The 288,358-nt window shown below is 44.3% G+C and overlaps 5 protein-coding genes and 1 pseudogene across 25 annotated transcripts; 3 read left to right on the top strand and 3 right to left on the bottom strand.

Annotated features, from left to right (window-relative positions):
• The first annotated feature begins 33,920 nt into the window (after nucleotides 1-33,920).
• On the top strand, nucleotides 33,921-51,712 carry LOC140843151 (histidine decarboxylase-like; annotated as a pseudogene).
• A 3,334-nt stretch (nucleotides 51,713-55,046) lies between these two features.
• On the bottom strand, nucleotides 55,047-95,418 carry LOC140843153 (long-chain fatty acid transport protein 2-like). Its single transcript, XM_073211840.1, has 10 exons — nucleotides 94,728-95,418; nucleotides 80,064-80,273; nucleotides 75,580-75,738; nucleotides 73,281-73,405; nucleotides 64,946-65,140; nucleotides 63,037-63,127; nucleotides 62,243-62,441; nucleotides 60,409-60,506; nucleotides 56,276-56,406; nucleotides 55,047-55,224 (listed from the first exon to the last, which is right to left on the bottom strand). The coding sequence occupies exons 1-10, from the start codon at nucleotides 95,203-95,205 to the stop codon at nucleotides 55,048-55,050; spliced, it is 1,863 nt and encodes a 620-aa protein (XP_073067941.1). The 5' UTR covers nucleotides 95,206-95,418; the 3' UTR covers nucleotide 55,047.
• LOC140843149 (histidine decarboxylase-like) lies at nucleotides 81,427-147,279 on the top strand. Of its 11 annotated transcripts, XM_073211816.1 has the most exons (15): nucleotides 81,427-82,590; nucleotides 113,066-113,189; nucleotides 116,575-117,142; nucleotides 131,650-131,822; nucleotides 135,418-135,531; nucleotides 136,462-136,584; nucleotides 138,749-138,883; nucleotides 139,136-139,279; nucleotides 139,750-139,816; nucleotides 139,930-139,989; nucleotides 140,668-140,830; nucleotides 140,921-141,011; nucleotides 144,872-144,970; nucleotides 146,000-146,101; nucleotides 146,237-147,278. In XM_073211816.1, the coding sequence occupies exons 4-15, from the start codon at nucleotides 131,658-131,660 to the stop codon at nucleotides 146,981-146,983; spliced, it is 2,010 nt and encodes a 669-aa protein (XP_073067917.1). In that variant the 5' UTR covers nucleotides 81,427-82,590; nucleotides 113,066-113,189; nucleotides 116,575-117,142; nucleotides 131,650-131,657; the 3' UTR covers nucleotides 146,984-147,278. The 11 variants fall into 11 exon arrangements, with proteins under 11 accessions (XP_073067917.1, XP_073067918.1, XP_073067924.1 ...); XM_073211817.1 differs by lacking the exons at nucleotides 113,066-113,189; nucleotides 116,575-117,142; XM_073211818.1 differs by lacking the exons at nucleotides 81,427-82,590; nucleotides 113,066-113,189; nucleotides 116,575-117,142 and adding an exon at nucleotides 129,660-129,803.
• A 3,334-nt stretch (nucleotides 147,280-150,613) lies between these two features.
• Nucleotides 150,614-191,001, bottom strand: LOC140843146 (long-chain fatty acid transport protein 2-like). The gene is made up of 10 exons (XM_073211792.1): nucleotides 190,338-191,001; nucleotides 175,667-175,876; nucleotides 171,185-171,343; nucleotides 168,887-169,011; nucleotides 160,551-160,745; nucleotides 158,600-158,690; nucleotides 157,807-158,005; nucleotides 155,975-156,072; nucleotides 151,845-151,975; nucleotides 150,614-150,791 (listed from the first exon to the last, which is right to left on the bottom strand). Exons 1-10 carry the CDS (start codon nucleotides 190,813-190,815, stop codon nucleotides 150,615-150,617), a joined length of 1,863 nt encoding a protein of 620 aa, XP_073067893.1. The 5' UTR covers nucleotides 190,816-191,001; the 3' UTR covers nucleotide 150,614.
• On the top strand, nucleotides 177,022-244,900 carry LOC140843147 (histidine decarboxylase-like). 10 transcript variants are annotated; one of them, XM_073211793.1, is made up of 14 exons: nucleotides 177,022-178,193; nucleotides 208,644-208,767; nucleotides 212,153-212,720; nucleotides 227,246-227,418; nucleotides 231,012-231,125; nucleotides 232,056-232,178; nucleotides 234,322-234,456; nucleotides 234,709-234,852; nucleotides 235,323-235,389; nucleotides 236,241-236,403; nucleotides 236,494-236,584; nucleotides 240,477-240,575; nucleotides 241,605-241,706; nucleotides 241,842-244,891. In XM_073211793.1, the coding sequence occupies exons 4-14, from the start codon at nucleotides 227,410-227,412 to the stop codon at nucleotides 242,586-242,588; spliced, it is 1,794 nt and encodes a 597-aa protein (XP_073067894.1). In that variant the 5' UTR covers nucleotides 177,022-178,193; nucleotides 208,644-208,767; nucleotides 212,153-212,720; nucleotides 227,246-227,409; the 3' UTR covers nucleotides 242,589-244,891. The 10 variants fall into 10 exon arrangements, with proteins under 10 accessions (XP_073067894.1, XP_073067898.1, XP_073067897.1 ...); XM_073211797.1 differs by lacking the exon at nucleotides 232,056-232,178 and having other exon boundaries at nucleotides 241,842-244,900; XM_073211795.1 differs by lacking the exons at nucleotides 177,022-178,193; nucleotides 208,644-208,767; nucleotides 212,153-212,720 and adding an exon at nucleotides 225,119-225,243.
• Nucleotides 244,901-248,716: 3,816 nt separating this feature from the next.
• On the bottom strand, nucleotides 248,717-288,141 carry LOC140843145 (long-chain fatty acid transport protein 2). 2 transcript variants are annotated; one of them, XM_073211790.1, is made up of 10 exons: nucleotides 287,470-288,140; nucleotides 278,409-278,618; nucleotides 274,748-274,906; nucleotides 272,442-272,566; nucleotides 258,996-259,190; nucleotides 257,089-257,179; nucleotides 256,296-256,494; nucleotides 254,463-254,560; nucleotides 250,340-250,470; nucleotides 248,717-249,183 (listed from the first exon to the last, which is right to left on the bottom strand). In XM_073211790.1, the coding sequence occupies exons 1-10, from the start codon at nucleotides 287,945-287,947 to the stop codon at nucleotides 249,007-249,009; spliced, it is 1,863 nt and encodes a 620-aa protein (XP_073067891.1). In that variant the 5' UTR covers nucleotides 287,948-288,140; the 3' UTR covers nucleotides 248,717-249,006. The 2 variants fall into 2 exon arrangements, with proteins under 2 accessions (XP_073067891.1, XP_073067892.1); XM_073211791.1 differs by lacking the exon at nucleotides 258,996-259,190 and having other exon boundaries at nucleotides 287,470-288,141.
• Nucleotides 288,142-288,358: the final 217 nt, after the last annotated feature.

Genomic DNA, 288,358 nt, shown 5'->3' with positions numbered 1-288,358 from the left:
AAGGCGGGGGCAATATTAGCTCTTCCTCTGGGTCACCAGTAAATTTTGCAGAGGCTCAGGCTTCTGTTGATTCTTTGCAGGGTTCTTTGTTGAGGCAACTAAGACTCTACCCTGTCCTTGCCTGTTGCAAGCGAATCGCACTCAAGGGGGAAGAGTCTGGGCAACTTCTAACCAGGAGTTAAAGTATGGGACCTGATTAGGATGACCTGAATCTCTAGGGATGACCCGCCAGGCTCAGAGGATTGTTAGGACATCTAGGGTTCCTTCTGGAGGCCACCCTACAGTAAAGGTGGGCAATACAGATTCACACAGGTTTTCAACCTGCCAGGAGTTAATTTTACTCAGTTGTTTTCTGAAAATCTCTTCCTGAAATCCTTGATTATAGTGTCATGGACTGTTGGTTTACTATGCCCTGACCCCAGGACGTGTTCGTGGGTGGCACAGCGACAACAGGCAAGGGAGAGATGCCTCCTCTAGAGAGCAGACCAGCCAGATGCCCGTCCGTTCACGCTCCTCACGGAGACTTTGGCCAGCCTTTGGCTAAGGTGCACCTGTGTAAGTCCCGGGCCAGGTCAGCCGAAGCTGAATCACTGATATGCCGTGACGGCTGACCGTGAGAGCGGTTGAGAGCCCACGCAGATTCTGTAGCACAGGCTGTGGAAACAGATTCAGGGCAGGCTGAGTGACGTTAGCCACCTTGAACACCCACACACCCACACACACACACACACACACACCAGAGTTTAAGCATTCCTCCCCTGGGAATGTCTACCTGTGACACTTCTAAGAAGTCTCCGGGAGGAGATCAGGCTTCCCTTTCACCCCAACAGGTGGGACTGGCTGGGTCAGGTGCCCCGGGGACTTACCGGATTTGATGTCGGAACTGGGTCCTCACTTGCCAAGGCTCCCTGAGTCCAGCTGGAACAGCGGAGCGGGCCGGCCCAGGGTAACCAGGGGGTGGGGGTGGGGGTGGGGAGACTGCTGAAAGATCAGGCAGGGCGCGCCATCTCCGTTGCTATTTCCCCTTCCATCACCGCCCAGCCATTGCCCCAAACTGGTGGCAAAAAAGGGCCACTGTGGTTGGGTTTCCTGGTCAGGGAACCAAATGTTACAGAAAATACTGGAAAACCTGGACTGGATCACTGACAGAAAAACCAAGTGGCTCTCAGAGGTCTAGGAGTGTTGAGGCTTTATTTCACACCAGTGGGCTCAGAGGGGGGGAGTCATCTCCCAAAAAGTCTGAGCCCCAAACAAAGGCAAAGGGAGCAATATATATCTTTCTGCTTCCTTTTCTGTAATATTCCTACGTGCCCAGCAAGCGAGCAGGGAAGGGGGAGGGAGTGAACCTTGGGAACTGGTGCTTGGCAGAGCGGGAAACCAAGGCAGTGTTTTTTTGTTGTTTGTGTTGAGGAGGGGTTGAGACAGAGGGGAGCTACCGTCTAGCCCTCCTAAATTGCTGTGCTTGGAAATCTTCTCTATCACTAGGATCTCTGATATGGAGCTTCTCCACCCCTGTACCCTTAGTGAAGCTGCCTGACCTTCACTTCCTCCATGCCCCACCTCCACTGAGGCTGTTACCGTCAGGATTCGAGGCCCTTCATGGCCAGTCACTTCAATGCAGCCTCCTAGATTCCTCTTTTCCTTAAACTCTGTAGGCTAAGGAAACCTAGGTCACCTCAAATGCCCACTCTCTCCTGCCCTATTTGGAAACACTGTAGAAGTTCAGGGGGTGCATGTGGTTACTGGGAGTGTACGCTGACACATTCTAGCCTTGGCAGCTTCTTCACCCCTTATCCATCTCTGCTTTCTTAGTGAAGGCCTCCCAGTGTCAGTTCCCAACTCCCTTCAAAGTCCCCAATCCAACCTCAAGTGTTCTTTCAAAGCAGGTGGTTCCCTTCCTATATGGAGATGAAGTAGGCTGCTGGTCTCAGACTTTACAGGCATCAAAATTACCTGGAAAATGTACTAAAACACAGCTTGTTAAGCCCCACGTGCAGAATTTCTGATTCAATGAATTTTGGGTGGGGTCAAAGCATGCATATTTCCAAGAGGTTACCAGACAGTACTGATGCTGCTGGTCCAGGGATTGCACTTTTGAGAACCACTGACTTAGGCCAGCATTTTCCCAACTGCTCAGTAGAGCCCTCAGGACTTCTGAGGGGCGATGGAGAATTCCTTGCAGAGCATGGGTAAGGGGCTCTGGGAATCCCTACCCTAGCTCTAGTCAAAGCAGCTCCATGTGTATGTTTTACATAGTGAATTTGCAAGTAGGTTTCACAGAAGAAGTGTTCCAAAAACCTTAAAAAAAAAATCCTCTAGCCCATTCCAATCTATCCCTTGTACTGAATTTATAAACCCACTCATCTCTTGATTATTCTGTGCCTATTAGTTTCACCTTCTCAACTGGCATTCAACTTCCAGGAATGAAGTAATGGAAAAGAGGAGACCAAGTCAGAGGATCGGGGTTCAAGTCCTTGTTTGTTACATATTGGTTAAAGACCTTTAGGAGTTACCTGAGCTCTTACAGGCCTTGTGTTAATTTTTTAGGCCTTGTGACACCTGGTGCATAGGGACTTATTGTCAACAAAAATGTATAGGTTATGAAGCCTACTGGTTTTTTTTGACATTATTTAGTACAAATAGGAATTTTGTGACTGATTCATTCAGGTGTTTCTAGGAAGGTTTATATTTGTGCTGTCTGCTGTGAATCACATTTCTTGATATATGGGTGGCTGCTCTCCTATGGAATGGCTACCACAGTGACATTTAGGTTTAGATGTACAGACTGTATAGGTGTTCAGTGAGGGGCACGGTTAGAGTTTGGTAGGATGCCACAGGCTGAGATTGGCCTTGCTTTTGGAGAAGGAAGGACAGGAGAGGCTGGCAATGATTGGTTGTTGGCATCAGACATGAAGGAGCAGGGCCCCCTTTTTTGGGGATCCTCTTGTGCTTGGCAACTAAACAATGAAAACAAAATATGATTTAAAAAAAGGTGTTGGCCTCTCACTGGTTCTGATCAGAATGCCTGTGATTTGGTGTTGAATTCTGAGGGAAAAATCCTAGTGACATGATCATTGCTTTTAGTGCATATATGTGTGTTCTCTACTTGTTCAACAGCCCCCTTCCCTATCAACATTCCACTACAACCCACAACTCCCAGACTCACAATGCACCCTTCTTCATCCCTGAACATGTTGCTTAGCTCTTGTACCTATGGGTGGAAAAATCCTGGGGTGAAATACCTCTGAAACCTAAATCAGTCAAAGGGAGAAATAAAGTTAAGAAACCCATTTATTTCTTACAAGCAGTCACCCCCTGACCAGGCTGCAGCTGAAGAGAGCTCCACCCAACCTCTCCAGTCTAGATAAACCTTCTCATGCCCCTGTAATTACCTATTGATATGCAGATGGCCTAAAACTTTCCACCCTTTGGAAACACTGATTGATATGCAGATGCTCTAAAGCCAGGTGAGAGATTCTGGGAATACTGCAGTTTTACCCATAGCCCAAACCTCCAGAAATCTCACCTCACAATCTACATGTTCTCCATCTTCCGCAATGGCCCCTGTGCAAGAAAACTGGAGCATTGTACCCAGGTAACAACATAAAAAAGCAGAAGCAGAAAAATCATGGTAATCCTCAAGCTGGAGGCTTCAGCGAGGTTCCGAGTCCTACGCAGATTAAGTCCATAGCTCACGCATTCCATAGGCAGACAGTAGCTGAACAGCTGGGGAGTTCAGAGCAATCATCATGTGGTGGCTGCAGCCAGGGGGTGCGTCCAGGCCCCTAGGACTGTAGAAGAAAATAACTTTAAGGGCGATATGATACATGTTTTAATGACACCAACATAGGCAAATGTTGATCAGGTACATGCAAGAGGGTGATCCTATGGTAGGACAGTGGCAGGAATGAGATGTCGTCCTGGTCTAGTATACCAGACTTTTACCCCCTCCCTGTGGGAGTTACAGATGGGTCAATATAAAGGGCTTCAGGGGGCACATGCACTGGTCATAAATATAAAGGGAAACCTACCTATAAGATGCTTTTAACTCCTGGATGTTTTGGGTACACTACCATGATCTTTGGGGCTACACTGGTGTTACTCCAGGACTACACACGAGGCCAGCTTCCAGGTCTTTTCCCCAAGGTGCCAGGAGGACCAGCTATCACTGGTCTATGAGTTGAAATGTTCAGGTCCATGAGTTGAAATGTTGAAAAGCCATGTCCACTCAACAGTGTCTTCAAGGTTTAATGCAGTTGGGGCTGGTAGCAGGATGTTGCTCTCCTGGCCATATCCTGGCTTCAATAACGCCTCTTTGGTTTGCACCTACAGTTGTATAGAGGCGGCAAAGTGTGTCAGTATATCCACAAGGTTCAGGGCTCCTTTTTGGGGCTTCTCATTCAAATGCCATAGCACTGCCCTTAAGCAAATTGACCAGCCCTGTAGACTGCTGCTGTTTGACTTCAGGCCAGATTTCAACAAACCATTGTACCTCTCTATCATTCCTGGCCCAGTAGGGTTATATGGTACATGAAACTTCACTTAATTCCTAACTGCTGTACCCATTCTTGTAATGCATGTACAGTAAAGTGGGTGCCTCGTTCACTCTCAATCACACATGCTGGCCACAGGCTGCAAAGAGGTACTCTAGACTCCTCTTGGGGGTTTGCTGATCTGCCCGATGTTCAGGAAAAGCAACCAATAGGCCAGTAGCTGTGTGCACATGTCATGTTATACTGATATCCTTCTCCTATGGGCAGAGGCCCAATATAGTCTATCTGCCACCTGACAAGGGGTATTGGTTACTTTGCTATTGTCCCGTGTTGCTGTGGGGCTTGGTCTAAGTTCCTCTTAGAGCACACAGAGCCCTCACCTGGGCTCTGCTGACTTTTTCAAAGGTCAACAGCAAGCTCTACCAATGGGCTACAGCCCACATTGTCTTTGGCTCTGTGTGCAACAAACACTGATATAACCATTGGGCTACATCAGAGGCAGGCTTTCCTTCTAGCCATGCACCTGGGTCAATGTGTCTGCTTCATCATTCCCTGGAGATGCCAAAGGATATACGGTGACAGTCTTAGTCTCACCAGAGGCCCACAGGTCTTGACACAACTCTTGCCCTCAAAGGGGCTGGTGACCAACCATCCAGTTGGCATGGTACCATATTGGTAGCCACAGGGTCAAACCCTGATAGACAGCCCAGCTGTCAGTGCACACAACTATAGGGGAGGGCTCTTGGGTGATCATGAGCCATAGTGCCTGCAACTCAGCCCATTGGCTGCTGTTGCCCTCTCCATCCTCCATCCATATTGTCTCAGTCTTAGGATGGAAAGCCACAGCCCTCCACTACGGGGGCTGCCCATGACTGGAGCCATCTATGTACAAAGCATCTTCAGGTCTAGGAGCTTTTCCCTCCTGATAAGTACTCACGGCTACCAATGGCTCAAAAGCAAGTTCTTCTTGCTTTCCACTGGTATATGTCACTGCCCCTTATGAGCATTGGAGTTCTCCACTTAAGGGGCTGGTAGAGCGAGCACTACACTGCTGGAAATCACCCTGTATAGGCCAGTGTAGGTGTCTGTGCCAACGGTTGGTTGCAGTAAATCCTTACCTGTCAAGGGGCCATAGTCCTCTGTCGACCACCTCCTGTCTTAGGTTGGTATTTACAATTCAACCATATCTTACCTGTCATTGGCTGCCATATTTGATGTTAAATCTCACGATTTATAAGTGGGGGGCTGTCTGCAATTTCAAATGATGCAGGTCTCTTAAGGCTTGTTGGATGAGTTTCCACATGCTGCAAAGGACACAAGGCCCTAGTAACAGCAATAGAAGACATAAAATGCCTAGGGTTACGAGAGGTGTGACTGTGCCAGAGACTATTCAGGGGCTCTTTGAACATGTCTTTTATCTGATTTAATATATCAGATGCAGTTTTGGCTGCAAATAAGATATGATTTAAATGGTTCTGTGGTGACTGGGGATAGAACTCCCCCTTTTTTGTTTTTTCCAATTGAGCTTTAAGGGTGCCATGGGCACGTTCCACAATGCCTTGGCCTTGTGGATTATATGGTATCCCAGTTTTGTGTGAAATATGGATTACATGGCTGAGATCGAACATGTCAAAAGATAGACATAACTTGAATATATATATAGGTTTTAACAAACTACTAGTTAAATTGCATACACACATTAACAGAATAGGAATACAGATGCGTAACAAAGGCAGACTTACAATTACTAGTTATATCTAATGAAATTAAGAAAACCAGTTAGATAGCTCAGGCATTTGTAAAATTTTATTGACAATATGATGGATATCATCTAGTTGATTTTGAAGAGTTTGAGAAAAATCAGACAAATTGAAACAACACATTCTTGGAAACTGTTCACATCCTACATGCCCTTTTAACAGCAGACAGTCCACAGCAGCGCGATTCTGAAGCACTGCAGCTCACACTTCTCCCAGTTCTTGGTTGAGTTCAGATAATACAGAAGCAGTCAAATTTGTTGTTTTGCTATAGCACAGGCCAGCTTAGATATCTCTTTCTGCATTCCAATGAAAAGTCCAGGGACCGGCAGGAGGAATGCAGCTGCAACTGCAACTCTGAAAGTTTCAAGTTTTCATGACAATCAGATGGCAGAGCTCGGGGACGCCTCTTGCTCTTATATCCAGAATGTAGAGCAGGAAGAATGCGTCCCACCCCACAAACACCTCAATAGTGTGAAGAAATGGCTTGATATGTTTTGTCATTACACAAAAATACCCAACCATTTGGAAGTCTGTACCCAGAAGACCATTTTACATTGATTGTAGAGTTACAGTAAGAGGGTACATGAGTACAATCAATACATACACAGTCAGTAATTATAGCAGTACTAACAGGTAAATTTAATTGGGCATCAGGAGTAAGCGTCTTAGGGGGAAGAGTGATATTTCTGTAACATAAACCATTCAGTAATAAAGTTTGGCATTATTCCCTTTGATAGTGCTTTCCAAGTAAATATACATCAGGTAAATAAGCCAAATTAGTCAAATAGTTTCCTTGATGAGGAGAAGAAATTCCTCTGACATGTTCCAGGGGCCCTCTGGAAAATATCAGAGTTAATTAGAGGTAAAAATACTTTTTAAAATTTGGTCTTGGGAAGTTGTCAAAAGTTTTTAAGGCACTTGCCTAAATAGAATTATAGTTATTAAATAACACTTGTTATTTAACTAGAATGATAATAGAAAGTTTAAAAGCAAATGCAGAAGGTTACATAGTTGTTAACACTTAGCTTAGTCTTTTTAATATTAAGATCTCATTTTCTTAAATACTCAGACAATTCATTGACTTTAAGATAAGAAACTGTTTTAATAAACAATTAGAAAACTTTTTGCAATCTTTCAACATTAAAGGTAGACTAATAAACTTTTGTTCTTTTAACAAACAAAAATTCTAGTCTTGCTATGTACTTGATACCAAGATTTCTTTGCTTTAATCTCACATAGCATGACTATATCAATCTTTTATAAACCTTTTACGATTTTCCTCTTACATTCAGTGTTTTCTTTCCTTGAACAAACAGCTGTACTTTTGAATAGTTATCTTCTTTTACTTTCAACACAATGCATTTTTATTCCTTACACCTTCTCTTATTAAAACATACATTCTTTAGCATACAGAAATGTTTTCCTTATTATATTAAGTAGTTTCACTTAGAACTTAAAACCATTTGGTAACTTAACCTTCAGTGAGCACTGAAAAATAGACCATTGTAAACTGTTACATCAGCAGTCTTCAGATTGATACATTTATGAACATATTTTATCATTTTTGAAAATGTGACTTACAGCACAATTTCTCATTAAGCACAAAATATGTCTATATAACTTAGCAAACTTTAAGAATTTTGGTTACCGCAAAAATTCTCAGGCTGTTTGCAGATATATACACTGTTTTACATTAATACAGTATTATTATTAAGATGTTCATTTGCTACACTTGTTTACTTATTTTTAGCAACCATGCCAGATTACTTATAAAACTTTTACTAAACATTAGACAAAGTCAAGCTTTTCTTTAAACATCTTCTTGAAATATTTAACAGGTAATATCAAATTAAATGACTTTAAGTAAACTTTGGCAGCTGATAACTGTAAGGACATGTCCATTTCACTTAAACTTAAATAGTATTCATGCTTAATATTTTTTATTAAATTTTATGGAAGTTTTAGAATGCCCAATTTTCACAAGCACTTGTTTTTAAATCAATTTTTATTAATACCATCTGGAGGTAGAAAATATTTTTTATTTACACACTTAGACACACAAACATACAGACTGAGACATAATGACTACAGTTAGCAACACTTTTCATATAAAAACAGATACACAGACAAAATGACATAAAGATTTGAGTTACTAATATTTAATTGCCTTCTTTCTTCTTACTTTATTTGATTAAAAGTACTTCAGTTTTCAAGAATACACTCTAAGGGCAAGCAGTTTACATTACTGGGTTAAGGTTTAGACAGCCCCAGTCTGGGGGGCTGGAAATAAAATGCATGTACAATTCTAGCACAAGTTATTGAAAGCTAGGCTGTATTGCAAAAGAGCTATTCTATCTCAGGGACTCTAGTTTAAAACTTGTCAATTTTCAAAGATAATGATGAGCCTAGTAAGTAGAATAGATTTTCACTAAAAGAATTTAGAAAACTAGTTCTATATTGTAGTAGTTCACAGGACTTTTAACTATTTTCCTTGTGGCAAAAATATATTTAGCTGCATAACATTATATTGCATATCTCTTTCAGGGGCTAAGCCTCTCTAATCAGAGAGTTTGTATTGAGGTTAGGTTTGTGTGCAGAAGACAAGACACTTCTTTTTTAGAGTTTAGGGATTGAATTACTCTCAGTTTTCCTAGTTTTTTCTGCCTGAGCTTTAGTCATTTCTTGAGAGCCCCCTGCCTGTCTGATAAGAGTAGGGACTGTGTGACCTCTCACTGCTAGAGCCTTGATTCTGGTTACAAGCTTATTTCGCTTCCTTGGGGCTGCGGACAAGGAAATTCCTAGCTCTAGGATGACTGCCTCTAAGGAAAGGAGTTAATAGAATAGAGCTATTTACATGTTGGTTTGAGGGTGTAGCTTGATTATTTTAAGGGCTCTATTTACATCGTGTTAGCTGCAGGACTATCTCCTAAGCTGCGAAAAACAGCATCTTTTAAACGAAATACCTTCTTTGGGGAACCAAGGACATACTTGTTCTATGAATTCTAAAAATTTTGTTAACTGTTGTCCTACTTTTGTGCCATGCGTTCGCAGCACATGCTTAAGTATCTGTACTAACAGGACTTGGTTGTTTCCGGCTCCCATGATACTCTCAGAGGTTAAATGATTCACCGCCCCTTACCCGCTTCATGCGCGCTGTTATCTCCGGCGGCGCTCACGTTCTCCTCCATCCATACTTCAGGTCCCTGTTTGGGCACCACTTGACGGTGCCTGCCATCGAAGTCGAACAGTCTGAAGGGGAGGCGTGGAGCTGAATAAATGTGCAACTCACTCTGAGAGGATGCCCTGTCAAGCTGGAACGAAACGTATGGCTTTTATTCTCCTCTTTTTATACACACTCAGGAAGGGCAGGTTAACCAGGGATCAAGGAACATGTGCTTGAGTGTTGACATACTTTTTTACAAAACAAGCAGACTCTGTCCTCAGGATAGATCCTATCTCAGCACACTCAGACTCAACATCTAGGACTCGTTATTATTCTTAGAGAACTCCCTAATCCCTGACCGTTCTTTCACCCCAGTCTCTCAGCTGTCCTCTCTCAGTTCCCTTTGGGTTTCAACCATTTCCAGCACACAACATAATGATACATCCCCAGTTCAATGCTTAGTGTGTCCATAAGTGCTGCTATTGAGGGCACAGCAGCATGCAAAGGGGGTGTGACTTTATTCAATTCCCTGTAGCCCACAGTCATACTCCAGGAGCCATCTGGCTTTTTTACTGGCCACACTGGGGAATTAAAAGGACTATGAGTGGGCTTTATGATGCCCACCTTCTCCAGCTCCGGTAGAATTTCTCCAGTTTCCTTGTGCCCTCCAGGCAATTTACACTGCTTAGTATTTGTCACCCACTGAGGTACAGGCAGAGGTACAGGTGGGTGCTTAGCATGTCCCCTCAGAACTGCCTTTATCACACGTACTCTCAGTCGAACTCACCTGCATCAGTCTGTAACCATAGGCCCTACAGGATATCCACCCCCAAAATATATTCAGGGTTGGAAGAAACGTACACAGTATAGTCCTACGGTAAATGCCCCATCTCCAATGGGATTTGGGCTTTCTTCATTCTAGTTGCCTTACCCCATAGCCATCTATCACAGCAGGGGTCCCAGGAAAACATTCAGGGTTGCCCTAAATCAGAGAACATTCAGCTTCTGTGTCCACCAGCACAAGGACACATTGTACATTCATGGGGGACCAATGAATTGTTAATTCTACATGTGGCCTCTGGTCACCACCACATCCACCAAGGTGGGGGCGTTCACCCAGCTCCGCAGTCAAACTGCAATGCTCAGTCATTCTCCTGTGGGGGTGAGGCCCAGGCGGAGCCCGAGTGCTGTCCCCCAGGAGGTCTTGCAGGGACACAGGCAGGACATGGGCTTTGCCTCTGGCTTCTGTGTCCTGGAGTTAAGCAGCTGGAACTGCTGCTCTGGCTTTAATTGGTGCCACAGTTCTAAGAAGATCCTGTTGGGCTGCCCATCAAGTTTTTCTTTTACTACCCCTGCTTTTATCAAATCAACCCATATCTGGGTCCTTGAGACATTCATGGGCCTTTTGTGCCTCTCCTTCCAGTCGTACCCCATACTTCCTTCCATGCTCTCATTGTTTCAACCTCCCCCAGATCTGCTAAAGCACACGTAGCTTCACTTATGGGTTGCCCTGTGTGTGGGGGACAAGAACAGTCACTAGGGACCCGAGGAGAGATGGGGGAGCTGTATGCAGGACCAGATGTCTCATTCCTATGGTGAACAACTCCTCATCGGGGCCCTGGGTGTCCATATTATAGATGATATCTTTCATGCCCCATTCCTGCAACACCTGCTGGAGCTGAGCATGTTTTCCAGCTAGTGGGTTAGTATGGTAAATCATCCTGATTAGGCCAAACTGCCCTGATGGCTGCTGTCAGCCAATCCAGGAGCACCCAATTCCCTGAGGTGTGATAGGCACTTCGCAAGCCCTACTGGAGAGAAGGGTGCATCGTCAGGGAAGCAAGTCTACTCATTTCAGAATTTGACAATACAATGTTTTCTGCCCCAATATCCCAGAGATGTGCAAAAGCCATGTAGGCAGAGATTCTGATGGCTTCTGCTGATACCAGACGCTCATGTCCTCCAGCTCATCCTGGGTATAGGGGTGGAGACAAAGTGCTCCACACCCTGGGGATGGGGGTTGGGGGGGGGCGGCTCCTCTCTCTCAGGAGTCAGCGGTTGTTGTGTTTTTACTTTCTTAATTATAACAGAAGGGGCCTTTAGTACAGGAGAGGCTGGTGCCTCAGGTGGTGGCCTTGGCAACAGATTGGCCCTTGGCCCTCGGACCCCCCCACCCACTCAGACTCTCCTGACACCTCCTCCACCATCTCTGGAGCTGAAGGCACCGCTCTTTTCTCCCCCTCCCCCACAACCTTCTGCAATAAGGACTCTTCTGCTGCCTCCCTCCTTGCTGCTGCTAAGGAACTTTCCAGGGGCGCAGCCTATCCTCTCTAATTCTCTTCCTTAAGGGCATCCCAAAAGTCATTGCCCAGCTCCTCCAAGTGATGCTGAAGTGCGTCTCTCTTCTGCCGAAGTCTCTCTCTCTCCTCAATAACACTTTCCACTATTTGGATGAAAAGAGATCCTACAATCCCAGGTACTCCACGGCCACTCAGGAGCTCTAAGCAGTCTTCTGACTGATGGAGGGCTAATTCTGCAGCTTCCGGTGTCTCCATTTGTTGGCTGCCGCGCTCAGAAAATAGCGCCCAATGCAGGGCAGCCGGAAGGCCCCGAACTTCCTAATGACAAATCATCCCACACCACTAAACTACATGCTAATTGCGCCTTGGCATAAGGACCAATGAGACCCACCAAATGGTTATGCTAATAAGGCATATGGAGCCGCACCAACCAGGTCAGAGCATGAGAACTATATAAGCAAGCCTCTCCTTCCCCTCTGGGTCCTGCCCAACTCATTTGTTTCACAAAGAGCTGAAGAATAAAGCTTTCTGCAGAAGAATCCTGCTGTTGTTGCGTGCTGTTCTTGCCGGCGAGGACGGGGCACGCGACAAGTGGTGCCGAAACCCGGGAACCAGAACATCACCGGCACAGGGAGGACCCTTCAGACATCTGGAGAGGATTCAGAACTGCAGGTCAGAAGAAAGCCCGGAGGGGTAAGTTCCGAGAGGCCCCTGCTTTTTAGGATGATGGTTGATGGTTCTCTGTAAATAAGGAGGCACCATGGGGAATGCACCGTCATTAGTCACGGCGCTGCAGAGAGCTCTCAAAGAGCGAAACTTGAAGGTCTCCAGCGAAGTCTTAGGATCTTTTGTGAAGGAGATAGACCGTGTGGCCCCCTGTTTCATTTGTTCAGGGTCCCTCTCAATCCCGAGCTGGGACAAACTGGGGAAAGATCTTGATAGAGAGGAGGAGGAGGGTAGCCTGAGGGGAGGCACCAGGCCCCTCTGGAAACTGATTAGAGCTTGTCTGCAAGATGAGAGATGTGAAAAGGTAATAAAAGAAGGTCAGAGAGCATTGACAGATATCCAAGAGAGCATGTCAGAAACGGAACGGGAAACAGAGAGCGCGCGTGGCCGAAAAAAGGCCACAAAAACGAAGGTAAAGAAACCTCAGAGTGAGGGAGAAAGCCCGCCTAGGGCAAAAGCGAAAGAGCCCCGAGAAGCGAGTGACGATCGCCTCGGAGAAAATAGTAAATATCCCTGGAAAGAGTTGAGGGACCTCCAACTCTCCAATAGGGAATCTGAGGAGGAATTAACGTCCGCAGAGGAAGGGGAAGAAAATAAAACCGCAGAGTGTAGAAGTAAGGGAACCAGCAAAGTTGAAAAGCGGACCAAGGAAAAAATGAAAGCAGGGTGTCCCCCGACGCCCGTTGTCCTGCCACCTTACGTGAGTGGCGCACTCTCCTTTTGCCACCCAGATACTCTTCAGGCAATTAGACAAATGTTTCCTGTATTTGAGGATAATGGTGTACGCTCTCACCAGCCCCTGAGCCATAAACAAGTTAAGGAGTTAGCAGAATCCGTTCGGGCTTATGGAGTCAGTGCTAACTATACCATAGCACAAGTTGAGAGATTAACAGAGACAGCCATGACACCCGCAGACTGGCAATATGTAACTAAGGCATGCCTTTCTAGTATGGGGCAATACATAGAATGGAAGGCATTGTGGCATGATATCAGCATGACCCAGGCACGCGCAAACGCGGCCGAAGGACAGCCTGCGTGGTCATATGATATGCTGACGGGCCAAGGACAGTGGGTAGCCAACCAGACTGCCTTCCCCTTACAGGTATACGCACAAATAAACACGTGCGCCGCCAAGGCATGGAAAGCCCTCACCAACAAAGGAGAAGTATCAGGCAATTTGACAAAAATTATTCAGGGGCTGAGCGAGCCATTTTCTGACTTTGTCGCTCGTATGATGGAGGCCGCAGGCAGAATATTTGGAGATCAGGAACAAGCGATGCCCCTGGTAGAGCAATTAGTATTTGAACAATGTACCAAAGAGTGTAGACAGGCGATTACACCCTGGAAACAAAAAGGAATGAGTGCATGGCTAAAAGCCTGTAGAGAGATAGGAGGACCACTCACCAATGCGGGTCTAGCCGCGGCCATATTACAGAGCCACAAACAAGCCAGGATCACTAACAGAAGTATCAAATGCTTTCAATGCGGGAAATTAGGACATATAAAGAGAGAGTGTAGGAGCCCAGCTTCAGAACAAACAACCCAAAAGACCCCTGGGTTGTGCCCTAAGTGTAAGAAAGGCAGGCATTGGGCCAATGAGTGCCGGTCTATTAAAGATATAGAAGGGAAACCCTTAGAACTGCCAAAAAACGCCCAGAGGGGCCCCTGTCACCAGGGCCCGCAAATATATGGGGCAACCAGCACGCAAGTGTCATTCGGGAACAACCAGGCCCCCCAAGGAGAGCCACTTCAGGTTCCGCGGGATTGGACATCCGTGCCACCACCAGAATAGTGTTGACTCCACAGATGGGAGTTCAGCCTATCCCTTCAGACTTTAAAGGCCCCCTACCACCAAATACCATTGGGTTACTCCTAGGGCGCTCTTCTGCTGCATTGAAAGGCCTGGTAGTTCATCCTGGAGTCATAGATCAAGATTATGAAGGACAGGTAAAAATCATGTGTTCGGCCCCTAGAGGAATCTACCCTATATCTCTGGGAGACCGCATAGCCCAGCTCTTAGTTTTACCTAGTCTCCATGCCAATTATCCTGCTACCAACACGGAGAGGGGAGAAAGGAGCTTCGGCTCCTCTGACTGGGATTCAGCCTTCATAGTATTAGATTTAGCAGACAGACCAAAATTAACTCTTCAAATAGAGGGAAAGAGCTTTGAGGGAATCCTAGACACTGGAGCAGATAAAAGTATTATCTCTGCAACCTGGTGGCCCTCCAAGTGGCCTGTGACCCAATCCTCACATTCATTACAAGGTTTAGGATATGAGTCAAGCCCTTCAATTAGTGCCAAACCATTGAAATGGCGAGCCCCTGAAGGACAAGAGGGTACAGTCACCCCTTATGTACTCCCTCTACCGGTCAATTTATGGGGGAGGGATGTCATGAGAGACTTAGGCCTCAAACTCATTAATGAATACTCCACCCCCGCCCAAGGCATGATGATGGACATGGGATACATCCCTAGCAAGGGGCTGAGGAAACACCAACAGGGACACATAGAGCCCATCCTGCCCAAAGTAAAGAATGACCGTCATGGCCTGAGTTTTTCATAGGGGCCATTGAAGATGCCATGCCCATACCTTGGCTCACAGAGGAGGCCGTATGGGTTCCTCAGTGGCCCCTATCCTCTGAAAAATTAGAAGCAGCTCATTGCTTAGTGCAAGAGCAGCTCCAAGTGGGACACCTAGAACCCTCTGTGTCCCCATGGAACACACCCATATTTGTAATCAGGAAAAAGTCAGGATCATGGAGGTTGCTTCATGATCTGAGAGCAGTAAATGCTCAAATGAGAATGCTTGGACCCGTACAACGGGGACTGCCACTCCTCTCTGCCTTACCCAAAGAATGGAAAGTGCTCATAATAGATATTAAAGATTGTTTCTTTTCTATACCTCTAAGCTCCAAGGACAGGGAAAGATTTGCTTTTACTTTGCCAGCTATTAACCATGAACAACCTGATGCCAGATTTCAGTGGAAGGTCCTCCCTCAAGGAATGGCAAATAGCCCCACCATATGTCAACTGTACGTTCAGCGAGCGCTAGACCCAATTCGTAAGACCTATCCCACGCTAAAGATCATCCATTACATGGATGACATCCTTCTTTGCTCCCCACAACCAGCGGAAATAGAAGAAGCATATATAGATCTCACTAGATCCCTAGAAAATTGGAGACTGAATATAGCAAGCGAGAAGGTCCAAAAATCTAGTGTTAGCAAATTCCTAGGAGCAACCATTTACACAGATGTAATTTGCCCCCAAAAGCTTGAGATAAGACATAATCAATTGCGAAATTTGAATGACTTCCAAAAACTCCTAGGGGATATTAATTGGTTGCGCCCATACTTAAAGATACCCACCACTGAATTGACTCCACTATTTAAAACCCTAGAAGGAGACCCACAACTAACGTCACCGCGCTCCCTCACACCTGAGGCATTACAAGCCATTCGCAAAGTAGAACAGGCTTTGATGACAGCACAATTAAATAGAGTGCAATCGAATGAACCCTTTGAGTTGTGTGTGCTTCCCACCCCGGAGCTGCCAACAGCAGTTTTATGGCAGCACGGCCCACTGATCTGGATCCATCCCCAAGCCTCTCAGGCTAGGACAATAGAGTACTATCCGGCAGCCGTGGCCAAACTTGCTTTGAGAGGAGTAAAAACCTCCATGACACATTTCGGAGAGGCTCCAGCTAAAATTATAACCCCTTACAGCGTAGAACAGATACAAGTATTATGTGCTATGAACGATGATTGGGCCATACTTGCTTACAGTTTCTCAGGAACCTTTGATAATCATTTCCCTAAACATCCCCTCATCAACTTCGCCAAAAATCATCTCCTAGTATTTCCTCAGGTCACTAGCCTAACCCCGCTGCCTCATGGAAAAACAGTTTACACGGACGGGTCTAAGACAGGCACAGGTGCCTATGTCCATGATGGCAAAGTTGTGACAAAAGGCTACACGCCTGACACTCCACAAATAGTGGAATGTCGCATAGTCTTAGAGGTCCTACAAATCTTTCCTGAACCTTTAAATATTGTGTCTGACTCCTGTTATGTAGTTAATGCAGTCAAATCTCTAGAAGTGGCCGGGCTAATTAAAGCGTCCAGCCCAGTAGCCACTTTGTTCAAACAGATACAATCAGCACTACTTCATAGGCAATCTCCTTTGTATATAACTCATATCAGAGCACATTCAGGCCTTCCCGGGTCTATGACCCAAGGCAACCACCTGGCAGACCTCGCAACCAGAAATATAGCTTTTCCCCTGCTAGACCCTATCACCGCAGCTTCAAAATTCCATACACAATTTCATGTCACTGCCGAAACACTGCGCAAGCGGTTTAGCATAACCAGGGCCGAAGCTAGGAACATTGTCCTTAGCTGCCAACATTGCTGCAGCTTCCTTCCCACACCTCATGTTGGGATCAACCCCAGAGGTATTAAGCCTTTACAAGTTTGGCAAATGGATGTGACGCATATTTCGTCTTTTGGGAAACTGAAATATGTACATGTATCCGTGGATACTTGTTCAGGAGTCATCTTTGCCTCCCCATTGTCAGGAGAGAAAGCTTCCCATGTCATCCAGCACTGCCTTGAGGCTTGGAGCGCATAGAGGTTACCACAGATTCTGAAAACAGACAATGGCCCAGCCTATACCTCTACAAAATTTGCTCAATTTTGTCATCACATGGGGATAAACATATCACTGGCCTTCCCTACAACCCACAGGGTCAAGGGATTGTGGAACGCGCGAACCGCACGCTCAAATCCTATTTACTTAAACAAAAAGGGGGAATTGAAGATATACCCCCCACACCAAAAACTGCCATAGCCCTAGCACTTTTCACTATAAATTTTTTGAATCTGGATGCTCAAGGCCATACAGCAGCGGATCGCCATAATCAGTGGCCAAAAGACCCACAAGAACTAGTAAAATGGAAGGACGTGTTATCTAACCAATGGAAGGGCCCGGATCCAATCATAATCAGATCCAGGGGAGCTGTGTGTGTTTTCCCCCAGGGTGAAGAAAATCCCTTCTGGATCCCGGAGCGCCTAACGAGGAAAGTCCTAAACAAAGGAGATGACTTCGCTATACCTCCTGACCCTGCTCCTGACACTGGAGACCCCGACTCAGGGAGTATTGAGATGGGGAATCCTGTCTGCCTTTCCTAAGCCTATGCCTGTCCGTTTCAATGCAGCCGTTTTTCCGCGCTTTTTCACTACCAATGCTAGTATGAACTTGCCCTACTTAGTTAAAGACACCCTAGTAGCTCCCCTGGGAGAAAACCGATCCTTCGTAACTAATGGGTCATTATGCTTCACCACTCAGAATCTAGCTGGCTGTATCTCCCTGAAACGGAGGAAATACGGATGGTTCAGTGACATAATTCTAGAGGCCAGTAGCCTCCCCGTTATGTCAGCTAAATTTGAAGGGCCTAATAAGGAAGGGAGCCCGCCCTATAAGAACATGACTATCCACCAGATGGTTCTCTGGATCAATGGCACATTTGTACACTCTCCCAGGAACAATTCCACCGACAGGCCTCGTCAACCCAAATATGCCTCCCATTGTGTGGGCGACTATGAGGGAGAGCTGTGGCCCTGGACTGACTGTCAGTCAACTGTAGTAACGTGGGCAACTGAGAGGCAGGAGTTTACCATCTCCCCAGATATGGAGGGACGGCCAGCCAATGAGGCTTGGTGGCCAGTAAAGGTGCTCGAAGGCGAGTTTCGTCAGCAGCTGAGCATGAACCCCTTCCATAAATGGATGCTGTGTGGAGTCAATGGCTCGTGTACCGACCTCTCCCCCTTTTCCGCCCTCCAGGGTGGGGGAATCGGTGTAAAAAATATCACCTTTTGGTGCGAGAATAACCACATGCGCGCACACTGGAACATGATCATGACCCATAACAACGAGAACTACACGTGTTCAGCAAAATCAGGTCCAGAGTCACCTAATTCCCTTTTTCCACCTTCTCCAGTATGCGTATACCCCCCATTTCTGTTTATCTTATCCAATAGTAGCTTTGACTCCTGCTCCAATGAAACCTGCTTTCTGTCTCAGTGTTGGGATGCGCGTAACTTTACCAATGCTTTGGTAGTCCGCATCCCCCGTTGGGTCCCTGTTCCCGTAGACGCCCCTAACACCATGACTCTGTTTCGAGAAAGGCGCGATTTCGGCATTACAGCCGCCATAGTGCTCCTGATCTCCGCGACCGCGGTCGCAGCCACCGCCGCTGGTATAGCTTTAGACACCTCCATCAAATCGGCTACAGAGCTCAATAACCTTGCAGCCTCAGTAGCTTCTGCCCTGGACCAACAGTCCACACTTGATGGCAAACTGAAAGGAGGAATAATGATCCTCAATCAACGCATAGATCTCGTGGAGGAACAAATAGAGGTGCTCTGGCAAATGGCCCAATTGGGATGTGAGCGGAAATATCGTGCCCTCTGCATCACTAGCATTCAATATAAAAATTTTACACGGGCAGCTAATCTGTCACGAGACCTGTCCCAGTATCTTTCAGGAAACTGGTCCCAAGACTTCGATGGGACACTAGAAGAGCTGCGGCGAGAAATTATCCACATCAACTCCACCCGTCTAGATATCTCCGTAGCGGAAGGACTCTCTTCCTGGTTCCTCAGAGCTCTCTCCCATGTCAAGGAGTGGGCGGGCATGGCTGGGATGGGCGTGTTCCTGCTTGGAGGTCTCATACTCTTACTCTAGTTGTTATGCAGACTCCGCAACCAACATAAGCAGGACAAGGTGATCCTTGCTCAAGCCCTAATGGCAATAGACGTTGGCGCCTCTCCCCAAGTGTGGCTCAACATGCTTAAGAAGGAAGCTCGGCTTTAGCTTGAGGTAGCTCTTGCACCCTGAGCCCATGTGGCACTGCACCAGGCCCGAGTACCTCAATGCTTAATCACAGCTTTCTTTAAGAAGCTCATGGTGAAAGAGGGTTGAGAAAAAGGGTCCAAACCCTTTGTACCAAGCGGTCCCAACGCCAGCCAGAGGATGCGAGGCAAAGCACTGCAAGAGGTCTTGGACCCCTCTGAGAGGCATGCCTGACTGCATAGGGGTAGATGCCCAGAACCCCTCTCCAAAAAGGGGGCATCAGGAAGTATGATGGAGGTCAGGCCTCTGTCTCCGCCTCTGCTGGCAAGTTCCGCCTTGAGCTTCTGTTAGACAAAAAAGGGGGAGATGTTGGCAGCCGCGCTCAGAAAATAGCGCCCAATGCAGGGCAGCCGGAAGGCCCCGAACTTCCTAATGACAAATCATCCCACACCACTAAACTACATGCTAATTGCGCCTTGGCATAAGGACCAATGAGACCCACCAAATGGTTATGCTAATAAGGCATATGGAGCCGCACCAACCAGGTCAGAGCATGAGAACTATATAAGCAAGCCTCTCCTTCCCCTCTGGGTCCTGCCCAACTCATTTGTTTCACAAAGAGCTGAAGAATAAAGCTTTCTGCAGAAGAATCCTGCTGTTGTTGCATGCTGTTCTTGCCGGCGAGGACAGGGCACGCGACATCCATTCTTCCCCAGGTCTGGGGAAGGCTCCACCCCTCTAGGAGGTGCTTCATCCTAGACCAGTTCCTCACTAGGGGCTCCCCAATTGGAAGACCCACATATAGGGGGTTCCCGAGTAAAGCTGCACCCTGTACCTCTACAGCCATTGTGGCTTCCCCATCATCCCCAGGGGCAGGCTGCCCAAGTACACCTATTAAACAGATTTTGGGTTTAGAGGTCCTGCCAACTACCACCAGATGTAACTCCAGGTGAAAGAATCCTGGAGCCAAATACCTCTAAAACCAAAATCAAAGTTAAGGAACCCATTTATTTCTTACAAGCAGTTGTACCACCTCTCTCCTGACCAGTTTGCAGCAGAAGAGAGCTCCACCCAACCTCTCCAGTCCAGATAAACCCTCACAGGCCCTTTTGATTACCTATTGACATGTAGACCGACTGATTTTATCCACCCCTTGGAAACACCTATTGATATGCAGATGCATTAAAGCCAGGTGAGAGATTCTGGAATATTACAATTTTACCCACAACTCTTAACTCTTTAGTACATTTGCTCCTATTTTCTTCTCAGTATCTTCTTGTTCAGTTCTTAAATGTAAAAGTTTCTTAACATTGTGTCTTCAATTTTCTTTCTCTTTCTCTTTAGGTGTCCTCATCTATTCCTATTAATGCTGAGGATTCCCAAGTGTAAATATTCAGCCCTAACCTCTCTCCTAAGTGCCAGCCAGGTCTGATATGGTAAAGGTGTACAGAACATTTCTAGAAGATTCACTTATTCAGTCACTCATTTAGTAATTCATTCATTTATTAGCATTTATTTAAAGTGTAAATAAGGTACAGACTACTTCTCAGTGAAGAAGATAAGGGAGATATTATTATTTGCATTTTCAGATGAGTGAATTGAGATTCAGGGAGGTTAACCAATGTGCCAGAAGTCACACCTGGCATGTCAATTGTGGAGTGAGGATTATAACCCAGGTATTCTGATTCCAACTTAGGTGTCTTGGGTTGAATGGGCTCCCCCCACCACCCACACCAGAAAACAATATCTCCACCAGAATCTGTGAAAGAAATCTTCTTTGGAAAAAGGATCTTTCAAATACAACCAAGTTAAAGATTTCAAGATGAGGTCATCCTGGATGACGGTGGGTCCTGAATCCCATGACAAGTGTCCTTAGAAGAGAAGAGAAGGGAGGAAGACACACAGAAGAGTTGATGTGAAGATGGAGGCAGAAATGGGAGTGATGTCTCTGCAGGCCAGGGAAGGCCAAAGATCCCCAGCAGCCACCAGATGGTGGGTGTGAGGCCTGGAGTGGATCTTCGCCAGAAGCTCCAGAAGGAACCAGTCCTGCCACCACCTTGATTTTGGACTTCTGTCCCCCATAATTGCGAGAAAATTAATTTCTTTTGTTTTTAGCCAATGAGTTTGTGGCAATTTGTTCCAGTAATGCTAGGAAACTAATGTACTATGCCACATTGTGTTTCAAATAATTTCAAGATTGGGATGCAGAGTGGACCAGAAAGTCCAGCAGTTCACAAAAGAGAAAAAAGTCAGAAAGATCTGAAGTAAGCTCTGCTGGGTTCACTGGAATGATCAGAATCCTATGTAATAGATCTCATGGAGAGTAAAATTGTGATCTGGGAATCTTAAAAGTTTCCCATGCAGTCTAGGGTTACCTTGCTGACCCCAGTACCTAAAACTCATTCATTATTCACTGTTTTGGTGATTAAACTTTTCTCTCTCACTGTTTTGTAGTTCCTGCCACAAAGCTCACCCTCAGTTCTGTAAATCATTCCCTACCACCAGCTCCATAGATTCTGCTAAAAATCATATCTTCCATTACCTAATGGCATGTGATTACTTCCTTTTCCCTGTATGTCTTTCAGCTTTGGCACTGTTCTTGCTTAATTAGATTCCCAAATTTATATTATTTTTGAAATTTTTATTTATTTTTATTTTTTATTTTGGTGTCATTAATCTACAATTACATGAGGAACATTATGGTTACCAGCCTCCCTCCATCACCAAGTCCCACCACATACTTCATTACAGACACTGTCCATCAGCATAGTAAGATGCTATAGAATCACTACTTGTCTTCTCTGTCTTGTACAGCCCTCCCCAGGCCCCTCCCCCTACATTATGTCTGCTAATAGTAATGCCTCCCCATATTTTACCCTTATCCCTCCCTTCCCACCCATCCTCTGCAGTCCCTTTCCCTTTGGTAACTGTTATCCATTCTTGGGTTCTGTGAGTCTGATGCTGTTTTGTTCCTTCAGTTTTTGATTTGTTCTTATACTCCACAGAGAGTGAAATAATTTGATACTTGTCTTTTTCCACCTGGCTTATTTCACTGAGCATAATACCCTCTAGCTCCATCCATGTTGTTGCAAATGGTAGGATTTGTTTTCTTCTCATGGCTGAATAATATTCCATTGTGTATATGTATCACGTCTTCTTTATCCATTAATCTACTGATGGACATTTAGGTTGCTTCCATTTCTTGGCTATTGTAAATAGTGCTGCAATAAGCATAGGGGTGTATATGTCTTTTTCAAACTGGGCTGCTGCATTCTTAGGGTAAATTCCTAGAAGTGGAATTCCTGGGTCAACTAGTATGTCTATTTTGAGCTTTTTGAGGAACTGCATACTGTTTTCCACAATGGTGGAGCTAGTTTACATTCCCACCAGCAGTGTAGGAGGGTTCCCGTTTCTCCACAACCTCACCAACATTTGTTGTTGTTTGTCTTTTGGATGGTGACAACCCTTCTGTTGTGAGGTGATATCTCATTGTAGTTTTAATTTGCATTTCTCTGATGACTAGCGATGTGAAGCATCTTTTCATGTGTCTGTTGGCCATCTGAATTTCTTCTTTGGAGAACTGTCTATTCAGCTCCTGTGCCCATTTTTTAATTGGATTATTAGCTTTTTGTTTGTTGCGGTGCATGAGCTCTATATAGTTTGGCTGTCAAGCCTTTATTGGATCTGTCATTTATGAATATATTCTCCCATACTGTAGGATGCCTTTTTGTTCTATTGGTGGTGTCCTTTGCTGTACAGAAGATTTTCAGCTTGATGTAGTTATACTTGTCCATTTTTGCTTTTGTTTACCTTGCCCAGGGAGATATGTTCATGAAGAAGTTGCTCATGTTTATATCCAAGAGATTTTTGCCTATGTTTTTTTCTAAGAGTGTTATGGTTTCATGAGTCACATTCAGGTCTTTGATCCATTTTAAATTTACTTTTGTGTATGGGGTTAGACAATGATCCATTTTCATTCTCTTACATGTAGCTGCCTAGCTTTGCCAACACCAGCTGTTGAAGAGGCTGTCATTTCCCCATTGTAAATCCATGGCTCCTTTATCATATATTAATTGACCATAGATGTTTGGGTTAATATCTGGACTCTCTATTCTATTCCACTGGTCTGTGTCTCTGTTCTTGTGTGCTGTTGTATTTTAAGCACAGAATGATAAAAACATGTTTGTGACTGTGGAATCTACTTCTCATAACCCCTGGATGACTCCCTCCTAACTTGGTTTCATTCTAGCTCTCAGCTAGTTCAATTCTCCACCTTGAGGCTAAACAAGAGTAAAAATGCAAATCTGATCTTGTCACACCCTTAATTAAAACCATAAACATTTCAATGATTTCCCACTGGCCTGTGGGCAAATCAATCCTTAGTGGTCCTTCCTAGCTTTGTCCTTTCCTACCTCTCCGGCTGCACTGGTACCTGGCTCTCTATTACTCTCTGCTCTAACTTTACTAGGGTCTGTCTAACCTCACGGCCTTTCCATAGGCTGTTTCCTCTGATCACCTTTTCACACCCTTCTTCATCTACCTTTATGTGTCATTAGGCTGGTGTTCTGCTATTTTCATAAGGAGAAATGGTAGTTGAGTATAGGTTTAAGTTGATTTTCTCAATTACAGGTGTTATATTTCCCTTTCTGCTAATTTCTCTTGCTATTCTTTCCCCATTTTTCTATTAGAGTTCTGGTCTTTTTCTTCTTGCCCTTGTGCTATGAATTCCAAGTATTTGTTTCTCAGTTTGTCATTATCATTTGACTTCTATTGTGATTTAAAAAAATATGGTCAAAGTTATGGTTTCTAGCTTTTGAGTCATACTTAGAAAGATAATCTTCACTTTGAGATCAATCATCAAAGCTCCTAAAATTTCTTCATGGAACTTGAAGGGGTATCTCGCCATGACCCTCCTTACCCCAGAATGACTCAGGAGTCATGGGCCCATGCAAGAGATTTTATTATCTGAAAGAGAAAATGGCTGCCCCCAGAGAAGAGGGAGCAGCAGTTCGTGGGTAAGGAAGTGTGTTTTCAAGGAGTAGGGGTAGGGTGTATTTTGTGTTGGTGATTGGATCTTAAGGGGTGGGCAACATAATCGGTGGTGATTGGAATTTAATGGGTAGGGGTTTTAGTGTGCCAGGATTTACCTTCAGAATTTTCATCTTTATTTTTTTTAACAGTTTTATTGGTACAAAAATTTTACCTATTTATTTATTTAGTGTATATAATTTGATGAGTTTGGACATATGCACCTGTGAACCTGATTATCTTGATTATATGATGGTTTCATATAATTTTATGTTCTTATTTTGAAAACTTGAGTATTTGATTTAAGAAAAAAGATTATCCAAGTACATGGTGTGAGGAATGACTCCAACTTATATTTTGTTTCCAGATGTCTGTCCGCCCTTGTCCCAGCACAATTTATTTCCTTTTGTTTCTTTTCTCTTTTGTAAGGTTGGAGGCACTGGAGGGATGGGTGAGCACTTCAGACACTGATGACGTGCCAAAGTCCCCGGCTGCTGCCCCCTCCCAAAATGTGCCTTAGGCTGGCCAATCCTCATGCCGCTGTAAATCTAAGCTCTGCCTCCCCCTACCTTCTTTAAAAAACTCACTGCCTGCCCTGCTGAGCATGACTTCCCCGGCCTGTGACTAGCCAGACCGGGGAACATCGCCCAGGATTGCGCTCAGATAAACTGCCTGGCCCGTTGTTGCCTGTTGTCGCCTGCTTATTTCAGTTAGAATTTATCTTACATTTGGTGCCAAAAAACCCGGGAAGGAGCGTGAGCATGGGGCCCCGACCGGTCTTTGGTGGCCTTGCCCCCTCCTTCCCCGACCTGGGACCTGAGCCTGCTCTCCACTGAATAGACTATTTTCTGATGTGTCCCTCAGTTTCACTCAGTCTGTTTCCCTTCGTAACTCCATTTCACCTGGTCCGTCCGAAATCAGCTACGTCCAGGTTTGGGCATCCGGCCCATGTGCTGCGGGCATCTGGGATACCCGCCCCTGGCCCTGTGATGTGGGAGACGTCCCTCACCCAGGCTCCCAGGCCGTCTCCCCTGACTTGGCGTGCTTGGGACGCTGGGCGCTCCTCTCAGTGGGATTAGTTGGGAAGTAGCGCAGACATGGGGAACCAGCCCTCGAAAGCAGAGGCTCAGACCCCGCTGCGGTGTCTCATTTCTAATTTGGCTGCTCTATATTTGTCCCGGGAAGTTCCCATATGGAACCTGGTCTTCCTTTGCTCTCAGGCTTGGCCTCAGTATCCCTTAGACAACCAATCTTGCTGGCCCCCTGAGGGAACTTTCAATTTTGGCCTCTTCACTGACTTAACTAATTATTGCCACTGGAGCGGAGAGTGGGGTGAAATCCCATATGTGCAGGCTTTGGACTTTGCGCTCCGGCCCAGACCTTTATGTTAAGTGTTCAAGGACCCAGGTTCTCCTGGCCCGATCTCCAGTTAAGGATTGTCAGCCTCTTACTCTGCCCAGTCCTTCCTTTTCAGATCCACCAGAGGACTTTAGTCTCCCACCTCTCTCAGCCTGCTTCCCCCACCCCTCTCCGCCACCATCTTTAAGTTCTTTGTCCTCCCGCGTGTTGCTGCCATCTTAAAGTCCTACATTCTCAACCATGCTGTCTTTGTGCTCCTCTCCTCTTCCAGTGGCTGCAGCACTTCCTCCCCCTCTCCACCTTCACCACCCTTTTCCCCCAATGGAACACGCTCCTCCCACCCTCCAGTTCTGGAAACCATGGACAAGACTCCTCCCAGCACAGACCTGCCTCCTTTCTCTCCCAACCCTACACCCATCCCCACACCTGCCATTTTGTAAGTGGTCTGGCGTGGTTGTTGGGAGTGGGTGAGCTGGGTGTAGCAAGTGAACATCTTAGTGACTGTGTATTGCAGTGTGTGTGCCTGCCTGCAGCCTGAAAATTTTTGTAGTGACCTAGAATCTCAAAGTGTTGCTACGTAAAGTAGACATATTTTGTGCTTAGAGATTATGCTGTAAAGCACATGGTGTCAGGAATTATAGTGTGTTCATGAATTTGTTAATCTAAAGAATGCTAGTGCAATAGTTTACAATGGCCCACTTCTCAATGTTCACTGAAAATTAAAGTTCCTAATGGTTTTGAGGTCTAATTAAAGCTATTTATTTAAGAGCACAGCACAGAAAAAATTAGAATTTTGTTTTCAGTTAAAAAGAAAGTTTTCTTAACTGTTAATCTGCTCTTAATGTTAAATGATTGCAAAGGGTTCTCTAGTTGTTTTATCAAAACAGTTTCTCATGCTTAAAGTCTCAATGAGTTGTCTGAATATTTAAGATAATGAGATCTTAATACGAAAAAACTAAAAGCTAAGTTTTGCTAATAACTGTGTGACCTTCTGTATTTGCCTTTAAAATCTTTTATTGTCATTCTAGTTAAATAGATAAGTATTTTTTCATAGTAACTTATGATTCTATTTAGACAAATGCCTTAAAAACACTTTAACAGCTTCCCAAAATCAAATTCAAAAAGGTGCTTTTATCTATAGTTAACTCTGATATTTTCCACAGGGCCCCTGGAACATGTCAGAGAAATTTTTTCTCATTGGAGAAAGTATTTGGCCAATTTAGCTTATTTATCTGATATAAAATTACCTGCTAAATTACCTAGAAAGCACTGTCAAAGAGAATAATGCGAAACTTTGTTACTGAATGTTTTGTGTTAGAGAAATATCCAGATTTCCTTATATCAACTGTCTTACAGTAAGCTCTCATCAGATCTTTAACCATTGTCATTTGTAAGTCTTTTGTCATTTATAGTCGCTTTTATTACTCCTAAACTAGTAAAGAACTAGATTTCACCAGAACAAGTATTAGTTACATAAGAAGTAAGTTAAAAAGGGCAGAAGAGGGACCCCAAACTCCACTCCATGACCTGGTAACCATGGCCTTTAAAGTCTTTAATAACCATGTTGAAGAACATGAGAGGTGGACAGTGTCCCAAACCCGAGCCTTTGCAGCGGCCCTGCGGCTGGCAGGACAAGGGTCTCATCACACCACAGACTAGTCCGGAGCTCGTGAGCCTCTGGGACCCTGCTTCCGGTGTGGCCAAGAAGGCCACTGGGCAAAGAGATGCCCCAACGTGACCAACAAGCCGACTAAACCCTGCCCAGTTTGTGGTAAGAGAGGTCATTGGAAAGTAGAGTGCCCAGTTGGGGAAGGTCATCCTCCAGCGACAGAGTCTCATGGGAGGCAGGACCCCCTGAGGGACTCCCCTCCAAACCTGATGAGCCTACTCAAAGACTGAAGATGCCTAGACTCGAACACCCCTATCACCCTTGCCGAGCCCAAGGCCATGCTGTGGGTAGCGGGTAAGTCCATCTCCTTTTTGGTGGACATGGAGGCTGCCTACTCTGTTTTACCTTCCTTTCACAAGATTTACATCCTTCCCAGGTCTCGGTTGTGGGTGTCACGGGAACCCCATCTAAGCCTCTAGAGACAGATCCAGTAGCCTACACATTTGAGAGCCATCTTCTTACCCACTCATTTCTGGTCATCCCGTCCTGTCCCTTCCCTTTGTTAGGGAGAGATCTCCTCTCCAAGCTTAGTGCCTCTATCTCCCTGCCTCTTAGTCATCCCCAACTGAGCTCACTCATCATCTTAGCCAATATAAGTTGTAGCCCTGAGCCCTCCAGAGACCCTCTTGTACCATTGACTGGCATTAACCCGAAGAGTCTGAGACACCTCTACTCCTGTAGTGTCGAGCCATCATGCTCCCGTCCTCATCTTCCTCAAAGACCCATCCTCCTCTCCTTCTAGATCCCAATTTCCTATTTCCCAAGCCCATTGCAAGGGCATCCTACCTATCATTAACCATCTTCTTTCCCAAAGGCTTCTGGTACCAACTAATTCTCCCTGTAACACTCCAATCCTTCCAGTCAAGAAGCCATCGGGGGCCTACCAGCTTGTTCAAGACCTGCAGATAATCCACGAAGCTGTAGTCTCTCTTCATCCGGTCATCCCTAACCCTTATACTTTCTTATCTCAAGTTCCCCTGAACACCTCTCCTACCTACCTTACTTCTCACTCCTAAGAGAGATACCCCTTGTCCTGCCCAATGCTCGTCTTTCCATTCTTTCATTCAGGCTGCCGGCTATGAACAAGCCTCAGTCTGTCTCTCATTGTCCGGACAACAGTACTAGACGGGGCAAAGCCTGGGTGATCACGCTAGATGTATCTGTCCTGAGAGACGAAGACAACATATCTGCTAGAACCTCCGGCCCCCGATAGAGAGGTCAGACAGTAGAAGTGAACAAGACCATGTGGGTACATCAGTACTTGCCCCTTCCCTCCAATCCTCCTCTGGCCTCCCTCCAGCCTCAACCCTACCTGCACCGCCCCTCCTCAGCCGGAAGTAGCCAGATCGAGTCAGTGCCCATTATAACCAAAAGGCTGGAATGTAAGGTTGGAGGCACTGGAGGGAGGGGTGAGCATGTCGGACACTGATGATGTGCCAAAGTCCCCGGCTGCTGCCCCCTCCCAACCTGAAAAATGTGCCTTAGGCTGGCCAATCCTTGTGGCGCTGTAAATCTAAGCTCTGCCTCCTCCTACCTTCTTTAAAAACTCACTGCCTGCTCTGCTAAGCGTGACTTCCCCAGCGGGTGACTAGCCAGACCGGGGAACATCACCTGGGATTGCGCTCAAATAAACTGCCTGGCCCTTTGTTGCCTCTCGTCGCCTGCTTATTTCGGCTAGAATCTGTCTTACATCTTTCTTTCTTTCTTTTTTGTTTATAGCTATGTCATTTATTAAATAATTCATTTTTTCCCTCCAATCTGAGAAGCCATCTTTATTATATGCTAAGTTCCTGTATGTATTTGAATTTATTTGTTCATTTTGTCCCTTCATACAACAATATCTCATCATTGTATTTATTTAGGAATCATGAAATATTTTAACACCTACTTTGTGGGAACGGAACATTCTCATTTTTCTTCTTTTAGAGTTTTCTTCATTATTCTAGTATACTTTTCCTTCTAAACTGTAAAAGTAACTACTGATTTCTAAAACCGAACACCCAAAAAGCTTTTTGGTGTTTTCATTGGGATTGTGTTGTTTATAAATTATTTTAGGGAAAGTTGATATCTTTGTGATGTTGAGTTTTGCTCTCTGAGAACATGGTATGGCTTTCCATAAACAGGCCTTCTTTAATATTCAGTAGCAATTTAAAAAGGAAGTTTATTATGTTCAGGGAAATAAGAGTCAATATTTTTAAATTTGGTAAAAAAATTGAAAAGTATAAGAAAACAAACCAAATGAAAACTCTGCAACTGAAGAAAACTACAGTAACTGATATTAGGAAGTCAATAAACAGTTTTATTATCATATTAGATACTTCTGAAGAAAGAACTCAAGAAAAGGTCAGGAAAAAATTTTCAACCTCAAACTCAGAGAGACAAGAAGATGTAAAATAAAGAAGAGAATATAATACAGATATAACATTTTTATATATAATTTATATAACAATATAATTTATATATTTTATATATACATACATATGTATGAGATAAGGGGAAAAAGTGTTCAACATAGGCATAAATGGAGTTGCAGAAGAATAGAAGAGAGATAATAGAGCAAGCCAGACTTGGCCAGAGAATAACTCATACTTTTCCACTAAAACTGCCTAACAGTGCTTGGAAGTTTTTATATACTCAATAAATGTCAGCTATTATCATTGTCATTCTTTTATAAAATGAATTAAAATGTTATTCTTTTGCCCTACCCCTGTCCTATGAACAACTTATACTACCAGCAATATCACTTTAGTCCAAGTCTGCTTGGCTATTTTTTTCCTCAAAGACCATTCCTGAAGCATTCTATTTTTTAAATTTTATGTTAATCAACAACTTCACTGAAGTGTAAGTTCCAAACTATAAAATTCCCCCAATTAAAATATGTAATTGTGCTTTTAGTATATTCACAGCATTGTGGAACCATCACAGTAACCAATTTTAAAACATTTTCTACAGCCCTACTTTACCTTCTAAACTCTGCTCCCCTTAGCTTTCAACCTCTGACAACCCAACCCTAAGCCCCAGGTGACCAATATTATACTTACTGTCTTTATAGAAGGATAAGAACCACATGATCATCTCAATAGATGCTGAAAAAGTATTTGACAAAATTTAATATCCATTCATGATAAAAACTCTCAACAAATGGGTATAGTGAGTATGTACCTCAACATAATAAAGGCCATATAGGACAAACCCACGGCCAACATCATACTTAATAGCAAAAAAGCTGAAAGCTTTTCCTCTAAGACTGGGAACAAGAAAAGGATGCCCACTCTCACCACTTTTATTCAACATAGTACTGGAGGTCCTAGCCACGGCAATTACACCAAACAAAGGGATACAAGACATCCAAATTGGTAAGAAATTAAACTTTCACTCTTTGCAGATGACATGGTACTATACATAGAAAACTCCAAGTAACCATCAAAAAACTATAACTAATAACAATTCAGAAAAGTTGCAGGATACAAAATTAATATACAGAAATCTGTTGCATTCCTATATACTAATGATGAATTATCAGAAAGAGAAATCAGAAAGAGAACTCCACTTACAATTGCATTAAAAAGAATAAAATACCTAGGAATAAATCTAACCAAGCAGGTGAAAGGCATTTACTCTGAAAACTACAAGACATTCATAAGAGAAATTAAAGAAGACACCAAAAAATGGAAATCTATCCCATGTTCTTGGATAGGAATAACTAATATTGTCAAAATGGCAATCCTGCCCAAAGTAATTTACAGATTCAGTGCAATCCCTATCAAAATACCAACAGCATTCTTCAATGAACTAGAACAAATGGTTCTAATTTTCATATGGAACCACAAAAGACCCCAAACGGCCAAAGAATTCCTGAGAAAGAAGAATAAAACTGGGGGGATTACACTCCCCGTATTCAAGCTCTACTAGAAAGCCACACTAATCAAAGCAATTTGGCACTGACACAAGAACAGACCCATAGATCAATGGAACAGAATAGAGAGCCTAGATATAAACTCATGAATATATGGTCAATTAATATAAGACAAAGGAGCTATGAATATACAATGGAGAAAAGAGCTTCTTCAACAGATCATGTTGGGAAAACTGAACAGCTACATGCAGGAGAATGAAACTGGATTATTGTTTAACTCCATACACAAAAGTAAACTCAAAATGGATCAAAGACCTGAATGTAAGTCACGAAACCATAAAACTCTTAGGAGAAAGCATAGGCAAAAATCTCTTGAATATAAACATGAGCAACTTTTTCTGCATGCATCTCCTCAGGCAAGGGAAACAAAGTAAAAAATGAACCAGTGGGACTACATCGAACCAAAAAGCTTCTGTTCAGCAAAGGACACCATCAGCACAACAAAAAGGCATCCTACACTATGGGAGAATATATTTGTAAATGACTCATCTGATCAGGGGTTAACATCCACAATATGTAGAGAACTCATATGCCTCCACACCCAAATAATAAAAAACCCAATAAAAAATGGGTGGAGGACCTGAACAGATATATCTCCAAAGAAGAAATTCAGATGGCCAACAGGCACATGAAAAGATGCTCCACATTGCTCATCATCAGGGAAATGCAAATTAAAACCACAATGAGATATCATGTCATAAAGTTAGGATGGCCACTATCCAAAAGACATGAAAAAAACAAATGCTGGCAAGGATGTGGAGAAATGGGAGACCTCCTACACTGTTGGTGGGAACGCAGATTGGTACAATCGCTGTGGAAAGCAGTATGCAGATTCCTTAAAAAACTAAAAATAGAAATACCATTTGACCCAGTAATTCCATTCCTAGGAATTTACCCAAGGAAAACAAAATCCCTGATTCAAAAACATATATGCACCCCCATGTTTATCACTGCACCATTGCAATAGCTAAGATACGGAAGCAACCTAAGTGTTCATCAATAGATGACTGCTAAAGAAGAGGTGGTACATACATACACTGGAATATTATTCAGCCATAAAAAAGAAATCCTGCCATTTGCAACAAAATGGATGTATCCAGAGGGTATTATGCACAGTGAAATAAACCAGGTGGAAAAAGAAAAATACCATATGATTTCACTTATTTGTGGAATATAAAAACAAACAAGACAGAAGGAACAAACAACATTAGGCTCATAGACATTGAGAAGTGACTAGTGGTTACCAAGAAGGAGGGGAGTATGGGAGGGGAAAGGGCAGGGAGACTGTTAAACAACTGTGATGTACATTTGATAATAATGAATGAATGAATGAATGAATGAATGAATAATGTCCAGTCCAAGAAAAAACAAAGACGCATTCTGTTATAGCTCAAATATTTTTATCCCCCACAGATTCATATGTTGAAGCCTAACCTCAAATTTGAGGGCATTAGGAGGTTGGGCCTTGGGAGACAATTAAGTTTTGCTAAGTTCATGAGGGTGAAGCCCCTATATACCATTAGTACTCTTATAAGAGACTATGCTATGTGAGGATAGAGCAGGAAGAACATGGCCATCTGCAAGTCAGGAGGAAGGTTCTCACCAGACATGGAATCTGCTGACACCATGAAAAGGGATCACGTAGGCAGCTGGATGTACGACTTTTGAGCTCAGAAGACTGGAAGGCCTCATGGTATAAATTTGACACAAGGTTTGTACTTTGTTATCACATCGGTACCATTTAAAGCCATAGGCATGGATAAATCCACTCAGGAAGAAAGATGAGAAGAGGGTGATACCCTGAAGCATGCCAACACTTAGGGCTGGCTGGAGGAGACAAACAGTAAGGCAGAAGAAAGAGCATGGCAGGCCATTTTATTGAAGTCCGCAGAGACTTACTACGCGTCCAAGACAAGGAAGTAGTAACTACAAAATACCACTGAAAGAAAGGACAAGGAAGATGAAGAATCGAATGGAAACAAACAAAAAAGTCTATTTTTTGGCACCTTGAAAGCATTTGATCACTGTTTGCTCAGAACTCAAGCTCCAAGAGTAGTGTTTCTCCTCCCTACGGTATAGTTTCCACATGTCCTTTTACACACACACCCTTCTAAGTGATTAAGTCTGGGGATGTTTCAATTGTTACTCCTTTTGCTTATCTGTGTTCTCTCATCTCTCTGCAACAATCAGTATTATGTAGTAATTAAAAAAACCCATTGTGTTAGAGGATAACATCTGCCTGTTGCTGAGCACAGCACGGCCAGCAGGGCAGCATCACTTAAGGGCCTGTCCTCCCCTCCCTGCGGTGGATGGCGAAGCAAAGGCAGTCGTAATACTGATAATTTGTGCTGCTTATTCTGCATTGCTTTGTGCCGTGCTACCGAGCTGGGAGTTTTGACGGAGGCTGAGGCCCTGTGGTGTAAATCCAGGGGCAGAAAGCATGAGGGCCCTTTACCATATTCACCTGGAGGCTGCCTGCAGGCTTCGGTTGCTAAGTGTGCTTTTTCATTTAGAAGCGCTTTTCATACTGCATCTTTCTCTCTCTCTCTTTCTTAAAATCCTGGATCTCTTGACCAGCCAAAGATGAGTTCACTGTTCCCATCAAGGACTGGGAGAAATAAGGGGTGGGATTAATTGGGCCTGGAGGCAGGGCCCGGAGGGCGGAGCTAAGGTGGAAAAAAGGAGAGCCCTCTAAATAAAGGGCCGGCGCTGGCTGCCCAGGAGCACACCTTCGTCCTCGTCCGTGTGTGTCTTGTGAGGAGCAGAGCCTGACCCGGGGAGGTGATGGATCCCGAGGAATACAGAGAGCGAGGTGAGCCAAGGGGTCCTGGCCCTCTGTCCCACAGCCACCCCTGCGGGAACTGCTGCTGGCGTCAGCCCTTGGCTTCTGCGGGGTCATTCGGAGCCTTAGATTCACCTGCTGAGAGGTGACTCCAGCAAAACCTGCCCTGAGAGAGGAATGTGAGGTCAGTTCAGAACTCCTGTCGCCCTCTCATTCTCTCTCCCGTCCCGCTGTCACAGAGGCTGTGCTGCCGAGTCACGCTCCCCCTTTTTCCCTTCTCACACAGAACAGGGGACTGGATTCCTGATCTCCTAAGTGGCGAGAGGGGGACGATTCATATTCTGAAATTGAAAAAAACACTTTCCCTTCGTATTCTGTCATCACTGAGAAATCTTCTCTTTCTTTGTATTCATTTCCCTATGTGTGAATCTCTCAGTGGGGGTCTTTCATTTACTCATTCATCCCTTAAATGTTTAGCAAGCAGCTATTATGTCTCAAGGCTTTTGTGATGAGCAAAACTAAATAGTTAACTTATTTTCAGGCATGGCTCTCCTAAGAGGGGAAGTAGATAGTTCCTTAATTTCTCTTTCTATAACTTTATATATGCTTATCCCTACGGGTAGCTTATATTGCATAAAATTCCTTTGCTGTAAGTTATCATCCCAAGTCTAGTCCACCCAGATGTAACTCTCTAAGTGGTTAGCAGCCTTTACACTTAAGTGTGCATTAAACATTTCACTGCTTTCCAAAGGTACTTTTGGCTGAGAGCAGGTTTCTGTGGACATTTATCCTGTGTGTGGAACACAAATCGATTTCATCCGGCCTCTGGATAAGTGGAGCGCTCGCATGGGTGCCGAGCCACTCACCGGACACATCGGGCTGTGGGGGTGGGGGCTGGAGGGGTGCTGAAAGACTCCTTCACGGTTGTGTTTGGGGCTTGCCCTGCTGGTGCAAATTTTGCACAAGCTTGTGCAGAGGAAAGAGATCTGGTTCCCTTTCCTCTTCTCTCTTTTACTATCATTATTATTATTGTTTTTGCAACAGGGAAAGGACCGTAGGGAATACTGAGGAGGAATTAGAGATACTGAGAGTGAAAGAGAGATGAAGCCATAGACACAGAAGGGAGAGAGAGACTCTAAACAAGAGACAGAGGCACTGAAGCCAGACCCTCCCTGCAGAAATGAAAGAATAATAATGTGCAGTGGCTTCAGAGCATTTGACCTGGCTGTTTTTCTTCCTTATTCATTTAATAATGTTTTTCTGAGCATCAAAAACATGCTCTAGGCACTGGGGTTTTGGTAGAGGCAGAGACAAGGAAATCAAGGGATTAGGCCGTGGCTTTGCGTTTTCCCAAGAAATACTAATTGGTGCAGGGTTCTTAGTCTCAGTCTGTGGTTGTGCTTTAGGGATTCCATAAACCTCGGAAATTTTGAACGAAATTTTGTGTATGATTAAGCCTTGGGTTTAAATCAGATTCTTAAAGAAGTCCATGGGTCAAAAAAAAAGGCGAGGAATTACTGTCGCAGTGGGAATGGTGAACAAATAGCTTTTCACCTTTTATCAGAGGCTGGCCTGGGAGCCTGCCATCTGTGCTAACAAGAATAGGTTGGGGGTGTGCATGTGTACGTGGCACTTTTTCGTAAAAAGTGCCACAGAGTTTCTACTGAACGTGTAGATGTCTGTTCTGTTTTTGAGAAGAAAAGAAAGGAAAGAAAGATGATCACGGTTGATATGGAGAAGGAGAGGGGAATATAAGGAGATACCTTACTTTGGTGCTGGCGTTTTATGCTTTGAGATCACGCCCTGTTCATCTGCGTGCTCCACACCCACCATCAGTCATTCACTCCCTCACTCAGGTTTTACATTCCGAAGATGAGGCTTATGGGGGCATCAGACCCTGCGCACCTCAGCCATGAATCATCTCCTCCCTCACCAGTCTCCTGGCTGACCTGAAGGGGACTGGCATGCATTGGCCAGGCCCACTGAGGGCACATGAAGCCTGCTTCTCTGCCTTCCTCGCAGGAAAAGAGATGGTGGATTACATCTGCCAGTACCTGAGCACAGTGCAGGAGGGGCGGGTGACTCCAGACGTGCGGCCTGGCTACCTGCGAGCTGCCTGAGGCTGCCCCTGAGGAACCTGACGGCTGGGACAGCATCTTTGGGGACATTGAGCGCATCATTATGCCTGGGGTGAGAGACAGTCACTGCGACAGTGATTCTGGCCTTGGGGGCATAGAGAATGGGATGTAGGCCCGAGGAAAGACCTGCCTTAGGTAAGCCAGGGGTGACCCTGCACCACCTCACACCAACAGCCAAGCCTGTCTCCTGGGCATGTAGAGGATCGGGACTGTGACTGAAGTTAGGTTTGTGACGCCAGGGCTGACCTGCAGTGGTAGTTAGGGAGCTGGAGGGGAATCAGGACTGTATCCCAGGGCCTAGTCTGACAGAAATGTGGAAATCTAATGGGATGAGGTGGGAAGTGAAATTTGGGTCTGAGGGGAAAGGATAACTGGAGAGCAAGATGGAGAGAGGAGGCTGGAGAGAGTCGCAGAGCCCCAGTGGGCAGAACCAGGGACTCTTCTGCAAATCCTGAGACACACCAAAGGTAGGGAGGAGGCTGAGAGCACATTCCCCCGTGGGCACCCTACTGTCAGCTTGGGAGGCTCAGGAAGCTGGGCGAGTCCCTCTCCCCCATAAGGTGGGAGCCATGTCCATCCTCTCCTGGGGGAAGTCTCATGATTGAGCTGCTTTGCAGCAGCAGGAAGGGGCTTTCCCTGAATCATCGTTACTCTCAGTGACAAAAGGCACATGTGGTGACAGCACTGGCAGGGCCAGAGAACAGACAGAAGCTGGCTGATTCCTGAGGCTTTAGCTGGAGCCATCTGCCATGGGCTGTGCCGACGTACCTGACCACAAGGGATGAGGAGCTGTGCCTCAGCACTTGGGCTGTGAGTGCACCGGTCATTCTGCCACAGCAGGGCTGCCTTTACCGACCTCCATGCCATGTGCCAGGCACTGTACTAGCTGCATTACAGGCTAGATTGTTTTAATCACACAGTGACTCTATGATCCCTGTTGTACAGATGAGGAAACTGAGGCTCAGGGAAGTTAACTGTCTTCACAAAGTCACAGATCCAAGATCATAACCTAGGCCAGTCTTCCTTGACAGGCTCTGCTCTTTTTACTGCACTGATGTTCTACCAGTGAGGGACTAAGTCCCCTAGACTGAGCCACGCGCCCAGGCTCTGCCCCTTCAGCTGCAGCCCCATCCCACAGGTTGTGCTCCCTCTCCCTGCTTGGGGCGCTGGTGTCCTGACTGCATGTCCAGAGGCTCCTCCCCGGGCCGACTTGAGATTTGCTTCCAACTTCCCCAGAGAGCTTTGGACCTAAATGTGACAGAAATATGCCTGGGGGCAGGGATGAGAAGTTAGTCAAACTCAGAAACTGGTGGCAAGTTTGTCCAAAGCCAAACACTCATCTCTGTGACCATGCAGCCTATTTCACAAGCGTCTTTCGGAAATTTCATAATCGTAAAGCTTTACCCAGAAGGCGGGCTCCCTGATCAGATTATCTCCTGGATGTCATTCTGTAAAATGTAATCTGCTGATGGGCTAACTGTAGTTGGTAGTGAGAACCGGAAGCAACTGTCAGAAGAGGTGGAAATGAGCCGATTCATTGGATTGAAAGAAAATCCAGCAGTTGCTGGGGTGCAGTGAAAGGGGCTCATTGCTTGGCAGAGAGGCCTGTCTGCTTTTGATAAGTGTTCATCTAGCTTATCTTATCATATTTATCTTGCAAGAACAGATAATTGTCTCTCAATAGGGCCAGGAGGTGGAAGCCCTTCTCGGGGTTTCCTAAATACTGTCACTAAGCACCTCGATAATGAAGACTCAATCCTCTATTTCATCTCACAGGCTGCACCAGGCTCTGAGAGCTGGCCTGAAAGCAGTGGGCCCTTTGCTTTCACATTTGGCCAGCACCTCACTGAAATCTAGATTAATTTTTCCTTCCTGCCACCTCCTAGACACACAGAGAGGAAAAACTGTGCACTATTTCCAACCCTGCTTAGAAAAACCACATCAGCTCTGCATGGGGGAGAAGGCAGCACGCCATCCTGCTGGGGGCTCGAGCTCTGGACTCAGACAGCCTGGGTTTCTCTCTTGGTGCTGTCATCTGTCCTATAAGACATGCGTGATCATGGGATGCCGCCTCTCCCTGACAGCCCCAATTCTCATCTCCAAAAGAAGGATAATGGTAGACTTACTTCATTGGGGTGCTGTGAGAATTAAATAAGGTATAAAGCATGGACAAGTGGAAGATACTGTTATTACGTATGACACATTCTTCCTGGTGCAGATTCAGGAAGAGATCTGATTATCTAATCATCAAGTCAGCGTATAGGATGTGTCTGTCACCATGTGATTAACTTGCCATTCTCACAGCTTTACGTTTTGCAAAATTTCCTTCCAGGCTGATCCACATAATAATCCCGGGAGACAGGATTTATTATACAATGAGGAACTGAGGTCAAGAGTGGTGCAGAGTTGGACCCTGTTTTTATGGGGTCTGAATTGTATACACATTTTGAGATCCCCTGTAAGAAAATAAAAGTGTGTATCTCAACAGAGACCTATGCAAATACGGGATCTAGTTGCTTTAGTTCATTGGCTTCACAGTAAATCTACAAAGTCACACTGGAACCTGTCTCCGTGGGTTTAAATGTTCTGCTCCTTCTACCATACACAATGTCCTTGCTGATGAGGGATAAAAGGAATTTGTGCGCACGGAATTTACCTTGATGATACACTAAGATGCTATCTAATGAGTTCTCAGTAGGGCTGGAGCACTTAGAAAGATAGTGAGTGGGTGTTCCATAGGCTTGGGGACAGGATCAAACGGGGCTGAGGAACTGGGGAAAGGCTCATGGAGAAAATGAATATTTGGTAGCTTTCTCAGAATTAACAGCTTTGGGAGGGCCATGTCTGTATGAGAAGTTCTTCCTGTCAGGGAAACAGCATTGCCCAAAGGCATGAATGCAGAAATGACCAGGCCATGCTTGTAGAACAGTGAGATGAAGCTAGATTAGATCATCAGTGAAGCCAGTGAGTCACTGAGGGGACTTCAGAGACCTGTTATGGAAGGTCCTCTGTGTCCATCGGGCTCCTCCTTACAATCAGTTTAATCTGATTATGGGTTCAGGGGTTTATTTGGAGGTAGGGGTCTTGTGCCCTTGGCCTACCCCTTCTGCTCTCTCTACTTTTTTCTTCATCCCTACTGGGGAGCTAAAGACAGCTTTGAACCCTTTCACACTGACTGTCTACAGGAGCTGCTTGCCCAGAGAGCTCATAGATCCATAAAACAAAGGATGCTTTTTGCAAGAAACTGGATGAGGCAAGCAGCCTACTCTTCTGGAGCTCATAGTCTCCCCTTCCATTTATTACTGGGCTTGGGTGGCATGGGGGATAAGCACTGGAGCCTAATGTGAACGCTACCCAGAATCCACAATCCTAATTACTACAGCAATTGTCATTCTGCATATTCCCTTCTGGTCTTTGCATACGTGCCAATGTTCCACTGATCAACAAGCTTAGAATAGGAAACTGTGGTCGGCAAGAACACCATGAATATGTCTTATTTGTATGGAGTTGTGTAACTTATTTGCCTGTCTTAAAACTGTCAACCCATCTCTAGAGTGGGTGCTCCCCCTTGCCAGGGAGGGTCTCTGGTGGAGGAAAGCCAACTGCCATGCCTCTTGGTGCCATTTGTGTACATGCTCTGCCTCCAGGTGGTACACTGGCAAAGCCCCCATATGCACGCCTACTACCCAGCTCTCACCTCTTGGCCATCGCTGCTGGGAGACATGCTGACTGATGCTATCAACTGCTTGGGGTTCACCTGGGTGAGTAACAATGGCTGTAGCTGTAACCAGTGGTGATGGGGGACATAGCAGGAAGTGACATATCTGGGGCAGACATACTTGTCCTGGTCTTTGAACAGGGTTCCAAGTTAAATATCAACAATGACTACTTTCTTGGAGCTTAGGCTCTATATAAATTATCTCTTCTTATCCTTTAACCCTATGGATTCATTAGTATCAGCCCCATTTTGTAGGTGAAGAAATTGTGCCTTAAGTAGCTGATCTCTCCAAGATCAAACAGATTATAGAGGCAGAGATGAGATTTGGACTGTGATCTGGTTATTGCTACAATTTGTGACCCTAACTAAGCACTTGGGCTTCTATGGGTACAACTTCCACCGTGGTCCTGTCTTTGAGAGGTTAGGGATATGCCCTAAGACTTCCCTTAATAACTAATCAGCTTTAAATTGTGTCAGAAGCCTCCTAGAACAGCTTTATATATTTCACCTGAATTGTTATAGGGTGTGGGAATGGGGGTTGGGAGGATTGGGGGTGAGTAAAATTGCTGTTTCTTCCAGGAAGTAGTGTTTTGTTTCTTAGTCCTTGCGCTTCCCCTCTGGCCTTTAGATTGCTTCTCGGCCGGTACTTCAGGGACTTGGGAGTCAGATGAACATGACCACTTCTTGGGCTGTTTCTCCACAGAGCCTTGGGGCCCAGGGGAATCTACCTCACTGAGGGCAGTATGAATCCAACGCCCCACATTCTTTTCCCCTTTTTGGCTTGGCAGAAGATGGGGTGGAGATGGGGCAAAGGGCCTGTCAGTGACCCTTCTCCAGGGATAAGATAGGTCAGGTTCCCATTGATACCGTCAGGGCCTGGGCAGGGGCAGGGCACAGACACGATGTATCTCCAGGGCTGGCGTGGCATGTTGGTCCCTGGGGCTCCCAGGATGAAACTGCTTTCCTCCTTTAGGCTTCCAGCCCTGTGTGCACGGAGCTCGAGATGAATGTCATGGACTGGTTGGCAAAAATGCTGGGACTCCCAGAGTACTTCCTGCACCACCAGCCCGGCAGCCAGGGGGGAGGCGTCCTGCAGGTGCCTTCACGAGCAAAGCTCCTTCTAGCGTGGCGGATAAGTAGTGACAGATAAGCCAAACCCTTGCCCGGGCAGTTCTGTTCTCGGGGGATCTGCCCACGCCACTCACACCACCACCATCCCATCGCCACCATCACCATCACTAACGACACCAGTCCTGAGAGCTGGTAGCTCTGCCGCGCCCCCATTCCCACTGCTGCTGCCTCTCCTCTCTCCGTTTCCACAGCTGCCCCTGCCATCGCCACTCCTCCTGTCTTTTTTCTCTGAAGAAGATTAAAGAGTCAACACATGATCACATTTCTGGTATTACTTGACTCGGGTTCTCACTTTATAATCTGACAACTTCCCTTCTGTGTTCCATTTCACACCTTGTGGTAAGCAGATAGGAGAAGGCAAGTAGGCCCAGGACATCCTTGGCAGTGAGAGAAAGTAACGCCAATTAATTTGGGTATCTGTCAAATGATGGTTCTTCCAATATTTCTTTTTTTGTCAAGGTCAGGCCGCCTAATGGGGCTTGCTGGGTGCGTCCCGTAGCCTGCGCGTGTTGCTAGGTGCCTTTGCATCTCTAGATCTTGACGAGCAGGAGGGCTTGATTCTGAGACTCTCCACAGTCTTGAATTTTACTGTGATGTGTAGTTTTCCTGGTTTTAAAATCAATAAGGTAGAGATAATAATAATATTTTTCTCAAAGAGTGGATGTGATGACTAAATGAATTCATCTATTAGATGAAAATATCCATACTGCCCTGAGATGAGAACTGGTAAGTTTGCTGGGCCCGTCTGCTAGCTAAGTGACCACTCGTCTCACTCGCAGCAATCCGACAGCAAGATTAAACTCTGAACCTCACAAGGAAGACAAATCACTGCATATTGTGGCCACTGCATTCTGGGTTGTTTGTTAGCAAATAGTTGGGACTTCAGATATTATACCTGGAAGGACATAGTAAATGTCTGCTATACATCATCTGGCTTTTCATCTCATTATCTCCAGGATCTTGCAGGTAAATACTATCACCCCCAATTTTGAGAGGAGTGCACTAAAGCTCAGATAGGTTAAAAATGGGCCCCAGGTCACACAGCCGGTAAGTGGAAGAATGAGGATTCAAACCCAGGCCTGTCTAAGTCGAACTGTGCTTTCTCCTGTACTCATCCGCCATGCAAACTTGGCTTAGTCCTGTATCCTCTCTGAACATCACCATCCTCATCCGTAGACCGATACTTTTATCGCAAGTATCTCCGAGAGGTTTCATGAGGTGCAAAAGGGATGACTTACTATGAATTGCTATATAATTGGCAGGAGGTACTATTGTTATTTCTGTTCTGCTGGCTTCCGTTTTGTGGAGTAATTTCCAGCCACTGAGTATCTTGTGGAATCTGGCCTGTACCCCAAGCTGTGATGCTTATTGCCAGGCTTTAGAGCAGGGGACTATCAGCTGCTGGTCACCTGGAGATTTCAAGAAAGAAAAGCACCACAGACTGAGTGAATGATGAGAAACCATTGAGATTCCCACGAGGCGGCTAAGGTGGCCCCCAGGATTCCCATACTCATGGCCAGAGTGAAGTCCTTTCCACTTCTCATTTGTATACTTGATACTCCCACTTGAAAGGCAGCTAAAGGGATGTTCTCCATTTTCTAAATGAATATTTATATTATCTTATGTAATATTATAAATGTGATCCCAAGGGCTCAGGAGCTATTGGTAACAAAACAAGACCAGAGTCACTGGGTTCTCAGATGGGGCAGGACCAGCTGTCACTGGGATATGCCTGTGGGAACAGACTCCGTTTCCATACCAAATAAACTGGAAGTTCGTTAAAGGAAGTTGTACATGGGGAGCAGGCATACAGATAAACACACTTATATCTGGCAGGGACCGAGCATTCTCTTTTTGGTCCCTGTGGCTTCTCTAATAAAGATGCTGCTCTTAGGTGAAAATCTGCTTCCATGACTTCCCTGAAAAATTAGGGAGAGGGAAGTGTCCCATGAATGCATAGGGTGTAGTGAGTGGAGAATTCATAGTAGGCACTCGAATTTGTGAGGAAGAACACTCCCCTCTGCAGGAGCTATTCCTTAGGAATAACACACACACACACACACACACACACACACACACACACACACACACACACACACACACACACACACGGAGGTTGCCACTGGTAATCCTTGTTCCACTACAGAGTACAGTCAGTGAGTCCACCTTGATCGCTTTGCTGGCCGCAAGGAAGAACAAAATCCTGGAAATGAAAGCATCTGAGCCTGGGGCAGACGAGTCCTCCCTGAACGCCCGGCTCATTGCCTATGCCTCTGATCAGGTGACTTGCCCAACACAGACCAAATCTTCAGGCCAGGGCTTAGCTTATGGAGTCTTAGTCCTTGAATAAGTTTCTTCTAGACACAAATAAGTTGGGATTTAAGGCAGGTCATGCTGTGGAGGTTGTCTCTAGGAACCACAGGGACGGACAAATGTAAATGTTATGTTTGATTCACTTAGTTTGGCTTCAGCAGTTGCTGTGGAGTTCTCATTCCAGGATGAGTCGACTAGCAGGTCTCTGTGTTCCTTCTAGGCTCACTCCTCAGTGGAAAAGGCCGGTTTGATTTCTCTTGTGAAGATGAAATTTCTGCCTGTGGACAACAACTTCTCACTCCGAGGGGAAGCTCTTAAGAAAGCCATCGAGGAGGATAAGAAGCGGGGCTTGGTGCCTGTTTTTGTAAGTCGGAATGTGTTCTGTGCTTAAACAATAGAACGTGGAGGTGAGGAAGGAATCTGGGCAGAATCCAGGCAAGTAACATGCTGCAAACAAAAGCAGAGAGATCCTCAAACACGATGTGTTACGATTTATGAGTTGCTATTCATTGGGCTAGGCAATCAATTTTGTGGGTCGTAATAAGCATTACAAAAATAAGTAGATCAGAAAATATCAGAGGGTATTCTTGTAGCACAGAGTATCTATTGTTTTGTGGAACTTTTATTTCAAATACACATGTATATATATATGTACTAGGTTACTTACTATATAGAATGTGTTTCTTACTGTGGGTCATAAAAAGTCTTGTGTGAAATGCAGTGTTCTAGTGGGATGGGCAGGATAGAAAATATCTGTGGTTAAGTCTTTTTTTTCTGGCCCAGTGTATCTCACGAGCCCACCTTCCCACGTTAACTTCCTTTATTTTCCTCCAGGTCTGTGCAACACTGGGGACCACCGGGGTGTGTGCATTTGACTGCCTGTCGGAGCTGGGCCCCATCTGTAAGTGTCTGCCCTGTCTGGCTAGGAAGACAAGTAATGAATGTGAGAATGTTCCCCAGAACAAGAACCTGAAACTAGCTCTGTGGAATTTGCTCACCCTTTCTTGGTCACAGCAAAGGCTGAGGTATGGGAAGAGCCACCAAAGGTCACAGGTGCTTCGCCCAGGCAGCCAGGTCAGTGCTTTCCCCAGCGGACCAAAGGTTAGAGCTGCTCCTCTGCATCCTGGCCTAGTGGGCAGCAGTGGGAGACTTGTAGCTTTTCTGCCCTCTCTCCTGTATGTCAAAGTCTCCTTGCAGACTGTATGAAAAGCACAGGGTGAATGAGGCATAGTGGAAGATTGTCTACTCTAAACTAAGACAAGGAAAAAGGCAGGGGAGGGGAAACCACAGGGAGAGACAAAGACAGAGAAGAAACCCAAGTGTTCAAATTCCCCAAGCACCAGACCCACTAGAAGAGCCATCCCCTCCCACTGTTTGTTTGTATTAGATTCATTAGCATTGCTCTCTGGACCAGTGGGAAGTTGGTTTTTTGCCAGGAAGTTCTAGCTCGAGGCCTTAACCCTCAGGTCAGTGAGAGAAAGAGGCCAGGGTGCAGCTCTGTGGACCTTCTCTTTAGGAGGCGGTGAGGCCTCATTTAGCCCCAGCCCTCACATTGCCACAGCCCACCCCCAACGCCCATCTCCACATACCTGGACATCTCACTTAGACAGAGCAGGCCCACCATTCCCAGCTCTGCTCTGGCAGCCCTCCAGCCAGCGGGGCCAGGTGAGAGGCGCCTTGCAGCTGGGTGGTGGCAGCCACATCCTACCCCTAGTCCCATCTCCCGGCCGGGTGACGTTTGCCTCCTCAGGTGCCAGTGAGGGGCTGTGGCTCCACATCGATGCTGCCTATGCAGGCTCTGCCTTCCTGTGCCCTGAGTTCCGCGGCTTTCTGAAGGGCATCGAGTATGCCGATTCCTTCACCTTTAGTCCTTCCAAGTGGATGATGGTGCACTTTGATTGCACTGGGTTCTGGTGAGTGTGGCAGCCCAGCTCCCAGCCTGTGGGAAAGCCATGCTTCCTCTGTGAGGCCTCAGCTGCTAATGCCCATTTGGAAACCCACAGGGTCAAGGACAAGTACAAGCTGCAGCAGACCTTCAATGTGAACCCCGTCTACCTCAGGCATGCCAACTCGGGTGTGGCCACTGACTTCATGGTGAGTGGCCAGAAAGGGGCAGCCTAGTGGTCTCTGAGATGGAAACTGGCTTCCTCTTGACCCCAGCATCTCCTGTACACTGGCTTCCACCAGAAATGGGCACGCTGTGAGCCCAACACATCATACTGCCACTGTATACCTTTGGTTTCAAGCTGTGCCTAAGGATACAGAAGGAAACCCAGAAAATTGTTAAAAACCCTAGAAAATGAGACCCACCTCTGAGGCAGTGTGCACGCTGAATACTTGTGGCATTGTCTACCGCCTAGAAATGCCTTCCCCACCCCGAGTGGGCCAGTTCCCTTCTGCCTCATCTTGGATAATCTTTTCTGCTTACTACCCAGCGGCAGGGCGGGGTGGAGAATTTCCTTGGATGGGGAACGAGGCTCCTTGGTTTAATCACTTTCTTTTGTTCCCAGAGAGGCACTGCGTGGGTGCGGGTGGAGCGTGGGTGCTTTCCCTGGCCTTCTGGGTGCCTTCTGGCAGTCCTAGCCTTCCCAGCGAGCTCGCTGCACCCCATTCTCAGCCTGTACTACCTCTTGGGGGAACAAATTCTTCAGATTTACTCCTCAGTTTGAGGACGAGCCTTCCTTTTAATTGTAGGGGAGACAGGGATGTAAACAAGTTAAATCCACGTGGCCAAGGGGCCGCAGCAGAGCAGAGTGAGAGGAGCCTGGTCTGGAGTGCTCGCCAGCCTTCGTCCTTCGGGAACTCAGTGGGCTGCCCTGACCTCGGCTTCCTCATCTGTGAAGTGGACTCAGTCACCCTGGTTTCACAGGGTATTGTGAGGCTGACATGGGAACATGCCTATAGATCATTAACATAATACTGGGAATGTGGCAAATGGTAGGAGTAATATTCGTAAAAGTTCTTTTAACTGCTGAGATTTGCTATAGCGAAGTGGTTAACCATTTAGGTGCTAAAGCCAGACAGCTTGGGTCTGAATCCTGGCTCCTCCATTTATTATATTTGTGCAGCCTTGGGAAAATGGCTTAAACTCTGTGTCTAAACTTCCTCATTTGTCCAACGAGGATGATGATAATAATACCAGCTTCTTAGGTTTGCTGTGAGGATTAAGGGAATCAGTATTGAAGTACGGAGAGCAATGCCTGAAGTGTGTGAGAGTCACTCTTTGGGAAGAGATGTTTCTGTCTTTCCTCCTTGGGCAACTGAATTGTCCTGCCGTTTTAGTCCTAAAGTAATATATCCATTATCTCTTCATTTTATTGGTTATTCTTCTGTAGACCAGCTCAGACTTGCTTTAGGTTTTTGCAGCTTTGGAGTGGCATTGCAAGCAGCAAGCTTGCAGTGGTTGGGGGATGCTCCAAAGGTTGATACAAATAGAATATTTCATTCATCTCCACTGCCCTGTGTGGTGGGCTTTCAACAATTTCTTAATTTAAAAAAAAATGTCTACACCTTCCCAAGGGGCAGACATCTTTAGGAGTAATTCTAGCTTTCTTTCCTGAGTGTAAAACGGTGCCCATTTTCCTGTAAGTATATTAGGATCTCGGAAACATAAGAGCATTTCTTACCTAAGTCTGTTTTGGATTTCATGTTTCTTTTTGTGTTTGGTGTTTTTTTTGGTTCACAACAGTGTCTCAATATCTTCCTGTGGTTCATTCCCATAAGTTTGGAGATTTTTATGGTGCTTTCTCTCTTCTAGATAACTTATAAAATATTAAATTAAGCTTAGCAGTGGTCCAGGGGAGCCTTACTCTTTGTACTTCTACATCCAGAAGGTGCTGCTGTCTGCTTTTCCTTTCCCTCCCTGTAATCCTAGGGGCTTAACTGTCAAGTCTCCGAGAAACTTCTACAAAACTGAAGTCCCTATCTCTGGTGTTCCTGGGGGTCTTCCCTGTTGCTCTGATTGTATCCCAAGGTCTTTATCACCCAGGAGCTGGCTGTAGCTTTAAATAGAAGCCCAGCTACATTGGAGATGAGCCAGAAATAGAGGCCCATCCTGGGAGAGAACCCTTAGGGACTTCACCCACGGCGCCCTGGAGCCACCTAGAATCAGGGCTTGATTCTTAGACATCAATCAGGGAAGCTCCTTGCCCTCCCCTCCCACCTTTCCCAAGAAAGGGGCACTATCTTGTCCTTGGCAGGGGAGACCTGCAAAACCTTGAAAGGACACAGAAGGGGCTTGGGAATGCCTCGAGTTAAAGAGCCATGTCACCCTTTATAAGACGAAATCTCCCATTTCAACAGAAAATATCACCTAGAACTACCCCGCTGGGTCAGTGTGATCTGGTTTTGGAATAGTGACAAGAGAAACAACTGGGGATACAGACAGAGTGTGAAGAAATCAAAATTAAAAGCATCTCTGCCTCTCATTTTAGTTTGTTGGGCAAAATAAAGTAGTTAGTTGGCCACAGCCATGTAGAAAACCCTGTTTTCAGGGAAGGCCCCTGTTATCCAGTCATTCTCCCAGAGCAGCCAGCTAACTAGGGTGGAGTTGCTTGCCTTCCCTGTTACAAGGATTTTGTCCCTCGTTCAGGTTTTGATGCCCTCTGCTGGTAAAGGAAGCCCCCAACTGGTCCTCGCCACTAGGGTGTTTGCTTGGAAATCACACGCTTAGTGCTTCATGTGGGAGAGGCACTGTGCACCAGCAAAGGGGTAATGTCATAACTGCTGGGTGTGGAAACTAGGGTGAAGGATGAAGGTGAGCACATTCCCGAGGATTTAGCAATCCTGTGGGTGAGTTCGATGGGACAAATATTTATTTCCAGCCAATGACATTGTAGTTAAGCTTTCTGACATGTGAGGAAGAGGTCACTAGAAATCACATTGCTTATCAGGATGACTGCCAATGTTTTCCAAAACTTTTGCTCTGGTTTCAGATCTGAGAAATTGCTTTGAAATTTTCAGATCTGTGGTGCCCACAACCTTGAATTTTGAGGTCTGTTGAATTTGGTCACCAGGAATGAAGGGCCAATTTAGTCTGGCAGGGGCCGAAATGCAGATGCTCACTGGAAATCTGAAAGCTGAAGGGATGCCTCCTGAGGGCACAGGAATGTCACAGGAAAAAGTCAGTACAAGACAGTGAGATTAAAGAATGACCATCTTGGTTCTAGGCAGAAACACCACTGACATTAGTAGCTCACATTTTTATCACCTCAATAGCCAACTTCGTGTGAAGTGCTTTGCATTGGTCCCACTCCCGCCAGGTCCTGGGCGGTGCTGTTCTGTGTCTTGATGCGCCAGTGAGGCAGCAACGCCTAAGGCCACAGCCAGTAAGGGGGGCAGCTGGGGGACAAACCCAGGTTTGCAGGTCCAGCATCTGGGCTTTTGATTACTAATAAAGGAAGAAAGAAAATAAATGAAAGGGCAGCGTGTGTGTGCAGGGTAGGAGCATACCCTTTTTAGAATTATGCTGATTGTCACAACTGTCTAAAAATTTTAGTCATTCTTACGGTTATGCCTGATTACTGTACTTTATATTTTGGGGGCAAACAGAAATAGGACTTTATGTTATGCTGTTCAGTCTAGCCTCTTTCAGAGAAAAAAGTGTATTGCTCCCATCTTGAATAAATATTAGCCTGAGATGAAATGCTTAAAGCAGCATTTAAAGCAAAGTGTCTTCTTCTCGGTTCAGGGTCTGGGCTTGGTCTCCCCTTGCACTCAAGGGCCTATTGGCCACCGTCGCCAATAGGATTTGGTCTCATGATGGGGAAGCCTTTGGTAACTTGCTTTTTGGCTGCTCCTTAGCAACAGCTTCAGGAGTCATGGTGATACTGTCCATCCCTGGAGGGCTGTGCAGGCAATAGATGATGAATAAAGCCCAGGAGTGAGTGAGGGAGTACCTTGTTAGAGACAATGCGCCCTTGTCTCTAACCGCGGGCACTGTGTTCCTCTGTTCTAGCACTGGCAGATCCCCCTGAGCCGGCGGTTTCGCTCTATTAGACTCTGGTTTGTGATTCGGTCCTTCGGGGTGAGGAATCTTCAAGCGCACATCAGACATGTATGTAGTGTGCAGGCGGTGGGCTGAGCCCATGCTTGCATTGTGTCTTAGAGGGGAGGAAGGCTGGTTTCTGTTTGCAGACCAGCCCAGGGCACCTGCAGTATGGGCTCAGGTGTCTAGGCCTGTTCTTGGCCTCTGGGACTTGATGATTACTCAGGGCGGCCATTTGTTTGTTAGCTAGAGGATCAATGAGCAGCAATGGCACTGAGAGCTGTCTGGGGTCTGTCCCCCTTGCCTGAGTGTCTCACCAATCCTTGGCTGTCATCGAGCACTGAGGAATGATGGCCCAAGAGCTTGACTAATAGAGGAAGAAAGAAAATAATGAAAAGGGCAGCGTGTGTGTGCAGGGTAGGAGCATATCCCTCTGAGAATTATGCTGATTGTCACAACTGTCTAAAAATTTAAGTCACTGATATGGTTATGCCTCAAACATGGCTTTCCTGGCTTGGACATGTAGACCTACCAAGTCTGGAACAAACATTGTTGCATTGTGTCAATAGGTATTTACCGGAGCGTTCTTGGGGACGTGGTTGGGCACAGTCTAAACAGACCATGCAGTGGAGAGAGAGAAGGGCACGGGTGAGGTTTGTCCCACTTGTCTCAGCATGGTCAAAGACAGGATTAGCTAAGTCCTTTGACTTCTCTTGAAATAGAGGATTGAGTCTGAGAACCAGATGATAGCATTACTTAGCAAAATATTTCATTGGATGAAGAAATTTTTAAAAAGGTGGAAACAAAAAAGGGATAGTCCTGTCCTTGTTAAGTTAATGATCCTAGGTAAGAAAAAAAAAGGAAATTAAAAAAAATGATATGACTTCAGTGAAAGATTAATATGATACAAAGCTCAAACTTTAAAAAAAATTAGAATGTGTGCAAAATCAAACGGTGAAGGACATTTGGCAGAAGCCAATCACAATTCTGTTTCAAAGGTGTCACTGGTTTAAACCCATTTAGCAGTGGGAAAGTTAATTCATAATTGTCCCTTGCCTGATTATTAATCTCAGTTCTCTTTGTATTTACAATTCCAGGGTACTGAAATGGCTAAATATTTTGAATCTTTGGTCAGAAATGACCCTTTCTTTGAAATTCCTGCCCAGAGGCACCTTGGCCTGGTGGTTTTCCGTCTAAAGGTGATGCCGTCTCCCATGGCCTGTGGGTGCTGTTATCTGGGGCTTGGGCGGCCTTTGGAGGTGCAGCTGCTGGGCTTCTGGGGATGCTTCTGGAGGATCTGATACCGATTTCAGTTCTCTTTATTCTTCAAACAGGGTCCTAATTGTCTCACAGAAAGTGTGTTGAAAGAAATAGCTAAAGCTGGCCGTCTCTTCCTCATCCCCGCCACTATCCAGGACAAGCTGATTATCCGTTTCACCGTGACATCCCAGTTCACCACCAGGGATGACATCCTGAGAGACTGGACTCTTATCCGAGATGCTGCCACTCGCATTCTGAGTCAGCATTGTACTTCCCAACCTAGCCCTCAGGTCGGGAACCTCATCCCCCCACCCGGGGGCCCCAGGGCCTTGGCCAACGGAATGTCCTTTCAGTCTGTCGGTGAGGCAGGGGGTGACCCAGCCCAGGCCAGGAAGATCATCAAGCAACCTCAGTGTGTGGGAGCCGGTCTTGGGAGAAGGGAAGACAGCTGCCGTCCTGAAACCCTGCTGGACCCACGTGATGACTGCTTTGCAGAAGAGTCTCCAGCGGTTACCAAGCACACGCTGTCCTCCTTCCTGTTCAGTTACTTGTCCGCGCAGAACAAGAGGAAGGCAGTGCGTTCCCTCAGTTGTAACAGCGTGCCTGTGAGTGCTCAGAAAGCACTGCCCACAGACGGCTCTGTGAGGAATGGGGGCTCCTCCCGGGTCAGAATCTTCTCTAGGTTTCCAGAAGAGATGATGATGCTAAAGAAAAGTGCCTTCAAAAAACTCATCAAGTTCTACAGCGTCCCCAGCTTTCCCGAGTGCAGCTCTCAGTGTGGGCTCCCGCTGTCCTGCTGCCCCCTGCAGGCAATGGTTTAGGCCGGAGGTTTCGGCCAGGATGTGTTTCAGGGAGTCTCTGAACCCCTCCGAATTGTGTGCTGAATTCCTGTGCTTATGTGTGTGTGTGCGTTTTTCTTGGGAGAGAGCCCCTAATTTTTATCAGGTTCTCATAGGGGTTCATGACTTATAATGGCACAGAAAGTTCTGGCAGTCTGGTCAGAGAGAAAGGTCCAGGGTAGTGTACTGACAGGCAGCTTCTGTGGTGCAGCTTGTGATATTCAATATAATGTAGCAATAAATTGTGCTTGTCCCAAAAAAGCCTCTCTTGTGTGATTTCATTGACCACTGAAATATTGATTAATTAACAAAAGCATATCCTGCAGCCTAAATGCATGTACTACGGATTCTGATTTTCAGGATGCTGCAGGTTTGAATTTAACGGTGAGGAAATGAGTTTGGAGGAGCTGTTGGTACGAAGAAGGCAGGTGCTTGAGTCAGGCACTGTGGCTTAGCATTGATAAATGAGGACACTGAAGCCCTAGGTCACTAAGCTTGTAAGTGGGCAAGCCCAGGTCTCCTTGTCTTCAACAATGCCCATGCTATTTGCACCATGCTGTACTATTCAAGGTGGTACTTGAGCAGAAGCTCACAGTCCAGCAGGACCCTCTGGCCCTTAGAACATGTAAATGTGGCCCTCCTTAGGTTTGGAACTCGTGCATTTTTTTTTCCTGGACTCTGTAGTCAAATAAAAGCTGTACTCATAGCCTGCCCATAGTTATTTCATAGGCCCCCAAAATGATTTTCTTCAGATCACAGTTTTATAGGAAGTGCACTTGAAGTCGGTTATAGTAACAGTGTCAAAGGTAAACAAAGCTGGGCACTAGTTAACAGTGGTAAGGACAGATACTAATCAGTAACGTACTATTGCAGCAGGGAAAAGAGTTCAGCATAAACTGGACTAAACTTTGATCTCTACAAAGGTGACTGGACATTTTGAAGGGTGAATGGGGGAGTGGGGAGGGGCCAGCAGGGGCCCAGTAGAGTTGGGAAGTGAAAAATTACAAAGCGTGGGAAGGGGGAGTTGGTCGATGTGAAGCCCATGTAGGTTTGCTAAGTGGTGCTGACCAAAGTCAGGCCCCCACCTCCCCCAGAGGCTGGGGGACTGCGGGCAGCCTCAGGTGTCAGCTGGAGCCAACAGTAAATTCGTTTGGCAGCCTTGCGTTTTCACAGGCAGGCACTTAAAGGGGCACAAGAGTCATGCATGCTAGGGTCATCGTCTTGAGCCATTAGAGACTGTGTGAGCATCTATTCATGCTCTATTCATCAACCTCTATGGGCTGAGGTTGAGGCCTAGTTAACAAGAGGGCTGGGAGGAGCCTGGCTAGAGTTTGGTCAAGGAGAGAATCTTTGTCAAGAGCTTCAAGTTTCATGTTGACCCTTTTTGTCTATGAGTGGTCCCCAAACTTATCTGCATACGGGAATCACCTGGGAGTCTTAAAAAATACTGATGCCTGGCCTACTCCCAGAAATCCTGATCTAATTGGTATGAGGTGTATCTGGGCTTTGGGATTCTGACAGCTCCCAAATAAGTCTAATGTGCATCAGTGTGTGGAACCACTGCTCTAGGGTCGCTTGCTTCTCAAAGGGCGGTATGTGGACCACAAGCACTGGCACTCCAGGTGCTTCTTCCGCACATTTAGGGTTAAGAAACACTGCTCTCAGCTGGTGGTTCTCAAACTGAGCCGGCACCAGAATCACCAGGAGGGCTTATTAAAACATGGACTGCAGGCCCAGCCCCAGAGGGTCTGATTCAGTTGGACTGGGGTGGGGCCCAATAATTTGCATGTCTGACAAGCTCCCAGGTAATGCTGATCCTGCGCCTCTGGGACCACAGTCTGAGAACCACTACTCCATGAATATGTTCTCTCTTCTCGTATGTGCTAGGTGGGAGGTAGTGATGCAGTGAGCTGCGTGACTTTGTGACTTAACCCCCTAGGCTATGTTTTTTATCAAATAAAGAGGTTGGACTAGACACTGTCTAGGACTGTTTTTACTTTTGCTATACAGCAAAGGATATGTGTGTATGTAGTAAATAGAATGTTCAAGAACAATTGCAGGCTAATGATGAGACAAAGGGCTGCTTGATGCTGGGACTCTCCTGGGGTCTGCACTTGGTCACTCCAGATCTAAGATCTGAGCCTTAAGAATTAGCGATGATACAGCTCTGAGGCACTGAATTACACTAAATGAGAACACATGATGTAACTCAGGATGATTTTTCTCTCTGTCAGTGGTTTCCAAAATGAGGCCCCCGACCAACAGCATCACCTGGGAGTTTGTTGGAAACATAAATCTCAGCTCCAGTTCCAATTGTGGGGAATAGGTCCCAGCAGCCTGTGTTTTAACATGACTTCCAGGTGATTCCAGTGTTCAAGCCTGAGAATCACTGCTCTGTGTGAACTAGAAGACTCAGATCATCTGTTTAGCTCATCCTTTCCAATCCTCTACCACCCATAAAAAAGATTGCATGGGGAACCAGATGGTTATCAGGGTTGCTTGATGAAAAAGCAACAAATAATTATTGCCTCCTATGTGCCAGGCACTGGGGTTATAATTATAAGCCAGGACAGAATCTCTGCCCTCATGGAGCTCACAGCTTCACAGAAGCATGACATCTGTGTCAAGGAAAATTGACGTCCACAATGGAACATACTGTATATACATACATCCCACAACATGGTACTTTATGCACTCTGGGGAGACAGCACCCATGTCAACTGGAAGACATATGCTGGCCAGGCAGCCCATCTCCCCTTGAACAGTGCTAGGGTGATGCTAAGTGGCACCTTCTTCCTTCTTTGCTGATTCTTTACAGAGTTCCTGCAGCCCCACCAATAATGACAAAATATTATTGTTGAAAAGTGAAACCACATGGAGAGGACTCTGGCCTCCCTTCTAGAGCTCTTTCCAGTTGGCTTTCCTTGAAGTTCTGATCTGACTTCCTAGACACAGGCTTGGAAAACTCCATCACACTAGTGCTGAGTTCATCTCTTGGTCCATAGCAGGCACCTGCTACATGCTTGGCAGAGTGGATGTATGAATGAGCAACACATTAATAAATCATCGCTTAGGCTGGGTCACTGCACTTGGTTAACCTTGTCCATTTTTATACTGATTCTCATTAACCTCCATGTCAGATGTGACATTTCCTAGTTTTAGTCCCAAGTTATTTTGGTCTGTAGCATCAGATCTGTGCATTGATTATATATTTCCAAATAATACATTTGTAATCAGAGAACTGTTGAATGATTCACATGTATATCTGCATATGTTTTAAAAAAATATCCATTTGTACTTTCAAATGATGAGTTGTACCATTTCATATGTTGGCATTTACCTATTTTACTATATATTTACAAAAAATAATGCCCTCCCTCTAACAAGCTTAGTTTGAAAATACAAACAGTAAGTGCAAATTGAAAAATAATTATCTCTAAATCTTTTCACTTGCAAAGGCTCAGGTGTAATTTAGAAAAGTCTCCCCTTTTGGGAAGCATGAAGAAAAACTGCATCTCACCATCTTCAACCACATTAGAGTTGGATTATATCAAAAGACTTTACTAGGTCCATTAAGTTTTTGTCTGGAAATATGTGCTCTCATGGGCATATTCAGAGTTTCAGACTTTTATTACTTATGGCATTGTAAATATCCTCAGTCATAGGCACATACATTGCTGCTTTGTCATCCAAGAAATACAAGGAGTCTTTGATGACTTCAGGGTTAAAGCCCTCCTCCACGAGGGTCACTTTGCGGTATTTAAAAGTTCCAGTGATATCAATTGTGTCCTGAAAAAACATCAAACAAGGCACATTGCTGTAGTGTTTTGCAAACAGATTACATTGCAGGGCAAGAGGCGGGGCAGGGAGGCAGGGAGCCCACTGGCATCTCTGGTTCACAGAGCTCTGAAGCTAAGTTTTGTACAGTATCCACACAGCTTGTTTTCAGAGGCACTCCTAGGGGCCTTCTGCAGGGTTTTTTTTCATTCCCTTAAGGTTTTAGGATCACCTGTGGGCAGTGAGGGGCAGCTGACAGTGAAATACAGAGCAGAGGAGTCTGTTGCTTGGTGAGCTTCAGGAATTACTGGAATACCCTGATTAAGGGTGCGATGGGGATAGGATCATCTATATACTGACAGCTCTGTTTTCTCAGTGTGTTTGTCCATTAGACTGAAGATTTGCTTTTTCTTCAGTTAACAGGTGATGATCTGAGGGTATCTGAATTTTCACATCCCTCAACAATCTCACTGTTAAAAGAAGTGTGTGCTATGAACATCAACAGAAATAACTCTACCTCAGGAATACTGGTAATCTGACGCTTCTTTTCTCAAGTTTTCAGCTATAGAATCATAGATCTCAAAGTCCAAAAGTGAGAGTGTAAAGCTAACCAATGGGTTAATGTTTGAGAAATAAGAAAAGCATCTCTCTAGTGGCAAAAGTTAAACCTTTGGTAGTTTCAGCTGGCTAATGATGCCTAGTTAAATTTCACACTATACAAACGTGTAAGACTTCAGTGGATTTTTCCATTATTTAAAACCAGAAACAAGAAGTAGAAAGGTGAAAGCATTTCTATTTTAAGTGTCTGTCATACCTCTTCAAACACAGATTTTGTGAGTTCTTGGCTAATTCTGTTGCTGAATGAACTGGCCAGTTCAGGAAGAAAGAGATTAGATTTTGGTTTCTGCTAGCTATAATTTCTGATATCTCTGCTGCTTTATTGAGCTCCCTGGAAAAAGTAGTGAAAATGGCCATTGTGGTTGCCATGGTGTAAGGGGAATTGTTCCGTAATGACAAGGGTCTCTGAGAGAGGATAACTGAACTCGATAGCAAGAGGTTGCACCTGTAGTCTTAGAAATCGGGGCCTTGCGTAACTGGGCAGATAATCAGCAACATGCTTAAAGAGTTTCTTTCCATCAAATTCATGGTCATCCTTCATCTTGATGGAAGCCATGCCGATTCGACCCTCGTGACCTAGAAATAAATGAGATAAAATGAGACATGCTGTAGCTATTTATTTTATGATGTTCTGCTAGTTCAAAGAAGTGTGGACTGGGACAGCAGTACGGTATGGGTTTCTTTTGGATAGTTGGAGGTTTCATTTCAAATATATGTTGAAGCTATCCTAAAGTGAATGCAATAATAATAAAAATAATGATAATGATAATAATAATAAGTATACATCAATTGAATCTGTGACATGCCAGGCCCTATATTAGCACGCTTTATGGACCTTCTCATTTAAGCTTCCCAACAACCTTATGAAGAGGTATAAATGTTAACTCCACATTAGAGATGAAGAAACTGAAGCTTAAAGGCATTAAGAGGACTAGTTCAAGTTCATGCAGCAAATACCAGGCAGGATCAGGAATCGAATGAAAACAGCCTGGTTGAAAACATCTGAGGGGGGAAACAGGACAAAACTGGTGGCTACCAGAACTTTCTTGTCTTTGTTATATTTGTTTATTTTTGACGTCAGTGAAAAGTCCTTGCTCCGCTGTCCTGAGTGCCTGAGTTCTGGTCGCTCTTTGCATTGCAATATCAGGTGTGTTGTGCTTCTAGGCACAAAAACCACCTTTGGGACTTACTTATTTAATCAAGGTTCCTAATAGCTTGGCCTCTGTATTACAGAGAAGCCGTGGGACAGGAGGGTGAAGGCAAGGTGCAAAGGTGAGCTGCTCTGTTGCCTTCCCACTGATGCCCTTAATCCCGAGGGCACATGCTCTCCTCAGGGAAAACAGATCCCAACAGCTCTTTCTTCCCCATCAGGCAGTGCCTTTCAGTGAAGAGAAAAATTACCAGTTTTCTTGTGAGGAAAAGGTAATTAGGTATTAATACGTCTTCTACCTGATCCAGCAGACCCAGCGGGAGTCTATATCCACTTCCCTAAACTACTAAGCTGTAACCACAGAGGGAGAAGGAGCAGCCCATGGTCACCTGGGTCCCAGCTTTCAAAATCTCTCCCATGGTGACTGTGTGTTTATCCCTCACTCTAAAGAAGGCAGAAAACAAGAGGAAAAATTAAAAGAAAGGAAATGCATCCTGATATGATTTGCCCCTTATCTGAAGGAGCGAGGCAGGGCACTGGACCCATTTTCTTAGGGGTCCCTGGTAGCTCTCTAGCAGGTACCTGTCTCAGGAATCTGAAATGTCATCAATAAGCTCCTTTTAGAATTACATCAGAGGGCTGATGCAACAGAAAACCTTAGTGTCAACTGGCTCCTTGTTTCTGGCTCTGGCAGAAGCAACCAAAAGGCTAGTGGGTCCTGTTGGGTCTCAGGCCTCTGCCCTGACTCCCAGAGGTTAGTTTAGGGCTATTTCAGCTCCAGGAAGAAGGATCCAGTCTACAGAGGTTCTGGCCAAGGGGTTCCCTAAAGCTGCACTGTCCAATATGGTAGCTACTGGTCACACGTGTCTACTGAAATTAATTATAATCAAATAAAATGAGTATTTCAATTCTTCAGGTGCATTAGCCACATTTCAATGGTTAATAGCCATGTGGTGGCTATTGGCTACACATTCTGGTCAGTGCAAATATGGGACATTTTCATCATTGCAGGAAGTTCTACTGAGCATAGAAAGTTCTAGGTAGTAGCGGGACGGTTCTGATGTGACACCTAGAAAAACTGAACTCCGCTGTAGGCCCAAACCTGTAAGTTCCTTCCTGATCCAAAGCTGAGATCTGGGAAGGTCTTGCTCAGCCCTCCGTTCCTAAAAATCACCCTGGCGGCTTGATGCTTTACTTTAGATAGACTTTCCACATTTCTAGGCTGGAATGGGGCTGGTCTCTGTGCATGGGAGGCCAGATGGCAGCAAGTGTAGCTTTGAGAATCACAGAATCCAAAAGCTGGGAGAAACTTTAGAGTTCACCTCTAACCTTTCATTGCTGCACGAATTCATACAGGATCCCAGGTGGGCATCCAGCTTCTTTACGGGCCTCAGTGGGACATTCCCTATCTTAAGAGGCAGCCCATTCTATTGTTCACCCCTTTGGTTACAGGAGAGCACCAGGCCTGGTCATTTCACTGCCTGGCCATTTCCACCCGTCGGATTTTGTCCTGCTCACTGGAGCAACACAAGCGTATCGCCTTCTTGCCCCACCTGTGTCCTAATCATTTGCAAACTGTTAGCCTCCTCTCTGTTCTCTATCCGTGCCTCCCAAAACTTACTTGTCATTAGACTTATTTGGGAATTTAAAAAGACATGAAGAGTCTGAGGCCCAAACCCCAGAAGTTCTGATCCTTTAGATCCAGAGTTTAAAAAGTTTTCCAGATGATTCTGATGATTGGCCAGATTTTCAGAATCACTAGGTTTCAGTGCTTCCCAGACCTTAGTATTTTTTAAAAAATCGTGTTAAGACACACATTAAACTCGTCATTTTAACCATTTTACAGTGAACAACTCAGTGGCATTTAGTACATTCACACTATGGTACAACTACCACCAGTATCTACTTTTAGGTATTTTACCCCCAAATAAGACTTTGGTGTTTTTAAGAATCATTGGAGGGCTTGTTATAACACAGCTCCCTGGGTCTACCCCACAGATTCTGACTGAGCGGGTCTGGGGATGGCCTGAGACTCTGACTCAGCAGGTCTGGGGATGGCCTGAGATTCTGACTCAGCAAGTCGCGGGATGGCCTGAGATTCTGACTCAGCAGGTCTGAGGATGGCCTGAGATTCTGACTCAGCAGGTCTGGAGTTGGCATGTTAAACAAGCTCCCCATGATGCTGCTGAAGCTGGACCAGAGACCCCACTTTGAAAAGCCCTGGATTAGGCCTTTCCATTCCATTCCCCAGGTTCTCTCACCTTCTCATACATATTCTTTTCTGTTGTTACCCTTTTAAAATTCAGCATTGAGAAGTACATGCCAGGTGGGGCCTGAGAAGCTCTGCAGGGCATGATGGCTGACAAACATGACATGGACCCTTGTATTAATTCAGCCTAAAGCCCAAACACAAGAAGTATTCTGCACTCCTCACCCTCTGCGACCTGAGAGGTGGCTACACTTCCTTTGTACCATTGTCATAGGGTTCGAGAGGAACAGGCAAGACAAAGTCTCCAATATTCTTTAAAAAACTAAAAAATTGGATATTTAAAAAAAATGAAAACAAGGTCATGTGAAACCATCATAGCTCAGGGAAAAGGGACTTGAGTATTTCATGTTGATTCAGGGTGAGAATCCCAAATAATGAGTTCTGGGGGGAATAGCAGTGTCCCTAGCACCTTATATTTGAAAAGTGATGTGGAGGTTATAATCCTGGCATCTATAATTAAAATGATTTTTTCTCTTGACTGTTCTCATATATATCTGGTGCACACAAAACATATGCTTAGTATTTCTGTAACTGAAATGAATTAATTATCTTGACAATCTTAACTGCAGGACTGGCAATAACACTAGTTTCAGTGATTTGCCTGAAGTCAAACAGCCAGAGGTGTAAGAGCCAGACCTGAAGTCAAATGCTGGCACTCCCCATTTGGCAGCAGCCTTGCAGACGACAGCTTGGTGACGCTACTCTATATGACGATTCTGAAATTCAGTATGCTGGCCTCGGGTAAAGGACCTGCTTTAAAATAGGAGTCTAGACAAAGTCAGCTCCTTCCCTGGTTTTTCTTCTTGCAACTGCACTTGGTCATATTTGTGAGGCCAAGATACCATTTCCCAGCTATCAAGTGTGACACGTATTTTCAGGAGGTGTGCCCAATACAGCACGGGACCCTGCATCTAGGAGAGATCTGGCTTGCCCAGGAGCCCAAGAACAGCTGGGGAGCTGAACTACAGATCAGGGCCATGTTCAGACGTATTGACTTGGCTGACTTATAATGGAACATAAGCCATACTCTTTCTCCTAGGTGTCTGACAGTGATTTTTCAGTTGGCAGGAGAAAGTGATGACAAACTCTGCCGTGGGGTTAAAATTATGACCAGTTGCTGTCTGAGTTTAGGCATAGATTTATAACCTCCTGTGCCTACCTGGCACGGGCACGCCGTAAACATTCACTTCTTGGACAAAATCAACCAGTCCCACAACATCAGCAACTTCAGTGGTGGCCACGTTTTCCCCTTTCCACCTGGAAGAAACGACAAAGTTCGCAAAGGTCACTGGTGGTCACTGGCCCAGGCTGTGTGGGGTGGCTGCACTCATCTTCTTCACCCTGGGCCTCAGCCTCCCCAACTTAGTTGTGGGGGAGGCACCCCGTTTATGGAACAAAAGACAAAGGCATAGACCTAAATAATAAGATGTGGAATTTCAATCTTACCATGTGAAACATGATACACAGACTGATGCTGTTCTAATGTGAAAAGACAGGCTTGGCCTAAGACACGCAATGGGAATAAAAATTAAACACCTGTGACTTTACGCTGTGTTAAGGTCTCTCACTTTCTCATTCACTAAGTTTGGTTGCTATTTAATTCCATCAGTGAATTTCTATTTAATAGAATTTTATATGTCTACTTGAGGTTCTCATGGCATTGAGGAAGCTTTTCATAAGAAATAACATACTTTCTATCCAGGAGCTACTTTTCCACTTAAAAAAGAGTTAAAATATCTTACATTAAAAAATTCTTTAGTTCTCCTAATAGTATTTTTTTATATGATGGCTGACAACCAGGACATGGCCCCTTATATTAACTCAGCATAAAGTCCAATATGAGATGTATTCCACACTCCTCATGCTGTGTGACTTGAAATGTGGCTACACTTCCCCTTGTGTCATTGTCATAGAGTTGGAGAGGAAGAGGTAAGAGAAAGTCTCAAAATTCTTTTTAAAATAAAAAAACTGGGTATTCTTTAAAAAATAAACAAGGTCATGGGAGACCAACATGGCTCAGTGAAAAGGGACCTCCGTATTTCTATTTTGATTATAGTTGAGACTCTATAGTAACATGAAGTCCACATAATAATGATATGAATCCTGAGTCATGGAATATTAGAGATGGAAGGGACCCCGAGGGTCATCAAGATCCTCATTTCATGGGTGAAGGAATCAAGGTCAAGCAAGGTCCCACGACAACACAGCTGGTCAGGGGTAGAGGAAAGCTTGGGGCTTGGTTTCCCTTATTCAAATCCATGCTTTCTACTATTGCCAGACAACTTCCATCCCTTCCTCTTTCATTCATGCAAAAAGTAATTGTGGGTGTCAGGCACTGTGCTAGGTGCTGCAGGGGCTGAACAAGCAGACACAGGGCTTGGTCTTGGTGGGCGTCTACACAGGAGGGAAGCATTTAAACCAAGTGTCATGAAGCTGGAGGGCTGTGCTGTTGTAGGGACTTAATTTCAGGGTCTATTACAATGACTTTCTCACTTCATCGTGCTGACCTGAGGGTTCTGTGAGAAACCCTGGATGGGGCTGGAGAGTGGGAGGGAGGGGACTGGACGGGCCTCTGAACCCCTCCTCTCCTCTTCAACTAGATCAGCTCCGTGTTAATTTGCATTTGGTTTTATCTGATGAAAAGCCCCATGATTGGAAAGAATGTGAAAATCTCAGACTGTCCTATGAGTGACCAGTAATAACTGAGGATAAATGAGAGGATTTGGATGGACTGAGCTTTTTAGGCTCCAAAAATCAGACACAGATTTTCTGCCTTATTCTCATCTGGTGTTGCTCAGCGAAGTTAACTGCGTTACAGAGTGACACCTCATGCATTTTGCTCCTTATTTTCTGGGGACATAGGAGGTTGAATTGGCACACCAAAGAGATAGAAGGAAATGGAGCACCATGACCGAAGTGGAACGCGATTCCAATTTAGAAGTAAGCCAACTTGTGCACGTGTTTGTTTGGCTCTCTAATTCAGAGAAACCAACCGGAATGTATCTCCAACTCTGTCATGGAAGTGGATGAAATTTTCATGGTCAATCATTAAGAGATCTCCACTGTTGAAATAGAGGTCTCCTTTCTTAAAGACGTCTCTCAGCTTTTTCTTCTCTGTCTGAGTCTTTCCTCCACTATAGCCACTAAATGGTGTGAGTCGTGTTATTTTGCAAACCAGGAGTCCAACTTCGCCTAAGACATAAGAAAGCAAATTGTTATTTTATGTGCTAGCAGTAGGCAAATTTTATTACTAACCTTCTCTTAAAACTGATGTCATACAACCCACATGACAAGGTGGCTGCAAGAAGTGGCATTTTCCACACACATGTACGTGCATATCCATATACATCGTATACCACATATTACACAAAACACAGAGGACCTTATTTTATATGGCCACACATTTGTAATTTTTTTAATGCTAATTCTTTACTGAATAATGATTTACATGCATAGACAAATGCACAGTAGTTTAAGCTTAAAGGTAAAGACCCTCTAAAACTAACGATAGCTTTGGAACCATAATCACATATCCCTTTCCGCAAATCCGCCTCATAATCAAGAAGTTGTTAAGCCAGGTTTCAAACTGTAATCTTCTTACATGTGGTGGTAAATTAGCATCTTTTGGAACTTCGGTAATTATTTCTGAGGATACTTAAATAAACCTGTTTTCTCCCACTCTGATAAATTTTACCAGGTATTCATTTCAGCAATGCTGTTAGTTCTTAACAGTTAGTTGGTCAAGGTAAGAAAAGGCACATGTTAATTGAACAAAAATCCACTGTACCTTTGGGAACTTTGATGCAATATCCATTTCCATCACGGACAGGTTCATCCTTCTCCACGTCATATTTAATAAGCTCATATGTTATGACTTTCTGACACAATTAAAACATATCATTTTGAGTACAAATTTTTTCACTTTTTTATTGTGGTATAGTGTACATAGAATATACAAAGTATATATACCTAAACCATATAGCTTGGTGAATTTTTACATATATACACACCACTGGAACTACCGTCCTGACCCAGATAGAAAACATTGTCAATACCTTCCAAAGTTTCCTCTTGCTTGCACCCAGCTTCCTTCCCTGGGGCTCTGAACTGCACCTAGCCTGGGTCTTCAAGGTTCGGGGTGGTACTGGTTAGACGGAAGCCAACTAGACAAGGCTGACCGCCTCAGCAGCGGTTCCAGTGGGCAGGAGGAAACTGATCTTCAGTCTGGAGCAGTGCTGCCCAGAGTTCTCTCCAATGGTAGAAATGCTCTCTGTACTGCTCAATAGGGCAGTCGCTAAACAAGTGGCTACTCAGCACTTGAAATGTTGCTAGTGCAAATGAAGAACCAATTAAAAAATTTTATTCATATAATTTAAATTTCAGTAGCCATGTGTAGCTCATGGCTACCATATTGGACGGCCCAGGCGTGGAGGGAGCTGTGAAGTCTGTATAGATTTGGCTGTCATTGCCAGAGATTCCTTGGACTTGAGAAGGCCTGGAGATCAGGCCAGAATATAAGGAATGGAACGGCAGTAACTGCTATAGCTAACAATTACTCAAGGCTATTATCTGACAGGTATTGGGCTGTATCCTCTAAGGATTTTCTCATGAATTATTTAGTTTAATCATTCAATAACCGTTTTCTCTCATTAATACTGAGTTTGGGCCAAGTATTGGCCTATTTCTTTTTCCTATCTCTGTTTCATAAATGATGGAGCTGAGGCCGAAGGAACATCAGTGACTTGCCTCAGGGCATTCGGTTAGGATGTGAAGGTCCTGGCACATCCTCTCTGGAGCCAGACCTCTTATGCGCATGGACTACTGTCCTCTGTCTGCTGCCAGTCACTCCCTGGGGACATGGACTGCCTGGGATCTCTGGTGTGACTGTTTCCTGGCCAGGCAGGATGGGCTGCCAGAGGCACAATGACAGTGGTGCCTGCTGAAGCCAGTGGAAGCTCAGCACTTGCTGGATATTACTGGAATTTGCAGGCCAGGTGGTCATCTGGAAGGCTGACTGCCTGAACACAGAAAAGGCAGAGATGTTGCCCAGAGTTCCTAGGTGATAAAATGACTGAGAGGGAAAAGAGACTGCTGTGTGAGCTGGTTTAAAAATAAGAACTGTCTTTCTGGAAGAGGTATCAGGTGAACACAAATGTTCACAAGATTCTAGAATCTGGATGCATCCCAGATCTCTTGAAGGTCTTCATAGTGGTTCTTCACCTTGGCTGCACAAGCTTTTGAGAAACACTGAAGCCTGGGCCCTGCCTCAGCATGAAGCTCAGGGGGTGGGACCCTGCACCTGTACCTGTGACACCTCCCTGGGTGATCTGAGGCCCAGCACAGCCAGGGGCAAGCACCACGCCTCACAGCACAGGGGAAACTTAGAGAGCTGGAAGCCTTCAGGCGTTTTGTCATATAGGAGTATAAATGGGCTCAGGAAGACTTCCCATAGGACTTCACTTTGCCGAGGGCCAAGGTATAATGGATTGTTATTAATAGAAATTAAGATTTTTAAATTAGAGGACTCTGTCATCCCAAGCTATCACAGAGAATGAGCAAAACCTCTTGGTGGATGGGCTCTGGCTGTGATGCTGTATGAAATTCTGATGAGAATAACATCATCATGACACAGCTTTTGGGAAACCTCTGTATTCTGAACACTGGGTACATGGGCTCTCCTTTTTCAAGGTACTTACTTTCTGTAGGTAGTTTACTCTTCCAATAGCCCCGATTTTTCTCGTATAATTCATAAAGCCAATATTGCCTTCAGTGGAACCATAGCCCTCATAAATGTGAATGTCCCCAAATCTCTTGATGAATTCTCTCCACACATCTCCTCGCAAGCCATTTCCCAATGCCAGTCTCACTTTATGATCACGATCGTTTGGTTTCTGTGGTAGGAGGAGGAGGGGATCAAACAGAACCATCACTGGAGCCTGTACTTATGTATTAATAACTGCCTTTATGTTTGTGTGTTTATGTTGGTTACACATTCTCCCTAGTGCACCCCTTCTCTGTCACCCACACACATGACCCCTCGTCCCCACCAACACATGTAGTATGGGCTGACAGCCAGGACTCTGAGTGAATAACCAAAGGACTTGGCTTCCCATTTTGATTTTTAAGAGGCAAAGTGCGATAACTCGGCAGAACCAAGAGATGCCAACATTTAATCCACATCCAATCTGAAGCTAAAATAATGTGTTGATTATTTTCTTGGTGGGGCAGGTGAGTATCAGGGAATAGCCAGAAAGGAAGGGCCACAGGGGAAAGATCAGACCCAATCTGAAGCAATCATCTTCAGTTACCAACAAGAGAACTGGGAACCCAGTGCAAGGAGAGAGAGACAATCATTTTCTACAGTCATTACAGAGCAATACTGGTGGGGCCTGGGGGACGGGAGAGAAGACTCTTATCATGTCCTCATTTAGCAAATAGGCCCAGAGCTCACAAGGGCAGTGGCTGAACCAAGACAATGAAACTGTCCCAGTGGGGTGGGAAGGGGCAGAGAGGGAAGAAGCCGGCTCCCAGTTGCCTCAGGTGGCCTGGGAGGAAAATGCTTTGTTACACATAAAAATCACAAAGGAGAAGCTTCAGTGCAAGAGGGAAAGGAGTCCTGTGTCAGCACGAGAGATGCAGTCACATCCAGGTCGCTTTCCCTCCTTTATGAGGCCTCTACAAATACGTCCAAACCTATGATGATTTTAATGATATTTGTTATTAATAAGGCTCATTATGCCCTCTAGGAGATCACAGCCTGGTGGGAGAAAAGGGCAAATAAATAAGTATAATGTTACTTTATAAATTCTGAAATTCCATGACCTTTAATAGGAAACAGAATGGAATGGGGTTAAGAGCCTGGTACCTGGGCCTCTCCTCTCATATCTGTGTTAGTTTGTTTGAACAAACTACAATTTGCTTAAAAGGGTGAATGATCTAAAGAGCATTCCTACTCTGTGAATCACTGTGAAGTGATGTTCAAAAAGAACTGCTTGAAGAGAGAGGCTGGCAGGTCTCTGACAAGGGGAGGACCTTTGCTGTGGCCGCTGGAAAGCAAACCAAAACAAACCTGGAACTGGCTTCCACGTAGGAGCCCAGGGGCCAGTGGAGCAGCAGATAGGCATTTCATTTCTGATTAGGTCTTGAGTCAAAACTCAGGTGATGATGCTCCTCCGGGAGGCCTAACCAGAGAGGTGGACAGATACTGGCCACTGGTAAAAGCTGGGCCCCTTGCACAGTCTTTCTGAGGAGGAAACGTAGAGAAGGACTGCTGGCCTCTAGCCGGTGGTTCTTAAGCAGGGTGCTCACGGGCATACCTGAGGAGCCTTTTGAGCCTAAACGAACCTAGGTATTCTGACTGGGTGGGAAGTAATCAGCTCCCAAGGTCCATAGATCACTGATTGTACAAATCTTTCTCGACTTACAGTGGGGTTAAGCTCTGATAAACACATCATAAATTGAAAACATTTAATCCATCTAACCTGCCAATAGCATAGCTAAGTCTGGCCTACCTTAAACATGCTCAGAACATTCACAGTAGCCTACCGTTGGGCAAAATCATCCATCACAAAGCTTATTTAATTATAAAGTGCTGCACAGCTCATGTAATTTATTGAATACTGTAGTGAATGTGAAAACCAGAGTGGTCGTAAGTGTACCTGTTATTCACCCCTGTGGCCGCATGGCTGGCTGGGGGCTGGGCTCCCCGCGGCTGCCCAGCACCACGACAATCTCCTGCCACAGCATGACGCTAGCCGGGGAGCAGATCAACATTTAAACTTCACGGGATAGTTTCTACTGAACACATACTGCTTTGACACTATCACAAAGTCAAAAAATTATGAAGTTGAAATGTTTTATGTCCAGGACTGCATCTGTATTCCCTTTTATAATTGCCACGTACGTCTAAGCAGGGAGATACCTGTCTGGCTACGAGGGCCAGTCCTGCTCTGTGCTTGTTGTCCTGATGTGCTTATTAATTCCACCCCTTTCACCTGTAAGTGTCTCCATTTGGATTATGTGGATTACGTACTGTAGGTTCACCCAGTCAAAGCACAGGTCCAGGCCCTGCAGGTGATGGAGGGAACCTGGCCTCTCAGGAATTTACAGTCTAATTGGGAAGATAGAAGTTTACTACCCAGGAGACGAGGAAATCACCTAAGAGGGGGTCTTAGGTCACCCTCTATGACCTAAGAGGTTCCTTCTACATGGAAACCAGTTCAAGGTTTGTTTTGTTTTGGTTTCCAGTGGCCCCAGGGAAGGTCTTCCCCTTGTCAGAGAACTGCCAGCCTCTCTGTTCAAGCAGTTCTTTTTGAAAATCACTTCAGAGTGATTTCACAGAGTAGGAAATAACAGACAATGTTCTTTAGATCATTCACTCTTTTAAGCAAATTGTTGTTTGATCAAACAAAGATGGTCAAACAAAGTGAGAACCGTCAGCTTTTCAGAAACACCCTTGCCCCCCACACTCCCATCCCTTACTGCCACTCTGGGAATAAAACATCACAAATATTTGAAGAATACTTACTTTCACTTAAAAAGTAACCACCTGGCCTGGGACTTAGCTGCCCCCAGACCTGTGTGTGAAGCTCCAAAGCACTCCAATGTGTAAACCCACGACCTTACTTATTCTATCTGAAGCCCACAAACACCCTCTTAGGTCATTTCCTTGTCTCCTGGGTGGTAAGCTTCTATCTCCCCAGTTAGACTGTAAATTCCTGAGAGGCCAGGTTTCCTCTGTCACCTGCAGGGCCTGGACCTGTGCTTTGCAGGTAGGGCAAGTGTGGCAGTAAAAGAAGACATGACCTCCACCAGGAAGCCCTCAAGGTCTCTGCTCAACAGTTAATGGCTGGGACATTGGCACAGGGCAGGGCTTAGGGCACAGGAAGCTGCAGGTGCCCCGGGTGACTGGGCAGCAGGCCAGCCTCACAGGTGCAGCTGTCACCTGGGGTGGTGGGGGCTGTGCTCAGAGGCACAACAGCATGGACTCACTTTTCATCATGAACAGAAGTATCTTATTACACCAGCAGGAGGGATTAAGGCCCTAAGCTGGACATGTTTGTGGACACAAACTGGGAGGACCTTCTGAGATGTGTCGCTTGCCAGTGGCTGGGAGTTCTGGTGCGACTAGAGTTTTCCTTTCCCACAGGGGACACAGTGTCCCTCATCACCAAAGCCAGTCCTCGAGGGAACCGTATTTTAGGATGAGGGTCGCCTGCTCAGTTTTCTTTAACAAGGATTAAACCTTCTATTCCACAACAGGGGTGAGGTGCAACACGTGAGTGCACCTCGGAACTTACATGACTGGGATTTACTGACTGAGGAAGGGTGGGAGGTCGGGGTGTCCGCGGAGAAATGCAGGGCACCAGGTAATTAGGGTGAGCAGCCTGAGAACAAAATGGGAGCTGACTCCTGCACACTACGGGAAATGAACCAGAACCTTGCATTATAAACAGGCACCCTGGGAACCAAGGCTCAGCTGTAACAATGGAAGACACGTAAAATGGATAAAGGGTATTTGTCAATAATACTGTAAAATCACTTAAGTCAATAGCTTTGCTACCTAACCCCTCACTCAGCCTTAAATGAGAGTGACTGACTCACTGGAATGTCTTCTCTTACTTCTTCCTTTGTGCACAAGGAGCAGAATTTTCATCGATTCACTCAATGACATGTATGGAGTGTGTATTATGAGCTACACATTCTGAGCGCTGAAAATAATGATAATAATTTGCTGATTATCCACTAAGTGCCAGGTACTTTGTCACATGCTTGATGTACATTATCTTGTTTTGTTTTGTCCTGAGAGCCCCCTATGAGGTAGGTACTATTATTTCTCCTGTGGCTGATGGGAATCTGATTTGGACAGGTTCACTATCCTGTTCAAATGGCAGAGATAGGATTCAGGCCTGCTGACCCGAATCCCTGCTCTTAAGCCCTACATTATATTCCTTAAGCCAAATCTGAACAGCTGCCCCAAAGGTAGCTGGGAGTATTCCTCTCTCTGGTCCTCTGCTGTACCACAGGGGCTATTAAATATGGTTAAGAAGAGGAAGGAGAAACATAGCGGCTTCCCCCTCCCTAAGCCTGCCCTCGAGCCTCCTGGTGAGCAGTGCGGCATCTGTGGATGGGTGTCATTTGGCTTACCTGCTAACCCAAGGCAGGAGCTGCCTCCCTGCAGCCCACCACTTGGGGATGGAGGGTGTCAGCCTCTCCAGGGACAGCCTGCTTAGGCAGCTCTGAGGGTGACCCAAGTTCCTGATTACACTGATCCAGAACCACTAGTTCTAGTTTTCATTCATACTTTTCATTCATACTTTCCTTTGAGAAGTCATTCTGATACAATCTTTCTTGAAGCTCCCTTTAAATTCATTCAATCTGGGCTTCCTATCATGGCTATTTTGTTTTCAACTGTGATAAAATATACATAACACAAAATTTACCATCTTACCCATTGTACAGTTCGGTGGTATTAAACATATTCACATTGTTGAGCAACTATCACCATTATCATCTCCATAACTCCTTTCATCTTGGAGAACTGAGACTCTATACCAATTAAACAGTACCTCCCTATTCCCACCCTTCCTCGGTCCTGGACATCCCACCATTTTGCTGTCTCTGATTTTGACTACTCTAAATACCTCATATAAGTGGAGTCTACAGTATCTGTCTTTCTGTGATTGGCTATTTCACTTAGCATAAGTCCTGAAAGTTCATCCATGTTGTAGCACGCTGCAGAATTTCCTTCCTTTTCAAGGCTGAATAACATTCTATTGCATGTATATACCACATTCTGCTTATCCATGCATCCATCCATCCATCCATTCATTCACCCATGGACACTGGGTTGCTTCCACATTGTAGCTATTGTGAATAATGCTACTATGAACATGGATCAACAAACATCTCTTTCAATTCTTTTGGGTATATACCTAAAAGTGGAATTGCTGGATCTTATAGTAACTTAATTTTTAAATTTTTGACGAACTTCCATACTCTTGTCCCCAGTAGTGGAACCATTTTACATTCCCACAAACAGCACACAAGTCTTCTTATTTTTCCACATCCTCACCAACACTTGTTTTGTTTTGCTTTTTATGTATTTAGTTTATTTTTTATAGTAGCCATATAAGTGGAAGATAATCTCACTGTGGTTTTGATCTGCATTCCCCTAATGATTAGTGATGTTGAACGTCTTTTCCTGTGATTATTAGCCATTTATATAACTTGGAAGAAATGTTTATTCAAGTCCTTTGCCTATAACTGAATTAGGTTGCTTATTTTTGTTGTCTGTTGACTTTGTGTGCTCTACTTTGATGAATTCACTTATTTTAACAGGTTTGCTTTTGTCTTTTTTTTTTCTACACTGGTTACAGTACCTTTGTAGTAAGTTTTGAAATCAGAAGTGTAAACCCTCCAGGTCTGTTCTTTTTCTTCAAGATTGCTTTGACTGTCTGGGGTCCCTTGAGATTCCACATGACTTTCAGGATGGGTTTTTCTATTTTTGTGAAAAAGTCTTTGGGATTTTGATAGGGTTTGCATTTGATAGTGAATGTGTAGATCACTTTGGGTAGTAGGGGCATTTTAACAACATTAAGTCTCCCAACCCGTCAGCATATGTCCATTTATTCAGTCTTCTTTAACTTCTTTCAGCAATGTTTTGTAGTTTTTATTACTCAAGTCTTTTACCTCCTTGGTTAATTCCTAAGTATTTTATTCTTTCTGATACTGTTGTAAGTGGAAATGCTTCTGTAATTGTCTACTCAAATTATTCAGTGTTAGTGTATAGAAATGCAAGCGATTTTTGTATGTTTTGTATGATTTTTGTATGTTTGTAGGTTTTGTATCCCATGACTTTGCTCAATTCATTTCTTCATTCGAATAGATATTTTTGTCTTTAGGGTTTTCTCGGTATAAGATGATATCACTAAAAGAGACTTTAACAGAAGGTTTTCTGATGTAACTTTCATCATTTTTGCAAGTATTTTTGACAGGAACCGGAACTCAGGGTGAGGGAAAGCAAGGGAAAATGACTTCCAAATTTACTTTTAGATTAGAGGTCAGCCATGAATTATACACCAAATCATGATATATTTTGAACGTATATAACCCCCACAAACTGTCTTTGTCTTCCAGCATCTCAGAAAACATTCTGAGACAGTAGAAAGGGGTAGAAGGGCGTGTATGTGTGAGTGTGAGAGCCAGAGAGAGCGAGACACAAACATGTTTACTTTCCTCAAGTCTAAAGGTAGCTCCCGTTAGAATCAATAGAAGTAACACATGCTCCCAGGAGACTGCTAACTGACAAGGGGGTGCCTGTACAGCAGAGAGGAAAAGCCAAACAGAAGGGCTCCATATGGATCTCTGGGTTTTAACAGACAGGCATGCAATCTTGAGGACCGGACGGAATAATAATGTGAAAACAGATTCAGTAATGCCATCAAGAGAAAGTGCTGTGGAAAAGCACTAAACCCGCTCATACATAATTAGCTAATTGGGACCCTCATTAAGCTGCTGAATCTGCCCCCCCTAAGTCAGAATAATGTATGCTAAGCCCAAACATCTTGGGGGAACACACTGCCTCCCTCAAATGACTTATACACCTTTCAGGGGCAAGAATTTAGAGGGTCATTCAGCAAAATATGTTGATGCCTGGAATGTGTCAGATATAGATCTCAGTGCTGGCAGTCTGGCAGGAACAAAACCCCTGGTACATGGCGCTTTCATTTAACTGGGAGAGACAGACAATAGTCATATAAACCTGCACTACATCCGGAGTAACCCATGAGATGGATGGTGAGAGGCAGAGTGATATACTTAATAATTATAAGAAGGAGCCCTCTCAGATGAGGTGACCTGTGGGCAGAGACTGAAGGAAGTGAGGAGGGAAAAAACTGGGGTGAGAGCATCTTAGACTTCTTTATACACCACCTAGCAACTGTTATGTAAGTTGACCATAACAAGTGCTTAGAAAGAGTGATTTACCAACTTGGTGATCCTCTAAGTCTGTTACTTATGATGACTGAAAAGATTAATGGAAGCAGAATCCGAGTGCTTACTGCATTATCTAGTTGAGTGGCTCTCAACTGGGGCTGATTTTGCCTGCCAGAGGACACCTGGCAATGTCTGAGGACATTTTGATGATCAGGACCTGGGGGAGGGGGAGGGTACTACTGGCACATCCTAGGGAAGGGCCAAAGGTGCTATTAAACATCCTACATTGGGCCAAAGAAGTCCACATGGCCAAGAATGAATGGGCCCAAAATGTCAGCCGTGCTACTGCTGAGAAACCTTGATTTGGTGCCCAGACACGGAGCCAAATCTCTGATGAGAGCTGAGGGACCAGGCAGGAGCAGCTCTTCCCAACAACCTCGTCAAGCCTCCAGCGATCAGCAAACAGCATAGATCCAAGGCCCCTGGGGTGTCCTTGGAGCATCCTTCCAAGCTTGGTGACCAACTGAGTTGGGTGGTTTCAAAGCCACATGGGGGATTTACTCATAAAGCAACACTTCCTGCATGCCTTTGGTATGACAGGGCAAGGAGACACGATGTGGGGCCGGCCGTCAAACACTTTACAGCCTAGGGAGGATGGGAGGCATGAAGACAAACACCTGCAATCTGACAAGGGCCACAGGGGGTACAAATGCAATGATGTACGGGGTGGGAGTAATGCCTTTCATTGAAGTGACCCAGATCGGTTTAATATACGAGGTATTGTCTGAATGGGGCTTTGACAGTGTGTAGGCTTTAGACAGGCAGAGAGGGAAGTAGAGAGGATCTTCTAAGTAGAGGGTAAGATGTGAAAACAGATGAAAAGGTGTGGAATAATAATAACAGTATTAAGAGCAACTGCCCTCTACTAAATCCCCTCTGCAGGACAGAGGTGGTGCCAAGTACTTTATCATGACAATTGGAGCCTAAACTGAAAACTGATACATATAAATCAGACGAAGCCTAGCATGACCCAAAGTGACTTGAATTTGGCATATTATCCATTTCAAAAAGATAATGAAACATGGGCAGTGTTACCTGGGGAGAGTTGCATAAATACCGAAGCAGTTCACCAATATACTGAATGACAGTGACGTTATATTTTCTGCAGTCATCCCAAAACTGGCTGGCTGAAAATTTGGTCCGCAAAACAAGAGTAGCACCTACAGAGAAGTATATGTAAAATGTTGATAACAAAATGGTACAAAAAAACTTCCTTGATTATATTTGTCATTTTCGAAAGGTAGAAATTTAAATACCGACTAATATTCGCAAACGAATGTTGGGTACCAATAATGTTCAATTCAAAATATTAATAGGACATGGTTTGGTCCTACAGAAACTTCCAATCTAGTGGGAAGACAGGTACAAGAGTCTTCCTAATAAAAGTCAGTGCACAATAAATAAGAGGTTCAAATGAAGCCCTAAGGTAATGTGAGCTTGGGAGAGTACGTGTACATGTGTGTGCATGTAGATTAATTCTGCTTGGGAGCGAGGGCTGAGTAAGGCATATTTTGGAAGAGTTAGGATTTGAATTAGGTCTAAGAAGTGAATATGGAGAAAGAGGAGGGAATTCCAGAGAGAGGAAAAAGCAGGAACATCAAGACAGGACAGTCCACAAAGTGTTGGAGGGTAGCCGAGACTCAGCTGGCCTATGACTGGAGTGGTACAGAGTGGGTGCGTCATGAGAGGAGAACCTGGTGAAGCAGTGAGGGGTGCAATCACGGACAGCTTGGAAGTACCAGGTGCAGGAGCGAGACGTAATTTTCTAGGCAATGGAAACCAGGGTCTTGAGCAAGCAGGAGGATTCTTCTTTGATAGGTGAGGTATGAATGCTTCCCAAAGATGCCCATGTCCTAATCCTCAGAACCTGTGAATGTGTCACTTTACATGGGAAAAGGACTGTATATGTGTGACTAAGTTAAAGATCTTGAGATGAGAAGATCATCCTGGATTATGTGCGTGGGCCCAATTCAATCACAAGGGTTCTTGTAAGAGGAGGGCAAGATGGTCAAGAGCAGAAAGAAATGGGATGATGGCAGCAAAATGTTGAAGTGACGTGTTTTAAAGACAGAAGAAGAGGCCAGGAACCAAGGAATGCAGGCAGTCTCTAGGAGCCAGAAAAAGCAAGGGAATGATTCTTTCCTAAAGCTTCCAGAAGAAAGGCAGCCCTGCTGACACCCTGATTTGAGGACCTCTGACCTTTAAAACAGTAAGACAATAAAATTGTGTCATTTTAAGCCACTAAGTTTGTTGCAGTTTGTTACAGCAGCAATAGAAAGCTAATACAATGGGTAGAAATAATGTGTTGATCATACGCAACCTAACTATAGGCATGAAATGTAGTCAAATAAAAAAACTCACAAATATTTTTCATGTTATTACATACAAAAGCCCAATGTTTTAGAAGAGGAAACTTGTTTAAAATACGATTTTTTTTTAGCATGTATCTGTGGCGCTTCAGCAAATAGGTGAGTGATGATTTGTCCGTTTGGGAGCCTCAGAGTCACCTGTTCCTTATGCACGAGCACCCTGACCAGGCCCAGGCACTTCTTGCTCATTTGGAGGTTGCTAACTGATGCCAGGTTACGTATTTTACAGCTGATCAACAAGCTAATGAGGAACAGAAACAGAGGCTTGGGCAGTCATATGTAAACATGCATAGGCATATGTGTTATGACATGTACATACACAATTATTTTAAATGAAATGCCACATGGGAGAAAAAATAAGTTGTTGTTGTTTTTTTTTTTTTTTAGCTCAGTTAGTTAAAGAGAGAGCTTCCGGGAAGAGGTGGCTGTTGGACTGAGCCTTAATGTATACAAGTAGCACAAATCCTACTGAAAGGACAGAGGATGGCAACTTAATTTGAATGGTAAGGTTTCAGAAGGAAAGAGAAGAGATGGAAAGCCTGGTATTTTGACATGAGCTGAGGAGCTGTGAGTTCAGGGGAGGGTAAAGTAGAATGGAGACAACTGAAAGAGAAGTTTAGGGTGCTGACGAAGATCAAATGCAGATTTCTGAAGATGGAAATGACACAGAAGAATTATCTATGGACCCTAAGAATCAAGGGTCCTAACCTGGATAAAAACTGAAAACATCTTAAAGTTTCCTCCTTGATAAAGCAAACAATTATAGCATTATATACCAGACAAGCAGGCAGGAGAAAATGTAAGTTATTTTAGATACTTGCAGTGGGTGAACCAAATAGCCTTGTTAACATTGAAATAAAGGTGCCTGGCACACAGGAAAGTAGCCAAATTTTGTCTTATTTTTCCTGATGAACACATGTGAAAGTGAGCTGAACTACAATGCCTTATTGAGAGAAAAAGCTTACCAGTTACCAGACATCCGTGTAGGCCAATCATAAGTGCAGCACTGTGGTACAAGGGGAGCGTCGTATAGATTATATCACCTTCCTTGATTCCAGTTGCAGTAGCAGTGGTGCATCCGTACCACACGCGAGAATGATTGATTATTGCAGCTTTTGGAAGACCTTTGCAAAGATACAAGAGAAAGCGTGAGTGAGCCAAGAGCCATCATTTAGATATGTGGTCTGGGAGAGAGATCTGGCTCAGGAAGATTCAGCAGCTGGGAATTTGCACAGCAGATGGCCATGATTAGTCAGACTAGGAGTTGGCACATTTTTTTCTGTGAAGACCTAGATAGTATATGTTTTAGGCTTTGCAGGGCCCTACATGCTATCCTGCAACTATACAACTCTGCTATTATAGCAGATAGAGGCCAAACACATGAAAGAATGAATGTGGCTATGTTCTGATAAAACTTTATTTTAAAAAACCAGTGAGGGGGCTGTATGTGGCCCACAGGCCATAGTTTGCTGACTCCTGGATTAGATGGTTATTACAGTAGTAATTTGAAGAGAAAGGAATGTCTATAGAACTTCTGCTCCGTGCCTACCACTATGCAAGGTATTTTCAAAATTTCATTTAATTCTCAAAATTTGCTAATCCACATATGAGAAGGCTGAGATTTAGAGAGATTAAATAGCGTATAGAGCCCATCACCTTCATAGCCATCTTTATGAATTTCTTACGTATTCTTCTAAAGCTTCTTTGAATATAAATACAAACAAATATGAACATTTGCTCATATATTCTTGGCCTGCCCCTATTTAAAAAAATGTGCACATTCTTTTGAGCTTTTTTCTCCCTAAAATAACAGTGTATCTTGGAGATGTGTTCATATTTGTACACAGAAATTTCCCTTACATATTAATTCATTTATTCTTTTTCGTTAAGCTGCATCAAGTCTCTTATATGCAAATTCATTAACATTATTTTGCCATTTCACATGATAACACAGTGAATAACCTAGTCCACATGGCAGTTTACACTATGAATGATGCTCTATCTGTAGGATAAAATTTGCTGATGTAAGATTGTGGGGTCAAAAGATATAAGTCTTTCAAATGCTGGGCATAGAAGCCACAGGGCATAAATCTGCAAAGAAGTAAAAAGCTAACCTTCTCGAACAATATGGGTTCTCTGTCACTTACCAACTTTACATTTCCCTGTATGGCCCCGGAAGATGACTGGTTAGCCAGAGACGGGTAAGATTCCTCAAGGGAGGAAGAACCCAAGACAGGCACAGTCGCAGGGGGGCCATCAGGTGAGAAACTGGGGATCAACAGACGTGAGGCTTAGAACCTCACCCCCCCTGTTTTGAGAGAAATCTTCTGCATCCGTGGATGTTTTATTGCCCTTGTCTAGCTTGGATTAACACATAGTCTACAGGCACACACCTGATCATCTACATTTGCTCTCTTACAGCACTAAACTATGTTTTCTACCTTTATCTTGCATCTACCTACCACTTCAGCATTTTATTAAAAATAATAATAATAATAATAATAATAATAATAAAGGGAGAAATGTGGGATCCACATATAAATCAAGTATAAAAATCAAACAAATATTCATATTTGACCTGATTGTTTATAGTTCATAATGAGTGATCAAAACCGAAAGTTTCTGTGATGACTGCCCTTGTACTGTTCACCATGTAAGAACTTATTCACTATGTAAGAATTTGTTCACCATGTAAGAACTTGTTCGTTATGCTTCCGAAGATTGGAGACTGACGAGAATTGGGCTTGGGATGGATTAATGATTGTGCATTGAACATTGATTCCCCTATACAGAATTTTATTGTTGTTAACAACCATTTGATCAATAAATATGAGAGATGTCCTCTCAAAAAAAAAAAATTATAAGTTTTTGTAATTTTGATAGCTACTGCCACATTGCCGGCTTTAAGGGCTATCCCCCATTCATTCTCCCACTACCAATATGTGAGTGTACGTTTTCCTCCAAACACTGAGAGTGTGCTCTGAAATGCTGGGATTTCTGCCAATTTGAAAGGTGAAAAATGGTATCTCAGTGTAGTTTTAGTAGACTAGACTAAATACATTTGCATTTTCTTTACCATAATTTACGTAAGTGTTTTTTGTAAGACTCTGTTAAAAGGGTATGCTTCTATTATTTCCCACAGAAAGTCAGTTTAGTTGGGGAGGGCATGAAGCAATTACTAAGGGGCTTGGGCTGGAGTTTAAGTTCTGATTAGGTTAACTGGCTTTATGAAGAGGAAGACAGTTGGCTGGGGACTCAAATCCTGCAGTACTTGATGGTACCCTAGCTGGGCATTGGCAGAAAAACAGCAATTCCCTGTAAGGCAAAGCAGTATGGCCAGTAAACTACCATCACTGTAAACACAATTCAAAGTCCATTTTCTCTGGCAGTGAGCCCGTGGCACTGTGTTAGTATGAACACCTCATTCTACACTAATATCAAGAAATAGAAGAAAGTATCAATAAGTCAGTTGTATTCACCACGGAAAGGAATCATTCGGAGAGTGAAAGCTCTGAATTACACTTTTTAAAAAAGAAATGCACATTCTTTGCTGCTTTGAAGTATTTTCAGATATTTCCTAATTTATGACTTTGTATCAATGAGGAAACAAGAATAATTGGTAACAATTATATAACTTTGTGCTAATGACTGTCATGGAGGAACAGGGAAAACATCTTGTTCTCCAATTGCTGAAATAAGTTCTTTTAATTAATTCTTCTAATTAATGTGTATAAGAGTAACAGCAAATATTACATTCAGAGATAAGGAGAAAGGTAAAATGAAAATCAAGACATTTATCTTTCTATTAAACATAAATTCTGAATTAGAGGATTAAATGAAGAAATGTTCATTCCTTTTTTCTCCCTAAAATGGGCTTTACATTTGACTGCCAAAATCTGCATTGTGAAGAAGTTCTATACTTGTCTCATTAGCATTGAGACTAGAATTTCCTGTCACTAACCAAGGACTCATTTCATCTCCATTATATCCCAAAGTTTACAGTTTGATTTTACCACCTTATTAAGAAATGAGGGTAAAAATCCCACACATTGAGGTGAATCTGTATTAGTGGATGCAGTTGATTAATCATGTCATTCCACCATTCTGTTCACATGGCAATAAACAACTTTTGACACATCAAAAAATGATAGCCACTATGCTTCGGGCAACAGTTTTAATATGTGTCAGAATTCCCTCCTCATTTATTCCCAGCCTCGCCTCATTTACTTAATGAAAATGCTCAGCAAGAGTGACTGTACGAGAGGAAGTTAAACTCAGGTCCAGGAACCAGGCGATCAGATGGGTGCGGAGGGCCTGTTGAGGTGAAGGAGAGAGTGCCTATAGTCTGGTGTGGAGAAAAAAGGTGCAAAGGAACCGTTAGTCTTATCTATAATGTTTGATTATTTTACAAGGAGATGGCATGCCATGCATGTATTACCTGCTTAAATTAAAATTTAAACCAAAAGAAAGATTCACATGTTGCTTTGCAATATTAATAGTAACAATTAGCATGCTGGTGCTGGCTTCCTGTCTTCCACTTAAATATTATTACATCTGCTAACATTTTCCCTGGCCTAGAGCAGCAGACACTAAAGATGTGTTGAATGGGAGAATTCGGAGGAATTGGGGCAAAGCGATCAGTTGTATGAGCTGTGGTATCCGCCAAAAGGTGAGTCCTGACACTTCTACTTATCTTGGGAAGTTCTTAACCTCTCAAGCATCAGTTTCTGAGTTTGCAAAATGGGAATAAGGTTCGGATCGATCTTAAGGGTGGTGGGAGAATTGTAGGAACCAATGAGCACATGGGAGAATGCCTAGGACAGCCTATCTTTAATATTGCCTGGCTCATATAGCAGCATTCCAGTAACCCTTAACTGGCCGTGGTTTTCTTAGTGGCTCATAAAATAAGAGTGCCGCTTACACTGAAAGGCATGCTAGATTTGGAAAAATATGATACTAAGCTCTGAGCTAGACTGATCCTACACCCATAGCACCAAACAACTCCAAGTCAGCCTGCATGAGAAACCAATCATCAAAACATTTATATAAACATAGCCCATTATTGCCCTATAGTCTGTCATTTCCATTTGTTATAGGTTACACTTTATATGAACTGAGGATATAATATAATGAAAATACAACAATCACTAAAAAAATTCCAACAACCTATTCAGTGCCAATTTCATCCATCAATATAACTATTTTTGTAGTTCTTGGTTAACCTCTTTCTCTACACACCAACTAGGGGGAGATAAATGTGACTTGGAGAAACCCAAATGGGATCGTATGCTATGAAATAAGATCAGTTCCCTCAGGCAAAGAGTTAAATCCTCTGAAGTATTAGTTTTCTGATAAGTTTTGTCAAAGAAAGAGAACATGTGAAAACCTAACCCAACATTTAACTCCTTCAGTAGAGGTCCATTTCTTTGAGAATCCTCTTTCTTTTTACCTGTGGTTCCAGAAGTATAAATGTATATGGCAGGAGTGGATAAAGTGACCTCAGATCTCCATGACTCGGGGATAGGATCAGCCGACACTTGGTCCACTTTGTCTAGGAGAGAGCCGACCCCATCCGTGTTGGAAGTTCTGCTCACGTAATAGATGGCTACATCATCTTTTTGCAGGCTGGGCAGCACCTCTTCAATAGCTGCTTGGAGTTCTTAGTAAGAACAAAAATCCAAACAAATTAAATTGGCCATTAAAGTTATGTAGAGCAATGAGCTTCATGGTAATTTTGTTTTCACCATAATTTTGCCTAAAATGTGTGAATTATAAAAAGTGATGCTTTTAATTATGCACATTTAAAGACGGAATTTGCTACCTATGAAAATATTTGAGGGATGGTTGAGTTTTGATGATTTCATGAGCAGCAGATGGTGGGTTGACATCTGTACAAATGGACATATTAGTAAAAACCAGGATATTTAAGTTTATAACATGTGCAAACCAGTATGCATCTCAAATACTTCAGAAATGAATTTGTTTATTCCTAATATGTGCCCCACAAAACTACTGATGAAAAAAATTTTTAAGGGAGGAAACGACAAACAGAAGTAAGGGAGCCAGGGTAACTAATAAACATAGAAGCAACTTGCTATAACACATTTTTAAAAGCTTATCAGTAGTATGTAGTTCCCTAAGGAGGTTCAGAAATTCTGAGAAGTTCCAAACTTCACAAGCCCATTCTCTGGTCTGAGGAAAAAAAAGGACAGATAAGCATGTTTTTCAAACTGTGGGTCACAATATAGCGATGGATTGTTAAAGACATTTAAAATGACCAGTATTTTAAGAAATTAAAATAAAATGCAGTAGAAAATTTCAGAGCATACACACGTACTAAGAGGAAAGCACTGTTCTTTTTTAAAACTGTTGTTTCAGTTACATGGGTGTGTGAGTACTGGGTCATATACAAATGTATTTTTTTATTGTAGTCAAGGTCAAAAAATTTTAAAGGCACTGATTTAATAGGCAAACCACATGTCATGCTCACTACTTGGATTTTTGTGCCCCTAAACCATAAGATGAGATGGGCTTTAAGCTTCCTTGTCTTGAATTGTGATTACTTGTATTGTGATTATTTGTAACAGGTAACTTTATAGCCCAGGGAATTACCTTGGGGAGGCTCTTCCTAATTCATCTTATATGCTTTGTTTCTCTGATGTGTGCATATGATGAATCAATCAAGACAAGAAATAGCACCAGGGTAGATGCATTAAATTTTTTTAAATCATTTGAACCAAAGGACTCATTCAATTGGTAAAATATAGTGCAAAAGAGTTTATTAGGAAAATCAACAACCCTCACCCCACCCTCCTCACAATTAAACCTTCTGCCTAGGGTCAATCAATTTCAATTATTTTGGCTGCTTCTTCTAGCAAACACCTCTACATTATGAAATAACGTGTTTTTCCTGCTACCTCGTGACCTATCAATTTTGTTCCCATCCCCCATTTTACCCCTGTCCACCCCCAACAGTTATTATCTTCACTTTCTGCTGACTGGGTTAATAGTATTCACATCTATTCTGAGACCATAACTGTCTTCCCAGCTTTGTTTATGGGTTTGCTCCAGAAACCCTAAACCAATAATCATGATCAATAAGATTATGATTATGTATCATCCACTGCAGAGCCAAGTAACACACTTTAATCATAATTTCTTTCATGAACAGTTTGCTCCTGGAGTTTCTACTGGCTATCATTCTTTAATGGACCATTTGCCCCAATTCTTTTTTCAACCTCCATCAGATCAGCTTCTCTCCCTTTTTGCCCCAGGAACTTCGGTTCTCCTCTACTCTTTTATTCTGAAGGGTTGTTCTCTAGTCCTTCAGCACTTTGGTAATGTTAGAAAGCACCATAAAACCTAAATGTGATTTATTCCCACCAGGAGGTTTAAAACATTTCAATAGTAAAGTATTAACAAAAGGCCATGTGGTAGAAGCTGCTCAGGCTGAGGGGGTGTCAATTGATAAAAGCCTGGCTATACCTATATGAGTTTTTTAAATGTACCAATAAGATTAAGACAAATGTAAGGAAAAGATATTACTGCCTTAGGCGACATCCTGGCAAGAATGTGAACCCTGTAGTACTCAGCCAATGAGGAATCAGGGGAGGGACTCAAGCACTAGGAGATAAATTATTGGCTCCAAACTCCGCAGGTGTGCCTGTCCACCAGACACCCGATCTTATAAGACCGTCATTAAAGTCTCGCTCCGTTGTTCTCTCCATGTTTTTCAAACTGTGGAGTTTGCATTAGGACCAGTGAGTGTGTTTCTCACAATTTGGGGGCTCATCCGGGATTCTCTTGCCTGTGCGAGTTGAGGGCCCAAGCAGAGTGGGAAGAGCTGGCCCGCTCTGGGCATTTCACCTTTGCACGGAAGCCGAGAAGACCTGAGACTTGTGCGAAGACAGTGTGACCGATGCAGGGGAGAAAACGCAGGCACCGCAGCAACTAGGCAACCTCGTGCACGAGCCAAGGTAGGAAAATTGGGCTGTAAGTACTGCCTTGGTGGTTGGGCATTTTTCAGAGGTCGAGTGTGTGTGGCTGAGACGTGTCCTAGATACCAAGCGAGTGTGGAGTCCAACGGTGCGGTTCTCCCGCGAGGGAAATGGCTGGAACGAATCTCGGGGTGTGTGCAAGAAACTTCCATTCTGAGGGGTTGAGTACACAGGGAATTCAGACACAGGGACCTCTTGAAAGATGGAAAATACAAATCCTAGGCCTAGAGAAGCAGGGGAAAAGAACCAGACGAGATCCCTTGAAATTCCCCCAGATAGCCTCCTGGGGTGTAGGTTAAAGTACTGGGGAGAAGCCTCCTGTATCAGGTTAAGGACAAACAAGGTAATCAAATTTTGCTGTTTTGTCTAGATTAAAATTAGATCAGATGAAAACTGGCTTTGCCAGGTGTAAGTTATTTTTTGATAGCAATAAAGTCTCCAGTTCACCTAAGGAAAGGGACTACGCACTCTGTTGGTTACCAAGGGCGCTTCCCATATTTCCCCTCAACACCAGAGAAGGGAAAGCTAGGGAGGAGGAACTGCAAGAGACTTCCCAGGACAAGTCCAGGTGTTGAGGGAATGTTGTGTATTTTCCTAGATCCTTGTCCCAGCTGCAGCGGAGAGTTGAGGGGAGGAATGAAAGTTTTGTTTGGAGTTACTTGGAGAGAGAGAAAGTGCCTCGGCAGGGAGAGGCGCCCTGGGAGGTTGAAGAGAAAAAGTTTTAAGTTAACAGGTTGCATGCTTTGAGGGTGCCAGCGGCCTCAGAGAGAGGAGTGACCCAGGGGTTGGAAGTTCCCCTTTTTAAGGATTCTTTAAGAGTGTGGCTGGGGGCTGGGGGTGTTATGTATTCTTTGATGAGACATTAAATTTCTTATCAGTTCTCCAGGTAATTCTGCAAAATTAGCTTAACACAAGAAATTTACTGCTTTAGTCTCCTTCCAGGATAGCAGCTTCCTGGTTCGGGAGCATATCAGAACTGTCTGCCCTTCTTCCAAGCGGGGCAGAGTTATTGTGTGTTTGCTAATGAATTAGTTGAGAATCTTGCTTTTTGACTTCCTGGGTGTTAAAATGCAATCTTTGAGATAGAATCCTTCCTGCCTTTTGCTATGTTGTTTACTGGCTGTGCCTGCATGCTGAATTAATTGCCTGGGTTGCTGACTACTTGATTGGGGTCCGATGGAAAAAAAAGAAAAAGAAAAAATTCATATAAATAAAGTTAAAGAAGAAAAGAAGAAGCTGGCCCTGTATGATTAACATAATAAAGACAGGCTATGCTGAGGTACCCTTCTTTATTTGGGGAATATTCAGACATTCCAGGCCAAGTTGCTCCTGTCTTTTTGAGCTTTAATTAATTAATTCTGAGTCTTTTTAGTGGACTTCACTGGCCTTTTTCTCTTTCCACCCCACTCATATCCATTTAACATCGGGACCCACTTTCTTGGTTCCCTCCCTGTGGGTAAAATTGTAACATTTCCAGAATATCCTGCCTGGCTTTGGTACATCTACATATCAACAGGCGTTCAGAGGTGGAAAGAAGTATAGCTTTCGTTCATTTGCATCTTTCCTCAGGGGTGGAGAGAAGTTCATCTCCATATCAATGGGTAATTACCTTAGCAATGAAGGGCTTACGTACCTGAGAGGTGAGGGGGAGGGCCGGTTTTTGGCTGATGCTAGAGCCTGAAAGAGAGAAATGGCCCCAGACTACAGCTTGGGAGCAATAAACGGATTTTAAACTTTATATCTCCCTTTAAGTGATTTCAGTTTTTAGAGGTATTTTGCCCCAGGATTTCCTCTCCCCAGACTTAACCATATAAGAAGGACTTAGAGTTTCCCCTTGCCTTCTGGGGAGTCCACCAGGAATCCCAAGGTGTTTCCATTGAGAGAGGTCCCACTAGGACAAGGGGAAATTTGTTAACGCTCCCCTCACGGGTACTGAGGTGAGAAGTTTTAAACATTGCTAGTAGATCCTCTTGGCCTAGTGGATCCACTAGATCAATTCCTGGGACGTAATATATATACTTAGGTTAAACTGATGTACATCATGAATATCCTATTCCCTGGTGGTGAGGGGGGGGGGTGATCAGGAGAGCTGCTGTGTCCATTTTGGGAACAAAGACACCCACTGGGCCAGGGTGTCCAGCCAGCAGAACAAAAGTTCCCAAATGTAGATCCTAGATAAGATAATTATCTGGAGGATAGAACTAAAGTGCAGGATCTTTGAGGGCTAATTATAAAGGGAATTAGAGAATCAGTCCCAAGATGTCAAAATGTTTCTAAAGTGTTTGAAGTCCAACAAGAAAAAGAAGAGTCCCCAACTGCATTTTCACAGAGATTCAGGGACCAGATGAGAAAGTATTCAAGACTTGACCCAGAAGCTCAAGTAGGACAGGGTCTTTTAAAAACCAATTTTGTAACCAAAAGTTGGCCAAATATTGCTAAAAAATTACAGAATTTAGATAGATAGAATGAGAAACCTATAGAGGAATTATTTAGAGAAGCTCAAAAAGTGTTTGTTAGGAGGGAGAGCCAGATCCTCTCCAATGGACCCCAGGGGAACTGCAAATTCTAGAAGAACTGAAAGCAATCCTTAGTCACTGCCCCAGTCCTGGCACTCCCATTTTTAGAGAAGCCATTTCACTGGTTTGTTACTGTTGAACAAAGTTCCCTGTAGAGGTTTTGACCCAAGCCTGGGGAGGAAAGAAACAACCAGTGGCCTGTGTCTAAACTACTGGACCGTGTCTCTTGAGGATGGACTGAATGCGTTCAGGCCATTGCAGCCACGGCCTTACTGGTAGAAGAAAGCAAAGTAGGAAATTAACTTGGAAGAACCCTCACAGTCAGTACTCCTCACCAGGTTCGGGTCATACTTAATCAGTAAGCTGGGCGCTAGTTAATAGATTCTCAAATTTTAAAATATGAAGCCTGATCTTAACAACAGACACCTGTCTCAATCCAACCAGCTTCTTATGTGCAGGGGAGGCTGAAGGCCAATCAGAATTGAAGCATAGTTACATAGACCTCATAGAATATCAAACTCGGAGTAGTCCATACCTTTAGAAAAATTTGGACAGAAAGAGGTCTCATAAACAGTAAAGGAAAAGAATTAATTCATGGGAAATTAATCAAGGAGGTTCTGGAAAATCTTTTACTTCCAGCTGAAATATCTATAATGCATGTGAATGATCACCAGAAAGGAAATTCTTATGAAGCAACAGATAATAGAATTGCTGATGAAGCCACTGAAGAGGCTGCATCTGAAGATGAAATTAGACTTTTAAAACCTCACACCTAATATCCCTAAAACTTCCTTTATCCCAAAGTTTTCTTAATAAAAACAAACAAACAGAAATTAAGAAGCTACAGGAGGTGGGGGCATCTTGAGATGAGAAAGGGAGGTGGACTTTACCAGATGGGAGAGAAGTGATCAGCCGACCTATTATGAGACAGCTGATAACATGTCTTAGAGGAAGCCACTAAGGTCCCCAGGCAATGTTTGATGCTTTGACACCATTGCTAAAAAGATTTGTAGGCGTTGCGTGCCAAAGAATTAAGAAGTGTATGAAAAAGTCAGTACCTGGAGAGAGACCCCGCCCAAGCAAGACCATTCCAAAGTATCCAAATTGACTTTACTGAGATGCCAGAAGTGGGGATGCTTAAATATTTATTAGTGACTGTTGACCATCTCACTGGATGGGTGGAGGCCCACCCATTAACAACTCCAACAGCAAGATCAGTGATAAAACTACTTTTAGAGCAAATAATTCCTAAGTTTGAGTTAATAGAAAATGTTCAGATTTTACTTCATTTTACTTCAAAAGTACTACAAGGAATGATTATTATATGAGCTACCATATCTGGGAAGGGCAACAGACTTGCCCACTGTAGAAACAAATGATCAGTTTTTAAGAGAATATGTGCTGGCCATGTCTTCTAACTTATCTTCTCTCAGGCTGAAAGGACTCCTCGCCCAGACTCCCCCACTTGACTTCTTCACTCACTGCATCCAGCCTGGGGACCTGGTGTTAGTAAAATCCTGGAAAGATCGACTCCAGCCCAGCTGGGAAGGCCCCTACCAAGTGCTCCTGACCACAGAGACTGCAGTGAGGACAGCTGGAAAGGGTTGGACTCACTACATCAGAGTAAAGAAACTGACTGAGGGATCTGGGGACAAAACAGAGAATTGACTGGTGTCCCAGGTGGCTAACCAACCCTTAAGACTGAAACTAAAAAGAACCTAAATGTTAAATTTTATCCTCCTAACTCTATTTCACAGGCAAGTCACAGAGAGCCCTAGAATAGGAAGGAACTCCTGGTTATCCTGTCAAACTCATAATCAATATTACTAAAACATCAAGCCCCCAAACCATTAGGTTTGATGCTTGTTAGGTTCTCTCTTGTGGTGACCTAAATGACCAAAGACAGCTTTCTAGAGATAATAAGTATCTCTGTCCTGAATGGACAAATGTTAATAGAATAAAAAAGCAAGTGGGCCCCCATGTCCAGGGTGGCGCAGTGTTTGGTGGACTACCCAGTTTCAAGGGTGGGCGGACCTTCATGCAGCAGAGAAATCTTTAATAAGAAAGCTCCGCTTAGCTAAAGGAATTCCTCCTGATTATTGCCAGGACAGACAGTGTAACCCCCTCTTATTAACTATACATAAACCTCAAGACTTAGACTCAGACCCTGTGGAAAGGTTGGATCTTAATTTAATCAAAGACAAGACTTCACCCATAGTGGCCACCCCTGATCCTGAGGGAAATAATGAGCCAGAGCCTCCCCATAATGACCCTAGACTAGTTAAAAGATCTAAAACAGATTCTTGAAATAGAGATAGATTATGGAGACACCAATGCCTGGGTAGAATGGGTTAAATTTTCAGTCCTAGCTTTAAATAAAAGTGATAGTTATGCATGTGCTGCTGGATGGCCACAGGTGTAGGCGGTCCTGGTCCCTTTCTGTTGGGACACAGACCCCACTGAGATGAACTGCGTGTTGGCCCTGTACCAGGACAAGGACGCTTGAGGAAATGAGACTTGCAGGGGCTTGTCTTTACTCTTTCATGCACTAAAGAAGTCAGACCCGAGGGCAATCCCCTCTTTTTCCATAGGGAAGATGAATCACTCCTCATGCCTCTCTAGGCAAGGGGAAGGTTTCACAACTCCTATGGGGAACTTACTGACTTGTCCCACATCCTAAATGTCTTTAAAGAGGGCAACTTCTTGAAATTCCTCATCCCCTGAGTGGATGTTTGGTGGTACTGTGGAAAGGGGAACCTGCGCTGCTCATTGCCACCCACCTGGGCTGGGAATTGTGCTTTAGTCCAATTGGCTATTTCATTTACCCTGGTATTCCTCTCTACACCCAACGAAAAAAGTTTTCATAGAAAATTGCAAATCCTTACAAGGATTATTTGATTTGAATGTATACATTGACTCAATAAGAATCCCTAGGGGAGTCCCTAATGAATTTAAAGCTAGAAACCAAATAGCCGTAGGGTTTAAATCAGCACTATTTTAGTGTTCCACCATCAACAGAAAAGTAAATTTGGTCAGTTGCATTTACTATAATCAACAAAAGGTTTTTATTAACTATGCCAGGCATGCTCTTCAAGTAGTAGCTAGCCAATTAGACAATACCACAGGATAGCCTGAGAAAAGAGGATAGCATTAGATGTGATGTCAACAGAAAAAAAGAAGAATCTTATGTTGAGAGAAAAATGTATTTTTATCCCAAATAATACTGCCCCTGATGGGCACTATTACCAAAGTCCTATAAGGACTCATCACTTTAGCTAATAAAGGAATTAGCTGCAAACTCTGGCATCATGACCCTTTTACAAACTGGTTAGAAGGGTAGTTTAGAAAATAGAAAGGTATGGTTGCCTCTGTTTTAACATCCCTTGTTACAGTTGCAGGAGTTGTAACTACTGTAAAATACTGTATAACCCCTTGTGTGAGAGGCCTGACTCAGCAGAGGCTTATAGATGCAGTCATAAACAAATACCTATGACATACACCCGAAATAATCTTCTGTTATTACAAGATAAATTTGATTATGAAGAAAAGAGTAAAAATCTATTAGAGAAATTTGAAAAAAGACCAAGAGTGAGCTGAAATACATTAATGAGAATAAAACCAGAAATTCTTAACTAAAGAGGGGGAATTGTTAGAAAACACCATAAAACCTAACTGGGCTTTATTCCCACCAGGAGGTTTAAAACATTTTAACAGTAAAGTTTTAACAAAAGGCCACATGGTGAAAGTTGCTCAGGCTGGGAGGGGGTAGGAATTGATAAAAGCCTGGCTATACCTGTTTGAGTTTTTTAAACCTACCAATAAGATTAAGACAAATGTAAGAAAAAGATATTACTGGCTTAGGCGACGTCGTGGAAAGAATGTGAACCCTGTAGGTCACAGCCAATGAGGAACCAGGGGAGGGACTCGCACACTAGGAGATAAATTATTGGCACCAAACTCCACAGGTGTGCCTGCCCACCAGACATCCCACCTTGCAAGACCGTCATAAAGCCTCACACCACTGCTCTCTTTGTCTCCATGCCCACTTATTGAATTTGGACCAGTGAGTGTGTTTCTCAGAGGTATAAAAATAATTACTGTTATAAAACTGGACTGATAACATCCCATCCCATGCTACTGCCTTGGGCCAGGTCCTCATTATTTCCCATCTTGACCATTGCAATTACCTCCTAACCAAGCTCCTGCCTGTAAGTTCTCCCCACTTACAATTTGTCAGCTACACTGCTTCACAGCTACATCACTGTCCTTTAAAATCCTTCAATGGCTTCTCATCCTCTGTGATAGAATCCACTCTCCTTATGCGCCATGTGAGGTCTTGGGCTCATTCACAGTCTAACCCCTGTGGACTTTTCTGATGTCCTCTCCTACTGTCTACCCCTTGGCCCCTTTCCTCTAGCCACACTGATCCATGTGAACTGAATATACCTATACGCTCCCCTCTCATTACCTTTGTCCAGGGGGGGTACATGAGATTGGAATGCCACCTCTCCCCCCGGTTACTGGGAAAACCCTGGTTCACCCTCCTTGTACTAGTCACTCAGGTTCAAGTTTTGGTAAAGTGCCTCCCTTTTTAGAAGATGCTGTCTACTCAGTGCCTAAAGCATGTGGATCTGCCTTTTAAGAGTAACAGGGACAATCTCTTATTCTCCTTGATGAAGAGCATAACCTTGGGCTTTAGTAAGAGCTTGGGTATGAAAAATAATACAGAAAGTTGTCTGAAGGGTGTAGATTAGACCTGTCAGTTCCTCATTAGTCTAGGTTTAAATTGTGGATTGAAATAGAACTTTAGAGAAAGCAGTACATACTTGGGTGATGGGAAATCAAGTGATTACAGCACTTTCACACTCCTAGGCCTTAAAATCTGTCTTAGTAAAAAGAAAAACCAAATGAAGGTAGTTTATGAAGCTTCTATCCTTTGTTTGTTTTTGATGAAGGGAAGAAGGGAAATTTCTGAACACAAAGATCCATTTCTAGAAAGTAGGGAGAGAGAACGAGTGGTGAGCTGAGTCAGTCTTTGTTACCAAGGTGTCAAGATGCTACTGACTGAGAAAAAGAGAAATCCTGCCATTTGCAACAGCTTGGATGGACCTAGAATGATGCTAAGTGAAATAAGCCACGTGGGGAAAGGGAAATACCGTAAGATTTCACTTACATGTAGAATCTAAAAACAAAACGAAATGAACGAAACAGCAATAGACTCATAAGGACTGAGAAGCGACTGGTGGTTCTCATGGGGGAGGGGTTGGATGCATGGGTGAAACAGGTGAGGGGATAAAGAGGCACACAGTGTCAATCATAATATAAATTAGTCATGGGGTTGAAAGCACAGCATAGAGAACATAGTCAACAGTTCTGGAACATCTTTCTATGTTGAGAGCAACTACACTAGTTGGGGTGAGGATTTAATGTAGATGAACTGTTGAATTGCTTTGTTGTATACTTGAAACCAATATAATGTGTATCAACTATACTTCAATAAAAAATTTTTTTAAATATAAAAAAGATTCTATTGGCTGAATGTGCAGCTTTAACAGGAAAAGCTTTGAATCTAGTAGCTTGTTCTGCTACCAGGTTGCCTCATTGAGGGGGTAACTTAGTTAAATAGAACACCCGAGGATTGTTTACAAATAAGTTCTGAAAAGGAGGCAGTGAAAGGAAATGTGTTTTGATAAAAAATTCAGGCTGACTGAAATGGTTGGTAGATGAACAAATCAAGATTGAAGGCTCATCTTTCCTTCATAGGGAAAGACAATTGAAACACAAACTGGTTCAAACAGCTCTTGGAGACAGGCTGAAAATAAATTTTTCAAATTTGTAACTGGGATTTTGCATTTCTATCACTGACAGTTTGGAATTATAGTATTTAACAACCTATTGCCTATTCTGTACACCAGCACAACAGGTGTTAGAATATCCTTCAGACAGAGGCGTGCATATGCCCTCTCCTCCCTCCACACAAGTCGCCCCGAGGTCAGGAAGATGCTTTACCAAGGTTAAGTCCCACCAGGAGTAAGTAAATCTTTAACAGGTAAATACATATATTCATCTTAATTTTATGGAGTTACATAATCTCTTAATACTATTTTTCATTTTTCTCAGTTAAACTTCCTGCTTATGTGAACTTTTGCTTTCTGAAGAATCTTGGAATCAAGGATAATTCCTAGTCATGAGTTTCCCAGGTCCCACCAGGCCTTACATAATTTTATCAGTTGACATCCATAAGCAACCATGTTGCCTATGTATCAAATATCTACTTCCCTATTTCTCAGAGGCTGTGTGAAGGTGCTTTACAAATACCAGCCCCTTACACTCATTATGCAGAATGATCCAACTCTATTCTTCTTCAGATTCAATAATATTAACAGCTGATTTAGAGTTTATTTTGTTTTTACCTCTTCCCTCCCTTCTTGTTTCTAAAGAAAATGAACCATTGGGAATTTCCAAATATGCTAGCAAAGGACTCGTTTGTTTCTGAATGAAGATGTACAACCACGCTCCTCCCTTGGGAACCTTCAGTTATGAGGACAAGAAAAACAATGTTAGAGACTATCTTTAAGCTAGTTCTCTATTCAGACCTCCGGCTACTTGGCTGGGATCCCAGCCCTGACTTCCCACCCACTCACTTGATGTGGGTTTCTGTTCTCCATCCTAGGCATAGATCCCCCCACATGGTCCCCACCCATCCTGGGCTTGTCACCAGCTCCCTCTTTGGCAGTGACATCTGGAGAGACCACAGCTCTCTCCTACACCCCCTGCCACAGGTAAACTGGGAGGTAAACAAGTCTGTGGTAGGGTGTGGTGGGCTTGAGGGAGATTGGGTCTAAATGGATTTTCTCAAATAAGGTATATTCAAATTTTTTCCACCATTTTTCATGCCTGCATGCCCAACCCAATGGCTCTTAAGCTTCAGAAAGAAAAAAAAAAGCCTGCTACAACCAACCTGGAAGGTGGAACTCATTAATTTGATAAACATTATTGAGTGACTACTATGTGCTAGAAACTACTAGGGCATTATTCAAAGATAGAGAATTCTAAGCCTTAGAGACAAAGTGTTTCTGTCACAACTCATCTCAGTTACTGCCTGGGCTAGAGCTGTGGAGGTGAAATTATCTCTGTGCCTCCACCCTTGACTGGAGTTGGCATTGGAAAATTCTCTCCTTCCACAGAAGTGAGGCCACGGCTGTGGGCATTCTTTGGAGTCTCTGAGTCCCTGTTTTCTCTACAGTAGAGTCCCTTCAGTGAACAGCTTAAAAAAATTACCATTTCTTAGGCCCAGTCTGCTGTTGTCTTACACAGTAAAACTCTTTAAGGAAGCATCTCACTGTGTTACGAAGCTGATGAGAACTGCCTCCCTGCCTCCGGCTCCTCTTGCTTGGAATGCCACCTCCCCCATTGCACCTGACCAGCCCAGCGGTCAATGGCCTAAGAAGGAAGCCTTCACCCTCTGCTCTTTTTCCCACAGCCTTTTGCACATCTCTTAGCACACTTACCACATTCTTCTGGCTGTCACAGTCATGTGTATGTGGCTTAGTTCTTTTACTGGACTGTGAGATCTTTGAACTAATTCATCCTGTACCTTATGAGGACACTCTAAACATTTCTTGATGTGGAATTACACTGTCTGCTTTTCTCAATCTAACCTCCAAGGTTTGTATGACAAGAGTTTGCCTTGATCTGACACTAGTTTTATTATGAAGTTCTCCTGTTTTAGAACTTTCCATGATGTAATACTTTAGAAAAGTTATTAGAAGCATTTTCATTTATCATCTAAATGCTTTCCAAATGTATAGCCTTTCTCAAAGGTCAGTTTACTGCTAGAGTGCCAGAGATCCACTGCAAAGTCTGGTTTAAATTAGACTTCAGTGTTGGAATTCCATTATACCCTTCACATATACTGACCAAACATAATGGTCAGTGGCAGAGGACTCTTGTCTGGGTGGGTTGTATTTCTGACTTGATTACAAAACCAAAGTCTATTATAGTCATTTAAACCAAATTTTCTTTGTCAATAAAACTCCCAGTCTTTGACCTCCCTCACAGGGAGCCTGGGATACTGTGCAGGTAAACAGTACTTAAACCCTCAGCAGTGGTAGAAAGATCACTATGCTAACAACTTTTCTCCAAACCAACTTGTCATGAAACGGGTTTAAGAGTCTTCTAGTTACTAAGCAGTGAAGTTGTCTCTTCCCAGGCAATTGGAAATTGATAAGAATTTTCTTGAAAGGATCATCACCTTCAAATAACTTGGCTGCCTTTAAAATTGTCCCCCTGCTTGTAGGCTTTCATAAAAAGACTTCATTTTTTGGATTACTTAATCCATGTAAGTTTCCTGATTTCCCACAAGTGGCCAGACCTCTCATCTTTCTGTGACACTAGGCAAACTGCTCAGCTTGCTCCAGTTTCCTCTCTTATGAAGGGGTGGGGGGAGCTGATGGGTGCTTAAATCCCTCCAGCTTTAACACTTGACGTTCACGTAGAAGTAGCATGTTGTAGGGAAAGTCATGGGCTTTGAAGCTGGACAGACTTACGTGGGAATTTGAAGCCACAGTTTCCTCAACTGCTTAACAGGGAGTAATGATACGTTATCTCTTAGGGTAATAAAAACATCTAGCATAGGGCATGGGACAGGAGGGCATTACAGAAAGGTGGGCCTTCCTGGCTCCCTACTCCTTGATGTCCTTCAACCCACACCTGGTCAGGCCTCCTTTTGTGACAGCGAGAAGCATCTCCTGGCATTTATTCAAGAGTTGAGACAAGCTTTCTGGGAAGTGAAAAACAGCAGCCGTGTGGGTAACAGGTTCTTGGTTTCTTCGTTTCTTCCTGACCTGGTATTCACTAGAGTATGAAGTTAGCATTTCAGGCTCCCTGGAAAGTGGCAGGAGGTGACTACAGAACCAAAGGTCACTACTGATATTGATGCAATGGGGGCTCAAAAGGGCACTGCAGCAAATCCCTGAAGTCTTCTCCTTGGAGATCAGGTGGGGTCACCTTCTCTCTGTTAGTGAGAATCCACGGAGGCTAACAGCACTCGAGAGCTGGAAGCAGCCTTGAAGACCTTCTGTTACAAGGGAGGAAACCAAGGGACAGAGAGGGAAAATGACTTTCCCATGGTCAACAGCCAGTCAAGCAGTCTCCCTGGATCCTCTGTAGTTCACACTATAGACCCCTGCTTTTTAATACAGATGTCAGTATTGGTTAAGAGCTCGGCCTCTGGTGTAGATATCCCTGGTTGAGCCCCGTCCTCCCAGCTCTGAGACTTGGGGCATAAGGCCAGCACCTCGCTGGTCTCAGTGGTCTCATCTATAAAGTCCAAAAGTAAACCCTACCTGTTGAGGATTTAAGACACTATGTATGCTGCTTAACACAGTGCCTGGCATGGTCAGCTTGCACAACAGGTGGTTTTAGTGATCATGTATTAGCGATTGGAGAAAGGGTTCCACCCCCTTCTACTACACACTCGTTCCAATCCAAACTTTCCTCTCCAACCCCCTGTGGCGGGTTCTGTGAAGAGCGGAGGAGACCAATGCGGGGGAGGGGGGGAGCGAAGGGGCGAGGGAGGCGGACGGTCCCCGGGCTCACCTGGTGAGACCAGTAGCACCTTGGCGCCGCAGCACTGGAAGCAGTGCAACAGGGACTTGGCGCGGATGTTGGAGTTGAGGCAGGCCATGGCACAACCCAGCTTGGCCAGGCCCAGCCACAGCCACACGTAGGCTGGTTCATTGCCCATGAAGAGCGCCACGCAGTCTCCCTGGCGCAGGCCGAGGTGGTCGCGCAGAGCCCGCGCCACTTGGTTGCTGCGCCGGTCCACCTGCGCGTAGGTGAGCGTCTCGTCCTGGAAGAGCAGCAAGGGCTTGTGCGGAGTCTTGCGCACTTTCTCCAAAAAGACCTGGAGGACGGTGCGCACCGGACGCCGCCGCGCATAGCTGCGCACCCGCCGGGCCAAGCCAGCTACCCGTAGGAAGTAGCCCATGTCTTGAAAGAAGTAGGGGCAGCAGAAGTTCACCAGCAACGGTAGGAGCAGGAGCCCCGCCAGGGCCGTGTAGACGGCGGGCAGCATGAAGGTGGCGGGGTCCCCTGTCCCCAGAGGGGCAGAGGGCGCACTGCGGGCGTGCAGCGCGGCGGCGGGGCGGGCGACGAGCGGATGGCGGGCGGGCTGCGCGGGGACGCGCGGCGAGGCTGGGGCGACGGCGGAGCGCCTGGACTGCCAGCACCGATGCGGGCTCTGGGGCAGGTGGAGTGGCGTGTGGGCTGCTGGGCGTTGCGGGCGGGACCGGGCGGCTGATCCCGCCCCCTCGTGGGGTGCCGCCACCTGCGCCCGCGGCCCGCCCCTGCGGTCCTCCCGCGGCGGGGAAGGCTGCTCTGCGGCTCGCCCGGGCCCCGCCTCTGCTCTGCGCGGGTCCGGAGGTCTGGGGTCAAGTGTGGACGCTCCCCTCTTGTGCCCAAGTACTCTAAACCTTGGAGCCAGTTTCCTTATCAAAATGGTGATGATAAAACTCACTTAGAGGATGTTGAGATCAGTGGCGATGGTGCTGGCGTAGGGGTATTGTTATTGCTAACGCTAATAGAGTTCTAGAGATGACTTGTTATTGTTAATAAAATGCGTTATGAATGCAACACGGTCCAATTATTTATTATAGCGGATACCAGGCGCCACTGCCAAATCAGAACCCCATCTCTCCTTCCTGGTCCCAGGGGTTTTCGCCTCTTTGTTTCTCAGATTTGCATATCCTCCCCGCGTCCTGCCCAGCCCCAGCCTCCTAGCTAGGCGGCCTCCTATGGCAAGGATTTCAAGGTTGAGCAAAAAGCACCAGCGATTGTGACCTCCAGCTCATTCCAGCCCCCGGGCAGCGGGTAGGGACTGGGCAGCGGGTAGGGACAGGCCGCTCTTGTCTGCGTTGGTCCTGTCGGGCCCAGCTAGCCCAGATTTGGCGTTGAGGTAGACGAAACTTTGCCTCCTGATCAAGCTCTGGCGATATTTTGATTTGTGTTAATATTTTATTCTAAGTGATTTCCCTCCTTGTATGTTGAAGATTCTCAACTATTGTCAGCCCAATTCAACATACATTTACTAAATGGTGCCGTCAGAGAAAAAAAAAAGTACAGCACAGAGAAAATAAACATTACTGTCATTTCTCAAAGTCTATTTCTTTTATTGTGATCCTTATTTTAATTTCTCTTGATACTCTGTGTATATAGAGCGAAGAGTCGCTGCTTGCAGCTAAGGAGGGTCAGGATCTAAGTACAGCAGTATTTTATTTTTTTGCTCTCCTGTCTTCCTGTGTCTATTTACCTTCTTCTTACGCTGTAACAGCCAATAATGACTGTCTATTCCTTGCCAGACACTCTGCCAGGGACTTCTCTGTATTATACTTTTGGAGCCTCACAGTCACCTAAGGGTGACACTTTCATACTCATTTACGGACAGGAAAGGGATGCTTAGGGATGTGAATTAAGACAGTAGTTAAGTGATGCGCGGGCTTTGAAACTGGCATCTGTGGGTCTCAGGGCCCACTCTTAGCAACAGTGTTAGGCTGCCCTCCTATTCCCTGGATTTCTATCCATGTTCTCTTTTTCCATTAGCAATGTTCTCTTTTCCGTCTCACAATCTTACCCTCCCCCATTTTCTCAGCCCTCTCTTTTTATCCCTGGGACCTGCTCAAGCAACCCTTTCTTCCCCTTTTCAGGACTCATGGTCCATCCAGCTACCACCTAGCAACTGGTTGCATCATTTCCCTGGGGAGGAGTTGGGGGCCCTTGTTATCCCTAGGGGGAAGTCTGCAGGGTTAATTAAAATAGGGGTCAGGACAGGAACTGTTCTGGTGGGCACCTGTTCTTTCAGGTTGAAGCTGGGAGGCAGCCCTCCCTTTCCACCCCACAGCCACCCCTTCATGGCCAGTCACTTCAACAGCCTCCTAGACGCTCTTGTCCTGTCCCTAAACAGCTACTCTCCAGAGTGCTACATTCCCCAAAATGCCTACTTTGTTCTCTCTTATTCTGAAGGCATCAGACTTGTGTATCAGCTGTTTTCAGTCGCAAGCCAAAGAAAACAAAACCCAAGCCAGCTTAAGCAGAACAGGAATTTAAGCAGTGACTGTGCAGTCCCGGGGGTAGCAAAGGCTTCAGGTGAGCCTTCCTTCACGTGGCTTACGTGCTGTGGCCTGGACCCAGTTTCCCTTTCACTGTTTCTCTGCTCTGTCTCTTCTTCTCATGTATGCGCTCCCATCACGATCCAGAGATGGCTGCCAGCCCTTCAGGGTTACATGCTTCCTGCTTCAACTTCAGACAGAATGTAAGAATATTTCTCTTAGGAGTCCCTTATTAAAAAAAAAAAATCTTTGATAAGGCGGTGTGCCCATTCCTGGACCAGTCTTTGTGGCCTGTGGAAAAGAAATGCAGATTGCTTTAAACCAATTATGCTCAGCCATGGAGCTGGGTGTAGAGTCAGTCCCATATTGTGGAAAATTTCAGGGTATTTAAAAAAGTGGTGGGGAAGGAAGGGGGGAAAAAAACAAATACTTTTGGGGAGTCAATTCGGAAATATTTGTTATCTACCTACCTACCTACCTACCTACCTACCTACCTACCTACCTACCTACCTACCTACCTGCCTATCTTGGAACTCTTCTTCCCAGTGGTTCTAGCTTAGGCTTATCATCTTCCTGGAAATATTGCTGTCATCTTTCATCTCTGCTGCTCAGTGATCTTTAGTGCCTCCCCATCGTTTCCTATGTCCTTCCACTGACGACCTCTATAGATAATCGTGGCATTTGTACAGCATACTAGAACACACCTGCGCTGGCGCTTACAACAGGTGTTGGGTCCTGCCTGGCTCCCTTGTGGAGGGAGCAGGTCAGTAGCTTCGCACATTGGTTGTCCATTTTATGAACATTTACTGGGAAGCTCTGGTTTAAAACAAGAAGTTCACACTTTATGTTCTGGTTCTTCTGAATTTGACTTGAACTCAATTAACAAATATTTGTTGAATTTCTACTATTAACGGAATATCATCAGGCACTAGATATTTTAAAATGAACCAGAACTTAATTCTAACTACTTCTTTTCAAAATGCTTTGTTTTAAAAGATGGGTCTACACTCCTGGAAAAATTCTCTGCACATTCTCTTCTCTATGGTTTTGTTCTTGTGTCTCTCAGACACCCCTGACCTCTCCTCCTCTGAATCCCAACTCCCCTTTGAGGCAGTGGTTCATAGATGTCTGGATTTCTCAGCCAAGCAGCATTTAGAAAAGTTAGGAACCCTACATAAAGTACCAACGTTAACATTTTTCAAGTAAAAATGGCTCTCCCTAACCAACTAGAGTGACATTTTTAGACCTAAAAAGGAAAGTATAACTCAACTTAAAAAAGGTTAAAAAGGTTAATTTTGTTATGTGTATTCTACCACACAAATATGTAAAAGGCAAAAATACCAGAAGTCCTTTTCAAGAAATTATAGTCCTTTTCAAGAAAGAATGAAGAGAAGATTATACCAAATATAAAAAGACAGAAATTAAATCATTTTTGAGTGCAGAAATAATACATTTTTGGTTTAGTATTGTATAGAAATGGTTTCTATGCAACTTTGTCCACTTAGAAATATAAATTTAATTCTGAAGCATGAAGTAATCCGAATCTCAGGCTTTGATATAACTGAGGATTGTTTCAGCACTAGTGTTTCGGAAAATACTGAGAAAACTTGGACTGGATCACTGACAGAAGAACCAAGCCCCACTCGGAGGTCTTGCAGTGTTGAGGCTTTATTTCACACCGGCGGGCTCAGAGGGGAGTAATCTCCCAAAAAGTCTGAGCCCCGAACAAACGCAAAGGGAGCAATATATATCTTTCTGCTTCCTTTTCTGTAACATTCCTGCGTGCCCAGCAAGTGAGCTGGCAAGGGGGAGGGAGTGAACCTTGGGAACAGGTGCTTGGCAGAGCAGGAAACCTAGGGTGTGTTTTTTTGTTGTTTGTGTTGAGGAGGGGTCGAGACAGAGGGGAGCCACCCCCTAGCCCTCCTAAATTGCTGTCCTTGTAAATCTCTATCACTCCACCCTGTGAGGCCCCTTTAAACACTTTGTTTTAGGGGGCATCATCTCCCTGGTTTATGACAGGGTCATAGTGGCTCCGCATATACATGAGCTGTATGGAGGAAACGCGTTTTCTGATAAAGTTAATGAGCCAGTTAAATATGCAGGGTCTCACTAATAGTCTAAGGAACAGCAGAACCGCTGGCCCAGCAAGGCCAGTTAGAAGAGTTGTTAACCATGGGTTCTATTCAAACTATCCTTGGAACTAAGACTTTTTATTTTCTAACATTTTATTTTTACCCTGGATGTTCTTTTTTCCTTTGGCCACAGAGCTCCTAACTATGCCAGACTTATTTGCATAAAAACAACAATCTTCTTTAAGGGCTATACATAAGCCTCCCTGTGACATGAACAGAAGGTCCAGTACTTTAGGATTTTGCAACACCACTTCAGCCAGGGAATCAATTTGATCTTGCAGCTGAATCATGGTGGTTTCAAGGTGCTCTAAATCTTGATCAACTTCCTCTGTTAGGGCAGCGAGCCCTAAGTCTCCTTTTATTAGCGCCACTGTGCCTACTGCAGCTGATCCGGCTACATTGAGCTCAACTAGAGCAGGGATCAGCAAAGAGGCAGCCTGTTCCTCCTAGGAAATCTCACCGGGGGGAAGTAGGCAGCTCCCTTCAGGCCTACTATGTACTTTATAACTTTTGTACAGTTAAACATTGCAGAGAGGTAGTTTGGAAGTGCAAGCTGAGACGAGTTCAGCTAGGAGAGACAGGTAAGCACAGCAAAACAACTTAACAATTACTCAATAGACAATAGAAAGGGTAACTTTTTGAGAAATAGTCCAGTCCAGGGGTGCAACAGCAGAGAGTCTAATGCCTATAATAAAAGACACCACTCCGACGAGAGCCAGGATCCATGGTGCACAGGTGTCCATTAGTCAGAGGGCGATCGTCGGGTGTGGAGGCAGAGAGGATCTGGAGGTCTGGCTGGGCCTCCCACTGATATGCCTCCTCGTAGGCCCTTTCACTCTGGAATGACGGACCCCTGGAGAGATGCCTGCAACCTTGAGGGCAGTAGAAGTAGTTAGAACAACAATGTGGGGGCCAGTCTACTGAGGTTTGACGGGGTCTTTTTTCCAATCTTTAACTCACTCAGACTGAGTCCCCAGCCTGCAAGGAATGTACTGGGGATCCTGGAGAGATCAGGGCTCTTCCTATGGTGTATTGTTGTAGTTTGTTTAGGGTGGCTTCCAAGGCTTGGAGCTGTTCTCTTGCTCTCTTATCTCCTATTTGGTGTAGGTTCCCTGGGACATCTCCTAGACATGGGGGAGGGCATCCATACACTAATTCAAAAGGGGAAAAAACCTTGAGTTCCAGGTGTGCAGCGAGCACTCAGGAGCGCCAGGGGCAGTGAATCTCTTGGCAAAATTTAGCTAGGTTCCTTTGAGGGTGCCATTCATTCACTCTACTTTCCCTGAACTCTGTGGCCTGTACGCAGTGTGAAGTTTCCAGGTAATGTTTGAGGGATTTAGTTAACATTTGCACTACATCTACTACAAAGGCATTGTCACTGTGGATGGTGGACGGTAGGCCAAACCGGGGCACAATTCCTCTCAGGAGGACTTTGACTACTTTCTGGCTTCATTTTGTTCTGGTTGGGAAGGCTTTGACCCAGCAGAGTATGTACACACAGCAGAGTATGAACAGAGTATGTTCCTAGGAGGTATCTGGGTCCCCTGCTTCGCTGGACATCCGTGAAGTCTATCTCAAGGTCTTCAAAGGAGGCAACTCCTGTTCTTTGGACACCAGGTGGGAGTTGTGGCACAGATCGAGCATTATTTCTGGCACAAGTTACACAGTGTCCACTCACTGCTTGGCACAGCGCTGGCAACTGGCTCATGTAGTATTGCTTTTTGAGGAGGGCAGGGGCTCCAGTGCAGTTTTTCCCAGGTGGGTGAGCTGGTGGTATTTGCTGACTAGGTGCCTCCCGGTTGCAGCTGGGACAAAGATACGTCTGTCTGGCAACATCCACCATCCGTTTTCAGTTAAAGTGGCTCCTTCAGTTATGTTCCAATCTTTCTCCTTTTCAGTGCACCTGGGTGGAGGGGCCTCTACCCAGGATGTTAGGGCCACAGTGAGGGAAGGAGCTCTCCCTGCCTCCTTACTGGCTGCTGCTCTGGCAGCTTCATCTGCCATTTCCTGTGCTGTAGGGTTGTTTTCCTTTTGATGTTCTTTGCAATGCAGAATTGCTACCTTTATTATGTACGAAGAGATTGAAGGGCTTTTTTATATCTGGCAGGCCTACGGCTGGTGCCTGTTATGAAGCAGTTTTTATTTCCAGGAAGGGGGCTCTTGCCTTTTTTGTCCAGACAGTGGCTTTCAGTCTGGTTCCCCCAGGAGGATGCAGAAGGGCCTTGCCATCGCTGAGAATCCGGGAATCCAGATTTTTGCAGAACCCGGCGGCTCCTAGGAATTCTTACCTGCCCCCACCTTGTCCTGGGCTGGGGTAAGGAGTTAACGACCTTTTTCTTCTCTGGCTTTAGTGCCCTTTCTCCCTGGGTGAGGAGGAAGCCTTAGTACTGGACTTGCTGTTGGCAGATTTGTGCCTTTTTTCATGAGGCTCGGTATCCTGAGTCTGACAGGAGTTGCAGGAGGCCTTCTGTGCCTTTTGCACAATTTTCCTGGATGTCACTGGCAAAGAGGAGGTCATCTACGTACCGCAGGAGGGCGCAGCATGTGGCATCTCTCAGAAAGCTGGCAAGGTCTGCGGCCGATGCCTCTCTAAAGAGAGTGGGTGAGTTCTTGAACTCTTGTGGAAGCCGCGTCTATGTTAACTGCATCTGCCACCCCGTATCCAGTTCAGTCCGTTGAAAGGCAAATAAGAGCTGGCTTTGTGGGGCCAGCCGGAGGTAGAAAAAGGCATCTTTAAGTCTGGGCAAGTGAATCATTTGGTAGACTCTGGGATCTGGCTGAGGAGGGTATACGGGTTTGGAACCTCTGGGTGTAAAGAAACAGTCACTTTATTAATGGCTCACAGTTCTTGAACAAGTTGGTACTCTCCTCCTGACTTTTTGAGTGGTAGAAGCCAGGTGTTCCAGGGTGACAGACATTCAATTAGAATGCCTGCCTCTCTGAGTCTGATCAGGTGTTCCTGGATGCCTGCTCTCACCTCTTGTGAGAAGGAATACTGCCACTGTCTTTGTGGCTCCAGAATAGTTGCAGTCTTTTTCACTGAAGGGGCCTACAGAGAGAGTGACCACAGAGTGTTCTGCCCCTATGTCAACTATAAAAGTCATGTTTTGGCCCCCCACTTTCATTTCGACCGTGGGCTCATGGGGGCCGAGTGTGAGAGAGCCCGGTCCTAATCTGAGTCTGCTCCTGCCAGGCCAGTGAGCCTTTCCCCGTGAGGCTCCTCCCGCCAGAGACTGGGCCTCGGGGCTTTGCCTCCGTTGGGGCACTCATTCTTCCAATGCCCTTTTTCTTTACAGTAAGCACACTGGTCTTTGGCTAAGGGGGACCTGGGCTTCCCCCCTCTTGGTGGCTGGCGCTTCTCTCTGCCTTCTGCCCATCTCTCTCTTTCAGGGCAGCTGCCAGGAGGCTGGCCTTTTTCTTCATTCTTTTTTTTCAGCATCCCTGTCAGCTTGAACTTCTCTGTTCATGTATACTTTGTTGGCAATTTCAGTCAGCTGAGGGATATGCATCCCAGCAAAGCCCTCAAGCTTTTGGAGCTTTCCTCTGATGTCTGGGGCAGCTTGGGCTACAAATGAGGTATTTACCATCTGCTAGCTTCCTAGTGACTCAGGGTCAAAAGGGGTGTAGACGTTTTAAGTTTCACACAGTCTTTCATGATAGTCCCCAGGAAACTCTCCTGGTTGTTGAGTGACTGAAGAAACTTTAGCATGTTCATAGGCTTTTTGGACCCAGCTTTGATCCCCTGGAGGAGGGCATCCTGATATTGGTGGATCTGGTGCTGTCCCTCAGGGTGGTGAAGTCCCTCTTGCGGTGCTCCTCAGGGGCAGCAATTTCAGCCTATGCACCCCCACCAAGGACCCTGGCTGCCTCCTCTCTTCCATTGTGAACAGGGTGTGGAGAATCTGTTGACAGTTTTTTGATAGATTGGCTGATGAATTTGGAAGAGGGATTACATAAGATCAACCAGGGCTTGTGGCTTTTCTGACAGGGTGTCAGTTGTGAAGAAGGGTTGATAGTAAAACACGGACTGGCCGAGCTGGATGGTCCCATATTTATTATGTCTTTCAGGCTCCCGCATCTCTTGCACTGGCATCTGAAGGGCACCTGCTCCCGGCTGAGGGTGCAGTCTGGCTGCTGGTCCGGGGCGGGTGGGTTCACTGGTTCTAGAGTTGGCAGGGAGGCTGACTGTGGTGGGGTATCAGGGACCCGGGGATGGGTGCTGATGGCCTTGGAAGCAAATAAGGCGGGGGCAATATTAGCTCTTCCTCTGGGTCACCAGTAAATTTTGCAGAGGCTCAGGCTTCTGTTGATTCTTTGCAGGGTTCTTTGTTGAGGCAACTAAGACTCTACCCTGTGCTTGCCTGTTGCAAGCGAATCGCACTCAAGGGGGAAGAGTCTGGGCAACTTCTAACCAGGAGTTAAAGTATGGGACCTGATTAGGATGACCTGAATCTCTAGGGATGACCCGCCAGGCTCAGAGGATTGTTAGGACATCTAGGGTTCCTTCTGGAGGCCACCCTACAGTAAAGGTGGGCAATACAGATTCACACAGGTTTTCAACCTGCCAGGAGTTAATTTTACTCAGTTGTTTTCTGAAAATCTCTTCCTGAAATCCTTGATTATAGTGTCATGGACTGTTGGTTTACTATGCCCTGACCCCAGGACGTGTTCGTGGGTGGCACAGCGACAACAGGCAAGGGAGAGATGCCTCCTCTAGAGAGCAGACCAGCCAGATGCCCGTCCGTTCGCGCTCCTCACGGAGACTTTGGCCAGCCTTTGGCTAAGGTGCACCTGTGTAAGTCCCGGGCCAGGTCAGCCGAAGCTGAATCACTGATATGCCGTGACGGCTGACCGTGAGAGCGGTTGAGGGCCCACGCAGATTCTGTAGCACAGGCTGTGGAAACAGATTCAGGGCAGGCTGAGTGACGTTAGCCACCTTGAACACCCACACACCCACACACACACACACACACACACCAGAGTTTAAGCATTCCTCCCCTGGGAATGTCTACCTGTGACACTTCTAAGAAGTCTCCGGGAGGAGATCAGGCTCCCCTTTCACCCCAACAGGTGGGACTGGCTGGGTCAGGTGCCCCGGGGACTTACCGGATTTGATGTCGGAACTGGGTCCTCACTTGCCAAGGCTCCCTGAGTCCAGCTGGAACAGCGGAGCGGGCCGGCTCAGGGCAACCAGGGGGTGGGGGTGGGGGTGGGGGAGACTGCTGAAAGATCAGGCAGGTCGCGCCATCTCCGTTGCTATTTCCCCTTCCATCACCGCCCAGCCATTGCCCCAAACTGGTGGCAAAAAAGGGCCACTGTGGTTGGGTTTCCTGGTCAGGGAACCAAATGTTACAGAAAATACTGGAAAACCTGGACTGGATCACTGACAGAAAAACCAAGTGGCTCTCAGAGGTCTAGGAGTGTTGAGGCTTTATTTCACACCAGTGGGCTCAGAGGGGGGGAGTCATCTCCCAAAAAGTCTGAGCCCCAAACAAAGGCAAAGGGAGCAATATATATCTTTCTGCTTCCTTTTCTGTAATATTCCTACGTGCCCAGCAAGCGAGCAGGGAAGGGGGAGGGAGTGAACCTTGGGAACTGGTGCTTGGCAGAGCGGGAAACCAAGGCAGTGTTTTTTTGTTGTTTGTGTTGAAGAGGGGTTGAGACAGAGGGGAGCTACCGTCTAGCCCTCCTAAATTGCTGTGCTTGGAAATCTTCTCTATCACTAGGATCTCTGATATGGAGCTTCTCCACCCCTGTACCCTTAGTGAAGCTGCCTGACCTTCACTTCCTCCATGCCCCACCTCCACTGAGGCTGTTACCGTCAGGATTCGAGGCCCTTCATGGCCAGTCACTTCAATGCAGCCTCCTAGATTCCTCTTTTCCTTAAACTCTGTAGGCTAAGGAAACCTAGGTCACCTCAAATGCCCACTCTCTCCTGCCCTATTTGGAAACAATGTAGAAGTTCAGGGGGTGCATGTGGTTACTGGGAGTGTACGCTGACACATTCTAGCCTTGGCAGCTTCTTCACCCCTTATCCATCTCTGCTTTCTTAGGGAAGGCCTCCCAGTGGCAGTTGCCAACTCCCTTCAAAGTCCCCAATCCAACCTCAAGTGTTCTTTCAAAGCAGGTGGTTCCCTTCCTATATGGAGATGAAGTAGGCTGCTGGTCTCAGACTTTACAGGCATCAAAATTACCTGGAAAATGTACTAAAACACAGCTTGTTAAGCCCCACCTGCAGAATTTCTGATTCAATGAATTTTGGGTGGGGTCAAAGCATGCATATTTCCAAGAGGTTACCAGACAGTACTGATGCTGCTGGTCCAGGGATTGCACTTTTGAGAACCACTGACTTAGGCCAGCATTTTCCCAACTGCTCAGTAGAGCCCTCAGGACTTCTGAGGGGCGATGGAGAATTCCTTGCAGAGCATGGGTAAGGGGCTCTGGGAATCCCTACCCTAGCTCTAGTCAAAGCAGCTCCATGTGTATGTTTTACATAGTGAATTTGCAAGTAGGTTTCACAGAAGAAGTGTTCCAAAAACCTTAAAAAAAAAATCCTCTAGCCCATGCCAATCTATCCCTTGTACTGAATTTATAAACCCACTCATCTCTTGATTATTCTGTGCCTATTAGTTTCACCTTCTCAACTGGCATTCAACTTCCAGGAATGAAGTAATGGAAAAGAGGAGACCAAGTCAGAGGATCGGGGTTCAAGTCCTTGTTTGTTACATATTGGTTAAAGACCTTTAGGAGTTACCTGAGCTCTTACAGGCCTTGTGTTAATTTTTTAGGCCTTGTGACACCTGGTGCATAGGGACTTATTGTCAACAAAAATGTATAGGTTATGAAGCCTACTGTTTTTTTTGACATTATTTAGTACAAATAGGAATTTTGTGACTGATTCATTCAGGTGTTTCTAGGAAGGTTTATATTTGTGCTGTCTGCTGTGAATCACATTTCTTGATATATGGGTGGCTGCTCTCCTATGGAATGGCTACCACAGTGACATTTAGGTTTAGATGTACAGACTGTATAGGTGTTCAGTGAGAGGCACGGTTAGAGTTTTGTAGGATGCCACAGGCTGAGATTGGCCTTGCTTTTGGAGAAGGAAGGACAGGAGAGGCTGGCAATGATTGGTTGTTGGCATCAGATGTGAAGGAGCAGGGCCCCCTTTTTTGGGGATCCCCTTGTGCTTGGTAACTAAACAATGAAAACAAAATATGATTTAAAAAAAGGTGTTGGCCTCTCACTGGTTCTGATCAGAATGCCTGTGATTTGGTGTTGAATTCTGAGGGAAAAATCCTAGTGACATGATCATTGCTTTTAGTGCATATGTGTGTGTTCTCTACTTGTTCAACAGCCGTCTTCCCTATCAACATTCCACTACAACCCACAACTCCCAGACTCACAATGCACCCTTCTTCATCCCTGAACATGTTGCTTAGCTCTTGTACATATGGGTGGAAAAATCCTGGGGTGAAATACCTCTGAAACCTAAATCAGTCAAAGGGAGAAATAAAGTTAAGAAACCCATTTATTTCTTACAAGCAGTTACCCCCTGACCAGGCTGCAGCTGAAGAGAGCTCCACCCAACCTCTCCAGTCTAGATAAACCTTCTCATGCCCCTGTAATTACCTATTGATATGCAGATGGCCTAAAACTTTCTACCCTTTGGAAACACTGATTGATATGCAGATGCTCTAAAGCCAGGTGAAAGATTCTGGGAATATTGCAATTTTACCCATAGCCCAAACCTCCAGAAATCTCGCCTCACAATCTACATGTTCTCCATCTTCCGCAATGGCCCCTGTGCAAGAAAACTGGAGCATTGTACCCAGGTAACAACATAAAAAAGCAGGAGCAGAAAAATCATGGTAATCCTCAAGCTGGAGGCTTCAGCGAGGTTCCGAGTCCTACGCAGATTAAGTCCATAGCTGATGCACGCATTCCATAGGCAGACAGTAGCTGAACAGCTGGGGAGTTCAGAGCAATCATCATGTGGTGGCTGCAGCCAGGGGGTGCGTCCAGGCCCCAAGGACTGTAGAAGAAAATAACTTTAAGGGTGATATGATACATGTTTTAATGGCACCAACATAGGCAAATGTTGATCAGGTACATGCAAGAGGGTGATCCTATGGTAGGACAGTGGCAGGAATGAGATGTCGTCCTGGTCTAGTATACCAGACTTTTACCCCCTCCCTGTGGGAGTTACAGATGGGTCAATATAAAGGGCTTCAGAGGGCACATGCACTGGTCATAAATATAAAGGGAAACCTACCTATAAGATGCTTTTAACTCCTGGATGTTTTGGGTACACTACCATGATCTTTGGGGCTACACTGGTGTTACTCCAGGACTACACACGAGGCCAGCTTCCAGGTCTTTTCCCCAAGGTGCCAGGAGGACCAGCTATCACTGGTCTATGAGTTGAAATGTTCAGGTCCATGAGTTGAAATGTTGAAAAGCCATGTCCACTCAACAGTGTCTTCAAGGTTTAATGCAGTTGGGGCTGGTAGCAGGATGTTGCTCTCCTGGCCATATCCTGGCTTCAATAACGCCTCTTTGGTTTGCACCTACAGTTGTATAGAGGCGGCAAAGTGTGTCAGTATATCCACAAGGTTCAGAGCTCCTTTTTGGGGCTTCTCATTCAAATGCCATAGCACTGCCCTTAAGCAAATTGACCAGCCCTGTAGACTGCTTCTGTTTGACTTCAGGCCAGATTTCAACAAACCATTGTACCTCTCTATCATTCCTGGCCCAGTAGGGTTATATGGTACATGAAACTTCACTTAATTCCTAACTGCTGTACCCATTCTTGTAATGCATGTACAGTAAAGTGGGTGCCTCGTTCACTCTCAATCACACATGCTGGCCACAGGCTGCAAAGAGGTACTCTAGACTCCTCTTGGGGGTTTGCTGATCTGCCCGATGTTCAGGAAAAGCAACCAATAGGCCAGTAGCTGTGTGCACATGTCATGTTATACTGATATCCTTCTCCTATGGGCAGAGGCCCAATATAGTCTATCTGCCACCTGACAAGGGGTATTGGCTACTTTGCTATTGTCCCGTGTTGCTGTGGGGCTTGGTCTAAGTTCCTCTTAGAGCACACAGAGCCCTCACCTGGGCTCTGCTGACTTTTTCAAAGGTCAACAGCAAGCTCTACCAATGGGCTACAGCCCACATTGTCTTTGGCTCTGTGTGCAACAAACACTGATATAACCATTGGGCTACATCAGAGGCAGGCTTTCCGTCTAGCCATGCACCTGGGTCAATGTGTCTGCTTCATCATTCCCTGGAGATGCCAAAGGATATACGGTGACAGTCTTAGTCTCACCAGAGGCCCACAGGTCTTGACACAACTCTTGCCCTCAAAGGGGCTGGTGACCAACCATCCAGTTGGCATGGTACCATATTGGTAGCCACAGGGTCAAACCCTGATAGACAGCCCAGCTGTCAGTGCACACAACTATAGGGGAGGGCTCTTGGGTGATCATGAGCCATAGTGCCTGCAACTCAGCCCATTGGCTGCTGTTGCCCTCTCCATCCTCCATCCATATTGTCTCAGTCTTAGGATGGAAAGCCACAGCCCTCCACTACGGGGGCTGCCCATGACTGGAGCCATCTATGTACCAAGCATCTTCAGGTCTAGGAGCTTTTCCCTCCTGATAAGTACTCACGGCTACCAATGGCTCAAAAGCAAGTTCTTCTTGCTTTCCACTGGTATATGTCACTGCCCCTTATGAGCATTGGAGTTCTCCACTTAAGGGGCTGGTAGAGCGAGCACTACACTGCTGGAAATCACCCTGTATAGGCCAGTGTAGGTGTCTGTGCCAATGGTTGGTTGCAGTAAATCCTTACCTGTCAAGGGGCCATAGTCCTCTGTCGACCACCTCCTGTCTTAGGTTGGTATTTACAATTCAACCATATCTTTACCTGTCATTGGCTGCCATATTTGATGTTAAATCTCACGATTTATAAGTGGGGGGCTGTCTGCAATTTCAAATGATGCAGGTCTCTTAAGGCTTGTTGGATGAGTTTCCACATGCTGCAAAGGACACAAGGCCCTAGTAACAGCAATAGAAGACGTAAAATGCCTAGGGTTACGAGAGGTGTGACTGTGCCAGAGACTATTCAGGGGCTCTTTGAACATGTCTTTTATCTGATTTAATATATCAGATGCAGTTTTGGCTGCAAATAAGATATGATTTAAATGGTTCTGTGGTGACTGGGGATAGAACTCCCCCTTTTTTGTTTTTTCCAATTGAGCTTTAAGGGTGCCATGGGCACGTTCCACAATGCCTTGGCCTTGTGGATTATATGGTATCCCAGTTTTGTGTGAAATATGGATTACATGGCTGAGATCGAACATGTCAAAAGATAGACATAACTTGAATATATATATATAGGTTTTAACAAACTACTAGTTAAATTGCATACACACATTAACAGAATAGGAATACAGATGCGTAACAAAGGCAGACTTACAATTACTAGTTATATCTAATGAAATTAAGAAAACCAGTTAGATAGCTCAGGCATTTGTAAAATTTTATTGACAATATGATGGATATCATCTAATTGATTTTGAAGAGTTTGAGAAAAATCAGACAAATTGAAACAACACATTCTTGGAAACTGTTCACATCCTACATGCTCTTTTAACAGCAGACAGTCCACAGCAGCGCGATTCTGAAGCACTGCAGCTCACACTTCTCCCAGTTCTTGGTTGAGTTCAGATAATACAGAAGCAGTCAAATTTGTTGTTTTGCTATAGCACAGGCCAGCTTAGATATCTCTTTCTGCATTCCATTGAAAAGTCCAGGGACCGGCAGGAGGAATGCAGCTGCAACTGCAACTCTGAAAGTTTCAAGTTTTCATGACAATCAGATGGCAGAGCTCGGGGACGCCTCTTGCTCTTATATCCAGAATGTAGAGCAGGAAGAATGCGTCCCACCCCACAAACACCTCAATAGTGTGAAGAAATGGCTTGATATGTTTTGTCATTACACAAAAATACCCAACCATTTTGAAGTCTGTACCCAGAAGACCATTTTACATTGATTGTAGAGTTACAGTAAGAGGGTACATGAGTACAATCAATACATACACAGTCAGTAATTATAGCAGTACTAACAGGTAAATTTAATTGGGCATCAGGAGTAAGCGTCTTAGGGGGAAGAGTGATATTTCTGTAACATAAACCATTCAGTAATAAAGTTTGGCATTATTCCCTTTGATAGTGCTTTCCAAGTAAATATACATCAGGTAAATAAGCCAAATTACTCAAATATTTTCCTTGATGAGGAGAAGAAATTCCTCTGACATGTTCCAGGGGCCCTCTGGAAAATATCAGAGTTAATTAGAGGTAAAAATACTTTTTAAAATTTGGTCTTGGGAAGTTGTCAAAAGTTTTTAAGGCACTTGCCTAAATAGAATTATAGTTATTAAATAACACTTGTTATTTAACTAGAATGATAATAGAAAGTTTAAAAGCAAATGCAGAAGGTTACATAGTTGTTAACACTTAGCTTAGTCTTTTTAATATTAAGATCTCATTTTCTTAAATACTCAGACAATTCATTGACTTTAAGATAAGAAACTGTTTTAATAAACAATTAGAAAACTTTTTGCAATCTTTCAACATTAAAGGTAGACTAATAAACTTTTGTTCTTTTAACAAACAAAAATTCTAGTCTTGCTATGTACTTGATACCAAGATTTCTTTGCTTTAATCTCACATAGCATGACTATATCAATCTTTTATAAACCTTTTACGATTTTCCTCTTACATTCAGTGTTTTCTTTCCTTGAACAAACAGCTGTACTTTTGAATAGTTATCTTCTTTTACTTTCAACACAATGCATTTTTATTCCTTATACCTTCTCTTATTAAAACATACATTCTTTAGCATACAGAAATGTTTTCCTTATTATATTAAGTAGTTTCACTTAGAACTTAAAACCATTTGGTAACTTAACCTTCAGTGAGCACTGAAAAATAGACCATTGTAAACTGTTACATCAGCAGTCTTCAGATTGATACATTTATGAACATATTTTATCATTTTTGAAAATGTGACTTACAGCACAATTTCTCATTAAGCACAAAATATGTCTATATAACTTAGCAAACTTTAAGAATTTTGGTTACCGCAAAAATTCTCAGGCTGTTTGCAGATATATACACTGTTTTACATTAATACAGTATTATTATTAAGATGTTCATTTGCTACACTTGTTTACTTATTTTTTGCAACCATGCCAGATTACTTATAAAACTTTTACTAAACATTAGACAAAGTCAAGCTTTTCTTTAAACATCTTCTTGAAATATTTAACAGGTAATATCAAATTAAATGACTTTAAGTAAACTTTGGCAGCTGATAACTGTAAGGACATGTCCATTTCACTTAAACTTAAATAGTATTCATGCTTAATATTTTTTATTAAATTTTATGGAAGTTTTAGAATGCCCAATTTTCACAAGCACTTGTTTTAAAATCAATTTTTATTAATACCATCTGGAGGTAGAAAATATTTTTTATTTACACACTTAGACACACAAACATACAGACTGAGACATAATGACTACAGTTAGCAACACTTTTCATATAAAAACAGATACACAGACAAAATGACATAAAGATTTGAGTTACTAATATTTAATTGCCTTCTTTCTTCTTACTTTATTTGATTAAAAGTACTTCAGTTTTCAAGAATACACTCTAAGGGCAAGCAGTTTACATTACTGGGTTAAGGTTTAGACAGCCCCAGTCTGGGGGGCTGGAAATAAAATGCATGTACAATTCTAGCACAAGTTATTGAAAGCTAGGCTGTATTGCAAAAGAGCTATTCTATCTCAGGGACTCTAGTTTAAAACTTGTCAATTTTCAAAGATAATGATGAGCCTAGTAAGTAGAATAGATTTTCACTAAAAGAATTTAGAAAACTAGTTCTATATTGTAGTAGTTCACAGGACTTTTAACTATTTTCCTTGTGGCAAAAATATATTTAGCTGCATAACATTATATTGCATATCTCTTTCAGGGGCTAAGCCTCTCTAATCAGAGAGTTTGTATTGAGGTTAGGTTTGTGTGCAGAAGACAAGACACTTCTTTTTTAGAGTTTAGGGATTGAATTACTCTCAGTTTTCCTAGTTTTTTCTGCCTGAGCTTTAGTCATTTCTTGAGAGCCCCCTGCCTGTCTGATAAGAGTAGGGACTGTGTGACCTCTCACTGCTAGAGCCTTGATTCTGGTTACAAGCTTATTTCGCTTCCTTGGGGCTGCGGACAAGGAAATTCCTAGCTCTAGGATGACTGCCTCTAAGGAAAGGAGATAATAGAATAGAGCTATTTACATGTTGGTTTGAGGGTGTAGCTTGATTATTTTAAGGGCTCTATTTACATCGTGTTAGCTGCAGGACTATCTCCTAAGCTGCGAAAAACAGCATCTTTTAAACGAAATACCTTCTTTGGGGAACCAAGGACATACTTGTTCTATGAATTCTAAAAATTTTGTTAACTGTTGTCCTACTTTTGTGCCATGCGTTCGCAGCACATGCTTAAGTATCTGTACAAACAGGACTTGGTTGTTTCCGGCTCCCATGATACTCTCAGAGGTTAAATGATTCACCGCCCCTTACCCGCTTCATGCGCGCTGTTATCTCCGGCGGCTCTCACGTTCTCCTCCATCCATACTTCAGGTCCCTGTTTGGGCACCACTTGACGGTGCCTGCCATCGAAGTCGAACAGTCTGAAGGGGAGGCGTGGAGCTGAATAAATGTGCAACTCACTCTGAGAGGATGCCCTGTCAAGCTGGAACGAAACGTATAGCTTTTATTCTCCTCTTTTTATACACACTCAGGAAGGGCAGGTTAACCAGGGATCAAGGAACATGTGCTTGAGTGTTGACATACTTTTTTACAAAACAAGCAGACTCTGTCCTCAGGATAGATCCTATCTCAGCACACTCAGACTCAACATCTAGGACTCGTTATTATTCTTAGAGAACTCCCTAATCCCTGACCGTTCTTTCACCCCAGTCTCTCAGCTGTCCTCTCTCAGTTCCCTTTGGGTTTCAACCATTTCCAGCACACAACATAATGATACATCCCCAGTTCATGGCTTAGTGTGTCCATAAGTGCTGCTGTTGAGGGCACAGCAGCATGCAAAGGGGGTGTGACTTTATTCAATTCCCTGTAGCCCACAGTCATACTCCAGGAGCCATCTGGCTTTTTTACTGGCCACACTGGGGAATTAAAAGGACTATGAGTGGGCTTTATGATGCCCACCTTCTCCAGCTCCGGTAGAATTTCTCCAGTTTCCTTGTGCCCTCCAGGCAATTTACACTGCTTAGTATTTGTCACCCACTGAGGTACAGGCAGAGGTACAGGTGGGTGCTTAGCATGTCCCCTCAGAACTGCCTTTATCACACGTACTCTCAGTCGAACTCACCTGCATCAGTCTGTAACCATAGGCCCTACAGGATATCCACCCCCAAAATATATTCAGGGTTGGAAGAAACGTACACAGTATAGTCCTACGGTAAATGCCCCATCTCCAATGGGATTTGGGCTTTCTTCATTCTAGTTGCCTTACCCCATAGCCATCTATCACAGCAGGGGTCCCAGGAAAACATTCAGGGTTGCCCTAAATCAGAGAACATTCAGCTTCTGTGTCCACCAGCACAAGGACACATTGTACATTCATGGGGGACCAATGAATTGTTAATTCTACATGTGGCCTCTGGTCACCACCACATCCACCAAGGTGGGGGCGTTCACCCAGCTCCGCAGTCAAACTGCAATGCTCAGTCATTCTCCTGTGGGGGTGAGGCCCAGGCGGAGCCCGAGTGCTGTCCCCCAGGAGGTCTTGCAGGGACACAGGCAGGACATGGGCTTTGCCTCTGGCTTCTGTGTCCTGGAGTTAAGCAGCTGGAACTGCTGCTCTGGCTTTAATTGGTGCCACAGTTCTAACAAGATCCTGTTGGGCTGCCCATCAAGTTTTTCTTTTACTACCCCTGCTTTTATCAAATCAACCCCTATCTGGGTCCTTGAGACATTCATGGGCCTTTTGTGCCTCTCCTTCCAGTCGTACCCCATACTTCCTTCCATGCTCTCATTGTTTCAACCTCCCCCAGATCTGCTAAAGCACACGTAGCTTCACTTGTGGGTTGCCCTGTGTGTGGGGGACAAGAACAGTCACTAGGGACCCGAGGAGAGATGGGGGAGCTGTATGCAGGACCAGATGTCTCATTCCTATGGTGAACAACTCCTCATCGGGGCCCTGGGTGTCCATATTATAGATGATATCTTTCATGCCCCATTCCTGCAACACCTGCTGGAGCTGAGCATGTTTTCCAGCTAGTGGGTTAGTATGGTAAATCATCCTGATTAGGCCAAACTGCCCTGATGGCTGCTGTCAGCCAATCCAGAAGCACCCAATTCCCTGAGGTGTGATAGGCACTTCGCAAGCCCTACTGGAGAGAAGGGTGCATCGTCAGGGAAGCAAGTCTACTCATTTCAGAATTTGACAATACAATGTTTTCTGCCCCAATATCCCAGAGATGTGCAAAAGCCATGTAGGCAGAGATTCTGATGGCTTCTGCTGATACCAGACGCTCATGTCCTCCAGCTCATCCTGGGTATAGGGGTGGAGACAAAGTGCTCCACACCCTGGGGATGGGGGTTGGGGGGGGGCGGCTCCTCTCTCTCAGGAGTCAGCGGTTGTTGTGTTTTTACTTTCTTAATTATAACAGAAGGGGCCTTTAGTACAGGAGAGGCTGGTGCCTCAGGTGGTGGCCTTGGCAACAGATTGGCCCTTGGCCCTCGGACCCCCCCACCCACTCAGACTCTCCTGACACCTCCTCCACCATCTCTGGAGCTGAAGGCACCGCTCTTTTCTCCCCCTCCCCCACAACCTTCTGCAATAAGGACTCTTCTGCTGCCTCCCTCCTTGCTGCTGCTAAGGAACTTTCCAGGGGCGCAGCCTATCCTCTCTAATTCTCTTCCTTAAGGGCATCCCAAAAGTCATTGCCCAGCTCCTCCAAGTGATGCTGAAGTGCGTCTCTCTTCTGCCGAAGTCTCTCTCTCTCCTCAATAACACTTTCCACTATTTGGATGAAAAGAGATCCTACAATCCCAGGTACTCCACGGCCACTCAGGAGCTCTAAGCAGTCTTCTGTCTGATGGAGGGCTAATTCTGCAGCTTCCGGTGTCTCCATTCTTCCCCAGGTCTGGGGAAGGCTCCACCCCTCTAGGAGGTGCTTCACCCTAGACCAGTTCCTCACTAGGGGCTCCCCAATTGGAAGACCCACATATAGGGGGTTCCCGAGTAAAGCTGCACCCTGTACCTCTACAGCCATTGTGGCTTCCCCATCATCCCCAGGGGCAGGCTGCCCAAGTACACCTATTAAACAGATTTTGGGTTTAGAGGTCCTGCCAACTACCACCAGATGTAACTCCAGGTGAAAGAATCCTGGAGCCAAATACCTCTAAAACCAAAATCAAAGTTAAGGAACCCATTTATTTCTTACAAGCAGTTGTACCACCTCTCTCCTGACCAGTTTGCAGCAGAAGAGAGCTCCACCCAACCTCTCCAGTCCAGATAAACCCTCACAGGCCCTTTTGATTACCTATTGACATGTAGACCGACTGATTTTATCCACCCCTTGGAAACACCTATTGATATGCAGATGCATTAAAGCCAGGTGAGAGATTCTGGAATATTACAATTTTACCCACAACTCTTAACTCTTTAGTACATTTGCTCCTATTTTCTTCTCAGTATCTTCTTGTTCAGTTCTTAAATGTAAAAGTTTCTTAACATTGTGTCTTCAATTTTCTTTCTCTTTCTCTTTAGGTGTCCTCATCTATTCCTATTAATGCTGAGGATTCCCAAGTGTAAATATTCAGCCCTAACCTCTCTCCTAAGTGCCAGCCAGGTCTGATATGGTAAAGGTGTACAGAACATTTCTAGAAGATTCACTTATTCAGTCACTCATTTAGTAATTCATTCATTTATTAGCATTTATTTAAAGTGTAAATAAGGTACAGACTACTTCTCAGTGAAGAAGATAAGGGAGATATTATTATTTGCATTTTCAGATGAGTGAATTGAGATTCAGGGAGGTTAACCAATGTGCCAGAAGTCACACCTGGCATGTCAATTGTGGAGTGAGGATTATAACCCAAGTATTCTGATTCCTACTTAGGTGTCTTGGGTTGAATGGGCTCCCCCCACCACCCACACCAGAAAACAATATCTCCACCAGAATCTGTGAAAGAAATCTTCTTTGGAAAAAGGATCTTTCAAATACAACCAAGTTAAAGATTTCAAGATGAGGTCATCCTGGATGACGGTGGGTCCTGAATCCCATGACAAGTGTCCTTAGAAGAGAAGAGAAGGGAGGAAGACACACAGAAGAGTTGATGTGAAGATGGAGGCAGAAATGGGAGTGATGTCTCTGCAGGCCAGGGAAGGCCAAAGATCCCCAGCAGCCACCAGATGGTGGGTGTGAGGCCTGGAGTGGATCTTCGCCAGAAGCTCCAGAAGGAACCAGTCCTGCCACCACCTTGATTTTGGACTTCTGTCCCCCATAATTGCGAGAAAATTAATTTCTTTTGTTTTTAGCCAATGAGTTTGTGGCAATTTGTTCCAGTAATGCTAGGAAACTAATGTACTATGCCACATTGTGTTTCAAATAATTTCAAGATTGGGATGCAGAGTGGACCAGAAAGTCCAGCAGTTCACAAAAGAGAAAAAAGTCAGAAAGATCTGAAGTAAGCTCTGCTGGGTTCACTGGAACGATAAGAATCCTATGTAATAGATCTCATGGAGAGTAAAATTGTGATCTGGGAATCTTAAAAGTTTCCCATGCAGTCTAGGGTTACCTTGCTGACCCCAGTACCTAAAACTCATTCATTATTCACTGTTTTGGTGATTAAACTTTTCTCTCTCACTGTTTTGTAGTTCCTGCCACAAAGCTCACCCTCAGTTCTGTAAATCATTCCCTACCACCAGCTCCATAGATTCTGCTAAAAATCATATCTTCCATTACCTAATGGCATGTGATTACTTCCTTTTCCCTGTATGTCTTTCAGCTTTGGCACTGTTCTTGCTTAATTAGATTCCCAAATTTATATTATTTTTGAAATTTTTATTTATTTTTATTTTTTATTTTGGTGTCATTAATCTACAATTACATGAGGAACATTATGGTTACCAGCCTCCCTCCATCACCAAGTCCCACCACATACTTCATTACAGACACTGTCCATCAGCATAGTAAGATGCTATAGAATCACTACTTGTCTTCTCTGTCTTGTACAGCCCTCCCCAGGCCCCTCCCCCTACATTATGTCTGCTAATAGTAATGCCTCCCCATTTTTTACCCTTATCCCTCCCTTCCCACCCATCCTCTGCAGTCCCTTTCCCTTTGGTAACTGTTAGTCCATTCTTGGGTTCTGTGAGTCTGATGCTGTTTTGTTCCTTCAGTTTTTGATTTGTTCTTATACTCCACAGAGAGTGAAATAATTTGATACTTGTCTTTTTCCACCTGGCTTATTTCACTGAGCATAATACCCTCTAGCTCCATCCATGTTGTTGCAAATGGTAGGATTTGTTTTCTTCTCATGGCTGAATAATATTCCATTGTGTATATGTATCACGTCTTCTTTATCCATTAATCTACTGATGGACATTTAGGTTGCTTCCATTTCTTGGCTATTGTAAATAGTGCTGCAATAAGCATAGGGGTGTATATGTCTTTTTCAAACTGGGCTGCTGCATTCTTAGGGTAAATTCCTAGAAGTGGAATTCCTGGGTCAACTAGTATGTCTATTTTGAGCTTTTTGAGGAACTGCATACTGTTTTCCACAATGGTGGAGCTAGTTTACATTCCCACCAGCAGTGTAGGAGGGTTCCCGTTTCTCCACAACCTCACCAACATTTGTTGTTGTTTGTCTTTTGGATGGTGACAACCCTTCTGTTGTGAGGTGATATCTCATTGTAGTTTTAATTTGCATTTCTCTGATGACTAGCGATGTGAAGCATCTTTTCATGTGTCTGTTGGCCATCTGAATTTCTTCTTTGGAGAACTGTCTATTCAGCTCCTGTGCCCATTTTTTAATTGGATTATTAGCTTTTTGTTTGTTGCGGTGCATGAGCTCTATATAGTTTGGCTGTCAAGCCTTTATTGGATCTGTCATTTATGAATATATTCTCCCATACTGTAGGATGCCTTTTTGTTCTATTGGTGGTGTCCTTTGCTGTACAGAAGATTTTCAGCTTGATGTAGTTATACTTGTCCATTTTTGCTTTTGTTTACCTTGCCCAGGGAGATATGTTCATGAAGAAGTTGCTCATGTTTATATCCAAGAGATTTTTGCCTATGTTTTTTTCTAAGAGTGTTATGGTTTCATGAGTCACATTCAGGTCTTTGATCCATTTTAAATTTACTTTTGTGTATGGGGTTAGACAATGATCCATTTTCATTCTCTTACATGTAGCTGCCTAGCTTTGCCAACACCAGCTGTTGAAGAGGCTGTCATTTCCCCATTGTAAATCCATGGCTCCTTTATCATATATTAATTGACCATAGATGTTTGGGTTAATATCTGGACTCTCTATTCTATTCCACTGGTCTGTGTCTCTGTTCTTGTGTGCTGTTGTATTTTAAGCACAGAATGATAAAAACATGTTTGTGACTGTGGAATCTACTTCTCATAACCCCTGGATGACTCCCTCCTAACTTGGTTTCATTCTAGCTCTCAGCTAGTTCAATTCTCCACCTTGAGGCTAAACAAGAGTAAAAATGCAAATCTGATCTTGTCACACCCTTAATTAAAACCATAAACATTTCAATGATTTCCCACTGGCCTGTGGGCAAATCAATCCTTAGTGGTCCTTCCTAGCTTTGTCCTTTCCTACCTCTCCGGCTGCACTGGTACCTGGCTCTCTATTACTCTCTGCTCTAACTTTACTAGGGTCTGTCTAACCTCACGGCCTTTCCATAGGCTGTTTCCTCTGATCACCTTTTCACACCCTTCTTCATCTACCTTTATGTGTCATTAGGCTGGTGTTCTGCTATTTTCATAAGGAGAAATGGTAGTTGAGTATAGGTTTAAGTTGATTTTCTCAATTACAGGTTTTATATTTCCCTTTCTGCTAATTTCTCTTGCTATTCTTTCCCCATTTTTCTATTAGAGTGCTGGTCTTTTTCTTCTCGCCCTTGTGCTATGAATTCCAAGTATTTGTTTCTCAGTTTGTCATTATCATTTGACTTCTATTGTGATTTAAAAAAATATGGTCAAAGTTATGGTTTCTAGCTTTTGAGTCATACTTAGAAAGATAATCTTCACTTTGAGATCAATCATCAAAGCTCCTAAAATTTCTTCATGGAACTTGAAGGGGTATCTCGCCATGACCCTCCTTACCCCAGAATGACTCAGGAGTCATGGGCCCATGCAAGAGATTTTATTATCTGAACGAGAAAATGGCTGCCCCCAGAGAAGAGGGAGCAGCAGTTCGTGGGTAAGGAAGTGTGTTTTCAAGGAGTAGGGGTAGGGTGTATTTTGTGTTGGTGATTGGATCTTAAGGGGTGGGCAACATAATCGGTGGTGATTGGAATTTAATGGGTAGGGGTTTTAGTGTGCCAGGATTTACCTTCAGAATTTTCATCTTTATTTTTTTTAACAGTTTTATTGGTACAAAAATTTTACCTATTTATTTATTTAGTGTATATAATTTGATGAGTTTGGACATATGCACCTGTGAACCTGATTATCTTGATTATATGATGGTTTCATATAATTTTATGTTCTTATTTTGAAAACTTGAGTATTTGATTTAAGAAAAAAGATTATCCAAGTACATGGTGTGAGGAATGACTCCAACTTAGATTTTGTTTCCAGATGTCTGTCCGCCCTTGTCCCAGCACAATTTATTTCCTTTTGTTTCTTTTCTCTTTTGTAAGGTTGGAGGCACTGGAGGGATGGGTGAGCACTTCAGACACTGATGACGTGCCAAAGTCCCCGGCTGCTGCCCCCTCCCAAAATGTGCCTTAGGCTGGCCAATCCTCATGCCGCTGTAAATCTAAGCTCTGCCTCCCCCTACCTTCTTTAAAAAACTCGCTGCCTGCCCTGCTGAGCATGACTTCCCCGGCCTGTGACTAGCCAGACCGGGGAACATCGCCCAGGATTGCGCTCAGATAAACTGCCTGGCCCGTTGTTGCCTGTTGTCGCCTGCTTATTTCAGTTAGAATTTATCTTACATTTGGTGCCAAAAAACCCGGGAAGGAGCGTGAGCATGGGGCCCCGACCGGTCTTTGGTGGCCTTGCCCCCTCCTTCCCCGACCTGGGACCTGAGCCTGCTCTCCACTGAGTAGACTATTTTCTGGTGTGTCCCTCAGTTTCACTCAGTCTGTTTCCCTTCGTAACTCCATTTCACCTGGTCCGTCCGAAATCAGCTACGTCCAGGTTTGGGCATCCGGCCCATGTGCTGCGGGCATCTGGGATACCCGCCCCTGGCCCTGTGATGTGGGAGACGTCCCTCACCCAGGCTCCCAGGCCGTCTCCCCTGACTTGGCGTGCTTGGGACGCTGGGCGCTCCTCTCAGTGGGATTAGTTGGGAAGTAGCGCAGACATGGGGAACCAGCCCTCGAAAGCAGAGGCTCAGACCCCGCTGCGGTGTCTCATTTCTAATTTGGCTGCTCTATATTTGTCCCGGGAAGTTCACATATGGAACCTGGTCTTCCTTTGCTCTCAGGCTTGGCCTCAGTATCCCTTAGACAACCAATCTTGCTGGCCCCCTGAGGGAACTTTCAATTTTGGCCTCTTCACTGACTTAACTAATTATTGCCACTGGAGCGGAGAGTGGGGTGAAATCCCATATGTGCAGGCTTTGGACTTTGCGCTCCGGCCCAGACCTTTATGTTAAGTGTTCAAGGACCCAGGTTCTCCTGGCCCGATCTCCAGTTAAGGATTGTCAGCCTCTTACTCTGCCCAGTCCTTCCTTTTCAGATCCACCAGAGGACTTTAGTCTCCCACCTCTCTCAGCCTGCTTCCCCCACCCCTCTCCGCCACCATCTTTAAGTTCTTTGTCCTCCCGCGTGTTGCTGCCATCTTAAAGTCCTACATTCTCAACCATGCTGTCTTTGTGCTCCTCTCCTCTTCCAGTGGCTGCAGCACTTCCTCCCCCTCTCCACCTTCACCACCCTTTTCCCCCAATGGAACACGCTCCTCCCACCCTCCAGTTCTGGAAACCATGGACAAGACTCCTCCCAGCACAGACCTGCCTCCTTTCTCTCCCAACCCTACACCCATCCCCACACCTGCCATTTTGTAAGTGGTCTGGCGTGGTTGTTGGGAGTGGGTGAGCTGGGTGTAGCAAGTGAACATCTTAGTGACTGTGTATTGCAGTGTGTGTGCCTGCCTGCAGCCTGAAAATTTTTGTAGTGACCTAGAATCTCAAAGTGTTGCTACGTAAAGTAGACATATTTTGTGCTTAGAGATTATGCTGTAAAGCACATGGTGTCAGGAATTATAGTGTGTTCATGAATTTGTTAATCTAAAGAATGCTAGTGCAATAGTTTACAATGGCCCACTTCTCAATGTTCACTGAAAATTAAAGTTCCTAATGGTTTTGAGGTCTAATTAAAGCTATTTATTTAAGAGCACAGCACAGAAAAAATTAGAATTTTGTTTTCAGTTAAAAAGAAAGTTTTCTTAACTGTTAATCTGCTCTTAATGTTAAATGATTGCAAAGGGTTCTCTAGTTGTTTTATCAAAACAGTTTCTCATGCTTAAAGTCTCAATGAGTTGTCTGAATATTTAAGATAATGAGATCTTAATACGAAAAAACTAAAAGCTAAGTTTTGCTAATAACTGTGTGACCTTCTGTATTTGCCTTTAAAATCTTTTATTGTCATTCTAGTTAAATAGATAAGTATTTTTTCATAGTAACTTATGATTCTATTTAGACAAATGCCTTAAAAACACTCTAACAGCTTCCCAAAATCAAATTCAAAAAGGTGCTTTTATCTATAGTTAACTCTGATATTTTCCACAGGGCCCCTGGAACATGTCAGAGAAATTTTTTCTCATTGGAGAAAGTATTTGGCCAATTTAGCTTATTTATCTGATATAAAATTACCTGCTAAATTACCTAGAAAGCACTGTCAAAGAGAATAATGCGAAACTTTGTTACTGAATGTTTTGTGTTAGAGAAATATCCAGATTTCCTTATATCAACTGTCTTACAGTAAGCTCTCATCAGATCTTTAACCATTGTCATTTGTAAGTCTTTTGTCATTTATAGTCGCTTTTATTACTCCTAAACTAGTAAAGAACTAGATTTCACCAGAACAAGTATTAGTTACATAAGAAGTAAGTTAAAAAGGGCAGAAGAGGGACCCCAAACTCCACTCCATGACCTGGTAACCATGGCCTTTAAAGTCTTTAATAACCATGTTGAAGAACATGAGAGGAGGACAGTGTCCCAAACCCGAGCCTTTGCAGCGGCCCTGCGGCTGGCAGGACAAGGGTCTCATCACACCACAGACTAGTCCGGAGCTCGTGAGCCTCTGGGACCCTGCTTCCGGTGTGGCCAAGAAGGCCACTGGGCAAAGAGATGCCCCAACGTGACCAACAAGCCGACTAAACCCTGCCCAGTTTGTGGTAAGAGAGGTCATTGGAAAGTAGAGTGCCCAGTTGGGGAAGGTCATCCTCCAGCGACAGAGTCTCATGGGAGGCAGGACCCCCTGAGGGACTCCCCTCCAAACCTGATGAGCCTACTCAAAGACTGAAGATGCCTAGACTCGAACACCCCTATCACCCTTGCCGAGCCCAAGGCCATGCTGTGGGTAGCGGGTAAGTCCATCTCCTTTTTGGTGGACATGGAGGCTGCCTACTCTGTTTTACCTTCCTTTCACAAGATTTACATCCTTCCCAGGTCTCGGTTGTGGGTGTCACGGGAACCCCATCTAAGCCTCTAGAGACAGATCCAGTAGCCTACACATTTGAGAGCCATCTTCTTACCCACTCATTTCTGGTCATCCCGTCCTGTCCCTTCCCTTTGTTAGGGAGAGATCTCCTCTCCAAGCTTAGTGCCTCTATCTCCCTGCCTCTTAGTCATCCCCAACTGAGCTCACTCATCATCTTAGCCAATATAAGTTGTAGCCCTGAGCCCTCCAGAGACCCTCCTGTACCATTGACTGGCATTAACCCGAAGAGTCTGAGACACCTCTACTCCTGTAGTGTCGAGCCATCATGCTCCCGTCCTCATCTTCCTCAAAGACCCATCCTCCTCTCCTTCTAGATCCCAATTTCCTATTTCCCAAGCCCATTGCAAGGGCATCCTACCTATCATTAACCATCTTCTTTCCCAAAGGCTTCTGGTACCAACTAATTCTCCCTGTAACACTCCAATCCTTCCAGTCAAGAAGCCATCGGGGGCCTACCAGCTTGTTCAAGACCTGCAGATAATCCACGAAGCTGTAGTCTCTCTTCATCCGGTCATCCCTAACCCTTATACTTTCTTATCTCAAGTTCCCCTGAACACCTCTCCTACCTACCTTACTTCTCACTCCTAAGAGAGATACCCCTTGTCCTGCCCAATGCTCGTCTTTCCATTCTTTCATTCAGGCTGCCGGCTATGAACAAGCCTCAGTCTGTCTCTCATTGTCCGGACAACAGTACTAGACGGGGCAAAGCCTGGGTGATCACGCTAGATGTATCTGTCCTGAGAGACGAAGACAACATATCTGCTAGAACCTCCGGCCCCCGATAGAGAGGTCAGACAGTAGAAGTGAACAAGACCATGTGGGTACATCAGTACTTGCCCCTTCCCTCCAATCCTCCTCTGGCCTCCCTCCAGCCTCAACCCTACCTGCACCGCCCCTCCTCAGCCGGAAGTAGCCAGATCGAGTCGGTGCCCATTATAACCAAAAGGCTGGAATGTAAGGTTGGAGGCACTGGAGGGAGGGGTGAGCATGTCGGACACTGATGATGTGCCAAAGTCCCCGGCTGCTGCCCCCTCCCAACCTGAAAAATGTGCCTTAGGCTGGCCAATCCTTGTGGCGCTGTAAATCTAAGCTCTGCCTCCTCCTACCTTCTTTAAAAACTCACTGCCTGCTCTGCTAAGCGTGACTTCCCCAGCGGGTGACTAGCCAGACCGGGGAACATCACCTGGGATTGCGCTCAAATAAACTGCCTGGCCCTTTGTTGCCTCTCGTTGCCTGCTTATTTCGGCTAGAATCTGTCTTACATCTTTCTTTCTTTCTTTTTTGTTTATAGCTATGTCATTTATTAAATAATTCATTTTTTCCCTCCAATCTGAGAAGCCATCTTTATTATATGCTAAGTTCCTGTATGTATTTGAATTTATTTGTTCATTTTGTCCCTTCATACAACAATATCTCATCATTGTATTTATTTAGGAATCATGAAATATTTTAACACCTACTTTGTGGGAACGGAACATTCTCATTTTTCTTCTTTTAGAGTTTTCTTCATTATTCTAGTATACTTTTCCTTCTAAACTGTAAAAGTAACTACTGATTTCTAAAACCGAACACCCAAAAAGCTTTTTGGTGTTTTCACTGGGATTGTGTTGTTTATAAATTATTTTAGGGAAAGTTGATATCTTTGTGATGTTGAGTTTTGCTCTCTGAGAACATGGTATGGCTTTCCATAAACAGGCCTTCTTTAATATTCAGTAGCAATTTAAAAAGGAAGTTTATTATGTTCAGGGAAATAAGAGTCAATATTTTTAAATTTGGTAAAAAAATTGAAAAGTATAAGAAAACAAACCAAATGAAAACTCTGCAACTGAAGAAAACTACAGTAACTGATATTAGGAAGTCAATAAACAGTTTTATTATCATATTAGATACTTCTGAAGAAAGAACTCAAGAAAAGGTCAGGAAAAAATTTTCAACCTCAAACTCAGAGAGACAAGAAGATGTAAAATAAAGAAGAGAATATAATACAGATATAACATTTTTATATATAATTTATATAACAATATAATTTATATATTTTATATATACATACATATGTATGAGATAAGGGGAAAAAGTGTTCAACATAGGCATAAATGGAGTTGCAGAAGAATAGAAGAGAGATAATAGAGCAAGCCAGACTTGGCCAGAGAATAACTCATACTTTTCCACTAAAACTGCCTAACAGTGCTTGGAAGTTTTTATATACTCAATAAATGTCAGCTATTATCATTGTCATTCTTTTATAAAATGAATTAAAATGTTATTCTTTTGCCCTACCCCTGTCCTATGAACAACTTATACTACCAGCAATATCACTTTAGTCCAAGTCTGCTTGGCTATTTTTTTCCTCAAAGACCATTCCTGAAGCATTCTATTTTTTAAATTTTATGTTAATCAACAACTTCACTGAAGTGTAAGTTCCAAACTATAAAATTCCCCCAATTAAAATATGTAATTGTGCTTTTAGTATATTCACAGCATTGTGGAACCATCACAGTAACCAATTTTAAAACATTTTCTACAGCCCTACTTTACCTTCTAAACTCTGCTCCCCTTAGCTTTCAACCTCTGACAACCCAACCCTAAGCCCCAGGTGACCAATATTATACTTACTGTCTTTATAGAAGGATAAAAACCACATGATCATCTCAATAGATGCTGAAAAAGTATTTGACAAAATTTAATATCCATTCATGATAAAAACTCTCAACAAATGGGTATAGTGAGTATGTACCTCAACATAATAAAGGCCATATAGGACAAACCCACGGCCAACATCATACTTAATAGCAAAAAAGCTGAAAGCTTTTCCTCTAAGACTGGGAACAAGAAAAGGATGCCCACTCTCACCACTTTTATTCAACATAGTACTGGAGGTCCTAGCCACGGCAATTACACCAAACAAAGGGATACAAGACATCCAAATTGGTAAGAAATTAAACTTTCACTCTTTGCAGATGACATGGTACTATACATAGAAAACTCCAAGTAACCATCAAAAAACTATAACTAATAACAATTCAGAAAAGTTGCAGGATACAAAATTAATATACAGAAATCTGTTGCATTCCTATATACTAATGATGAATTATCAGAAAGAGAAATCAGAAAGAGAACTCCACTTACAATTGCATTAAAAAGAATAAAATACCTAGGAATAAATCTAACCAAGCAGGTGAAAGGCATTTACTCTGAAAACTACAAGACATTCATAAGAGAAATTAAAGAAGACACCAAAAAATGGAAATCTATCCCATGTTCTTGGATAGGAATAACTAATATTGTCAAAATGGCAATCCTGCCCAAAGTAATTTACAGATTCAGTGCAATCCCTATCAAAATACCAACAGCATTCTTCAATGAACTAGAACAAATGGTTCTAATTTTCATATGGAACCACAAAAGACCCCAAACGGCCAAAGAATTCCTGAGAAAGAAGAATAAAACTGGGGGGATTACACTCCCTGTATTCAAGCTCTACTACAAAGCCACACTAATCAAAGCAATTTGGCACTGACACAAGAACAGACCCATAGATCAATGGAACAGAATAGAGAGCCTAGATATAAACTCATGAATATATGGTCAATTAATATAAGACAAAGGAGCTATGAATATACAATGGGGAAAAGAGCTTCTTCAACAGATCATGTTGGGAAAACTGAACAGCTACATGCAGGAGAATGAAACTGGATTATTGTTTAACTCCATACACAAAAGTAAACTCAAAATGGATCAAAGACCTGAATGTAAGTCACGAAACCATAAAACTCTTAGGAGAAAGCATAGGCAAAAATCTCTTGAATATAAACATGAGCAACTTTTTCTGCATGCATCTCCTCAGGCAAGGGAAACAAAGTAAAAAATGAACCAGTGGGACTACATCGAACCAAAAAGCTTCTGTTCAGCAAAGGACACCATCAGCACAACAAAAAGGCATCCTACACTATGGGAGAATATATTTGTAAATGACTCATCTGATCAGAGGTTAACATCCATAATATGTAGAGAACTCATATGCCTCCACACCCAAATAATAAAAAACCCAATAAAAAATGGGTGGAGGACCTGAACAGATATATCTCCAAAGAAGAAATTCAGATGGCCAACAGGCACATGAAAAGATGCTCCACATTGCTCATCATCAGGGAAATGCAAATTAAAACCACAATGAGATATCATGTCATAAAGTTAGGATGGCCACTATCCAAAAGACAAGAAAAAAACAAATGCTGGCAAGGATGTGGAGAAATGGGAAACCTCCTACACTGTTGGTGGGAACGCAAATTGGTACAATCGCTGTGGAAAGCAGTATGCAGATTCCTTAAAAAACTAAAAATAGAAATACCATTTGACCCAGTAATTCCATTCCTAGGAATTTACCCAAGGAAAACAAAATCCCTGATTCAAAAACATATATGCACCCCCATGTTTATCACTGCACCATTGCAATAGTTAAGATACGGAAGCAACCTAAGTGTTCATCAATAGATGACTGCTAAAGAAGAGGTGGTACATATATACACTGGAATATTATTCAGCCATAAAAAAGAAATCCTGCCATTTGCAACAAAATGGATGTATATAGAGGGTATTATGCACAGTGAAATAAACCAGGTGGAGAAAGAAAAATACCATATGATTTCACTTATTTGTGGAATATAAAAACAAACAAGACAGAAGGAACAAACAACATTAGGCTCATAGACATTGAGAAGTGACTAGTTACCAAGAAGGAGGGGAGTATGGGAGGGGAAGGGGCAGGGAGACTGTTAAACAACTGTGATGTACATTTGATTATAATGAATGAATGAATGAATGAATGAATGAATAATGTCCAGTCCAAGAAAAAACAAAGACACATTCTGTTATAGCTCAAATGTTTTATCCCCCACAGATTCATATGTTGAAGCCTAACCTCAAATTTGAGGGCATTAGGAGGTTGGGCCTTGGGAGACAATTAAGTTTTGCTAAGTTCATGAGGGTGAAGCCCCTATATACCATTAGTACTCTTATAAGAGACTATGATATGTGAGGATAGAGCAGGAAGAACATGGCCATCTGCAAGTCAGGAGGAAGGTTCTCACCAGACATGGACTCTGCTGACCATGAAAAGGGATCACGTAGGCAGCTGGATGTAAGACTTTTGAGCTCAGAAGACTGGAAGGCCTCATGGTATAAATTTGACACAAGGTTTGTACTTTGTTATCACATCGGTACCATTTAAAGCCATAGGCATGGATAAATCCATCCAGGAAGAAAGATGAGAAGAGGGTGATACCCTGAAGCATGCCAACACTTAGGGCTGGCTGGAGGAGACAAACAGTAAGGCAGAAGAAAGAGCATGGCAGGCCATTTTATTGAAGTCCGCAGAGACTTACTACGCGTCCAAGACAAGGAAGTAGTAACTACAAAATACCACTGAAAGAAAGGACAAGGAAGATGAAGAATCGAATGGAAACAAACAAAAAAGTCTATTTTTTGGCACCTTGAAAGCATTTGATCACTGTTTGCTCAGAACTCAAGCTCCAAGAGTAGTGTTTCTCCTCACTACGGTATAGTTTCCACATGTCCTTTTACACACACACACCCTTCTAAGTGATTAAGTCTGGGGATGTTTCAATTGTTACTCCTTTTGCTTATCTGTGTTCTCTCATCTCTCTGCAACAATCAGTATTATGTAGTAATTTAAAAAACCCATTGGGTTAGAGGATAACATCTGCCTGTTGCTGAGCACAGCACGGCCAGCAGGGCAGCATCACTTAAGGGCCTGTCCTCCCCTCCCTGCGGTGGATGGCGAAGCAAAGGCAGTCGTAATACTGATAATTTGTGCTGCTTATTCTGCATTGCTTTGTGCCGTGCTACCGAGCTGGGAGTTTTGACGGAGGCTGAGGCCCTGTGGTGTAAATCCAGGGGCAGAAAGCATGAGGGCCCTTTACCATATTCACCTGGAGGCTGCCTGCAGGCTTCGGTTGCTAAGTGTGCTTTTTGATTTAGAAGCGCTTTTCATACTGCATCTTTGTCTCTCTCTCTCTTTCTTAAAGTCCTGGATCTCTTGACCAGCCAAAGATGAGTTCACTGTTCCCATCAAGGACTGGGAGAAATAAGGGGTGGGATTAATTGGACCTGGGGGCAGGGCCCGGAGGGCGGAGCTAAGGTGGAAAAAAGGAGAGCCCTCTAAATAAAGGGCCGGCGCTGGCTGCCCAGGAGCACACCTTCGTCCTCGTCCGTGTGTGTCTTGTGAGGAGCAGAGCCTGACCCGGGGAGGTGATGGATCCCGAGAGCGAGGTGAGCCAAGGGGTCCTGGCCCTCTCCCACAGCCACCCCTGCGGGAACTGCTGCTGGCGTCAGCCCTTGGCTTCTGCGGGGTCATTCGGAGCCTTAGATTCACCTGCTGAGAGGTGACTCCAGCAAAACCTGCCCTGAGAGAGGAATGTGAGGTCAGTTCAGAACTCCTGTCGCCCTCTCATTCTCTCTCCCGTCCCGCTGCCACAGAGGCTGTGCTGCCGAGTCACGCTCCCCCTTTTTCCCTTCTCACACAGAACAGGGGACTGGATTCCTGATCTCCTAAGTGGCAAGAGGGGGGTGATTCATATTCTGTAATTGAAAAGCACTTTCCCTTCATATTCTGTCATCACTGAGAAATCTTTTATTTCTTTGTATTCATTTCCCTATGTGTGAATCTCTCAGTGGGGGTCTTTCATTTACTCATTCATCCCTTAAATGTTTAGCAAGCAGCTATTATGTCTCAAGCCTTGTGTGATGAGCAAAACTAAATAGTTAACTTATTTTCAGGCATGGCTCTCCTAAGAGGGGAAGTATATAGTTGCTTAATTTCTCTTTCTATAACTTTCTATATGCTCATCCCTACGGGTAGCTTATATTGCATAAAATTCCTTTGCTGTAAGTTATCATCCCAGGTCTAGTCCACCCAGATGTAACTCTCTAAGTAGTTAGCAGCCTTTACACTCAAGTGTGCATTAAACATTTCACTGCTTTCCAAAGGTACTTTTGGCTGAGAGCAGGTTCCTGTGGACATTTATCCTGTATGTGGAACACAAATCGATTTCATCCGGCCTCTGGATAAGTGGAGCGCTCGCATGGGTGCCGAGCCACTCACCGGAGACATGGGGCTGTGGGGATGGGGGCTGGAGGGGTGCTGAAAGACTCCTTTACGGTTGTGTTTGGGGCCTGCCCTGCTGGTGCGAATTTTGCACACGCTTGTGCAGAGGAAAGAGATCTGGTTCCCTCTCCTCTTCTCTCTTTTACTGTCATTATTATTATTTTTGCAGCTGGGAAAGGACCACAGGGAGTACTGAGGAGGAATTAGAGATACTGAGAGAGACAGAAAGAGAGATGAAGCCACAGACACAGGAAGGGAGAGAAAGAGAGACTCCAAGCAAGAAACAGAGGCACTGAAGCCAGACCCTCCCTGCAGAAATGAAAGAATAATAATGTGCAGTGCCTTCAGAGTATTTGACCTGGCTGTTTTTCTTCCTTATTCATTTAATAATGTTTTTCTGAGCATCAAAAACATGCTCTAGGCACTGGGGTTTTGGTAGAGGCAGAGGCAAGGAAATCAAGGGATTAGGCCGTGGCTTTGCGTTTTCCCAAGAAATACTAATTGGTGCAGGGTTCTTAGTTTCAGTCTGTGGTTGTGCTTTAGGGATTCCATAAACCTCGGAAATTTTGAACGAAATTTTGTGTATGATTAAGCCTTGGGTTTAAATCAGATTCTCAAAGAAGTCCATGGGTCAAAAAAAAGGCGAGGAATTACTGGCTCAGTGGGAATGGTGAACAAATAGCTTTTCACCTTTTATCAGAGGCTGGCCTGGGAGCCTGCCATCTGTGCTAACAAGAATAGGTTGGGGGTGTGCATGTGTACGTGGCACTTTTTCGTAAAAAGAGCCACAGAGTTTCTACTGAACGTGTAGATGTCATAGGTGTTCTGTTTTTGAGAAGAAAAGAAAGGAAAGAAAGATGATCACGGTTGATATGGAGAAGGAGAGGGGAATATAAGGAGATACCTTACTTTGGTGCTGGCGTTTTATGCTTTGAGATCACGCCCTGTTCATCTGCGTGCTCCACACCCACCATCAGTCATTCACTCCCTCACTCAGGTTTTACATTCCGAAGATGAGGCTTATGGGGGCATCAGACCCTGCACACCTCAGCCATGAATCATCTCCTCCCTCACCAGTCTCCTGGCTGACCCGAAGGGGACTGGCATGCATTGGCCAGGCCCACTGAGGGCACATGAAGCCTGCTTCTCTGCCTTCCTCGCAGGAAAAGAGATGGTGGATTACATCTGCCAGTACCTGAGCACAGTGCAGGAGGGGCGGGTGACTCCAGACGTGCGGCCTGGCTACCTGCGAGCGCAGCTGCCTGAGGCTGCCCCTGAGGAACCTGACGGCTGGGACAGCATCTTTGGGGACATTGAGCGCATCATTATGCCTGGGGTGAGAGACAGTCACTGCGACAGTGATTCTGGCCTTGGGGGCATAGAGAATGGGATGTAGGCCCGAGGAAAGACCTGCCTTAGGTAAGCCAGGGGTGACCCTGCACCACCTCACACCAACAGCCAAGCCTGTCTCCTGGGCATGTAGAGGATCGGGACTGTGACTGAAGTTAGGTTTGTGACGCCAGGGCTGACCTGCAGTGGTAGTTAGGGAGCTGGAGGGGAATCAGGACTGTATCCCAGGGCCTAGTCTGACAGAAATGTGGAAATCTAATGGGATGAGGTGGGAAGTGAAATTTGGGTCTGAGGGGAAAGGATAACTGGAGAGCAAGATGGAGAGAGGAGGCTGGAGAGAGTCGCAGAGCCCCAGTGGGCAGAACCAGGGACTCTTCTGCAAATCCTGAGACACACCAAAGGTAGGGAGGAGGCTGAGAGCACATTCCCCCGTGGGCACCCTACTGTCAGCTTGGGAGGCTCAGGAAGCTGGGCGAGTCCCTCTCCCCCATAAGGTGGGAGCCATGTCCATCCTCTCCTGGGGGAAGTCTCATGATTGAGCTGCTTTGCAGCAGCAGGAAGGGGCTTTCCCTGAATCATCGTTACTCTCAGTGACAAAGGGCACATGTGGTGACAGCACTGGCAGGGCCAGAGAACAGACAGAAGCTGGCTGATTCCTGAGGCTTTAGCTGGAGCCATCTGCCATGGGCTGTGCCGACGTACCTGGCCACAAGGGATGAGGAGCTGTGCCTCAGCACTTGGGCTGTGAGTGCACCGGTCATTCTGCCACAGCAGGGCTGCCTTTACCGACCTCCATGCCATGTGCCAGGCACTGTACTAGCTGCATTACAGGCTAGATTGTTTTAATCACACAGTGACTCTATGATCCCTGTTGTACAGATGAGGAAACTGAGGCTCAGGGAAGTTAACTGTCTTCACAAAGTCACAGATCCAAGATCATAACCTAGGCCAGTCTTCCTTGACAGGCTCTGCTCTTTTTACTGCACTGATGTTCTACCAGTGAGGGACTAAGTCCCCTAGACTGAGCCACGCGCCCAGACTCTGCCCCTTCAGCTGCAGCCCCATCCCACAGGCTGTGCTCCCTCTCCCTGCTTGGGGCGCTGGTGTCCTGACTGCATGTCCAGAGGCTCCTCCCCGGGCCGACTTGAGATTTGCTTCCAACTTCCCCAGAGAGCTTTGGACCTAAATGTGACAGAAATATGCCTGGGGGCAGGGATGAGAAGTTAGTCAAACTCAGAAACTGGTGGCAAGTTTGTCCAAAGCCAAACACTCATCTCTGTGACCATGCAGCCTATTTCACAAGCGTCTTTCGGAAATTTCATAATCGTAAAGCTTTACCCAGAAGGCGGGCTCCCTGATCAGATTATCTCCTGGATGTCATTCTGTAAAATGTAATCTGCTGATGGGCTAACTGTAGTTGGTAGTGAGAACCGGAAGCAACTGTCAGAAGAGGTGGAAATGAGCCGATTCATTGGATTGAAAGAAAATCCAGCAGTTGCTGGGGTGCAGTGAAAGGGGCTCATTGCTTGGCAGAGAGGCCTGTCTGCTTTTGATAAGTGTTCATCTAGCTTAGCTTATCATATTTATCTTACAAGAACAGATAATTGTCTCTCAATAGGGCCAGGAGGTGGAAGCCCTTCTCGGGGTTTCCTAAATACTGTCACTAAGCACCTCGATAATGAAGACTCAATCCTCTATTTCATCTCACAGGCTGCACCAGGCTCTGAGAGCTGGCCTGAAAGCAGTGGGCCCTTTGCTTTCACATTTGGCCAGCACCTCACTGAAATCTAGATTAATTTTTCCTTCCTGCCACCTCCTAGACACACAGAGAGGAAAAACTGTGCAGTATTTCCAACCCTGCTTAGAAAAACCACATCAGCTCTGCATGGGGGAGAAGGCAGCACGCCATCCTGCTGGGGGCTCGAGCTCTGGACTCAGACAGCCTGGGTTTCTCTCTTGGTGCTGTCATCTGTCCTATAAGACATGCGTGATCATGGGATGCCGCCTCTCCCTGACAGCCCCAATTCTCATCTCCAAAAGAAGGATAATGGTAGACTTACTTCATTGGGGTGCTGTGAGAATTAAATAAGGTATAAAGCATGGACAAGTGGAAGATACTGTTATTACGTATGACACATTCTTCCTGGTGCAGATTCAGGAAGAGATCTGATTATCTAATCATCAAGTCAGCGTATAGGATGTGTCTGTCACCATGTGATTAACTTGCCATTCTCACAGCTTTACGTTTTGCAAAATTTCCTTCCAGGATGATCCACATAATAATCCTGGGAGACAGGATTTATTATACAATGAGGAACTGAGGTCAAGAGTGGTGCAGAGTTGGACCCTGTTTTTATGGGGTCTGAATTGTATACACATTTTGAGATCCCCTGTAAGAAAATAAAAGTGTGTATCTCAACAGAGACCTATGCAAATACGGGATCTAGTTGCTTTAGTTCATTGGCTTCACAGTAAATCTACAAAGTCACACTGGAACCTGTCTCCGTGGGTTTAAATGTTCTGCTCCTTCTACCATACACAATGTCCTTGCTGATGAGGGATAAAAGGAATTTGTGCGCACGGAATGTACCTTGATGATACACTAAGATGCTATCTAATGAGTTCTCAGTAGGGCTGGAGCACTTAGAAAGATAGTGAGTGGGTGTTCCATAGGCTTGGGGACAGGATCAAACGGGGCTGAGGAACTGGGGAAAGGCTCATGGAGAAAATGAATATTTGGTAGCTTTCTCAGAATTAACAGCTTTGGGAGGGCCATGTCTGTATGAGAAGTTCTTCCTGTCAGGGAAACAGCATTGCCCAAAGGCATGAATGCAGAAATGACCAGGCCATGCTTGTAGAACAGTGAGATGAAGCTAGATTAGATCATCAGTGAAGCCAGTGAGTCACTGAGGGGACTTCAGAGACCTGTTATGGAAGGTCCTCTGTGTCCATCGGGCTCCTCCTTACAATCAGTTTAATCTGATTATGGGTTCAGGGGTTAATTTGGAGGTAGGGGTCTTGTGCCCTTGGCCTACCCCTTCTGCTCTCTCTACTTTTTTCTTCATCCCTACTGGGGAGCTAAAGACAGCTTTGAACCCTTTCACACTGACTGTCTACAGGAGCTGCTTGCCCAGAGAGCTCATAGATCCATAAAACAAAGGATGCTTTTTGCAAGAAACTGGATGAGGCAAGCAGCCTACTCTTCTGGAGCTCATAGTCTCCCCTTCCATTTATTACTGGGCTTGGGTGGCATGGGGGATAAGCACTGGAGCCTAATGTGAACGCTACCCAGAATCCACAATCCTAATTACTACAGCAATTGTCATTCTGCATATTCCCTTCTGGTCTTTGCATACGTGCCAATGTTCCACTGATCAACAAGCTTAGAATAGGAAACTGTGGTCGGCAAGAACACCATGAATATGTCTTATTTGTATGGAGTTGTGTAACTTATTTGCCTGTCTTAAAACTGTCAACCCATCTCTAGAGTGGGTGCTCCCCCTTGCCAGGGAGGGTCTCTGGTGGAGGAAAGCCAACTGCCATGCCTCTTGGTGCCATCTGTGTACATGCTCTGCCTCCAGGTGGTACACTGGCAAAGCCCCCATATGCACGCCTACTACCCAGCTCTCACCTCTTGGCCATCGCTGCTGGGAGACATGCTGGCTGATGCTATCAACTGCTTGGGGTTCACCTGGGTGAGTAACAATGGCTGTAGCTGTAACCAGTGGTGATGGGGGACATAGCAGGAAGTGACATATCTGGGGCAGACATACTTGTCCTGGTCTTTGAACAGGGTTCCAAGTTAAATATCAACAATGACTACTTTCTTGGAGCTTAGGCTCTATATAAATTATCTCTTCTTATCCTTTAACCCTATGGATTCATTAGTATCAGCCCCATTTTGTAGGTGAAGAAATTGTGCCTTAAGTAGCTGATCTCTCCAAGATCAAACAGATTATAGAGGCAGAGATGAGATTTGGACTGTGATCTGGTTATTGCTACAATTTGTGACCCTAACTAAGCACTTGGGCTTCTATGGGTACAACTTCCACCGTGGTCCTGTCTTTGAGAGGTTAGGGATATGCCCTAAGACTTCCCTTAATAACTAATCAGCTTTAAATTGTGTCAGAAGCCTCCTAGAACAGCTTTATATATTTCACCTGAATTGTTATAGGGTGTGGGAATGGGGGTTGGGAGGATTGGGGGTGAGTAAAATTGCTGTTTCTTCCAGGAAGTAGTGTTTTGTTTCTTAGTCCTTGCGCTTCCCCTCTGGCCTTTAGATTGCTTCTCGGCCGGTACTTCAGGGACTTGGGAGTCAGATGAACATGACCACTTCTTGGGCTGTTTCTCCACAGAGCCTTGGGGCCCAGGGGAATCTACCTCACTGAGGGCAGTATGAATCCAACGCCCCACATTCTTTTCCCCTTTTTGGCTTGGCAGAAGATGGGGTGGAGATGGGGCAAAGGGCCTGTCAGTGACCCTTCTCCAGGGATAAGATAGGTCAGGTTCCCATTGATACCGTCAGGGCCTGGGCAGGGGCAGGGCACAGACACGATGTATCTCCAGGGCTGGCGTGGCATGTTGGTCCCTGGGGCTCCCAGGATGAAACTGCTTTCCTCCTTTAGGCTTCCAGCCCTGTGTGCACGGAGCTCGAGATGAATGTCATGGACTGGTTGGCAAAAATGCTGGGACTCCCAGAGTACTTCCTGCACCACCAGCCCGGCAGCCAGGGGGGAGGCGTCCTGCAGGTGCCTTCACGAGCAAAGCTCCTTCTAGCGTGGTGGATAAGTAGTGACAGATAAGCCAAACCCTTGCCCGGGCAGTTCTGTTCTCGGGGGATCTGCCCACGCCACTCACACCACCACCATCCCATCGCCACCATCACCATCACTAACGACACCAGTCCTGAGAGCTGGTAGCTCTGCCGCGCCCCCATTCCCACTGCTGCTGCCTCTCCTCTCTCCGTTTCCACAGCTGCCCCTGCCATCGCCACTCCTCCTGTCTTTTTTCTCTGAAGAAGATTAAAGAGTCAACACATGATCACATTTCTGGTATTACTTGACTCGGGTTCTCACTTTATAATCTGACAACTTCCCTTCTGTGTTCCATTTCACACCTTGTGGTAAGCAGATAGGAGAAGGCAAGTAGGCCCAGGACATCCTTGGCAGTGAGAGAAAGTAACGCCAATTAATTGGGTATCTGTCAAATGATGGTTCTTCCAATATTTCTTTTTTTGTCAAGGTCAGGCCGCCTAATGGGGCTTGCTGGGTGCCTCCCGTAGCCTGCGCGTGTTGCTAGGTGCCTTTGCATCTCTAGATCTTGACGAGCAGGAGGGCTTGATTCTGAGACTCTCCACAGTCTTGAATTTTACTGTGATGTGTAGTTTTCCTGGTTTTAAAATCAATAAGGTAGAGATAATAATAATATTTTTCTCAAAGAGTGGATGTGATGACTAAATGAATTCATCTATTAGATGAAAATATCCATGCTGCCCTGAGATGAGAACTGGTAAGTTTGCTGGGCCCGTCTGCTAGCTAAGTGACCACTCGTCTCACTCGCAGCAATCCGACAGCAAGATTAAACTCTGAACCTCACAAGGAAGACAAATCACTGCATATTGTGGCCACTTCTGGGTTGTTTGTTAGCAAATAGTTGGGACTTCAGATATTATATCTGGAAGGACATAGTAAATGTCTGCTATACATCATCTGGCTTTTCATCTCAGTATCTCCAGGATCTTGCAGGTAAATACTATCACCCCCAATTTTGAGAGGAGTGCACTAAAGCTCAGATAGGTTAAAAATGGGCCCCAGGTCACACAGCCGGTAAGTGGAAGAATGAGGATTCAAACCCAGGCCTGTCTAAGTCGAACTGTGCTTTCTCCTGTACTCATCCGCCATGCAAACTTGGCTTAGTCCTGTATCCTCTCTGAACATCACCATCCTCATCCGTAGACCGATACTTTTATCGCAAGTATCTCCGAGAGGTTTCATGAGGTGCAAAAGGGATGACTTACTATGAATTGCTATATAATTGGCAGGAGGTACTATTGTTATTTCTGTTCTGCTGGCTTCCGTTTTGTGGAGTAATTTCCAGCCACTGAGTATCTTGTGGAATCTGGCCTGTACCCCAAGCTGTGATGCTTATTGCCAGGCTTTAGAGCAGGGGACTATCAGCTGCTGGTCACCTGGAGATTTCAAGAAAGAAAAGCACCACAGACTGAGTGAATGATGAGAAACCATTGAGATTCCCACGAGGCGGCTAAGGTGGCCCCCAGGATTCCCATACTCATGGCCAGAGTGAAGTCCTTTCCACTTCTCATTTGTATACTTGATACTCCCACTTGAAAGGCAGCTAAAGGGATGTTCTCCATTTTCTAAATGAATATTTATATTATCTTATGTAATATTATAAATGTGATCCCAAGGGCTCAGGAGCTATTGGTAACAAAACAAGACCAGAGTCACTGGGTTCTCAGATGGGGCAGGACCAGCTGTCACTGGGATATGCCTGTGGGAACAGACTCCGTTTCCATACCAAATAAACTGGAAGTTCGTTAAAGGAAGTTGTACATGGGGAGCAGGCATACAGATAAACACACTTATATCTGGCAGGGACCGAGCATTCTCTTTTTGGTCCCTGTGGCTTCTCTAATAAAGATGCTGCTCTTAGGTGAAAATCTGCTTCCATGACTTCCCTGAAAAATTAGGGAGAGGGAAGTGTCCCATGAATGCATAGGGTGTAGTGAGTGGAGAATTCATAGTAGGCACTTGAATTTGTGAGGAAGAACACTCCCCTCTGCAGGAGCTATTCCTTAGGAATAACACACACACACACACACACACACACACACACACACACACACACACACACGCACGGAGGTTGCCACTGGTAATCCTTGTTCCACTACAGAGTACAGTCAGTGAGTCCACCTTGATCGCTTTGCTGGCCGCAAGGAAGAACAAAATCCTGGAAATGAAAGCATCTGAGCCTGGGGCAGACGAGTCCTCCCTGAACGCCCGGCTCATTGCCTATGCCTCTGATCAGGTGAGTTGCCCAACACAGACCAAATCTTCAGGCCAGGGCTTAGCTTATGGAGTCTTAGTCCTTGAATAAGTTTCTTCTAGACACAAATAAGTTGGGATTTAAGGCAGGTCATGCTGTGGAGGTTGTCTCTAGGAACCACGGGGATGGACAAATGTAAATGTTATGTTTGATTCACTTAGTTTGGCTTCAGCAGTTGCTGTGGAGTTCTCATTCCAGGATGAGTCGACTAGCAGGTCTCTGTGTTCCTTCTAGGCTCACTCCTCAGTGGAAAAGGCTGGTTTGATTTCTCTTGTGAAGATGAAATTTCTGCCTGTGGACGACAACTTCTCACTCCGAGGGGAAGCTCTTAAGAAAGCCATCGAGGAGGATAAGAAGCGGGGCTTGGTGCCTGTTTTTGTAAGTCGGAATGTGTTCTGTGCTTAAACAATAGAACGTGGAGGTGAGGAAGGAATCTGGGCAGAATCCAGGCAAGTAACATGCTGCAAACAAAAGCAGAGAGATCCTCAAACACGATGTGTTACGATTTATGAGTTGCTATTCATTGGGCTAGGCAATCAATTTTGTGGGTCGTAATAAGCATTACAAAAATAAGTAGATCAGAAAATATCAGAGGGTATTCTTGTAGCACAGAGTATCTATTGTTTTGTGGAACTTTTATTTCAAATACACATGTATATATATATGTACTAGGTTACTTACTATATAGAATGTGTTTCTTACTGTGGGTCATAAAAAGTCTTGTGTGAAATGCAGTGTTCTAGTGGGATGGGCAGGATAGAAAATATCTGTGGTTAAGTCTTTTTTTTCTGGCCCAGTGTATCTCACGAGCCCACCTTCCCACGTTAACTTCCTTTATTTTCCTCCAGGTCTGTGCAACACTGGGGACCACCGGGGTGTGTGCATTTGACTGCCTGTCGGAGCTGGGCCCCATCTGTAAGTGTCTGCCCTGTCTGGCTAGGAAGACAAGTAATGAATGTGAGAATGTTCCCCAGAACAAGAACCTGAAACTAGCTCTGTGGAATTTGCTCACCCTTTCTTGGTCACAGCAAAGGCTGAGGTATGGGAAGAGCCACCAAAGGTCACAGGTGCTTCGCCCAGGCAGCCAGGTCAGTGCTTTCCCCAGCACGGACCAAAGGTTAGAGCTGCTCCTCTGCATCCTGGCCTAGTGGGCAGCAGTGGGAGACTTGTAGCTTTTCTGCCCTCTCTCCTGTATGTCAAAGTCTCCTCGCAGACTGTATGAAAAGCACAGGGTGAATGAGGCATAGTGGAAGATTGTCTACTCTAAACTAAGACAAGGAAAAAGGCAGGGGAGGGGAAACCACAGGGAGAGACAAAGACAGAGAAGAAACCCAAGTGTTCAAATTCCCCAAGCACCAGACCCACTAGAAGAGCCATCCCCTCCCACTGTTTGTTTGTATTAGATTCATTAGCATTGCTCTCTGGACCAGTGGGAAGTTGGTTTTTTGCCAGGAAGTTCTAGCTCGAGGCCTTAACCCTCACGTCAGTGAGAGAAAGAGGCCAGGGTGCGGCTCTGTGGACCTTCTCTTTAGGAGGCAGTGAGGCCTCATTTAGCCCCAGCCCTCACATTGCCACAGCCCACCCCCAACGCCCATCTCCACATACCTGGACATCTCACTTAGACAGAGCAGGCCCACCATTCCCAGCTCTGCTCTGGCAGCCCTCCAGCCAGCGGGGCCAGGTGAGAGGCGCCTTGCAGCTGGGTGGCGGCAGCCACATCCTACCCCTAGTCCCATCTCCCGGCCGGGTGACGTTTGCCTCCTCAGGTGCCAGTGAGGGGCTGTGGCTCCACATCGATGCTGCCTATGCAGGCTCTGCCTTCCTGTGCCCTGAGTTCCGCGGCTTTCTGAAGGGCATCGAGTATGCCGATTCCTTCACCTTTAATCCTTCCAAGTGGATGATGGTGCACTTTGATTGCACTGGGTTCTGGTGAGTGTGGCAGCCCAGCTCCCAGCCTGTGGGAAAGCCATGCTTCCTCTGTGAGGCCTCAGCTGCTAATGCCCATTTGGAAACCCACAGGGTCAAGGACAAGTACAAGCTGCAGCAGACCTTCAATGTGAACCCCGTCTACCTCAGGCATGCCAACTCGGGTGTGGCCACTGACTTCATGGTGAGTGGCCAGAAAGGGGCAGCCTAGTGGTCTCTGAGATGGAAACTGGCTTCCTCTTGACCCCAGCATCTCCTGTACACTGGCTTCCACCAGAAATGGGCACGCTGTGAGCCCAACACATCATACTGCCACTGTATACCTTTGGTTTCAAGATGTGCCTAAGGATACAGAATGAAACCCAGAAAATTGTTAAAAACCCTAGAAAATGAGACCCACCTCTGAGGCAGTGTGCACGCTGAATACTTGTGGCATTGTCTACCGCCTAGAAATGCCTTCCCCACCCCGAGTGGGCCAGTTCCCTTCTGCCTCATCTTGGATAATCTTTTCTGCTTACTACCCAGCGGCAGGGCGGGGTGGAGAATTTCCTTGGATGGGGAACGAGGCTCCTTGGTTTAATCACTTTCTTTTGTTCCCAGAGAGGCACTGCGTGGGTGCGGGTGGAGCGTGGGTGCTTTCCCTGGCCTTCTGGGTGCCTTCTGGCAGTCCTAGCCTTCCCAGCGAGCTCGCTGCACCCCATTCTCAGCCTGTACTACCTCTTGGGGGAACAAATTCTTCAGATTTACTCCTCAGTTTGAGGACGAGCCTTCCTTTTAATTGTAGGGGAGACAGGGATGTAAACAAGTTAAATCCACGTGGCCAAGGGGCCGCAGCAGAGCAGAGTGAGAGGAGCCTGGTCTGGAGTGCTCGCCAGCCTTCGTCCTTCGGGAACTCAGTGGGCTGCCCTGACCTCGGCTTCCTCATCTGTGAAGTGGACTCAGTCACCCTGGTTTCACAGGGTATTGTGAGGCTGACATGGGAACATGCCTATAGATCATTAACATAATACTGGGAATGTGGCAAATGGTAGGAGTAATATTCGTAAAAGTTCTTTTAACTGCTGAGATTTGCTATAGCGAAGTGGTTAACCATTTAGGTGCTAAAGCCAGACAGCTTGGGTCTGAATCCTGGCTCCTCCATTTATTATATTTGTGCAGCCTTGGGAAAATGGCTTAAACTCTGTGTCTAAACTTCCTCATTTGTCCAACGAGGATGATGATAATAATACCAGCTTCTTAGGTTTGCTGTGAGGATTAAGGGAATCAGTATTGAAGTACGGAGAGCAATGCCTGAAGTGTGTGAGAGTCACTCTTTGGGAAGAGATGTTTCTGTCTTTCCTCCTTGGGCAACTGAATTGTCCTGCCGTTTTAGTCCTAAAGTAATATCTCCATTATCTCTTCATTTTATTGGTTATTCTTCTGTAGACCAGCTCAGACTTGCTTTAGGTTTTTGCCGCTTTTGAGTGGCATTGCAAGCAGCAAGCTTGCAGTGGTTGGGGGATGCTCCAAAGGTTGATACAAATAGAATATTTCATTCATCTCCACTGCCCTGTGTGGTGGGCTTCAACAATTTCTTAATTAAAAAAAAAATGTCTACACCTTCCCAAGGGGCAGACATCTTTAGGAGTAATTCTAGCTTTCTTTCCTGAGTGTAAAATGGTGCCCATTTTCCTGTAAGTAAATTAGGATCTCGGAAACATAAGAGCATTTCTTACCTAAGTCTGTTTTGGATTTCATGTTTCTTTTTGTGTTTGGTGTTTTTTTTGGTTCACAACAGTGTCTCAATATCTTCCTGTGGTTCATTCCCATAAGTTTGGAGATTTTTATGGTGCTTTCTCTCTTCTAGATAACTTATAAAATATTAAATTAAGCTTAGCAGTGGTCCAGGGGAGCCTTACTCTTTGTACTTCTACATCCAGAAGGTGCTGCTGTCTGCTTTTCCTTTCCCTCCCTGTAATCCTAGGGGCTTAACTGTCAAGTCTCCGAGAAACTTCTACAAAACTGAAGTCGCTATCTCTGGTGTTCCTGGGGGTCTTCCCTGTTGCTCTGATTGTATCCCAAGGTCTTTATCACCCAGGAGCTGGCTGTAGCTTTAAATAGAAGCCCAGCTACATTGGAGATGAGCCAGAAATAGAGGCCCATCCTGGGAGAGAACCCTTAGGGACTTCACCCACGGCGCCCTGGAGCCACCTAGAATCAGGGCTTGATTCTTAGACATCAATCAGGGAAGCTCCTTGCCCTCCCCTCCCACCTTTCCCAAGAAAGGGGCACTGTCTTGTCCTTGGCAGGGGAGACCTGCAAAACCTTGAAAGGACACAGAAGGGGCTTGGGAATGCCTCGAGTTAAAGAGCCATGTCACCCTTTATAAGACGAAATCTCCCATTTCAACAGAAAATATCACCTAGAACTACCCCGCTGGGTCAGTGTGATCTGGTTTTGGAATAGTGACAAGAGAAACAACTGGGGATACAGACAGAGTGTGAAGAAATCAAAATTAAAAGCATCTCTGCCTCTCATTTTAGTTTGTTGGGCAAAATAAAGTAGTTAGTTGGCCACAGCCATGTAGAAAACCCTGTTTTCAGGGAAGGCCCCTGTTATCCAGTCATTCTCCCAGAGCAGCCAGCTAACTAGGGTGGAGTTGCTTGCCTTCCCTGTTACAAGGATTTTGTCCCTCGTTCAGGTTTTGATGCCCTCTGCTGGTAAAGGAAGCCCCCAACTGGTCCTCGCCACTAGGGTGTTTGCTTGGAAATCACACGCTTAGTGCTTCATGTGGGAGAGGCACTGTGCACCAGCAAAGGGGTAATGTCATAACTGCTGGGTGTGGAAACTAGGGTGAAGGATGAAGGTGAGCACATTCCCGAGGATTTAGCAATCCTGTGGGTGAGTTCGATGGGACAAATATTTATTTCCAGCCAATGACATTGTAGTTAAGCTTTCTGACATGTGAGGAAGAGGTCACTAGAAATCACATTGCTTATCAGGATGACTGCCAATGTTTTCCAAAACTTTTGCTCTGGTTTCAGATCTGAGAAATTGCTTTGAAATTTTCAGATCTGTGGTGCCCACAACCTTGAATTTTGAGGTCTGTTGAATTTGGTCACCAGGAATGAAGGGCCAATTTAGTCTGGCAGGGGCCGAAATGCAGATGCTCACTGGAAATCTGAAAGCTGAAGGGATGCCTCCTGAGGGCACAGGAATGTCACAGGAAAAAGTCAGTACAAGACAGTGAGATTAAAGAATGACCATCTTGGTTCTAGGCAGAAACACCACTGACATTAGTAGCTCACATTTTTATCACCTCAATAGCCAACTTCGTGTGAAGTGCTTTGCATTGGTCCCACTCCCGCCAGGTCCTGGGCGGTGCTGTTCTGTGTCTTGATGCGCCAGTGAGGCAGCAACGCCTAAGGCCACAGCCAGTAAGGGGGGCAGCTGGGGGACAAACCCAGGTTTGCAGGTCCAGCATCTGGGCTTTTGATTACTAATAAAGGAAGAAAGAAAATAAATGAAAGGGCAGCGTGTGTGTGCAGGGTAGGAGCATACCCTTTTTAGAATTATGCTGATTGTCACAACTGTCTAAAAATTTTAGTCATTCTTACGGTTATGCCTGATTACTGTACTTTATATTTTGGGGGCAAACAGAAATAGGACTTTATGTTATGCTGTTCAGTCTAGCCTCTTTCAGAGAAAAAAGTGTATTGCTCCCATCTTGAATAAATATTAGCCTGAGATGAAATGCTTAAAGCAGCATTTAAAGCAAAGTGTCTTCTTCTCGGTTCAGGGTCTGGGCTTGGTCTCCCCTTGCACTCAAGGGCCTATTGGCCACCGTCGCCAATAGGATTTGGTCTCATGATGGGGAAGCCTTTGGTAACTTGCTTTTTGGCTGCTCCTTAGCAACAGCTTCAGGAGTCATGGTGATACTGTCCATCCCTGGAGGGCTGTGCAGGCAATAGATGATGAATAAAGCCCAGGAGTGAGTGAGGGAGTACCTTGTTAGAGACAATGCCCCTTGTCTCTAACCGCGGGCACTGTGTTCCTCTGTTCTAGCACTGGCAGATCCCCCTGAGCCGGCGGTTTCGCTCTATTAAACTCTGGTTTGTGATTCGGTCCTTCGGGGTGAGGAATCTTCAAGCGCACATCAGACATGTATGTAGTGTGCAGGCGGTGGGCTGAGCCCATGCTTGCATTGTGTCTTAGAGGGGAGGAAGGCTGGTTTCTGTTTGCAGACCAGCCCAGGGCACCTGCAGTATGGGCTCAGGTGTCTAGGCCTGTTCTTGGCCTCTGGGACTTGATGATTACTCAGGGTGGCCATCTGTTTGTTAGCTAGAGGATCAATGAGCAGCAATGGCACTGAGAGCTGTCTGGGGTCTGTCCCCCTTGCCTGAGTGTCTCACCAATCCTTGGCTGTCATCGAGCACTGAGGAATGATGGCCCAAGAGCTTGACTAATAGAGGAAGAAAGAAAATAATGAAAAGGGCAGCGTGTGTGTGCAGGGTAGGAGCATATCCCTCTGAGAATTATGCTGATTGTCACAACTGTCTAAAAATTTAAGTCACTGATATGGTTATGCCTCAAACATGGCTTTCCTGGCTTGGACATGTAGACCTACCAAGTCTGGAACAAACATTGTTGCATTGTGTCAATAGGTATTTACCGGAGCGTTCTTGGGGACGTGGTTGGGCACAGTCTAAACAGACCATGCAGTGGAGAGAGAGAAGGGCACGGGTGAGGTTTGTCCCACTTGTCTCAGCATGGTCAAAGACAGGATTAGCTAAGTCCTTTGACTTCTCTTGAAATAGAGGATTGAGTCTGAGAACCAGATGATAGCATTACTTAGCAAAATATTTCATTGGATGAAGAAATTTTTAAAAAGGTGGAAACAAAAAAGGGATAGTCCTGTCCTTGTTAAGTTAATGATCCTAGGTAAGAAAAAAAAAGGAAATAAAAAAAAAATGATATGACTTCAGTGAAAGATTAATATGATACAAAGCTCAAACTTTAAAAAAAATTAGAATGTGTGCAAAATCAAACGGTGAAGGACATTTGGCAGAAGCCAATCAGAATTCTGTTTCAAAGGTGTCACTGGTTTAAACCCATTTAGCAGTGGGAAAGTTAATTCATAATTGTCCCTTGCCTGATTATTAATCTCAGTTCTCTTTGTATTTACAATTCCAGGGTACTGAAATGGCTAAATATTTTGAATCTTTGGTCAGAAATGACCCTTTCTTTGAAATTCCTGCCCAGAGGCACCTTGGCCTGGTGGTTTTCCGTCTAAAGGTGATGCCGTCTCCCATGGCCTGTGGGTGCTGTTATCTGGGGCTTGGGCGGCCTTTGGAGGTGCAGCTGCTGGGCTTCTGGGGATGCTTCTGGAGGATCTGATACCGATTTCAGTTCTCTTTATTCTTCAAACAGGGTCCTAATTGTCTCACAGAAAGTGTGTTGAAAGAAATAGCTAAAGCTGGCCGTCTCTTCCTCATCCCCGCCACTATCCAGGACAAGCTGATTATCCGTTTCACCGTGACATCCCAGTTCACCACCAGGGATGACATCCTGAGAGACTGGACTCTTATCCGAGATGCTGCCACTCGCATTCTGAGTCAGCATTGTACTTCCCAACCTAGCCCTCAGGTCGGGAACCTCATCCCCCCACCCGGGGGCCCCAGGGCCTTGGCCAACGGAATGTCCTTTCAGTCTGTCGGTGAGGCAGGGGGTGACCCAGCCCAGGCCAGGAAGATCATCAAGCAACCTCAGTGTGTGGGAGCCGGTCTTGGGAGAAGGGAAGACAGCTGCCGTCCTGAAACCCTGCTGGACCCACGTGATGACTGCTTTGCAGAAGAGTCTCCAGCGGTTACCAAGCACACGCTGTCCTCCTTCCTGTTCAGTTACTTGTCCGCGCAGAACAAGAAGAAGGCAGTGCGTTCCCTCAGTTGTAACAGCGTGCCTGTGAGTGCTCAGAAACCACTGCCCACAGACGGCTCTGTGAGGAATGGGGGCTCCTCCCGGGTCAGAATCTTCTCTAGGTTTCCAGAAGAGATGATGATGCTAAAGAAAAGTGCCTTCAAAAAACTCATCAAGTTCTACAGCGTCCCCAGCTTTCCCGAGTGCAGCTCTCAGTGTGGGCTCCCGCTGTCCTGCTGCCCCCTGCAGGCAATGGTTTAGGCCGGAGGTTTCGGCCAGGATGTGTTTCAGGGAGTCTCTGAACCCCTCCGAATTGTGTGCTGAATTCGTGTGCTTATGTGTGTGTGTGCGTTTTTCTTGGGAGAGAGCCCCTAATTTTTATCAGGTTCTCATAGGGGTTCATGACTTATAATGGCACAGAAAGTTCTGGCAGTCTGGTCAGAGAGAAAAGGTCCAGGGTAGTGTACTGACAGGCAGCTTCTGTGGTGCAGCTTGTGATATTCAATATAATGTAGCAATAAATTGTGCTTGTCCCAAAAAAGCCTCTCTTGTGTGATTTCATTGACCACTGAAATATTGATTAATTAACAAAAGCATATCCTGCAGCCTAAATGCATGTACTATGGATTCTGATTTTCAGGATGCTGCAGGTTTGAATTTAACGGTGAGGAAATGAGTTTGGAGGAGCTGTTGGTACGAAGAAGGCAGGTGCTTGAGTCAGGCACTGTTGCTTAGCATTGATAAATGAGGACACTGAAGCCCTAGGTCACTAAGCTTGTAAGTGGGCAAGCCCAGGTCTCCTTGTCTTCAACAATGCCCATGCTATTTGCACCATGCTGTACTATTCAAGGTGGTACTTGAGCAGAAGCTCACAGTCCAGCAGGACCCTCTGGCCCTTAGAACATGTAAATGTGGCCCTCCTTAGGTTTGGAACTCGTGCATTTTTTTTTCCTGGACTCTGTAGTCAAATAAAAGCTGTACTCATAGCCTGCCCATAGTTATTTCATAGGCCCCCAAAATGATTTTCTTCAGATCACAGTTTTATAGGAAGTGCACTTGAAGTCGGTTATAGTAACAGTGTCAAAGGTAAACAAAGCTGGGCACTAGTTAACAGTGGTAAGGACAGATACTAATCAGTAACGTACTATTGCAGCAGGGAAAAGAGTTCAGCATAAACTGGACTAAACTTTGATCTCTACAAAGGTGACTGGACATTTTGAAGGGTGAATGGGGGAGTGGGGAGGGGCCAGCAGGGGCCCAGTAGAGTTGGGAAGTGAAAAATTACAAAGCGTGGGAAGGGGGAGTTGGTCGATGTGAAGCCCATGTAGGTTTGCTAAGTGGTGCTGACCAAAGTCAGGCCCCCACCTCCCCCAGAGGCTGGGGGACTGCGGGCAGCCTCAGGTGTCAGCTGGAGCCAACAGTAAATTCGTTTGGCAGCCTTGCGTTTTCACAGGCAGGCACTTAAAGGGGCACAAGAGTCATGCATGCTAGGGTCATCGTCTTGAGCCATTAGAGACTGTGTGAGCATCTATTCATGCTCTATTCATCAACCTCTATGGGCTGAGGTTGAGGCCTAGTTAACAAGAGGGCTGGGAGGAGCCTGGCTAGAGTTTGGTCAAGGAGAGAATCTTTGTCAAGAGCTTCAAGTTTCATGTTGACCCTTTTTGTCTATGAGTGGTCCCCAAACTTATCTGCATACGGGAATCACCTGGGAGTCTTAAAAAATACTGATGCCTGGCCTACTCCCAGAAATCCTGATCTAATTGGTATGAGGTGTATCTGGGCTTTGGGATTCTGACAGCTCCCAAATAAGTCTAATGTGCATCAGTGTGTGGAACCACTGCTCTAGGGTCGCTTGCTTCTCAAAGGGCGGTATGTGGACCACAAGCACTGGCACTCCAGGTGCTTCTTCCGCACATTTAGGGTTAAGAAACACTGCTCTCAGCTGGTGGTTCTCAAACTGAGCCGGCACCAGAATCACCAGGAGGGCTTATTAAAACATGGACTGCAGGCCCAGCCCCAGAGGGTCTGATTCAGTTGGACTGGGGTGGGGCCCAATAATTTGCATGTCTGACAAGCTCCCAGGTAATGCTGATCCTGCGCCTCTGGGACCACAGTCTGAGAACCACTACTCCATGAATATGTTCTCTCTTCTCGTATGTGCTAGGTGGGAGGTAGTGATGCAGTGAGCTGCGTGACTTTGTGACTTAACCCCCTAGGCTATGTTTTTTATCAAATTAAGAGGTTGGACTAGACACTGTCTAGGACTGTTTTTACTTTTGCTATACAGCAAAGGATATGTGTGTATGTAGTAAATAGAATGTTCAAGAACAATTGCAGGCTAATGATGAGACAAAGGGCTGCTTGATGCTGGGACTCTCCTGGGGTCTGCACTTGGTCACTCCAGATCTAAGATCTGAGCCTTAAGAATTAGCGATGATACAGCTCTGAGGCACTGAATTACACTAAATGAGAACACATGATGTAACTCAGGATGATTTTTCTCTCTGTCAGTGGTTTCCAAAATGAGGCCCCCGACCAACAGCATCACCTGGGAGTTTGTTGGAAACATAAATCTCAGCTCCAGTTCCAATTGTGGGGAATAGGTCCCAGCAGCCTGTGTTTTAACATGACTTCCAGGTGATTCCAGTGTTCAAGCCTGAGAATCACTGCTCTGTGTGAACTAGAAGACTCAGATCATCTGTTTAGCTCATCCTTTCCAATCCTCTACCACCCATAAAAAAGATTGCATGGGGAACCAGATGGTTATCAGGGTTGCTTGATGAAAAAGCAACAAATAATTATTGCCTCCTATGTGCCAGGCACTGGGGTTATAATTATAAGCCAGGACAGAATCTCTGCCCTCATGGAGCTCACAGCTTCACAGAAGCATGACATCTGTGTCAAGGAAAATTGACGTCCACAATGGAACATACTGTATATACATACATCCCACAACATGGTACTTTATGCACTCTGGGGAGACAGCACCCATGTCAACTGGAAGACATATGCTGGCCAGGCAGCCCATCTCCCCTTGAACAGTGCTAGGGTGATGCTAAGTGGCACCTTCTTCCTTCTTTGCTGATTCTTTACAGAGTTCCTGCAGCCCCACCAATAATGACAAAATATTATTGTTGAAAAGTGAAACCACATGGAGAGGACTCTGGCCTCCCTTCTAGAGCTCTTTCCAGTTGGCTTTCCTTGAAGTTCTGATCTGACTTCCTAGACACAGGCTTGGAAAACTCCATCACACTAGTGCTGAGTTCATCTCTTGGTCCATAGCAGGCACCTGCTACATGCTTGGCAGAGTGGATGTATGAATGAGCAACACATTAATAAATCATCGCTTAGGCTGGGTCACTGCACTTGGTTAACCTTGTCCATTTTTATACTGATTCTCATTAACCTCCATGTCAGATGTGACATTTCCTAGTTTTAGTCCCAAGTTATTTTGGTCTGTAGCATCAGATCTGTGCATTGATTATATATTTCCAAATAATACATTTGTAATCAGAGAACTGTTGAATGATTCACATGTATATCTGCATATGTTTTAAAAAAATATCCATTTGTACTTTCAAATGATGAGTTGTACCATTTCATATGTTGGCATTTACCTATTTTACTATATATTTACAAAAAATAATGCCCTCCCTCTAACAAGCTTAGTTTGAAAATACAAACAGTAAGTGCAAATTGAAAAATAATTATCTCTAAATCTTTTCACTTGCAAAGGCTCAGGTGTAATTTAGAAAAGTCTCCCCTTTTGGGAAGCATGAAGAAAAACTGCATCTCACCATCTTCAACCACATTAGAGTTGGATTATATCAAAAGACTTTACTAGGTCCATTAAGTTTTTGTCTGGAAATATGTGCTCTCATGGGCATATTCAGAGTTTCAGACTTTTATTACTTATGGCATTGTAAATATCCTCAGTCATAGGCACATACATTGCTGCTTTGTCATCCAAGAAATACAAGGAGTCTTTGATGACTTCAGGGTTAAAGCCCTCCTCCACGAGGGTCACTTTGCGGTATTTAAAAGTTCCAGTGATATCAATTGTGTCCTGAAAAAAACATCAAACAAGGCACATTGCTGTAGTGTTTTGCAAACAGATTACATTGCAGGGCAAGAGGCGGGGCAGGGAGGCAGGGAGCCCACTGGCATCTCTGGTTCACAGAGCTCTGAAGCTAAGTTTTGTACAGTATCCACACAGCTTGTTTTCAGAGGCACTCCTAGGGGCCTTCTGCAGGGTTTTTTTTCATTCCCTTAAGGTTTTAGGATCACCTGTGGGCAGTGAGGGGCAGCTGACAGTGAAATACAGAGCAGAGGAGTCTGTTGCTTGGTGAGCTTCAGGAATTACTGGAATACCCTGATTAAGGGTGCGATGGGGATAGGATCATCTATATACTGACAGCTCTGTTTTCTCAGTGTGTTTGTCCATTAGACTGAAGATTTGCTTTTTCTTCAGTTAACAGGTGATGATCTGAGGGTATCTGAATTTTCACATCCCTCAACAATCTCACTGTTAAAAGAAGTGTGTGCTATGAACATCAACAGAAATAACTCTACCTCAGGAATACTGGTAATCTGACGCTTCTTTTCTCAAGTTTTCAGCTATAGAATCATAGATCTCAAAGTCCAAAAGTGAGAGTGTAAAGCTAACCAATGGGTTAATGTTTGAGAAATAAGAAAAGCATCTCTCTAGTGGCAAAAGTTAAACCTTTGGTAGTTTCAGCTGGCTAATGATGCCTAGTTAAATTTTCACACTATACAAACGTGTAAGACTTCAGTGGATTTTTCCATTATTTAAAACCAGAAACAAGAAGTAGAAAGGTGAAAGCATTTCTATTTTAAGTGTCTGTCATACCTCTTCAAACACAGATTTTGTGAGTTCTTGGCTAATTCTGTTGCTGAATGAACTGGCCAGTTCAGGAAGAAAGAGATTAGATTTTGGTTTCTGCTAGCTATAATTTCTGATATCTCTGCTGCTTTATTGAGCTCCCTGGAAAAAGTAGTGAAAATGGCCATTGTGGTTGCCATGGTGTAAGGGGAATTGTTCCGTAATGACAAGGGTCTCTGAGAGAGGATAACTGAACTCGATAGCAAGAGGTTGCACCTGTAGTCTTAGAAATCGGGGCCTTGCGTAACTGGGCAGATAATCAGCAACATGCTTAAAGAGTTTCTTTCCATCAAATTCATGGTCATCCTTCATCTTGATGGAAGCCATGCCGATTCGACCCTCGTGACCTAGAAATAAATGAGATAAAATGAGACATGCTGTAGCTATTTATTTTATGATGTTCTGCTAGTTCAAAGAAGTGTGGACTGGGACAGCAGTACGGTATGGGTTTCTTTTGGATAGTTGGAGGTTTCATTTCAAATATATGTTGAAGCTATCCTAAAGTGAATGCAATAATAATAAAAATAATGATAATGATAATAATAATAAGTATACATCAATTGAATCTGTGACATGCCAGGCCCTATATTAGCACGCTTTATGGACCTTCTCATTTAAGCTTCCCAACAACCTTATGAAGAGGTATAAATGTTAACTCCACATTAGAGATGAAGAAACTGAAGCTTAAAGGCATTAAGAGACTAGTTCAAGTTCATGCAGCAAATACCAGGCAGGATCAGGAATCGAATGAAAACAGCCTGGTTGAAAACATCTGAGGGGGAAAACAGGACAAACTGGTGGCTAACAGAACTTTCTTGTCTTTGTTATATTTGTTTATTTTTGACGTCAGTGAAAAGTCCTTGCTCCGCTGTCCTGAGTGCCTGAGTTCTGGTCGCTCTTTGCATTGCAATATCAGGTGTGTTGTGCTTCTAGGCACAAAAACCACCTTTGGGACTTACTTATTTAATCAAGGTTCCTAATAGCTTGGCCTCTGTATTACAGAGAAGCCGTGGGACAGGAGGGTGAAGGCAAGGTGCAAAGGTGAGCTGCTCTGTGCCTTCCCACTGATGCCCTTAATCCCGAGGGCACATGCTCTCCTCAGGGAAAACAGATCCCAACAGCTCTTTCTTCCCCATCAGGCAGTGCCTTTCAGTGAAGAGAAAAATTACCAGTTTTCTTGTGAGGAAAAGGTAATTAGGTATTAATACGTCTTCTACCTGATCCAGCAGACCCAGCGGGAGTCTATATCCACTTCCCTAAACTACTAAGCTGTAACCACAGAGGGAGAAGGAGCAGCCCATGGTCACCTGGGTCCCAGCTTTCAAAATCTCTCCCATGGTGACTGTGTGTTTATCCCTCACTCTAAAGAAGGCAGAAAACAAGAGGAAAAATTAAAAGAAAGGAAATGCATCCTGATATGATTTGCCCCTTATCTGAAGGAGCGAGGCAGGGCACTGGACCCATTTTCTTAGGGGTCCCTGGTAGCTCTCTAGCAGGTACCTGTCTCAGGAATCTGAAATGTCATCAATAAGCTCCTTTTAGAATTACATCAGAGGCTGATGCAACAGAAAACCTTAGTGTCAACTGGCTCCTTGTTTCTGGCTCTGGCAGAAGCAACCAAAAGGCTAGTGGGTCCTGTTGGGTCTCAGGCCTCTGCCCTGACTCCCAGAGGTTAGTTTAGGGCTATTTCAGCTCCAGGAAGAAGGCTCCAGTCTACAGAGGTTCTGGCCAAGGGGTTCCCTAAAGCTGCACTGTCCAATATGGTAGCTACTGGTCACACGTGTCTACTGAAATTAATTATAATCAAATAAAATGAGTATTTCAATTCTTCAGGTGCATTAGCCACATTTCAATGGTTAATAGCCATGTGGTGGCTATTGGCTACACATTCTGGTCAGTGCAAATATGGGACATTTTCATCATTGCAGGAAGTTCTACTGAGCATAGAAAGTTCTAGGTAGTAGCGGGACGGTTCTGATGTGACACGTAGAAAAACTGAACTCCGCTGTAGGCCCAAACCTGTAAGTTCCTTCCTGATCCAAAGCTGAGATCTGGGAAGGTCTTGCTCAGCCCTCCGTTCCTAAAAATCACCCTGGCAGCTTGATGCTTTACTTTAGATAGACTTTCCACATTTCTAGGCTGGAATGGGGCTGGTCTCTGTGCATGGGAGGCCAGATGGCAGCAAGTGTAGCTTTGAGAATCACAGAATCCAAAAGCTGGGAGAAACTTTAGAGTTCACCTCTAACCTTTCATTGCTGCAAGAATTCATATAGGATCCCAGGTGGACATCCAGCTTCTTTACGGGCCTCAGTGGGACATTCCCTATCTTAAGAGGCAGCCCATTCTATTGTTCACCCCTTTGGTTACAGGAGAGCACCAGGCCTGGTCATTTCACTGCCTGGCCATTTCCACCCGTCGGATTTTGTCCTGCTCACTGGAGCAACACCAGCGTATCGCCTTCTTGCCCCACCTGTGTCCTAATCATTTGCAAACTGTTAGCCTCCTCTCTGTTCTCTATCCGTGCCTCCCAAAACTTACTTGTCATTAGACTTATTTGGGAATTTAAAAAGACATGAAGAGTCTGAGGCCCAAACCCCAGAAGTTCTGATCCTTTAGATCCAGAGTTTAAAAAGTTTTCCAGATGATTCTGATGATTGGCCAGATTTTCAGAATCACTAGGTTTCAGTGCTTCCCAGACCTTAGTATTTTTTAAAAAATCGTGTTAAGACACACATTAAACTCATCATTTTAACCATTTTACAGTGAACAACTCAGTGGCATTTAGTACATTCACACTATGGTACAACTACCACCAGTATCTACTTTTAGGTATTTTACCCCCAAATAAGACTTTGGTGTTTTTAAGAATCATTGGAGGGCTTGTTATAACACAGCTCCCTGGGTCTACCCCACAGATTCTGACTGAGCGGGTCTGGGGATGGCCTGAGACTCTGACTCAGCAGGTCTGGGGATGGCCTGAGATTCTGACTCAGCAAGTCGCGGGATGGCCTGAGATTCTGACTCAGCAGGTCTGAGGATGGCCTGAGATTCTGACTCAGCAGGTCTGGAGTTGGCATGTTAAACAAGCTCCCCATGATGCTGCTGAAGCTGGACCAGAGACCCCACTTTGAAAAGCCCTGGATTAGGCCTTTCCATTCCATTCCCCAGGTTCTCTCACCTTCTCATACATATTCTTTTCTGTTGTTACCCTTTTAAAATTCAGCATTGAGAAGTACATGCCAGGTGGGGCCTGAGAAGCTCTGCAGGGCATGATGGCTGACAAACATGACATGGACCCTTGTATTAATTCAGCCTAAAGCCCAAACACAAGAAGTATTCTGCACTCCTCACCCTCTGCGACCTGAGAGGTGGCTACACTTCCTTTGTACCATTGTCATAGGGTTCGAGAGGAACAGGCAAGACAAAGTCTCCAATATTCTTTAAAAAACTAAAAAATTGGATATTTAAAAAAAATGAAAACAAGGTCATGTGAAACCATTATAGCTCAGGGAAAAGGGACTTGAGTATTTCATGTTGATTCAGGGTGAGAATCCCAAATAATGAGTTCTGGGGGGAATAGCAGTGTCCCTAGCACCTTATATTTGAAAAGTGATGTGGAGGTTATAATGCTGGCATCTATAATTAAAATGATTTTTTCTCTTGACTGTTCTCATATATATCTGGTGCACACAAAACATATGCTTAGTATTTCCGTAACTGAAATGAATTAATTATCTTGACAATCTTAACTGCAGGACTGGCAATAACACTAGTTTCAGTGATTTGCCTGAAGTCAAACGGCCAGCAGGTGTAAGAGCCAGACACGAAGTCAAATGCTGGCACTCCCCATTTGGCAGCAGCCTTGCAGACGACAGCTTGGTGACGCTACTCTATATGACGATTCTGAAATTCAGTATGCTGGCCTCGGGTAAAGGACCTGCTTTAAAATAAGAGTCTAGACAAAGTCAGCTCCTTCCCTGGTTTTTCTTCTTGCAACTGCACTTGGTCATATTTGTGAGGCCAAGATACCATTTCCCAGCTATCAAGTGTGACACGTATTTTCAGGAGGTGTGCCCAATACAGCACGGGACCCTGCATCTAGGAGGGATCTGGCTCGCCCAGGAGACCAAGAACAGCTGGGGAGCTGAACCACAGATCAGGGCCACATTCAGACGTATTGACTTGGCTGATTTATAATGGAACATAAGCCAGACTCTTTCTTCTAGGTGTCTGACAGTGATTTTTCAGTTGGCAGGAGAAAGTGATGACAAACTTTGCCATGGGGTTAAAATTATGACCAGTTGCTGTCTGAATTTAGGCATAGATTTATAACCTACTGTGCCTACCTGGCAAGGGCACGCCATAAACATTCACTTCTTGGACAAAATCAACCAGTCCCACAACATCAGCAACTTCAGTGGTGGCCACGTTTTCCCCTTTCCACCTGGAAGAAACGACAAAGTTCGCAGAGGTCACTGGTGGTCGCTGGCCCAGGCTGTGTGGGGTGGCTGCACTCATCTTCTTCACCCTGGCCCTCAGCCTCCCCAGCTTAGTCGTGGGAGAGGCACTCCATTTATGGAACAAAAGACAAAGGCATAGACCTAAATAATAAGATGTGGAATTTCAACCTTACCACGTGAACAATGATATACAGACTGATGCTGTTCTAATGTGAAAATACAGGCTTGGCCTAAGACACGCAATGGGAATAAAAATTAAATACCTGTGACTTTACGCTGTGTTAAGGTCTCTCACTTTCTCATTCACTAAGTTTGGTTGCTATTTAATTCCATCAGTGAATTTCTATTTAATAGAATTTTATATGTCTACTTGAGGTTCTCATGGCATTGAAAAAGCTTTTCATAAGAAATAACATACTTTCTATTCAGGAGCTACTTTTCCACTTAAAAAAGAGTTAAAATATCTTACATTAAAAAATTCTTTAGTTCTCCTAATAGTATTTTTTTATATGATGGCTGACAACCAGGACATGGCCCCTTATATTAACTCAGCATAAAGTCCAATATGAGATGTATTCCACACTCCTCATGCTGTGTGACTTGAAATGTGGCTACACTTCCCCTTGTGTCATTGTCATAGAGTTGGAGAGGAAGAGGTAAGAGAAAGTCTCAAAATTCTTTTTAAAATAAAAAAACTGGATATTCTTTAAAAAATAAACAAGGTCATGGGAGACCATCATGGCTCAGGAAAAAGGGACTTCCGTATTTCTATTTTGATTATAGTTGAGATTCTATAGTAACATGAAGTCCACATAATAATGATATGAATCCTGAGTCATGGAATATTAGAGATGGAAGGGACCCCGGGGTCATCAAGATCCTCATTTCATGGGTGAAGGAATCGAGGTCAAGCAAGGTCCCACGACAACACAGCTGGTCAGGGGTAGAGTAAAGCTTGGGGCTTGGTTTCCCTTATTCAAATCCATGGTTTCTACTATTGCCAGACAATTTCCATCCCCTCCTCTTTCATTCATGCAAAAAGTAATTGTGGGTGTCAGGCACTGTGCTAGGTGCTGCAGGGGCTGAACAAGCAGACACAGGGCTTGGTCTTGGGGGGGGTCTACACAGGAGGGAAGCATTTAAATCAAGTGTCATGAAGCTGGAGGGCTGTGCTGTTGTAGGGACTTAATTTCAGAGTCTATTACAATGACTTTCTCACTTCATCATGCTGACCTGAGGGTTCTGTGAGAAACCCTGGATGGGGCTGGAGAGTGGGAGGGAGGGGACTGGAGGGGCCTCTGAACCCCTCCTCTCCTCTTCAACTAGATCAGCTCCGTGTTAATTTGCATTTGGTTTTATCTGATGAAAAGCCCCATGATTGGAAAGAATGTGAAAATCTCAGGCTGTCCTATGAGTGACCAGTAATAACTGAGGATAAATGAGAGGATTTGAATGGACTGAGCTATTTAGGCTCCAAAAATCAGACACAGATTTTCTGCCTTATTCTCATCTGGTGTTGCTCAACGAAGTTAACTGCTTTACAGAGTGACACCTCATGCGTTTTGCTCCTTATTTTCTGGGGACATAGGAGGTTGAATTGGCACACCAAAGAGATAGAAGAAATGGAGCACCATGACCGAAGTGGAACGCGATTCCAATTTAGGAGTAAGCCAACTTGTGCACGTGTTTGTTTGGCTCTCTAATTCAGAGAAACCAACCGGAATGTATCTCCAACTCTGTCATGGAAGTGGATGAAATTTTCATGGTCTATCATTAAGAGATCTCCACTGTTGAAATAGAGGTCTCCTTTCTTAAAGACGTCTCTCAGCTTTTTCTTCTCTGTCTGAGTCTTTCCTCCACTATAGCCACTAAATGGTGTGAGTCGTGTTATTTTGCAAACCAGGAGTCCAACTTCGCCTAAGACATAAGAAAACAAATTGTTATTTTATGCGCTAGCAGTAGGCAAATTTTATTACTAACCTTCTCTTAAAACTGATGTCATACAACCCACATGACAAGGTGGCTGCAAGAAGTGGCATTTTCCACACACATGTACGTGCATATCCATATACATCGTATACCACATATTACACAAAACACAGAGGACCTTATTTTATATGGCCACACATTTGTAATTTTTTAATGCTAATTCTTTACTGAATAATGATTTACATGCATAGACAAATGCACAATAGTTTAAGCTTAAAGGAAAAGACCCCCTAAAACTAACGATAGCTTTGGAACCATAATCACATATCCCTTTCTGCCAAACCACCTCATAATCAAGAAGTTGTTAAGCCAGGTTTCAAACTATAATCATCTTACATACGGTGGTAAATTAGCATCTTTTGGAACTTCTGTAATTATTTCTGAGGATACTTAAATAAACCTATTTTCTCCCACTCTGATAAATTTTACCAGGTATTCATGTTCGCAATGCTGTTAGTTCTTAACAGTTAGTTGGTCAAGGTAAGAAAAGGCACATGTTAATTGAACAAAAATCCACTGTACCTTTGGGAACTTTGATGCAATATCCATTTCCATCACGGACAGGTTCATCCTTCTCCACGTCATATTTAATCAGCTCATATGTTATGACTTTCTGACACAATTAAAACATATCATTTTGAGTACAAATTTTTTCACTTTTTTATTGTGGTATAGTGTACATAGAATATACAAAGTATATATACCTAAACCATATAGCTTGGTGAATTTTTACATATATACACACCACTGGAAGTACCATCCTGACCCAGATAGAAAACATTGTCAATACCTTCCAAAGTTTCCTCTTGCTTGCACCCAGCTTCCTTCCCTGGGGCTCTGAACTGCACCTAGCCTGGGTCTTCAAGGTTCGGGGTGGTACTGGTTAGACGGAAGCCAACTAGACAAGGCTGACCGCCTCAGCAGCGGTTCCAGTGGGCAGGAGGAAAACTGATCTTCAGTCTGGAGCAGTGCTGCCCAGAGTTCTCTCCAATGGTAGAAATGCTCTCTGTACTGCTCAATAGGGCAGTCGCTAAACAAGTGGCTACTCAGCACTTGAAATGTTGCTAGTGCAAATGAAGAACCAATTAAAAAATTTTATTCATATAATTTAAATTTCAGTAGCCATGTGTAGCTCATGGCTAACCATAATTGGACGGCCCAGGCGTGGAGGGAGCTGTGAAGTCTGTAATAGATTTGGCTGTCATTGTCAGAGATTCCTTGGACTTGAGAAGGCCTGGAGATCAGGCCAGAATATAAGGAATGGAACGGCAGTAACTGCTATAGCTAACAATTACTCAAGGCTATTATCTGACAGGTATTGGGCTGTATCCTCTAAGGATTTTCTCATGAATTATTTAGTTTAATCATTCAATAACCGTTTTCTCTCATTAATACTGAGTTTGGGCCCAAGTATTGGCCTATTTCTTTTTCCTATCTCTGTTTCATAAATGATGGAGCTGAGGCCGAAGGAACATCAGTGACTTGCCTCAGGGCATTCGGTTAGGATGTGAAGGTCCTGGCACATCCCTCTCTGGAGCCAGACCTCTTATGCGCATGGACTACTGTCCTCTGTCTGCTGCCAGTCACTCCCTGGGGACATGGAACTGCCCGGGATCTCTGGATGTGACTGTTTCCTGGCCAGGCAGGATGGGCTGCCAGAGGCACAATGACAGTGGTGCCTGCCTGAAGCCAGTGGAAGCTCAGCACTTGCTGGATATTACTGGAATTTGCAGGCCAGGTGGTCATCTGGAAGGCTGACTGCCTGAACACAGAAAAGGCAGATATGTTGCCCAGAGTTCCCTAGGTGATAAAATGACTGAGAGGGAAAAGAGACTGCTGTGTGAGCTGGTTTAAAAATAAGAACTGTCCTTTCTGGAAGAGGTATCAGGTGAACACAAATGTTCACAAGATTCTAGAATCTGGATGCATCCCAGATCTCTTGAAGGTCTTCATAGTGGTTCTTCACCTTGGCTGCACAAGCTTTTGAGAAACACTGAAGCCTGGGCCCTGCCTCAGCATGAAGCTCAGGGGGTGGGACCCTGCACCTGTACCTGTGACACCTCCCTGGGTGATCTGAGGCCCAGCACAGCCAGGGGCAAGCACCACGCCTCACAGCACAGCCAGGGGCAAGCACCACGCCTCACAGCACAGGGGAAACTTAGAGAGCTGGAAGCCTTCAGGCGTTTTGTCATATAGGAGTATAAATGGGCTCAGGAAGACTTCCCATAGGACTTCACTTTGCCGAGGGCCAAGGTATAATGGATTGTTATTAATAGAAATTAAGATTTTTAAATTAGAGGACTCTGTCATCCCAAGCTATCACAGAGAATGAGCAAAACCTCTTGGTGGATGGGCTCTGGCTGTGATGCTGTATGAAATTCTGATGAGAATAACATCATCATGACACAGCTTTTGGGAAACCTCTGTATTCTGAACACTGGGTACATGGGCTCTCCTTTTTCAAGGTACTTACTTTCTGTAGGTAGTTTACTCTTCCAATAGCCCCGATTTTTCTCGTATAATTCATAAAGCCAATATTGCCTTCAGTGGAACCATAGCCCTCATAAATGTGAATGTCCCCAAATCTCTTGATGAATTCTCTCCACACATCTCCTCGCAAGCCATTTCCCAATGCCAGTCTCACTTTATGATCACGATCGTTTGGTTTCTGTGGTAGGAGGAGGAGGGGATCAAACAGAACCATCACTGGAGCCTGTACTTATGTATTAATAACTGCCTTTATGTTTGTGTGTTTATGTTGGTTACACATTCTCCCTAGTGCACCCCTTCTCTGTCACCCACACACATGACCCCTCGTCCCCACCAACACATGTAGTATGGGCTGACAGCCAGGACTCTGAGTGAATAACCAAAGGACTTGGCTTCCCATTTTGATTTTTAAGAGGCAAAGTGCGATAACTCGGCAGAACCAAGAGATGCCAACATTTAATCCACATCCAATCTGAAGCTAAAATAATGTGTTGATTATTTTCTTGGTGGGGCAGGTGAGTATCAGGGAATAGCCAGAAAGGAAGGGCCACAGGGGAAAGATCAGACCCAATCTGAAGCAATCATCTTCAGTTACCAACAAGAGAACTGGGAACCCAGTGCAAGGAGAGAGAGACAATCATTTTCTACAGTCATTACAGAGCAATACTGGTGGGGCCTGGGGGACGGGAGAGAAGACTCTTATCATGTCCTCATTTAGCAAATAGGCCCAGAGCTCACAAGGGCAGTGGCTGAACCAAGACAATGAAACTGTCCCAGTGGGGTGGGAAGGGGCAGAGAGGGAAGAAGCCGGCTCCCAGTTGCCTCAGGTGGCCTGGGAGGAAAATGCTTTGTTACACATAAAAATCACAAAGGAGAAGCTTCAGTGCAAGAGGGAAAGGAGTCCTGTGTCAGCACGAGAGATGCAGTCACATCCAGGTCGCTTTCCCTCCTTTATGAGGCCTCTACAAATACGTCCAAACCTATGATGATTTTAATGATATTTGTTATTAATAAGGCTCATTATGCCCTCTAGGAGATCACAGCCTGGTGGGAGAAAAGGGCAAATAAATAAGTATAATGTTACTTTATAAATTCTGAAATTCCATGACCTTTAATAGGAAACAGAATGGAATGGGGTTAAGAGCCTGGTACCTGGGCCTCTCCTCTCATATCTGTGTTAGTTTGTTTGAACAAACTACAATTTGCTTAAAAGGGTGAATGATCTAAAGAGCATTCCTACTCTGTGAATCACTGTGAAGTGATGTTCAAAAAGAACTGCTTGAAGAGAGAGGCTGGCAGGTCTCTGACAAGGGGAGGACCTTTGCTGTGGCCGCTGGAAAGCAAACCAAAACAAACCTGGAACTGGCTTCCACGTAGGAGCCCAGGGGCCAGTGGAGCAGCAGATAGGCATTTCATTTCTGATTAGGTCTTGAGTCAAAACTCAGGTGATGATGCTCCTCCGGGAGGCCTAACCAGAGAGGTGGACAGATACTGGCCACTGGTAAAAGCTGGGCCCCTTGCACAGTCTTTCTGAGGAGGAAACGTAGAGAAGGACTGCTGGCCTCTAGCCGGTGGTTCTTAAGCAGGGTGCTCACGGGCATACCTGAGGAGCCTTTTGAGCCTAAACGAACCTAGGTATTCTGACTGGGTGGGAAGTAATCAGCTCCCAAGGTCCATAGATCACTGATTGTACAAATCTTTCTCGACTTACAGTGGGGTTAAGCTCTGATAAACACATCATAAATTGAAAACATTTAATCCATCTAACCTGCCAATAGCATAGCTAAGTCTGGCCTACCTTAAACATGCTCAGAACATTCACAGTAGCCTACCGTTGGGCAAAATCATCCATCACAAAGCTTATTTAATTATAAAGTGCTGCACAGCTCATGTAATTTATTGAATACTGTAGTGAATGTGAAAACCAGAGTGGTCGTAAGTGTACCTGTTATTCACCCCTGTGGCCGCATGGCTGGCTGGGGGCTGGGCTCCCCGCGGCTGCCCAGCACCACGACAATCTCCTGCCACAGCATGACGCTAGCCGGGGAGCAGATCAACATTTAAACTTCACGGGATAGTTTCTACTGAACACATACTGCTTTGACACTATCACAAAGTCAAAAAATTATGAAGTTGAAATGTTTTATGTCCAGGACTGCATCTGTATTCCCTTTTATAATTGCCACGTACGTCTAAGCAGGGAGATACCTGTCTGGCTACGAGGGCCAGTCCTGCTCTGTGCTTGTTGTCCTGATGTGCTTATTAATTCCACCCCTTTCACCTGTAAGTGTCTCCATTTGGATTATGTGGATTACGTACTGTAGGTTCACCCAGTCAAAGCACAGGTCCAGGCCCTGCAGGTGATGGAGGGAACCTGGCCTCTCAGGAATTTACAGTCTAATTGGGAAGATAGAAGTTTACTACCCAGGAGACGAGGAAATCACCTAAGAGGGGGTCTTAGGTCACCCTCTATGACCTAAGAGGTTCCTTCTACATGGAAACCAGTTCAAGGTTTGTTTTGTTTTGGTTTCCAGTGGCCCCAGGGAAGGTCTTCCCCTTGTCAGAGAACTGCCAGCCTCTCTGTTCAAGCAGTTCTTTTTGAAAATCACTTCAGAGTGATTTCACAGAGTAGGAAATAACAGACAATGTTCTTTAGATCATTCACTCTTTTAAGCAAATTGTTGTTTGATCAAACAAAGATGGTCAAACAAAGTGAGAACCGTCAGCTTTTCAGAAACACCCTTGCCCCCCACACTCCCATCCCTTACTGCCACTCTGGGAATAAAACATCACAAATATTTGAAGAATACTTACTTTCACTTAAAAAGTAACCACCTGGCCTGGGACTTAGCTGCCCCCAGACCTGTGTGTGAAGCTCCAAAGCACTCCAATGTGTAAACCCACGACCTTACTTATTCTATCTGAAGCCCACAAACACCCTCTTAGGTCATTTCCTTGTCTCCTGGGTGGTAAGCTTCTATCTCCCCAGTTAGACTGTAAATTCCTGAGAGGCCAGGTTTCCTCTGTCACCTGCAGGGCCTGGACCTGTGCTTTGCAGGTAGGGCAAGTGTGGCAGTAAAAGAAGACATGACCTCCACCAGGAAGCCCTCAAGGTCTCTGCTCAACAGTTAATGGCTGGGACATTGGCACAGGGCAGGGCTTAGGGCACAGGAAGCTGCAGGTGCCCCGGGTGACTGGGCAGCAGGCCAGCCTCACAGGTGCAGCTGTCACCTGGGGTGGTGGGGGCTGTGCTCAGAGGCACAACAGCATGGACTCACTTTTCATCATGAACAGAAGTATCTTATTACACCAGCAGGAGGGATTAAGGCCCTAAGCTGGACATGTTTGTGGACACAAACTGGGAGGACCTTCTGAGATGTGTCGCTTGCCAGTGGCTGGGAGTTCTGGTGCGACTAGAGTTTTCCTTTCCCACAGGGGACACAGTGTCCCTCATCACCAAAGCCAGTCCTCGAGGGAACCGTATTTTAGGATGAGGGTCGCCTGCTCAGTTTTCTTTAACAAGGATTAAACCTTCTATTCCACAACAGGGGTGAGGTGCAACACGTGAGTGCACCTCGGAACTTACATGACTGGGATTTACTGACTGAGGAAGGGTGGGAGGTCGGGGTGTCCGCGGAGAAATGCAGGGCACCAGGTAATTAGGGTGAGCAGCTTGAGAACAAAATGGGAGCTGACTCCTGCACACTACGGGAAATGAACCAGAACCTTGCATTATAAACAGGCACCCTGGGAACCAAGGCTCAGCTGTAACAATGGAAGACATGTGAAATGGATAAAGGGTATTTGTCAATAATACTGTAAAATCACTTAAGTCAATAGCTTTGCTACCTAACCCCTCACTCAGCCTTAAATGAGAGTGACTGACTCACTGGAATGTCTTCTCTTACTTCTTCCTTTGTGCACAAGGAGCAGAATTTTCATCGATTCACTCAATGACATGTATGGAGTGTGTATTATGAGCTACACATTCTGAGCGCTGAAAATAATGATAATAATTTGCTGATTATCCACTAAGTGCCAGGTACTTTGTCACATGCTTGATGTACATTATCTTGTTTTGTTTTGTCCTGAGAGCCCCCTATGAGGTAGGTACTATTATTTCTCCTGTGGCTGATGGGAATCTGATTTGGACAGGTTCACTATCCTGTTCAAATGGCAGAGATAGGATTCAGGCCTGCTGACCCGAATCCCTGCTCTTAAGCCCTACATTATATTCCTTAAGCCAAATCTGAACAGCTGCCCCAAAGGTAGCTGGGAGTATTCCTCTCTCTGGTCCTCTGCTGTACCACAGGGGCTATTAAATATGGTTAAGAAGAGGAAGGAGAAACATAGCGGCTTCCCCCTCCCTAAGCCTGCCCTCGAGCCTCCTGGTGAGCAGTGCGGCATCTGTGGATGGGTGTCATTTGGCTTACCTGCTAACCCAAGGCAGGAGCTGCCTCCCTGCAGCCCACCACTTGGGGATGGAGGGTGTCAGCCTCTCCAGGGACAGCCTGCTTAGGCAGCTCTGAGGGTGACCCAAGTTCCTGATTACACTGATCCAGAACCACTAGTTCTAGTTTTCATTCATACTTTTCATTCATACTTTCCTTTGAGAAGTCATTCTGATACAATCTTTCTTGAAGCTCCCTTTAAATTCATTCAATCTGGGCTTCCTATCATGGCTTATTTTGTTTTAAACTGTGATAAAATATACATAACACAAAATTTACCATCTTACCCATTGTACAGTTCGGTGGTATTAAACATATTCACATTGTTGAGCAACTATCACCATTATCATCTCCATAACTCCTTTCATCTTGGAGAACTGAAACTCTATACCAATTAAACAGTACCTCCCTATTCCCACCCTTCCTCGGTCCTGGACATCCCACCATTTTGCTGTCTCTGATTTTGACTACTCTAAATACCTCATATAAGTGGAGTCTACAGTATCTGTCTTTCTGTGATTGGCTATTTCACTTAGCATAAGTCCTGAAAGTTCATCCATGTTGTAGCACGCTGCAGAATTTCCTTCCTTTTCAAGGCTGAATAACATTCTATTGCATGTATATACCACATTCTGCTTATCCATGCATCCATCCATCCATCCATTCATTCACCCATGGACACTGGGTTGCTTCCACATTGTAGCTATTGTGAATAATGCTACTATGAACATGGATCAACAAACATCTCTTTCAATTCTTTTGGGTATATACCTAAAAGTGGAATTGCTGGATCTTATAGTAACTTAATTTTTAAATTTTTGACGAACTTCCATACTCTTGTCCCCAGTAGTGGAACCATTTTACATTCCCACAAACAGCACACAAGTCTTCTTATTTTTCCACATCCTCACCAACACTTGTTTTGTTTTGCTTTTTATGTATTTAGTTTATTTTTTATAGTAGCCATATAAGTGGAAGATAATCTCACTGTGGTTTTGATCTGCATTCCCCTAATGATTAGTGATGTTGAACGTCTTTTCCTGTGATTATTAGCCATTTATATAACTTGGAAGAAATGTTTATTCAAGTCCTTTGCCTATAACTGAATTAGGTTGCTTATTTTTGTTGTCTGTTGACTTTGTGTGCTCTACTTTGATGAATTCACTTATTTTAACAGGTTTGCTTTTGTCTTTTTTTTTTCTACACTGGTTACAGTACCTTTGTAGTAAGTTTTGAAATCAGAAGTGTAAACCCTCCAGGTCTGTTCTTTTTCTTCAAGATTGCTTTGACTGTCTGGGGTCCCTTGAGATTCCACATGACTTTCAGGATGGGTTTTTCTATTTTTGTGAAAAAGTCTTTGGGATTTTGATAGGGTTTGCATTTGATAGTGAATGTGTAGATCACTTTGGGTAGTAGGGGCATTTTAACAACATTAAGTCTCCCAACCCGTCAGCATATGTCCATTTATTCAGTCTTCTTTAACTTCTTTCAGCAATGTTTTGTAGTTTTTATTACTCAAGTCTTTTACCTCCTTGGTTAATTCCTAAGTATTTTATTCTTTCTGATACTGTTGTAAGTGGAAATGCTTCTGTAATTGTCTACTCAAATTATTCAGTGTTAGTGTATAGAAATGCAAGCGATTTTTGTATGTTTTGTATGATTTTTGTATGTTTGTAGGTTTTGTATCCCATGACTTTGCTCAATTCATTTCTTCATTCGAATAGATATTTTTGTCTTTAGGGTTTTCTCGGTATAAGATGATATCACTAAAAGAGACTTTAACAGAAGGTTTTCTGATGTAACTTTCATCATTTTTGCAAGTATTTTTGACAGGAACCGGAACTCAGGGTGAGGGAAAGCAAGGGAAAATGACTTCCAAATTTACTTTTAGATTAGAGGTCAGCCATGAATTATACACCAAATCATGATATATTTTGAACGTATATAACCCCCACAAACTGTCTTTGTCTTCCAGCATCTCAGAAAACATTCTGAGACAGTAGAAAGGGGTAGAAGGGCGTGTATGTGTGAGTGTGAGAGCCAGAGAGAGCGAGACACAAACATGTTTACTTTCCTCAAGTCTAAAGGTAGCTCCCGTTAGAATCAATAGAAGTAACACATGCTCCCAGGAGACTGCTAACTGACAAGGGGGTGCCTGTACAGCAGAGAGGAAAAGCCAAACAGAAGGGCTCCATATGGATCTCTGGGTTTTAACAGACAGGCATGCAATCTTGAGGACCGGACGGAATAATAATGTGAAAACAGATTCAGTAATGCCATCAAGAGAAAGTGCTGTGGAAAAGCACTAAACCCGCTCATACATAATTAGCTAATTGGGACCCTCATTAAGCTGCTGAATCTGCCCCCCCTAAGTCAGAATAATGTATGCTAAGCCCAAACATCTTGGGGGAACACACTGCCTCCCTCAAATGACTTATACACCTTTCAGGGGCAAGAATTTAGAGGGTCATTCAGCAAAATATGTTGATGCCTGGAATGTGTCAGATATAGATCTCAGTGCTGGCAGTCTGGCAGGAACAAAACCCCTGGTACATGGCGCTTTCATTTAACTGGGAGAGACAGACAATAGTCATATAAACCTGCACTACATCCGGAGTAACCCATGAGATGGATGGTGAGAGGCAGAGTGATATACTTAATAATTATAAGAAGGAGCCCTCTCAGATGAGGTGACCTGTGGGCAGAGACTGAAGGAAGTGAGGAGGGAAAAAACTGGGGTGAGAGCATCTTAGACTTCTTTATACACCACCTAGCAACTGTTATGTAAGTTGACCATAACAAGTGCTTAGAAAGAGTGATTTACCAACTTGGTGATCCTCTAAGTCTGTTACTTATGATGACTGAAAAGATTAATGGAAGCAGAATCCGAGTGCTTACTGCATTATCTAGTTGAGTGGCTCTCAACTGGGGCTGATTTTGCCTGCCAGAGGACACCTGGCAATGTCTGAGGACATTTTGATGATCAGGACCTGGGGGAGGGGGAGGGTACTACTGGCACATCCTAGGGAAGGGCCAAAGGTGCTATTAAACATCCTACATTGGGCCAAAGAAGTCCACATGGCCAAGAATGAATGGGCCCAAAATGTCAGCCGTGCTACTGCTGAGAAACCTTGATTTGGTGCCCAGACACGGAGCCAAATCTCTGATGAGAGCTGAGGGACCAGGCAGGAGCAGCTCTTCCCAACAACCTCGTCAAGCCTCCAGCGATCAGCAAACAGCATAGATCCAAGGCCCCTGGGGTGTCCTTGGAGCATCCTTCCAAGCTTGGTGACCAACTGAGTTGGGTGGTTTCAAAGCCACATGGGGGATTTACTCATAAAGCAACACTTCCTGCATGCCTTTGGTATGACAGGGCAAGGAGACACGATGTGGGCCCGGCCGTCAAACACTTTACAGCCTAGGGAGGATGGGAGGCATGAAGACAAACACCTGCAATCTGACAAGGGCCACAGGGGGTACAAATGCAATGATGTACGGGGTGGGAGTAATGCCTTTCATTGAAGTGACCCAGATCGGTTTAATATACGAGGTATTGTCTGAATGGGGCTTTGACAGTGTGTAGGCTTTAGACAGGCAGAGAGGGAAGTAGAGAGGATCTTCTAAGTAGAGGGTAAGATGTGAAAACAGATGAAAAGGTGTGGAATAATAATAACAGTATTAAGAGCAACTGCCCTCTACTAAATCCCCTCTGCAGGACAGAGGTGGTGCCAAGTACTTTATCATGACAATTGGAGCCTAAACTGAAAACTGATACATATAAATCAGACGAAGCCTAGCATGACCCAAAGTGACTTGAATTTGGCATATTATCCATTTCAAAAAGATAATGAAACATGGGCAGTGTTACCTGGGGAGAGTTGCATAAATACCGAAGCAGTTCACCAATATACTGAATGACAGTGACGTTATATTTTCTGCAGTCATCCCAAAACTGGCTGGCTGAAAATTTGGTCCGCAAAACAAGAGTAGCACCTACAGAGAAGTATATGTAAAATGTTGATAACAAAATGGTACAAAAAAACTTCCTTGATTATATTTGTCATTTTCGAAAGGTAGAAATTTAAATACCGACTAATATTCGCAAACGAATGTTGGGTACCAATAATGTTCAATTCAAAATATTAATAGGACATGGTTTGGTCCTACAGAAACTTCCAATCTAGTGGGAAGACAGGTACAAGAGTCTTCCTAATAAAAGTCAGTGCACAATAAATAAGAGGTTCAAATGAAGCCCTAAGGTAATGTGAGCTTGGGAGAGTACGTGTACATGTGTGTGCATGTAGATTAATTCTGCTTGGGAGCGAGGGCTGAGTAAGGCATATTTTGGAAGAGTTAGGATTTGAATTAGGTCTAAGAAGTGAATATGGAGAAAGAGGAGGGAATTCCAGAGAGAGGAAAAAGCAGGAACATCAAGACAGGACAGTCCACAAAGTGTTGGAGGGTAGCCGAGACTCAGCTGGCCTATGACTGGAGTGGTACAGAGTGGGTGCGTCATGAGAGGAGAACCTGGTGAAGCAGTGAGGGGTGCAATCACGGACAGCTTGGAAGTACCAGGTGCAGGAGCGAGACGTAATTTTCTAGGCAATGGAAACCAGGGTCTTGAGCAAGCAGGAGGATTCTTCTTTGATAGGTGAGGTATGAATGCTTCCCAAAGATGCCCATGTCCTAATCCTCAGAACCTGTGAATGTGTCACTTTACATGGGAAAAGGACTGTATATGTGTGACTAAGTTAAAGATCTTGAGATGAGAAGATCATCCTGGATTATGTGCGTGGGCCCAATTCAATCACAAGGGTTCTTGTAAGAGGAGGGCAAGATGGTCAAGAGCAGAAAGAAATGGGATGATGGCAGCAAAATGTTGAAGTGACGTGTTTTAAAGACAGAAGAAGAGGCCAGGAACCAAGGAATGCAGGCAGTCTCTAGGAGCCAGAAAAAGCAAGGGAATGATTCTTTCCTAAAGCTTCCAGAAGAAAGGCAGCCCTGCTGACACCCTGATTTGAGGACCTCTGACCTTTAAAACAGTAAGACAATAAAATTGTGTCATTTTAAGCCACTAAGTTTGTTGCAGTTTGTTACAGCAGCAATAGAAAGCTAATACAATGGGTAGAAATAATGTGTTGATCATACGCAACCTAACTATAGGCATGAAATGTAGTCAAATAAAAAAACTCACAAATATTTTTCATGTTATTACATACAAAAGCCCAATGTTTTAGAAGAGGAAACTTGTTTAAAATACGATTTTTTTTTAGCATGTATCTGTGGCGCTTCAGCAAATAGGTGAGTGATGATTTGTCCGTTTGGGAGCCTCAGAGTCACCTGTTCCTTATGCACGAGCACCCTGACCAGGCCCAGGCACTTCTTGCTCATTTGGAGGTTGCTAACTGATGCCAGGTTACGTATTTTACAGCTGATCAACAAGCTAATGAGGAACAGAAACAGAGGCTTGGGCAGTCATATGTAAACATGCATAGGCATATGTGTTATGACATGTACATACACAATTATTTTAAATGCCACATGGGAGAAAAAATAAGTTGTTGTTGTTGTTTTTTTTTTTTTTTTAGCTCAGTTAGTTAAAGAGAGAGCTTCCGGGAAGAGGTGGCTGTTGGACTGAGCCTTAATGTATACAAGTAGCACAAATCCTACTGAAAGGACAGAGGATGGCAACTTAATTTGAATGGTAAGGTTTCAGAAGGAAAGAGAAGAGATGGAAAGCCTGGTATTTTGACATGAGCTGAGGAGCTGTGAGTTCAGGGGAGGGTAAAGTAGAATGGAGACAACTGAAAGAGAAGTTTAGGGTGCTGACGAAGATCAAATGCAGATTTCTGAAGATGGAAATGACACAGAAGAATTATCTATGGACCCTAAGAATCAAGGGTCCTAACCTGGATAAAAACTGAAAACATCTTAAAGTTTCCTCCTTGATAAAGCAAACAATTATAGCATTATATACCAGACAAGCAGGCAGGAGAAAATGTAAGTTATTTTAGATACTTGCAGTGGGTGAACCAAATAGCCTTGTTAACATTGAAATAAAGGTGCCTGGCACACAGGAAAGTAGCCAAATTTTGTCTTATTTTTCCTGATGAACACATGTGAAAGTGAGCTGAACTACAATGCCTTATTGAGAGAAAAAGCTTACCAGTTACCAGACATCCGTGTAGGCCAATCATAAGTGCAGCACCGTGGTACAAGGGGAGCGTCGTATAGATTATATCACTTTCTTTGATTCCAGTTACAGTAGCAGTGGCGCATCCGTACCACACGCGAGAATGATTGATTATTGCAGCTTTTGGAAGACCTTTGCAAAGATACAAGAGAAAGCGTGAGTGAGCCAAGAGCCATCATTTAGATATGTGGTCTGGGAGAGAGATCTGGCTCAGGAAGATTCAGCAGCTGGGAATTTGCACAGCAGATGGCCATGATTAGTCAGACTAGGAGTTGGCGCATTTTTTTCTGTGAAGACCTAGATAGTATATGTTTTAGGCTTTGCAGGGCCCTACATGCTCTCCTGCAACTATACAACTCTGCTATTATAGCAGATAGAGGCCAAACACATGAAAGAATGAATGTGGCTATGTTCTGATAAAACTTTATTTTAAAAAACCAGTGAGGGGGCTGTATGTGGCCCACAGGCCATAGTTTGCTGACTCCTGGATTAGATGGTTATTACAGTAGTAATTTGAAGAGAAAGGAATGTCTATAGAACTTCTGCTCCGTGCCTACCACTATGCAAGGTATTTTCAAAATTTCATTTAATTCTCAAAATTTGCTAATCCACATATGAGAAGGCTGAGATTTAGAGAGATTAAATAGCGTATAGAGCCCATCACCTTCATAGCCATCTTTATGAATTTCTTACGTATTCTTCTAAAGCTTCTTTGAATATAAATACAAACAAATATGAACATTTGCTCATATATTCTTGGCCTGCCCCCATTTAAAAAAATGTGCACATTCTTTTGAGCTTTTTTCTCCCTAAAATAACAGTGTATCTTGGAGATGTGTTCATATTTGTACACAGAAATTTCCCTTACATATTAATTCATTTATTCTTTTTCGTTAAGCTGCATCAAGTCTCTTATATGTAAATTCATTAACATTATTTTGCCATTTCACATGATAACACAGTGAATAACCTAGTCCACATGGCAGTTTACACTATGAATGATGCTCTATCTGTAGGATAAAATTTGCTGATGTAAGATTGTGGGGTCAAAAGATATAAGTCTTTCAAATGCTGGGCATAGAAGCCACAGGGCATAAATCTGCAAAGAAGTAAAAAGCTAACCTTCTCGAACAATATGGGTTCTCTGTCACTTACCAACTTTACATTTCCCTGTATGGCCCCGGAAGATGACTGGTTAGCCAGAGACGGGTAAGATTCCTCAAGGGAGGAAGAACCCAAGACAGGCACAGTCGCAGGGGGGCCATCAGGTGAGAAACTGGGGATCAACAGACGTGAGGCTTAGAACCTCACCCCCCCTGTTTTGAGAGAAATCTTCTGCATCCGTGGATGTTTTATTGCCCTTGTCTAGCTTGGATTAACACATAGTCTACAGGCACACACCTGATCATCTACATTTGCTCTCTTACAGCACTAAACTATGTTTTCTACCTTTATCTTGCATCTACCTACCACTTCAGCATTTTATTAAAAAAAAAAAAAATAATAATAATAATAATAAAGGGAGAAATGTGGGATCCACATATAAATCAAGTATAAAAATCAAACAAATATTCATATTTGACCTGATTGTTTATAGTTCATAATGAGTGATCAAAACCGAAAGTTTCTGTGATGACTGCCCTTGTACTGTTCACCATGTAAGAACTTATTCACTATGTAAGAATTTGTTCACCATGTAAGAACTTGTTCGTTATGCTTCCGAAGATTGGAGACTGACGAGAATTGGGCTTGGGATGGATTAATGATTGTGCATTGAACATTGATTCCCCTATACAGAATTTTATTGTTGTTAACAACCATTTGATCAATAAATATGAGAGATGTCCTCTCAAAAAAAAAAAAGTTATAAGTTTTTGTAATTTTGATAGCTACTGCCACATTGCCGGCTTGAAGGGCTATCCCCCATTCATTCTCCCACTTCCAATATGTGAGTGTACGTTTTCCTCCAAACACTGAGAGTGTGCTCTGAAATGCTGGGATTTCTGCCAATTTGAAAGGTGAAAAATGGTATCTCAGTGTAGTTTTAGTAGACTAGACTAAATACATTTGCATTTTCTTTACCATAATTTACGTAAGTGTTTTTTGTAAGACTCTGTTAAAAGGGTATGCTTCTATTATTTCCCAAGGAAAGTCAGTTTAGTTGGGGAGGGCATGAAGCAATTACTAAGGGGCTTGGGCTGGAGTTTAAGTTCTGATTAGGTTAACTGGCTTTATGAAGAGGAAGACAGTTGGCTGGAGACTCAAATCCTGCAGTACTTGATGGTACCCTAGCTGGGCATTGGCAGAAAAACAGCAATTCCCTGTAAGGCAAAGCAGTATGGCCAGTAAACTACCATCACTGTAAACACAATTCAAAGTCCATTTTCTCTGGCAGTGAGCCCGTGGCACTGTGTTAGTATGAACACCTCATTCTACACTAATATCAAGAAATAGAAGAAAGTATCAATAAATCAGTTGTATTCACCACGGAAAGGAATCATTCGGAGAGTGAAAGCTCTGAATTACACTTTTTAAAAAAGAAATGCACATTCTTTGCTGCTTTGAAGTATTTTCAGATATTTCCTAATTTATGACTTTGTATCAATGAGGAAACAAGAATAATTGGTAACAATTATATAACTTTGTGCTAATGACTGTCATGGAGGAACAGGGAAAACATCTTGTTCTCCAATTGCTGAAATAAGTTCTTTTAATTAATTCTTCTAATTAATGTGTATAAGAGTAACAGCAAATATTACATTCAGAGATAAGGAGAAAGGTAAAATGAAAATCAAGACATTTATCTTTCTATTAAACATAAATTCTGAATTAGAGGATTAAATGAAGAAATGTTCATTCCTTTTTTCTCCCTAAAATGGGCTTCACATTTGACTGCCAAAATCTGCATTGTGAAGAAGTTCTATACTTGTCTCATTAGCATTGAGACTAGAATTTCCTGTCACTAACCAAGGACTCATTTCATCTCCATTATATCCCAAAGTTTACAATTTGATTTTACCACCTTATTAAGAAATGAGGGTAAAAATCCCACACATTGAGGTGAATCTGTATTAGTGGATGCAGTTGATTAATCATGTCATTCCACCATTCTGTTCACATGGCAATAAACAACTTTTGACACATCAAAAAATGATAGCCACTATGCTTCGGGCAACAGTTTTAATATGTGTCAGAATTCCCTCCTCATTTATTCCCAGCCTCGCCTCATTTACTTAATGAAAATGCTCAGCAAGAGTGACTGTACGAGAGGAAGTTAAACTCAGGTCCAGGAACCAGGCGATCAGATGGGTGCGGAGGGCCTGTTGAGGTGAAGGAGAGAGTGCCTATAGTCTGGTGTGGAGAAAAAAGGTGCAAAGGAACCGTTAGTCTTATCTATAATGTTTGATTATTTTACAAGGAGATGGCATGCCATGCATGTATTACCTGCTTAAATTAAAATTTAAACCAAAAGAAAGATTCACATGTTGCTTTGCAATATTAATAGTAACAATTAGCATGCTGGTGCTGGCTTCCTGTCTTCCACTTAAATATTATTACATCTGCTAACATTTTCCCTGGCCTAGAGCAGCAGACACTAAAGATGTGTTGAATGGGAGAATTCGGAGGAATTGGGGCAAAGCGATCAGTTGTATGAGCTGTGGTATCCGCCAAAAGGTGAGTCCTGACACTTCTACTTATCTTGGGAAGTTCTTAACCTCTCAAGCATCAGTTTCTGAGTTTGCAAAATGGGAATAAGGTTCGGATCGATCTTAAGGGTGGTGGGAGAATTGTAGGAACCAATGAGCACATGGGAGAATGCCTAGGACAGCCTATCTTTAATATTGCCTGGCTCATATAGCAGCATTCCAGTAACCCTTAACTGGCCGTGGTTTTCTTAGTGGCTCATAAAATAAGAGTGCCGCTTACACTGAAAGGCATGCTAGATTTGGAAAAATATGATACTAAGCTCTGAGCTAGACTGATCCTACACCCATAGCACCAAACAACTCCAAGTCAGCCTGCATGAGAAACCAATCATCAAAACATTTATATAAACATAGCCCATTATTGCCCTATAGTCTGTCATTTCCATTTGTTATAGGTTACACTTTATATGAACTGAGGATATAATATAATGAAAATACAACAATCACTAAAAAAATTCCAACAACCTATTCAGTGCCAATTTCATCCATCAATATAACTATTTTTGTAGTTCTTGGTTAACCTCTTTCTCTACACACCAACTAGGGGGAGATAAATGTGACTTGGAGAAACCCAAATGGGATCGTATGCTATGAAATAAGATCAGTTCCCTCAGGCAAAGAGTTAAATCCTCTGAAGTATTAGTTTTCTGATAAGTTTTGTCAAAGAAAGAGAACATGTGAAAACCTAACCCAACATTTAACTCCTTCAGTAGAGGTCCATTTCTTTGAGAATCCTCTTTCTTTTTACCTGTGGTTCCAGAAGTATAAATGTATATGGCAGGAGTGGATAAAGTGACCTCAGATCTCCATGACTCGGGGATAGGATCAGCCGACACTTGGTCCACTTTGTCTAGGAGAGAGCCGACCCCATCCGTGTTGGAAGTTCTGCTCACGTAATAGATGGCTACATCATCTTTTTGCAGGCTGGGCAGCACCTCTTCAATAGCTGCTTGGAGTTCTTAGTAAGAACAAAAATCCAAACAAATTAAATTGGCCATTAAAGTTATGTAGAGCAATGAGCTTCATGGTAATTTTGTTTTCACCATAATTTTGCCTAAAATGTGTGAATTATAAAAAGTGATGCTTTTAATTATGCACATTTAAACACGGAATTTGCTACATATGAAAATATTTGAGGGATGGTTGAGTTTTGATGATTTCATGAGCAGCAGATGGTGGGTTGACATCTGTACAAATGGACATATTAGTAAAAACCAGGATATTTAAGTTTATAACATGTGCAAACCAGTATGCATCTCAAATACTTCAGAAATGAATTTGTTTATTCCTAATATGTGCCCCACAAAACTACTGATGAAAAAAATTTTTAAGGGAGGAAACGACAAACAGAAGTAAGGGAGCCAGGGTAACTAATAAACATAGAAGCAACTTGCTATAACACATTTTTAAAAGCTTATCAGTAGTATGTAGTTCCCTAAGGAGGTTCAGAAATTCTGAGAAGTTCCAAACTTCACAAGCCCATTCTCTGGTCTGAGGAAAAAAAAGGACAGATAAGCATGTTTTTCAAACTGTGGGTCACAATATAGCGATGGATTGTTAAAGACATTTAAAATGACCAGTATTTTAAGAAATTAAAATAAAATGCAGTAGAAAATTTCAGAGCATACACACGTACTAAGAGGAAAGCACTGTTCTTTTTTAAAACTGTTGTTTCAGTTACATGGGTGTGTGAGTACTGGGTCATATACAAATGTATTTTTTTATTGTAGTCAAGGTCAAAAAATTTTAAAGGCACTGATTTAATAGGCAAACCACATGTCATGCTCACTACTTGGATTTTTGTGCCCCTAAACCATAAGATGAGATGGGCTTTAAGCTTCCTTGTCTTGAATTGTGATTACTTGTATTGTGATTATTTGTAACAGGTAACTTTATAGCCCAGGGAATTACCTTGGGGAGGCTCTTCCTAATTCATCTTATATGCTTTGTTTCTCTGATGTGTGCATATGATGAATCAATCAAGACAAGAAATAGCACCAGGGTAGATGCATTAAATTTTTTTAAATCATTTGAACCAAAGGACTCATTCAATTGGTAAAATATAGTGCAAAAGAGTTTATTAGGAAAATCAACAACCCTCACCCCACCCTCCTCACAATTAAACCTTCTGCCTAGGGTCAATCAATTTCAATTATTTTGGCTGCTTCTTCTAGCAAACACCTCTACATTATGAAATAACGTGTTTTTCCTGCTACCTCGTGACCTATCAATTTTGTTCCCATCCCCCATTTTACCCCTGTCCACCCCCAACAGTTATTATCTTCACTTTCTGCTGACTGGGTTAATAGTATTCACATCTATTCTGAGACCATAACTGTCTTCCCAGCTTTGTTTATGGGTTTGCTCCAGAAACCCTAAACCAATAATCATGATCAATAAGATTATGATTATGTATCATCCACTGCAGAGCCAAGTAACACACTTTAATCATAATTTCTTTCATGAACAGTTTGCTCCTGGAGTTTCTACTGGCTATCATTCTTTAATGGACCATTTGCCCCAATTCTTTTTTCAACCTCCATCAGATCAGCTTCTCTCCATTTTTGCCCCAGGAACTTCGGTTCTCCTCTACTCTTTTATTCTGAAGGGTTGTTCTCTAGTCCTTCAGCACTTTGGTAATGTTAGAAAGCACCATAAAACCTAAATGTGATTTATTCCCACCAGGAGGTTTAAAACATTTTAATAGTAAAGTATTAACAAAAGGCCATGTGGTAGAAGCTGCTCAGGCTGAGGGGGTGTCAATTGATAAAAGCCTGGCTATACCTATATGAGTTTTTTAAATGTACCAATAAGATTAAGACAAATGTAAGGAAAAGATATTACTGCCTTAGGCGACATCCTGGCAAGAATGTGAACCCTGTAGTACTCAGCCAATGAGGAATCAGGGGAGGGACTCAAGCACTAGGAGATAAATTATTGGCTCCAAACTCCGCAGGTGTGCCTGTCCACCAGACACCCGATCTTATAAGACCGTCATTAAAGTCTCGCTCCGTTGTTCTCTCCATGTTTTTCAAACTGTGGAGTTTGCATTAGGACCAGTGAGTGTGTTTCTCACAATTTGGGGGCTCATCCGGGATTCTCTTGCCTGTGCGAGTTGAGGGCCCAAGCAGAGTGGGAAGAGCTGGCCCGCTCTGGGCATTTCACCTTTGCACGGAAGCCGAGAAGACCTGAGACTTGTGCGAAGACAGTGTGACCGATGCAGGGGAGAAAACGCAGGCACCGCAGCAACTAGGCAACCTCGTGCACGAGCCAAGGTAGGAAAATTGGGCTGTAAGTACTGCCTTGGTGGTTGGGCATTTTTCAGAGGTCGAGTGTGTGTGGCTGAGACGTGTCCTAGATACCAAGCGAGTGTGGAGTCCAACGGTGCGGTTCTCCCGCGAGGGAAATGGCTGGAACGAATCTCGGGGTGTGTGCAAGAAACTTCCATTCTGAGGGGTTGAGTACACAGGGAATTCAGACACAGGGACCTCTTGAAAGATGGAAAATACAAATCCTAGGCCTAGAGAAGCAGGGGAAAAGAACCAGACGAGATCCCTTGAAATTCCCCCAGATAGCCTCCTGGGGTGTAGGTTAAAGTACTGGGGAGAAGCCTCCTGTATCAGGTTAAGGACAAACAAGGTAATCAAATTTTGCTGTTTTGTCTAGATTAAAATTAGATCAGATGAAAACTGGCTTTGCCAGGTGTAAGTTATTTTTTGATAGCAATAAAGTCTCCAGTTCACCTAAGGAAAGGGACTACGCACTCTGTTGGTTACCAAGGGCGCTTCCCATATTTCCCCTCAACACCAGAGAAGGGAAAGCTAGGGAGGAGGAACTGCAAGAGACTTCCCAGGACAAGTCCAGGTGTTGAGGGAATGTTGTGTATTTTCCTAGATCCTTGTCCCAGCTGCAGCGGAGAGTTGAGGGGAGGAATGAAAGTTTTGTTTGGAGTTACTTGGAGAGAGAGAAAGTGCCTCGGCAGGGAGAGGCGCCCTGGGAGGTTGAAGAGAAAAAGTTTTAAGTTAACAGGTTGCATGCTTTGAGGGTGCCAGCGGCCTCAGAGAGAGGAGTGACCCAGGGGTTGGAAGTTCCCCTTTTTAAGGATTCTTTAAGAGTGTGGCTGGGGGCTGGGGGTGTTATGTATTCTTTGATGAGACATTAAATTTCTTATCAGTTCTCCAGGTAATTCTGCAAAATTAGCTTAACACAAGAAATTTACTGCTTTAGTCTCCTTCCAGGATAGCAGCTTCCTGGTTCGGGAGCATATCAGAACTGTCTGCCCTTCTTCCAAGCGGGGCAGAGTTATTGTGTGTTTGCTAATGAATTAGTTGAGAATCTTGCTTTTTGACTTCCTGGGTATTAAAATGCAATCTTTGAGATAGAATCCTTCCTGCCTTTTGCTATGTTGTTTACTGGCTGTGCCTGCATGCTGAATTAATTGCCTGGGTTGCTGACTACTTGATTGGGGTCCGAAGGAAAAAAAAAGAAAAAGAAAAAATTCATATAAATAAAGTTAAAAAAGAAAAGAAGAAGCTGGCCCTGTATGATTAACATAATAAAGACAAGCTATGCTGAGGTACCCTTCTTTATTTGGGGAATATTCAGACATTCCAGGCCAAGTTGCTCCTGTCTTTTTGAGCTTTAATTAATTAATTCTGAGTCTTTTTAGTGGACTTCACTGGCCTTTTTCTCTTTCCACCCCACTCATATCCATTTAACATCGGGACCCACTTTCTTGGTTCCCTCCCTGTGGGTAAAATTGTAACATTTCCAGAATATCCTGCCTGGCTTTGGTACATCTACATATCAACAGGCGTTCAGAGGTGGAAAGAAGTATAGCTTTCGTTCATTTGCATCTTTCCTCAGGGGTGGAGAGAAGTTCATCTCCATATCAATGGGTAATTACCTTAGCAATGAAGGGCTTACGTACCTGAGAGGTGAGGGGGAGGGCCGGTTTTTGGCTGATGCTAGAGCCTGAAAGAGAGAAATGGCCCCAGACTACAGCTTGGGAGCAATAAACGGATTTTAAACTTTATATCTCCCTTTAAGTGATTTCAGTTTTTAGAGGTATTTTGCCCCAGGATTTCCTCTCCCCAGACTTAACCATATAAGAAGGACTTAGAGTTTCCCCTTGCCTTCTGGGGAGTCCACCAGGAATCCCAAGGTGTTTCCATTGAGAGAGGTCCCACTAGGACAAGGGGAAATTTGTTAACGCTCCCCTCACGGGTACTGAGGTGAGAAGTTTTAAACATTGCTAGTAGATCCTCTTGGCCTAGTGGATCCACTAGATCAATTCCTGGGACGTAATATATATACTTAGGTTAAACTGATGTACATCATGAATATCCTATTCCCTGGTGGTGAGGGGGGGGGGTGATCAGGAGAGCTGCTGTGTCCATTTTGGGAACAAAGACACCCACTGGGCCAGGGTGTCCAGCCAGCAGAACAAAAGTTCCCAAATGTAGATCCTAGATAAGATAATTATCTGGAGGATAGAACTAAAGTGCAGGATCTTTGAGGGCTAATTATAAAGGGAATTAGAGAATCAGTCCCAAGATGTCAAAATGTTTCTAAAGTGTTTGAAGTCCAACAAGAAAAAGAAGAGTCCCCAACTGCATTTTCACAGAGATTCAGGGACCAGATGAGAAAGTATTCAAGACTTGACCCAGAAGCTCAAGTAGGACAGGGTCTTTTAAAAACCAATTTTGTAACCAAAAGTTGGCCAAATATTGCTAAAAAATTACAGAATTTAGATAGATAGAATGAGAAACCTATAGAGGAATTATTTAGAGAAGCTCAAAAAGTGTTTGTTAGGAGGGAGAGCCAGATCCTCTCCAATGGACCCCAGGGGAACTGCAAATTCTAGAAGAACTGAAAGCAATCCTTAGTCACTGCCCCAGTCCTGGCACTCCCATTTTTAGAGAAGCCATTTCACTGGTTTGTTACTGTTGAACAAAGTTCCCTGTAGAGGTTTTGACCCAAGCCTGGGGAGGAAAGAAACAACCAGTGGCCTGTGTCTAAACTACTGGACCGTGTCTCTTGAGGATGGACTGAATGCGTTCAGGCCATTGCAGCCACGGCCTTACTGGTAGAAGAAAGCAAAGTAGGAAATTAACTTGGAAGAACCCTCACAGTCAGTACTCCTCACCAGGTTCGGGTCATACTTAATCAGTAAGCTGGGCGCTAGTTAATAGATTCTCAAATTTTAAAATATGAAGCCTGATCTTAACAACAGACACCTGTCTCAATCCAACCAGCTTCTTATGTGCAGGGGAGGCTGAAGGCCAATCAGAATTGAAGCATAGTTACATAGACCTCATAGAATATCAAACTCGGAGTAGTCCATACCTTTAGAAAAATTTGGACAGAAAGAGGTCTCATAAACAGTAAAGGAAAAGAATTAATTCATGGGAAATTAATCAAGGAGGTTCTGGAAAATCTTTTACTTCCAGCTGAAATATCTATAATGCATGTGAATGATCACCAGAAAGGAAATTCTTATGAAGCAACAGATAATAGAATTGCTGATGAAGCCACTGAAGAGGCTGCATCTGAAGATGAAATTAGACTTTTAAAACCTCACACCTAATATCCCTAAAACTTCCTTTATCCCAAAGTTTTCTTAATAAAAACAAACAAACAGAAATTAAGAAGCTACAGGAGGTGGGGGCATCTTGAGATGAGAAAGGGAGGTGGACTTTACCAGATGGGAGAGAAGTGATCAGCGGACCTATTATGAGACAGCTGATAACATGTCTTAGAGGAAGCCACTAAGGTCCCCAGGCAATGTTTGATGCTTTGACACCATTGCTAAAAAGATTTGTAGGCGTTGCGTGCCAAAGAATTAAGAAGTGTATGAAAAAGTCAGTACCTGGAGAGAGACCCCGCCCAAGCAAGACCATTCCAAAGTATCCAAATTGACTTTACTGAGATGCCAGAAGTGGGGATGCTTAAATATTTATTAGTGACTGTTGACCATCTCACTGGATGGGTGGAGGCCCACCCATTAACAACTCCAACAGCAAGATCAGTGATAAAACTACTTTTAGAGCAAATAATTCCTAAGTTTGAGTTAATAGAAAATGTTCAGATTTTACTTCATTTTACTTCAAAAGTACTACAAGGAATGATTATTATATGAGCTACCATATCTGGGAAGGGCAACAGACTTGCCCACTGTAGAAACAAATGATCAGTTTTTAAGAGAATATGTGCTGGCCATGTCTTCTAACTTATCTTCTCTCAGGCTGAAAGGACTCCTCGCCCAGACTCCCCCACTTGACTTCTTCACTCACTGCATCCAGCCTGGGGACCTGGTGTTAGTAAAATCCTGGAAAGATCGACTCCAGCCCAGCTGGGAAGGCCCCTACCAAGTGCTCCTGACCACAGAGACTGCAGTGAGGACAGCTGGAAAGGGTTGGACTCACTACATCAGAGTAAAGAAACTGACTGAGGGATCTGGGGACAAAACAGAGAATTGACTGGTGTCCCAGGTGGCTAACCAACCCTTAAGACTGAAACTAAAAAGAACCTAAATGTTAAATTTTATCCTCCTAACTCTATTTCACAGGCAAGTCACAGAGAGCCCTAGAATAGGAAGGAACTCCTGGTTATCCTGTCAAACTCATAATCAATATTACTAAAACATCAAGCCCCCAAACCATTAGGTTTGATGCTTGTTAGGTTCTCTCTTGTGGTGACCTAAATGACCAAAGACAGCTTTCTAGAGATAATAAGTATCTCTGTCCTGAATGGACAAATGTTAATAGAATAAAAAAGCAAGTGGGCCCCCATGTCCAGGGTGGCGCAGTGTTTGGTGGACTACCCAGTTTCAAGGGTGGGCGGACCTTCATGCAGCAGAGAAATCTTTAATAAGAAAGCTCCGCTTAGCTAAAGGAATTCCTCCTGATTATTGCCAGGACAGACAGTGTAACCCCCTCTTATTAACTATACATAAACCTCAAGACTTAGACTCAGACCCTGTGGAAAGGTTGGATCTTAATTTGATCAAAGACAAGACTTCACCCATAGTGGCCACCCCTGATCCTGAGGGAAATAATGAGCCAGAGCCTCCCCATAATGACCCTAGACTAGTTAAAAGATCTAAAACAGATTCTTGAAATAGAGATAGATTATGGAGACACCAATGCCTGGGTAGAATGGGTTAAATTTTCAGTCCTAGCTTTAAATAAAAGTGATAGTTATGCATGTGCTGCTGGATGGCCACAGGTGTAGGCGGTTCTGGTCCCTTTCTGTTGGGACACAGACCCCACTGAGATGAACTGCGTGTTGGCCCTGTACCAGGACAAGGACGCTTGAGGAAATGAGACTTGCAGGGGCTTGTCTTTACTCTTTCATGCACTAAAGAAGTCAGACCCGAGGGCAATCCCCTCTTTTTCCATAGGGAAGATGAATCACTCCTCATGCCTCTCTAGGCAAGGGGAAGGTTTCACAACTCCTATGGGGAACTTACTGACTTGTCCCACATCCTAAATGTCTTTAAAGAGGGCAACTTCTTGAAATTCCTCATCCCCTGAGTGGATGTTTGGTGGTACTGTGGAAAGGGGAACCTGCGCTGCTCATTGCCACCCACCTGGGCTGGGAATTGTGCTTTAGTCCAATTGGCTATTTCATTTACCCTGGTATTCCTCTCTACACCCAACGAAAAAAGTTTTCATAGAAAATTGCAAATCCTTACAAGGATTATTTGATTTGAATGTATACATTGACTCAATAAGAATCCCTAGGGGAGTCCCTAATGAATTTAAAGCTAGAAACCAAATAGCCGTAGGGTTTAAATCAGCACTATTTTAGTGTTCCACCATCAACAGAAAAGTAAATTTGGTCAGTTGCATTTACTATAATCAACAAAAGGTTTTTATTAACTATGCCAGGCATGCTCTTCAAGTAGTAGCTAGCCAATTAGACAATACCACAGGATAGCCTGAGAAAAGAGGATAGCATTAGATGTGATGTCAACAGAAAAAAAGAAGAATCTTATGTTGAGAGAAAAATGTATTTTTATCCCAAATAATACTGCCCCTGATGGGCACTATTACCAAAGTCCTATAAGGACTCATCACTTTAGCTAATAAAGGAATTAGCTGCAAACTCTGGCATCATGACCCTTTTACAAACTGGTTAGAAGGGTAGTTTAGAAAATAGAAAGGTATGGTTGCCTCTGTTTTAACATCCCTTGTTACAGTTGCAGGAGTTGTAACTACTGTAAAATACTGTATAACCCCTTGTGTGAGAGGCCTGACTCAGCAGAGGCTTATAGATGCAGTCATAAACAAATACCTATGACATACACCCGAAATAATCTTCTGTTATTACAAGATAAATTTGATTATGAAGAAAAGAGTAAAAATCTATTAGAGAAATTTGAAAAAAGACCAAGAGTGAGCTGAAATACATTAATGAGAATAAAACCAGAAATTCTTAACTAAAGAGGGGGAATTGTTAGAAAACACCATAAAACCTAACTGGGCTTTATTCCCACCAGGAGGTTTAAAACATTTTAACAGTAAAGTTTTAACAAAAGGCCACATGGTGAAAGTTGCTCAGGCTGGGAGGGGGTAGGAATTGATAAAAGCCTGGCTATACCTGTTTGAGTTTTTTAAACCTACCAATAAGATTAAGACAAATGTAAGAAAAAGATATTACTGGCTTAGGCGACGTCGTGGAAAGAATGTGAACCCTGTAGGTCACAGCCAATGAGGAACCAGGGGAGGGACTCGCACACTAGGAGATAAATTATTGGCACCAAACTCCACAGGTGTGCCTGCCCACCAGACATCCCACCTTGCAAGACCGTCATAAAGCCTCACACCACTGCTCTCTTTGTCTCCATGCCCACTTATTGAATTTGGACCAGTGAGTGTGTTTCTCAGAGGTATAAAAATAATTACTGTTATAAAACTGGACTGATAACATCCCATCCCATGCTACTGCCTTGGGCCAGGTCCTCATTATTTCCCATCTTGACCATTGCAATTACCTCCTAACCAAGCTCCTGCCTGTAAGTTCTCCCCACTTACAATTTGTCAGCTACACTGCTTCACAGCTACATCACTGTCCTTTAAAATCCTTCAATGGCTTCTCATCCTCTGTGATAGAATCCACTCTCCTTATGCGCCATGTGAGGTCTTGGGCTCATTCACAGTCTAACCCCTGTGGACTTTTCTGATGTCCTCTCCTACTGTCTACCCCTTGGCCCCTTTCCTCTAGCCACACTGATCCATGTGAACTGAATATACCTATACGCTCCCCTCTCATTACCTTTGTCCAGGGGGGGTACATGAGATTGGAATGCCACCTCTCCCCCCGGTTACTGGGAAAACCCTGGTTCACCCTCCTTGTACTAGTCACTCAGGTTCAAGTTTTGGTAAAGTGCCTCCCTTTTTAGAAGATGCTGTCTACTCAGTGCCTAAAGCATGTGGATCTGCCTTTTAAGAGTAACAGGGACAATCTCTTATTCTCCTTGATGAAGAGCATAACCTTGGGCTTTAGTAAGAGCTTGGGTATGAAAAATAATACAGAAAGTTGTCTGAAGGGTGTAGATTAGACCTGTCAGTTCCTCATTAGTCTAGGTTTAAATTGTGGATTGAAATAGAACTTTAGAGAAAGCAGTACATACTTGGGTGATGGGAAATCAAGTGATTACAGCACTTTCACACTCCTAGGCCTTAAAATCTGTCTTAGTAAAAAGAAAAACCAAATGAAGGTAGTTTATGAAGCTTCTATCCTTTGTTTGTTTTTGATGAAGGGAAGAAGGGAAATTTCTGAACACAAAGATCCATTTCTAGAAAGTAGGGAGAGAGAACGAGTGGTGAGCTGAGTCAGTCTTTGTTACCAAGGTGTCAAGATGCTACTGACTGAGAAAAAGAGAAATCCTGCCATTTGCAACAGCTTGGATGGACCTAGAATGATGCTAAGTGAAATAAGCCACGTGGGGAAAGGGAAATACCGTAAGATTTCACTTACATGTAGAATCTAAAAACAAAACGAAATGAACGAAACAGCAATAGACTCATAAGGACTGAGAAGCGACTGGTGGTTCTCATGGGGGAGGGGTTGGATGCATGGGTGAAACAGGTGAGGGGATAAAGAGGCACACAGTGTCAATCATAATATAAATTAGTCATGGGGTTGAAAGCACAGCATAGAGAACATAGTCAACAGTTCTGGAACATCTTTCTATGTTGAGAGCAACTACACTAGTTGGGGTGAGGATTTAATGTAGATGAACTGTTGAATTGCTTTGTTGTATACTTGAAACCAATATAATGTGTATCAACTATACTTCAATAAAAAATTTTTTTAAATATAAAAAAGATTCTATTGGCTGAATGTGCAGCTTTAACAGGAAAAGCTTTGAATCTAGTAGCTTGTTCTGCTACCAGGTTGCCTCATTGAGGGGGTAACTTAGTTAAATAGAACACCCGAGGATTGTTTACAAATAAGTTCTGAAAAGGAGGCAGTGAAAGGAAATGTGTTTTGATAAAAAATTCAGGCTGACTGAAATGGTTGGTAGATGAACAAATCAAGATTGAAGGCTCATCTTTCCTTCATAGGGAAAGACAATTGAAACACAAACTGGTTCAAACAGCTCTTGGAGACAGGCTGAAAATAAATTTTTCAAATTTGTAACTGGGATTTTGCATTTCTATCACTGACAGTTTGGAATTATAGTATTTAACAACCTATTGCCTATTCTGTACACCAGCACAACAGGTGTTAGAATATCCTTCAGACAGAGGCGTGCATATGCCCTCTCCTCCCTCCACACAAGTCGCCCCGAGGTCAGGAAGATGCTTTACCAAGGTTAAGTCCCACCAGGAGTAAGTAAATCTTTAACAGGTAAATACATATATTCATCTTAATTTTATGGAGTTACATAATCTCTTAATACTATTTTTCATTTTTCTCAGTTAAACTTCCTGCTTATGTGAACTTTTGCTTTCTGAAGAATCTTGGAATCAAGGATAATTCCTAGTCATGAGTTTCCCAGGTCCCACCAGGCCTTACATAATTTTATCAGTTGACATCCATAAGCAACCATGTTGCCTATGTATCAAATATCTACTTCCCTATTTCTCAGAGGCTGTGTGAAGGTGCTTTACAAATACCAGCCCCTTACACTCATTATGCAGAATGATCCAACTCTATTCTTCTTCAGATTCAATAATATTAACAGCTGATTTAGAGTTTATTTTGTTTTTACCTCTTCCCTCCCTTCTTGTTTCTAAAGAAAATGAACCATTGGGAATTTCCAAATATGCTAGCAAAGGACTCGTTTGTTTCTGAATGGAGATGTACGACCACGAACACACTCCTCTCTTGGGAACCTTCAGTTATGAGGACAAGAAAAACAATGTTAGAGACTATCTTTAAGCTAGTTCTCTATTCAGACCTCCGGCTACTTGGCTGGGATCCCAGCCCTGACTTCCCACCCACTCACTTGATGTGGGTTTCTGTTCTCCATCCTAGGCATAGATCCCCCCACATGGTCCCCACCCATCCTGGGCTTGTCACCAGCTCCCTCTTTGGCAGTGACATCTGGAGAGACCACAGCTCTCTCCTACACCCCCTGCCACAGGTAAACTGGGAGGTAAACAAGTCTGTGGTAGGGTGTGGTGGGCTTGAGGGAGATTGGGTCTAAATGGATTTTCTCAAATAAGGTATATTCAAATTTTTTCCACCATTTTTCATGCCTGCATGCCCAACCCAATGGCTCTTAAGCTTCAGAAAGAAAAAAAAAAGCCTGCTACAACCAACCTGGAAGGTGGAACTCATTAATTTGATAAACATTATTGAGTGACTACTATGTGCTAGAAACTACTAGGGCATTATTCAAAGATAGAGAATTCTAAGCCTTAGAGACAAAGTGTTTCTGTCACAACTCATCTCAGTTACTGCCTGGGCTAGAGCTGTGGAGGTGAAATTATCTCTGTGCCTCCACCCTTGACTGGAGTTGGCATTGGAAAATTCTCTCCTTCCACAGAAGTGAGGCCACGGCTGTGGGCATTCTTTGGAGTCTCTGAGTCCCTGTTTTCTCTACAGTAGAGTCCCTTCAGTGAACAGCTTAAAAAAATTACCATTTCTTAGGCCCAGTCTGCTGTTGTCTTACACAGTAAAACTCTTTAAGGAAGCATCTCACTGTGTTACGAAGCTGATGAGAACTGCCTCCCTGCCTCCGGCTCCTCTTGCTTGGAATGCCACCTCCCCCATTGCACCTGACCAGCCCAGCGGTCAATGGCCTAAGAAGGAAGCCTTCACCCTCTGCTCTTTTTCCCACAGCCTTTTGCACATCTCTTAGCACACTTACCACATTCTTCTGGCTGTCACAGTCATGTGTATGTGGCTTAGTTCTTTTACTGGACTGTGAGATCTTTGAACTAATTCATCCTGTACCTTATGAGGACACTCTAAACATTTCTTGATGTGGAATTACACTGTCTGCTTTTCTCAATCTAACCTCCAAGGTTTGTATGACAAGAGTTTGCCTTGATCTGACACTAGTTTTATTATGAAGTTCTCCTGTTTTAGAACTTTCCATGATGTAATACTTTAGAAAAGTTATTAGAAGCATTTTCATTTATCATCTAAATGCTTTCCAAATGTATAGCCTTTCTCAAAGGTCAGTTTACTGCTAGAGTGCCAGAGATCCACTGCAAAGTCTGGTTTAAATTAGACTTCAGTGTTGGAATTCCATTATACCCTTCACATATACTGACCAAACATAATGGTCAGTGGCAGAGGACTCTTGTCTGGGTGGGTTGTATTTCTGACTTGATTACAAAACCAAAGTCTATTATAGTCATTTAAACCAAATTTTCTTTGTCAATAAAACTCCCAGTCTTTGACCTCCCTCACAGGGAGCCTGGGATACTGTGCAGGTAAACAGTACTTAAACCCTCACCAGTGGTACAAAGATCACTATTCTAACAACTTTTCTCCAAACCAACTTGTCATGAAACGGGTTTAAGAGTCTTCTAGTTACTAAGCAGTGAAGTTGTCTCTTCCCAGGCAATTGGAAATTGATAGGAATTTTCTTGAAAGGATCATCACCTTCAAATAACTTGGCTGCCTTTAAAATTGTCCCCCTGCTTGTAGGCTTTCATAAAAAGACTTCATTTTTTGGATTACTTAATCCATGTAAGTTTCCTGATTTCCCACAAGTGGCCAGACCTCTCATCTTTCTGTGACACTAGGCAAACTGCTCAGCTTGCTCCAGTTTCCTCTCTTATGAAGGGGTGGGGGGAGCTGATGGGTGCTTAAATCCCTCCAGCTTTAACACTTGACGTTCACGTAGAAGTAGCATGTTGTAGGGAAAGTCATGGGCTTTGAAGCTGGACAGACTTACGTGGGAATTTGAAGCCACAGTTTCCTCAACTGCTTAACAGGGAGTAATGATACGTTATCTCTTAGGGTAATAAAAACATCTAGCATAGGGCATGGGACAGGAGGGCATTACAGAAAGGTGGGCCTTCCTGGCTCCCTACTCCTTGATGTCCTTCAACCCACACCTGGTCAGGCCTCCTTTTGTGACAGCGAGAAGCATCTCCTGGCATTTATTCAAGAGTTGAGACAAGCTTTCTGGGAAGTGAAAAACAGCAGCCGTGTGGGTAACAGGTTCTTGGTTTCTTCGTTTCTTCCTGACCTGGTATTCACTAGAGTATGAAGTTAGCATTTCAGGCTCCCTGGAAAGTGGCAGGAGGTGACTACAGAACCAAAGGTCACTACTGATATTGATGCAATGGGGGCTCAAAAGGGCACTGCAGCAAATCCCTGAAGTCTTCTCCTTGGAGATCAGGTGGGGTCACCTTCTCTCTGTTAGTGAGAATCCACGGAGGCTAACAGCACTCGAGAGCTGGAAGCAGCCTTGAAGACCTTCTGTTACAAGGGAGGAAACCAAGGGACAGAGAGGGAAAATGACTTTCCCATGGTCAACAGCCAGTCAAGCAGTCTCCCTGGATCCTCTGTAGTTCACACTATAGACCCCTGCTTTTTAATACAGATGTCAGTATTGGTTAAGAGCTCGGCCTCTGGTGTAGATATCCCTGGTTGAGCCCCGTCCTCCCAGCTCTGAGACTTGGGGCATAAGGGCAGCACCTCGCTGGTCTCAGTGGTCTCATCTATAAAGTCCAAAAGTAAACCCTACCTGTTGAGGATTTAAGACACTATGTATGCTGCTTAACACAGTGCCTGGCATGGTCAGCTTGCACAACAGGTGGTTTTAGTGATCATGTATTAGCGATTGGAGAAAGGGTTCCACCCCCTTCTACTACACACTCGTTCCAATCCAAACTTTCCTCTCCAACCCCCTGTGGCGGGTTCTGTGAAGAGCGGAGGAGACCAATGCGGGGGAGGGGGGGAGCGAAGGGGCGAGGGAGGCGGACGGTCCCCGGGCTCACCTGGTGAGACCAGTAGCACCTTGGCGCCGCAGCACTGGAAGCAGTGCAACAGGGACTTGGCGCGGATGTTGGAGTTGAGGCAGGCCATGGCACAACCCAGCTTGGCCAGGCCCAGCCACAGCCACACGTAGGCTGGTTCATTGCCCATGAAGAGCGCCACGCAGTCTCCCTGGCGCAGGCCGAGGTGGTCGCGCAGAGCCCGCGCCACTTGGTTGCTGCGCCGGTCCACCTGCGCGTAGGTGAGCGTCTCGTCCTGGAAGAGCAGCAAGGGCTTGTGCGGAGTCTTGCGCACTTTCTCCAAAAAGACCTGGAGGACGGTGCGCACCGGCCGCCGCCGCGCATAGCTGCGCACCCGCCGGGCCAAGCCAGCTACCCGTAGGAAATAGCCCATGTCTTGAAAGAAGTAGGGGCAGCAGAAGTTCACCAGCAACGGTAGGAGCAGGAGCCCCGCCAGGGCCGTGTAGACGGCGGGCAGCATGAAGGTGGCGGGGTCCCCTGTCCCCAGAGGGGCAGAGGGCGCACTGCGGGCGTGCAGCGCGGCGGCGGGGCGGGCGACGAGCGGATGGCGGGCGGGCTGCGCGGGGACGCGCGGCGAGGCTGGGGCGACGGCGGAGCGCCTGGACTGCCAGCACCGATGCGGGCTCTTGGGCAGGTGGAGTGGCGTGTGGGCTGCTGGGCGTTGCGGGCGGGACCGGGTGGCTGATCCCGCCCCCTCGTGGGGTGCCGCCACCTGCGCCCGCGGCCCGCCCCTGCGGTCCTCCCGCGGCGGGGAAGGCTGCTCTGCGGCTCGCCCGGGCCCCGCCTCTGCTCTGCGCGGGTCCGGAGGTCTGGGGTCAAGTGTGGACGCTCCCCTCTTGTGCCCAAGTACTCTAAACCTTGGAGCCAGTTTCCTTATCAAAATGGTGATGATAAAACTCACTTAGAGGATGTTGAGATCAGTGGCGATGGTGCTGGCGTAGGGGTATTGTTATTGCTAACGCTAATAGAGTTCTAGAGATGACTTGTTATTGTTAATAAAATGCGTTATGAATGCAACACGGTCCAATTATTTATTATAGCGGATACCAGGCGCCACTGCCAAATCAGAACCCCATCTCTCCTTCCTGGTCCCAGGGGTTTTCGCCTCTTTGTTTCTCAGATTTGCATATCCTCCCCGCGTCCTGCCCAGCCCCAGCCTCCTAGCTAGGCGGCCTCCTATGGCAAGGATTTCAAGGTTGAGCAAAAAGCACCAGCGATTGTGACCTCCAGCTCATTCCAGCCCCCGGGCAGCGGGTAGGGACTGGGCAGCGGGTAGGGACAGGCCGCTCTTGTCTGCGTTGGTCCTGTCGGGCCCAGCTAGCCCAGATTTGGCGTTGAGGTAGACGAAACTTTGCCTCCTGATCAAGCTCTGGCGATATTTTGATTTGTGTTAATATTTTATTCTAAGTGATTTCCCTCCTTGTATGTTGAAGATTCTCAACTATTGTCAGCCCAATTCAACATACATTTACTAAATGGTGCCGTCAGAGAAAAAAAAAAGTACAGCACAGAGAAAATAAACATTACTGTCATTTCTCAAAGTCTATTTCTTTTATTGTGATCCTTATTTTAATTTCTCTTGATACTCTGTGTATATAGAGCGAAGAGTCGCTGCTTGCAGCTAAGGAGGGTCAGGATCTAAGTACAGCAGTATTTTATTTTTTTGCTCTCCTGTCTTCCTGTGTCTATTTACCTTCTTCTTACGCTGTAACAGCCAATAATGACTGTCTATTCCTTGCCAGACACTCTGCCAGGGACTTCTCTGTATTATACTTTTGGAGCCTCACAGTCACCTAAGGGTGACACTTTCATACTCATTTACGGACAGGAAAGGGATTCTTAGGGATGTGAATTAAGACAGTAGTTAAGTGATGCGCGGGCTTTGAAACTGGCATCTGTGGGTCTCAGGGCCCACTCTTAGCAACAGTGTTAGGCTGCCCTCCTATTCCCTGAATTTCTATCCATGTTCCCTTTTTCCATTAGCAATGTTCTCTTTTCCGTCTCACAATCTTACCCTCCCCCATTTTCTCAGCCCTCTCTTTTTATCCCTGGGACCTGCTCAAGCAACCCTTTCTTCCCCTTTTCAGGACTCATGGTCCATCCAGCTACCACCTAGCAACTGGTTGCATCATTTCCCTGGGGAGGAGTTGGGGGCCCTTGTTATCCCTAGGGGGAAGTCTGCAGGGTTAATTAAAATAGGGGTCAGGACAGGAACTGTTCTGGTGGGCACCTGTTCTTTCAGGTTGAAGCTGGGAGGCAGCCCTCCCTTTCCACCCCACAGCCACCCCTTCATGGCCAGTCACTTCAACAGCCTCCTAGACGCTCTTGTCCTGTCCCTAAACAGCTACTCTCCAGAGTGCTACATTCCCCAAAATGCCTACTTTGTTCTCTCTTATTCTGAAGGCATCAGACTTGTGTATCAGCTGTTTTCAGTCGCAAGCCAAAGAAAACAAAACCCAAGCCAGCTTAAGCAGAACAGGAATTTAAGCAGTGACTGTGCAGTCCCGGTGTAGCAAAGGCTTCAGGTGAGCCTTCCTTCACGTGGCTTACGTGCTGCGGCCTGGACCCAGTTTCCCTTTCACCGTTTCTCTGCTCTATCTCTTCTTCTCATGTAGGCGCTCCCATCACGATCCAGAGATGGCTGCCAGCCCTTCAGGGTTACATGCTTCCTGCTTCAACTTCAGACAGAATGTAAGAATATTTCTCTTAGGAGTCCCTTATTAAAAAAAAAAATCTTTGATAAGGCGGTGTGCCCATTCCTGGACCAGTCTTTGTGGCCTGTGGAAAAGAAATGCAGATTGCTTTAAACCAATTATGCTCAGCCATGGAGCTGGGTGTAGAGTCAGTCCCATATTGTGGAAAATTTCAGGGTATTTAAAAAAGTGGTGGGGAAGGAAGGGGGGAAAAAAACAAATACTTTTGGGGAGTCAATTCGGAAATATTTGTTATCTACCTACCTACCTACCTACCTACCTACCTGCCTATCTTGGAACTCTTCTTCCCAGTGGTTCTAGCTTAGGCTTATCATCTTCCTGGAAATATTGCTGTCATCTTTCATCTCTGCTGCTCAGTGATCTTTAGTGCCTCCCCATCGTTTCCTATGTCCTTCCACTGACGACCTCTATAGACAATCGTGGCATTTGTACAGCATACTAGAACACACCTGCGCTGGCGCTTACAACAGGTGTTGGGTCCTGCCTGGCTCCCTTGTGGAGGGAGCAGGTCAGTAGCTTCGCACATTGGTTGTCCATTTTATGAACATTTACTGGGAAGCTCTGGTTTAAAACATGAAGTTCACACTTTATGTTCTGGTTCTTCTGAATTTGACTTGAACTCAATTAACAAATATTTGTTGAATTTCTACTATTAACGGAATATCATCAGGCACTAGATATTTTAAAATGAACCAGAACTTAATTCTAACTACTTCTTTTCAAAATGCTTTGTTTTAAAAGATGGGTCTACACTCCTGGAAAAATTCTCTGCACATTCTCTTCTCTATGGTTTTGTTCTTGTGTCTCTCAGACACCCCTGACCTCTCCTCCTCTGAATCCCAACTCCCCTTTGAGGCAGTGGTTCATAGATGTCTGGATTTCTCAGCCAAGCAGCATTTAGAAAAGTTAGGAACCCTACATAAAGTACCAACGTTAACATTTTTCAAGTAAAAATGGCTCTCCCTAACCAACTAGAGTGACATTTTTAGACCTAAAAAGGAAAGTATAACTCAACTTAAAAAAGGTTAAAAAGGTTAATTTTGTTATGTGTATTCTACCACACAAATATGTAAAAGGCAAAAATACCAGAAGTCCTTTTCAAGAAATTATAGTCCTTTTCAAGAAAGAATGAAGAGAAGATTATACCAAATATAAAAAGACAGAAATTAAATCATTTTTGAGTGCAGAAATAATACATTTTTGGTTTAGTATTGTATAGAAATGGTTTCTATGCAACTTTGTCCACTTAGAAATATAAATTTAATTCTGAAGCATGAAGTAATCCGAATCTCAGGCTTTGATATAACTGAGGATTGTTTCAGCACTAGTGTTTCGGAAAATACTGAGAAAACTTGGACTGGATCACTGACAGAAGAACCAAGCCCCACTCGGAGGTCTTGCAGTGTTGAGGCTTTTATTTCACACCGGCGGGCTCAGAGGGGAGTAATCTCCCAAAAAGTCTGAGCCCCGAACAAATGCAAAGGGAGCAATATATATCTTTCTGCTTCCTTTTCTGTAACATTCCTGCGTGCCCAGCAAGTGAGCTGGCAAGGGGGAGGGAGTGAACCTTGGGAACAGGTGCTTGGCAGAGCAGGAAACCTAGGGTGTGTTTTTTTGTTGTTTGTGTTGAGGAGGGGTCGAGACAGAGGGGAGCCACCCCCTAGCCCTCCTAAATTGCTGTCCTTGTAAATCTCTATCACTCCACCCTGTGAGGCCCCTTTAAACACTTTGTTTTAGGGGGCATCATCTCCCTGGTTTATGACAGGGTCATAGTGGCTCCGCATATACATGAGCTGTATGGAGGAAACGCGTTTTCTGATAAAGTTAATGAGCCAGTTAAATATGCAGGGTCTCACTAATAGTCTAAGGAACAGCAGAACCGCTGGCCCAGCAAGGCCAGTTAGAAGAGTTGTTAACCATGGGTTCTATTCAAACTATCCTTGGAACTAAGACTTTTTATTTTCTAACATTTTATTTTTACCCTGGATGTTCTTTTTTCCTTTGGCCACAGAGCTCCTAACTATGCCAGACTTATTTGCATAAAAACAACAATCTTCTTTAAGGGCTATACATAAGCCTCCCTGTGACATGAACAGAAGGTCCAGTACTTTAGGATTTTGCAACACCACTTCAGCCAGGGAATCAATTTGATCTTGCAGCTGAATCATGGTGGTTTCAAGGTGCTCTAAATCTTGATCAACTTCCTCTGTTAGGGCAGCGAGCCCTAAGTCTCCTTTTATTAGCGCCACTGTGCCTACTGCAGCTGATCCGGCTACATTGAGCTCAACTAGAGCAGGGATCAGCAAAGAGGCAGCCTGTTCCTCCTAGGAAATCTCACCGGGGGGAAGGAGGCAGCTCCCTTCAGGCCTACTATGTACTTTATAACTTTTGTACAGTTAAACATTGCAGAGAGGTACTTTGGAAGTGCAGGCTGAGACGAGTTCAGCTAGGAGAGACAGGTAAGCACAGCAAAACAACTTAACAATTACTCAATAGACAATAGAAAGGGTAACTTTTTGAGAAATAGTCCAGTCCAGGGGTGCAACAGCAGAGAGTCTAATGCCTAGAATAAAAGACACCACTCCGACGAGAGCCAGGATCCATGGTGCACAGGTGTCCATTAGTCAGAGGGCGATCGTCGGGTGTGGAGGCAGAGAGGATCTGGAGGTCTGGCTGGGCCTCCCACTGATATGCCTCCTCGTAGGCCCTTTCACTCTGGAATGACGGACCCCTGGAGAGATGCCTGCAACCTTGAGGGCAGTAGAAGTAGTTAGAACAACAATGTGGGGGGCCAGTCTACTGAGGTTTGAGGGGGTCTTTTTTCCAATCTTTAACTCACTCGGACTGAGTCCCCAGCCTGCAAGGAATGTACTGGGGATCCTGGAGAGATCAGGGCTCTTCCTATGGTGTATTGTTGTAGTTTGTTTAGGGTGGCTTCCAAGGCTTGGAGCTGTTCTCTTGCTCTCTTATCTCCTATTTGGTGTAGGTTCCCTGGGACATCTCCTAGACATGGGGGAGGGCATCCATACACTAATTCAAAAGGGGAAAAAACCTTGAGTTCCAGGTGTGCAGCGAGCACTCAGGAGCGCCAGGGGCAGTGAATCTCTTGGCAAAATTTAGCTAGGTTCCTTTGAGGGTGCCATTCATTCACTCTACTTTCCCTGAACTCTGTGGCCTGTACGCAGTGTGAAGTTTCCAGGTAATGTTTGAGGGATTTAGTTAACATTTGCACTACATCTACTACAAAGGCATTGTCACTGTGGATGGTGGACGGTAGGCCAAACCGGGGCACAATTCCTCTCAGGAGGACTTTGACTACTTTCTGGCTTCATTTTGTTCTGGTTGGGAAGGCTTTGACCCAGCAGAGTATGTACACACAGCAGAGTATGAACAGAGTATGTTCCTAGGAGGTATCTGGGTCCCCTGCTTCGCTGGACATCCGTGAAGTCAATCTCAAGGTCTTCAAAGGGGGCAACTCCTGTTCTTTGGACACCAGGTGGGAGTTGTGGCACAGATCGAGCATTATTTCTGGCACAAGTTACACAGTGTCCACTCACTGCTTGGCACAGCGCTGGCAACTGGCTCATGTAGTATTGCTTTTTGAGGAGGGCAGGGGCTCCAGTGCAGTTTTTCCCAGGTGGGTGAGCTGGTGGTATTTGCTGACAAGGTGCCTCCTGGTTGCAGTTGGGACAAAGATACGTCTGTCTGGCAACATCCACCATCCGTTTTCAGTTAAAGTGGCTCCTTCAGTTATGGCCCAATCTTTCTCCTTTTCAGTGCACCTGGGTGGAGGGGCCTCTACCCAGGATGTTAGGGCCACAGTGAGGGAAGGAGCTCTCCCTGCCTCCTTACTGGCTGCTGCTCTGGCAGCTTCATCTGCCATTTCCTGTGCTGTAGGGTTGTTTTCCTTTTGATGTTCTTTGCAATGCAGAATTGCTACCTTTATTATGTACGAAGAGATTGAAGGGCTTTTTTATATCTGGCAGGCCTACGGCTGGTGCCTGTTATGAAGCAGTTTTTATTTCCAGGAAGGGGGCTCTTGCCTTTTTTGTCCAGACAGTGGCTTTCAGTCTGGTTCCCCCAGGAGGATGCAGAAGGGCCTTGCCATCGCTGAGAATCCGGGAATCCAGATTTTTGCAGAACCCGGCGGCTCCTAGGAATTCTTACCTGCCCCCACCTTGTCCTGGGCTGGGGCAAGGAGTTAACGACCTTTTTCTTCTCTGGCTTTAGTGCCCTTTCTCCCTGGGTGAGGAGGAAGCCTTAGTACTGGACTTGCTGTTGGCAGATTTGTGCCTTTTTTCATGAGGCTCGGTATCCTGAGTCTGACAGGAGTTGCAGGAGGCCTTCTGTGCCTTTTGCACAATTTTCCTGGATGTCACTGGCAAAGAGGAGGTCATCTACGTACCGCAGGAGGGCGCAGCATGTGGCATCTCTCAGAAAGCTGGCAAGGTCTGCGGCCGATGCCTCTCTAAAGAGAGTGGGTGAGTTCTTGAACTCTTGTGGAAGCCGCGTCTATGTTAACTGCATCTGCCACCCCGTATCCAGTTCAGTCCGTTGAAAGGCAAATAAGAGCTGGCTTTGTGGGGCCAGCCGGAGGTAGAAAAAGGCATCTTTAAGTCTGGGCAAGTGAATCATTTGGTAGACTCTGGGATCTGGCTGAGGAGGGTATACGGGTTTGGAACCTCTGGGTGTAAAGAAACAGTCACTTTATTAATGGCTCACAGTTCTTGAACAAGTTGGTACTCTCCTCCTGACTTTTTGAGTGGTAGAAGCCAGGTGTTCCAGGGTGACAGACATTCAATTAGAATGCCTGCCTCTCTGAGTCTGATCAGGTGTTCCTGGATGCCTGCTCTCACCTCTTGTGAGAAGGAATACTGCCACTGTCTTTGTGGCTCCAGAATAGTTGCAGTCTTTTTCACTGAAGGGGCCTACAGAGAGAGTGACCACAGAGTGTTCTGCCCCTATGTCAACTATAAAAGTCATGTTTTGGCCCCCCACTTTCATTTCGACCGTGGGCTCATGGGGGCCGAGTGTGAGAGAGCCCGGTCCTAATCTGAGTCTGCTCCTGCCAGGCCAGTGAGCCTTTCCCCGTGAGGCTCCTCCCGCCAGAGACTGGGCCTCGGGGCTTTGCCTCCGTTGGGGCACTCATTCTTCCAATGCCCTTTTTCTTTACAGTAAGCACACTGGTCTTTGGCTAAGGGGGACCTGGGCTTCCCCCCTCTTGGTGGCTGGCTTCTCTCTGCCTTCTGCCCATCTCTCTCTTTCAGGGCAGCTGCCAGGAGGCTGGCCTTTTTCTTCATTCTTTTTTTTCAGCATCCCTGTCAGCTTGAACTTCTCTGTTCATGTATACTTTGTTGGCAATTTCAATCAGCTGAGGGATATGCATCCCAGCAAAGCCCTCAAGCTTTTGGAGCTTTCCTCTGATGTCTGGGGCAGCTTGGGCTACAAATGAGGTATTTACCATCTGCTAGCTTCCTAGTGACTCAGGGTCAAAAGGGGTGTAGATGTTTTAAGTTTCACACAGTCTTTCATGATAGTCCCCAGGAAACTCTCCTGGTTGTTGAGTGACTGAAGAAACTTTAGCATGTTCATAGGCTTTTTGGACCCAGCTTTGATCCCCTGGAGGAGGGCATCCTGATATTGGTGGATCTGGTGCTGTCCCTCAGGGTGGTGAAGTCCCTCTTGCGGTGCTCCTCAGGGGCAGCAATTTCAGCCTATGCACCCCCACCAAGGACCCTGGCTGCCTCCTCTCTTCCATTGTGAACAGGGTGTGGAGAATCTGTTGACAGTTTTTTGATAGATTGGCTGATGAATTTGGAAGAGGGATTACATAAGATCAACCAGGGCTTGTGGCTTTTCTGACAGGGTGTCAGTTGTGAAGAAGGGTTGATAGTAAAACACGGACTGGCCGAGCTGGATGGTCCCATATTTATTATGTCTTTCAGGCTCCCGCATCTCTTGCACTGGCATCTGAAGGGCACCTGCTCCCGGCTGAGGGTGCAGTCTGGCTGCTGGTCCGGGGCGGGTGGGTTCACTGGTTCTAGAGTTGGCAGGGAGGCTGACGGTGGTGGGGTATCAGGGACCCGGGGATGGGTGCTGATGGCCTTGGAAGCAAATAAGGCGGGGGCAATATTAGCTCTTCCTCTGGGTCACCAGTAAATTTTGCAGAGGCTCAGGCTTCTGTTGATTCTTTGCAGGGTTCTTTGTTGAGGCAACTAAGACTCTACCCTGTCCTTGCCTGTTGCAAGCGAATCGCACTCAAGGGGGAAGAGTCTGGGCAACTTCTAACCAGGAGTTAAAGTATGGGACCTGATTAGGATGACCTGAATCTCTAGGGATGACCCGCCAGGCTCAGAGGATTGTTAGGACATCTAGGGTTCCTTCTGGAGGCCACCCTACAGTAAAGGTGGGCAATACAGATTCACACAGGTTTTCAACCTGCCAGGAGTTAATTTTACTCAGTTGTTTTCTGAAAATCTCTTCCTGAAATCCTTGATTATAGTGTCATGGACTGTTGGTTTACTATGCCCTGACCCCAGGACGTGTTCGTGGGTGGCACAGCGACAACAGGCAAGGGAGAGATGCCTCCTCTAGAGAGCAGACCAGCCAGATGCCCGTCCGTTCACGCTCCTCACGGAGACTTTGGCCAGCCTTTGGCTAAGGTGCACCTGTGTAAGTCCCGGGCCAGGTCAGCCGAAGCTGAATCACTGATATGCCGTGACGGCTGACCGTGAGAGCGGTTGAGAGCCCACGCAGATTCTGTAGCACAGGCTGTGGAAACAGATTCAGGGCAGGCTGAGTGACGTTAGCCACCTTGAACACCCACACACCCACACACACACACACACACACACCAGAGTTTAAGCATTCCTCCCCTGGGAATGTCTACCTGTGACACTTCTAAGAAGTCTCCGGGAGGAGATCAGGCTTCCCTTTCACCCCAACAGGTGGGACTGGCTGGGTCAGGTGCCCCGGGGACTTACCGGATTTGATGTCGGAACTGGGTCCTCACTTGCCAAGGCTCCCTGAGTCCAGCTGGAACAGCGGAGCGGGCCGGCCCAGGGCAACCAGCGGGTGGGGGTGGGGGTGGGGGAGACTGCTGAAAGATCAGGCAGGGCGCGCCATCTCCGTTGCTATTTCCCCTTCCATCACCGCCCAGCCATTGCCCCAAACTGGTGGCAAAAAAGGGCCACTGTGGTTGGGTTTCCTGGTCAGGGAACCAAATGTTACAGAAAATACTGGAAAACCTGGACTGGATCACTGACAGAAAAACCAAGTGGCTCTCAGAGGTCTAGGAGTGTTGAGGCTTTATTTCACACCAGTGGGCTCAGAGGGGGGGAGTCATCTCCCAAAAAGTCTGAGCCCCAAACAAAGGCAAAGGGAGCAATATATATCTTTCTGCTTCCTTTTCTGTAATATTCCTACGTGCCCAGCAAGCGAGCAGGGAAGGGGGAGGGAGTGAACCTTGGGAACTGGTGCTTGGCAGAGCGGGAAACCAAGGCAGTGTTTTTTTGTTGTTTGTGTTGAGGAGGGGTTGAGACAGAGGGGAGCTACCGTCTAGCCCTCCTAAATTGCTGTGCTTGGAAATCTTCTCTATCACTAGGATCTCTGATATGGAGCTTCTCCACCCCTGTACCCTTAGTGAAGCTGCCTGACCTTCACTTCCCCCATGCCCCACCTCCACTGAGGCTGTTACCGTCAGGATTCGAGGCCCTTCATGGCCAGTCACTTCAATGCAGCCTCCTAGATTCCTCTTTTCCTTAAACTCTGTAGGCTAAGGAAACCTAGGTCACCTCAAATGCCCACTCTCTCCTGCCCTATTTGGAAACACTGTAGAAGTTCAGGGGGTGCATGTGGTTACTGGGAGTGTACGCTGACACATTCTAGCCTTGGCAGCTTCTTCACCCCTTATCCATCTCTGCTTTCTTAGGGAAGGCCTCCCAGTGGCAGTTGCCAACTCCCTTCAAAGTCCCCAATCCAACCTCAAGTGTTCTTTCAAAGCAGGTGGTTCCCTTCCTATATGGAGATGAAGTAGGCTGCTGGTCTCAGACTTTACAGGCATCAAAATTACCTGGAAAATGTACTAAAACACAGCTTGTTAAGCCCCACGTGCAGAATTTCTGATTCAATGAATTTTGGGTGGGGTCAAAGCATGCATATTTCCAAGAGGTTACCAGACAGTACTGATGCTGCTGGTCCAGGGATTGCACTTTTGAGAACCACTGACTTAGGCCAGCATTTTCCCAACTGCTCAGTAGAGCCCTCAGGACTTCTGAGGGGCGATGGAGAATTCCTTGCAGAGCATGGGTAAGGGGCTCTGGGAATCCCTACCCTAGCTCTAGTCAAAGCAGCTCCATGTGTATGTTTTACATAGTGAATTTGCAAGTAGGTTTCACAGAAGAAGTGTTCCAAAAACCTTAAAAAAAAAATCCTCTAGCCCATTCCAATCTATCCCTTGTACTGAATTTATAAACCCACTCATCTCTTGATTATTCTGTGCCTATTAGTTTCACCTTCTCAACTGGCATTCAACTTCCAGGAATGAAGTAATGGAAAAGAGGAGACCAAGTCAGAGGATCGGGGTTCAAGTCCTTGTTTGTTACATATTGGTTAAAGACCTTTAGGAGTTACCTGAGCTCTTACAGGCCTTGTGTTAATTTTTTAGGCCTTGTGACACCTGGTGCATAGGGACTTACTGTCAACAAAAATGTATAGGTTATGAAGCCTACTGGTTTTTTTTGACATTATTTAGTACAAATAGGAATTTTGTGACTGATTCATTCAGGTGTTTCTAGGAAGGTTTATATTTGTGCTGTCTGCTGTGAATCACATTTCTTGATATATGGGTGGCTGCTCTCCTATGGAATGGCGACCACAGTGACATTTAGGTTTAGATGTACAGACTGTATAGGTGTTCAGTGAGAGGCACGGTTAGAGTTTGGTAGGATGCCACAGGCTGAGATTGGCCTTGCTTTTGGAGAAGGAAGGACAGGAGAGGCTGGCAATGATTGGTTGTTGGCATCAGACATGAAGGAGCAGGGCCCCCTTTTTTGGGGATCCTCTTGTGCTTGGCAACTAAACAATGAAAACAAAATATGATTTAAAAAAAGGTGTTGGCCTCTCACTGGTTCTGATCAGAATGCCTGTGATTTGGTGTTGAATTCTGAGGGAAAAATCCTAGTGACACGATCATTGCTTTTAGTGCATATATGTGTGTTCTCTACTTGTTCAACAGCCCTCTTCCCTATCAACATTCCACTACAACCCACAACTCCCAGACTCACAATGCACCCTTCTTCATCCCTGAACATGTTGCTTAGCTCTTGTACCTATGGGTGGAAAAATCCTGGGGTGAAATACCTCTGAAACCTAAATCAGTCAAAGGGAGAAATAAAGTTAAGAAACCCATTTATTTCTTACAAGCAGTTACCCCCTGACCAGGCTGCAGCTGAAGAGAGCTCCACCCAACCTCTCCAGTCTAGATAAACCTTCTCATGCCCCTGTAATTACCTATTGATATGCAGATGGCCTAAAACTTTCCAGCCTTTGGAAACACTGATTGATATGCAGATGCTCTAAAGCCAGGTGAGAGATTCTGGGAATACTGCAGTTTTACCCATAGCCCAAACCTCCAGAAATCTCGCCTCACAATCTACATGTTCTCCATCTTCCGCAATGGCCCCTGTGCAAGAAAACTGGAGCATTGTACCCAGGTAACAACATAAAAAAGCAGAAGCAGAAAAATCATGGTAATCCTCAAGCTGGAGGCTTCAGCGAGGTTCCGAGTCCTACGCAGATTAAGTCCATAGCTCACGCATTCCATAGGCAGACAGTAGCTGAACAGCTGGGGAGTTCAGAGCAATCATCATGTGGTGGCTGCAGCCAGGGGGTGCGTCCAGGCCCCTAGGACTGTAGAAGAAAATAACTTTAAGGGCGATATGATACATGTTTTAATGACACCAACATAGGCAAATGTTGATCAGGTACATGCAAGAGGGTGATCCTATGGTAGGACAGTGGCAGGAATGAGATGTCGTCCTGGTCTAGTATACCAGACTTTTACCCCCTCCCTGTGGGAGTTACAGATGGGTCAATATAAAGGGCTTCAGGGGGCACATGCACTGGTCATAAATATAAAGGGAAACCTACCTATAAGATGCTTTTAACTCCTGGATGTTTTGGGTACACTACCATGATCTTTGGGGCTACACTGGTGTTACTCCAGGACTACACACGAGGCCAGCTTCCAGGTCTTTTCCCCAAGGTGCCAGGAGGACCAGCTATCACTGGTCTATGAGTTGAAATGTTCAGGTCCATGAGTTGAAATGTTGAAAAGCCATGTCCACTCAACAGTGTCTTCAAGGTTTAATGCAGTTGGGGCTGGTAGCAGGATGTTGCTCTCCTGGCCATATCCTGGCTTCAATAACGCCTCTTTGGTTTGCACCTACAGTTGTATAGAGGCGGCAAAGTGTGTCAGTATATCCACAAGGTTCAGGGCTCCTTTTTGGGGCTTCTCATTCAAATGCCATAGCACTGCCCTTAAGCAAATTGACCAGCCCTGTAGACTGCTGCTGTTTGACTTCAGGCCAGATTTCAACAAACCATTGTACCTCTCTATCATTCCTGGCCCAGTAGGGTTATATGGTACATGAAACTTCACTTAATTCCTAACTGCTGTACCCATTCTTGTAATGCATGTACAGTAAAGTGGGTGCCTCGTTCACTCTCAATCACACATGCTGGCCACAGGCTGCAAAGAGGTACTCTAGACTCCTCTTGGGGGTTTGCTGATCTGCCCGATGTTCAGGAAAAGCAACCAATAGGCCAGTAGCTGTGTGCACATGTCATGTTATACTGATATCCTTCTCCTATGGGCAGAGGCCCAATATAGTCTATCTGCCACCTGACAAGGGGTATTGGCTACTTTGCTATTGTCCCGTGTTGCTGTGGGGCTTGGTCTAAGTTCCTCTTAGAGCACACAGAGCCCTCACCTGGGCTCTGCTGACTTTTTCAAAGGTCAACAGCAAGCTCTACCAATGGGCTACAGCCCACATTGTCTTTGGCTCTGTGTGCAACAAACACTGATATAACCATTGGGCTACATCAGAGGCAGGCTTTCCTTCTAGCCATGCACCTGGGTCAATGTGTCTGCTTCATCATTCCCTGGAGATGCCAAAGGATATACGGTGACAGTCTTAGTCTCACCAGAGGCCCACAGGTCTTGACACAACTCTTGCCCTCAAAGGGGCTGGTGACCAACCATCCAGTTGGCATGGTACCATATTGGTAGCCACAGGGTCAAACCCTGATAGACAGCCCAGCTGTCAGTGCACACAACTATAGGGGAGGGCTCTTGGGTGATCATGAGCCATAGTGCCTGCAACTCAGCCCATTGGCTGCTGTTGCCCTCTCCATCCTCCATCCATATTGTCTCAGTCTTAGGATGGAAAGCCACAGCCCTCCACTACGGGGGCTGCCCATGACTGGAGCCATCTATGTACAAAGCATCTTCAGGTCTAGGAGCTTTTCCCTCCTGATAAGTACTCACGGCTACCAATGGCTCAAAAGCAAGTTCTTCTTGCTTTCCACTGGTATATGTCACTGCCCCTTATGAGCATTGGAGTTCTCCACTTAAGGGGCTGGTAGAGCGAGCACTACACTGCTGGAAATCACCCTGTATAGGCCAGTGTAGGTGTCTGTGCCAATGGTTGGTTGCAGTAAATCCTTACCTGTCAAGGGGCCATAGTCCTCTGTCGACCACCTCCTGTCTTAGGTTGGTATTTACAATTCAACCATATCTTACCTGTCATTGGCTGCCATATTTGATGTTAAATCTCACGATTTATAAGTGGGGGGCTGTCTGCAATTTCAAATGATGCAGGTCTCTTAAGGCTTGTTGGATGAGTTTCCACATGCTGCAAAGGACACAAGGCCCTAGTAACAGCAATAGAAGACATAAAATGCCTAGGGTTACGAGAGGTGTGACTGTGCCAGAGACTATTCAGGGGCTCTTTGAACATGTCTTTTATCTGATTTAATATATCAGATGCAGTTTTGGCTGCAAATAAGATATGATTTAAATGGTTCTGTGGTGACTGGGGATAGAACTCCCCCTTTTTTGTTTTTTCCAATTGAGCTTTAAGGGTGCCATGGGCACGTTCCACAATGCCTTGGCCTTGTGGATTATATGGTATCCCAGTTTTGTGTGAAATATGGATTACATGGCTGAGATCGAACATGTCAAAAGATAGACATAACTTGAATATATATATAGGTTTTAACAAACTACTAGTTAAATTGCATACACACATTAACAGAATAGGAATACAGATGCGTAACAAAGGCAGACTTACAATTACTAGTTATATCTAATGAAATTAAGAAAACCAGTTAGATAGCTCAGGCATTTGTAAAATTTTATTGACAATATGATGGATATCATCTAATTGATTTTGAAGAGTTTGAGAAAAATCAGACAAATTGAAACAACACATTCTTGGAAACTGTTCACATCCTACATGCTCTTTTAACAGCAGACAGTCCACAGCAGCGCGATTCTGAAGCACTGCAGCTCACACTTCTCCCAGTTCTTGGTTGAGTTCAGATAATACAGAAGCAGTCAAATTTGTTGTTTTGCTATAGCACAGGCCAGCTTAGATATCTCTTTCTGCATTCCAATGAAAAGTCCAGGGACCGGCAGGAGGAATGCAGCTGCAACTGCAACTCTGAAAGTTTCAAGTTTTCATGACAATCAGATGGCAGAGCTCGGGGACGCCTCTTGCTCTTATATCCAGAATGTAGAGCAGGAAGAATGCGTCCCACCCCACAAACACCTCAATAGTGTGAAGAAATGGCTTGATATGTTTTGTCATTACACAAAAATACCCAACCATTTGGAAGTCTGTACCCAGAAGACCATTTTACATTGATTGTAGAGTTACAGTAAGAGGGTACATGAGTACAATCAATACATACACAGTCAGTAATTATAGCAGTACTAACAGGTAAATTTAATTGGGCATCAGGAGTAAGCGTCTTAGGGGGAAGAGTGATATTTCTGTAACATAAACCATTCAGTAATAAAGTTTGGCATTATTCCCTTTGATAGTGCTTTCCAAGTAAATATACATCAGGTAAATAAGCCAAATTAGTCAAATAGTTTCCTTGATGAGGAGAAGAAATTCCTCTGACATGTTCCAGGGGCCCTCTGGAAAATATCAGAGTTAATTAGAGGTAAAAATACTTTTTAAAATTTGGTCTTGGGAAGTTGTCAAAAGTTTTTAAGGCACTTGCCTAAATAGAATTATAGTTATTAAATAACACTTGTTATTTAACTAGAATGATAATAGAAAGTTTAAAAGCAAATGCAGAAGGTTACATAGTTGTTAACACTTAGCTTAGTCTTTTTAATATTAAGATCTCATTTTCTTAAATACTCAGACAATTCATTGACTTTAAGATAAGAAACTGTTTTAATAAACAATTAGAAAACTTTTTGCAATCTTTCAACATTAAAGGTAGACTAATAAACTTTTGTTCTTTTAACAAACAAAAATTCTAGTCTTGCTATGTACTTGATACCAAGATTTCTTTGCTTTAATCTCACATAGCATGACTATATCAATCTTTTATAAACCTTTTACGATTTTCCTCTTACATTCAGTGTTTTCTTTCCTTGAACAAACAGCTGTACTTTTGAATAGTTATCTTCTTTTACTTTCAACACAATGCATTTTTATTCCTTATACCTTCTCTTATTAAAACATACATTCTTTAGCATACAGAAATGTTTTCCTTATTATATTAAGTAGTTTCACTTAGAACTTAAAACCATTTGGTAACTTAACCTTCAGTGAGCACTGAAAAATAGACCATTGTAAACTGTTACATCAGCAGTCTTCAGATTGATACATTTATGAACATATTTTATCATTTTTGAAAATGTGACTTACAGCACAATTTCTCATTAAGCACAAAATATGTCTATATAACTTAGCAAACTTTAAGAATTTTGGTTACCGCAAAAATTCTCAGGCTGTTTGCAGATATATACACTGTTTTACATTAATACAGTATTATTATTAAGATGTTCATTTGCTACACTTGTTTACTTATTTTTAGCAACCATGCCAGATTACTTATAAAACTTTTACTAAACATTAGACAAAGTCAAGCTTTTCTTTAAACATCTTCTTGAAATATTTAACAGGTAATATCAAATTAAATGACTTTAAGTAAACTTTGGCAGCTGATAACTGTAAGGACATGTCCATTTCACTTAAACTTAAATAGTATTCATGCTTAATATTTTTTATTAAATTTTATGGAAGTTTTAGAATGCCCAATTTTCACAAGCACTTGTTTTTAAATCAATTTTTATTAATACCATCTGGAGGTAGAAAATATTTTTTATTTACACACTTAGACACACAAACATACAGACTGAGACATAATGACTACAGTTAGCAACACTTTTCATATAAAAACAGATACACAGACAAAATGACATAAAGATTTGAGTTACTAATATTTAATTGCCTTCTTTCTTCTGACTTTATTTGATTAAAAGTACTTCAGTTTTCAAGAATACACTCTAAGGGCAAGCAGTTTACATTACTGGGTTAAGGTTTAGACAGCCCCAGTCTGGGGGGCTGGAAATAAAATGCATGTACAATTCTAGCACAAGTTATTGAAAGCTAGGCTGTATTGCAAAAGATAAATTTCTTCTATCTCAGGGACTCTAGTTTAAAACTTGTCAATTTTCAAAGATAATGATGAGCCTAGTAAGTAGAATAGATTTTCACTAAAAGAATTTAGAAAACTAGTTCTATATTGTAGTAGTTCACAGGACTTTTAACTATTTTCCTTGTGGCAAAAATATATTTAGCTGCATAACATTATATTGCATATCTCTTTCAGGGGCTAAGCCTCTCTAATCAGAGAGTTTGTATTGAGGTTAGGTTTGTGTGCAGAAGACAAGACACTTCTTTTTTAGAGTTTAGGGATTGAATTACTCTCAGTTTTCCTAGTTTTTTCTGCCTGAGCTTTAGTCATTTCTTGAGAGCCCCCTGCCTGTCTGATAAGAGTAGGGACTGTGTGACCTCTCACTGCTAGAGCCTTGATTCTGGTTACAAGCTTATTTCGCTTCCTTGGGGCTGCGGACAAGGAAATTCCTAGCTCTAGGATGACTGCCTCTAAGGAAAGGAGTTAATAGAATAGAGCTATTTACATGTTGGTTTGAGGGTGTAGCTTGATTATTTTAAGGGCTCTATTTACATCGTGTTAGCTGCAGGACTATCTCCTAAGCTGCGAAAAACAGCATCTTTTAAACGAAATACCTTCTTTGGGGAACCAAGGACATACTTGTTCTATGAATTCTAAAAATTTTGTTAACTGTTGTCCTACTTTTGTGCCATGCGTTCGCAGCACATGCTTAAGTATCTGTACAAACAGGACTTGGTTGTTTCCGGCTCCCATGATACTCTCAGAGGTTAAATGATTCACCGCCCCTTACCCGCTTCATGCGCGCTGTTATCTCCGGCGGCTCTCACGTTCTCCTCCATCCATACTTCAGGTCCCTGTTTGGGCACCACTTGACGGTGCCTGCCATCGAAGTCGAACAGTCTGAAGGGGAGGCGTGGAGCTGAATAAATGTGCAACTCACTCTGAGAGGATGCCCTGTCAAGCTGGAACGAAACGTATAGCTTTTATTCTCCTCTTTTTATACACACTCAGGAAGGGCAGGTTAACCAGGGATCAAGGAACATGTGCTTGAGTGTTGACATACTTTTTTACAAAACAAGCAGACTCTGTCCTCAGGATAGATCCTATCTCAGCACACTCAGACTCAACATCTAGGACTCGTTATTATTCTTAGAGAACTCCCTAATCCCTGACCGTTCTTTCACCCCAGTCTCTCAGCTGTCCTCTCTCAGTTCCCTTTGGGTTTCAACCATTTCCAGCACACAACATAATGATACATCCCCAGTTCATGGCTTAGTGTGTCCATAAGTGCTGCTGTTGAGGGCACAGCAGCATGCAAAGGGGGTGTGACTTTATTCAATTCCCTGTAGCCCACAGTCATACTCCAGGAGCCATCTGGCTTTTTTACTGGCCACACTGGGGAATTAAAAGGACTATGAGTGGGCTTTATGATGCCCACCTTCTCCAGCTCCGGTAGAATTTCTCCAGTTTCCTTGTGCCCTCCAGGCAATTTACACTGCTTAGTATTTGTCACCCACTGAGGTACAGGCAGAGGTACAGGTGGGTGCTTAGCATGTCCCCTCAGAACTGCCTTTATCACACGTACTCTCAGTCGAACTCACCTGCATCAGTCTGTAACCATAGGCCCTACAGGATATCCACCCCCAAAATATATTCAGGGTTGGAAGAAACGTACACAGTATAGTCCTACGGTAAATGCCCCATCTCCAATGGGATTTGGGCTTTCTTCATTCTAGTTGCCTTACCCCATAGCCATCTATCACAGCAGGGGTCCCAGGAAAACATTCAGGGTTGCCCTAAATCAGAGAACATTCAGCTTCTGTGTCCACCAGCACAAGGACACATTGTACATTCATGGGGGACCAATGAATTGTTAATTCTACATGTGGCCTCTGGTCACCACCACATCCACCAAGGTGGGGGCGTTCACCCAGCTCCGCAGTCAAACTGCAATGCTCAGTCATTCTCCTGTGGGGGTGAGGCCCAGGCGGAGCCCGAGTGCTGTCCCCCAGGAGGTCTTGCAGGGACACAGGCAGGACATGGGCTTTGCCTCTGGCTTCTGTGTCCTGGAGTTAAGCAGCTGGAACTGCTGCTCTGGCTTTAATTGGTGCCACAGTTCTAACAAGATCCTGTTGGGCTGCCCATCAAGTTTTTCTTTTACTACCCCTGCTTTTATCAAATCAACCCCTATCTGGGTCCTTGAGACATTCATGGGCCTTTTGTGCCTCTCCTTCCAGTCGTACCCCATACTTCCTTCCATGCTCTCATTGTTTCAACCTCCCCCAGATCTGCTAAAGCACACGTAGCTTCACTTGTGGGTTGCCCTGTGTGTGGGGGACAAGAACAGTCACTAGGGACCCGAGGAGAGATGGGGGAGCTGTATGCAGGACCAGATGTCTCATTCCTATGGTGAACAACTCCTCATCGGGGCCCTGGGTGTCCATATTATAGATGATATCTTTCATGCCCCATTCCTGCAACACCTGCTGGAGCTGAGCATGTTTTCCAGCTAGTGGGTTAGTATGGTAAATCATCCTGATTAGGCCAAACTGCCCTGATGGCTGCTGTCAGCCAATCCAGAAGCACCCAATTCCCTGAGGTGTGATAGGCACTTCGCAAGCCCTACTGGAGAGAAGGGTGCATCGTCAGGGAAGCAAGTCTACTCATTTCAGAATTTGACAATACAATGTTTTCTGCCCCAATATCCCAGAGATGTGCAAAAGCCATGTAGGCAGAGATTCTGATGGCTTCTGCTGATACCAGACGCTCATGTCCTCCAGCTCATCCTGGGTATAGGGGTGGAGACAAAGTGCTCCACACCCTGGGGATGGGGGTTGGGGGGGGGCGGCTCCTCTCTCTCAGGAGTCAGCGGTTGTTGTGTTTTTACTTTCTTAATTATAACAGAAGGGGCCTTTAGTACAGGAGAGGCTGGTGCCTCAGGTGGTGGCCTTGGCAACAGATTGGCCCTTGGCCCTCGGACCCCCCCACCCACTCAGACTCTCCTGACACCTCCTCCACCATCTCTGGAGCTGAAGGCACCGCTCTTTTCTCCCCCTCCCCCACAACCTTCTGCAATAAGGACTCTTCTGCTGCCTCCCTCCTTGCTGCTGCTAAGGAACTTTCCAGGGGCGCAGCCTATCCTCTCTAATTCTCTTCCTTAAGGGCATCCCAAAAGTCATTGCCCAGCTCCTCCAAGTGATGCTGAAGTGCGTCTCTCTTCTGCCGAAGTCTCTCTCTCTCCTCAATAACACTTTCCACTATTTGGATGAAAAGAGATCCTACAATCCCAGGTACTCCACGGCCACTCAGGAGCTCTAAGCAGTCTTCTGTCTGATGGAGGGCTAATTCTGCAGCTTCCGGTGTCTCCATTCTTCCCCAGGTCTGGGGAAGGCTCCACCCCTCTAGGAGGTGCTTCACCCTAGACCAGTTCCTCACTAGGGGCTCCCCAATTGGAAGACCCACATATAGGGGGTTCCCGAGTAAAGCTGCACCCTGTACCTCTACAGCCATTGTGGCTTCCCCATCATCCCCAGGGGCAGGCTGCCCAAGTACACCTATTAAACAGATTTTGGGTTTAGAGGTCCTGCCAACTACCACCAGATGTAACTCCAGGTGAAAGAATCCTGGAGCCAAATACCTCTAAAACCAAAATCAAAGTTAAGGAACCCATTTATTTCTTACAAGCAGTTGTACCACCTCTCTCCTGACCAGTTTGCAGCAGAAGAGAGCTCCACCCAACCTCTCCAGTCCAGATAAACCCTCACAGGCCCTTTTGATTACCTATTGACATGTAGACCGACTGATTTTATCCACCCCTTGGAAACACCTATTGATATGCAGATGCATTAAAGCCAGGTGAGAGATTCTGGAATATTACAATTTTACCCACAACTCTTAACTCTTTAGTACATTTGCTCCTATTTTCTTCTCAGTATCTTCTTGTTCAGTTCTTAAATGTAAAAGTTTCTTAACATTGTGTCTTCAATTTTCTTTCTCTTTCTCTTTAGGTGTCCTCATCTATTCCTATTAATGCTGAGGATTCCCAAGTGTAAATATTCAGCCCTAACCTCTCTCCTAAGTGCCAGCCAGGTCTGATATGGTAAAGGTGTACAGAACATTTCTAGAAGATTCACTTATTCAGTCACTCATTTAGTAATTCATTCATTTATTAGCATTTATTTAAAGTGTAAATAAGGTACAGACTACTTCTCAGTGAAGAAGATAAGGGAGATATTATTATTTGCATTTTCAGATGAGTGAATTGAGATTCAGGGAGGTTAACCAATGTGCCAGAAGTCACACCTGGCATGTCAATTGTGGAGTGAGGATTATAACCCAAGTATTCTGATTCCTACTTAGGTGTCTTGGGTTGAATGGGCTCCCCCCACCACCCACACCAGAAAACAATATCTCCACCAGAATCTGTGAAAGAAATCTTCTTTGGAAAAAGGATCTTTCAAATACAACCAAGTTAAAGATTTCAAGATGAGGTCATCCTGGATGACGGTGGGTCCTGAATCCCATGACAAGTGTCCTTAGAAGAGAAGAGAAGGGAGGAAGACACACAGAAGAGTTGATGTGAAGATGGAGGCAGAAATGGGAGTGATGTCTCTGCAGGCCAGGGAAGGCCAAAGATCCCCAGCAGCCACCAGATGGTGGGTGTGAGGCCTGGAGTGGATCTTCGCCAGAAGCTCCAGAAGGAACCAGTCCTGCCACCACCTTGATTTTGGACTTCTGTCCCCCATAATTGCGAGAAAATTAATTTCTTTTGTTTTTAGCCAATGAGTTTGTGGCAATTTGTTCCAGTAATGCTAGGAAACTAATGTACTATGCCACATTGTGTTTCAAATAATTTCAAGATTGGGATGCAGAGTGGACCAGAAAGTCCAGCAGTTCACAAAAGAGAAAAAAGTCAGAAAGATCTGAAGTAAGCTCTGCTGGGTTCACTGGAACGATAAGAATCCTATGTAATAGATCTCATGGAGAGTAAAATTGTGATCTGGGAATCTTAAAAGTTTCCCATGCAGTCTAGGGTTACCTTGCTGACCCCAGTACCTAAAACTCATTCATTATTCACTGTTTTGGTGATTAAACTTTTCTCTCTCACTGTTTTGTAGTTCCTGCCACAAAGCTCACCCTCAGTTCTGTAAATCATTCCCTACCACCAGCTCCATAGATTCTGCTAAAAATCATATCTTCCATTACCTAATGGCATGTGATTACTTCCTTTTCCCTGTATGTCTTTCAGCTTTGGCACTGTTCTTGCTTAATTAGATTCCCAAATTTATATTATTTTTGAAATTTTTATTTATTTTTATTTTTTATTTTGGTGTCATTAATCTACAATTACATGAGGAACATTATGGTTACCAGCCTCCCTCCATCACCAAGTCCCACCACATACTTCATTACAGACACTGTCCATCAGCATAGTAAGATGCTATAGAATCACTACTTGTCTTCTCTGTCTTGTACAGCCCTCCCCAGGCCCCTCCCCCTACATTATGTCTGCTAATAGTAATGCCTCCCCATTTTTTACCCTTATCCCTCCCTTCCCACCCATCCTCTGCAGTCCCTTTCCCTTTGGTAACTGTTAGTCCATTCTTGGGTTCTGTGAGTCTGATGCTGTTTTGTTCCTTCAGTTTTTGATTTGTTCTTATACTCCACAGAGAGTGAAATAATTTGATACTTGTCTTTTTCCACCTGGCTTATTTCACTGAGCATAATACCCTCTAGCTCCATCCATGTTGTTGCAAATGGTAGGATTTGTTTTCTTCTCATGGCTGAATAATATTCCATTGTGTATATGTATCACGTCTTCTTTATCCATTAATCTACTGATGGACATTTAGGTTGCTTCCATTTCTTGGCTATTGTAAATAGTGCTGCAATAAGCATAGGGGTGTATATGTCTTTTTCAAACTGGGCTGCTGCATTCTTAGGGTAAATTCCTAGAAGTGGAATTCCTGGGTCAACTAGTATGTCTATTTTGAGCTTTTTGAGGAACTGCATACTGTTTTCCACAATGGTGGAGCTAGTTTACATTCCCACCAGCAGTGTAGGAGGGTTCCCGTTTCTCCACAACCTCACCAACATTTGTTGTTGTTTGTCTTTTGGATGGTGACAACCCTTCTGTTGTGAGGTGATATCTCATTGTAGTTTTAATTTGCATTTCTCTGATGACTAGCGATGTGAAGCATCTTTTCATGTGTCTGTTGGCCATCTGAATTTCTTCTTTGGAGAACTGTCTATTCAGCTCCTGTGCCCATTTTTTAATTGGATTATTAGCTTTTTGTTTGTTGCGGTGCATGAGCTCTATATAGTTTGGCTGTCAAGCCTTTATTGGATCTGTCATTTATGAATATATTCTCCCATACTGTAGGATGCCTTTTTGTTCTATTGGTGGTGTCCTTTGCTGTACAGAAGATTTTCAGCTTGATGTAGTTATACTTGTCCATTTTTGCTTTTGTTTACCTTGCCCAGGGAGATATGTTCATGAAGAAGTTGCTCATGTTTATATCCAAGAGATTTTTGCCTATGTTTTTTTCTAAGAGTGTTATGGTTTCATGAGTCACATTCAGGTCTTTGATCCATTTTAAATTTACTTTTGTGTATGGGGTTAGACAATGATCCATTTTCATTCTCTTACATGTAGCTGCCTAGCTTTGCCAACACCAGCTGTTGAAGAGGCTGTCATTTCCCCATTGTAAATCCATGGCTCCTTTATCATATATTAATTGACCATAGATGTTTGGGTTAATATCTGGACTCTCTATTCTATTCCACTGGTCTGTGTCTCTGTTCTTGTGTGCTGTTGTATTTTAAGCACAGAATGATAAAAACATGTTTGTGACTGTGGAATCTACTTCTCATAACCCCTGGATGACTCCCTCCTAACTTGGTTTCATTCTAGCTCTCAGCTAGTTCAATTCTCCACCTTGAGGCTAAACAAGAGTAAAAATGCAAATCTGATCTTGTCACACCCTTAATTAAAACCATAAACATTTCAATGATTTCCCACTGGCCTGTGGGCAAATCAATCCTTAGTGGTCCTTCCTAGCTTTGTCCTTTCCTACCTCTCCGGCTGCACTGGTACCTGGCTCTCTATTACTCTCTGCTCTAACTTTACTAGGGTCTGTCTAACCTCACGGCCTTTCCATAGGCTGTTTCCTCTGATCACCTTTTCACACCCTTCTTCATCTACCTTTATGTGTCATTAGGCTGGTGTTCTGCTATTTTCATAAGGAGAAATGGTAGTTGAGTATAGGTTTAAGTTGATTTTCTCAATTACAGGTTTTATATTTCCCTTTCTGCTAATTTCTCTTGCTATTCTTTCCCCATTTTTCTATTAGAGTGCTGGTCTTTTTCTTCTCGCCCTTGTGCTATGAATTCCAAGTATTTGTTTCTCAGTTTGTCATTATCATTTGACTTCTATTGTGATTTAAAAAAATATGGTCAAAGTTATGGTTTCTAGCTTTTGAGTCATACTTAGAAAGATAATCTTCACTTTGAGATCAATCATCAAAGCTCCTAAAATTTCTTCATGGAACTTGAAGGGGTATCTCGCCATGACCCTCCTTACCCCAGAATGACTCAGGAGTCATGGGCCCATGCAAGAGATTTTATTATCTGAAAGAGAAAATGGCTGCCCCCAGAGAAGAGGGAGCAGCAGTTCGTGGGTAAGGAAGTGTGTTTTCAAGGAGTAGGGGTAGGGTGTATTTTGTGTTGGTGATTGGATCTTAAGGGGTGGGCAACATAATCGGTGGTGATTGGAATTTAATGGGTAGGGGTTTTAGTGTGCCAGGATTTACCTTCAGAATTTTCATCTTTATTTTTTTTAACAGTTTTATTGGTACAAAAATTTTACCTATTTATTTATTTAGTGTATATAATTTGATGAGTTTGGACATATGCACCTGTGAACCTGATTATCTTGATTATATGATGGTTTCATATAATTTTATGTTCTTATTTTGAAAACTTGAGTATTTGATTTAAGAAAAAAGATTATCCAAGTACATGGTGTGAGGAATGACTCCAACTTAGATTTTGTTTCCAGATGTCTGTCCGCCCTTGTCCCAGCACAATTTATTTCCTTTTGTTTCTTTTCTCTTTTGTAAGGTTGGAGGCACTGGAGGGATGGGTGAGCACTTCAGACACTGATGACGTGCCAAAGTCCCCGGCTGCTGCCCCCTCCCAAAATGTGCCTTAGGCTGGCCAATCCTCATGCCGCTGTAAATCTAAGCTCTGCCTCCCCCTACCTTCTTTAAAAAACTCGCTGCCTGCCCTGCTGAGCATGACTTCCCCGGCCTGTGACTAGCCAGACCGGGGAACATCGCCCAGGATTGCGCTCAGATAAACTGCCTGGCCCGTTGTTGCCTGTTGTCGCCTGCTTATTTCAGTTAGAATTTATCTTACATTTGGTGCCAAAAAACCCGGGAAGGAGCGTGAGCATGGGGCCCCGACCGGTCTTTGGTGGCCTTGCCCCCTCCTTCCCCGACCTGGGACCTGAGCCTGCTCTCCACTGAGTAGACTATTTTCTGGTGTGTCCCTCAGTTTCACTCAGTCTGTTTCCCTTCGTAACTCCATTTCACCTGGTCCGTCCGAAATCAGCTACGTCCAGGTTTGGGCATCCGGCCCATGTGCTGCGGGCATCTGGGATACCCGCCCCTGGCCCTGTGATGTGGGAGACGTCCCTCACCCAGGCTCCCAGGCCGTCTCCCCTGACTTGGCGTGCTTGGGACGCTGGGCGCTCCTCTCAGTGGGATTAGTTGGGAAGTAGCGCAGACATGGGGAACCAGCCCTCGAAAGCAGAGGCTCAGACCCCGCTGCGGTGTCTCATTTCTAATTTGGCTGCTCTATATTTGTCCCGGGAAGTTCACATATGGAACCTGGTCTTCCTTTGCTCTCAGGCTTGGCCTCAGTATCCCTTAGACAACCAATCTTGCTGGCCCCCTGAGGGAACTTTCAATTTTGGCCTCTTCACTGACTTAACTAATTATTGCCACTGGAGCGGAGAGTGGGGTGAAATCCCATATGTGCAGGCTTTGGACTTTGCGCTCCGGCCCAGACCTTTATGTTAAGTGTTCAAGGACCCAGGTTCTCCTGGCCCGATCTCCAGTTAAGGATTGTCAGCCTCTTACTCTGCCCAGTCCTTCCTTTTCAGATCCACCAGAGGACTTTAGTCTCCCACCTCTCTCAGCCTGCTTCCCCCACCCCTCTCCGCCACCATCTTTAAGTTCTTTGTCCTCCCGCGTGTTGCTGCCATCTTAAAGTCCTACATTCTCAACCATGCTGTCTTTGTGCTCCTCTCCTCTTCCAGTGGCTGCAGCACTTCCTCCCCCTCTCCACCTTCACCACCCTTTTCCCCCAATGGAACACGCTCCTCCCACCCTCCAGTTCTGGAAACCATGGACAAGACTCCTCCCAGCACAGACCTGCCTCCTTTCTCTCCCAACCCTACACCCATCCCCACACCTGCCATTTTGTAAGTGGTCTGGCGTGGTTGTTGGGAGTGGGTGAGCTGGGTGTAGCAAGTGAACATCTTAGTGACTGTGTATTGCAGTGTGTGTGCCTGCCTGCAGCCTGAAAATTTTTGTAGTGACCTAGAATCTCAAAGTGTTGCTACGTAAAGTAGACATATTTTGTGCTTAGAGATTATGCTGTAAAGCACATGGTGTCAGGAATTATAGTGTGTTCATGAATTTGTTAATCTAAAGAATGCTAGTGCAATAGTTTACAATGGCCCACTTCTCAATGTTCACTGAAAATTAAAGTTCCTAATGGTTTTGAGGTCTAATTAAAGCTATTTATTTAAGAGCACAGCACAGAAAAAATTAGAATTTTGTTTTCAGTTAAAAAGAAAGTTTTCTTAACTGTTAATCTGCTCTTAATGTTAAATGATTGCAAAGGGTTCTCTAGTTGTTTTATCAAAACAGTTTCTCATGCTTAAAGTCTCAATGAGTTGTCTGAATATTTAAGATAATGAGATCTTAATACGAAAAAACTAAAAGCTAAGTTTTGCTAATAACTGTGTGACCTTCTGTATTTGCCTTTAAAATCTTTTATTGTCATTCTAGTTAAATAGATAAGTATTTTTTCATAGTAACTTATGATTCTATTTAGACAAATGCCTTAAAAACACTCTAACAGCTTCCCAAAATCAAATTCAAAAAGGTGCTTTTATCTATAGTTAACTCTGATATTTTCCACAGGGCCCCTGGAACATGTCAGAGAAATTTTTTCTCATTGGAGAAAGTATTTGGCCAATTTAGCTTATTTATCTGATATAAAATTACCTGCTAAATTACCTAGAAAGCACTGTCAAAGAGAATAATGCGAAACTTTGTTACTGAATGTTTTGTGTTAGAGAAATATCCAGATTTCCTTATATCAACTGTCTTACAGTAAGCTCTCATCAGATCTTTAACCATTGTCATTTGTAAGTCTTTTGTCATTTATAGTCGCTTTTATTACTCCTAAACTAGTAAAGAACTAGATTTCACCAGAACAAGTATTAGTTACATAAGAAGTAAGTTAAAAAGGGCAGAAGAGGGACCCCAAACTCCACTCCATGACCTGGTAACCATGGCCTTTAAAGTCTTTAATAACCATGTTGAAGAACATGAGAGGAGGACAGTGTCCCAAACCCGAGCCTTTGCAGCGGCCCTGCGGCTGGCAGGACAAGGGTCTCATCACACCACAGACTAGTCCGGAGCTCGTGAGCCTCTGGGACCCTGCTTCCGGTGTGGCCAAGAAGGCCACTGGGCAAAGAGATGCCCCAACGTGACCAACAAGCCGACTAAACCCTGCCCAGTTTGTGGTAAGAGAGGTCATTGGAAAGTAGAGTGCCCAGTTGGGGAAGGTCATCCTCCAGCGACAGAGTCTCATGGGAGGCAGGACCCCCTGAGGGACTCCCCTCCAAACCTGATGAGCCTACTCAAAGACTGAAGATGCCTAGACTCGAACACCCCTATCACCCTTGCCGAGCCCAAGGCCATGCTGTGGGTAGCGGGTAAGTCCATCTCCTTTTTGGTGGACATGGAGGCTGCCTACTCTGTTTTACCTTCCTTTCACAAGATTTACATCCTTCCCAGGTCTCGGTTGTGGGTGTCACGGGAACCCCATCTAAGCCTCTAGAGACAGATCCAGTAGCCTACACATTTGAGAGCCATCTTCTTACCCACTCATTTCTGGTCATCCCGTCCTGTCCCTTCCCTTTGTTAGGGAGAGATCTCCTCTCCAAGCTTAGTGCCTCTATCTCCCTGCCTCTTAGTCATCCCCAACTGAGCTCACTCATCATCTTAGCCAATATAAGTTGTAGCCCTGAGCCCTCCAGAGACCCTCCTGTACCATTGACTGGCATTAACCCGAAGAGTCTGAGACACCTCTACTCCTGTAGTGTCGAGCCATCATGCTCCCGTCCTCATCTTCCTCAAAGACCCATCCTCCTCTCCTTCTAGATCCCAATTTCCTATTTCCCAAGCCCATTGCAAGGGCATCCTACCTATCATTAACCATCTTCTTTCCCAAAGGCTTCTGGTACCAACTAATTCTCCCTGTAACACTCCAATCCTTCCAGTCAAGAAGCCATCGGGGGCCTACCAGCTTGTTCAAGACCTGCAGATAATCCACGAAGCTGTAGTCTCTCTTCATCCGGTCATCCCTAACCCTTATACTTTCTTATCTCAAGTTCCCCTGAACACCTCTCCTACCTACCTTACTTCTCACTCCTAAGAGAGATACCCCTTGTCCTGCCCAATGCTCGTCTTTCCATTCTTTCATTCAGGCTGCCGGCTATGAACAAGCCTCAGTCTGTCTCTCATTGTCCGGACAACAGTACTAGACGGGGCAAAGCCTGGGTGATCACGCTAGATGTATCTGTCCTGAGAGACGAAGACAACATATCTGCTAGAACCTCCGGCCCCCGATAGAGAGGTCAGACAGTAGAAGTGAACAAGACCATGTGGGTACATCAGTACTTGCCCCTTCCCTCCAATCCTCCTCTGGCCTCCCTCCAGCCTCAACCCTACCTGCACCGCCCCTCCTCAGCCGGAAGTAGCCAGATCGAGTCGGTGCCCATTATAACCAAAAGGCTGGAATGTAAGGTTGGAGGCACTGGAGGGAGGGGTGAGCATGTCGGACACTGATGATGTGCCAAAGTCCCCGGCTGCTGCCCCCTCCCAACCTGAAAAATGTGCCTTAGGCTGGCCAATCCTTGTGGCGCTGTAAATCTAAGCTCTGCCTCCTCCTACCTTCTTTAAAAACTCACTGCCTGCTCTGCTAAGCGTGACTTCCCCAGCGGGTGACTAGCCAGACCGGGGAACATCACCTGGGATTGCGCTCAAATAAACTGCCTGGCCCTTTGTTGCCTCTCGTTGCCTGCTTATTTCGGCTAGAATCTGTCTTACATCTTTCTTTCTTTCTTTTTTGTTTATAGCTATGTCATTTATTAAATAATTCATTTTTTCCCTCCAATCTGAGAAGCCATCTTTATTATATGCTAAGTTCCTGTATGTATTTGAATTTATTTGTTCATTTTGTCCCTTCATACAACAATATCTCATCATTGTATTTATTTAGGAATCATGAAATATTTTAACACCTACTTTGTGGGAACGGAACATTCTCATTTTTCTTCTTTTAGAGTTTTCTTCATTATTCTAGTATACTTTTCCTTCTAAACTGTAAAAGTAACTACTGATTTCTAAAACCGAACACCCAAAAAGCTTTTTGGTGTTTTCACTGGGATTGTGTTGTTTATAAATTATTTTAGGGAAAGTTGATATCTTTGTGATGTTGAGTTTTGCTCTCTGAGAACATGGTATGGCTTTCCATAAACAGGCCTTCTTTAATATTCAGTAGCAATTTTAAAAGGAAGTTTATTATGTTCAGGGAAATAAGAGTCAATATTTTTAAATTTGGTAAAAAAATTGAAAAGTATAAGAAAACAAACCAAATGAAAACTCTGCAACTGAAGAAAACTACAGTAACTGATATTAGGAAGTCAATAAACAGTTTTATTATCATATTAGATACTTCTGAAGAAAGAACTCAAGAAAAGGTCAGGAAAAAATTTTCAACCTCAAACTCAGAGAGACAAGAAGATGTAAAATAAAGAAGAGAATATAATACAGATATAACATTTTTATATATAATTTATATAACAATATAATTTATATATTTTATATATACATACATATGTATGAGATAAGGGGAAAAAGTGTTCAACATAGGCATAAATGGAGTTGCAGAAGAATAGAAGAGAGATAATAGAGCAAGCCAGACTTGGCCAGAGAATAACTCATACTTTTCCACTAAAACTGCCTAACAGTGCTTGGAAGTTTTTATATACTCAATAAATGTCAGCTATTATCATTGTCATTCTTTTATAAAATGAATTAAAATGTTATTCTTTTGCCCTACCCCTGTCCTATGAACAACTTATACTACCAGCAATATCACTTTAGTCCAAGTCTGCTTGGCTATTTTTTTCCTCAAAGACCATTCCTGAAGCATTCTATTTTTTAAATTTTATGTTAATCAACAACTTCACTGAAGTGTAAGTTCCAAACTATAAAATTCCCCCAATTAAAATATGTAATTGTGCTTTTAGTATATTCACAGCATTGTGGAACCATCACAGTAACCAATTTTAAAACATTTTCTACAGCCCTACTTTACCTTCTAAACTCTGCTCCCCTTAGCTTTCAACCTCTGACAACCCAACCCTAAGCCCCAGGTGACCAATATTATACTTACTGTCTTTATAGAAGGATAAAAACCACATGATCATCTCAATAGATGCTGAAAAAGTATTTGACAAAATTTAATATCCATTCATGATAAAAACTCTCAACAAATGGGTATAGTGAGTATGTACCTCAACATAATAAAGGCCATATAGGACAAACCCACGGCCAACATCATACTTAATAGCAAAAAAGCTGAAAGCTTTTCCTCTAAGACTGGGAACAAGAAAAGGATGCCCACTCTCACCACTTTTATTCAACATAGTACTGGAGGTCCTAGCCACGGCAATTACACCAAACAAAGGGATACAAGACATCCAAATTGGTAAGAAATTAAACTTTCACTCTTTGCAGATGACATGGTACTATACATAGAAAACTCCAAGTAACCATCAAAAAACTATAACTAATAACAATTCAGAAAAGTTGCAGGATACAAAATTAATATACAGAAATCTGTTGCATTCCTATATACTAATGATGAATTATCAGAAAGAGAAATCAGAAAGAGAACTCCACTTACAATTGCATTAAAAAGAATAAAATACCTAGGAATAAATCTAACCAAGCAGGTGAAAGGCATTTACTCTGAAAACTACAAGACATTCATAAGAGAAATTAAAGAAGACACCAAAAAATGGAAATCTATCCCATGTTCTTGGATAGGAATAACTAATATTGTCAAAATGGCAATCCTGCCCAAAGTAATTTACAGATTCAGTGCAATCCCTATCAAAATACCAACAGCATTCTTCAATGAACTAGAACAAATGGTTCTAATTTTCATATGGAACCACAAAAGACCCCAAACGGCCAAAGAATTCCTGAGAAAGAAGAATAAAACTGGGGGGATTACACTCCCTGTATTCAAGCTCTACTACAAAGCCACACTAATCAAAGCAATTTGGCACTGACACAAGAACAGACCCATAGATCAATGGAACAGAATAGAGAGCCTAGATATAAACTCATGAATATATGGTCAATTAATATAAGACAAAGGAGCTATGAATATACAATGGGGAAAAGAGCTTCTTCAACAGATCATGTTGGGAAAACTGAACAGCTACATGCAGGAGAATGAAACTGGATTATTGTTTAACTCCATACACAAAAGTAAACTCAAAATGGATCAAAGACCTGAATGTAAGTCACGAAACCATAAAACTCTTAGGAGAAAGCATAGGCAAAAATCTCTTGAATATAAACATGAGCAACTTTTTCTGCATGCATCTCCTCAGGCAAGGGAAACAAAGTAAAAAATGAACCAGTGGGACTACATCGAACCAAAAAGCTTCTGTTCAGCAAAGGACACCATCAGCACAACAAAAAGGCATCCTACACTATGGGAGAATATATTTGTAAATGACTCATCTGATCAGAGGTTAACATCCATAATATGTAGAGAACTCATATGCCTCCACACCCAAATAATAAAAAACCCAATAAAAAATGGGTGGAGGACCTGAACAGATATATCTCCAAAGAAGAAATTCAGATGGCCAACAGGCACATGAAAAGATGCTCCACATTGCTCATCATCAGGGAAATGCAAATTAAAACCACAATGAGATATCATGTCATAAAGTTAGGATGGCCACTATCCAAAAGACAAGAAAAAAACAAATGCTGGCAAGGATGTGGAGAAATGGGAAACCTCCTACACTGTTGGTGGGAATGCAAATTGGTACAATCGCTGTGGAAAGCAGTATGCAGATTCCTTAAAAAACTAAAAATAGAAATATCATTTGACCCAGTAATTCCATTCCTAGGAATTTACCCAAGGAAAACAAAATCCCTGATTCAAAAACATATATGCACCCCCATGTTTATCACTGCACCATTGCAATAGTTAAGATACGGAAGCAACCTAAGTGTTCATCAATAGATGACTGCTAAAGAAGAGGTGGTACATATATACACTGGAATATTATTCAGCCATAAAAAAGAAATCCTGCCATTTGCAACAAAATGGATGTATATAGAGGGTATTATGCACAGTGAAATAAACCAGGTGGAGAAAGAAAAATACCATATGATTTCACTTATTTGTGGAATATAAAAACAAACAAGACAGAAGGAACAAACAACATTAGGCTCATAGACATTGAGAAGTGACTAGTGGTTACCAAGAAGGAGGGGAGTATGGGAGGGGAAGGGGCAGGGAGACTGTTAAACAACTGTGATGTACATTTGATTATAATGAATGAATGAATGAATGAATGAATGAATAATGTCCAGTCCAAGAAAAAACAAAGACACATTCTGTTATAGCTCAAATGTTTTTATCCCCCACAGATTCATATGTTGAAGCCTAACCTCAAATTTGAGGGCATTAGGAGGTTGGGCCTTGGGAGACAATTAAGTTTTGCTAAGTTCATGAGGGTGAAGCCCCTATATACCATTAGTACTCTTATAAGAGACTATGATATGTGAGGATAGAGCAGGAAGAACATGGCCATCTGCAAGTCAGGAGGAAGGTTCTCACCAGACATGGACTCTGCTGACCATGAAAAGGGATCACGTAGGCAGCTGGATGTAAGACTTTTGAGCTCAGAAGACTGGAAGGCCTCATGGTATAAATTTGACACAAGGTTTGTACTTTGTTATCACATCGGTACCATTTAAAGCCATAGGCATGGATAAATCCATCCAGGAAGAAAGATGAGAAGAGGGTGATACCCTGAAGCATGCCAACACTTAGGGCTGGCTGGAGGAGACAAACAGTAAGGCAGAAGAAAGAGCATGGCAGGCCATTTTATTGAAGTCCGCAGAGACTTACTACGCGTCCAAGACAAGGAAGTAGTAACTACAAAATACCACTGAAAGAAAGGACAAGGAAGATGAAGAATCGAATGGAAACAAACAAAAAAGTCTATTTTTTGGCACCTTGAAAGCATTTGATCACTGTTTGCTCAGAACTCAAGCTCCAAGAGTAGTGTTTCTCCTCCCTACGGTATAGTTTCCACATGTCCTTTTACACACACACACCCTTCTAAGTGATTAAGTCTGGGGATGTTTCAATTGTTACTCCTTTTGCTTATCTGTGTTCTCTCATCTCTCTGCAACAATCAGTATTATGTAGTAATTTTAAAAACCCATTGTGTTAGAGGATAACATCTGCCTGTTGCTGAGCACAGCACGGCCAGCAGGGCAGCATCACTTAAGGGCCTGTCCTCCCCTCCCTGCGGTGGATGGCGAAGCAAAGGCAGTCGTAATACTGATAATTTGTGCTGCTTATTCTGCATTGCTTTGTGCCGTGCTACCGAGCTGGGAGTTTTGACGGAGGCTGAGGCCCTGTGGTGTAAATCCAGGGGCAGAAAGCATGAGGGCCCTTTACCATATTCACCTGGAGGCTGCCTGCAGGCTTCGGTTGCTAAGTGTGCTTTTTGATTTAGAAGCGCTTTTCATACTGCATCTTTGTCTCTCTCTCTCTTTCTTAAAGTCCTGGATCTCTTGACCAGCCAAAGATGAGTTCACTGTTCCCATCAAGGACTGGGAGAAATAAGGGGTGGGATTAATTGGACTTGGGGGCAGTGCCCGGAGGGCGGAGCTAAGGTGGAAAACAGGAGAGCCCTCTAAATAAAGGGCCGGCGCTGGCTGCCCAGGAGCACACCTTCGTCCTCGTCCGTGTGTGTCTTGTGAGGAGCAGAGCCTGACCCGGGGAGGTGATGGATCCCGAGGAATACAGAGAGCGAGGTGAACCAAGGGGTCCTGGCCCTCTCCCACAGCCACCCCTGCGGGAACTGCTGCTGGCGTCAGCCCTTGGCTTCTGCGGGGTCATTCGGAGCCTTAGATTCACCTGCTGAGAGGTGACTCCAGCAAAACCTGCCCTGAGAGAGGAATGTGAGGTCAGTTCAGAACTCCTGTCGCCCTCTCATTCTCTCTCCCGTCCCGCTGCCACAGAGGCTGTGCTGCCGAGTCACGCTCCCCCTTTTTCCCTTCTCACACAGAACAGGGGACTGGATTCCTGATCTCCTAAGTGGCAAGAGGGGGGTGATTCATATTCTGTAATTGAAAAGCACTTTCCCTTCATATTCTGTCATCACTGAGAAATCTTTTATTTCTTTGTATTCATTTCCCTATGTGTGAATCTCTCAGTGGGGGGTCTTTCATTTACTCATTCATCCCTTAAATGTTTAGCAAGCAGCTATTATGTCTCAAGCCTTGTGTGATGAGCAAAACTAAATAGTTAACTTATTTTCAGGCATGGCTCTCCTAAGAGGGGAAGTATATAGTTGCTTAATTTCTCTTTCTATAACTTTCTATATGCTCATCCCTACGGGTAGCTTATATTGCATAAAATTCCTTTGCTGTAAGTTATCATCCCAGGTCTAGTCCACCCAGATGTAACTCTCTAAGTAGTTAGCAGCCTTTACACTCAAGTGTGCATTAAACATTTCACTGCTTTCCAAAGGTACTTTTGGCTGAGAGCAAGGTTCCTGTGGACATTTATCCTGTATGTGGAACACAAATCGATTTCATCCGGCCTCTGGATAAGTGGAGCGCTCGCATGGGTGCCGAGCCACTCACCGGAGACATGGGGCTGTGGGGATGGGGGCTGGAGGGGTGCTGAAAGACTCCTTTACGGTTGTGTTTTGGGGCCTGCCCTGCTGGTGCGAATTTTGCACACGCTTGTGCAGAGGAAAGAGATCTGGTTCCCTCTCCTCTTCTCTCTTTTACTGTCATTATTATTATTTTTGCAGCTGGGAAAGGACCACAGGGAGTACTGAGGAGGAATTAGAGATACTGAGAGAGACAGAAAGAGAGATGAAGCCACAGACACAGGAATGGGAGAGAAAGAGAGACTCCAAGCAAGAAACAGAGGCACTGAAGCCAGACCCTCCCTGCAGAAATGAAAGAATAATAATGTGCAGTGCCTTCAGAGTATTTGACCTGGCTGTTTTTCTTCCTTATTCATTTAATAATGTTTTTCTGAGCATCAAAAACATGCTCTAGGCACTGGGGTTTTGGTAGAGGCAGAGGCAAGGAAATCAAGGGATTAGGCCGTGGCTTTGCGTTTTCCCAAGAAATACTAATTGGTGCAGGGTTCTTAGTTTCAGTCTGTGGTTGTGCTTTAGGGATTCCATAAACCTCGGAAATTTTGAACGAAATTTTGTGTATGATTAAGCCTTGGGTTTAAATCAGATTCTCAAAGAAGTCCATGGGTCAAAAAAAAAGGCGAGGAATTACTGGCTCAGTGGGAATGGTGAACAAATAGCTTTTCACCTTTTATCAGAGGCTGGCCTGGGAGCTGCCATCTGTGCTAACAAGAATAGGTTGGGGGTGTGCATGTGTACGTGGCACTTTTTCGTAAAAAGAGCCACAGAGTTTCTACTGAACGTGTAGATGTCATAGGTGTTCTGTTTTTGAGAAGAAAAGAAAGGAAAGAAAGATGATCACGGTTGATATGGAGAAGGAGAGGGGAATATAAGGAGATACCTTACTTTGGTGCTGGCGTTTTATGCTTTGAGATCACGCCCTGTTCATCTGCGTGCTCCACACCCACCATCAGTCATTCACTCCCTCACTCAGGTTTTACATTCCGAAGATGAGGCTTATGGGGGCATCAGACCCTGCACACCTCAGCCATGAATCATCTCCTCCCTCACCAGTCTCCTGGCTGACCCGAAGGGGACTGGCATGCATTGGCCAGGCCCACTGAGGGCACATGAAGCCTGCTTCTCTGCCTTCCTCGCAGGAAAAGAGATGGTGGATTACATCTGCCAGTACCTGAGCACAGTGCAGGAGGGGCGGGTGACTCCAGACGTGCGGCCTGGCTACCTGCGAGCGCAGCTGCCTGAGGCTGCCCGTGAGTAACCTGACGGCTGGGACAGCATCTTTGGGGACATTGAGCGCATCATTATGCCTGGGGTGAGAGACAGTCACTGCGACAGTGATTCTGGCCTTGGGGGCATAGAGAATGGGATGTAGGCCTGAGGAAAGACCTGCCTTAGGTAAGCCAGGGGTGACCCTGCACCACCTCACACCAACAGCCAAGCCTGTCTCCTGGGCATGTAGAGGATCGGGACTGTGACTGAAGTTAGGTTTGTGACGCCAGGGCTGACCTGCAGTGGTAGTTAGGGAGCTGGAGGGGAATCAGGACTGTATCCCAGGGCCTAGTCTGACAGAAATGTGGAAATCTAATGGGATGAGGTGGGAAGTGAAATTTGGGTCTGAGGGGAAAGGATAACTGGAGCAAGATGGAGAGAGGAGGCTGGAGAGAGTCGCAGAGCCCCAGTGGGCAGAACCAGGGACTCTTCTGCAAATCCTGAGACACACCAAAGGTAGGGAGGAGGCTGAGAGCACATTCCCCCGTGGGCACCCTACTGTCAGCTTGGGAGGCTCAGGAAGCTGGGCGAGTCCCTCTCCCCCATAAGGTGGGAGCCATGTCCATCCTCTCCTGGGCGAAGTCTCATGATTGAGCTGCTTTGCAGCAGCAGGAAGGGGCTTTCCCTGAATCATCGTTACTTTCAGTGACAAAGGGCACATGTGGTGACAGCACTGGCAGGGCCAGAGAACAGACAGAAGCTGGCTGATTCCTGAGGCTTTAGCTGGAGCCATCTGCCATGGGCTGTGCCGACGTACCTGGCCACAAGGGATGAGGAGCTGTGCCTCAGCACTTGGGCTGTGAGTGCACCGGTCATTCTACCACAGCAAGGCTGCCTTTACCGACCTCCATGCCATGTGCCAGGCACTGTACTAGCTGCATTACAGGCTAGATTGTTTTAATCACACAGTGACTCTATGATCCCTGTTGTACAGATGAGGAAACTGAGGCTCAGGGAAGTTAACTGTCTTCACAAAGTCACAGATCCAAGATCATAACCTAGGCCAGTCTTCCTTGACAGGCTCTGCTCTTTTTACTGCACTGATGTTCTACCAGTGAGGGACTAAGTCCCCTAGACTGAGCCACGCGCCCAGACTCTGCCCCTTCAGCTGCAGCCCCATCCCACAGGCTGTGCTCCCTCTCCCTGCTTGGGGCGCTGGTGTCCTGACTGCATGTCCAGAGGCTCCTCCCCGGGCCGACTTGAGATTTGCTTCCAACTTCCCCAGAGAGCTTTGGACCTAAATGTGACAGAAATATGCCTGGGGGCAGGGATGAGAAGTTAGTCAAACTCAGAAACTGGTGGCAAGTTTGTCCAAAGCCAAACACTCATCTCTGTGACCATGCAGCCTATTTCACAAGCGTCTTTCGGAAATTTCATAATCGTAAAGCTTTACCCAGAAGGCGGGCTCCCTGATCAGATTATCTCCTGGATGTCATTCTGTAAAATGTAATCTGCTGATGGGCTAACTGTAGTTGGTAGTGAGAACCGGAAGCAACTGTCAGAAGAGGTGGAAATGAGCCGATTCATTGGATTGAAAGAAAATCCAGCAGTTGCTGGGGTGCAGTGAAAGGGGCTCATTGCTTGGCAGAGAGGCCTGTCTGCTTTTGATAAGTGTTCATCTAGCTTATCTTATCATATTTATCTTACAAGAACAGATAATTGTCTCTCAATAGGGCCAGGAGGTGGAAGCCCTTCTCGGGGTTTCCTAAATACTGTCACTAAGCACCTCGATAATGAAGACTCAATCCTCTATTTCATCTCACAGGCTGCACCAGGCTCTGAGAGCTGGCCTGAAAGCAGTGGGCCCTTTGCTTTCACATTTGGCCAGCACCTCACTGAAATCTAGATTAATTTTTCCTTCCTGCCACCTCCTAGACACACAGAGAGGAAAAACTGTGCACTATTTCCAACCCTGCTTAGAAAAACCACATCAGCTCTGCATGGGGGAGAAGGCAGCACGCCATCCTGCTGGGGGCTCGAGCTCTGGACTCAGACAGCCTGGGTTTCTCTCTTGGTGCTGTCATCTGTCCTATAAGACATGCGTGATCATGGGATGCCGCCTCTCCCTGACAGCCCCAATTCTCATCTCCAAAAGAAGGATAATGGTAGACTTACTTCATTGGGGTGCTGTGAGAATTAAATAAGGTATAAAGCATGGACAAGTGGAAGATACTGTTATTACGTATGACACATTCTTCCTGGTGCAGATTCAGGAAGAGATCTGATTATCTAATCATCAAGTCAGCGTATAGGATGTGTCTGTCACCATGTGATTAACTTGCCATTCTCACAGCTTTACGTTTTGCAAAATTTCCTTCCAGGATGATCCACATAATAATCCTGGGAGACAGGATTTATTATACAATGAGGAACTGAGGTCAAGAGTGGTGCAGAGTTGGACCCTGTTTTTATGGGGTCTGAATTGTATACACATTTTGAGATCCCCTGTAAGAAAATAAAAGTGTGTATCTCAACAGAGACCTATGCAAATACGGGATCTAGTTGCTTTAGTTCATTGGCTTCACAGTAAATCTACAAAGTCACACTGGAACCTGTCTCCGTGGGTTTAAATGTTCTGCTCCTTCTACCATACACAATGTCCTTGCTGATGAGGGATAAAAGGAATTTGTGCGCACGGAATTTACCTTGATGATACACTAAGATGCTATCTAATGAGTTCTCAGTAGGGCTGGAGCACTTAGAAAGATAGTGAGTGGGTGTTCCATAGGCTTGGGGACAGGATCAAACGGGGCTGAGGAACTGGGGAAAGGCTCATGGAGAAAATGAATATTTGGTAGCTTTCTCAGAATTAACAGCTTTGGGAGGGCCATGTCTGTATGAGAAGTTCTTCCTGTCAGGGAAACAGCATTGCCCAAAGGCATGAATGCAGAAATGACCAGGCCATGCTTGTAGAACAGTGAGATGAAGCTAGATTAGATCATCAGTGAAGCCAGTGAGTCACTGAGGGGACTTCAGAGACCTGTTATGGAAGGTCCTCTGTGTCCATCGGGCTCCTCCTTACAATCAGTTTAATCTGATTATGGGTTCAGGGGTTAATTTGGAGGTAGGGGTCTTGTGCCCTTGGCCTACCCCTTCTGCTCTCTCTACTTTTTTCTTCATCCCTACTGGGGAGCTAAAGACAGCTTTGAACCCTTTCACACTGACTGTCTACAGGAGCTGCTTGCCCAGAGAGCTCATAGATCCATAAAACAGAGGATGCTTTTTGCAAGAAACTGGATGAGGCAAGCAGCCTACTCTTCTGGAGCTCATAGTCTCCCCTTCCATTTATTACTGGGCTTGGGTGGCATGGGGGATAAGCACTGGAGCCTAATGTGAACGCTACCCAGAATCCACAATCCTAATTACTACAGCAATTGTCATTCTGCATATTCCCTTCTGGTCTTTGCATACGTGCCAATGTTCCACTGATCAACAAGCTTAGAATAGGAAACTGTGGTCGGCAAGAACACCATGAATATGTCTTACTTGTATGGAGTTGTGTAACTTATTTGCCTGTCTTAAAACTGTCAACCCATCTCTAGAGTGGGTGCTCCCCCTTGCCAGGGAGGGTCTCTGGTGGAGGAAAGCCAACTGCCATGCCTCTTGGTGCCATCTGTGTACATGCTCTGCCTCCAGGTGGTACACTGGCAAAGCCCCCATATGCACGCCTACTACCCAGCTCTCACCTCTTGGCCATCGCTGCTGGGAGACATGCTGGCTGATGCTATCAACTGCTTGGGGTTCACCTGGGTGAGTAACAATGGCTGTAGCTGTAACCAGTGGTGATGGGGGACATAGCAGGAAGTGACATATCTGGGGCAGACATACTTGTCCTGGTCTTTGAACAGGGTTCCAAGTTAAATATCAACAATGACTACTTTCTTGGAGCTTAGGCTCTATATAAATTATCTCTTCTTAGCCTTTAACCCTATGGATTCATTAGTATCAGCCCCATTTTGTAGGTGAAGAAATTGTGCCTTAAGTAGCTGATCTCTCCAAGATCAAACAGATTATAGAGGCAGAGATGAGATTTGGACTGTGATCTGGTTATTGCTACAATTTGTGACCCTAACTAAGCACTTGGGCTTCTATGGGTACAACTTCCACCGTGGTCCTGTCTTTGAGAGGTTAGGGATATGCCCTAAGACTTCCCTTAATAACTAATCAGCTTTAAATTGTGTCAGAAGCCTCCTAGAACAGCTTTATATATTTCACCTGAATTGTTATAGGGTGTGGGAATGGGGGTTGGGAGGATTGGGGGTGAGTAAAATTGCTGTTTCTTCCAGGAAGTAGTGTTTTGTTTCTTAGTCCTTGCGCTTCCCCTCTGGCCTTTAGATTGCTTCTCGGCCGGTACTTCAGGGACTTGGGAGTCAGATGAACATGACCACTTCTTGGGCTGTTTCTCCACAGAGCCTTGGGGCCCAGGGGAATCTACCTCACTGAGGGCAGTATGAATCCAACGCCCCACATTCTTTTCCCCTTTTTGGCTTGGCAGAAGATGGGGTGGAGATGGGGCAAAGGACCTGTCAGTGACCCTTCTCCAGGGATAAGATAGGTCAGGTTCCCATTGATACCGTCAGGGCCTGGGCAGGGCCAGGGCACAGACACGATGTATCTCCAGGGCTGGCGTGGCATGTTGGTCCCTGGGGCTCCCAGGATGAAACTGCTTTCCTCCTTTAGGCTTCCAGCCCCGTGTGCACGGAGCTCGAGATGAATGTCATGGACTGGCTGGCAAAAATGCTGGGACTCCCAGAATACTTCCTGCACCACCAGCCCGGCAGCCAGGGGGGAGGCGTCCTGCAGGTGCCTTCACGAGCAAAGCTCCTTCTAGCGTGGTGGATAAGTAGTGACAGATAAGCCAAACCCTTGCCCGGGCAGTTCTGTTCTCGGGGGATCTGCCCACGCCACTCACACCACCACCATCCCATCGCCACCATCACCATCACTAACGACACCAGTCCTGAGAGCTGGTAGCTCTGCCGCGCCCCCATTCCCACTGCTGCTGCCTCTCCTCTCTCCGTTTCCACAGCTGCCCCTGCCATCGCCACTCCTCCTGTCTTTTTTCTCTGAAGAAGATTAAAGAGTCAACACATGATCACATTTCTGGTATTACTTGACTCGGGTTCTCACTTTATAATCTGACAACTTCCCTTCTGTGTTCCATTTTACACCTTGTGGTAAGCAGATAGGAGAAGGCAAGTAGGCCCAGGACATCCTTGGCAGTGAGAGAAAGTAACGCCAATTAATTTGGGTATTTGTCAAATGATGGTTCTTCCAATATTTCTTTTTTTGTCAAGGTCAGGCCGCCTAATGGGGCTTGCTGGGTGCGTCCCGTAGCCTGCGCGTGTTGCTAGGTGCCTTTGCATCTCTAGATCTTGACGAGCAGGAGGGCTTGATTCTGAGACTCTCCACAGTCTTGAATTTTACTGTGATGTGTAGTTTTCCTGGTTTTAAAATCAATAAGGTAGAGATAATAATAATATTTTTCTCAAAGAGTGGATGTGATGACTAAATGAATTCATGTATTAGATGAAAATATCCATGCTGCCCTGCGATGAGAACTGGTAAGTTTGCTGGGCCCGTCTGCTGGCTAAGTGACCACTCGTCTCACTCGCAGCAATCCGACAGCAAGATTAAACTCTGAACCTCTCAAGGAAGACAAATCACTGCATATTGTGGCCACTTCTGGGTTGTTTGTTAGCAAATAGTTGGGACTTCAGATATTATATCTGGAAGGACATAGTAAATGTCTGCTATACATCATCTGGCTTTTCATCTCATTATCTCCAGGATCTTGCAGGTAAATACTATCACCCCCAATTTTGAAAGGAGTGCACTAAAGCTCAGATAGGTTAAAAATAGGCCCCAGGTCACACAGCCGGTAAGTGGAAGAATGAGGATTCAAACCCAGGCCTGTCTAAGTCGAACTGTGCTTTCTCCTGTACTCATCCACCATGCAAACTTGGCTTAGTCCTGTATCCTCTCTGAACATCACCATCCTCATCCGTAGACCGATACTTTTATCGCAAGTATCTCCGAGAGGTTTCATGAGGTGCAAAAGGGATGACTTACTATGAATTGCTATATAATTGGCAGGAGGTACTATTGTTATTTCTGTTCTGCTGGCTTCCGTTTTGTGGAGTAATTTCCAGCCACTGAGTATCTTGTGGAATCTGGCCTGTACCCCAAGCTGTGATGCTTATTGCCAGGCTTTAGAGCAGGGGACTATCAGCTGCTGGTCACCTGGAGATTTCAAGAAAGAAAAGCACCACAGACTGAGTGAATGATGAGAAACCATTGAGATTCCCACGAGGCGGCTAAGGTGGCCCCCAGGATTCCCATACTCATGGCCAGAGTGAAGTCCTTTCCACTTCTCATTTGTATACTTGATACTCCCACTTGAAAGGCAGCTAAAGGGATGTTCTCCATTTTCTAAATGAATATTTATATTATCTTATGTAATATTATAAATGTGATCCCAAGGGCTCAGGAGCTATTGGTAACAAAACAAGACCAGAGTCACTGGGTTCTCAGATGGGGCAGGACCAGCTGTCACTGGGATATGCCTGTGGGAATAGACTCCGTTTCCATACCAAATAAACTGGAAGTTCGTTAAAGGAAGTTGTACATGGGGAGCAGGCATACAGATAAACACACTTATATCTGGCAGGGACCGAGCATTCTCTTTTTGGTCCCTGTGGCTTCTCTAATAAAGATGCTGCTCTTAGGTGAAAATCTGCTTCCATGACTTCCCTGAAAAATTAGGGAGAGGGAAGTGTCCCATGAATGCATAGGGTGTAGTGAGTGGAGAATTCATAGTAGGCACTTGAATTTGTGAGGAAGAACACTCCCCTCTGCAGGAGCTATTCCTTAGGAATAACACACACACACACACACACACACACACACACGGAGGTTGCCACTGGTAATCCTTGTTCCACTACAGAGTACAGTCAGTGAGTCCACCTTGATCGCTTTGCTGGCCGCAAGGAAGAACAAAATCCTGGAAATGAAAGCATCTGAGCCTGGGGCAGACGAGTCCTCCCTGAACGCCCGGCTCATTGCCTATGCCTCTGATCAGGTGAGTTGCCCAACACAGACCAAATCTTCAGGCCAGGGCTTAGCTTATGGAGTCTTAGTCCTTGAATAAGTTTCTTCTAGACACAAATAAGTTGGGATTTAAGGCAGGTCATGCTGTGGAGGTTGTCTCTAGGAACCACGGGGACGGACAAATGTAAATGTTATGTTTGATTCACTTAGTTTGGCTTCAGCAGTTGCTGTGGAGTTCTCATTCCAGGATGAGTCGACTAGCAGGTCTCTGTGTTCCTTCTAGGCTCACTCCTCAGTGGAAAAGGCTGGTTTGATTTCTCTTGTGAAGATGAAATTTCTGCCTGTGGACGACAACTTCTCACTCCGAGGGGAAGCTCTTAAGAAAGCCATCGAGGAGGATAAGAAGCGGGGCTTGGTGCCTGTTTTTGTAAGTCGGAATGTGTTCTGTGCTTAAACAATAGAACGTGGAGGTGAGGAAGGAATCTGGGCAGAATCCAGGCAAGTAACATGCTGCAAACAAAAGCAGAGAGATCCTCAAACACGATGTGTTACGATTTATGAGTTGCTATTCATTGGGCTAGGCAATCAATTTTGTGGGTCGTAATAAGCATTACAAAAATAAGTAGATCAGAAAATATCAGAGGGTATTCTTGTAGCACAGAGTATCTATTGTTTTGTGGAACTTTTATTTCAAATACACATGTATATATATATGTACTAGGTTACTTACTATATAGAATGTGTTTCTTACTGTGGGTCATAAAAAGTCTTGTGTGAAATGCAGTGTTCTAGTGGGATGGGCAGGATAGAAAATATCTGTGGTTAAGTCTTTTTTTTCTGGCCCAGTGTATCTCACGAGCCCACCTTCCCACGTTAACTTCCTTTATTTTCCTCCAGGTCTGTGCAACACTGGGGACCACCGGGGTGTGTGCATTTGACTGCCTGTCGGAGCTGGGCCCCATCTGTAAGTGTCTGCCCTGTCTGGCTAGGAAGACAAGTAATGAATGTGAGAATGTTCCCCAGAACAAGAACCTGAAACTAGCTCTGTGGAATTTGCTCACCCTTTCTTGGTCACAGCAAAGGCTGAGGTATGGGAAGAGCCACCAAAGGTCACAGGTGCTTCGCCCAGGCAGCCAGGTCAGTGCTTTCCCCAGCACGGACCAAAGGTTAGAGCTGCTCCTCTGCATCCTGGCCTAGTGGGCAGCAGTGGGAGACTTGTAGCTTTTCTGCCCTCTCTCCTGTATGTCAAAGTCTCCTCGCAGACTGTATGAAAAGCACAGGGTGAATGAGGCATAGTGGAAGATTGTCTACTCTAAACTAAGACAAGGAAAAAGGCAGGGGAGGGGAAACCACAGGGAGAGACAAAGACAGAGAAGAAACCCAAGTGTTCAAATTCCCCAAGCACCAGACCCACTAGAAGAGCCATCCCCTCCCACTGTTTGTTTGTATTAGATTCATTAGCATTGCTCTCTGGACCAGTGGGAAGTTGGTTTTTTGCCAGGAAGTTCTAGCTCAAGGCCTTAACCCTCAGGTCAGTGAGAGAAAGAGGCCATGGTGCGGCTCTGTGGACCTTCTCTTTAGGAGGCAGTGAGGCCTCATTTAGCCCCAGCCCTCACATTGCCACAGCCCACCCCCAACGCCCATCTCCACATACCTGGACATCTCACTTAGACAGAGCAGGCCCACCATTCCCAGCTCTGCTCTGGCAGCCCTCCAGCCAGCGGGGCCAGGTGAGAGGCGCCTTGCAGCTGGGTGGCGGCAGCCACATCCTACCCCTAGTCCCATCTCCCGGCCGGGTGACGTTTGCCTCCTCAGGTGCCAGTGAGGGACTGTGGCTCCACATCGATGCTGCCTATGCAGGCTCTGCCTTCCTGTGCCCTGAGTTCCGCGGCTTTCTGAAGGGCATCGAGTATGCCGATTCCTTCACCTTTAATGCTTCCAAGTGGATGATGGTGCACTTTGATTGCACTGGGTTCTGGTGAGTGTGGCAGCCCAGCTCCCAGCCTGTGGGAAAGCCATGCTTCCTCTGTGAGGCCTCAGCTGCTAATGCCCATTTGGAAACCCACAGGGTCAAGGACAAGTACAAGCTGCAGCAGACCTTCAATGTGAACCCCGTCTACCTCAGGCATGCCAACTCGGGTGTGGCCACTGACTTCATGGTGAGTGGCCAGAAAGGGGCAGCCTAGTGGTCTCTGAGATGGAAACTGGCTTCCTCTTGACCCCAGCATCTCCTGTACACTGGCTTCCACCAGAAATGGGCACGCTGTGAGCCTAACACATCATACTGCCACTGTATACCTTTGGTTTCAAGCTGTGCCTAAGGATACAGAATGAAACCCAGAAAATTGTTAAAAACCCTAGAAAATGAGACCCACCTCTGAGGCAGTGTGCACGCTGAATACTTGTGGCATTGTCTACCGCCTAGAAATGCCATCCCCACCCCGAGTGGGCCAGTTCCCTTCTGCCTCATCTTGGATAATCTTTTCTGCTTACTACCCAGCGGCAGGGCGGGGTGGAGAATTTCCTTGGATGGGGAACGAGGCTCCTTGGTTTAATCACTTTCTTTTGTTCCCAGAGAGGCACTGCGTGGGTACGGGTGGAGCGTGGGTGCTTTCCCTGGCCTTCTGGGTGCCTTCTGGCAGTCCTAGCCTTCCCAGCGAGCTCGCTGCACCCCATTCTCAGCCTGTACTACCTCTTGGGGGAAGAAATTCTTCAGATTTACTCCTCAGTTTGAGGACGAGCCTTCCTTTTAATTGTAGAGGAGACAGGGATGTAAACAAGTTAAATCCACGTGGCCAAGGGGCCGCAGCAGAGCAGAGTGAGAGGAGCCTGGTCTGGAGTGCTCGCCAGCCTTCGTCCTTCGGGAACTCAGTGGGCTGCCCTGACCTCGGCTTCCTCATCTGTGAAGTGGGCTCAGTCACCCTGGTTTCACAGGGTATTGTGAGGCTGACATGGGAACATGCCTATAGATCATTAACATAATACTGGGAATGTGGCAAAGTTCAAGAAATGGTAGGAGTAATAATCCTAAAAGTTCATTTAACTCCCAAGATTTGCTATAGCAATGTGATTAACCATTTAGGTGCTAAAGCCAGACAGCCTGGGTCTGAATCCTGGATCCTCCATTAATTATATTTGTGCAGCCTTGGGCAAATGGCTTAACTGTGTCTAAACTTCCTCATTTGTCCAACGAGGATGATGATAATAATACCAGCTTCTTAGGTTTGCTGTGAGGATTAAGGGAATCAGTATTGAAGTACGGAGAGCAATGCCTGAAGTGTGTGAGAGTCACTCTTTGGGAAGAGATGTTTCTGTCTTTCCTCCTTGGGCAACTGAATTGTCCTGCCGTTTTAGTCCTAAAGTAATATCTCCATTATCTCTTCATTTTATTGGTTATTCTTCTGTAGACCAGCTCAGACTTGCTTTAGGTTTTTGCAGCTTTTGAGTGGCATTGCAAGCAGCAAGCTTGCAGTGGTTGGGGGATGCTCCAAAGGTTGATACAAATAGAATATTTCATTCATCTCCATTGCCCTGTGTGGTGGGCTTTCAACAATTTCTTAATTTAAAAAAAAATGTCTACACCTTCCCAAGGGGCAGACATCTTTAGGAGTAATTCTAGCTTTCTTTCCTGAGTGTAAAATGGTGCCCATTTTCCTGTAAGTAAATTAGGATCTCGGAAACATAAGAGCATTTCTTACCTAAGTCTGTTTTGGATTTCATGTTTCTTTTTGTGTTTGGTGTTTTTTTTGGTTCACAACAGTGTCTCAATATCTTCCTGTGGTTCATTCCCATAAGTTTGGAGATTTTTATGGTGCTTTCTCTCTTCTAGATAACTTATAAAATATTAAATTAAGCTTAGCAGTGGTCCAGGGGAGCCTTACTCTTTGTACTTCTACATCCAGAAGGTGCTGCTGTCTGCTTTTCCTTTCCCTCCCTGTAATCCTAGGGGCTTAACTGTCAAGTCTCCGAGAAACTTCTACAAAACTGAAGTCGCTATCTCTGGTGTTCCTGGGGGTCTTCCCTGTTGCTCTGATTGTATCCCAAGGTCTTTATCACCCAGGAGCTGGCTGTAGCTTTAAATAGAAGCCCAGCTACATTGGAGATGAGCCAGAAATAGAGGCCCATCCTGGGAGAGAACCCTTAGGGACTTCACCCACGGCGCCCTGGAGCCACCTAGAATCAGGGCTTGATTCTTAGACATCAATCAGGGAAGCTCCTTGCCCTCCCCTCCCACCTTTCCCAAGAAAGGGGCACTGTCTTGTCCTTGGCAGGGGAGACCTGCAAAACCTTGAATGGACACAGAAGGGGCTTGGGAATGCCTCGAGTTAAAGAGCCATGTCACCCTTTATAAGACGAAATCTCCCATTTCAACAGAAAATATCACCTAGAACTACCCCGCTGGGTCAGTGTGATCTGGTTTTGGAATAGTGACAAGAGAAACAACTGGGGATACAGACAGAGTGTGAAGAAATCAAAATTAAAAGCATCTCTGCCTCTCATTTTAGTTTGTTGGGCAAAATAAAGTAGTTAGTTGGCCACAGCCATGTAGAAAACCCTGTTTTCAGGGAAGGCCCCTGTTATCCAGTCATTCTCCCAGAGCAGCCAGCTAACTAGGGTGGAGTTGCTTGCCTTCCCTGTTACAAGGATTTTGTCCCTCGTTCAGGTTTTGATGCCCTCTGCTGGTAAAGGAAGCCCCCAACTGGTCCTCGCCACTAGGGTGTTTGCTTGGAAATCACACGCTTAGTGCTTCATGTGGGAGAGGCACTGTGCACCAGCAAAGGGGTAATGTCATAACTGCTGGGTGTGGAAACTAGGGTGAAGGATGAAGGTGAGCACATTCCCGAGGATTTAGCAATCCTGTGGGTGAGTTCGATGGGACAAATATTTATTTCCAGCCAATGACATTGTAGTTAAGCTTTCTGACATGTGAGGAAGAGGTCACTAGAAATCACATTGCTTATCAGGATGACTGCCAATGTTTTCCAAAACTTTTGCTCTGGTTTCAGATCTGAGAAATTGCTTTGAAATTTTCAGATCTGTGGTGCCCACAACCTTGAATTTTGAGGTCTGTTGAATTTGGTCACCAGGAATGAAGGGCCAATTTAGTCTGGCAGGGGCCGAAATGCAGATGCTCACTGGAAATCTGAAAGCTGAAGGGATGCCTCCTGAGGGCACAGGAATGTCACAGGAAAAAGTCAGTACAAGACAGAAAAAGACAGTACAAGTACAGATGGTCATTAAAGAATGACCATCTTGGTTCTAGGCAGAAACACCACTGACATTAGTAGCTCACATTTTTATCACCTCAATAGCCAACTTCGTGTGAAGTGCTTTGCATTGGTCCCACTCCCGCCAGGTCCTGGGCGGTGCTGTTCGGTGTCTTGATGCGCCAGTGAGGCAGCAACGCCTAAGGCCACAGCCAGTAAGGGGGGCAGCTGGGGGACAAACCCAGGTTTGCAGGTCCAGCATCTGGGCTTTTGATTACTAATAAAGGAAGAAAGAAAATAAATGAAAGGGCAGCGTGTGTGTGCAGGGTAGGAGCATACCCTTTTTAGAATTATGCTGATTGTCACAACTGTCTAAAAATTTTAGTCATTCTTACGGTTATGCCTGATTACTGTACTTTATATTTTGGGGGCAAACAGAAATAGGACTTTATGTTATGCTGTTCAGTCTAGCCTCTTTCAGAGAAAAAAGTGTATTGCTCCCATCTTGAATAAATATTAGCCTGAGATGAAATGCTTAAAGCAGCATTTAAAGCAAAGTGTCTTCTTCTCGGTTCAGGGTCTGGGCTTGGTCTCCCCTTGCACTCAAGGGCCTATTGGCCACCGTCGCCAATAGGATTTGGTCTCATGATGGGGAAGCCTTTGGTAACTTGCTTTTTGGCTGCTCCTTAGCAACAGCTTCAGGAGTCATGGTGATACTGTCCATCCCTGGAGGGCTGTGCAGGCAATAGATGATGAATAAAGCCCAGGAGTGAGTGAGGGAGTACCTTGTTAGAGACAATGCGCCCTTGTCTCTAACCGCGGGCACTGTGTTCCTCTGTTCTAGCACTGGCAGATCCCCCTGAGCCGGCGGTTTCGCTCTATTAAACTCTGGTTTGTGATTCGGTCCTTCGGGGTGAGGAATCTTCAAGCGCACATCAGACATGTATGTAGTGTGCAGGCGGTGGGCTGAGCCCATGCTTGCATTGTGTCTTAGAGGGGAGGAAGGCTGGTTTCTGTTTGCAGACCAGCCCAGGGCACCTGCAGTATGGGCTCAGGTGTCTAGGCCTGTTCTTGGCCTCTGGGACTTGATGATTACTCAGGGCGGCCATCTGTTTGTTAGCTAGAGGATCAATGAGCAGCAATGGCACTGAGAGCTGTCTGGGGTCTGTCCCCCTTGCCTGAGTGTCTCACCAATCCTTGGCTGTCATCGAGCACTGAGGAATGATGGCCCAAGAGCTTGACTAATAGAGGAAGAAAGAAAATAATGAAAAGGGCAGCGTGTGTGTGCAGGGTAGGAGCATATCCTTCTGAGAATTATGCTGATTGTCACAACTGTCTAAAAATTTAAGTCACTGATATGGTTATGCCTCAAACATGGCTTTCCTGGCTTGGACATGTAGACCTACCAAGTCTGGAACAAACATTGTTGCATTGTGTCAATAGGTATTTACCGGAGCGTTCTTGGGGACGTGGTTGGGCACAGTCTAAACAGACCATGCAGTGGAGAGAGAGAAGGGCACGGGTGAGGTTTGTCCCACTTGTCTCAGCATGGTCAAAGACAGGATTAGCTAAGTCCTTTGACTTCTCTTGAAATAGAGGATTGAGTCTGAGAACCAGATGATAGCATTACTTAGCAAAATATTTCATTGGATGAAGAAATTTTTAAAAAGGTGGAAACAAAAAAGGGATAGTCCTGTCCTTGTTAAGTTAATGATCCTAGGTAAGAAAAAAAAAGGAAATAAAAAAAAAATGATATGACTTCAGTGAAAAATTAATATGATACAAAGCTCAAACTTTAAAAAAAATTAGAATGTGTGCAAAATCAAACGGTGAAGGACATTTGGCAGAAGCCAATCAGAATTCTGTTTCAAAGGTGTCACTGGTTTAAACCCATTTAGCAGTGGGAAAGTTAATTCATAATTGTCCCTTGCCTGATTATTAATCTCAGTTCTCTTTGTATTTACAATTCCAGGGTACTGAAATGGCTAAATATTTTGAATCTTTGGTCAGAAATGACCCTTTCTTTGAAATTCCTGCCCAGAGGCACCTTGGCCTGGTGGTTTTCCGTCTAAAGGTGATGCCGTCACCCATGGCCTGTGGGTGCTGTTATCTGGGGCTTGGGCGGCCTTTGGAGGTGCAGCTGCTGGGCTTCTGGGGATGCTTCTGGAGGATCTGATACCGATTTCAGTTCTCTTTATTCTTCAAACAGGGTCCTAATTGTCTCACAGAAAGTGTGTTGAAAGAAATAGCTAAAGCTGGCCGTCTCTTCCTCATCCCCGCCACTATCCAGGACAAGCTGATTATCCGTTTCACCGTGACATCCCAGTTCACCACCAGGGATGACATCCTGAGAGACTGGACTCTTATCCGAGATGCTGCCACTCGCATTCTGAGTCAGCATTGTACTTCCCAACCTAGCCCTCAGGTCGGGAACCTCATTCCCCCACCCGGGGGCCCCAGGGCCTTGGCCAACGGAATGTCCTTTCAGTCTGTCGGTGAGGCAGGGGGTGAGCCAGCCCAGGCCAGGAAGATCATCAAGCAACCTCAGTGTGTGGGAGCCGGTCTTGGGAGAAGGGAAGACAGCTGCCGTCCTGAAACCCTGCTGGACCCACGTGATGACTGCTTTGCAGAAGAGTCTCCAGCGGTTACCAAGCACACGCTGTCCTCCTTCCTGTTCAGTTACTTGTCCGCGCAGAACAAGAAGAAGGCAGTGCGTTCCCTCAGTTGTAACAGCGTGCCTGTGAGTGCTCAGAAACCACTGCCCACAGACGGCTCTGTGAGGAATGGGGGCTCCTCCCGGGTCAGAATCTTCTCTAGGTTTCCAGAAGAGATGATGATGCTAAAGAAAAGTGCCTTCAAAAAACTCATCAAGTTCTACAGCGTCCCCAGCTTTCCTGAGTGCAGCTCTCAGTGTGGGCTCCCGCTGTCCTGCTGCCCCCTGCAGGCAATGGTTTAGGCCGGAGGTTTCGGCCAGGATGTGTTTCAGGGAGTCTCTGAACCCCTCCGAATTGTGTGCTGAATTCGTGTGCTTATGTGTGTGTGTGCGTTTTTCTTGGGAGAGAGCCCCTAATTTTTATCAGGTTCTCATAGGGGTTCATGACTTATAATGGCACAGAAGGTTCTGGCAGTCTGGTCAGAGAGAAAAGGTCCAGGGTAGTGTACTGACAGGCAGCTTCTGTGGTGCAGCTTGTGATATTCAATATAATGTAGCAATAAATTGTGCTTGTCCCAAAAAAGCCTCTCTTGTGTGATTTCATTGACCACTGAAATATTGATTAATTAACAAAAGCATATCCTGCAGCCTAAATGTATGTACTATGGATTCTGATTTTCAGAATGCTGCAGGTTTGAATTTAACGGTGAGGAAATGAGTTTGGAGGAGCTGTTGGTACGAAGAAGGCAGGTGCTTGAGTCAGGCACTGTGGCTTAGCACTGATAAATGAGGACACTGAAGCCCCAGGTCACTAAGCTTGTAAGTGGGCAAGCCCAGGTCTCCTTGTCTTCAACAATGCCCATGCTATTTGCACCATGCTGTACTATTCAAGGTGGTACTTGAGCAGAAGCTCACAGTCCAGCAGGACCCTCTGGCCCTTAGAACATGTAAATGTGGCCCTCCTTAGGTTTGGAACTCGTGCATTTTTTTTTCCTGGGCTCTGTAGTCAAATAAAAGCTGTACTCATAGCCTGCCCATAGTTATTTCATAGGCCCCCAAAATGATTTTCTTCAGATCACAGTTTTATAGGAAGTGCACTTGAAGTCGGTTATAGTAACAGTGTCAAAGGTAAACAAAGCTGGGCACTAGTTAACAGTGGTAAGGACAGATACTAATCAGTAACGTACTATTGCAGCAGGGAAAAGAGTTCAGCATAAACTGGACTAAACTTTGATCTCTACAAAGGTGACTGGACATTTTGAAGGGTGAATGGGGGAGTGGGGAGGGGCCAGCAGGGGCCCAGTAGAGTTGGGAAGTGAAAAATTACAAAGCGTGGGAAGGGGGAGTTGGTCGATGTGAAGCCCATGTAGGTTTGCTAAGTGGTGCTGACCAAAGTCAGGCCCCCACCTCCCCCAGAGGCTGGGGGACTGCGGGCAGCCTCAGGTGTCAGCTGGAGCCAACAGTAAATTTGTTTGGCAGCCTTGCGTTTTCACAGGCAGGCACTTAAAGGGGCACTAGAGTCATCCTAGGGTCATGGTCTTGAGCCATTAGAGACTGTGTGAGCATCTATTCATGTTTCTATGGGCTGAGGTTGAGGCCTAGTTAACAAGAGGGCTGGGAGGAGCCTGGCTAGAGTTTGGTCAAGGAGAGAATCTTTGTCAAGAGCTTCAAGTTTCATGTTGACCCTTTTTGTCTATGAGTGGTCCCCAAACTTATCTGCATACGGGAATCACCTGGGAGCCTTAAAAAATACTGATGCCTGGCCTACTCCCAGAAATCCTGATCTAATTGGTATGAGGTGTATCTGGGCTTTGGGATTCTGACAGCTCCCAAATAAGTCTAATGTGCATCAGTGTGTGGAACCACTGCTCTAGGGTCGCTTGCTTCTCAAAGGGCGGTATGTGGACCACAAGCACTGGCACTCCAGGTGCTTCTTCCGCACATTCAGGCTTAAGAAACACTGCTCTCAGCTGGTGGTTCTCAAACTGAGCCGGCACCAGAATCACCAGGAGGGCTTATTAAAACATGGACTGCAGCGTGGATGTTTTGTTGCCCTTGTCTAGCTTGGATTAATACTTAGTCTATAGGCACAGTCCTGATCATCTACATTTGCCCTCTTATAGCACTAAATTATGTTTTCTACCTTTATCTTGCATCTACCTACCACTTAAATATTTTATTAAAAAAAATAAGGGAGAAATGTGGGATTCACATATAAATCAAGTATAAAAATGAAATGAATAATCATATCTGACTTGATTGTTTATAGTTCGTGATGCGTGATCAAAACCGAAAGTTTCTGTGATATGACTGCCCTTGCACTGTTCAAAAAAGATTGCATGGGGAACCAGATGGTTATCAGGGTTGCTTGATGAAAAAGCAACAAATAATGTAAGAACTTATTCATTATGTAAGAACTTGTTCACCATGTAAGAACTTGTTCGTTATGCTTCAGAAGATTGGAGACTGTTGAGAATTAGGCTTGGGGTTGATTAATGATTGTGCATTGAGTCCCCTATGCAGAATTTTATTGTTGTTAACAACCATTTGATCAATAAATATAAGAGATGCTCTCTCTCAAAAAAAATATTCAAGATAGTATTGCTCTGTGAGCCAGTGATTCCACTCCTAGGCGTATACCCAGAATAATTGAAAGCAACACTCAAATACATGTTCAAGGGTGACCACAGCAGCAGTATCCCTGACATCCAAGGTGGGGACAGTGCAAATGCCCATTAGCAGGTGACTGGATAAGCAAATTGTGATTGATGCACATGGGAAGAATTATTCAGCCATAAAGAGGAATGAAGTGTTGATACATGCTGCAATATGGGTGAACCTCAAAAGCATGCTAAGTAAAAGAATGCAGATACCAAAAAAACCCCAAAAAACAAAAAAAGATGGACTGCAGGCCCAGCCCCAGAGGGTCTGATTCAGTTGGACTGGGGTGGGGCCCAATAATTTGCATGTCTGACAAGCTCCCAGGTAATGCTGATCCTGCGCCTCTGGGACCACAGTCTGAGAACCACTACTTCATGAATATGTTCTCTCTTCTCGTATGTGCTAGGTGGGAGGTAGTGATGCAGTGAGCTGCGTGACTTTGTGACTTAACCCCCTAGGCTATGTTTTTTTAATGAAATAAAGAGGTTGGACTAGACACTGTCTAGGACTATTTTTACTTTTGCTATACAGCAAAGGATATGTGTGCATGTAGTAAATAGAATGTTCAAGAACAATTGCAGGCTAATGATGAGACAAAGGGCTGCTTGATGCTGGGACTCTCCTGGGGTCTGCACTTGGTCACTCCAGATCTAAGATCTGAGCCTTAAGAATTAGCGATGATACAGCTCTGAGGCACTGAATTACACTAAATAAGAACACATGATGTAACTCAGGATGATTTTTCTCTCTGTCAGTGGTTTCCAAAATGAGGCCCCCGACCAACAGCATCACCTGGGAGTTTGTTGGAAACATAAATCCCAGCTCCAGTTCCAATTGTGGGGAATAGGTCCCAGCAGCCTGTGTTTTAACATGACTTCCAGGTGATTCCAGTGTTCAAGCTTGAGAATCACTGCTCTGTGTGAACTAGAAGACTCAGATCATCTGTTTAGCTCATCCTTTCCAATCCTCTACCACCCATAAAAAAGATTGCATGGGGAACCAGATGGTTATCAGGGTTGCTTGATGAAAAAGCAACAAATAATTATTGCCTCCTATGTGCCAGGCACTGGGGTTATAATTATAAGCCAGGACAGAATCTCTGCCCTCATGGAGCTCACAGCTTCACAGAAGCATGACATCTGTGTCAAGGAAAATTGACGTCCACAATGGAACATACTGTATATACATACATCCCACAACATGGTGCTTTATGCACTCTGGGGAGACAGCACCCATGTCAACTGGAAGACCTATACTGGCCAGTCAGCCCATCTCCCCTTGAACAGTGCTAGGGTGATGCTTAGTGGCACCTTCTTCCTTCTTTGCTGATTCTTTACAGAGTTCCTGCAGCCCCACCAATAATGACAAAATATTATTGTTGAAAAGTGAAACCACATGGAGAGGACTCTGGTCTCCCTTCTAGAGCTCTTTCCAGTTGGCTTTCCTTGAAGTTCTGATCTGACTTCCTAGACACAGGCTTGGAAAACTCCATCACACTAGTGCTGAGTTCATCTCTTGGTCCATAGCAGGCACCTGCTACATGCTTGGCAGAGTGGATGTATGAATGAGCTTAGGCTGGGTCACTGCATTTGGTTAATCTTGTCCATTTTTATACTGATTCTCATTAGCTTCCATGTCAGATGCTGACATTTCCTAGTTTTTTCCCCAAATTATTTTGGTCTGTAGCATCCTATCTATGCATTGAAAACATATTTCCAAATAATACATTTGTAATCAGAGAACTACTGAATGATTTACATGTGTATCAGCATACATTAAAAAAATATCCATTTGTACTTTCAAGTGAGTTGTGCAGATGTTTCTATAAGCACAATTTCTGACCCTTTAGAGAATTACAAGTCTTTAAAGTTTATTATCTATCATAGTAATGGCTAAGTTTTGTGTACACACATGCAACCCAGGTACTGAGGACACTGCACTGGTGGCTTCATTTATCACAGTGGAACTGTGGTACCTGGTCAGAATCCTGGAGGTGTGGGGAGGTAGAGGCTGAGGAAGCCATTGGGGTGGGAGAGAGAGTGCCTGAGTTTTAACTCGGAAGTCTAAAATGTAGGTCAAAGGTGGTCAGGACCCAGCAGGCTCTGGTTACTGGAATACTGATGTTCTATCAGTGTAAGTGTTGACCTCTCATCCAAAAAGATGTCCGTTGTGACACTGAGTGATGTCACTGCTTTAATAACCTCTGCTTATAACCAGATTTACTTTAGCGAGATTACAAGTAATACAATTGCATAACACGATACTCTCAAAAACAAAGGTCGTGCTATTTCCCATCACTTGGGTTCAGATTCTCACTATGAGATCAATACAACAAAGGCAGATACTTAGAATTTTGCAAAAATTCCCCAAAGCTGACCCACAACCCAAGCAGCAATTCTTCCAAATTATCAGCAAAATTCACAAAGATGCAGTGATATCGAGTTTTCCCAAGGCCATCCTTGTGTCCTATGCATACTAAATGCTCAGGAAATGTCTACTGGGCATGAGTGTGGGTGGGGATTCAGGTCACTAGTCTCCTTATTAATTAGTCACCTAAAAGAACAGAGGGAGTTTAAAAAATATTTCTGTGCTGTGTTGAGGGTGGAGGTGGTGACCCCTCTCCTCATATGTCATTAAGGATCTATGGATATTTTTGCCTGGGGCCTTATGAGGGCTGAAATCAGGGAGAATTGGGGCTCCTTGCCAGCTCCTGGTCATATGAAGATGTCTTCTAGGGAAGGAATTCTCATTTCTTTTAAGGAGGCTGGTGTGAAATTGGATCACACTTACTGGTGTGGACTTAGTGACCATAATTTCATGCAGCCCAAAATAAGCTCCAATAAAGAAGGTGTTGTCATTCAAGTCACTGCCACAGACCTGCTCCTGGAACTTCTGTGCAACTGACACATGCAGAAGTTACGGAGTTCTGTTTAGGAAGGGAGGCAGCTGAGTGCAAGGAGAAAAGAGTCTGTCTGAAAGATCTCCTTAAATTTTCCAAACCTCTCGTGCCATACCAAAGGGGGCAGGTCCTTGAACAGGCTCCCTGGTAGGAGGCTGGCTGTGGAGTGAAACCAGCTCAGGGCTGAGGGGCATGTGCAAGTGGGGGTGCTGGCTGGAGATCTGGGATTTATCTGGTCCACAGATATGCTTCTTGTGGGGTACATGGAACCAGAAAGAATTTTGAGTCTTAACATTTTCAAAATTGGGAGATGCATATGTTATCTGGGTTTCTGTTTTCTGAGTGATTCACATAAATATCTGAGTTCCCATCTTCTGAATAATTAGAAGACCCTGGAAGTCCCTGAGCTGTATCCCCACGTGACAATAATCAGCAAACTGAAGCCGAGTGGTGGCTGTCCTCAAGGTCGCCACATTCATCTGGACCTGCTTCCCTTGTCCACATTACCAATGTGAATCCTGAAGACACCCGACTTTGCAGGCCTTGATATAGCTAATATATTACCTGACTACCTTTTGTATATTGAATTATCATGCTATTAACTTAAGCTCCTTCAAACACCAGAGGTGGCATTTCCACCGGATGGTAACTCTGTTTGTAGACACTGACCAGGATGCTACTAGGTGGGGTGAGTTGACCTTACACTATGATTTCCACTGGGTTGGTCATTGGTGACCCACCCCCTCACCCCTTAATTCCTTGCCATTTTTTACTAGAATGTCATTATGAGTGGGACACTGGTGAAAATGTACCAGTAAGGCTGTCAGGCTCAGGGTTTGCATTTAGAATAAAGCCAGGAAACAGTGCCATCTCATATGTTGGCATTTGCCTATTTTATTATATATTTACAAAAAATAATGCCCTCCCTCTAACAAGCTTAGTTTGAAAATACAAACAGTAAGTGCAAATTGAAAAATAATTATCTCTAAATCTTTTCACTTGCAAAGGCTCAGGTGTAATTTAGAAAAGTCTCCCCTCTTGGGAAGCATGAAGAAAAACTGCATCTCACCATCTTCAACCACATTAGAGTTGGATTATATCAAAAGATTTTACTAGGTCCATTAAGTTTTTGTCTGGAAATATGAGCTCTCATGGGCATATTCACAGTTTCAGACTTTTATTACTTATGGCGTTGTAAATATCCTCAGTCATAGGCACATACATTGCTGCTTTGTCATCCAAGAAATACAAGGAGTCTTTGATGACTTCAGGGTTAAAGCCCTCCTCCACGAGGGTCACTTTGCGGTGTTTAAAAGTTCCAGTGATATCAATAGTGTCCTGCAAAAACATCAAACACGTCACATTGCTGTGGTGTTTTGCAAACAGATTACGTTGCAGGGCAAGAGGCGGGGCAGGGAGGCAGGGAGCCCACTGGCATCTCTGGTTCACAGAGCTCTGAAGCCAAATTTTGCACAGTATCCGTACAGCTTGTTTTCAGAGGTACCCCTAGAGGCCTTTGGCAGGGTTTTTTTTTTTCATTCCCTTAAGGTTTTAGGATCACCTGTGGGCAGTGAGGGGCAGCTGACAGTGAAATACAGAGCAGAGGAGTCTGTTGCTTGGTGAGCTTCAGGAATTACTGGAATACCCTGATTAAGGGTGCGATGGGGATAGGATCATCTATATAATGACAGCTCTGTTTTCTAAGTGTGTTTGTCCATTAGACTGAAGATTTGCTTTTTCTTCAGTTAATAGGTGATGATCTGAGGGTATCTGAATTTTCACATCCCTCAACAATCTCACTGTTAAAAGAAGTGTGTGCTATGAACATCAACAGAAATAACTCTACCTCAGTAATACTGGTAATCTGATGCTTCTTTTCTCAAGTTTTCAGCTATAGAATCATAGATCTCAAAGTCCAAAAGTGAGAGTGTAAAGCTAACCAATGGGTTAATGTTTGAGAAATAAGAAAAGCATCTCTCTAGTGGCAAAAGTTAAACCTGTGGTAGTTCCAGCTGGCTAATGATGCCCAATTAAATTTCACACTATATGGGGGGGGGACTTGGTGAACGGGGGACTCTAGTAAACATAATGTTCTTCATGTAATTATAGATTAATGATAATAAACAAACAAACAAAAAATTTCATACTATAAAAAGGTATAAGACTTCAGTGGATTTTTCCATTATTTAAAACCAGAAATAAGAAGTAGGAGGGTCAAAGCATTTCTATTTTATGTGTCTGCCATAACTCATCAAACAGATTTTGTGAGTTCTTTGCTAATACTGTTGCTGAATGAACTGGCCAGTTCAGGGAGAAAGAGATTAGATTTTGGTTTCTGCTAGCTATAATTTCTGATATCTCTGCTGCTTTATTGAGCTTCCTGGAAAAAGCAGTGAAAATGGCCAGTGTGGTTGCTATGGTGTAAGGGGAATTGTTCCCTAGTGACAAGGGTCTCTGAGAGAGGATAACTGAACTCGATAGCAAGAGGTTGCACCTGTAGTCTTAGAAATCGGGGCCTTGCGTAACTGGGCAGATAATCAGCAACATGCTTAAAGAGTTTCTTTCCATCAAATTCATGGTCATCCTTCATCTTGATGGAAGCCATGCCGATTCGACCCTCGTGACCTAGAAATAAATGAGATAAAATGAGACATGCTGTAGCTATTTATTTTATGATGTTCTGCTAGTTCAAAGAAGCGTGGACTGGGACAGCAGTACGGTATGGGTTTCTTTTGGATAGTTGGAGGTTTCATTTGAAATATATGTTGAAGCTATCCTAAAGTGAATGCAATAATAATAAAAATAAGGATAATAATAAAAGGTATACATCAATTGAATCTGTGACATGCCAGGCCCTATATTAGTGCGCTTTACAGACCTTCTCATTTAAGCTTCCCAACAACCTTATGAAGAGGTACAAATGTTAACTCCACATTAGAGATGAAGAAACTGAAGCTTAAAGGCATTAAGAGACTAGTTCAAGTTCATGCAGCAAATACCAGGCAGGATCAGGAATCGAATGAAAAGAGCCTGGTTGAAAACATCTGAGGGGGAAACAGGTCAAACTGGTGGCTAACAAAACTTTCGTGTCTTTGTCATGTTTGTTTATTTTTGACGTCTGTGAAAAGTCCTTGCTCTGCTGTCCTGAGTGCCTGAGTTCTGGTCACTCTTTGCATTGCAATATCAGGTGTGTTGTGCTTCCAGGCACAAACACCACCTTTGAGACTTATTTATTTAATCAAGGTTCCTAATAGCTTTGCCTCTGTATTATAGAGAGGCCGTGGGACAGGAGGGTGAAGGCAAGGTGCAAAGGTGAGCTGCTCTGTGCCTTCCCACTGATGCCCTTAATCCCGAGGGCACATGCTCTCCTCAGGGAAAACAGATCCCAACAGCTCTTTCTTCCCCATCAGGCACTGCCTTTCAGTGAAGAGAAAAATTACCAGTTTTCTTGTGAGGAAAAGGTAATTAGGTATTAATACGTGTTCTACCTGATCCAGCAGACCCAGCGGGAGTCTATATCCACTTCCCTAAACTACTAAGCTGTAACCAGAGAGGGAGAAGGAGCTGCCCATGGTCACCTGGGCCCTGGCTTTCGAAATCTCTCCCATGGTGACTGTGTGTTTATCCATCACTCTAAAGAAGGCAGAAAACAAGAGGAAAAATTAAAAGAAAGGAAATGCATCCTGATATGATTTGCCCCTTATCTGAAGGAGCGAGGCAGGGCACTGGACCCATTTTCTTACGGGTCCCTGGTAGCTCTCTTGCAGGTACCTGTCTCAGGAATCTGAAATGTCATCAATAAGCTCCTTTTAGAATTACATCAGAGGCTGATGCAACAGAAAACCTTAGTGTCAACTGGCTCCTTGTTTCTGGCTCTGGCAGAAGCAACCAAAAGGCTAGTGGGTCCTGTTGGGTCTCAGGCCTCTGCCCTGACTCCCAGAGGTTAGTTAAGGGCTATTTCAGCTCCAGGAAGAAGGTTCCAGTCTACAGAGGTTCTGGCCAAGGGGTTCCCTAAAGCTGCACTGTCCAATATGGTAGCTACTGGTCACACGTGTCTACTGAAATTAATTATAATTAAATAAAATGAGTATTTCAATTCCTCAGGTGCATTAGCCACATTTCAATGGTTAATAGCCATGTGGTGGCTATTGGCTACACATTCTGGTCAGTGCAAATATGGGACATTTTCATCATTGCAGGAAGTTCTACTGAGCATAGAAAGTTCTAGGTAGTAGCGGGACGGTTCTGATGTGACACCTAGAAAAACTGAACTCCGCTGTAGGCCCAGACCTGTAAGTTCCTTCCTGATCCAAAGCTGAGATCTGGGAAGGTCTTGCTCAGCCCTCCGTTCCTAAAAATCACCCTGGCGGCTTGATGCTTTACTTTAGATAGACTTTCCACATTTCTAGGCTGGAATGGGGCTGGTCTCTGTGCATGGGAGGCCAGATGGCAGCAAGTGTAGCTTTGAGAATCACAGAATCCAAAAGCTGGGAGAAACTTTAGAGTTCACCTCTAACCTTTCATTGCTGCAAGAATTCATATAGGATCCCAGGTGGACATCCAGCTTCTTTACGGGCCTCAGTGGGACATTCCCTATCTTAAGAGGCAGCCCATTCTATTGTTCACCCCTTTGGTTACAGGAGAGCACCAGGCCTGGTCATTTCACTGCCTGGCCATTTCCACCCGTCGGATTTTGTCCTGCTCACTGGAGCAACACAAGCGTATCGCCTTCTTGCCCCACCTGTGTCCTAATCATTTGCAAACTGTTAGCCTCCTCTCTGTTCTCTATCCGTGCCTCCCAAAACTTACTTGTCATTAGACTTATTTGGGAATTTAAAAAGACATGAAGAGTCTGAGGCCCAAACCCCAGAAGTTCTGATCCTTTAGATCCAGAGTTTAAAAAGTTTTCCAGATGATTCTGATGATTGGCCAGATTTTCAGAATCACTAGGTTTCAGTGCTTCCCAGACCTTAGTATTTTTAAAAAAATCGTGTTAAGACACACATTAAACTCGTCATTTTAACCATTTTACAGTGAACAACTCAGTGGCATTTAGTACATTCACACTATGGTACAACTACCACCAGTATCTACTTTTAGGTATTTTACCCCCAAATAAGACTTTGGTGTTTTTAAGAATCATTGGAGGGCTTGTTATAACACAGCTCCCTGGGTCTACCCCACAGATTCTGACTGAGCGTGTCTGGGGATGGCCTGAGACTCTGACTCAGCAGGTCTGGGGATGGCCTGAGATTCTGACTCAGCAGGTCGCGGGATGGCCTGAGATTCTGACTCAGCAGGTCTGAGGATGGCCTGAGATTCTGACTCAGCAGGTCTGGAGTTGGCATGTTAAACAAGCTCCCCATGATGCTGCTGAAGCTGGACCAGAGACCCCACTTTGAAAAGCCCTGGATTAGGTCTTTCCATTCCATTCCCCAGGTTCTCTCACCTTCTCATACATATTCTTTTCTGTTGTTACCCTTTTAAAATTCAGCATTGAGAAGTACATGCCAGGTGGGGCCTGAGAAGCTCTGCAGGGCATGATGGCTGACAAACATGACATGGACCCTTGTATTAATTCAGCCTAAAGCCCAAACACAAGAAGTATTCTGCACTCCTCACCCTCTGCGACCTGAGAAGTGGCTACACTTCCTTTGTACCATTGTCATAGGGTTCGAGAGGAACAGGCAAGACAAAGTCTCCAATATTCTTTAAAAAACTAAAAAATTGGATATTTAAAAAAAATGAAAACAAGGTCATGTGAAACCATTATAGCTCAGGGAAAAGGGACTTGAGTATTTCATGTTGATTCAGGGTGAGAATCCCAAATAATGAGTTCTGGGGGGAATAGCAGTGTCCCTAGCACCTTATATTTGAAAAGTGATGTGGAGGTTATAATGCTGGCATCTATAATTAAAATGATTTTTTCTCTTGACTGTTCTCATATATATCTGGTGCACACAAAACATATGCTTAGTATTTCCGTAACTGAAATGAATTAATTATCTTGACAATCTTAACTGCAGGACTGGCAATAACACTAGTTTCAGTGATTTGCCTGAAGTCAAACGGCCAGCAGGTGTAAGAGCCAGACCCGAAGTCAAATGCTGGCACTCCCCATTTGGCAGCAGCCTTGCAGACGACAGCTTGGTGACGCTACTCTATATGACGATTCTGAAATTCAGTATGCTGGCCTCGGGTAAAGGACCTGCTTTAAAATAAGAGTCTAGACAAAGTCAGCTCCTTCCCTGGTTTTTCTTCTTGCAACTGCACTTGGTCATATTTGTGAGGCCAAGATACCATTTCTCAGCTATCAAGTGTGACACGTATTTTCAGGAGGTGTGCCCAATACAGCACGGGACCCTGCATCTAGGAGGGATCTGGCTCACCCAGGAGACCAAGAACAGCTGGGGAGCTGAACCACAGATCAGGGCCACATTCAGACGTATTGACTTGGCTGATTTATAATGGAACATAAGCCAGACTCTTTCTTCTAGGTGTCTGACAGTGATTTTTCAGTTGGCAGGAGAAAGTGATGACAAACTTTGCCATGGGGTTAAAATTATGACCAGTTGCTGTCTGAGTTTAGGCATAGATTTATAACCTACTGTGCCTACCTGGCACGGGCACGCCATAAACATTCACTTCTTGGACAAAATCAACCAGTCCCACAACATCAGCAACTTCAGTGGTGGCCACGTTTTCCCCTTTCCACCTGGAAGAAACGACAAAGTTCGCAGAGGTCACTGGTGGTCGCTGGCCCAGGCTGTGTGAGGTGGCTGCACTCATCTTCTTCACCCTGGGCCTCAGCCTCCCCAGCTTAGTCGTGGGAGAGGCACTCCATTTATGGAACAAAAGACAAAGGCATAGACCTAAATAATAAGATGTGGAATTTCAACCTTACCACGTGAACAATGATAAACAGACTGATGCTGTTCTAATGTGAAAATACAGGCTTGGCCTAAGACAGGCAATGGGAATAAAAATTAAACACCTGTGACTTTACGCTGTGTTAAGGTCTCTCACTTTCTCATTCACTAAGTTTGGTTGCTATTTAATTCCATCAGTGAATTTCTATTTAATAGAATTTTATATGTCTACTTGAGGTTCTCATGGCATTGAAAAAGCTTTTCATAAGAAATAACATACTTTCTATTCAGGAGCTACTTTTCCACTTAAAAAAGAGTTAAAATATCTTACATTAAAAAATTCTTTAGTTCTCCTAATAGTATTTTTTTATATGATGGCTGACAACCAGGACATGGCCCCTTATATTAACTCAGCATAAAGTCCAATATGAGATGTATTCCACACTCCTCATGCTGTGTGACTTGAAATGTGGCTACACTTCCCCTTGTGTCATTGTCATAGAGTTGGAGAGGAAGAGGTAAGAGAAAGTCTCAAAATTCTTTTTAAAATAAAAAAACTGGATATTCTTTAAAAAATAAACAAGGTCATGGGAGACCATCATGGCTCAGGAAAAAGGGACTTCCGTATTTCTATTTTGATTATAGTTGAGATTCTATAGTAACATGAAGTCCACATAATCATGATATGAATCCTGAGTCATGGAATATTAGAGATGGAAAGGACCCTGGGGTCATCAAGATCCTCATTTCATGGGTGAAGGAATCAAGGTCAAGCAAGGTCCCACGACAACACAGCTGGTCAGGGGTAGAGTAAAGCTTGGGGCTTGGTTTCCCTTATTCAAATCCATGGTTTCTACTATTGCCAGACAACTTCCATCCCCTCCTCTTTCATTCATGCAAAAAGTAATTGTGGGTGTCAGGCACTGTGCTAGGTGCTGCAGGGGCTGAACAAGCAGACACAGGGCTTGGTCTTGGGGGGGGGTCTACACAGGAGGGAAGCATTTAAATCAAGTGTCATGAAGCTGGAGGGCTGTGCTGTTGTAGGGACTTAATTTCAGAGTCTATTACAATGACTTTCTCACTTCATCATGCTGACCTGAGGGTTCTGTGAGAAACCCTGGATGGGGCTGGAGAGTGGGAGGGAGGAGACTGGAGGGGCCTCTGAACCCCTCCTCTCCTCTTCAACTAGATCAGCTCCGTGTTAATTTGCATTTGGTTTTATCTGATGAAAAGCCCCATGATTGGAAAGAATGTGAAAATCTCAGGCTGTCCTATGAGTGACCAGTAATAACTGAGGATAAATGAGAGGATTTGAATGGACTGAGCTATTTAGGCTCCAAAAATCAGACACAGATTTTCTGCCTTATTCTCATCTGGTGTTGCTCAACGAAGTTAACTGCTTTACAGAGTGACACCTCATGCGTTTTGCTCCTTATTTTCTGGGGACATAGGAGGTTGAATTGGCACACCAAAGAGATAGAAGAAATGGAGCACCATGACCGAAGTGGAACGCGATTCCAATTTAGGAGTAAGCCAACTTGTGCACGTGTTTGTTTGGCTCTCTAATTCAGAGAAACCAACCGGAATGTATCTCCAACTCTGTCATGGAAGTGGATGAAATTTTCATGGTCTATCATTAAGAGATCTCCACTGTTGAAATAGAGGTCTCCTTTCTTAAAGACGTCTCTCAGCTTTTTCTTCTCTGTCTGAGTCTTTCCTCCACTATAGCCACTAAATGGTGTGAGTCGTGTTATTTTGCAAACCAGGAGTCCAACTTCGCCTAAGACATAAGAAAACAAATTGTTATTTTATGCGCTAGCAGTAGGCAAATTTTATTACTAACCTTCTCTTAAAACTGATGTCATACAACCCACATGACAAGGTGGCTGCAAGAAGTGGCATTTTCCACACACATGTACGTGCATATCCATATACATCGTATACCACATATTACACAAAACACAGAGGACCTTATTTTATATGGCCACACATTTGTAATTTTTTAATGCTAATTCTTTACTGAATAATGATTTACATGCATAGACAAATGCACAATAGTTTAAGCTTAAAGGAAAAGACCCCCTAAAACTAACGATAGCTTTGGAACCATAATCACATATCCCTTTCCGCAAATCCGCCTCATAATCAAGAAGTTGTTAAGCCAGGTTTCAAACTGTAATCTTCTTACATGTGGTAGTAAATTAGCATCTTTTGGAACTTCTGTAATTATTTCTGAGGATACTTAAATAAACCTATTTTCTCCCACTCTGATAAATTTTACCAGGTACTCATTTTCGCAATGCTGTTAGTTCTTAACAGTTAGTTGGTCAAGGTAAGAAAAGGCACATGTTAATTGAAGAAAAATCCACTGTACCTTTGGGAACTTTGATGCAATATCCATTTCCATCACGGACAGGTTCATCCTTCTCCACATCATATTTAATCAGCTCATATGTTATGACTTTCTGACACAATTAAAACATATCATTTTGAGTACAAATTTTTTCACTTTTTTATTGTGGTATAGTGTACATAGAATATACAAAGTATATATACCTAAACCATATAGTTTGGTGAATTTTTACATATATAGACACCACTGGAACTACCGTCCTGACCCAGATAGAAAACATTGTCAATACCTTCCAAAGTTTCCTCTTGCTTGCACCCAGCTTCCTTCCCTGGGGCTCTGAACTGCATCTAGCCTGGGTCTTCAAGGTTCGGGGTGGTACTGGTTAGACGGAAGCCAACTAGACAAGGCTGACCGCCTCAGCAGCGGTTCCAGTGGGCAGGAGGAAACTGATCTTCAGTCTGGAGCAGTGCTGCCCAGAGTTCTCTCCAATGGTAGAAATGCTCTCTGTACTGCTCAATAGGGCAGTCGCTAAACAAGTGGCTACTCAGCACTTGAAATGTTGCTAGTGCAAATGAAGAACCAATTAAAAAATTTTATTCATATAATTTAAATTTCAGTAGCCATGTGTAGCTCATGGCTACCATATTGGACGGCCCAGGCGTGGAGGGAGCTGTGAAGTCTGTATAGATTTGGCTGTCATTGCCAGAGAGATTCCTTGGACTTGAGAAGGCCTGGAGATCAGGCCAGAATATAAGGAATGGAACGGCAGTAACTGCTATAGCTAACAATTACTCAAGGCTATTATCTGACAGGTATTGGGCTGTATCCTCTAAGGATTTTCTCATGAATTATTTAGTTTAATCATTCAATAACCGTTTTCTCTCATTAATACTGAGTTTGGGCCAAGTATTGGCCTATTTCTTTTTCCTATCTCTGTTTCATAAATGATGGAGCTGAGGCCGAAGGAACATCAGTGACTTGCCTCAGGGCATTCGGTTAGGATGTGAAGGTCCTGGCACATCCTCTCTGGAGCCAGACCTCTTATGCGCATGGACTACTGTCCTCTGTCTGCTGCCAGTCACTCCCTGGGGACATGGACTGCCTGGGATCTCTGGTGTGACTGTTTCCTGGCCAGGGAGGATGGGCTGCCAGAGGCACAATGACAGTGGTGCCTGCTGAAGCCAGTGGAAGCTCAGCACTTGCTGGATATTACTGGAATTTGCAGGCCAGGTGGTCATCTGGAAGTCTGACTGCCTGAACACAGAAAAGGCAGAGATGTTGTCCAGAGACCCTAGGTGATAAAATGACTAAGAGGGAAGACTGCTGTGTGAGCTGGTTTAAAAATAAGAACTGTCTTTCTGGAAGAGGTATCAGGTGAACACAAATGTTCACAAGATTCTAGAATCTGGATGCATCCCAGATCTCTTGAAGGTCTTCATAGTGGTTCTTCACCTTGGCTGCACAAGCTTTTGAGAAACACTGAAGCCTGGGCCCTGCCTCAGCATGAAGCTCAGGGGGTGGGACCCTGCACCTGTACCTGTGACACCTCCCTGGGTGATCTGAGGCCCAGCACAGCCAGGGGCAAGCACCACGCCTCACAGCACAGGGGAAACTTAGAGAGCTGGAAGCCTTCAGGCGTTTTGTCATATAGGAGTATAAATGGGCTCAGGAAGACTTCCCATAGGACTTCACTTTGCCGAGGGCCAAGGTATAATGGATTGTTATTAATAGAAATTAAGATTTTTAAATTAGAGGACTCTGTCATTCCAAGCTATCACAGAGAATGAGCAAAACCTCCTGGTGGATGGGCTCTGGCTGTGATGCTGTATGAAATTCTGATGAGAATAACATTATCATGACACAGCTTTTGGGAAACCTCTGTATTCTGAACACTGGGTACATGGGCTCTCCTTTTTCAAGGTACTTACTTTCTGTAGGTAGTTTACTCTTCCAATAGCCCCGATTTTTCTCGTATAATTCACAAAGCCAATATTGCCTTCAGTGGAAGCATAGAACTCATAAATGTGAATGTCCCCAAATCTCTTGATGAATTCTCTCCACACATCTCCTCGCAAGCCATTTCCCAATGCCAGTCTCACTTTATGATCACGATCGTTTGGTTTCTGTGGTAGGAGGAGGAGGGGATCAAACGGAACCATCACTGGAGCCTGTACTTATGTATTAATAACTGCCTTTATGTTTGTGTGTTTATGTTGGTTATACATTTTCTCTAGTGCACCCCTTCTCTGTCACCCACACACATGACCCCTCGTCCCCACCAACACATGTAGTATGGGCTGACAGCCAGGACTCTGATTGAATAACCAAAGGACTTGGCTTCCCATTTTGATTTTTTAATTTTATTTTGGTATCATTAATCTACAATTACATGAAGAACATTATGTTTACTAGGCTCACTCCTTCACCAAGTCCCCCCCACATACCCCTTAACAGTCACTGTCCATCAGCGTAGTAAGATGCTGTAAAATCACTACTTGTCTTCAAAGTATTGCACAGCCTTCCCCATGCCCCCTCTCCACTGTACATGCTAATCGTAATGGCCCCTTTCTTTTTCCCGCCCTTATCCTTCCCTTCCCACCCATCCTCCCCAGTCCCTTTCCCTTTGGTAGCTGTTAGTCCATTCGTCGGTACTGTGATTCTGCTGCTGTTTTGTTCCTTCAGTTTTTCTTTGTTCTTATACTCCACATATGAGTGAAATCATTTGGTACTTGTCTTTCTCTGCCTGGCTTATTTCACTGAGCATAATAGCCTCTAGGTCCATCCATGCTGTTGCAAACGGTAGGATTTGTTTTCTTCTTATGGCTGAATAATATTCCATTGTGTATATGTACCACATCTTCTTTATCCATTCATCTACTGATAGACACTTAGGTTGCTTCCATTTCTTGGCTATTGTAAATAGTGCTGCGATAAACATAGGGGTGCATCTGTCTTTTTCAAACTGGGCTGCTGCATTCTTAGGGTAAATTCCTAGAAGTGGAATTGCTGGTTCAAATGGTATTTCTATTTTGAGCTTTTTGAGGAACCTCCATACTGCTTTCCACAATGTTGAACTAATTTGCATTCCCACCAGCAGTGTAGGAGGGTTTCCCTATCTCCGCAACCTCGCCAACCTTTGTTGTTGTTTGTCTTTTGGATGGTAGCCATCCTTACTGGTGTGAGGTGATATCTCATTGTGGTTTTAATTTGCATTTCTCTGATGACAAGTGATGTGGAGCATCTTTTCATGTGTCTGTTGGCCATCTGAATTTCTTCTTTGGAGAACTGTCTGTTCAACTCCTCTGTCCATTTTTAAATTGGATTATTTGCTTTTTGTTTGTTGAGGTGTGCGAGCTCTTTATATATTTTGGATGTCAACCCTTTATCGGATCTGTCATTTATGAATATATTCTCCCATACTGCAGGGTACCTTTTTGTTTTATTGATGGTGTCCTTTGCTGATACAGTCCTACTTGTTCATTTTTGCTTTTGTTTCCCTTGCCCAAGGAGATATGTTCACGAAGAAGTTGCTCATGTTTATGTCCAAGAGATTTTTGCCTATGTTTTTTTCTAAAAGTTTTATGGTTTCATGACTTACATTCAGGTCTTTGATCCATTTTGAATTTTCTTTTGTGTATGGGGTTAGACTGTGATCCAGTTTCATTCTCTTACATGTAGCTGTCCAGTTTTGCCAGCACCATCTGTTGAAGAGACTCTCACTTCCCCATTGTATGTCCATGGCTCCTTTATCATATATTAATTGACCATATGTGTTTGGGTTTATATCTGAAGTCTCTAATCTGTTCCACTGGTCTGTGGCTCTGTTCTTGTGCCAGTACCAAATTGTCTTGATTACTGTGGCTTTGAAGTAGAGCTTGAAGTTGGGGAGTGAGATCCCCCCCCCCACTTTATTCTTCCTTCTCAGGATTGCTTTGGCTATTCGGGGTCTTTGGTGGTTCCATATGAATTTTTGAACTATTTGTTCCAGTTCATTGAAGAATGCTGTTGGTAATTTGATAGGGATTGCAATGAATCTGTATATTGCTTTGGGCAGGATGGCCATTTTGTCGATATTAATTCTTCCTAGCCAGGAGCATGGGATGAGTTTCCATTTGTTGGTGTCCTCTTTAATTTCTCTTAAGAGTGTCTTGTAGTTTTCAGGGTATAAGTCTTTCACTTCCTGGGTTAGGTTTATTCCTAGGTATTTTATTCTTTTTGATGCAATTGTGAATGGAATTGTTTTCCTGATTTCTCTTTCTATTGGTTCATTGTTAGTGTATAGGAAAGCCATAGATTTCTGTGTGTTAATTTTGTATCCTGCAACTTTGCTGAATTCCGATATTAGTTCTAGTAGTTTTGGAGTGGAGTCTTTAGGGTTATTTATGTACAATATCATGTCATCTGCAAATAGTGACAGCTTGACTTCTTCTTTACCAATCTGGATTCCTTGTATTTCTTTATTTTGTCTAATTGCCACGGCTCGGACCTCCAGTACTATGTTAAATAACAGTGGGGAGAGTGGGCATCCCTGTCTTGTTCCCGATATCAGAGGAAAAGCTTTCAGCCCCTCTCGCTGTTCAGTATGATGTTAGCTGTGGGCTTATCTTATATGGCCTTTATTATGTTGAGGTACTGGCCCTCTATACCCATTTTCTTGAGAGTTTTTATCATGAATGGATGTTGAATTTTGTCGAATGCTTTTTCAGCATCTATGGAGATGATCATGTAGTTTTTGTCCTTCTTTTTGTTGATGTGGTGGATGATGTTGATGGATTTTCAAATGTTGTACCATCCTTGCATCCCTGGGATGAATCCTACTTGGTCATGGTGTATGATCCTTTTGATGTATTTTTGAGTTCGGTTTGCTAATATTTTGTTGAGTATTTTTGCATCTACATTCATCAAGGATATTGGTCTGTAGTTTTCTTTTTTGGTGGGGTCTTTGCCTGGGTTTGGTATTAGGGTGATGTTGGCTTCATAGAATGAGTTTTGGAGTATTCCCTCCTGTTCTATTTTTTGGAAAACTTTAAGGAAAATGGGTATTATGTCTTCTCTGTATGTCTGATAAAATTCCGAGGTAAATCCATCTGGCCTGGGGGTTTTGTTCTTGGGTAGGTTTTTGATTACCACTTCAATTTTGTTGCTGGTGATTGGTCTGTTTAGATTTTCTGTTTCTTTCTGGGTCAGTCTTGGAAGGTTGTATTTTTATAGGAAGTTGTCCATTTCTCCTAGGTTTTCCAGCTTGTTAGCATATAGGTTTTCTAGCATATAGTATTCTCTAATAATTCTTTGTATTTCTGTGGGGTCCGTCATGATTTTTCCTTTCTTGTTTCTGATTCTGTTGATGTGTGTTGATTCTCTTTTTCTCTTAATAAGTCTGGCTAGAGGCTTATCTATTTTGTTTATTTTCTCAAAGAACCAGCTCTTGGTTTCATTGATTTTTTTCTATTGTTTTATTCTTCTCAATTTTATTTATTTCTTCTCTCATCTTTATTATGTCCCTCCTTCTGCTGACCTTAGGCCTCATTTGTTCTTTTTCCAATTTCAATAATTGTGACATTAGACTATTCATTTGGGATTGTTCTTCCTTCTTTAAATATGCCTGGATTGCTATATACTTTCCTCTTAAGACTGCTTTTGCTGCGTCCCACAGATGTTGGGGTTTTCTGTTGTTGTCACTTTTCCATATATTGCTGGATCTCCATTTTAATTTGGTCATTGATCCATTGATTATTTAGGAGCATGTTGTTAAGCCTCCATGTGTTTGTGAGCCTTTTTGCTTTCTTTGTACAAGTTATTTCTAGTTTTATTCCTTTGTGGTCTGTAAAGTTGGTTGGTAGGATTTCAATCTTTTTGAATTAACTGAGCCTCTTTTTGTGGCCTAGTATATGGTCTATTCTGGAGAATGTTCTGTGTGCACTTGAGAAGAATGTGTATCCTGTTGCTTTTGGATGTAGAGTTCTATAGATGTCTATTAGGTCCATTTGTTCTAGTGTGTTGTTCAGTGCCTCTGTGTCCTTACTTATTTTCTGTCTGGTGGATCTGTCCTTTGGAGTGAGTGGTGTGTTGAAGTCTCCCAAAATGAATGCATTGCATTCTATTTCCTCCTTTAATTCTGTTAGTATTTGTTTCACATATGTTGGTGTTCCTGTATTGGGTGCATATATTTTTTTAATGGTTATATCCTCTTGTTGGACTAAGCCCTTTATCGTTATGTAAAGTCCTTCTTTATCTCTTGTTACTTTCTTTGTTTTGAAGTCTATTTTGTCTGATACTAGTACTGCAAGACCTGCTTTTTTCTCACTGTTGTTTGCATGAAATACGTTTTTCCATCCCTTGACTTTTAATCTGTGCATGTCTTTGGGTTTGAGGTGAGTCTCTTGTAAGCAACATATAGATGGGTCTTGCTATTTTATTCATTCTATTACTCTGTATCTTTTGATTGGTGCATTCAGTCCATTTACATTTAGGGTGATTATTGAAAGATATGTATTTATTGCCATTGCAGGCTTTAAGTTTGTGGTTACCAAAGGTTCAAGGTTAGCTTCTTTACTATCTTACTGTCTAACTTAACTTGCTTATTGAGCTATAATATACACTGTCTGATGATTCTTTATTTCTCTCCCTTCTTATTCCTCCTCCTCCATTCTTCATATGTTGGGTGTTTTGTTCTGTGCTCTTTTTAGGAGTGCTCCCTTCTACAGCAGTCCCTCTAAAATACCCTGTAGAGGTGGTTTGTGGGAGGCAAATTCCCTCAACTTTAGCCTGTCTGGGAATTGTTTAATCCCTCCTTCATATTTAAATGATAATTGTGCTGGATACATATCCTTAGTTTGAGGCCCTTCTGTTTCATTGCATTAAATATATGATGCCATTCTCTTCCGGCCTGTAAGGTTTCTATTGAGAAGTCTGATGGCAGCCTGATGGGTTTTCCTTTGTAGGTGACCTTTTTTCTCTCTCTGGCTGCCTTTAATACTCTGTCCTTGTCCTTGATTTTTGCCATTTTAATTATTATGTGTCTTGGTGTTGTCCTCTTTGGATTCCTTCTGTTGGGAGTTCTGTGTGCTTCCGTGGTCTGAGCAACTATTTCCTCCCCCAGTTTGGGGACGTTTTCAGCAATTATTTCTTCAAGGACACTTTCTATCCCTTTTTCTCTCTCTTCTTCTTCTGGTACCTCTATAATGCAGACATTGTTCCTTTTGGACTGGTCACACAGTTCTCTTAATATTGTTTCATTTCTGGAGATCCTTTTATCTTTCTCTGCATCAGCTTCTATGCATTCCTGTTCTCTGGTTTCTATTCCATTAATGGCCTCTTGCATCCCATCCATTCTGCTTTTAAGTCCTCCCAGAGATTGTTTTATTTCTGTCATCTCCCTCTGTACTTGCTCCTTTAGTTCTTGCATATTTCTCTGCAGATCCATCAGCATGGTTATGATTTTTATTTTGAATTCTTTTTCAGGGAGACTGTTTAGGTCTATCTCCACAGGTCCTCTCTCAGGGGTTGTCTGGGCTATTTTGGACTGGACTAAATTCTTCTGCCTTTTCATGGTGATAGCGGTGGCTGTAGGCAGGTAGCGGGTGTGTCAGCTGGGAGCAGAAAGTCCTTTCCTGCTTGCTGGACACCTTGCCCTTCTGCGCTGCCTGTGTCAGTTACCTGCACTCCTGGAGCAGCCACAGGGTTAATCCCCTAAGCTGCTGTGGGTGGGGTCTCCGTCAGAGCAGCGCAGAGCCCTGCGGGGAGTGGCAGGCACACCAGGTGCACTCCCCTGTGGAAGTGGCACCTCTGCCGGGCAGCTGTGTGCCAGCAGTGACCTTTGGGTCTGGCCCGGGTGGCTGTGTGTTGGGCTGGGATTCCAGGCGGCTGCTGGGTGCGTGGTTGCTCCTGGGCCACTCCTCCGCCACCGCCACCGGCTCCTGCAGGCCATCCTGGGCCCCTCTGGCACCATGGCTTCCTGCGTGCGTGGGCTGCTCCTGGGCTGCTCGGTCACCGCCGTGGCGGCGGGCTTGCACAGGCCGCTACTGGTCCCCTCTGGCTCTGCTGCCCATAGTGCGCACTGCTGCTCTCCCACTACTGGGCCGGTGTGTCGGGGTCTGCGCCAGTTGGGGGAACGACTGGCAGGCTGCTTAGTGCTGTGAGGGGCTTCAGAGCTGCACTGCTGCCCAGGGGGTTAGGGAAAGATCCCGGGAATCCCAGCTGCTGGCTAAGTGTGCCGGGACAACTTCGTCCAGCTGTGGGGTCCCTGTCCCTTTAAGACTTGCAAAAAGCACTCGCTTTTCTTTTGTCTCAGGGGTGCCGATTGTGGGGACCTGCCTGCAGGTTTTGTTTTTCCGTTTCTCTAATATCCAGCACCCTGTGCACTGTGTGTCTGTGCTCCAAGTGCGGATTTCTAGAGCTGGTTGTTTAGCAGTCCTGGGCTTTCACTCCCTCCCCGTTCTGACTCCTTTCTTCCCGCTGGGTTCTGGGGTAGGGGGGCATTTGGGTCCCGCCTGGCTGCGGCTTGTATCTTACCTGCTTTGTGTGATGTTGAGTTCTCACAGATGTAGATGTAGCCTGACTGTTGTACTGTATCCACTGGTGTCTCTTTAGGAGTAGTTGTATTTATTGTATTTTCATAAATATATATGTTTTAGGGAGGAGATTTCCACTGAACTACTCACCCTGAAATCTTGGCTCTGCCCCCTCCATTTTGATTTTTAAGAGGCAAAGTGAGGTAACTTGACAGAACCAAGAGATGCCAACATTTGATGCACATCCAATCTGAAGCTAAAATAATGTGTTGAATATTTTCTTGATGGGGCAGGTGAGTATCAGGGAATAGCCAGAAAGGAAGGGCCACAGGGGAAAGATCAGACCCAATCTGAAGCAATCATCTTCAGTTACCAACAAGAGAACTGGGAACCCAGTGCAAGGAGAGAGAGACAATCATTTTCTACAGTCATTAAAGAGCAATACTGGTGGGGCCTGGGGGACGGGAGAGAAGACTCTTATCATGTCCTCATTTAGCAAATAGGCCCAGAGCTCACAAGGGCAGTGGCTGAACCAAGACAATGAAACTGTCCCAGTGGGGTGGGAAGGGGCAGAGAGGGAAGAAGCCGGCTCCCAGTTGCCTCAGGTGGCCTGGGAGGAAAATGCTTTGTTACACATAAAAATCACAAAGGAGAAGCTTCAGTGCAAGAGGGAAAGGAGTCCTGTGTCAGCACGAGAGATGCAGTCACATCCAGGTCGCTTTCCCTCCTTTATGAGGCCTCTACAAATACGTCCAAACCTATGATGATTTTAATGATATTTGTTATTAATAAGGCTCATTATGCCCTCTAGAAGATCACAGCCTGATGGGAGAAAAGGGCAAATAAATAAGTATAATGTTACTTTATAAATTCTGAAATTCCATGACCTTTAATAGGAAACAGAATGGAATGGGGTTAAGAGCCTGGTACCTGGGCCTCTCCTCTCATATCTGTGTTAGTTTGTTTGATCAAACTACAATTTGCTTAAAAGGGTGAATGATCTAAAGAGCATTCCTACTCTGTGAATCACTGTGAAGTGATGTTCAAAAAGAACTGCTTGAAGAGAGAGGCTGGCAGGTCTCTGACAAGGGGAGGACCTTTGCTGTGGCCGCTGGAAAGCAAACCAAAACAAACCTGGAACTGGCTTCCACGTAGGAGCCCAGGGGCCAGTGGAGCAGCAGGTAGGCATTTCATTTCTGATTAGGTCTTGAGTCAAAACTCAGGTGATGATGCTCCTCCGGGAGGCCTAACCAGAGAGGTGGACAGATACTGGCCACTGGTAAAAGCTGGGCCCCTTGCACAGTCTTTCTGAGGAGGAAACGTAGAGAAGGACTGCTGGCCTCTAGCCGGTGGTTCTTAAGCAGGGTGCTCACGGGCATACCTGAGGAGCCTTTTGAGCCTAAACGAACCTAGGTATTCTGACTGGGTGGGAAGTAATTAGCTCCCAAGGTCCATAGATCACTGATTGTACAAATCTTTCTCGACTTACAGTGGGGTTAAGCTCTGATAAACACATCATAAATTGAAAACATTTAATCCATCTAACCTGCCAATAGCATAGCTAAGTCTGGCCTACCTTAAACATGCTCAGAACATTCACAGTAGCCTACCGTTGGGCAAAATCATCCATCACAAAGCTTATTTAATTATAAAGTGCTGCACAGCTTATGTAATTTATTGAATACTGTAGTGAATGTGAAAACAGAGTGGTCGTAAGTGTACCTGTTATTCACCCCTGTGGCCGCATGGCTGGCTGGGGGCTGGGCTCCCTGCGGCTGCCCAGCACCACGACAATCTCCTGCCACAGCATGACGCTAGCCGGGGAGCAGATCAACATTTAAACTTCACGGGATAGTTTCTACTGAACACATACTGCTTTGACACTATCACAAAGTCAAAAAATTATGAAGTTGAAATGTTTTATGTCCAGGACTGCATCTGTATTCCCTTTTATAATTGCCACATACGTCTAAGCAGGGAGATACCTGTCTGGCTATGAGGGCCAGTCCTGCTCTGTGCTTGTTGTCCTGATGTGCTTATTAATTTCACCCCTTTCACCCACAGGTATCTTCATTTGGATTATGCAGATTATGAAATATAGGCTCACTCAGTCTCAGTGAGGACCATCAGCTTTTCAGAGACCACCCTCGCCCCCCCCCACTCCCATCCCTTACTGCCACTCTGGGAATAAAACATTACAAATATTTGAAGAATATTAACTTTCACTTAAAAAATAACCACCTGGCCTGGGACTTAGCTGCCCCCAGACCTGTGTGTGAAGCTCCAAAGCACTCCAATGTGTAAAACCACGACCTTACTTATTCTATCTGAAGCTCACAAACACCCTCTTAGGTCATTTCCTTGTCTCCTGGGTGGTAAGCTTCTATCTCCCCAGTTAGACTGTAAATTTCTGAGAGGCCAGGTTCCCTCCGTCACCTGCAGGGCCTGGACCTGTGCTTTGCAGGCAGGGCAAGTGCGGCAGTAAAAGAAGACATGACCTCCACCAGGAAGCCCTCAAGGTCTCTGCTCAACAGTTAATGGCTGGGACATTGGCACAGGGCAGGGCTTAGGGCACAGGAAGCTGCAGGTGCCCCGGGTGACTGGGCAGCAGGCCAGCCTCACAGGTGCAGCTGTCACCTGGGGTGGTGGGGGCTGTGCTCAGAGGCACAACAGCATGGACTCACTTTTCATCATGAACAGAAGTATCTTATTACACCAGCAGGAGGGATTAAGGCCCTAAGCTGGACATGTTTGTGGACACAAACTGGGAGGACCTTCTGAGATGTGTCGCTTGCCAGTGGCTGGGAGTTCTGGTGCGAATAGAGTTTTCCTTTCCCACAGGGGACACAGTGTCCCTCATCACCAAAGCCAGTCCTCGAGGGAACCGTATTTTAGGATGAGGGTCGCCTGCTCAGTTTTCTTTAACAAGGATTAAACCTTCTATTCCACAACAGGGGTGAGGTGCAACACGTGAGTGCACCTCGGAACTTACATGACTGGGATTTACTGACTGAGGAAGGGTGGGAGGTTGGGGTGTCCACGGAGAAATGCAGGGCACCAGGTAATTAGGGTGAGCAGCCTGAGAACAAAATGGGAGCTGACTCCTGCACACTATGGGAAATGAACCAGATCCTTGTATTATAAACAGGCACCCTGGGAACCAAGGCTCAGCTGTAACAATGGAAGACACGTGAAATGGATAAAGGGTATTTGACAATAATAGTGTAAAATCACTTAAGTCAATAGCTTTGCTACCTAACCCCTCACTCAGCCTTAAATGAGAGTGACTGACTCACTGGAATGTCTTCTCTTACTTCTTCCTTTGTGCACAAGGGGCAGAGTTTTCATCGATTCACTCAATGACATGTATGGAGCGTGTACTATGAGCTACACATTCTGAGGCACTGAAAATAATGATAATAATTGTTTATCCACTAAGTGCCAGGTACTTTGTCACATGCTTGACGTACATTATCTTGTTTTGTCCTCAGAGACCCCTATGAGGTAGGTACTATTATTTCTCCTGTGGCTGATGGGAATCTGATTTGGACAGGTTCACTATCCTGTTCAAATGGCAGAGATAGGATTCAGGCCTGCTGACCCGAATCCCTGCTCTTAAGCCCTACATTATATTCCTTAAGCCAAATCTGAACAGCTGCCCCAAAGGTAGCTGGGAGTATTCCTCTCTCTGGTCCTCTGCTGTACCACAGGGGCTATTAAATATGGTTAAGAAGAGGAAGGAGAAACATAGCGGCTTCCCCCTCCCTAAGCCTGCCCTCGAGCCTCCTGGTGAGCAGTGCGGCATCTGTGGATGGGTGTCATTTGGCTTATCTGCTAACCCAAGGCAGGAGCTGCCTCCCTGCAGCCCACCACTTGGGGATGGAGAGTGTCAGCCTCTCCAGGGACAGCCTGCTTAGGCAGCTCTGAGGGTGACCCAAGTTCCTGATTACACTGATCCAGAACCACTAGTTCTAGTTTTCATCCATTTTTCTCTGAGGAGTCATTCTGATACAATCTTTCTTGAAGCTCCCTTTAAATCCATTCAATCTGGGCTTCCTATCATGGCTATTTTGTTTTAAACTGTGATAAAATATACATAACACAAAATTTACCATCTTACCCTTTGTACAGTTTGGTGGTATTAAACATATTCACATTGTTGAGCAACTATCACCATTATCATCTCCATAACTCCTTTCATCTTGGAGAACTGAAACTCTATACCAATTAAACAGTACCTCCCTATTCCCACCCTTCCTCGGTCCTGGACATCCCACCATTTTGCTGTCTCTGATTTTGACTACTCTATAAATACCTCATATAAGTGGAGTCTACAGAATCTGTCTTTTTGTGAATGGCTATTTCACTTAGTATAAGCCCTGAAAGTTCCGTGTTGTAGGACGCTGCAGAATTTCCTTCCTTTTCAAGGCTGAATAACATTCTATTGCATGTATATACCACATTCTGCTTATCCATGCATCTATCCATTTATTTAGTCTTCTTTAACTTCTTTCAGCAATGTTTTGTAGTTTTTATTACTCAAGTCTTTCACCTCCTTGGTTAATTCATAAGTATTTTATTCTTTCTGATACTGCTGTAAGTGGAAATGCTTCTGTAATTGTCTACTCAAATTATTCAATGTTAGTGTATAGAAATGCAAGCGATTTTTGTATATTGGTTTTTTATCCTACGACTTTGCTGAATTCATTTATTCATCCTAACAGTTATTTGTCTTTAGGGCTTTCTCAGTGTAAGATGATATCATTAAAAGAAACTTTAACTGAAGGTTTTCTGAGGTAACTTTGATCATTCTTACAAATATTTTCCACACGAACCAGAACTCAGGGAGGAGGAAGCAAGGGCAAACGACCTCCAAATCTACTTTTAGATTAGAGGTCAGCCATGAATTATACACCAAATCATGATATATTTTGAACGTATATAACCCCTACAAACTGTCTTTGTTTTCCAGCATCTCAGAAAACATTCTGAGACAGTAGAAAGGGGTAGAAGGGCGTGTATGTGTGAGTGTGAGAGCCAGAGAGAGCGAGACACAAACATGTTTACTTTCCTCAAGTCTAAAGGTAGCTCCCATTAGAATCAATAGAAGTAACACATGCTCCCAGGAGACTGCTAACTGACAAGGGGGTGCCTGTACAACAGAGAGGAAAAGCCAAACAGAAGGGCTCCATATGGATCTCTGGGTTTTAACAGACAGGCATGCAATCTTGAGGACCGGATGGAATAATAATGTGAAAAAAAATTCAATAATGCCATTAAGAGAAAGTGCTGTGGAAAAGCACTAAACCCGCTCATACATAATTAGCTAATTAGGACCCTTTTTAAGCTGCTGAATCTGCCCCCCTAAGTCAGAATAATGTGTGCTAAGCCCAAACATCTTCAGGGAACACACTACCTCCCTCAAATTACTTATACACCTTTCAGGGGCAAGAATTTAGAGGGACATTCAGCAAAATATGTTGATGCCTGGAATGTGTCAGATATAGATCTCAGTGCTGGCAGTCTGGCAGGAACAAAACCCCTGGTACATGGCGCTTTCATTTAACTGGGAGAGACAGACAATAGTCATATAAACCTGCACTATGTCCGGACTAACCCATGAGACGGATGGTGAGAGGCAGGATGATATACTTAATAATTAGCAGAAGGAGCCCTCCTTGATGAGGGGACCTGTGGGCAGAGACTGAAGGAAGTGAGGAGAGAAAAAACTGGGGTGAGAGCATCTTACACTTCTTTATACACCACCTAGCAACTGTTATGTAAGTTGACCATAACAAGTGCTTAGAAAGAGTGATTTACCAACTTGGTGATCCTCTAAGTCTGTTACTTATGATGACTGAAAAGATTAATGGAAGCAGAATCCGAGTGCTTACTGCATTATGTAGTTGAGTGGCTCTCAACTGGGGCTGATTTTGCCTGCCAGAGGACACCTGGCAATGTCTGAGGACATTTTGATGATCATGACCTGGGGGAAGGGGGAGGGTACTACTGGCACATCCTAGGGAAGGGCCAAAGGTGCTATTAAACATCCTACATTGGGCCAAAGAAGTCCACATGGCCAAGAATGAATGGGCCCAAAATGTCAGCCGTGCTACTGCTGAGAAACCTTGATTTGGTGCCCAGACACGGAGCCAAATCTCTGATGAGAGCTGAGGGACCAGGCAGGAGCAGCTCTTCCCAACAACCTCGTCAAGCCTCCACCGATCAGCAAACAGCATAGGTCCAAGGCCCCTGGGGTGTCCTTGGAGCATCCTTCCAAGCTTGGTGACCAACTGAGTTGGGTGGTTTCAAAGCCACATGGGGGATTTACTCATAAAGTAACACTTCCTGCATGCCTTTGGTATGACAGGGCAAGGAGACACGATGTGGGCCCGGCCGTCAAACACTTTACAGCCTAGGGAGGATGGGAGGCATGAAGACAAACACCTGCAATCTGACAAGGGCCACAGGGGGTACAAATGCAATGATGTACGGGGTGGGAGTAATGCCTTTCATTGAAGTGACCCAGATCGGTTTAATATACGAGGTATTGTCTGAATGGGGCTTTGACAGTGTGTAGGCTTTAGACAGGCAGAGAGGGAAGTAGAGAGGATCTTCTAAGTAGAGGGTAAGATGTGAAAACAGATGAAAAGGTGTGGAATAATAATAACAGTATTAAGAGCAACTGCCCTCTACTAAATCCCCTCTGCAGGACAGAGGTGGTGCCAAGTACTTTATCATGACAATTGGAGCCTAAACTGAAAACTGATACATATAAATCAGATGAAGCCTAGCATGACCCAAAGTGACTTGAATTCGCATATTATCCATTTCAAAAAGATAATGAAACATGGGCAGTGTTACCTGGGGAGAGTTGCATAAATACCGAAGCAGTTCACCAATATACTGAATGACAGTGACGTTATATTTTCTGCAGTCATCCCAAAACTGGCTGGCTGAAAATTTGGTCCGCAAAACAAGAGTAGCACCTACAGAGAAGTATATGTAAAATGTTGATAACAAAATGGTACAAAAAAACTTCCTTGATTATATTTGTCATTTTCGAAAGGTAGAAATTTAAATACCGACTATATTCGCAAACGAATGTTGGGTACCAGTAATGTTCAATTCAAAACATTAATAGGACATGGTTTGGTCCTACAGAAACTTCCAATCTAGTGGGAAGACAGGTACAAGAGTCTTTCTAATAAAAGTCAGTGCACAATAAATAAGAGGTTCAAATGAAACCCTAAGGTAATGTGAGCTTGGGAGAGTACGTGTACATGTGTGTGCATGTAGATTAATTCTGCTTGGGAGCGAGGGCTGAGTAAGGCATATTTTGGAAGAGTTAGGATTTGAATTAGGTCTAAGAAGTGAATATGGAGAAAGATGAGGGAATTCCAGAGAGAGGAAAAAGCAGGAACATCAAGACAGGACAGTCCACAAAGTGTTGGAGGGTAGCCGAGACTCAGCTGGCCTATGACTGGAGTGGTACAGAGTGGGTGCGTCATGAGAGGAGAACCTGGTGAAGCAGTGAGGGGTGCAATCACGGACAGCTTGGAAGTACCAGGTGCAGGAGCCAGATGTAATTTTCTAGGCAATGGAAACCAGGGTCTTGAGCAAGCAGGAGGATTCTTCTTTGATAGGTGAGGTATGAATGCTTCCCAAAGATGCCCATGTCCTAATCCTCAGAACCTGTGAATGTGTCACTTTACATGGGAAAAGGACTGTATATGTGTGACTAAGTTAAAGATCTTGAGATGAGAAGATCATCCTGGATTATGTGCGTGGGCCCAATGCAATCACAAGGGTTCTTGTAAGAGGAGGGCAAGATGGTCAAGAGCAGAAAGAAATGGGATGATGGCAGCAAAATGTTGAAGTGACGTGTTTTAAAGACAGAAGAAGAGGCCAGGAACCAAGGAATGCAGGCAGTCTCTAGGATCTAGAAAAAGCAAGGGAATGATTCTTTCCTAAAGCTTCCAGAAGAAAGGCAGCCCTGCTGACACCCTGATTTGAGGACCTCTGACTTTTAAAACAGTAAGACAATAAAATTGTGTCATTTTAAGCCACTAAGTTTGTGGCAATTTGTTACAGCAACAATAGAAAGCTAATACAATGGGAAGAAATAATGTGTTTATCATATGCAACCTAATTATAGGCATGAAATGTAGTCAATAAAAAAACTCACAAATATTTTTCATGTTATTATATACAGAAGTCCAATGTTTTGGAAGACGAAACTTTCTTAAAATACAATTTTTTTTTTTAGCATGTATCTGTGGTGATTCAGTAAATAGGTGAGTTGATGATTTGTCCGTTTGGGAGCCTCAGAGTCACCTGTTCCTTATGCACGAGCACCCTGACCAGGTCCAGGCAGTTCTTGCTCAGGCACCTCTTGCTTATTTGGAGGTTGCTAACTGATGCCAGGTTACGTATTTTACAGCTGATCAACAAGCTAATGAGGAACAGAAACAGAGGCTTGGGCAGTCATATGTAAACATGCATAAGCATATGTGTTATGACATGTACATACAGAATTATTTTAAATGGAATGGCACATGGGAGAAAAAAATAAGTTTTTTTTAGCTCAGTTAGTTAAAGAGAGAGCTTCCGGGAAGAGGTGGCTGTTGGACTGAGCCTTAATGTATACAAGTAGCATAAACCCTACTGAAAGGACAGAGGATGGCAACTTAATTTGAATGGTAAGGTTTCAGAAGGAAAGAGAAGAGATGGAAAGCCCGGTATTTTGACATGAGCTGAGGAGCTGTGAGTTCAGGGGAGGGTAAAGTAGAATGGAGGCAACTGAAAGAGAAGTTTAGGGTGCTGACGAAGATCAAATGCAGATTTCTGAAGATGGAAATGACACAGAAGAATTATCTATGGACTCTAAGAATCAAGGGTCCTAACCTGGATAAAAACTGAAAACATCTTAAAGTTTCCTCCTTGATAAAGCAAACAATTATAGCATTATATACCAGACAAGCAGGCAGGAGAAAATGTAAGTTATTTTAGATACTTGCAGTGGGTGAACCAAATAGCCTTGTTAATATTGAAATAAACGAGTCTGGCACACAGGAAAGTAGCCAAATTTTGTGTTACTTTTCCTGATGAACTCATGGGAAAGTGAGCTGAACTACAATGCCTTATCCTTACTGAGAGAAAAAGCTTACCAGTTATCAGACATCCGTGTAGGCCAATCATAAGTGCAGCACTGTGGTACAAGGGGAGTGTTGTATAGATGATATCATTTTCCTTGACCCCAGATGCAGCAGCAAGGGCAGTTCCGTACCACAGGCGATGGTGATTGATTGTCGCAGCTTTTGGAAGACCTTTGCAAAGACACAAGAGAAAGCGTGAGTGAGCCAAGAGCCGTCACTTAGACACGTGGTCTGGGAGAGAGATCTGGCTTAGGAAGATTCAGCAACTAGGGAATTTGCACAGCGGATGGCCATGATTAGTCAGACTAGAAGTTGGCACATTTTTTTCTGTGAAGACCTATAGTAAATGTTTTAGGCTTTGCAGGGCCCTACATGCTCTCTTGCAACTATACAACTCTGCAATTATAGCAGATAGAGGCCAAACACATGAAAGAATGAATGTGGCTATGTTCTGATAAAACTTTATTTTAAAAAACCGGTGAGGGGGCTGTATGTGGCCCACAGGCCATAGTTTGCTGACCCCTGGATTAGATGGTTATTACAGTAGTAATTTGAAGAGAAAGGAATGTCTATAGAATTTCTGCTCCATGCCTACCACCATGCAAGGTATTTTCAAAATTTCATTCTCAAAATTTGCTAATTCACAGATGAGAAGGCTGAGATTTAGAGAGATTAGCCTATACAGCCCATCACCTTCATAGCCTTCTTTATGAATTTCTTACGTATTCTTCTAGAGCTTCTTTGAATATAAATACAAACAAATATGAACATTTGCTCATATATTCTTGTCCTGCCCCTATTTAAAAAAATGTGCCCAATCTTTTGAGCTTTTTTCCCCCTAAAATAACAATGTATCTTGGAGACCTGTTCATATTTGTACATAGAAATTTCCCTTATATATTAATTCTTTTATTCTTCCTCATTAAGCTGCATCAGGTCTTTTGTATGTAAATTCATTTACATTATTTTGCCATTTCACATGATAACTCAGTGAATATACTGGTCCACATGGCAGTTTATACTATGAATGATGCACTATCTGTAGGATAAAATTTGCTGATGTAAGATTCTGGGGTCAAAAGATATAAGTCTTTGCAATTTTGATAGCTACTGCCACATTGCCGGCTTTAAGGGCTATCCCCCATTCATTCTCCCACTACCAATATGTGAGTGTACATTTTCCTCCAAACACTGAGAGTGTGCTCTGAAATGCTGGGATTTCTGCCAATTTGAAAGGTGAAAAATGGTATCTCAGTGTAGTTTTAGTAGACTAGACTAAATACATTTGCATTTTCTTTACCATAATTTACACAGGTGTTTTGTAAGACTCTGTTAAAAGGGTATGCTTCTATTATTTCCCACAGAAAGTCAGTTTAGTTGGGGAGGGCATGAAGCAATTACTAAGGGGCTTGGGCTGGAGTTTAAGTTCTGATTAGGTTAACTGGCTTTATGAAGAGGAAGACAGTTGGCTGGAGACTCAAATCCTGCAGTACTTGATGGTACCCTAGCTGGGCATTGGCAGAAAAACAGCAATTCCCTGTAAGGCAAAGCAGTATGGCCAGTAAACTACCATCACTGTAAACACAATTCAAAGTCCATTTTCTCTGGCAGTGAGCCCGTGGCACTGTGTTAGTATGAACACCTCATTCTACACTAATATCAAGAAATAGAAGAAAGTATCAATAAATCAGTTGTATTCACCACGGAAAGGAATCATTCGGAGAGTGAAAGCTCTGAATTACACTTTTTAATAAAGAAATGCACATTCTTTGCTGCTTTGAAGTATTTTCAGATATTTCCTAATTTATGACTTTGTATCAATGAGGAAACAAGAATAATTGGTAACAATTATATAACTTTGTGCTAATGACTGCCATGGAGGAACAGGGAAAACATCTTGTTCTCCAATTGCTGAAATAAGTTCTTTTAATTAATTCTTCTAATTAATGTGTATAAGAGTAACTTAGCAAATATTATATTCACAGGTAAGGAGAAAGGTAAAATGAACATCAAGGCACTTATCTTCCTATTAAACATAAATTCTGAATCACAGGATTAAATCAAGAGGTGTTCATTCCCTTTTTATACCTAAAATGGGCTTTACATTTGACTGCCAAAATCTGCATTGTGAAGAAGTTCTATACTTGTCTCATTAGCATTGAGACTAGAATTTCCTGTCACTAACCAAGGGCTCATTTTATCTCCATTATATCCCAAAGTTTACAATTTGATTTTACCACCTTATTAAGAAATGAGGGTAAAAATCCCACACATTGAGGTGAATCTGTATTAGTGGATGCAGTTGATTAATCATGTCATTCCACCATTCTGTTCACATGGCAATAAACAACTTTTGACACATCAAAAAATGATAGCCACTATGCTTCGGGCAACAGTTTTAATATGTGTCAGAATTCCCTCCTCATTTATTCCCAGCCTCGCCTCATTTACTTAATGAAAATGCTCAGCAAGAGTGACTGTATGAGAGGAAGTTAAACTCAGGTCCAGGAACCAGGCGATCAGATGGGTGCGGAGGGCCTGTTGAGGTGAAGGAGAGAGTGCCTATAGTCTGGTGTGGAGAAAAAAGGTGCAAAGGAACCATTAGTCTTATCTATAATGTTTGATTATTTTACAAGGAGATGGCATGCCATGCATGTATTACCTGCTTAAATTAAAATTTAAATCAAAAGAAAGACTCACATGTTGCTTTGCAATATTAATAGTAACAATTAGCATGCTGGTGCTGGCTTCCTGTCTTCCACTTAAATATTATTACATCTGGTAACATTTTCCCTGGCCTAGAGCAGCAGACACTAAAGATGTGTTGAATGGGAGAATTCGGAGGAATTGGGGCAAAGCGATCAGTTGTATGAGCTGTGGTATCCGCCAAAAGGTGAGTCCTGACACTTCTACTTATCTTGGGAAGTTCTTAACTTCTCAAGCATCAGTTTCTGAGTTTGCAAAATGGGAATAAGGTTCGGATCGATCTTAAGGGTGGTGGGAGAATTGTAGGAACCAATGAGCACATGGGAGAATGCCTAGGACAGCCTATCCTTAATATTGCCTGGCTCATATAGCAGCATTCCAATAACACTTAACTGGCCATGGTTTTCCTTAGTGGCTCACAAAATAAGGGTGCTGCTTACACTGAAAGGCATGCTAGATTTGAAGAAATATGATATTAGGCTCTGAGCTAGACTGATCCTACACCCACAGCACCAAACAACTCCAAGTCAGCCTGCATGAGAAACCAATCATCAAAACATTTATATAAACAAGCCCATTATTGCCCTATAGTCTGGCATTCCATTTGTAATAGGTTACACTTTATATGAACTGAGGATATAATATAATGAAAATACAACAATCACTAAAAAAAATTCCAACAACCTATTCAGTGCCAAATTTCATCCATCAGCATAACTATTTTTGCAGTTCTTGGTTAATCTCTTTATCTACACAACAACTAGGGGGAAATAAATGTGGCTTGGAGAAACCCAAATGGGATCATATGCTATGAAATAAGATCAGTTCCCACAGGCATAGAGCTAAATCCTCTGAAGTATTAGTTATCTGATAAGTTTTGTCAAAGAAAGAGAACATTTGAAAACCTGACCCAACATTTAACTCCTTCAGTATAGTCCATTTCTTTGAGAATCCTCTTTCTTTTTACCTGTGGTTCCAGAAGTATAAATGTATACAGCAGGAGTGGAGAAAGTGACCTCAGATCTCCATGACTCGGGGATAGGATCAGCCGATACTTGGTCCACTTTGTCTAGGAGAGAGCCGACCCCATCTGTGTTTGAAGTTCTGCTTACGTAATATATGGATACATCATCTTTTTGCAGGCTGGGCAGCACCTCTTCAATAGCTGCTTGGAGTTCTTAATAAGAACAAAAACCCAAACAAATTAAATTGGTCCATTAAAGTTCTGTAGAGCAATGAGCTTCATGGTAATTTTGTTTTCACCATAATTTTGCCTAAAATGTGTGAATTATAAAAAGTGATGCTTTTAATTATGCATTTTTAAACATGGAATTTGCTACATATGAAAATATCACAAAATTCCAATATTTGAGGTACAGTTGAGTTTTGATGGTTTCATGAGCAGCAGATGGTGGGTTGACATCTGTACAAAAAACCAGAATATTTAAGTATTAACATGTGCATATCTGGTATACATCTCAAAATACTCCAGAAATTAATTTGTTTATTCCTAATATGTGCCCCACAAAACTACTGATGAAAAACATTTTTAAGGGAGGAAAAGACAAACAGAAATAAGAGAGCCAGGCTAACTAATAACCATAGAAGCCATTTAAAAAAGCGTATCAGTAGTAAGTAATTCCCTAAGGAGGTTCAGCAATTCTGAGAAATAAGTTCCAAACTTCACAAGCCCATTCTCTGGTCTGAGAAAAAAAATGAACTGATAAGCATGTTTTTCAAACTGTGGGTCACAATATAGCGGTGGATTGTTAAAGACATTTAAAATGACCAGTATTTTAAGTAATTAAAATAAAATGCAGTAGAAAATTTCAGAGCATACACATGTACTAAGAGGAAAGCACTGTTCTTTTTTTAAACTTTTGTTTCAGTTGCATGGGTGTGTGGGTACTGGGTCACATACAAATGTATTTTTTATTTGTAGTCAAGGTCAAAAAATTTTAAAGGCACTGATTTAATAGGCAGACCATATGTAATGTTCGCTACTTGGATTTTTGTCCCCTTAAACCATAAGATGAGATGAGCTTTAAGCTACCTTGTCTTGAATTGTGATTACTGAAGTGAATATACTTATTTGTTACAGGAAGGTGACTCAATATCCCAGGGAATTACCTTGGGGAGGCTCTTCCTAATTCATCTTATATGCTTTGTTTCTCTGATGTGTGTATATGATGTCTCCATCAAGACAAGAAATAGCACCTGGGTAGATGTATTAAAATTTTTTTTAAAACGTTCGAACTAAAGGAATCATTCAATTGGTAAAAATAAATAGGGCAAAAGGGTTTATTAGGAAAATCAACAACCCTAACCCCACCCTCCTCACAATTAAACCTGCTGCCTAGAGTCAATCAATTTCAGTTATTTTGGCTGTTTCTTCTAGCAAACACCTCTACATTACAAAATAACGTGTTTTTCCTGCTACCTCGTGACCTATCAATTTTGTTCCCATCCCCCATTTTACCCCTGTCCACTCCCAACAGTTATTATCTTCACTTTCTGCTGACTGGGTTAATAGTATTCACATCTATTCTGAGACCATAACTGTGTCTTCCCAGTTTTGTTTATGGGTTTGCTCCAGAAACCCTAAACCAATAATCATGATCAACAAGATTATGATTATGTATCATCCACTGCAGAGCCAAGTAACACACTTTAGTCATAATTTCTTTCACAAACAGTTTGCTCCTGGAGTTTCTACTAACTATCATTCTTTAATGGACCATTTGCCTCAATTCTTTTTTCAACCTCCATTAGATCAGCTTCTCTTCCTTTTTGCCCAAGGAACTTTTGCCCCAGGTTCTCCTCTACTCTTTTATTCTGAAGGGTTGTTCTCTAGTCCTTCAGCACTTCAGTAAGATAATAAAAAATATTACTGTTATAAAAACTGGAGCAGTAACATCCCATCCCATGCTACTGCCTTGGGCCAGGTCTTCATTATTTCCCATCTTGACCATTGCAATTACCTCCTAACCAAGCTCCTGCCTGTAAGTTCTCCCCACTTACAATTTGTCAGCTACACTGCTTTACAGCTACATCACTGTCCTTTAAAATCTTCCAATGGCTTTTCATCCTCTGTGATAGAATCTACTGTCCTTATGCGCCATGTGAGGTCTTGAGCTCATTCACAGTCTAACCCCTGTGGACTTTTCTGATGTCCTCTCCTACTGTCTACCCCTTGGCCCCTTTCCTCTAGCCACACTGATGCATGTGAACCGAATATACCTATACACTCGCCTCTCATTACCTTTGTCCAGGGGGGTTCATCAAATTGGAATGCCACCTCTCCCCCCGGTTACTGGGAAAACCCTGGTTCGCCCTCCTTGTACTAGTCACTCAGGTTCAAGTTCTGGTAAAGTGCCTCCCTTTTTAGAAGATGCTGTCTACTCAGTGCTTAAAGCATGTGGATCTGCCTTTTAAGAGTAACAGGGACAATCTCTTATTCTCCTTGATGAAGAGCATAACGTTGGGCTTTAGTAAAAGCTTGGGTATGAAAAATAATACAGAAAGTTGTCTGAAGGGTGTAGATTAGATCTGTCAGTTCCTCATTAGTCTAGGTTTAAATTGTGGATTGAAATAGAACTTTAGAGAAAGCAGTACATACTTGGGTGATGGGAAATTCAAGTGATTACAGCACTTCCACACTCCTAGGCCTTAAAATCTGTCTTAGTAAAAAGAAAAACCAAATGAAGGTAGTTTATGAAGCTTCTATCCTTTGTTTGTTTGTTTTTGATGAAGGGAAGAAGGGAAATTTCTGAACACAAAGGTCCATTTCTAGAAAGTAGGGAGAGAGAACGAGTAGTGAGTTGAGTCAGTCTTTGTTACCAAGGTGGCAAGATGCTACTGACTGAAAAAAAGAAAGAAATCCTGCCATTTGCAACAGCTTGGATGCACCTAGAAAGTATGATGCTAAGTGAAATAAGCCAGGTGGAGAAAGGCAAATACCATATGATTTCACTTATATGTAGAATCTAAAAACAAAACAAAACAAAATGAACAAAACAGCAATAGACTCATAAGGACTGAGAAGGGACTGGTGGTTCTCATGGGAGAGGGGCTGGAGTGAATGGGTGAAATAGGTGAGGGGATAAAGAGGCACACAGTGTCAATCATAATATAAATTAGTCATGGGGTTGAAAGCACAGCATAGAGAACATAGTCAACAGTTCTGGAACATCTTTCTATGTTGACAGCAACTACACTGGTTGTGAGGATTTAATCATGTAGATTAACTGTTGAATCACTGTGTTGTATACTTGAAACCAATATAATATTGTGTATCAACTATACTTCAATAAAAAATATTTTAAAAAAATATAAAAAAAAGATGCTATTGGCTGAACCTGCAGCTTTCTAACAGGAAAAGCATTGAATCTAGTAGCTTACTCTGCTACCAGGTTGCTTCACTGAAGGGGTAACTGAGTTAAATAGAACACCTGAGAATTGTTTACCAATAAGGTAAGATCTGAAAAGAAGGCAGTGAAAGGAAATGTGTTTTGATAAAAAATTCAAGCTGACTGTGAAATGGTTGGTAGGTGAACAAATCAAGATTGAAGGCTCATCTTTCCTTCATAGGGAAAGACAATTGAAACACAAACTGGTTCAAACAGCTCTTGGAGACAGGCTGAAAATAAATTTTCAAATTTGTAACTGGGATTTTGCATTTCTATCACTGACAGTTTGGAATTATAGTATTTAACAACCTATTGCCTATTCTGTACACCAGCACAACAGGTGTTAGAATATCCTTCAGACAGAGGCGTGCATATGCCCTCTCCTCCCTCCACGCAAGTCGCCCCGAGGTCAGGAAGATGCTTTACCAAGGTTAAGTCCCACCAGGAGTAAGTAAACCTTTAACAGGGAACTACATATACTCATGTTACTTTTATGTAATTACATAATTTCTTAATACTATTTTTCATTTTTCTCAGTTAAACTTCCTGCTTATGTGAACTTTTGCTTTCTCAAGAATCTTGGAATCAAGGATAATTCCTAGTCATGAGTTTCCCAGGTCCCACCAGGCCTTACATAATTTTATCAGTTGACATCCATAAGCAACCATGTTGCCTATGTACCAAATATCTACTTCCCTATTTCTCAGAGGCTGTGTGAAGGTGCTCTACAAATACCAGCCCCTTACACTCATTAAGCAGAATGATCCAACTCTATTCTTCTTCAGATTCAATAATATTAACAGCTGATTTAGAGTTTATTTTGTTTTTACCTCTTCCCTCCCTTCTTGTTTCTAAAGAAAATGAACCATTGGGAATTTCCAAATATGCTAGCAAAGGACTAGTTTGTTTCTGAATGGAGATGTACGACCACACTCCTCCCTTGGGAACCTTCAGTTATGAGGACAAGAAAAACAATGTTAGAGACTATCTTTAAGCTAGTTCTCTATTCAGACCTCCGGCTACTTGGCTGGGATCCCAGCCCTGACTTCCCACCCACTCACTTGATGTGGGTTTCTGTTCTCCATCCTAGGCATAGATCCCCCCACATGGTCCCCACCCATCCTGGGCTTGTCACCAGCTCCCTCTTTGGCAGTGACATCTGGAGAGACCACAGCTCTCTCCTACACCCCCTGCCACAGGTAAACTGGGAGGTAAACAAGTCTGTGGTAGGGTGTGGTGGGCTTGAGGGAGATTGGGTCTAAATGGATTTTCTCAAATAAGGTATATTTAAATTTTTTCCACCATTTTTCATGCCTGCATGCCCAACCCAATGGCTCTTAAGCTTCAGAAAGAAAAAAAAAAGCCTGCTACAACCAACCTGGAAGGTGGAACTCATTAATTTGATAAACATTATTGACTACTATGTGCTAGAAACTACTAGGGCATTATTCAAAGATAGAGAATTCTAAGCCTTAGAGACAAAGTGTTTCTGTCACAACTCATCTCAGTTACTGCCTGGGCTAGAGCTGTGGAGGTGAAATTATCTCTGTGCCTCCACCCTTGACTGGAGTTGGCATTGGAAAATTCTCTCCTTCCACAGAAGTGAGGCCACGGCTGTGGGCATTCTTTGGAGTCTCTGAATCCCTGTTTTCTCTACAGTAGAGTCCCTTCAGTGAACAGCTTAAAAAAATTACCATTTCTTAGGCCCAGTCTGCTGTTGTCTTACACAGTAAAACTCTTTAAGGAAGCATCTCACTGTGTTAAGAAGCTGATGAGAACTGCCTCCCTGCCTCCGGCACCTCTTGCTTGGAATGCCCCCTCCCCCACTGCACCTGACCAGCCAAGCGGTCAATGGCCTAAGAAGGAAGCCTTCACCCTCTGCTCTTTTTCCCACAGCCTTTTGCACATCTCTTAGCACACTTATCACATTCTTCTGGCTGTCACAATCATGTGTATGTGGCTTAGTTCTTTTACTGGACTGTGAGATCTTTGAACTAATTCATCCTGTACCTTATGAGGACACTCTAAACATTTCTTGATGTGGAATTACACTGTCTGCTTTTCTCAATCTAACCTCCAAGGTTTGTATGACAAGAGTTTGCCTTGGTCTGACACTAGTTTTATTATGAAGTTCTCCTGTTTTAGAACTTTCCATGATGTAATACTTTAGAAAGTTTAGTGGAGGTCCAACTTTGTTTTTTCATAACCTTAAAAAACCAGGTCACAGGTAATATGGAACATTTTATAACATCTCTGGATCTCAGTCTCAAAATAGAGAGTATCTTTTTTTAAAAATTAAGGTATCATTGATACACAATCTTATGAAGGTTTCACATAAGCAACATTGTGGTTTCAACCTTCACCCATATTATCAAATGCCTCCCCCACCCCCACTGCAGTCACTGTCTATCAGTGTAGGATGATGCTATAAAGTCATTACTTGTCTTAACAGATTATCTTTACCTGTTACTAAAGCTGAATACAGGAATATTAGCTATGGCGGGAGCCTTGTATGGGCATATTGAGCCACACAGTGCAGACCTAGCCAGTGAGCTGATGAAAAAGACCTGGGTTCTCCTTCCAGTAGAAGACCAGCTTAGCAATGATTTTAATGCTAGCATAAATGGAAACACAGCAAATTAACTATTTTGGGGGCACTTTTGGATGTTTTTACAAAATATGTTGTATGAAATTAGATATGCTTTTCTGTCTTACCCATATTCTATGTTTGGGGAATTGCTTGAAAAACTACTGGTCTAAAAAGTTGGTTTCTATCAACTACAACATTGATATGGGGTCAAAGAACTGAAGATAATATTCTATGTAATTACTTACATTATTCCTTTCTATAGATAAGGCTCCTGAAAGGTACTACAGAGAGAAAACCCTATTCTCTGGGAAACAGGTGCTTCCGTTTGATTCAGGGGAAGTGTTTACGAGTCTCAGACTTTCTGTAAGAATAGTAAATTTCAAGGAATATTTGGGTACTGAAAATCCTGATAGAGTTGAGCCCTGTTAAATTTCCCAAAGTTCCTAACAACTAGATCAATCTTCAGGATAAATGCCATTGTGTTGGTCATTTACATACACTTGAGAATTTGACAGCCAGTTAGAACTCAAGAACTTGAGCCCACAAGCCCTCAGGCTTTAATTCAAAGTACAGAATTAAACTGTGTTAAATTTCACCACTCCAATATTTCTAAGTAGGTAACATGTTCACATGTTGTAATAGGATAAAAAGTGCCCTGGAAGTGAAAATAAATTGGGGTCTGTCCCCAGCACTCTGTTGCTAACTTGCCACTTGACTCTGGGTAATTGATATCACCGCTTTGAGTCTTTGTTTAATTACAAAAGCAAGTGGAAACTATAGACTGCTTCTCAAAGCATAGTCCTCAGTACATTTGTTTCAAAATCATCTGGGGTTAGGATGGGACTTGCTATAAAAATTCATGGTCATTCATGGTCCCCGCCATAGTCCTACAGAATCAGTGTTTGGAGATGGGGCTCAGGAATCCGTTTTTTAAAATAAGCTTCCTAGGTGATTTTTTGGCTCATTAAAGTTTATTTTCTAGACTTTTTATTGAGGTACATAACATACTCATTAAAGTTGGAGGGTTATGGGAATTAGAATATCTTGAAGATTCCTTCCAATTTTAAAGAATTCTAAAAATCAGTCCATTCAACACATTTACACATGGGTGCACTTACTAGCATGCAACTTTGGACTCTGTGTGACCCACCTTTGCAGTAATCATTTCAGGTCAGAGTGTAATTCTGCAAGGTGCTATGATCTCTCAGTGATTTGGAAAAACTAAATGCTTTCCAAATGTGTGGCCTTTCTCAAAGGTCAGTTTACTGCTAGAGTGCCAGAGGTCCACTGCAAAGTCTGGTTTAAATTAGACTTCAGTGTCGGAATTCCATTATACCCTTCACATATACTGACCAAACATAATGCTCAATAGCAGAGGACTCTTGTCTGGGTGGGTTGTATTTCTGACTTGATTACAAAACCAAAGTCTATTATAGTCATTTAAACCAAATTTTCTTTGTCAATAAAACTCCCAGTCTTTGACCTCCCTCACAGGGAGCCTGGGATACTGTGCAGGTAAACAGTACTTAAACCCTCACCAGTGGTACAAAGATCACTATGCTAACAACTTTTCTCCAAACCAACTGGTCAAGAAATGGGTTTAAGAGAGTCTTCTAGTTACTAAGCAGTGAAGTTGTCTCTTTCCAGGCAACTGGAAATTGATAGGAATTTTCTTGAAAGGATCATCACCTTCAAATAACTTGGCTGCCTTTAAAATTGTCCCCCTGCTTGTAGGCTTTCATAAAAAGACTTCATTTTTTGGATTATTTTATGCCATGTAAATTTCCTGATTTCCCACAAGTGAATATCATCTTTCTGTGACACTAGGCAAACTGCTCAGCTTGCTCCAGTTTCCTCTCTTATGAAGGGGTGGGGGGAGCTGATGGGTGCTTAAATCCCTCCAGCTTTAACACTTGACGTTCACGTAGAAGTAGCATGTTGTAGGGAAAGTCATGGGCTTTGAAGCTGGACAGACTTACGTGGGAATTTGAAGCCACAGTTTCCTCAACTGCTTAACAGGGAGTAATGATACGTTATCTCTTAGGGTAATAAAAACATCTAGCATAGGGCATGGGACAGGAGGGCATTACAGAAAGGTGAGACTTCCTGGCTCCCTACTCCTTGATGTCCTTCAACCCACACCTGGTCAGGCCTCCTTTCGTGACAGCGAGAAGCATCTCCTGGCCTTTATTCAAGAGTTGAGACAAGCTTTCTGGGAAGCGAAAAACAGCAACCCTGGGGGTAACAGGTTCTTGGTTTCTTCCTGACCTGGTATTCACTAGAGTATGAAGTTACCATTTCAGGCTCCCTGGAAAGTGGCAGGAGGTAACTACAGAACCAAAGGTCACTACTGATATTGATGCAATGGGGGCTCAAAAGGGCACTGCAGCAAATCCTTGAAGTCTTCTCCTTGGAGATCAGGTGGGGTCACCTTCTCTCTGTAGTGAGAATCCACGGAGGCTAACAGCACTCGAGAGCTGGAAGCAGCCTTGAAGACCTTCTATTACAAGGGAGGAAACCAAGGGACAGAGAGGGAAAATGACTTTCCCATGGTCAACAGCCAGTCAAGCAGTCTCCCTGGATCCTCTGTAGTTCACACTAAAGACCCCTGCTTTTTAATACAGATGTCAGTATTGGTTAAGAGCTCGGCCTCTGGTGTAGATATCCCTGGTTGAGCCCCGTCCTCCCAGCTCTGAGACTTGGGGCATAAGGCCAGCACCTCGCTGGTCTCAGTGGTCTCATCTATAAAGTCCAAAAGTAAACCCTACCTGTTGAGGATTTAAGACACTATATATGCTGCTTAACACAGTGCCTGGCATGGTCAGCTTGCACAACAGGTGGTTTTAGTGATCATGTATTAGCGATTGGAGAAAGGGTTCCACCCCCTTCTTCTACGCACTCCAGTTCCAATCCAAACTTTCCTCTCCAACCCCCTGTGGCGGGTTCTGTGAAGAGCGGAGGAGCCCAATGCGGGGGTGGGGGGTGGGGGGAGCGGAGGGAGGAAGGAGGCGGACGGTCCCCGGGCTCACCTGGCGAGACCAGTAGCACCTTGGCGCCGCAGCACTGGAAGCAGTGCAACAGGGACTTGGCGCGGATGTTGGAGTTGAGGCAGGCCATGGCACAACCCAGCTTGGCCAGGCCCAGCCACAGCCACACGTAGGCTGGTTCATTGCCCATGAAGAGCGCCACGCAGTCTCCCTGGCGCAGGCCGAGGTGGTCGCGCAGAGCCCGCGCCACTTGGTTGCTGCGCCGGTCCACCTGCGCGTAGGTGAGCGTCTCGTCCCGGAAGAGCAGCAAGGGCTTGTGCGGAGTCTTGCGCACTTTCTCCAAGAAGACCTGGAGGACGGTGCGCACCGGCCGCCGCTGCGCATAGCTGCGCACCCGCCGGGCCAAGCCAGCTACCCGTAGGAAGTAGCCCATGTCTTGGAAGAAGTAGGGGCAGCAGAAGTTCACCAGCAACGGCAGGAGCAGGAGCCCCGCCAGGGCCGTGTAGACGGCGGGCAGCATGAAGGTGGCGGGGTCCCCTGTCCCCAGAGGGGCAGAGGGCGCACTGCGGGCGTGCAGCGCGGCGGCGGGGTGGGCGACGAGCGGATGGCGGGCGGGCTGCGCGGGGACGCGCGGCGAGGCTGGGGCGACGGCGGAGCGCCTGGACTGCCAGCACCGATGCGGGCTCTGGGGCAGGTGGAGTGGCGTGTGGGCTGCTGGGCGTTGCGGGCGGGACCGGGCGGCTGATCCCGCCCCCTCGTGGGGTGCCGCCACCTGCGCCCGCGGCCCGCCCCTGCGGTCCTCCCGCGGCGGGGAAGGCTCTTCTGCGGCTCGCCCGGGCCCCGCCTCTGCTTGCGCGGGTCCGGAGGTCTGGGGTCAAGTGTGGACGCTCCCCTCTTGTGCCCAAGTACTTTAAACCTTGGAGCCAGTTTC

Source organism: Manis javanica, chromosome 8 (assembly GCF_040802235.1).
Source record: "Manis javanica isolate MJ-LG chromosome 8, MJ_LKY, whole genome shotgun sequence".
In the NCBI taxonomy this organism is placed as follows: Eukaryota; Metazoa; Chordata; class Mammalia; order Pholidota; family Manidae; genus Manis; species Manis javanica.
The sequence above is the reverse complement of the archived record's forward strand: the minus strand, read 5'-3'. Positions and strand labels throughout refer to the sequence as shown.

Coding starts and splice junctions, on each gene's coding strand:
- LOC140843149 (XM_073211817.1), top strand. CDS start 131,658: ATGGTGGATTACATCTGCCAGTACCTGAGCACAGTGCAGGAGGGGCGG. Junction 135,532..136,461: donor ACTGCTTGGGGTTCACCTGG/GTGAGTAACAAT, acceptor TTCCTCCTTTAG/GCTTCCAGCCCTGTGTGCAC. Junction 139,817..139,929: donor GTCGGAGCTGGGCCCCATCT/GTAAGTGTCTGC, acceptor TCTTGGTCACAG/CAAAGGCTGAGGTATGGGAA.
- LOC140843146 (XM_073211792.1), bottom strand. CDS start 190,815: ATGCTGCCCGCCGTCTACACGGCCCTGGCGGGGCTCCTGCTCCTACCG. Junction 175,877..190,337: donor GGTGCTACTGGTCTCACCAG/GTGAGCCCGGGG, acceptor GTTCTTACTAAG/AACTCCAAGCAGCTATTGAA. Junction 171,344..175,666: donor TTATACTTCTGGAACCACAG/GTAAAAAGAAAG, acceptor ATCTTTGCAAAG/GTCTTCCAAAAGCTGCAATA.
- LOC140843147 (XM_073211793.1), top strand. Junction 235,390..236,240: donor GTCGGAGCTGGGCCCCATCT/GTAAGTGTCTGC, acceptor TTGCCTCCTCAG/GTGCCAGTGAGGGACTGTGG. Junction 240,576..241,604: donor TTCAAGCGCACATCAGACAT/GTATGTAGTGTG, acceptor TTACAATTCCAG/GGTACTGAAATGGCTAAATA.
- LOC140843145 (XM_073211790.1), bottom strand. CDS start 287,947: ATGCTGCCCGCCGTCTACACGGCCCTGGCGGGGCTCCTGCTCCTGCCG. Junction 278,619..287,469: donor GGTGCTACTGGTCTCGCCAG/GTGAGCCCGGGG, acceptor GTTCTTATTAAG/AACTCCAAGCAGCTATTGAA. Junction 250,471..254,462: donor TTATGGCGTGCCCGTGCCAG/GTAGGCACAGTA, acceptor ATTTATTTCTAG/GTCACGAGGGTCGAATCGGC.
- LOC140843153 (XM_073211840.1), bottom strand. CDS start 95,205: ATGCTGCCCGCCGTCTACACGGCCCTGGCGGGGCTCCTGCTCCTACCG. Junction 63,128..64,945: donor GAGTAAACTACCTACAGAAA/GTAAGTACCTTG, acceptor TAATTGTGTCAG/AAAGTCATAACATATGAGCT. Junction 60,507..62,242: donor AGAGTTGGAGATACATTCCG/GTTGGTTTCTCT, acceptor CGTTTCTTCCAG/GTGGAAAGGGGAAAACGTGG.